Genomic DNA, 288358 nt, shown 5'->3' on the forward strand with positions numbered 1-288358 from the left:
CTCTTCACGCTTGCACGCGGCCAGAAACGACTCTCCGACCACTCGAAGCACACCGAATCTCGGTCCCGATTTTTTTTTGCATCGTCTTTTTTCTACATCTTCGTATGATACCGAAGGGGACGGAAAACGGTTCTTTCTCCCTGGGAGTTTGCACTTGCGGTTTTTATTGCTCGATTGAAATTCAATTTCAAACGCCTGGAAAGGTACCGCTGTTGCATTATAATATTCGACACCGAACCCCCACTTCAAATATAAACCGCGTTTCAATAAGCTACCCCAAATTTCGTCCCATGAATCAGCCCCCAGACGCATCGGAATAAACTCGAGCCCTGCTTTCGGGCGTCGTGATTGGTTCGAGTTTTATGACGCAGACCGAGGTCGTTCGAACAACGCGGCGCACTTGGGACTTTGATTCTTCGAATAATTCCGTTACGGAGCACGAGATGTTATTCTCTCCGAGGGTGACGGGGGGGGGTTGTAAATTAAGAAAATTCCCTTTCAGTCTTAATCAATCTCATTTTCTTTTTATCTCCACTTCTTTTTATTATTCTTATTCTTTTTGCTCTTCATCTTCTTTCATTAGTCGTACTGTTAACTACTGCAAGGTGAGTACAGTCAGGGTACAGTCATATTGTAAGTGACTTCGTCGCGACGTCAATAAAAGCTTGTACAATATACCCGCGTATCTATGTAGTTCCAGACAGCGAATAACAAACTGATTACAGACTCATCACGAGCTGCTGCAGCGTACATACCCTGCATGCTTCCAGATTAGAAAACAAGGTATCGTTATTTATCGCGCGTTGAATTCAATGGAGTGAAAACAGCGAAAATTTATATCTGGCAATAACGCAGTCTGCCTCTTGCCCGAGCTTGTTCTCAATGCACTGAAATTCGAGTAATCTTGCATATTCTCTTCAATCTCATCGTCAGGAAAATTATCCAGATACAGTAAAACCTCTCAATAGTGCCGCTTCCCCTAATCCGTGCTCGAGCGTTTCCCCCACTACCATACTACACTCTGGCGTTTCAGTATTCTCTCTCAACACTGCCGCTGATGTGAAATATATACTTACCTGCTTCGATGATTCCGAAGTATGTCTGCAAATGGAATTGAATGGAATACAAAGGTGCGAAAGTTACACTTCATTGGGAGGGTCGTGTATTAATTCTCGAGAACGAGCGTGTCTGGTTAGAGTGGGGGGGGAGGGACCGAGATTCTGATAAATGCATTCCCCTCACAGTCCGTGGGCGGCTCTATTGGGAGGTTGCACCGTATAATACTTCCGATCTGATCGAGCCGACGATGTGATCTATCAGTCGGATTGGTGATATGAAAAGAGACTCGATTGAAGTTCGGGCAATATTCCTAAACAACACCGTGAACCGGTGTTACCCTGCAAATGAAGTTTTTCACCACATGCACAGCGATGCGGCAACACGGAGATCAGAATCCGCAGGATTGCAGCTACGTTGTAGAATGCGGAAAGTATCAATTGGAATACGTGGGCGACGATGGCGGCGTCAGCGTTAATTGAAATTGACGCGGTGGTTTACGTGCGGTCGGGCAGGCAGCGATGCACTCATCATCATGAACGTAATCATCATCATCGTCATCGTCATCATCATCATCATCAGGGGAAGTAGCGGCGGCATCGAGGAGCGAATAAACGCGAAAGGGGCGGTCGCGGCACTCAGGAGGATATATCTGTAGAAATAGGGTGGAACACATGTGTAGGTACATACAACGGGATGCTCGCGGCATTGCGTGCGAGTATTGCTTTTACCGCTTTGCAAACATACGTGCCATTATCAACAGGCTTTGTGTACTTACTCGTGGCGTCATTCACCGCAGTATAATCTACCCACCTGCCCCGCGGTGTAACGCTTATACCGCTGAACGGCGTCGCGAGATTTTTGACTCGCGATTAAAACTTCTTGTACAAGGTAACATGTGCCTGAGCTCTGAAACCTTCGAAGCCCTTTATGCTCACGTAGTACTCCTACGCTTACCGACCGAGGAGGCTCGCCCGTTTTCTTCCTGTGTTAAGTTAATAAATGAATGGAAAGGGAAGTTCAGGAATAAGTTACTCATATTCCGAAAATCGTCGAAATAATGCGTGGCTGTTCACTCCGTACTATTTCCATAATTCTCACATTTCAGAGGCCAAATTGTGCATAGTTGAGATACTTTTCGCCATTCCGGAAAGAATCGGGAATAAAAGGAGCTGTCGTGAGACTGTTTTCATGCAATATTGAGGTCGCCAGACGAGAACTAGGAATTATAATAACTTCGTGAATAAAAGATGCTCTCACGGTCAGCTGGGCACATGGCCAAGCGTTCTTTGGTTGTAATTGAAAGCGGGGAAGCGGCCCTATCGAGAGAGTGAACAGTAATTCGAATCGAGTCTGGGTGAGGCGGTGGCCACGTACCTTCGGTCGGCCGTAAGAAAGGAAAAGAGAAAACAATAACGCTTTTTTTGTACCCTTGGTGTTGCTTTATCCCCCCCCCCCTTCCGCGATCTGCACCTCAGGAATTTCATTTCGCAAGCGACCAAATAGCCCGTGCGTGCCTGCCGACTGTCCCTCGCAGCCTCTTCAAAATTTAAACGAGCCGCTTCTCCGCCGCGCCTCGGACGCCCTTCTAGTCCCGACTTATTTCATCTCTCTTTTTCCCAATTTTATAATAAAATGTTTCCATCGTGAGATGCGACGAAGGAGTCTGTATAGATTCCCTCAGATTTGTAACGCATTTACCTATACTACAGCTACGTGTCAGTTCGTTGGCGGTAGAACACCGATGGAGAATGAAATGTACGGTTTTCGATATGAAGTCGGAACCTTTCAAAGGTCGATTCTCTCTTCACTCAAAATATCAGACAGGAACCATTAAATATTCCATATTGAAGCTTCGTCGGATTCACTGCTCGGCAATCAAATGCAAATGTCCATGATTGTGGATATCGGAAAAGAGAAGAAAAAACGTAAATAAAGAATAGGGGGAAGAAATGATTTGCAATCTAGATTAGTACTAGCTTTATATGTGCAAAAACAGAGGAAAAAAAAATTGAAAAATGAAGAAACGGATGTTAAGCCATGCTTCGCGACATGAGGCACGCAAAATCCACATGTGTCCGCGGGTCACGCGCGCATATACGTACCTCGTTTACAGAAATTCAATATCCGAAAGCCATGCTTATACAGGGCGGACAAAAAATCTAGGTTTAAACTCAACCTGAAAAGGGGCCACCGAGCTTTACAAAAATAAACAGAGATAAGAAATAACAATAAAATTGAAGGGGCGACACTCTCGCATCTCCGAAAAACAAGATTATTCACTCAGAAAAACGCTGTTGCGAGTCGTGGCAAGGGGATTTGCACAGCTCTCGTCGAATCTCGACTATCACGAGATAAATCATCCATTTTACTACCATTATACGATTTTATGCGTTTAGCACGACGGAATGGAATCTGAGCTAATTCTCGGCTATCGATCGCCCTCGTGGTCGCTGTATCGCTGTACAGTGTACGTCAAAGAAATTAAATTCAAAAACGTCTGTTGATTATACATAGACGAGAATTATCCGGCCACGCTTTGTTGAAACGGATTACGGCTAAATGCCGTTACAGAATTGGTGTACACAAAATTGAGTTTTACCGGGGTCGGAATTAAGCTGCAACATGTACAATGGTCGTTTGTATATAAATAAATAAATTTATGAACCCACTTGTGAAACGGTTCTTTGTAAGTTATTCAAATATCTCTGTAACTCATATAGAAGTCAATTTACTGGCTATTTTGGGCTTGCTGAAGCGTATATTTGCATGCTTTTGATCCTTTTACCGGCCTACCAGACTCGCAAAGGACTTGGTCAAATTATTCTCCTGTTTCTAAAGGATGGCAGGTAGGTAGGATACGGTACGCGCACCATGCTTCGATGAATAGGACAGAATACGAATCTCTGATTTTCTTGCAACCAATCCCGGACCCTTTCCTCGCCTTCAATTTATTGCTCATCGCTACGAGAGTATGATTAAAACAAATTCAGAGAGTTAATTCACTCGTTTAGATCCTAGAGTTATGAATGACTGCCTTGGCAAATGAGTTCTAGCTTTTCAGTACATACGAGATGTTACAAAGAAATTCACTACAGGCAACTATTCGCATTTATATTTCATGTACATATTTGCATCACATGAGTTGCTGAGATTCCTATGTTGAATAAAAACAATATCAAATTTACAGTTAGACTGAAAATACGAATAAATACATTCTCAACTAGTTGCAGGATCTTTAATTTCAAATTATCGATTTTATATTTATAGTCCGGCGTCCAAGCGAGCTGGGAATAAACATCTAGTTATTATTCAAATTTTAGCTCCCAAATCCATTCGATACGCGGTATATTGTCGATAATTAGGCCCTTATGATTGAAATATGGTGTAACATTAGTTGCCTCCGATAAGGCGTAAAAACTCGTGTCTCATTGCATATACTAAGATGCGTAGATTGGGAATTTTAAACAAAATGAAAGAAAACATTTTGCAGACAGAGGATTGCCAGTGATCAGTCCCATATGTTTCACTTTTACACAGTGCAAATCTACGCGACTCGCTTAACCATTGAGTCTAATCAGGTGGACTCTTATTCTTCGACTTTTTTAGAGTAAATTCATCGTTTGTCATACAGTTGCTACAGTTTCTACGAATTATTGTAATTGGTCGATATCTGAAACTATACACACACAAGGCCGTTTTCGCAGCTGCCAACCCTGCCGTTAGGGATCGAATTGTGTAGGACTGAACCAGTCGAATGTGTGATTCGGATTACGTGCAGTTCGAATTACGTGTAGGAAAATTTTGTGTAGGATTGAACGTGTAGGAATCATGGTTTCTCGTGTGTACTTGGCGCCTAATTGAGAGCAACTCATGCTGCAATACATTTGCGGGATTTTCAGCCTGTAGGATATGCAATCCTCTGGCACGCGCCTAATTATCGGCAATTTGAATATAAACATTCGAAGGTTAAAGCAGAAAGATCTGCCTACTTCAGGGGGTGTGAAATTTTCACTCATCGCAGTTCGACTAAATTTAAACAGAAATCACGCAGTAATTTCACTATCAGGGTACAGTTTTGAGTGGAATGTGTAAACTGCGTGGCAATTTTCTCGCAATAGGAAGATAATGGTGAGTGTAAATATCCATCAATTCCATTTATGAACAAGCCGATTAAATAAAATAAGGTTATGACGCTCCTTACTTGGGCTTAGGCTGCAGTCATAAATATAAACAATAGACGAACGATTGAGCCACTGCGATCTCGGTAGCTTACCGCTAATTTATAATCGTCGAATCTTCGCGCCCACCCCGTACCTGTGATACTTGTCGTGTACAAAGCAAAAAAAATATCCAAGTTTGCCGCGAATATTGCAGTTTATATCATAATCTATAATTCGTTTCGTGACGGGATTCGTGCGTTATATAATTTATCGCGGTTAACTGACATCGCGACGCGTTTTAGTTGAGAAAATCATCCGGTTCGCTTTTCATTCTTTGTGGCCCAAAATCGAACCACATTTGATGTTATTTTCATGACCCCCTTTAGACACCACCTGATAGGATCTCAGTGTTATCAGACAAAACAAAATGAAAAATTGGAAGCTCTATTGGGCACAAGATTAATTGGACACAGCGCGATGAGACAACAGCCATATTGGACACCGAACATCGAATACGACACTCGATTGAAAATAAACTTCGTCAGATGTGAAAAGGTAATGCTGAAATCCCATTTCCACACCGATTACGGCAAACGGAAGCTCCAGTGTACGTATTTATACGGCAGTACATGTTCAAATTTAATCAGGCGGAATGGCTAATTTAAGGCCAAGGAGTGTACTTGGAATTTTTTTCTCCACTGCAGCATCGGTAACCACCTTATTCCATGACCTGAAAAATCTTTATAGTGTTGTGAACTGGATACACCGAGCATTGAACATTGATTGCGAGTGAACACTGAATACGGAGCTTATGTTTTCCGTAATCGGACTCTCAGATTACTTTTTCACATCTGACAAATTTTGATTCCAATCGAGTTCTGAAATAGTTATTTAATTTCTTGGTCCATTAGATGTATTCAATATTCGGCGTCCAAAAGTCGGCTGTGTCGAACAAACATTGGTTTCTAATCAGGCCGCGTTCAATAAATATTTGTATCCGATATAGCTTCCGGTTTTATTTTTTGCTCTCCAATAACGCTAGTGTCCTATCATCGCCACAAGCTACCGACATCTGCATGAGCAGTCGTTGGTATGAATTCCTACAATGCCGGCGTAGTTAAGTGATATAGAGACAGATATGTTTCATTTTTCTAATCTCGCATATCGGGAAAAAGAGAGCGTGGCGTTACCGACCGAATTACAGCCGATATCTTAAGTTACTTCGCTTACCGATTGGCACTGAACGCGTCTTATTGTAAGCGAAGTAACCTAAGATATCGGCTGGAATTCGGTCGGTAACGCCATGCTCTCTTTTCCCCGATATGCGAAATTAGGAAAATGAAACCTGAGATGAGCAGGGAGATCTCCAACGCTCGGCTTTTCGTGATACCAGCTAGGTTGGAGCGTCGACGTGACACCTAGGCGGCCACGCACCGAAGGTGGCCGACAATCGTGTATATATGATATACTCGGTCGATCGAGCAAGTGGTTGCCAATCGCATCCTTGTCCCCGCTCACACAGATGTTTCCAGGAATGCAAGAATTGGGATTTTTCTTGATTCAATTATGAATGTCAGCGAATAAAAGTATCTCCAGATTTGATAAATTTTGGATTCAATTAGCGGACGCTGAACCAAAATAATTAAACATTCCCAGCCCGAGTACTTGTTTTTTTTTTTAATAAATATTATTTTTTTATTGATATGAAAATATGTGACGCCTGGTGTTCTCGAATATTTGTACACGCAGTCTATGGAAAAATATACGAAGCCAGCTCCATAACATTTATGCAAAATGTGCAATGGGCAAGTGGTTGGGGGAAATTTTTTTTTTCTCGAACTGAATCTTGCAGAGAACCATCAGCGAGTTCCAAGCAAGCTCCGTAAATATCCCGAGCTAACGCGCGATCATGGACGTAGCTGTAGTGTGGCTGAGTGAATACCACATGAGGGTGGAGTGATGTGGGACACGGGTTCGATCGCAATTCACTTTTTTTTTTGTTTTTTTAAATTCAATCACGGCTTTTTTTTTGTATTTTCGCGGAGAAAAAACAAATGAAAGAAAATTTCGAGAGACGGTCGATTTTTTCCTTCTTTCCTTTTGCTTTTTTTTTACTGAACCCACCTTTTTTGTAGTGTGGGTAACCCAGAAGAGGACAAATAATTGAAACAATAAAATACCGAGAGTGAATCGATTTGTTCCCCGTTTTTGGCGCCTCTTGTTTTTACTTAATACCCGCCCCTTTTTTATTTCGGGTAACTCAGAAGAGAGAAAATAGATGAAAGTGAAACTGAACCGATTTTTTTTTTGCTTCCATTTTTTTTTATTTCGTATTTTTACTTGATCCCGCTTTCTTTTTTGTATTTTTGATAACCGAGAAGAGAAAAAAGGAATGAAAAAAAACAATTCCGAGAGTGTGTAGATTTTTTTACATTTTTTTTTTTTTCGTTTCTTTATTTTGTAATCCGGAAGAGAAAAAATCTAAAGAAAAACAAATGGAGACCGGGTCGATTGTATAAAAACTCTCTTTCAGCTGTTTAATAATATTACCCCCATTCAGCCGTTTCCCCACCGAAAATCTTGAATTCAATCATTGTTTAATGGGATCAAGCACAGTATTTCAAAACCGGTAGAAAAATCTGATTTTTCGAAAAATATTCAGAAATGACTGTACAAAAAGATCAGGCTGGTTCCCGAACATTTAAACAAGAAAATAATTACTCAAAATTAGATTTTTTCATGGCAGCAAATGGACCGTGACTTTCGAAAACAATTGAAGAGGTCGTAAATGCTGGGAAAAAAGTGAAATCACCTACGTATCCGATGAACATTATTCTTGTTATAAGTGTTATAAAAATGTTAGTTAGCCGCAACTTCAAGGACAAAATCATGAATTAATTACCTTTGGGACTCATGACTTCCGGTCTCGAGGTGAGGTTATGCACTTGACAGCTGACAACTTGACGTTGCCAAATTAACAAGTCAAATTTCTACTAATAACCATATTTTTTTTCATGCAACAACTAATTACAATAAACTAATTTATCGTTTATATTAATTTTTTAATGTATACATTTTGAGGGGATTATCACATCAATCCGCAACGATAAAAATATACTACACTTGTTCAATACACGTGTGGTCAGCATGATCTCATTAATGAAGGCGTAATGGGATTTGGGGAGCAAAGAAAGTGAAGGTAAAGGCATGTAGAATTGGCAGATGAATGTCCGTAAGGGTTTGTTTTTTCCAAATATTGAAGCACTCATGAACGAATACTATTCAAATTTTTGTGACGGAATAACGTCTGGATTTCACAGAACGTCAATGAGGAAAGTGTTGAAAGAATTCTGTGAATCATACTTTTGTTGATTGTTTAGCCGAGTGCACTATAATTAGAATCAAATGATTAATATTCCAAACTATTCTTGAAACAGGATAATAAGCATCAACATTTAACTTAGTATTCAGCAAGAAAGATTAATGCACTCGTTTTCGGGGGGCACCACGAGAAGGCAATCAACACCACCCCCCGTTCCCGTATTTAAATTTTTGGGTTGAATATAGAAATATTATGTATGGAGCCAGTGATTAGTCAGTTGAATCATTATAGCATGTAAACTAGCTAGCCATTAAGCCTATATGCCATTTTCCGATGTTCAACCAACAAATTTATACACGGGTTGAAGCGTAGCTCGCAGAGCCTCTGTTAATTGCCAGGTACGACTTCAAGATTTGAGCTCGGTCTACAATAGGCGCATACGTTCCCGTTCCCGTGGGGAGTTTAAGTATATGAAACCCGTAGTACCGTCTACAATTGAACGCACACGCGATTGTGGACGTTACTATGGGTTTCGTATACTTCAACTGTCCACGGGAACGGGAACGTATCCGTCTATTGTAGACCGAGCTATGAAATACACGAAGCGCAGCCCACAGAGCCTCTGGTGATCGCCAGGTTCGACTTCAAACCAAACGAAAGGAAATACATGAAGCGCAGCTCATAGAGCCTCTGGCAATCGCCGGGTACGTCTTTAAGGGACAACACCACTGTGACAGCTTCAAAAAATCGATTTTTTGAAAACCATCTAGGAAAATCTAGAATACATTTAGGAATCGAATGCCGTTGGTTGCAGGTCGAAAAAATAATTATTTTCGGAGATATTGAATATTTTGTGGAGCGGTGCAGCGCTCCGTGACGCTCGGGGTCCCGCGCCGCCTCAGCCAGGTGCGGGTCTCAACCGGTCGGCTAGTATTCTTTTGTCTCCCTTCACAAAAGCCGACTATGGTCATAAATTTCGTTTCGAAATAAGATATAGGTGGCAATAGTTGAGAAATTGTCAAGGCAGGTATAGGGATAGCGTCACAGCGACAGTTTACGAATAGAAACCACGCTATTCGCATCTAAACGCTCCGAATCGTTTCGTTTACAAATATCGAACGCTCAAAATTATTCTTTTAACATCGAAATGAATAACGAGAAAGTGTACGCGGGGAAAAAGGGTACGAAACGGAGCTATCCGACGAGGTCTCGATCGAAAATTTCGAATCGAAAACCTCCGAACCGTTATAGCTCTGAAAATCGTTCTGCAGAGAATGTGAGCACGTCGGCGAAAAAGTTAAAATCGTCGGACGATTTAGAGATCGGTGTTACTAACGATTTTGGTTATCGTATAGTACACCTCTTTAATGCATTGAACATTATATCGACGTTAGTGAAGTGCAAAGTGTGTGATCACGATATAAAGTTCACTGAAAAAAGTTTGTGCGGACTCGGATTCAAAATCGAGGTCGATTGCGGCCATTGTGAAAAAGTGCAAATTAATTCGTGTCCTATGATTGACAATGCATACGAAATAAATCGTCGGATCGTGTTCAGTATGCGTCTTCTTGGCGTCGGTTTGAATGGCCTGATGAAGTTTTGTGCATTTATGGACCTACCGCGCCCCATATTTCAATCCTTCTACGATCGAATCGTAAATTCGATTTCGATTGCCACTCAAGCTGTGAGCGCAGTGAGCAAAAAAAAGGCTGCACTTGAAGAGAAGAGAATATCGTTGGAAAATGGGATGGAGGACGGAATTATCGTTTCAGGCGATGGATCGTGGCGAAAGCGCGGTTTTAGTTCGCTATTCGGCATAACATCGCTTATCGGCTGGTACACTAAAAAAGTGATCGACGTTGTTGTGAAATCGAAATATTGCAAAGCTTGCCAGCATTGGGAAGCAAAAGAAGGCACCGCGGAGTACTGGGAATGGAAAAGTACCCACGACGATGAGTGCCAGGCGAACCATAGCGGCTCCTCCGGAAAAATGGAAGTTGACTCAGCTGTCGAAATGTTTCAACGGTCTGAAGAGCTCTATGGCATAAAATATAAATATTATATTGGTGACGGCGATTCCAAAACGTTTTTGGGCATATCGAATAGCGATCCATACAATGGTTTCGAGATAAAAAAAAAAGAGTGCATCGATCATGTCCAAAAACGCATGGGGGCTCGCCTCCGCGAAATCGTGAAAAAACAAAAAGGATTGTCTGGCAGAGGAAAGCTCACTGGAAAATTGATCGACGAGTTGAGCACATATTACGGCTTGGCTATTCGGAGGAACAGCGATGATGTTGAAAAAATGAGGAAGGATATTTGGGCAACTATCAAGCATAAAATATCCACAGATAGTAAGCCACAACATGACGATTGCCCAAAGGGAGCCGAGTCGTGGTGTTCGTGGCAGCGAGCGGTTGCAAGCGGAAATATTTCTGAATATCGCCATAAGCCGCCTCTTCCTAAGGAAGTATTGGAGGCAATTACGCCAGTATATGAAAATTTGAGCAGAGACGATTTGCTGCAGCGTTGTTTGGGCGGCTTTACCCAAAACAACAACGAGAGCTTCAACAAATCGGTTTGGGCAATAGCCCCCAAGTGTCAGTCCGGGGGAAAAAAAATCATCGATATTGCCGCTGATATCTCGGTATTATTATTCAACGATGGCCTGAGAAGCCTCATGAAAGTTTTGGAGACGTTGGGGGTAACCATCGGCCCAAATTGTTTCAATTTCTGCGTTGAAACCGACGCAGCACGGATCGAGCAGGCGGAGCGCTCGCTCACGGATGCTGCAAAAGAGGCAAGGAGAGCCTCTACAAGTTCGAGAAAAGTTGCTGGAGACCGTGATTTGCTTCTTGAAGGCCAGCTATATGGTGCCGGAATCGCTGACTAGGTAAGAAATTTTTTTTTTTCAATTTATCGCATAAAAACGAACTTCAAACTTTGAACGCGTTTTTCTCAAAACCACTTTTTTGAGTGCGGCACGCAGTAGAACTCGAGCAATTCTTATCCGATCGACTTCAAATTTGGACTGCATCAATAAAACTAGATTATCTAAAGAAGTACATAGGATTTTTTCGATATCTCAATAGATAAATAAATTATAGGCTTTTTTCGACGAGAAATTTTGCTCGAAAATCGACTTTAAATTTCAAAAGCGTCCCAATTTTTTAAAAATCAATATTTTTTCAAATCCCTATGCACTTCTCTTCAAAATATCATATTATTAACGAAAACACTCGGTATTTTTTTTCAGATCGACTTTGAAGACAGTTCTGCTGCGTGCCGCGAATCACTGCAGAAGCAACGGCACCTGACGCGGGAGCTTCCCCAGCGCCACCATGGGGCGTGAAAATTTTAAAAAAATTTGTTATGTATCTTTAATAAACAACGAACAAAACAAAAAAAAAATTTTGGAAATCTCTTTTTTTTCCCACAAAAAAAAATTCTTGAAAAACGGCAACAAAAACAGGGGGTCACAGTGGTGTTGTCCCTTAATAAGAGAATACTTAAGCGCAACTCACTGAGCCTCCCCGGGTACGTCTTCACAACAGAAAGTGTCATGAAGCGCAGCTATGGAGCCTCCGGTTGACGTCCGGGTACATCTTCGCATTCAGAGCTTTCGATTCAATTTAAATACCTTCAATTTTTTGTAACTTACTGTTCGGCTTGTGCATAGTACGAGCTGATCCGGACTGTCGTACTGCCCGATTGTTGAATGTAGTCTGAGCGAAAACCTTCACTTTGACCATAAGGCGTAGAAGCTCTATGCGATGCTGAAGGCATTCATCACCTTTGTGAAACCAGTCAGTATACAATCTGGCAGTATCTGTGATAATATCATCTATAAGATTGATCGAAAGACCTTCGCGAGCCCAGTGCGTCTTCCACAATCGATAAAAAGCTTGGAGTTGCGATCTGTCGATGCTTTCGAACTTGTCTGTGGGCCGGCTCAGATATGACACCGATGGCGCATCAGCGTCAGCATGTTCATATTCCCGAGGTTCAGTATACACCTCATTCGGCGATGACGCTTCCATCGGAGTTTTAACGGTTTCAAAACGACAGCGATCGCACGGAAATTTGCGCAGGTTGCGCTGAGCTACGTAACCAGCAAAATAATTGATTGCACAAAGTTCGTAGCTCGATAACTCCGTTTCTTTCGACGTCTCCGCGTTCGCCATTTCTGTTTCCTGCTCTTGCCTCAGAGCTTCCACAGCATTTTCCACTTCTGCCGTATCCTCGTCGAATTCGTGTTCGGTGGGATCCGCAGGCATACTCTCTGGCGTATCGAAAGCCCGAGCTACCATCGTGCAGGGTTCTATTAAAGCAACGGCGTCAGAACATTGTACATTTCCTCTGCTGCCGCTGCCGATGTATCCGGTAGAAAGGATGTGTCTCAGAGACAAGCGAACCATCCGAGCCGTGGGATTTGGGTTGTGACCACCTCGCTGGCGAAATTTCGAGAAGAGGTGTTCGACGGAATCTTGGTTGCATGGTCCGGCTGCGAACTCGAATCGGGGATACTTCTCTTTTATCGTCGGATACGTTAGCAGAATAGCTCGCGAAGTATTTTCAGCCGTCCCCTTTCTCCTTGGGTCAGCAATTGTCCATTCCGAAGACAACTTCACGAACTCTGTAAGCGTTTCCTCGATCTCGGGTTTCTTGTCGGCAAGCGGGCGCTTATCCAGATTTCGGCTCAAAAGCTCGTAGGCATTGCACGAATCGATGACTTTATTCATACGCTCAGCAAAAGCTGCGCTAGCCTGTCACGTTTCCGTGTTGAGCCCGTGCGGATCCTTGCCTGCAATTGTTATTGCCGCTGCAAGTCGGCGGCTCAAAATTTGAAAAGCACGCTCAACGTTCATCGCCTGGAAGGACGATGGAAACAAGTGCGCCTCGGAGATGTGAGAAAGTAGATTCGAGGTAGTACTGCAGTTATCGTATCTCTAAGTTTTTACAAAATCTTTGTAGGAAGCGATAATCTGACCCCTCCAGTACAGTATTTGGTGTGTTCGCAACGTGCTCAAAAGACGTTTTATCAAATGAGGAAAGTCGAATGAAGCAAAGTAGTTTCGGTCACCGCTCATACAGCGCGGACTCTCCTCTGACACTTTTAAACAAGAATTGAACAATTTTTGGTTCGAGGGACCCTGATCGCATGTCACGAGGTGAACTACGGCTCCGGCTTCATGCAATCAACGGAGGCATTCATCGACCAAGGTATGAATCTCCTCGGCCTTCATGCCAGTCCCGGGACGAAAATACGCGAGTTGTTGCCGCCATGATTGTTTTGCGTTCAAACTGTCGACGCAAAAAACGAAGACGTAGCGCGCGCGTTCATCCCTCCGACCTAGTGGGCCGCGATCAACCAGACCTTCGATGCAATCGAGTTTCTCCGAATATTCTTCAAATTGTTTGATAGTCATCTCGTCCCATTTTAGAGCGCATACCCTATTTTCGATAGGCAACTCTTCAATTTTGACCTTCAACTTCTGGAATATGAAATCGCAGAAGCCGAGGTTTATGTCAACCTCCGAGATCCAATTGCGCACGGTACTTTCCGCCGGAAACATGCATCCTGCATTTCTCAAACGCGTATAAAAAAGCTGCTTTGCAAGATCTTTTTGTTCCTCCGAGTAAGGAGCATTTTTCCGGTGCAATTGGAGCTTCATCATCGTTCTTGCTGCCGGCTACAAACTCTTTTGCTGATCGAGAAAACTATCGAGGGACAATTTTTTTTTAAGTGAAAACTTCTTCAGCGGAGCTTGGCACTTTTTTAGATGGGTACAAAATGTTAAACTCGCGTCAGTCCGTAGCCTGATCGAAAAAGCCTAAGACGGATGGAGAGGGAGTAATATCCCCCTCTCTTTCTACCGTACGGCGAAAATGTATGCCTGCTCCATCTGTCTCGTTTAAGTGGCGCTGGGCGCCTGCGCGTGTCTTTTTTCTCCACACGTGCACCTGTCCTCAAAGCTCGTTTCAGCTTTTGACGGAGTTGTCGAATCGTTTTCGTCGTCGATGCGTTTTCCCGTACCAAAGCGGCATTTTGTTTACGCAGATGACGCAACACTTTTGCATGAAGCGACAGATCACCCACACATGACATGTGTAACAGGAAAATAGGATAATCGTATCTAACTCAACGTCAGAGTCGAAATCCCTAATTATAAGGTATCCGCGGTTAATAAATAGCTTCCGAGTCACTTAAGGTCATTTAAATATTACGCGCCGTTACGCCATATTGACTCGAGACGAATAGGGTACAGACATTCAAATTCAGACTAGCGCGCAGGCGTCAAATTGTCGAGCGAATTATCCATCCAAGCCACGTGCGGCAGGAGCCGGCACAACCACTCTTGCGTCAACCCCCGTATATAGTGCATAGTTTTGTAGTTTGACTCTTGTGTCAACTTTCGCACGTAGTTTTTAAAGGAAAATAATTTGTACACACTCGAGACTTTTTTTTGTTGGTGGAACAATATATATTTATTTGTTTTAGTTACAGGGGTTTACTTTCGGAGTTGGCTAGGTTAAGGGCTTGACTTTACAATGATATTCTCCCGCAATAATCGATTGCTTTCGCGACTCTCGTTCCAAACGCTCGCCTATCACTCTCACATCTCACTCACACCTCACTATATCTATATCTCCTCCCTCGGTTTCTCGAACCTTCTGGACTTCTAGACTATTCTAGCTTTTTCACATGGCCGCTTCCACTTCCGGCTCCCTCACGCCGTCTCTCGTACATACGTCTCACAACCTTCGCGCGGCAAATTCGGCTTCGATTTAATTTTTCTTTAACATAGTATTTCGTTACAATAATTTGGCTTCTATGTCAGCTTCAGTGGGTAGCGTTCGCGTGATTTGACTCTTGTGTCAACCCCATGCCTATTACACGATTTTGTAATTCGACTTTTGTGTCGACCTTTGTACGTGACAATTACATAGTTTGACTCTTGTGTCAACCTTGTTGTTAATACAGTATATTTTGTGACTCGACTATTGTGTTAATTCCGTACAGTTTGACTCTTGTGTCAACTAGTGCGTAGTATTTTCTTGTAATTTGACTGTGGAATCAATTCCATCGTAATTGCGAGAGTCGGATTTCGACAACAATTTGTAAGTACAAATAAACTTGTATATTCTGTCCAATTCTTTCTTCTATGCTCTTGGAAATTTGGATTCTCCCTTCCTCGGGTCCCCAAATGAACTCCCTTGCGAACAGAGTCTATAAATAAAACTATTATTGTTATTTGTTAGCCAACTGAGCTTAGCCGTTATTTCGTTTTCGTTAACTTTGATAATTAACTGACGCCCAACATAATATAATAAAATTGTCTGAGCCTCGACAGCACTTGACCCAGGCCGCGTCGAGTAGAAGCAATTCAAAATAAAATATAGTTCAGTATGAATCAATGATCTTGATAAATTGTTGAACAAATAGAAGGGAGTGAGTTGCTTCTGTCTCACATGTGTCCCTCAGGCGTCTGACATGCAGGGTTACTGTCATCGGGTTGCGGTTCTACGCTCATCCAGGTGCAATTTTTGTCATCCGAATCAGCAAAGCTCACCACTGTCTTCCTATACTTACGCGCCTGCTCCGCAACGTGCAAATCTTCTTCACCTACGCCCGTAGGCACACACGCCGATGTCGACGAGTGAACCGTATCAAAGGCGGACTCACCTGTGCTTTGTACCTCTACGGATTCACAAGGCATAACAAGCACCGTTTCCGTCAAGCCCGAGGAAACGGTACCCGCCGGTATGACAGAGTGATTCGCCGCAAACGCGGAAATGAACGTCACCGGTTCATCGGCAGAATCGTTGAGAATCAACGACTCGAACTCGACCGGGTGCGGCGTTGCGAGAGAAATTGCATCACTTACCATTGTACGGACTGCGCAATCATCCACTGGACCTTCCGCATATGTGGATGGAGTTCGGACTTCCGGGTGGTCCTTCGAATCGTCAACACTCTCGAGAAACATAAGAGGAATCGCCTGTTGCGAAAGTCTGTTGCCAATGAAGTACATCGGGCTGAGATGCTCCCGGCATAACCCCCACGTCCGTAATGTTTCCGGTGATAAAGTCAGCAAGTACTTATTGCCTGCGATTTCGGAAAAAATGTACCTGCATTAACAAGTGACGCATCTGCGCCAAACCGCGCCGTATGAATACATTGACTTTGAAACTCGATAGGAGAATTTTTTTTCCTACCGAAAGTGAGTTTTGGTGATAATTTTGAGTACTTTGCCATAAGGTAAAAATCAATAAAAAAAAAAAAACATCCTGCAGATGCGCAGAACATTTTTTGTTGTCATCATAAGGTGAAAAAGTTTGAAATCAATCGTTTAAAAAAAAGTCGTTCAGAAAACCTTTAGAAAACTTTATTTTTTCTACTATGAAATTAATGTAAATATATTTGCAAGCAAGTGCGATGATTTTTTTTTCAATTGTCTCTTTTCCAAAATTTCTATTTTCGAGAATTCGTATAGGTTTAATTTCTGATCGTTTAATATCCCGCATACTTATTGGATGCAACACGGAACATTTCTCCGAACATATATCAAAAATTCGCCCTTCATAATTTTACCAAAATTATAAAAATTGAATTTAAAATGGAGTGAAAATTCTGAACAATTTCATACATGTTCCGAGAAACGAACGAATTCATTTTATAATATAAGAAAAGAACATGAACGGAAATTTGTTCAACAATTTTTTCCCGCCATAATTTTTTTACAAGTTTTTTGCATTATCAAGAGACACGGCAGACGTTTCTGATGATGCGTGAAAGCACTCATTTTTCATTTAGGAATTGAAATTATAAAAAAAAAATTTGTATGCTGGATAGAATCGAAAAAAAATTTTTGAAAATAAAAAAAAATTAAGAAATAAATGTACCAAGCATTCTTCAGTACATCCTTTTTCGCATAGCGTTAGTTATTTTAGATTTCACTGTTCTCCGAGATTCTTGTACTTTTCCATTTCGAGAAAAAAGGCAAATAATTACAAGGCAACACTTACCAGTATTTTTTACCCACGCATCAAGGCGGCAATCTCCTGCCACAGGAAACCTGTATAGTTTTGTTCCCGTAAATTTCGAATTGCTATAACCACGGTAAGCGCAGAGATCGCGCGCACGTTGCGGTTTGTTTTCATCCATTGTTGATGTTTTTCGACGCAACAAAGCACATACAGAAGTCACTCCCTTATTACGAGATTACGATGTTGAGTATTCGTAACACGAGTTGCGACTGACGATCGAAAAATTGGTGGATACATTTGGGGGAATCCGTGATCGCATACAAAGTAATACATTGTAAACTTGGTCGTTTCGGGATATATTTCGAGATATACATGCAAAATTTCTCGCAAATATTTGAATCGAGAGTCGACCGGCGAAGTCGAAGTATAATGCAAAAAACAATAAACCGGGTCGATTCTGATAAAAAAACATCAATGAGCTTTCAATTTTTGGATCCAACATTTTCGGTGGGTAAACGACCAAATGGGGGTATGACACCGCCTAAAGGGAGGAAAATGTTTAATATTCCATACAATCATATATGTATGTATTAGGGTGCTTTTTTTTCAACTATTTTTTTTTCGGTCCCATCGTGAAATTTTTTTGGAAAGACAAAAAAAAAATTGCCTGAAAGTTTGAGCCCTTAATATTAATATTAAGTCGTAGACCAGGGCGTGTAAAGATTTCCCATTGACAATACACGGAAACTCGGATTTTTTATCTTTAAATTTCTATAGCTCAGCGGCATTTCATGGCATTGCTTTGACCATAGACAAGTATTTCTCAGGATTAAACGCTCTACAAAAGTGCCCATTGCGGAAAAGTCGTAACTCACACCGGCGAGCTAGTACGGGCCACTAAACCTGTCAAAACTTTTCCTCATTAAAAAAAAATACGCCCATTTTATATCAGTCTTGACGAGCATTTCTTAAGGGGGGCGGGGTAAGGTTAATTCGGTGAAAAAAAAGCATGTTTTTAAGATTTTTTTTTGGCAATACAGATGGTGTTAGTTTATTCAGGCAATCCATACATGATAATGTAACATTTGAACAATATTTCCCTAAATTTTCATTGCAAAATATCAAAAATTGAGCGACTGACGATGAATCTCCGGAGGCGCCTCGAGAAAAAGTTGTTTTGCGGTGCCCATCATAACTCGCAACCAAATCATGTGAAACGAAAAAATCAAAATGCATTTGTTAAAGGAGATGTTTGTCGAGGTATTCACGGGAGGATTTTTTTTTTTTCGATTTTTCGATTTTTCGTAGCACTTGGAAGCCAAAAACCAGATTTTCGCTAAAAAAAACGTCTAATTTGTTGTTGTAAAATTGATAATTATTGAAAAAAAAAAAAAAGCTCCCGACAATACCTGGTGAATAATGTGAAAAAACACTGTGCAAAATTTCAAAACGATTGGTCCAGTAGATTTTTAGTTATGGTGGGCACGGACTCCAAAAATGACAAGTCTCAGAAAAACGCTTTAGAGTTTTGCGTACTGAAAAATTCAACATAAAATTCGATAATTTTTTTATACTCCCACAGAGTCGTCGATGCCAGGTCCGTAGAGCAAAAGGCTTCCATCAAGATGGTCTAGAGCATCTTTTTGCATTTGTCTACGCAAAACTCTTTCTTCTTTACTGTCACGCGCTGCTTGCTCCTCTGCTCTACTAATTCGCAACTCGTCAGCTTGTCGTGCTCATTCGTGAGAACTTGGCCCTGTCGGGATGTGCATCTCTTGCATAAAGGCCAGCAAGGCAAAAGAACCTTCATTGAAAGTACATGCAGCTACATGAGCTGCAATTTCAACGATTGTAGCGGTGCCACTGACAGACTTTGGCTAATTTTTCGGGGCATTTTTCGATGTACGAACACGAACGATAACAAAGTAACACTTTCGATGTACGAATTGAAGGAAAACAGAGTCAAAATTTTAGCGTCACTTGTTACTGCTCAGCACGGCGTACAGTGTTTAACTGATGTATATACCATGCCTCGAATATTCTTGACTCTACCTGAACAGACCCGTTTGGTTTTAATTGGGCCGGGTGAGCGCGTCGCGTAACTGTCGGTCAGGTATAAAACCTCATCCCGGAGCAACGGACGCTTACTCATAACTTCCTCAATTTTGCTTCAATCGACTTGAAATTTTAACACAATATTCTTGACATATTGTGCAATCAATTAGAAAAATAAAAAAAAATTGAAAAAAAAAAAAATTTAATACCTTACCCCCCCCTTAAGAATTTTGAGAGATGCGAGATCGGAACGACAAAATTATTTCAGTAGCAACAATGTATAGACCCCTCTACTTTTCTGATATTGGCAGCCAGTTAAGAGGCTTTACAGTGTTCAGTTTAGTGACAGCAGCTCTCGAGGTATCAAGATGGTAAGTAAATTGCATAATTATTTGACGTGTATGGAAAAACCGGCTTACAAATCATATTTTAAATCATAAAATCAGTGTGAATTTTTTTAGATTTTAAAAAGTGTCGTTTTCGAAATTGGTTTTTCGATTTTTTTGAAATTTCACCAGTGGCTAAAAAAATCTGAAAAAAATTCCGAGACCCTTGTGGGTCGGTTGCAAGATCCTACTAACAAATTATGAAGAAAGAGAGGAGGTGAGGTACATTGATTGCAAATTTGATGTGGAATGCCCCATAGATATTAAATTGGCCGTTAAATTGCTTTTTTGCAATTTCAATGTTACATTGTCGTAGATCGGCTTCAAATATATAAAAAAAAATTTTTTAATTTTTTTCAGATTTTTATTTTCAGCGAAGAAAATCACGGGCCAGCAGGGTCACTGAGGGTTCGAAATAAAAATTTGTCAAAATTAGAGATTTATAAAAAATATATTTCACACGGATCTACGACCATCCAGCATTGAAATTCCAAAAAAAGCCATCTAACGACCACCCTTGTGTACATAGTAAAACGAAAGTAATTTTCAGACGAACGGTAAAATCGCTAACCCGCGTACGCAAAATCGTAAGAGTTGAGAAAGAATATCCTGTATCAACATTTCAGTATGAGTTGTCGATTAGCATTTTAATCGTTCATAGGACGAAACAATGGCAGTCGTAATAAACTGAATGCTGCAAACAGAATTATCTCATATTCCTTGTTTTATGTACAGACGATTCCTGTTGACAACTTGGAGACTGAGATGGAGGCGTTAACCCGAATCGTCAACCAGGACGAAATGTGAGTACGCGCACATATCGCTTTGGAAATCCCAAACCAGCGTTTGTTGGTAACCGTTCAACAATCATGTCGTCAAATATTCACATCGGAATCTAATAAATTGTAGGAGATGCATTTTTTTTAAACAAAAAAAATATATCCTAAACAACACTTCCGACAATTTGTTACATACCAATTTCAATTTTTTTAACACGCCGATTGAAGCATTTCCAACAATCTATGGTTTCGGATTGTCGATACGACTTTTGTTTCCATAAATAAAAAAATGTTAAGGCCTGTATGCAGAGTAGTCGGTTCTTAAGATTGAGCACGCTCTTCAGACCGTGAAGTCCTGTCTCAAGTCATGGTAAACGAGGACTTAAGACCGTGCTTCAATTTAAGAACTGACTATAAACACGAGCCTAACTGTTTTTTCCCTCCTTGAAGCATGGACGCCTCACTCCCCCTTCCTCAATAACAATTGACCCGACATGTTCGCATCCCGACTTATTCCGGTCTTATTCCCTACACCCCATCTGTACGAAGAATATTTTATTCATTGCGGGATGGATCAAAGTACAACGGGTCAACTTGGTGTTGCCTCGGGCAGCGCGGAGATTCCAAAAACTCCTAATCGTCAGTACTTATGTGATGCATGCGAGGCGCTTTTTTATTCACCATTTCAATATCGGCGTTCCAAACATACAGTGGAGCCTGACACATAGCTTACACAGACAATGCTGGGGAAGGTTGTAAGTTTTCCATTCGGTATTGCGAAAGAGTAAGGGGTATAGCGAGCTCTGCTCACGGATGGGTACTTTATGCAATTTGCATATTTAGATTGTTTTTTAATAAGAAGAATACACTTATTTTGCTACCAACTTTACTAAATCTTCGGTCAAATGTGTAGATTCAGTAAAAGAATCGTTATAATGCAGTCGTGTAGGGTTGTGGACTCTAAAAAAAACATTGTACAGTCGCGTGATTTGATTTAGAATTTGCTTTTTAACTCCAGAACTCTAGTCGGGCCCGATCCGGTGATTTTTTTATGGATTCTTACGGAAAAGTGGTCTGTCTGGAGAAAAAAATTAAAAAAAATTGTTTCATGGAAAATAGAGTTTACAGCGCCGTTAAAATTATGATGCAAATGTTATTGAAAAGAAGATTGAAAACTACAACTTTTGCGTTCAATGTTTTTTTTTACAAATACTTCAAAGAAAGTTAAAAAGAAATCGGGTGAAGTCGTATACGACCTTATATGGTTTTTCTTTAATTTTCAACGCGGACCAGCGTAGATGATTGTAGTGGATTGCAATAGTTTACTCTCAATTGTGTTGTTCTGCTTATGCAGCCACCCCGAACGAGAATAAGAAGCAGAAAAAAAATTGGCGATGGTGGGATCAGAAAAAGTCAAAGAAGAAAAAAGAAGAAAAAAAGTCCGCACCTGCGTCGGATACTGCGCAGCTCCACAAGTTGGTCAGATCCACCCCGAACCAGCGGGACAAGCGAGTCTCTCGGAATCCGCGGTTCCGAAAATCTCACACTGACGGTCCGCCGAAGCAGACGTCTTCGGACCCGCAGACGGCGGAAGAACGAGCATTAGCGGTAGTCGTTAACACCATACTAAATCGAATGTCATAAAAATCATGATGCGGTAAAAATAAAAATATTCCTGATAATAATAAGAATAATAATAATATCGGGTGATGACAACATTTATTCTATTTTCTGACGTACGTTCGTTGATTGTTTGGCCAAGTGCACTAACGTCTTCCTAGTGATTGTTCTGTTTGAAATGACAGCACTAGGAGTGGACATGGTGCATTCGACTCCATGTTGACCATTATCCCAACACAACCAGCTTTCGTGCGACATTCTTTACATTGGTCACCCTTTCGAATAGAGCATACGCATTTTATTCGTTCTGCCTGCTAAAGAATCCATAAAAAATTCAAGGATATTTTCGGAACATTTTCAGGGTATTCAATGATATTTAGGAAAAGTAGAAATCAACTGCAATGACAATTAATGATATGTGGGTGATTCTACTGATTCCAGACACAAGTCGGGGTCCTCGATATTTGATTGAAACTTTTTTTGTAATACATTGTAAACTTCGCCATTTCGGGATATATTTAGAGATATACATGCAAAATTTCTCATAAATATTTGAATCGAGAGTCGACCGGCGAAGTCGAAATATAATGCAAAAAACAATAAACCGGGAATATATATATATGTCGGAGTATCACAAATCTCGTTAAATAATTCCATTACGTAATGTATGAAGTGAATAAAAGGATATTTCTTTTGAATATAAAACTAAACTAAATGAGCGTCAAGCGTTATTAGCAAGCTAAGAGTATAGCTGAATGACGGAATCTTAGCAACAAACAAATGGTTTGTTTATAACAACGCTTGGACGAAATCGACAGTTGCGGGTTAGCTAGAGAGCATACCAGACGTGTCGGGATCGTCACGCAAAATATGAATAGTCAACGCCCAAATGTACGCTTTACATCCTCTCCGCCTTTCCGAGGCTTTACGCCGACATATATATATAATATATATATATTCTCTTCTAAGAGCACGCGAGGATTGATCAGCCGACACATGATTGCAAGAGATATAGCTGAAATTTTTCTCATCCGGGTTACCAAATAAAGAAACAAAAAAAAAAAGAAAAATGTAAAAAAATCTACACACTCTCGGAATTGTTTTTTTTTCATTCCTGTTTTCTCTTCTCGGTTATCAAAAATACAAAAAAGAAAGCGGGATTAAGTAAAAATATGAAATAAAAAAAAATGTAAGGAAAAAAAATCGGTCCACTTTCACTTTCATTTATTTTCTCTCTTCTGAGTTACCCGAAATAAAAAAGGGGCGGGGATTAGGTAAAAAAAAGAGGCGCCAAAAAAGGGGAACAAATCGATTCACTCTCGGTATTTTATTGTTTCAATTATTTGTTCTCTTCTGGGTTACCCCCACTACAAAAAAGGTGGGTTCGGTAAAAAAAAAAGCAAAAGCAAAGAAGGAAAAAATCGACCGGCTATCGAAATTTTCTTTCTTTCATTTGTTTTTTCTCTCCGAAAGTACAAAAAGAAAGCAGGGATTGGATTTAAAAAAAAAAAATTAAGAAAAATAAAATAAAATATAAAAATGAAAAGTGAACTGCGATCAAACCCGTGTCCCGCATCAATCCATCCTCATGTGGTAGGTATCCACTCAGCCACAATACAGCTACGTCCATGATCGCGCGTTTGCTCGGTATGTTTACAGAGCTTGCTTGGAATTCGGTGATGATTCTCTGGAAGATTCAGTTCGGGAAAAAAAAAATTTCCCCCAACCACTTGCCCATTGCACATTTTGCATAAATGTTATCGAGCTGGCTTCGTATATTTTTACATAGACTGCGTGTACAAATATTCGAGAACACCAGGCGTCACATATTTTCATATCAATAAAAAAATAATATTCATTAAAAAAAAAAAAAAGTACTCGGGCTGGGAATGGTTAATTATTTTGGTTCAGCGTCCGCTAATTGAAGCCAAAATTTATCAAATCTGGAGATACTTTTATTCGCTGACATTCATAATTGAAACAAAAAAATCCCAATTCTTGCATTCCTGGAAACATCTGTGTGAGCGGGGACAAGGATGCGATTGGCAACCACTTGCTCGATCGACCGAGTATATCATATATACACGATTGTCGGCCACCTTCGGTGCGTGGCCGCCTAGGTGTCACGTCGACGCTCCAACCTAGCTGGTATCACGAAAATCCGAGCGTTGGAGATCTCCATACTCAGCTCTGTTTTTACCAAAATCCGCCTGCCTTTCGGCAACCGAGGGGACATTCCATACATTCCAGCGAGCATTAGGCCGAAAAAAAAACGCAGGCGATTATCGGTAAAGGTGTACTATAAATTGCATAAATGCAAGCGGTTTCAGCCTGTGTTAAATTTTCCACGTTACATTTTTGCGGGATAACCCAGTTCGCGTGTTTCCTTATAAAGAGAAAGACTCCTTACCGATTCCTTGGAATTTCTGGAAGCATATTATTCGACTTGAAGTCTCTCACCTTGTTTCGCAGTGGATTCCTACAACGCGTCCTCAGCTACGTCGCGCAGGGCGACTGAGCGTCGTTTGTCCTTTGGGTCGGACGAGGAGCCAGTGGAGCGGTCGAGGACGACGAGTTCGGACCCCGTTGCATTGGCGTCAGGAACGCGAAGCAGCGTCTCCTCCTGAAAGGCCTCCACACCGATTCCAACGCCGTTTCCGTCAACGTCAGCCTCACCGTCGCAGGTCCGTTCGGTCCGAAGTCCACCGACGGATTTCCCGTTGGGATTTCGCCCCTCGTAGGCGCGTCTAAAGCACGGAATCACCTGGTGCAGATAAGTGTCGTTCTATTGAGTTTTCTATTCCAATTTCTAGCCTTCAAAATTTTTTTTTTTTTTTTGAGGCGGTGGCCCTATCACAGGTATTTTACATGCGCCAGGAGTCGACGGAGAGAGCCTTCTAATCGGGTCGAACTCCGGACGAAATCACCTAGGATCATCACGGCAACGCTCGTTGTGGTCGCCGAGGTTGCGGTGAAAACCCCGAGGCAAAGTGGATTATCTTCAATCAACTCTTGCAATTTACCTATGAATATACGAATACACGTCTAATTTGAGGGAAAATTTGTGAATAACACCGGCAATCATTTTACCCGACTCGTCGATTTACGAACATTTCAGAAGAGCGTAATCAACGGTATCCGTCGAACTTTTCTACACTCCCGCGTCTTTGTTCGCCGGGGAAAATTAATATCCCGAGTTCCCTGCACAGGCGGGGCCGAAAACTGTTAGCGAAGAATTTATTGACTCAAAGTCACTGAAGTATTCGAACCTCTCTAATAACAAATACCCTCCGTATCGTACACGGGTGGAACGTTACATTGTATTATGTACACACGCATTCATTATCCCGCGTTAAAGGAGATACGGTTCTAATACTTTATTATATTACCTAATTCTAAATTAAAAAAATATAAAACCTCTTGGCAGGTTGTTGGTAATGAATTTTTCGTTCAACCAGTGTAAAACGGTTATTTCTGTTTTGGTGTTAAACTTTCTTTGTTTTCTGTCTTCTGTTCTACCGCAGAAGCAATTCGAACGTTGATCGTTTGCTCGTTGAGTTGAGAAATAGCTACCCATTACTTCCGGGCATTTACACCTAATTCCGATATCCGGGAAATTAAAATTTTTCTCTTCTTTCCGTCGCCTGGACGAACTTTGATAACTAAATTCGACGCTTCCGAGCTTTCCGCGACGAGGTATTCCAGAGCAAACTACTCTTGCCATGATCCCCCTTCGCACGAGAGGCAAGTAGAAAACGAACAAGGGGCAATTCCGAGAGTAGAGTAGAAGAGTCATTTGAGGCGAGTACCAACGGCTATTTTGTTCCTGAAACGACGTATTTTCTTTCCTTTTTTTTTTTGCAAAATTTTCAACCAGTTATGGAACGGACATCTGCGCGTCCCTTTTATTTTCACTCTCAGTCGAAATTACCCACATCTGATAAACGATTCGCCCTTACGTCCGCGGGAGTTTACGATGCGATTCTCCGGCGCTAAGACAATCCAAATTCCAAAGGAATTACCGTCGAGACGAGCTGAAACCGAATCTGAAACCGTAGTCTGAAAGGATAATGCGGTGATTCGATTTGCATACTTCGGACAGCAACAGGAAGAGCAACAGCAACCACAGAAACGACCATTTCCGTACATCGACGCTGCCATGTAAGGGGTCTTCATAGTCGCCTGACTCGCGGCATCGCATCGTCGACGGCGCACGCGGGTACACCAGACAAAAAACGATGAGCATCAGCGGGGCCCAGACGGGGACAAAAACACGCTATGGGCCCCTCGTCGTCGTCGTCGTCGTCGTCGTCGTCGGTGGAGGAGGAGGAGAAGAAGGCGAAGAGGAAGGAGGGTGAGCGGGACTTGAGGCCGTAGCCTTGTTTCTCTGTTGATCCTCCACGAAAGTTCTCCTCCTCTGTTCTTCTTCTTCCTCTTCTTCCTCTTCTTCCTCTTCAGCCATATCACGGATTGCGAGTGACCGCTCGCTGCCTTGTTGTTTTTATCTTCTTCTTCCCTGCATCCTCGGATCGGTGAGACGCCGCGTCTGATTTTGCGTCACCGTGGTTACATGTGCAGGTATATGTATACCGCGAAGGTGAGGAGAGAAAAAGCAGAGAGAGGAGAGGAAGAAAAAGAGAATAAATTACAGCACCCAGGTTCCATTTTTCCGACAGGAGGCCGCGCGCGGGCTTATAAACACCGCTGCACAGCCCTAGGAATGGAAATTACCTTGTTTAACTACAAGGGCGAGGGAGGGAGCAACTGGCGCGTGCCTTCCTTCTTTCTTTCGACGAAACCCGCGTCAGGTTACGACGGAACCGATCAACAACTTCGTGAGGTAAACAACCTCGATTAAAAAATCATCTCGAGAAATCATTCGAAACACTTGTTTCATCGTCAGCAACGTTGTTCGCACGTATAGGAAGAATCTGTTCAAAACCCGCATTGAAATCGTCTTGCGTGCAAAGTAGAATTGGTGAGAATAATTAATAAATCAGATGCAAAACTAGCGTATTCGTAATTCGAAGCGCGTCGAGATTTTACGCAACGGTTCAAAATAAATGTCTACGTAGGTAGAAGAGCTGATCGACGAGAGAATGTTATCCCAGTAGGTGTCAATTAGTGAGAGATCGAGAGAAAGACAAAACAACTTGGTCGTGTTTTTAACGAAAACTGGCTGGCTCGTCTTTGACAGCGACCGAGTCGCCTGGTTAATTAGCGGTATTCGACGAATGGGAAAAAAGTTTCCCAGCCTAACTAACGCTGAATTGTGAAAACATGGATAATTCGGCCTTTTGACCAACACAGTGACCTACAGAGGAAATCGAAGGAGAGTCCATTGGCGGGGAGGAGAGACCAGACCAGACCCGGAGACCTCCGGGGTATAGGAGGCCCACGCGTCGTAGTCTAGCCGAGCCAAGCCGACGATACGAGAGAGAGAGAGAAAGAGAGAGAGAGAAAGAAAGAGAGAGAGAGAGAGCATTGTCGAGGGAATTCTCCACGGTCCTCTCGTAATCCCCGTCATCCTTTCCGTTCGTTGGTCGCTTTGAAGAACCCGGACCGACCGAAGACCCAAGATGCGACGGTCGGTCGTTCTTGGTGGGTCACGCCACGTCGTGCCACGCGACGCGGGTCAAACACGTGTCCGAAATGTCGAGGCCGGTCGGCCGGTATTGTAGGCATTGTAGGCAAGGCTGATTGTGAGGGGCGTATTTTCCATGGCCTGGTGTGCGTGTCGGGTTGTGATGAATTGGCGTGAGGACACGGAGCGGTGGACAAAGTCGAGGATGAGGGACCGCCGAAAGTGGTTACCGGTTACAGCGGGAAACTCGCGAGTCCGTAAACTTCTCGTCGCCTGCATCTTCGTCCCGAGTGCTGCCGACGTTTGGCGATGCACCTGCGCCGCTTAAAGTACCTTATACCTGCGATGATTCCGCGTCAACGCGGCTGGCCAACGCCACGCGACGCGCACATTCGGTGATTATGAGAGACCCGAGTATTATTATTACGTACGAGCAGTGGCAGCGGTGCCGCTGCAGACAGTCCGCGAGTTGCGTAACACCAACCACATTCGAGACTCTCATTCGTCACGTAGTGTACCCCACACTCGAGTAATGTGCAATCCGCCACCGTCCGGACGGCGGCACGTGTCGACGAATAGAGCTTGGGGCTATACGTTACGTACTTCTTAATGATAATCAAGGACAGCTAGTGCTCGACTCTAGGATCGGATGACTCCGATGGCTGGGAACCGTTCTCATTCTTCTCATGCGGTAGACATGCTCGCTCTACGCGAAACGAGAGGACGTAAAATCCGGATTGGAAATTTCCCCGTTTCGAGGAACAGCCGCGGATTCAACAACGTTGCGGGGTGCGGAGGGGTGCGAAGGAGGCACGAGATATGCCGAATACGCGACCCCGAGAGACAAGAAACCTCCCTGGTTAAAACAGACCCGAGCAATGACGTCACGTCGGTTGCTACGGCGACAGCTTAAGCTGCGGTTCAAGTGGGCAACGCTGGAAACCTGTTCGCCGATGACGATCCTCTTGCAATTTGGCTCGCAGGCCAGTCCTCTTTTCGCCTAAATTATCACCCCGGAGAATAGGAATAAAAGTTTGTCTCTCCCACTCTCCGTCACTCTGTCTACGTACGACCCACATAACATGAAATCTTTCTAAGAAACTTTGAATAAAATATTTTATACAAAGATTATGAGAATCTTTTTGAGAACAACAACAATCAAGAAATCTTTTTCAAGTTTCTGGGGCGAACATTTTCAACTTGCAGCAACCTTCTTCTGAAATATTTTTGAAATGTTTCTTCCCGTTCGTGAAAGATTTCAAAAAGTTTTCTGAAACATTCACTGTTACGCGGGACGGTATAACGGACTCGAGTTATTTTGTACCGACGACGGACGAAGTTACTGCCCGGTCCTTAAATCGGATCGTACTCGTTGCAAAAACGCATAATGGGAAGAGCAGTCGTCGCGATGGTTCCGAATAAAGAGCCGACGACATGAGTTGGCGAAAATTCGCTTCTTGCTTGTCCGACTCAAGCGAATGAGTAACATCCAGAACAAACGTGTGATCTCGTATGAGAAATAAATCCCCCATAAATCCCAGAGGAATTAGTGAATCATGGTCAAACTGCCGCAGACAAATGTGCGCTGGGAGCTATTATTCTTCAATTTATGTAACGTTCGGTCGTGAGGGTGTGGAGGATGGACTGGGTGGCCTGTGTGTTTCGAAGTGGCACTGCGCGCGGTGCAAATCCGCGGAATAATCCTGAATTGAGATAAAATGGCGTTACAGTCGCTGCTGCCGCTGCGGCTCGCTGGTTACGACGACAAGGCGATGATGACGCACGCAAGAAGAGAGCGTCTTTGGTCAACGTGCGGGAGACGCCATCGTCGTTCGGGGCCATATGGCATCGGTCTAAGCGCATTGCGACGAATTGTAACGACGAATAGTAACGAGGTTGGAGTTGGTAACGTTGTCGTGGCGAAACATTGAGGAAAAGATGATCATTCGTCTATTCTTACGACGACTGAACAAAAGAAACGAATGTTTGAAAATATGAGTAGGTATGTTGTGTTTTATTACGGTGCACCGAATTTCAGACGCTTCCAAAATCGCGGTATAACGGTTTTTTCCGCAGCGTGAAGCGTTACGGTAACGTTACTAACTTCGACACGATGAATGATGATCGTCTCCGGCGAGCTAACAAAACGATGACGATTACGATGATGTTGATGAAATTTCCGAACACGCCTCTGACCTTCGATCGAACCTGCAGCATGACGATGACGTCTTTTTTAGGTTTAGGAAACTTTCGCCAAACTTCGACGATCATCCTCCTCAGCAAAACTAGTACGGTAGAGAACCTCGGTTATCCGAACTAATTGGGACCGAGCCCAGTTCGTATGACCGAAATGCAATTTTTATCTCAAGGTATAAGAATATATCACAATACAAATTTAAATGGATAAAACAGTCCGTATCAAACATCCAAATGTATATTGAACCTCTTTCGAACACCGAACGATTATTTTACTACTTTGGTTTTGCATAGTCGTCCATTGTCAATTGACGAATGGTTCCTCCACACTTTTCAGCGTGCAACAACGTATATTTTTCACGAAAAATGTATTTCTCGAGCCGGCGTTCGGATAATTGAGGTTACGGGTAAATAATTAATCGAGGTTCTACTGTATTCAGGATTCGTATGCTTTTTGGAACCCGGAATTCCCAGACATTTCCAGGTATTCCAGCCTGAAAATAGGATTTTTTTCAGTAACCTTCCAAGAAATATGCCGCTGATTATTTAAAATTTTTTTGCATATTAATACCAATACCTTCAATATTACCTACTCATTAATTTACTGTCCGACTACTCATTTACAAACAAGAGCCAGCGATTTTCAGCAAGAAAAAAACGAAAGGAGGTTCGATATCAAGTAATGTACGTATAAGAACGAGTTTATTTCTTCAAGAAACTTAAGATTCCCGTCTTATTTTCGAAATTCCCTGACTGTTCCCTGCTGTAAGAAACTCCCCGAGTTTTCCCGGTTCTCCAGGTTTTCCCTGTGCGTACAAATTCTGGTATTGTATTATATCATATTTCGAGACTACTGCACTTGGCGTATAAATCTCCCCGGCGATGACGAGCCGGCCGTTCTGTTTGAAGCCGCGTAGCGTCGTTGCTGAAACGTAGAGGTATTACAACAGCGTTTGTAATACACGAAACTCATGCTTGCAGAGAGATTGCATAGCTCCGGCAGATTGCACACGTGTAAATTAACGCAGAGTAACAATGTAGCGGCGGTTGTTTCCAGCGAAATTTTTTCGCCCGTGGTTACCAGTAAGGGAAGAAAGAGGGGGAGGAACCGAGCGGGCAAAAGAATTTATAAGTTACGGATGAGTGGGCAAAACCGCGGCACCGCATCATCGCCGCGACGAGGAGGAGGCGGCGGGGGTGGAGAAGGAGGACCTAGACAGTTGACAGACTCTCGCAACTTTGCACAATAGTAGGAAGCGCTAAAAATAGGCGCGCTCCGACTCTCGCGTCTGCATCATGTCGGCCTTGAGCCTCCCACCGAAACCGGCCCTCTCCTCTCCTGGACGACTCTGCTTTCTCCCCCCTCCGCTCGAACCCGAGCAACTTTTTCCGCGTCTCCGTCTCTACCGAGCACTGTATAAAATGGGGGAGCGAGCGAGATCCTGTATACGTGCAGGATCGCCTCCTGTGCCTCTTCCCTTTCGCCCCACCTGACGCCCTTTCTATCACCTCTCCATCCGAATTCGCGCGACGAGATTTTTCCTTCCTCCTTTTCACGTTTCTCGGTCCCTTTCTTTATACCTCTTTTTACTTCCATTCCGACCGTTCTTATTCCGCGCCTGCGTTGATTACATTCAAGCAAAAACCACACCGAAATTATACAGATAACCGATTATGAGTGCCGTGTGGTTTTATTTTAGTTGTTTGAATTTATTTTTTATTTTTTTCGTTCTCTTTCCACCCTCAGATATTTTATATGTAGCGCTACTGCTACGATAGATATAACTGGTCGACTTACTCGTTACAAGACAACACCTTTTCTCCGTATAATCGTTAATTATTAAACAGTACATACATACATAAGTGTTGTTGATAAGTGTCGGGGAATTGAAACGTCCGACTTTTATTACGAAAGAATGTTTCTTTTTTTTTCTTTTTTTTTTATTTACCAAGTTTTCCAGCCACACGGCCAACGAGGGTAGATAAGATAACAAGTTTTTTTCGAATTTATTAATATCACACTCCTCTTGTTCTTTACACTTTGATTTAATTATAAGGTACGTTTTCACTATTATTATTGTTTTTGATTTTTCCTGGATTACTTTACCTTTTTGCGGTACAAAAAAATCATTCGAACATCGAACATCGGGAATACACTGTGAAAACTCCGTCGGGAAAAAAGGGGGAGAAGCGAGCCAATCGAGTAGACAAAACAACACAGCGGCTTATTGTTAGCGACAAACAGTGCGGCAAGCTGTTATACGAAGAAACTGTGCATACAATACATAATATACGTGCCTTGCGTCACGATATCCGCGAGGAAAACGTGCCGCATGCTCGCAGCATGCCGAAGTACGCGCTTGTATGTCCTACATATTCACATATACAGTATACACGTATAAAATATACATGTAACACAATGATTGTACAGTGGCAATCTTGCATCATAAAATCGGCAGTATACCGTGTAGAAAATGAGGCAGAAATTCGTTACGGGGTGAAGGAGAAAAAAAATTAATCAAAAATAACCTCGAAATTGCAAGGTCACTTACATGCATACGAAGTAGAATTGTAGACATAACTTGATTCCGTGTAAGCTGAGAGATTGATGCGTGTATACGTATAATATAATTATTACTGCATGCAACACACATGTATGCGTGTAACATTTCAATAACTGATTGTACACGTGCGAAAATACGCGGTGTGAGGAGAATAGGAGGGAGGGGATGGATGGATTGATATCGACAAGAAGATGAGAGGAGAGGAGCGACGTCGAACGACCCTGTTCGCCGGTTTTACACGCCTGCGTGTGTGTGCACGTATGTATATTGTATATATCATCGCACGGGACGGATGGCACGCTGTATGTGCGTTAAAAGTTGAACGTACCAAGAGTATATAACGTATAACGTATAATGTGTAAATTGTATGTATATATACGACTTTAGGCGAACTATGCCGTATATCGGGAGGTCGAGCTTGTACAGAATTCTTACGAAAACTATCACGTTGCGATTAGCGATGAAAGTCAATTTGCGGACCCATAAGTAACTTTTTTCGCGTCAAAATAAACTTATAAGTATTCTCGAAATTGTCTTGTTCACGCAGATCTGACTGAAAGTAATGCTTTTTTTTATAGGTTCTTGACAGCTACGTTGAATTTCTTCCAGATTTTTCATCAATATAAATGTCAATCGGTTTTATTATATTCGTATCAAGTAGTCCTTACCCGAACTATGCGTAATCTTTCTACACAAGTGTATAAACAACTGTTGTATCTTACCGGAGATGACTAAATCAGTCTTTTTGGATTTTTATACCCAGCAATACCGCACTCTTACTAATCTGCATTAAATCTTGCTATTTTTCGGGGTGAATGTCGAAACATGTTAGTTTTCGCGGTGAAAATTGAAACGTGCCAGTGTTTGCGGTGAAAACCACAACGTGTTAGTTTTCGTAAGAAATCTGAAACGTGCTACTTTTCGTAAGAGGCGTGTCGATGTGATACACGCTGCAGTATAGACGCGTCATATTATACATCATATTACAAACATCGATTGACGACACGTGCCAGTTGTCTGCCTCTCCTTGTTTGCTTGCCGATCACATGTACACCAGATATGCCGTGTGTTTAGCGATTGTAGGGTAGGTATACGTTATAGAATTCGAGATTACGTGAAAGGACGAGGTTGAAGTTGGTAACGTTATCGTAAAAAACAATTGAAATATATTCACTATTTTGCAAAACATTCAATCCCGTTGAAGAAACTTAGGTTTCAAAATATCACGTATATCTTGTTTTAATACGATTTGCTGGATTTTGAACAATTCCAAGGTCGCGAAATGTAACGGTTCTTCTTCGAGACGAATCGTTACAGTAACGTTACTGACTTCGACGTTTTGTGAAACGTTTTATACCTGCAGACGCGGGAGTATTGTTAAGAACAATGTACGAAATATCCGATTCCCAAGTTTAAAAAAATATTCCATTTCCTTCGCGTACGCGAAATATCAAGGAATTCTGATTGAAAATAGAATTTAAAGTCTGCAAAACTTCCTGGCGGCCGTGTTTACCGTTGGTTATTCCAAGATGCAACGAAACCGAGGAATACCGTCGAATCGGAAATATACCTTGGACCGAAACACTCGGGCGAATAAAGGCACAGGAGCGCAAAAGGAAGAAGGATATCCGCGCGTGCCTTTCTGTCCTCTATCCACGTGTCGCGGCGAGTGTGCGCAGCGTGCGTGTGCCGTGTTTGCGACCATCCGAAGCGCAGTCACTGTACGAATCCGGTCCAAGCCATGTTTTGCAACAATGTGTGCCCGGCTCGCCTGGTACGCGGGCACAAGGCAGGCGACTGATCGTCAGGGCGGGCTATAAATATCCTCGATCAGGCAAAAGAGAGACGCGATGTGGTGCCGAGTGCTGAGGTCATGTTCTAACCAGAAGCAAATCACCGAGCCCACAATTTCTCTTACCGATTATCAAACTTTACGACGAGCCGTTTTGTTTTTCTTCTTTTCCGACCTAGTGTGCACAGAGAAGAAGGAAATCGCCTGAAAAGATCGAACGTCACGTTCTATGGGTACGCAGAAAAAAAGAAACGAGCCGGGAAAACAGTTTTTTCGCGATACTTTTCACCAACTTGACAAGGGAAGAGTCCGTCGGTCTGTCGGATAAACTGCCGTGTGATGATCTCCTAAACGGCCGCGTGAAAAATATGAAACTGACAAGACTTGGCAGCCAAATGAAAAAGTTTGAAAGAGAAATTAGAGAAAATAAAGTTGAGAAGAACGAAAAATTTATACATTTTTAAAAAACATATGTGTTTAAGTTGGGGAGAAACATAATTATTTATTTATAAAAAGTAATACAGAAGAAAAGGTATAGGTTTGTCGGTCAATCATTGAGAATCGATTCAGTCCTGGTAGAACCGGAAGTTTAAATCGAACGGGATGTAGCAATTTTTCACGCCCATCATTTGATTCTAAAATCCTGTAATTTTCAAATTTTTTCATCGAGCCGTATCCGAGATCATCGCAAGAGTTTGTCGGCAGATCCGACAGACCGACAATTTTCGAAAAACCTCTTTTTGCGAGTCCTAGAGATTCGAAAACGTAAAGTGTCGTTGAAATTAGAAAAATTAGTAACAATTTCACAGTTCGTTTTGGTTTGATTTTTTTCCATTTTCCAGTCAAAAGATCACCTATTTAACCCTTTCAGTCACGCAATTTAGTTTTCTTTTGACACGGAAGTGCAATTATACGTTTCCTATGTATTTATCGACGCTGAATGCGAATCTGATGTCTAAAATTTAATAAAACTACATACAACCCCTAACATGGGGTGAAAACGGGTTGAATTATCAACATTGTTTTAGACAGTGTTTTGAATGAGATTTGTATGAATATTTATTTCGATACAGTACGATTTTAGACCGAAAATAGGTGCAACCCCAAAACTATCTATATCAACCCGTAGGGAGAGTGAAAACTATCCCTATGCATTGAATTTCGTGAATCTAACGGGCATTCTGAGATGTCTGTTTGTCAACCAATGAATTCCACGCGTTGCCAGCATACGCTTGTCATCAAATTTCTGCGCCAACAAATCGCATATATTTATAATACTTACAACAATTACAAACAATTATGAATTCTCAAAAAATCGTAATCATTTCAAAGTTTAAGTATTTTTTCGCCCGAAAACGCAAAAAGTTCGAAATTTTGCATGGAACATAAAAAAAATGAGAAAAAATGAAAAAGAAAGAGTGCCACTATAGTGGCTTCTGTGACCGTAAGGGTTAATGCAGGCATGCATGCTTACGCCAAAAAGCACCTGTGCTTGTTTTTGCATCTTGAAGACAATTGTCAGAACTAACGATATTTTCTACTATATTGTACGAGTAGAAGCGATCCTGCGAGGATTCATCCTCGAATCCACGTGACTTGCTGGTACCCGACTCACGCGCCAGCCGCACACGAGGCACCGTCAAAAGCAGCAGAAATGTACGCCACGCAGCCCAGACCTGACAAGGTGGTGATAATTCGATTGTTCGATTCGATATCTCCGATCCTGATAACTTTCTGTATCCAAACCTTTTTCATATCTGCGGATATAATAACGATTCTGTTTCTTGGAAATTGAATGAATAATTAACGTGTCTTCACTTCGTGAAAAATCGTCTTTTCCAGGTCACCGAAATACTCGAAGTGAAGACACGTGAATTATTTATTCAATTTCCAAGAAACAGAATCGTTATTATATCCAGATATGAAAAAGGTTTGGATACATAAAGTTATCAGGATAGGAGATATCGAATCGAACAATCGAATTATCACCACCTTGTCAGGTCAAACTTATTCTCGCGAATAATCGATACATCGTATAATTTATACATCATTTATTTTTCGCAAGTTTCAGGTGTCAATACTATATTTTCTGGTAATCGCAGCGCAAAGTCAGTTTGTTTCGTTCACTGTATTGTTCCAGTTAAACCTAATTTGTCACATTCGGTAGAATCGCTTAACGTTCATACAGAGTGAAATTCACCCCAGGTCGAAAAAAGTGATATCCTGCTTCAACAAAAAATGTCTGGGTATTGTTCAAGGATTGCAGAAAAAGCTCTTTCACTTTCCGGACCAAAATTGATTGTTAAAATATTGCAAAACATCGGCAAAGTTAATGTACTAAGGAACTATACGAGGAGTTTGAAAAGTTTATGGGGTGATATTCGCCCAAAGTGACCAATAGGGTTGAATAACGCCGTAACGTCATTTTATTCTCGCATGATCATCAAATTTTCGCAAAGCTTACGAGAAAACATGGTAACTACATGAAAATAGTTGAGGACTGCGTGTACTTCATGTAGTAGTCGCAACTGCAAGATTCTCTCGGTTTAGGAATGTGAATTCTGGACTTGGTACCAGGATTCGCTTCAACGAAGATGGGCAAGGCTGAAGTGGATTAGGTTGGGTTGAGTTGTGGGTATCGAACAGCGTAACTCATGCCATGTAACATGGCAGCGACTCGATATAAACATACGCGATGTTCGCGAATATCGCGGCCGTTGTTGGTGCCTAATAGCCGTGACTAGTTCCAGGCTCCCCTCTCTGTTACGTATGTACATTAGCTATGGATGCGTCACGTCCTGCACTGCACTACGTGTGATGGTTTTGTTACATAAAATTGATGATAGCCCCGGTATCAGCAGCTGCTAATCGTAAGTATTCGTCGCTGAAGCACGGAAGCAATTCGATTTTTCCGTCAATTTTACTCTCCAAAGATGAATGGGACGACGTGAAAAATGTTGGAAAAGCGTAAGAGAATGGCGGAAACATTACGAAGATTGAGAGAATAAAATGATCGGCTATTTAACAGCGTGGAATCGTGTCGAAACCAACCGACCGCAGGATTCGAGGCTTAGTATCGTGCAATAATAGTGATTTATGAAACGGCGCGCTGACCGAATCTGGGTACTGAGGACGAGGACGAGGACGAATCGCTGAGAAGTAAACTTACATGCGACGAACAAAAACGCGTCGTGGTGCATGGTATGACAATTATACAGAGGCTAATATAAGTACCTTTCACACTACTACTAAGTACTGAATACTACTACATACTATTACTAGCGAAAATGAGAAAAATATGAAATACGGGAAAGACTAGTTTCACAGACTCGCCTAGCGGAGGTCTTAGACCCCGCGGACGGTGTGCAGAGACGAAAGGAAATTTTACGGTGACGTCCGCATCGTCGTTTTAAGTGCGTGCACAATAACGCGAGCCAGTCCGATTGTAAGGTGGACAGAAATGACAAGTTACGCGTTGATTGAAATCATAATTATGCACACTGGATTAGCGTCATCGGTAAGTTCGCGATCATCTCGATTGGGTGAGTAACACCGTTTGATTAAACGGAATTTTCTGTTGTTTTTATGAAGACAATTATCATAGGTACGATACGTGAACCGATTTCATTGACCGCATCGAGCGTTGTCTGAACCGATAACTCTTCGACGTCGAACTATATTTAGAAATACAGCGTCGTCTTCGTTGTAAACGCAGAGATAAATGCTGCTGCACCAGTTCAACATTCTTACCCCTTATCTTTGTCGTCGTGCCGTTGTTGCCGAGTCGCCTCGCGATTGCTAACTGCAGCTAATTCGCATGGCAGATATTATGCATATGTATGTGCAACGTCGTCGTGCAACCAATGTAATTGTAAAAAACTGTAATTTGTGCTCACAATATAGCTAGCCGTGATGGAATTGGGTATGGAAGTCGTGATTCCTAAACTGAACGGAGCGTTAGTGGAAGGAGAAACTCTTTAACGAGTGTAAAATAATCACTGGTCTGCAAAAGAATGAACTTTTTTCTGTCTCCTTGTTATTATCATGTGCAATAATAATAGATCTCATGCTTTTGAATCAAAATATGGTAATAAAAAATACGTAACACGTAAACTTTTTATGTAATGTCTGCGTATGTGTGTGTGTGTTTTTTTTCAATAAAACCCCATTTCTGCTTATAAACAATAATCAAACACTAATGATAGCAACAATATTTATAAAACAATAAAAGTTACAGAGTTATAAAGTTTAAATATTAATATCGTTAGAAAATCTATTTACTAGTATAATTCTAGTTATTTTGTAGTTTTCTTTCTGTTGATACCATCGATTGGAGTTTCACGGCGAATCGACCAACAAAAACCTGTAAGCATTCCTTCTGACCATTTTCCGTTGTATCGTCTTTCTACGTGCAATACGCCCTGGGTTTACTATTTAAATAGATTAAAGCGGTATAAATGCAAAAGCAAAACACAACAAATTCTGAATTTTAAACAATAAAAGAAAAAATCATATCACGTACCGTATACGTGACGGCAAAAAATGGAAAGCAGATATAGATTTGGCGCATTGAAACCTTCGTATCTATAATATTTTCTCTTTTTTTTTCTCCCTCTCTCAAGGAAGAGGATCTCGTACCAAACCTGTGTAATGGTAGCTACGATCCCTGAAAGCATGGACGGCAGCGTTCCGTTCGACCCGTAAAGCGCATACGTCAAATATATCTTACAACGAGTAAATACCTGCGCGTATGTAAGACGTACGTACGTACGTACCTACATCGAAAAATAAGATCGAGCTGGTCCGCAACGGAATGGCGGTATGGAGAATAGAGGTTGCGGTGAGGGGAGTGAATTGAGGAGATGTCGCTTTAAACGACGCCAACTTTCAAATTCCTTCAGCACCGAAGAGCGTTGTTGTTTATTCGTGTGATCTCTTTGAAAAATAGGTCTTCGTTTCATTCAAGGATTACCGTGTGTACCAGACACCTCGCTAGACATTCGGTGTACCACAGACGCACAGTCAAGCGTGGAGAGATGACGAAATGGACGAACGAATGCGCTCAAATAATCCCGTTCCGTTCCAGCACGTACCTATACGCCTCGGATACATGTGTGTGTATGTACATAAAAATTCAGACGTGGCAGAGAGCTTGCGGTTCGCTCTCGTTACGCCTAGAAAGTATACGTCATTGTTTCTCGCTCCGCGCATCGTCGAAGGAAATCAGACAATCGGTATATCAAAATTTTATTCGCTCGTACCGAATCTGCGCTCGGTCAGCGGATATGCCTAAGGCTAATGACAGGTATAGAAAGGAAAAAAAAAACAAGCATAAGTGTAGGTAAGTCTGGTACATGATACGACCGATTTGGCCGTCACTGCAGAGTCCGACCTCAACCTGAATCCTTCGAATCCAATGAGACGAAACAGAGAAGAAGAGAGAAAGAGAAACGGTTAACGAGTAACCCTCAACGAGCTCAACTTAGGAAGGAAGGATGAGAGTCGAGAAAAACGGCGAAACCGACTGCGACTTTTCTTCCGCGTCCAGTTTCAGCGAGCCGAACTTGCGAACACACAGCCGGGGCTGCGGCGAGGACGACGGCACGCGTGGGGCGTATCGAGCGAGGCTGGTCGTCGAGGGGTCGTAGGCTTCCTCGGATAGTCGATGGCCCAGTGCTCTGCACTTGGCACCACTTTCCCTCTGGCACAGCCCTCGTAGCCCAGGCGTTCCTCTTTATTCAACAACGGTGATTCCCACCCCACGGCGTGCGCAGAATTATCCCGCACCCCATTTCTTGACGAGCGGGGTCTCAATCCTACCCTCATCGTCGGCAGCGAGCGAGTTGTGTAGTGTAAAAATGGTGCTTTCTCCCTCACCCGCCGTCACGGCGTGCAGGGCGCTAAAGCCGAAGCAATTAGGTACCGTTGTAACATTTTTCTTCCCTCGTCCTGTAGAGATGAAACCTTGGCAGGCTGTTCTCCGACTTGTTCTTACGTCCGTCGGTTTACTACAGACGTGTATGTACGCAGGTACTGTTTCTCATCTCCTCCACTTCCTCTTACTAGCAATCCGCTTGCGCAACGATAATACGGATGATACGTACATGTACCTATGGAATAGGTGATGAAATGTGACTAAACCGCGCGGCTCCTCACTATCCTGAGACTGGTTTGCCTGCTTGCCGGCTAGTCGCTGCTGCTGCTGCTGCTGCCTGAATGCAACGCCTGTCGCCAGTAGACACGACCTACTTCGGCCAAGGTAACCGACACGGCGAGGCACCACCGACATAGAGTGGACGACGCTCGCTTCTAGCCTGGACGGCTGGCTTCGATTCCTCGCGTCACCGACACATTCTCGTAACAACATGATTTCAAATCCACAAAGTAGTAGGTGAGAGACGACTATGAAACATTTCAGCGGATGAAACGGAATAAATGTTGTTTTTACACATGGGGGAAAAAAAATAGATTAGAAATAAAACCGATGGAAGAAATGAAAGCCTGTAAATGATACCAAGTTGCATTCTCGAATATGGAGATTCGTGTTTGCTTGTTCTTTGAATTTTCTCTATTTTTTTGATCAATGATCGATATTCCTCCACTGTAGCGCTGTTGCCTTCACAGCAATAAGCAATAGCACAGTTTTTATGATCGCGTAGTTATGTATGTACGTACGATACAAAAACGATTAGAAGGGTACAAGCAACCGGCAATGCCATCTGCTATCAAGACCATGTACTTACTTCGTGTACAGTAACGTTGATTAATGCCTCGGGCTTCCGGCCCAAAATTCGAGTTTGCGATATGAATATACACAATTAATATAATTTCGGGTGGTTCATTTCGAATCAACCCCCCCCCCCCCCCCCCCCCCCCCACGAAAAACTTGTGGGATTAAAGAGGTGGTATCCATCCGCAAGCATACTTTCATTGATGTTCTCAAGAAGCAAAAACAATGTTTTTCTCCAAACGAAACACCCTGGAGCAGTGTTTTTCAAACTGGGGATCGCCAAGTCTTACTGGGGGTGTCGCGATCGGAAGCCAGATAAAAGTAGAGTAAGGTTTACAAACGTTTTAGGTAGACTCTCAAGAGAAAGAAACTTGAATACGTACTTTTTGAAATCACTGACGTAGCTTTATTATGAACCTGGGGGGTCGTCAGATTTTTTTTTACCTGTAATGGGGTCGCGAATTCAAGAATATTGAAAAACACTGCTCTAGAGAATATATCGTATAGATTTTATTCCTGCAGGCCTGTCTACACTTCGTCTCGTCCTCGTCCGCGTCATCTTCTTTTCTCTCTCATTTTTTATTATTCTTCTCCCGTTGAATAATCAATTGCAAAGTGTACTCGAACGATACATGCCAGCCTGAACAGTGCGTTCAATACATCAGCAGCATTTTATGCATAGGTATAATCGCGGTGGCGATATACGCTCCGCACACTTATTCGCGGTGTGGAACACAAGCGGCAGTGCAGTGCACTGGCAACAGCACGACGTAGCAGGCGGAGGAGAATAAACGAAAGGACGTTAACCCGCCCTTCCTTGGCTGACCCTCGCCACTCTCTCAGCACAGGGAGTATAATAAAAATTGTGTGTTTATGCACCGAGCCTCTGTATCATGCATACGTTCGTACATATGCACACGCGTGCGCTGCCGGATAATGGTTCTCCCGGGGAGTATCTCCTCTCCTTATTGTATCCCAAGACCCGCAAACCGCGCGCATCGCCGCGGCAAGGAGGCAGCCCGAAGGACAGCGTTCGGAGAAAAGAAGAAGTAAACACCGCGGAATCGACGATTGTTACTGTCCTCGTCCCAATATCGTCAAGAAACATACAACCCGCCGAACCGACCGACTCCCAAGAGCCAAAAGATAAAGTCGGTCGAACTGTCTTCTTTTCTACACCTAGCATGTATGCACGGTGAATTGGAACTCACGTGATTCCATAGAGGAATGATTGGTCGGTGATGGAGGTGGTTGGGTAGGCGCGATATCCTCGTCCTCGTTCTCGTTCTCCTTGCGCCGTAGTGACCCCCGCTGATAAACTATCTCGTTGTCGCCCTCGGTGCCCGATGGTTCTTCGCTATTCGACCTAGGTGACATCGGCCCGGCTACCGTAGTCGACTGGCCATCGACAGCAGCGGCACTGTAAGCACCACTATCACCACCAAGAGCACGATCACCTGTGAAACCCCGAACACCGGACACTGTCGTCGTAGCGATTTCCCCTTTCCGACCGCGATCTCGAAAGCAGTTGTGATCCTCGTTCTTCTTATTCCTCTTCCTCTTCCTCCTCCTCTTGGCCTCCTCTCGATCCTCTTGGGGGCCAAATCTGCGATGAGGAAGACGTACGATTCCGCTCCTCGTCCTCCTCCTCAAAACCAGCCACCGCCTCTCGCCCCGAAATCGGTGGAGCTGGCCTTCGGTCAGGGTCGTGGAATCGGCGGTTCCATCCCGACGAGCGTGCGAGGACGACGACGATGTCGACGAGCCGCGCTGCTCCGCGTCCTGGACCCGATCATCGGTGCAGACTCTGCTCGCTGTTACCAGAACGACGACCGCGACCAGGGCGACGAGGCCGAGGACGGCGGTCAGCGAGGTCGGCGGAAACCCCTGGTGCGCTCCGGTCCCCGTTGCGGCCCCCGCGCCCCCCGCACCGCCGCCGGGGCGCCGTCCCACCGCAATTCGCGGGACCGTCCAGTCCAGCTGTCCCTTCTTCTCGCTGTTCCTCGCTGGTCGGAATTTTTGTCCGTTCCGCCGAAACTAGGAATCGCTCGGAAAACTCGCGGACGACGAGACTTTCCACGTAATCGGTAAACGAGACGAGACGAGACGAGACGAGACACTGCTCGATTACAAGGGAGTGATTGACAAACGTGCGGACGATTCTAGCAGCAGCAGCAGCACCGGGCTACTGTCCGGATCATCGTGGCAGTGCGGATCCGCGTCGTCGACGCCCCCGCTCACCCTCCAGGTCGCGACGTATCCGAGGTACTTTCCTTTGCATTCTCTCGGCTTGTAGGCGATTCGCGTATGCTGTGCGCGCGAATGTGTTCGTGTGCGGATGGCGCTTATTGCAAGAGGAACAACGACGACGGTCGGTGGAATTTCTTCGGCAATCTTTTTATTAGCCGTTTTACTTCTTTATTCCTAGTCGTCTTCTTTCTTTTTCTCTGCAGTTCTTCTTCAAGACGCGTGTTTGCGCACGACGGTTCGGACTAACACACTACCACCCGCCTCCTCGTTCCTCCTTTTCCTTCGGCTGCTTCCCTTTTCTTCTCGGAATGAACCATCTGAAAAATAAATATCAACGTTTTTAGCGAGAAGAGGAAGAAGGGAAAAAATCTATAACGTTTTACTTACTCAACTATTTATTTTACAGTGGGAATATACAACAGTGAAAAGATAACGCGGATGTGTATTTACATACTAAAAATTTCAAACACACATCACTGTGAAATTGGATAACAATTTCAAAAGTGGATAAAACGATTCAACAAAGTTACTCTGGTTTGTATCTCGATAACTTTCGAAGGCCAATTCGATCGTGACGATTATGGATGCTACCTGCAAATATACGTATAAAATGAAACATTAAATTCCTCCGATATATTTCGCGGAGTTGAAGAAACCGAGAAAAATAACAATTTCCCCGACGACACACTTGGCATAGTTTTCTAACATTATAATTCCTGCAAGCGCTTTTATACAGATCTTCCTCGTTCCTCGTGGTGTTGTTTGGTTTTATTTATTTACTTTTATTTTCATTGTTTTCCTCCCATTCCCTTACCTCCCTTCCCGTCCCCGAAACATTTTTCTCTGACGCGGGATCCAGTAAGACGTATTATTTTCCCGCCGACATCCCGTCGGTTCGTATAAATACAATTACAAAGTGTTAGTATGTGGTGCAGCTTATAAGGAGGTAACCACCCTTCCCGTTTCCACTCCTATAACCTCTTCGCGCCACAACTTCTCCCTTTCGAGCACCGTCTCGGCGCGAGATCTAAAATAAGATTTCCCCCGTAAAAATGCCTAGTCTGGTCTGGCACATACGTACATACATATGTAATTCGTTGTTTTCCTTCCGCGTTTTTTCCCTTCCCCCATCCCCATCCCTGTCAGCTATCAACACAGCCCTGAGATCTCCGTGAAAACATAACGGGTGTGCGTGATGCGGAATTCGCTGCAGTGCGTCTCTAAACGGTAAATTAAAAAAAATACGAAAAAAAAGAATAAATTCACCGCTAAATACAAAGACGTGAAGCCCTCGCGTTTCCAATAATTTCGTTCTTTACACAAGCCCGCTGATACAATGTACGCCGTTCTTGTGCGGATTGACGTGAAATAAAATGAAGTGGAGCGCACGCATTGCTGCATGTCTATCTCGGGAACCGTGGCAAGTGACCAAGTACCCTTCCCTTCCTCCTCCTCCTCCCCCCCTCTTAGCGACGACATTGTTTTCCATCCCTTCACTACTTTCGCTATTTATCATCATCCGGCCGAAAATAAGAAGAGCGAGATTGTGAGCCATAAGAGGAACAAATTGGTCTTGACTTTACTGCGTGGAGCAGAGATGCTTCTTACAAGGGGAATCCGCCAATTGTAAAATTCAGATTCGATTCGTACTGCGCGTAATAAAAGCTCAAGGCCAGAGGTGTAATGTGGCAAAGCACCAACATGCCATTCGTTGCCGTTGTCGAGAAAATCGACACTGAAATATACCATTGCGTTCAAATACTTTACTACGATAATAACATAATTCAATAGCTGCGTGGCCCAGCGGTAATCACTCTGGTTCGTAATCCGGTGGTCGCGGGATCGAATCTCACTGCTGGCGACCTCTTTTTTTTTTTTTTTAATTTCATTTTTTTTGGAATTGAATTGTGTGTATATACATAATCCCCGGCAATCAGTTTCAACAATTATGTATATAATAATTTTTTTCAAATGCCGTTTGTCGCGGAAAAACCGACGACTTCGAACATCATTATGTTGTTCGCAAACAAAGTTATATTTCAAAAATGTTATCAATTGTTTTCATAATGTTTATCAAGTTTAGTTAACGGCAGAAGTATGGACGATGTTCCAAAACGAATACGTGTAGTGAGAATCAAATGTTCGAAACACAACAGTGACTCAACCTCCATCAAACATTTGCTGCGGCAGGTATTATATTATAAATCACGTTACTCGATCGTTTCAATTGAAGGACAGATGTTCCTTTTCGCACAAGGCGTGGTGGGGGTCAAGAGGGTCGAAACGAGACGCCGTATAACAGCGTAGTTGCCTGCTAACTTCGAAAGAAGGTAGATGCGGTCCCTAACACAACTCATAACAGCGTCGAAAATCAGTGTGTACGTGAGAGTTTTATTGTACCCTGTCAAAAAAACGGAAAAATGGAGACGGGAAAATCCGAGAGTGATCCGGGCCTTTCGCATGAAAGTTATGAGATCGAAGAAGATTCGATACACAGTGAAGTGTTGAAACAACAATTGAAAAATGGATTGATATATTTTGAAACTTTCCTCCGTAACAGTAATGTAATCACAGCAGAACCATCTTCATCAATCAACGAAGAAGCCATGGTAATAGGGGAAGAAATGTTTCAGAATACGTTGCAAATGCTCGCCGAAAAATCACTCGTTCTTGATGAGGAACTGATAGACATTAATGAAATCGACGACAGTAGTGCCTACGAAGAAGTTGAAACGAGTCTCATCGCCAACGAATCATCAGACGAATACGAGCCGGACGAGAGGAAAAAAAAGAGTACGACTATATTCCTCTGGATTACAAAGTTAGAGCTGTCACTCTGGCCAAAGAACATCCAAGCTGGAGTCTCAAAACTCTACAACAAAATGGGTGCTCTCGTTTGAAAAATATGATCTATTTATCCAGGTGGGAAGAGCAAAAAAAAAAAAGTGACGGTAGCAAATTTGATAAATATTGTACCGTCGATTCATGGACACATGATGGCTTCGTAGAAGCTCGACAAAACTTCCAGCAAATTACGACCAGAAACTTGCAGCGGTGGGCCTTGGGCGCTGCAAGTCAGTTCCGAGATTTCGAATTCAAAGCTTCAAAAACATGGGTCACCGAATTTAAAAAGAAGCACCAGATTCGGCAACGGAAAATCACAAAATTTGTTTCCCGGGAAGAGATGGCTACCCAAGACGAAATTTCGGCCGTAGCGGACACATTTAGCATCCAGACGCGAACGCTGATACCGAACTTCGACAAAGATTTTATAATTAATACAGATCAAATTTCAGTTCACAAATTTCATATGGCATGATAGAATATGATTATCAAGAGTCGCGGTAGCGACTCGAGACAAGCACATTTTCTCGACAGCCCGCGACACTCTTACTCCGCACAACTTGCTTATACACAGGACTATATCTATATACAAAAATTTATTTTCCTCATAACCAACGAATTATAGAGTCCCGAAAAAAATACACCAGTGTATATTTTTTATTTTTTTTTCTCTTCCGATTGAGACTATTACGAAGGCTGTTGCTATAAGAATATCGCCGATATAGCTTCATCACATGATCGACTTCGTTTCATTCATTATTATAGAATTTCGTCGTCATCGCACACTTTTTATTATTATGATTATTTACGCGTAGAAGTCACCATGACACCCGGCAACGAGACTGAAGCAGCCGCACTCCGTCGATGCTGCAGAGTTCTTTTAGGGCTACACCAACATGATGATCATAAATATGATCTTGGTGGATAATACAGATCGCACGTTCTCTGTTGTTTGCGTGTGTGCGGTGCTCGTAGGTGAGTTAGAACGTAGTTGCGAGGGCATACCCACGCGGCAAAACGCTCGGCTCACGGACGCACGCACACCACACACCGTCGGCCACGAGCGGCTAACCCCAACGTTCCAACACACACTGGGTGGATCAGGTGTATATATGGGGCATTCTATACAAATTCAACATATTCATTCGTTATCGTATGATATAATAATTTATATGAAACATTATATCAATACGATAACGAATGAATATGAAATGTTTGGGCCTTCGGATTTTGTACGTAGGCTCGTAGTGAGTAAAATAATGAGCGGAATGAAAAGAAATATATGAATAAAGATTTAACAGGGAAAATTTAACAGAGCCTCATTCTATATAATACAAACGAATTTTTTTTTTTTTTTTTAATTGTTATTCAATCCTTTCCATTATCCAAGTAATAAATTGTTTAAGCAAAAATTTGTTCAACGAATCTCTAGTAATTTCTGTTATTTCATGCATATGAATATGAAGTGAAGTTTATAAATTAATGTATAAACTAACAGTCGCGCCAAGTACTTTTTTTGGTATGATATATGATTGACAACACAGATTTCGTTCCGAATATACTGCCATAATAGCAGAATTGTAAATAATGCGTTGTTTTTTTAATGCATTATTGAATACATTACGCATTATTTTGTCAATTGATAATGTATTGTTCAATCCATTATCCATTAACTAATCAATGGATAATGCATTGTATTTTCATTGAAATTTTTGCAACTCTGCATAATAGTAACGGTATTTTTGTATTTTGTTTGTCAGGGTGCCAGTACCAGTCCACGTTCAACAGAACTCTCACAGAAAACGGGTCAAAGGCTGTCCTGGTAAACCGACACGACATCAACAAGGTGACGCAGACGTATACAGCACAATATTCAATCACCATGTCTGGACGAGTCTTGCCTCTTATTTTCGTATGCCTCCAAGAGTCTACATGGCAGGTACGTTTGGACCCAGAGTGCAGAAGACGGTCAATGAGTACGCCAAGATGTATAGCAACGTTGTTATTACATCTTCCAAATCGGGTAAACTCACAACGGGTTTGTACAAGGACTTCTTGCGTAATGCTTTGAAACCATACGTACAAAACGAAAAATTTCTCCTTCTGATCGACTCTTGGGGTGAGCACACGAACCCGGAGTTGTACGATGAGATGTTTCAGGACGATAAAAAGTTACCAACGTGCACTATGAAGGTCATTCCTCCAAAGTGCACTCCTCTCGTCCAACCGTGTGACGTATACTTTTACCGGCAGGTAAAAAATTTGATCAAGCACCTTCAAAATTGTGCTTTTTTAATCGAGCCAGACCGTCAGATCAATTCCAGAGAAGATTGTATAAAAATCCAATCGATCGTGCACCACCAGTTGTCTTCTTCGATTTTTTCCGATATGATACGATACGCATGGTTTGCATCAAACCTGACGCACGATAGAACAATTTTTTTGAATGTAAATCAGGTGTGTTTTCCAACAGATACTTTAAAAAACAAGTGTTTCTGTAAAAACGCATCGTTTATCAGATGTGCTAGATGTCATGCTGTTTTATGCTTTCCATGTTTCTATGATAACTATCACTCTGGTTCGTGCGACATTCCGGCTACTTCTTGTCACTAATTGTAAATTATCTGCAAGTTTATACGGAACTTTTCAATAAATTGTACCCACTTGAATGTTATTTGTAATATTGTGTTTCATTTCCAATGTTATTTGCATGAAACAACACGAATCCATATTATATTCTATTTCAGGAAGCAAATGTTTGTTCGAGGAGTCACTGTTATGTTTCGAACGTTTGATTCTCACTACACGTATTCGTTTCGGAACATCGTTCATACTTCTTCCGTTAACTATACTTGGTAAACATTATGAAAACAATTGATAACATTTTTGAAATATAACTTTGTTTGCGAACAACATAATGATGTTCGAAGTCGTCGGTTTTTCCGCGACAAACGGCATTTAAAAAAAATTATTATATACATAATTGTTGAAAATGATTACCGGAGATTATGTATATACACACAATTCAATTACAAAAAAAATTAAATTCAAAATAAAAAAAAAAAAAAGTCGCGAGCAGCGAGATTCGATCCCGCGACCGCCGGATTACGAACCAGAGAGCTTACCGCTGGGCCACGCGGCTATTGAATTATATGATTATCGCAGCAAAGTATTTGGATGCAATGGAATACTTCAGTGTCGATTTTCTCGACAACGCCAAAGAATGGCATGTTAGGGCTTTGCCACATTACACCTCTGGCCTTAAGCTTTTATTACGCGCAGTATGAATCGAATCTGAATTTTACAATTGGCGGCCTCCCCTTGTTAGCCCCTCCCGACAGACAACTCGATGGCAGCATATAATTAATTATTGAAGTAATCAGGTCTTTGGTATAACGCAATCGCCAATAAATTACATTTTGTAGTATGAACAAATTACAATGACAATCTAGAGTGTCTTCGATATGGCATAGTCGTGATTTAACAATTACATCTATGTACGTTAGTTAAAATTATATTAGTCTGCATTATCCTTTACCACGAAAATTTGAATGTACAGTTTTATAAAAAATGGAAAAGAAAAGAGAACAGGGAAATTTTACGTATCTATCTATCTATCTACGCGAAGGTTAATTTCTCGTGTGAGGCGCGTCCTCTGCTCCCCAGTCATTCAAATCGTCTCCCCACCCGTCATCGCCGTTACCTTCGTCGGGTGCAACTCCGACCACTTTTACATCGAACATACTGTTCGACGCTACCGCCGCAGTTTCAGCTATATGCAGAACTTGAGTTTTTTTAATCACAGGTTCCATGTCAGTAAAAAAGTTAAACTCTTCCTTCTGTATGTGCATAGGTTTCGAGTTCTTTATATCCAGCTCTGATATATCCGAAATTATCGATTTCTTCGAGTATTTTGGGGTTTCCACTTTGGCAGATGCTGAGTCTTTGGAATTCGCTCTCGTTGCATCCTGCGTTGTCGTTTCCAACGGATTCTCCTCGTCTTCGGCAACGCTTAGTTCGCTAGGATTCGCTCTTGGGTTGGCAGATTCCTGAGCGTCCCAGTCCGACCAGTTGCCGTCTTCGTCGTGAGAAATGGAGTTAGAATCGTTTCGATCCTCTCCGCCATCCGGAGACGGTCTTTCCGGTAATTCCAAGACTGCCATTTTGGTTCGCAACAACACGTCTGGCACACTCGCGCCGTTCGGTGCTGCTGGTCGTACTTTGGTTTCTCTCAATCTGGGAGCCTTTTTTGGCCGTCCATCTGTGAACAGTTTTCCCCTATTTCCACCAATCACAGTTGCCGAACCCAACAGGGGAATGAGATCGGCCAGGGCTCTCAGTGTCGTGCTAACTAAATGGTCGTCTGTGTCTTTAATACCGACCAGCAGTTCAGGTAAAACGTGCTGCTTCAGTTCATCCAGCTGGAACGCACTAACGAACGAATTGAAATGGGACAGAAGCAGGAGCCTGATTTGGGCATCGCGTACGCAGAACATCTGCAGAAGTTTCGGTATCAGGTATCTCTTGAATGTTGAGAGCGTGAAAAGGAGATCCGACTCGTTATTATCATCTGTAACTAAAAAGTGATTCAACTATTAACTACACCGTCGTCGACAATGCATGCGCTTGGATCATACCGCTCTCACCTTTCGGTGTCAAAACGAATGGTAGCAGTTTAGATTGGGCTGTAGAATCAAGGAGAACCATTCTAGAGAGGAGCAATACGCCAAGTTGTTCGGCGACGATTTTTTCTGGAAATTTTTTCAATTCAACCACCAGATTTCTGCAAGAAAAAAGAATAGGAAATACGGTGATTAGAAGCTGGAAGATTTGAACACAAATCGTTTTCTGTGGGTAAACTTACGAGAAGAAATCTTGCTTCTCCGTATCACTTTTCAATGGTAATTCCATGAGGAAACTGTGTATAGTTATAAATTCATGCGTAAAGAACGGGTGAACTAGGACGGAGGAAAGTTTGGTTCTCAATGTTGGATCAGCATTCTGCAAATGTTTCTTTGATAACTCTTTGAATTCTGCCAGGGCAGGGACGTCTTCTGTCGTGCAGAGAGGAAAAAAAAAACAGAATATTATCCAAAACCGAAATAGCACTGGGTGAATTCTTCCGCAAGATCGCGACAACTTACCGTCGCTTTTCTGCCTCAAGACCTCCTCTGCCAATACTCCGAATGCAAACTGATCAATGGCAGAAGGCTCCATGAGAACGGCGGATTTTCCGCCATCCTCCTCTGGCGATATTGCCTTTTCATATCTGTAGTTTCTAGTCTTCTGTAAATAAGCAGGTGTCAATTCAGTGAATCTGCATAAATATTCCAGCCCCCCCAATTTCCAAAATCCATCAGGTGTGACATAAATGGCGCTGTTAGAAACATTGTTGTGAGAAGCGAGCGCCTTTTCATGGAGAAAAATCAGGGCACGTAAAATGTTGTGCAGTCCAATGCAAATCTGCAGAGTTGTTTGCATTCCGATCACCTGGACAAGTGGCTTGACTTCCTCCGTCGCGAGGAAGAATTTGCTACCCTTGTGCCAGGATGCAACGTACTTCAATATACAGGGATGACGATGCAGCATGAGGTGCTGAAAGAAAAACGCGTCGATCACAATTTGCTCAACATAATTCTTTAAACTATTCTCTGCGCTCGTGGCAAACATATGTTATGCGACGGCTGGACGTGCGCCTAGAAATTTCAAATTACAGCGCCGGCTTGATTAGGATCGCCTGCAATTGACACCTCTTTGTAAAAACGTTGTCGCATGCCCCCACCTTGGCAGCTTTCTCCAAGGGCGACGGCTTGCCGAAATTCGCACCAGAGTGCAATGACGGCTCGCTGACGAATACTGATAACGTTTGCTGACTGGGTTCACTCAAGCTGGCACTGTGATGAAGCCAAAAGTCCGTGATCTCAACGGCCTTCTCGTCGATCTCCAACCCGCCCAGGGCACTCTTCTCGTTACCCATAAATAATTCAATTCTGTTGATCAATCCCCGCCGTGTTTACGTGGCAAAAATCACAAGACTGCCCGCAGGTACGACGAGTTGTCTGCTTTTCGGGTTAGGTTAGGCTGGGTTTGGTTAGGTTCATGCATCTCTGCCATTGTCATATTCTTATCGCAAGCCGTAACCGCCGTAACCCAGAGATGAGCAGGAAGATCTCCAACGCTCGGCTTTTCTTGATACCAGCTAGGTTGGAGCGTCGACGTGACACCTAGGCGGCCACGCTCCGAAGGTGGCCGACAATCGTGTATATGTATATGATATACTCGGTCGATCGAGCAAGTGGTTGCCAATCGCATCCTTGTTCCCGCTCACACAGATGTTTCCAGGAATGCAAGAATTGGGATTTTTCTTGATTCAATTATGAATGTCAGCGAATAAAAGTATCTCCAGATTTGATAAATTTTGGATTCAATTAGCAGACGCTGAACCAAAATAATTAACCATTCCCAGCCCGAATACTTTTTTTTTTTTTTAATAAATTTTATTTTTTTATTGATATGAAAATATGTGACGCCTGGTGGTCTCGAATATTTGTACACGCAGTCTATGTAAAAATATTACGAAGCCAGCTCGATAGCATTTATGCAAAATGTGCAATACGCAGGTGGTTGGGGGAAATTTTTTTTCTCTCGAACTGAATCTTCCAGAAAATCATCAGCGAATTCCAAGCAAGCTCCGTAAATATTCCGAGCTAACGCGCGATCATGGAAGTAGCTGTAGCGTGGCTGAGTGGATACCACATGAGGATGGAGTGATGCGGGACACGGGTTTGATCGCAGTTCACTTTTCATTTTTGAAGTTATACTTCTTTAGGCGCGTTATGAAAAACTGATGAGAGTGAAATTTCACGATGCGCGCGCATCACTGTAACACAAAACTGTAACACAAAATTAACAGGATGAAGTTGCCCACTCAACCGAATTCATGCGCGCGCATCACTGTAACACAAAATTAACAGGATGAAGTTGCCCACTCAACCGAATTCATTAAGTCTCGAAAAAAAGCTAAATATTTATCCGCATGGTTTTAGTTTTTACAGTCACAACACGTGTTTTACTTTCATACAAGTGCGAATTATATATGTGGCAATAAAATATATTCAGTAGTGATTTAAATTGAATATTTGGATTAATATTATTTACTATTTGTGAATATTAGTGAAAAAATTGTGCTAAAATACTTTTTCAAGTGCTCCAATATAATTGAGGTTAGTTATCCGTATGTATTATTTATTGATATAAATTAAAATATCATTATTTAATATAATTAATACTAAATATTATTAAATTATCAATGTTGAATATTTATTATTGGTTTTTTAATATTTACAAAATGAAGAATTAAATTTAATAGAACATTTAATAAAAAGTTCGTGACAAAAATTTAATAGATTATTTAAATATAATGTAAGACATCCGTTATTTGTTTCATTGTTTTTTATTACATACTTCTTTTCTTTATCATTGTGTGACAGAAGATTTTGACATGTTGTGTATTTTTTAATGATGCCAAAGAAGTATAACTTCTCACGCCCGTACATAAGTACACGCACCCATTTTTTTTTATTTTTTTTAATTTTTCTTTATTTTTTTTTTTTAATCCAATCCCGGCTTTCTTTTTGTATTTTCGGAGAGAAAAAACAAATGAAAGAAAGAAAATTTCGAGAGCCGGTCGATTTTTTCCTTCTTTCCTTTTGCTTTTTTTTTACTGAACCCACTTTTTTTGTAGTGGGGGTAACCCAGAAGAGAACAAATAATTGAAACAATAAAATACCGAGAGTGAATCGATTTGTTCCTCGTTTTTGGCGCCCCTTTTTTTTACTTAATCCCTGCCCGTTTTTTATTTCGGGTAACTCATAAGAGAGAAAATAGATGAAAGTGAGAGTGAACCGATTTTTTTTTCCTTACATTTTTTTTTATTTCGAATTTTTACTTAATCCCGGTTTCTTTTTTGTATTTTTGATAACCGAGAAGAGAAAAAAGGAATGGAAAAAAACAATTCCGACAGTGTGTAGATTTTTTTACATTTTTCTTTTTTTTTTTTTGTTTCTTCATATGGTAACCCGGATGAGAAAAATTTCAGCTATCTCTCTCGCAATCATGTGTCAGCTGATCAATCCTCGCGTGCTCTTAGAAGAGAATGTATATATATATATATATATATATTCCCGGTTTATTGTTTTTTGCATTATACTTCGACTTCGCCGGTCGACTCTCGATTCAAATATTTGCGAGAAATTTTGCATGTATATCTCGAAATATATCCCGAACCGACCAAGTTTACAATGTATTACTTTGTATGCGATCACGGATTCCCCCAAATGCATCCACCAATTTTTCGATCGTCAGTCGCAACTCGTGTTACGAATACTCGACATCGTAATCTCGTAATAAGGGAGTGACTTCTGTATGTGCTTTGTTGCGTCGAAAAACATCAACAATGGATGAAAACAAACCGCAACGTGCGTGCGATCTCTGCGCTTACCGTGGTTATAACAATTCGAAATTTACGGGAACAAAATTATACAGGTTTCCTGTGGCAGGAGATTGCCGCCTTGATGCGTGGGTAAAAAATACCGGTAAGTGTTGCCTTGTAATTATTTGCCTTTTTTCTCGAAATGGAAAAGTACAAGAATCTCGGAGAACAGTGAAATCTAAAATAACTGACGCTATGCGAAAAAGGATGTACTGAAGAATGCTTGGTACATTTATTTCTTAATTTTTTTTTATTTTCAAAAATTTTTTTTCGATTCTATCCAGCATACAAAATTTTTTTTATAATTTCAATTCCTAAATGAAAAATGAGTGCTTTCACGCATTCTCAGAAACGTCTGCCGTGTCTCTTGATAATGCAAAAAACTTGTAAAAAAATTATGGCGGGAAAAAATTGTTGAACAAATTTCCGTTCATGTTCTTTTCTTATATTATAGAATGAATTCGTTCGTTTCTCTGAACATGTATGAAATTGTTCAGAATTTTCACTCCATTTTAAATTCAATTTTTATAATTTTGGTAAAATTATGAAGGGTGAATTTTTGATATATGTTCGGAGAAATGTTCCGTGTTGCATCCAAGAAGTATGCGGGATATTAAACGATCAGAAATTAAACCTATACGAATTCTCGAAAACAGAAATTTTGGAATAGAGACAATTAGAAAAAAAATCATCGCACTTGCTTGCAAATATATTTACATTAATTTCATAGTAGAAAAAATAAAGTTTTCTAGAGGTTTTCTGAACGACATTTTTTTAAACGATTGATTTCAAACTTTTTCACCTTATGATGACAACAAAAAATGTTCTGCGCATCTGCAGGATGTTTTTATTTTTTTTATTGATTTTTACCTTATGGCAAAGTACTCAAAATTATCACCGAAACTCACTTTCGGTAGGAAAAAAAATTCTCCTATCGAGTTTCAAAATCAATGTATTCACACGGCGCGGTTTGGCGCAGATGTGTCACTTGTTAATGCAGATTGCAGGTACATTTTTTCCGAAATCGCAGGCAATAAGTACTTGCTGACTTTATCACCGGAAACATTACGGACGTGGGGGTTATGCCGGGAGCATCTCAGCCCGATGTACTTCATTGGCAACAGACTTTCGCAACAGGCGATTCCTCTTATGTTTCTCGAGAGTGTTGACGATTCGAAGGACCACCCGGAAGTCCGAACTCCATCCACATATGCGGAAGGTCCAGTGGATGATTGCGCAGTCCGTACAATGGTAAGTGATGCAATTTCTCTCGCAACGCCGCACCCGGTCGAGTTCGAGTCGTTGATTCTCAACGATTCTGCCGATGAACCGGTGACGTTCATTTCCGCGTTTGCAGCGAATCACTCTGTCATACCGGCGGGTACCGTTTCCTCGGGCTTGACGGAAACGGTGCTTGTTATGCCTTGTGAATCCGTAGAGGTACAAAGCACAGGTGAGTCCGCCTTTGATACGGTTCACTCGTCGACATCGGCGTGTGTGCCTACTGGCGTAGGTAAAGAAGATTTGCACGTTACGGAGCATGCGCGTAAGTATAGAAAGACAGTGGTGAGCTTTGCTGATTCGGATGACGAAAATTGCACCTGGATGAGCGTAGAACCGCAACCCGAAGATAGTAGCCCTGCATGTCAGACGCCTGAGGGACACATGTGAGACAGAAGCAACTCACTCCCTTCTATTTGTTTAACAATTTATCAAGATCATTGATGATTCATACTGAACTACATTTTATTTTGAATTGCTTCTACTCGACGCGGCCTGGGTCAAGTGCTGTCGAGGCTCAGACAATTTTATTATATTATGTTGTGCGTCAGTTAATTATCAATGTTAACGAAAACGAAATAACGGCTAAGCTCAGTTGGCTAACAAATAACAATAATAGTTTTATTTATAGACTCTGTTCGCAAGGGAGTTCATTTGGGGACCCGAGGAAGGGAGAATCCAAATTTCCGAGAGCATAGAAGAAAGAATTGGACAGAATATACAAGTTTATTTGTACTTACAAATTGTTGTCGAAATCCGACTCTCGCAATTACGATGGAATTGATTCCACAGTCAAATTACAAGAAAATACTACGCACTAGTTGACACAAGAGTCAAACTGTACGGAATTAACACAATAGTCGAGTCACAAAATATACTGTATTAACAACAAGGTTGACACAAGAGTCAAACTATGTAATTGTCACGTACAAAGGTCGACACAAAAGTCGAATTACAAAATCGTGTAATAGGCATGGGGTTGACACAAGAGTCAAATCACGCGAACGCTACCCACTGAAGCTGACATAGAAGCCAAATTATTGTAACGAAATACTATGTTAAAGAAAAATTAAATCGAAGCCGAATTTGCCGCGCGAAGGTTGTGAGGCGTATGTACGAGAGACGGCGTGAGGGAGCCGGAAGTGGAAGCGGCCATGTGAAAAAGCTAGAATAGTCTAGAAGTCCAGAAGGTTCGAGAAACCGAGGGAGGAGATATAGATATAGTGAGGTGTGAGTGAGATGTGAGAGTGATAGGCGAGCGTTTGGAACGAGAGTCGCGAAAGCAATTGATTATTGCGGGAGAATATCATTGTAAAGTCAAGCCCTTAACCTAGCCAACTCCGAAAGTAAACCCCTGTAACTAAAACAAATAAATATATATTGTTCCACCAACAAAAAAAAGTCTCGAGTGTGTACAAATTATTTTCCTTTAAAAACTACGTGCGAAAGTTGACACAAGAGTCAAACTACAAAACTATGCACTATATACGGGGGTTGACGCAAGAGTGGTTGTGCCGGCTCCTGCCGCACGTGGCTTGGATGGATAATTCGCTCGACAATTTGACGCCTGCGCGCTAGTCTGAATTTGAATGTCTGTACCCTATTCGTCTCGAGTCAATATGGCGTAACGGCGCGTAATATTTAAATGACCTTAAGTGACTCGGAAGCTATTTATTAACCGCGGATACCTTATAATTAGGGATTTCGACTCTGACGTTGAGTTAGATACGATTATCCTATTTTCCTGTTACACATGTCATGTGTGGGTGATCTGTCGCTTCATGCAAAAGTGTTGCGTCATCTGCGTAAACAAAATGCCGCTTTGATACGGGAAAACGCATCGAAGACGAAAACGATTCGACAACTCCGTCAAAAGCTGAAACGAGCTTTGAGGACAGGTGCACGTGTGGAGAAAAAAGACACGCGCAGGCGCCCAGCGCCACTTAAACGAGACAGATGGAGCAGGCATACATTTTCGCCGTACGGTAGGAAGAGAGGGGGATATTACTCCCTCTCCATCCGTCTTACGCTTTTTCGATCAGGCTACGGATCTGACGCGAGTTTAACATTTTGTACCCATCTAAAAAAGTGCCAAGCTCCGCTGAAGAAGTTTTCACTTAAAAAAAAATTGTCCCTCGATAGTTTTCTCGATCAGCAAAAGAGTTTGTAGCCGGCAGCAAGAACGATGATGAAGCTCCAATTGCACCGGAAAAATGCTCCTTACTCGGAGGAACAAAAAGATCTTGCAAAGCAGCTTTTTTATACGCGTTTGAGAAATGCAGGATGCATGTTTCCGGCGGAAAGTACCGTGCGCAATTGGATCTCGGAGGTTGACATAAACCCCGGCTTCTGCGATTTCATATTCCAGAAGTTGAAGGTCAAAATTGAAGAGTTGCCTATCGAAAATAGGGTATGCGCTCTAAAATGGGACGAGATGACTATCAAACAATTTGAAGAATATTCGGAGAAACTCGATTGCATCGAAGGTCTGGTTGATCGCGGCCCACTAGGTCGGAGGGATGAACGCGCGCGCTACGTCTTCGTTTTTTGCGTCGACAGTTTGAACGCAAAACAATCATGGCGGCAACAACTCGCGTATTTTCGTCCCGGGACTGGCATGAAGGCCGAGGAGATTCATACCTTGGTCGATGAATGCCTCCGTTGATTGCATGAAGCCGGAGCCGTAGTTCACCTCGTGACATGCGATCAGGGTCCCTCGAACCAAAAATTGTTCAATTCTTGTTTAAAAGTGTCAGAGGAGAGTCCGCGCTGTATGAGCGGTGACCGAAACTACTTTGCTTCATTCGACTTTCCTCATTTGATAAAACGTCTTTTGAGCACGTTGCGAACACACCAAATACTGTACTGGAGGGGTCAGATTATCGCTTCCTACAAAGATTTTGTAAAAACTTAGAGATACGATAACTGCAGTACTACCTCGAATCTACTTTCTCACATCTCCGAGGCGCACTTGTTTCCATCGTCCTTCCAGGCGATGAACGTTGAGCGTGCTTTTCAAATTTTGAGCCGCCGACTTGCAGCGGCAATAACAATTGCAGGCAAGGATCCGCACGGGCTCAACACGGAAACGTGACAGGCTAGCGCAGCTTTTGCTGAGCGTATGAATAAAGTCATCGATTCGTGCAATGCCTACGAGCTTTTGAGCCGAAATCTGGATAAGCGCCCGCTTGCCGACAAGAAACCCGAGATCGAGGAAACGCTTACAGAGTTCGTGAAGTTGTCTTCGGAATGGACAATTGCTGACCCAAGGAGAAAGGGGACGGCTGAAAATACTTCGCGAGCTATTCTGCTAACGTATCCGACGATAAAAGAGAAGTATCCCCGATTCGAGTTGGCAGCCGGACCATGCAACCAAGATTCCGTCGAACACCTCTTCTCGAAATTTCGCCAGCGAGGTGGTCACAACCCAAATCCCACGGCTCGGACGGTTCGCTTGTCTCTGAGACACATCCTTTCTACCGGATACATCGGCAGCGGCAGCAGAGGAAATGTACAATGTTCCGACGCCGTTGCTTTAATAGAACCCTGCACGATGGTAGCTCGGGCTTTCGATACGCCAGAGAGTATGCCTGCGGATCCCACCGAACACGAATTCGACGAGGATACGGCAGAAGTAGAAAATGACCACGCGTGTATTGAACAAGTGTAGTATATTTTTATCGTTGCGGATTGATGTGATAATCCCCTCAAATTGTATGGATTAAAAAATTAATATAAATGATAAATTAGTTTATTGTCATTAGTTGTTGCATGAAAAAAAATATGGTTATTAGTAAAACTTTGACTAGTTTACTTGTTAATTTGGCAACGTCAAGTTGTCAGCTGTCAAGTGCATAACCTCGAGACCGGAAGTCTCTATTTCTAACAACTACAACGGAAGTCTAACATTTTTATAACATTCATAACAAGAATAATGTTCATCGGATACGTAGGTGATTTCACTTTTTTCCCAGCATTTACGACCTCTTCAATTGTTTTTCGAAAGTCACGGTCCATTTGCTGCCATGAAAAAGTCTAATTTTGAATAATTATTTTCTTGTTTAAATATTCGGGAACTCGCCTGATCTTTTTGTACAGCCGTTTTTGAATATTTTCCGAAAAATCAGATTTTTCTACCGGTTTTGAAATACTGTGCATGATCTCATTAAACAATGATTGGATTCAAGATTTTCGGTGGGGAAACGGCTGAATGGAGGTAATATTAATAAACAGCTGAAAGAGAGTTTTTGTACAATCGATCCGGTCTCCAATTTTTTGTTAGGTAGATTTTTTCTTCTCCGGGTTACCAAATAAAGAAACGAAAAAAAAAATAGAAAAATGGACAAAATCTACACACTCTCAGAATTGTTATTTTTCATTCCTTTTTTCTCTTCTCGGTTATCAAAAATACAAAAAAGAAACCGGGATTAAGTAAAAATTCGAAATAAAAAAAAATGTAAGGAAAAAAAAATCGGTTCACTCTCACTTTCATCTATTTTCTCTCTTATGAGTTACCCGAAATAAAAAACGGGCAGGGATTAAGTAAAAAAAAGGGGCGCCAAAAACGAGGAACAAATCGATTCACTCTCGGTATTTTATTGTTTCAATTATTTGTTCTCTTCTGGGTTACCCCCACTACAAAAAAAGTGGGTTCAGTAAAAAAAAAGCAAAAGGAAAGAAGGAAAAAATCGACCGGCTCTCGAAATTTTCTTTCTTTCATTTGTTTTTTCTCTCCGAAAATACAAAAAGAAAGCCGGGATTGGATTAAAAAAAAAAAATAAAGAAAAATTAAAAAAAATAAAAAAAAATGGGTGCGTGTACTTATGTACGGGCGTGAGAAGTTATACTTCTTTGGCATCATTAAAAAATACACAACATGTCAAAATCTTCTGTCACACAATGATAAAGAAAAGAAGTATGTAATAAAAAACAATGAAACAAATAACGGATGTCTTACATTATATTTAAATAATCTATTAAATTTTTGTCACGAACTTTTTATTAAATGTTCTATTAAATTTAATTCTTCATTTTGTAAATATTAAAAAACCAATAATAAATATTCAACATTGATAATTTAATAATATTTAGTATTAATTATATTAAATAATGATATTTTAATTTATATCAATAAATAATACATACGGATAACTAACCTCAATTATATTGGAGCACTTGAAAAAGTATTTTAGCACAATTTTTTCACTAATATTCACAAATAGTAAATAATATTAATCCAAATATTCAATTTAAATCACTACTGAATATATTTTATTGCCACATATATAATTCGCACTTGTATGAAAGTAAAACACGTGTTGTGACTGTAAAAACTAAAACCATGCGGATAAATATTTAGCTTTTTTTCGAGACTTAATGAATTCGGTTGAGTGGGCAACTTCATCCTGTTAATTTTGTGTTACAGTGATGCGCGCGCATGAATTCGGTTGAGTGGGCAACTTCATCCTGTTAATTTTGTGTTACAGTTTTGTGTTACAGTGATGCGCGCGCATCGTGAAATTTCACTCTCATCAGTTTTTCATAACGCGCCTAAAGAAGTATAACTTCAAAAATGAAAAGTGAACTGCGATCAAACCCGTGTCCCGCATCACTCCATCCTCATGTGGTATCCACTCAGCCACGCTACAGCTACTTCCATGATCGCGCGTTAGCTCGGAATATTTACGGAGCTTGCTTGGAATTCGCTGATGATTTTCTGGAAGATTCAGTTCGAGAGAAAAAAAATTTCCCCCAACCACCTGCGTATTGCACATTTTGCATAAATGCTATCGAGCTGGCTTCGTAATATTTTTACATAGACTGCGTGTACAAATATTCGAGACCACCAGGCGTCACATATTTTCATATCAATAAAAAAATAAAATTTATTAAAAAAAAAAAAAAGTATTCGGGCTGGGAATGGTTAATTATTTTGGTTCAGCGTCTGCTAATTGAATCCAAAATTTATCAAATCTGGAGATACTTTTATTCGCTGACATTCATAATTGAATCAAGAAAAATCCCAATTCTTGCATTCCTGGAAACATCTGTGTGAGCGGGGACAAGGATGCGATTGGCAACCACTTGCTCGATCGACCGAGTATATCATATACATATACACGACTGTCGGCCACCTTCGGTGCGTGGCCGCCTAGGTGTCACGTCGACGCTCCAACCTAGCTGGTATCACGAAAATCCGAGCGTTGGAGATCTCCATACTCATCTCTTCCGTGACTGACTTCGACGAGCAGTTCGCGGCCTCGTTCATTCCGTAAAATCGAGTGTTTTCGAACGCCTGCGTATGTCGATTCGACTGCTTAATCTGGTCTCCAAATAGTTCGTGCAGAGATGAGTAGGGAGATCTCCAACGCTCGGCTTTTCGTGATACCAGCTAGGTTGGAGCGTCGACGTGACACCTAGGCGACCACGCACCGAAGGTGGCCGACAATCGTGTATATGTATATGATATACTCGGTCGATCGAGCAAGTGGTTGCCAATCGCATCCTTGTCCCCGCTCGCACAAATGTTTCCAGGAATGCAAGAATTGGGATTTTTTTGTTTCAATTATGAATGTCAGCGAATAAAAGTATCTCCAGATTTGATAAATTTTGGATTCAATTAGCGGACGTTGAACCAAAGTAATTAACCATTCCCAGCCCGAATACATTTTTTTTTTTTAATAAATATTATTTTTTTATTGATATGAAAATATGTGACGCCTGGTGTTCTCGAATATTTGTATACGCAGTCTATGGAAAAATATACGAAGCCAGCTCGATAACATTTATGCAAAATGTGCAATGGGCAAGTGGTTGGAGGAAATTTTTTTTTTCTCGAACTGAATCTTCCAGAGAACCATCAGCGAATTCCAAGCAAGCTCCATAAACATACCGAGCAAACGCGCGATCACGGACGTAGCTGTGGTGTGGCTGCGTGGATACCACATGAGGATGAATTTTCAATCACAGGTTTTTGCGCGAAGTTTTCCTGTATTTAAGTTAATTACTGCTGCCTTTGCTATAATACTGCATTCAAGTCTTAAACAAAACACTAAAAAATTGGTTAACCAATTAATGTAAAACAAAATGTTAGATTGAGCTTAAAATTTAAGCCGGAGTTACATAAACTAAGATAATTACAAGTGCAATATTGTAAATATTGAGCATTTATTGTTCATCTAAATAAATATGGTTTCCTCCTCAAAAAAAAAAAAAAAACATGAGGATGGAGTGATGCGGGACACGGGTTCGATCGCAGTTCACTCTTTTTTTTTTTTTATTTTTAAATTCAATCCCGGCTTTTTTTTTGTATTTTCGGAGAGAAAAAACAAATCAAAGAAAGAAAATTTCGAGAGCCGGTCAATTTTTTCCTTCTTTCCTTTTGCTTTTTTTTTACTGAACCCACCTTTTTTGTAGTGGGGGTAACCCAGAAGAGAACAAATAATTGAAACAATAAAATTCCGAGAGCGAATCGATTTGTTCCCCGTTTTTGGCGCCTCTTTTTTGATAAGGAAAAGTTTTGACAGTAATGTAAAATAGAGATTACTAAACACAAATGTATTGTTTTTTAATAACACCGGCCCACAAACAAAAAAGTGGTCTGTACTTTTGACCGGACCTACCTATCTTTATGTATTTTGACGCGCTCAATCCGAATCTGAAGTCAGTTTTGCCCGTACACCCTCAAAATTTTGAGTAAATTGCAAAAAACCATAAAAATCGCCAAAAATTAGCATTTTTGGTAAGAAAAAAATTTATGGAAGTATAGACTAAGTATGATTTTTATGCATTTTGGTCCGCTAAACCCAAATCTGAAGTTTATTCAACCATAAGCCTTTTAAAATTTAATTCGGCCGGTGTTATTAAAAAACAATACATTTGTTTTTAGTAATCTCTATTTTCCAATACTGTCAAAACTTTTCCTTATTAAAAAAAAAAAAAACGCCCATTTTATATCAGTCTTGACGAGCATTTCTTAAGAAGTTTGAGAGATGCGAGGTCGGAACGACAAAATTATTTCAGTAGCAACAATGTATGGACCCCTCTCCTTTTCTGATATTGGCAGCCAGTTAAGAGGCTTCACAGTGTTCAGTTTAGTGCCAGCAGCTCTCGAGGTAGCAAGATGGTAAGTGAATTACATAATTATTTTACATGTATGGAAAAACCGGCAGGTTTGACGATCGTCTATTTACTTTATAGATTAAGAAGAGAAAAAAAGGGAAGGACCTGTAGTCGTATTTTATACTTTATTTAATTTTCCTTGAATTGTCAGACGTTTTTATTTTTGATTGTATAGGAAGAAGACGTGTGGGGAATTCCATTCTAGTGCCCAAGAATATAGTACACATTTTCGATCATTTTTCTTTTTTTTTTTTGGAAAACATTTTCCTCAATTTCCAAATTTCCTTAATTTTTTGGTATTCAAATCGATTCTTAACAATTTTGCGCACAGGTGGGATTTCTTTAATTATTTTTTCCCTAATCCTGAGGATATTTCCTATCTGAGACCACTGTCAATAGGCGAGATTCCGAATATCATAAAATTACCTTTTTTTCTAATTAAAAAGAAAATCACATAAGGCCACTAAGAACTCGAAATGAAAATCTGAAAAAATTAGAGATGTTTTTTTATATTCTAAGCCATTCACGTAAATAATCCGTTTAACGACCATCCTAATAGATATACATTGTATATAGGGCATTCCGCGTCAAATTTGCAACCCATGTACCTCACCCTCTTCGATTTCGATAATTCTTTAGTATGATGTTAAAACCACGGTTTCAATCGACTTGAAACAGTGTTGGAATTTTTCGCAGATTTCTTTAGCCACCACTGAAATAGAAAAAAATTGTAAAACCAATTCCGAAAAAGCTTCTTTTAAAATTCTGAAGAAATTTACACTAATTTTATAATTAAGAATATTATTTGTAAGCACGACACGATAACGGGATCTCAACATCTACTACTTTTCTAGCTTTCTTTCTTGACAAAGGTAATACGTCGGTTGCCATGTACAGAGACACGTATAATGAAAAAATGAGACAGCAGCTTTCTGACACTACTACGTATAGAATTACTAGATATGATTTGTGTAACTCCTTACAAAATAGGGTGAATAAGCTCTCTTTTAATTGGTTTACCTCTAAATTTATAACTAAAAATCTACATCGAAACATTTCTACGTACAATAGTGTGATGGAGCTGGAACATTTCTAATGAAATGTAACAGTTTATATCCTCTCGTAGGAACATGCCGGGGATCATTTAGATGAGTACAAAATTTATCATGCAGCGTAGCCCGCCTTATGCGCTTGGCTTTCTTATCGGCAGCAGTGCTCAAATTACGCGATTATGCACTTCATATGCACTGTCGCCGAGCCCGGCGAGAGGCCGTGTGAGCAGTCTCAATGCTGCTTCCAGGCGTAACGCACGTCTAATTAAATATAATATAACGTTAACGCTTCATCTTACCATTTGTTGTTATCAATTATCACTCAATTCTCTGTTTGAATAAACATATAAATACCTATATAATCGTTGCGCAATATTTGCATGACAAATTTGGCGATCCTGCCAGGATCCGGTTTAAACCAACGAACGCGGCGCGCGTATCAAACGGCCAGATCATAGTGACGAACTTTGGAAGTGAGTGCATAAGCCCAATAAATTCACGCACGAACCTTCGGCTACGCGTTTATAAGTAATTATTACGAATTGTACCTAGCAAGGGATAGAGTGAAAGGCCGCCTTGCGTAGACAATCAAGGACTGCGTGTAGACCGCTTGATAACCAGGGACTGAGTGTAGACCGCCTGATTCTACACTGGACAATTCCCATAGTAAACTTGTGTATTTATTGGAAAGGAAGCAAGTATAAAATTCTGCACTCCTTAGATACAATAAACTTCGCGTTTAAACCGTCTAAGTGAAGTGAAGTGAGAATAAGGACACTCAGACTCGAACCGCTCTTATATTCTTGCCCCCGGTGCCTGTCAGAGACTCCAGGACATCGAAGCCTCGTACCGACGGCTACCACGATCTTCGAGTGTGATGCTTCACACCTCAATTTGGCTACTCCTAGCGTAAGTACAAGCATTTTGTTACTTACTCGAGTCACCATAAACTTATCGAAGGACAAATCGTGATCGAAACTAAGAATTTGATGGTCAAACTTGAATCATTCAAATAAATAAAGTCAAAGCTTGACTCAAGGTAAATTTAAAAATAAATTCACAATGGACGTGAACGAAAACAATGACCGGAGATCGGCAGTACCTCCCACTATTGTTGAGACTGCAGAAGATGGACAATCCGTCACTTCTGAATCCCGGTTTGAAGAGAGATTTTGGGATTTGACGAACCAAATGACTCAGCTTGTGAATAGGCTACAAGAAGCCACCGAACGTAATGATTTAACTGCAATGGGCAGATACCGTCTTGGTCTAGAGCAATTAAACGGAGAGAGGTTAACTGCGCGTCAACTTGCTCGCCGCGAAGATTTGCCTATAGAAGAGGTTACCCGTTTTATTCTATTGAGAAATCAAGAACGCCGTGAACACGACTTCATTCGTCGCAATAATGTAGAAATAAATCGAAACTCTGAAACAGTTCCGCGTCCCGAAGACACGCTTGAAAGCGTCACCAACCAAATGTTTCAGGAAATGCAACAACCGAATAACCAATTAACCGAAGAAAACCGTCAAGAGGAAGCTCTTACAAATAGTAATACCAATCGAGAAGCAATCAATAACTATTATCGCTTAACAACTAGCGATGATCCGAATGTTTCTAATATTTTGAGACCGCCCGGAAACCATACCGGAGCGATACCGCGAATTCAACTAGATACCGCGCGTCTCGTTGAATCAGAGGTGGAAGGTCCTACTCAGATAGCTCCCTCAATCGTAACAAACCCACCACGTTACTCGGCATTATACGGGCTCGCTCAAAACCGATTGCTGCCACCGACGCCGCGCATCAATGAGGTGGGCTCCCCAGCCAATTCAGACTCGGACCATCAAGGTATAAATGCGATGCCAATACCGACCCTTCACCAAAATCGCTCATTAGAAAACGACCGATTCTCCACCGCGCGAGCCAATGTAAACCATGATATCTTGTCGGATACGGATTCGACACTGCAACGCGTTCTCGAGGAAAGCCGACGTTTATCACGGATGCCGAACGTACGCCTTACACCAAGGCCTAGTCCACAGTGGCCTAATGGTCCGACGGATTACGAAATCCCACGAGGTACTGGTAGCAATACCCGTAACAACGTCCCGCGTCGTCGTCTAGAACAGCAAGAAGAGGATGAACTTCGAAGAGCCTTGGAAATGTCTGCTACTTTACCACATCGTCGTCCGGACACTGTGACGTTCAGTATGTCCCAGTTGCTGAGTGATCCCAAAGCTTTACGCCAACAGCAAGAGATAATGAGAAACATTGAGGAACTTGCGCGAAGAAACCAAACAAGAATTCAACTACCGGCAACTGCGCCACCACGAGACGTGTTTCCCCCTCGGAATCCAAGAGACCCAGGCCCGTATGCACGAACGGAAGCTTACTTGAATGATGTCAGCCTACGCCCCGATGCTGCCGGAAGATACCCCGGAGAACCAAATCGCCCAGCGGACGAGCCCTATGCGATCCAAGATTTCCTACCCGCGTTTCAAGCCATCAAGATGATTGATTGCAGACTGGAAGGTAAAGCAGGCGAAGACGTACACGCTTGGATCATGCAAGTAAAAGCCGCCGATATGGTAGTTATGCCAACCCAACGTTTCCCGTTTTTGAGCATGGTAATCAGCTTGAAGACAGGAGGAGCTCTTCAGAAGACCATCAACCAGAGGAGACCTCGTACAATCCCAACTTTACTCGAAGTCATAAGATCAGCCGTTATTGTCGAGAAAAGTGCCACCACATTGGAAATGGAGCTTGGCAGAACAGGCCAAAAGGGCGACACGGTGGACGCCTACAATCTCAAATTCAATCAGATCTACCAAGACCTCGTAGCTGCCTTCTCGAATCAACAACTACGAGCGAACATCGATCCTAATCTTCAAGACCTCGAAAATAGAGTGTGCCAGTACTATCTATATGGACTTAATCCGAGGATATTCCATCAAGTCAAAAACCGTCAGTACTTCAAGTTACTAGAAGCCCAGAAGGCCGCGAAAGAAGCCGAAGGCGAGGAATTGAATTTCCGAATGCATCAACAACAGCTGATGAACAGTAACGACACAGCCTCGAAACCCACGTTTTGGAACAAGTCCCAAATTTACGGGCCAGGCAGCGCATCAGATACGCGAAGATTCCAGGTACAACAAAGAACCTCGACGAACTCGCCAAGGTCAACTCCTCGACCACCAGCGTCTGTCCACCACCACGATAAAGCGGAACAAGATGAAGATAAAGAACTCCAGAGATGTGAATGCCACACCTGTAACACACATCGGACCGCCCATGAACAACAAGCAGTATGTCATAATTGCGGAACCAGAGGACACTACAGCCGGAACTGCTACGCTCCGCGCCGACCACAGAACGACCAACGCCGTAATACTAACGGCAATAAGCGAGACGCAAATTTTCAAAACGCCAGCCTCAAAGACAAACCGCCCAACGACCAAGTCAATTGCACGTCAGAGGAACTCCAGTCAGAGGAAGAGGAAATAAAGGGACAGGAGGACGAACTAGAGGACGAGTGCCAACAGGAGCCCGTGTATGTTCAGTTTCACAGGGGTTACTACAGTGTGCTGTAATAAAATTTGGAGAAACAAAGCAAGGAGTAGCCCTTATGGTCGATACAGGTGCATCAATAAACCTCATAAAACGGAAGGTTATTTATCCATCGGATAAACAAATTTGTCCAATTATCAAACGCAAAATTTCCTTTAAGACTGGCAAAGCGCTAAATTCCGCGAATGAAATTGCTGTACTAACTCACATGGGGCTAAAGGACGAATTCGTCATTATACCAGACGATTATCTGCCTGACGAAGAAGATGGAATCATGGGAAACCCGTTTATGAGGAGGCGAGATTTCCAGTTGAATGCCTCGACGCTCACCCTGAAGAATAAGATACACCACCTTAGTAGCGACCGAAAAATTTGATTTAAACCAAATTCGGTGAACAAAATTGCCATCGATACCGACGAAAAGAATCTCGATCTCATGTTACGCATGGTCTATAAAGATGGAATGCCTATGGAAAATATCCCGGTGCAGATTGTACACACGAACAATCATGGTACGGCTTATGGAATCATCACCACCGCTGAAGACGAAGATATCGAGCTCGGACTGGAGAACGTCCAAGTCCACCGAGTGAAGAGTATGTCAACCCCGGGTGTATGGCAACAACCACGTGATGAAAGAGAGCAGGCGCTCCAACATACTGTCGACTTGAAACACCTACCGGAAGAGTACCAGAAAGAAATTTGGAGTATTCTTCAGGATTTCAGCGATATCTTTGCCTTACAGGAGGAAGACATGGTCAATGGAACTTCAATGACTGAACATCGCATCGAGTTGTCAGATCCTCAACGCATTGTAAATGTGAAAAGTTTCCGTGCTCCACAGCTGCACCAGCAGGTTGTAAAAGAGGGAGTTGAGAAAATGTTGAAACAAGGAATAATAACGGAATCCGAGTCGCCATATAACTCGCCAGTTTGGGTTGTACCCAAAAAACCGGGCCCCGACGGAAAGCCCAAGTATAGAATTGTGATCGATTTCAGGAAGATTAATGAACTTACCGTTCAGGATTCTTATCCGATACCAATAATCGAGGATTTACTCGATCACATGGGAAGGGCCAAGTTCTTTACTACTGTCGACATGGCCGCAGGTTTCCACCAGATCAACATGGCTGCTGACTCCAAGAAATATACTGCCTTCTCAACCCCCGACGGGCATTTCGAATACCAACGAATGCCTTTCGGATTACAGAACGCTCCTGCGACCTTCCAACGCATGATGAACGATGCGCTGAGAGGATTGAATCAGAAGATCTGTTGCGTCTACATTGATGACGTAATAATTTTTGGTGAGACGGAGGAAGAATACCATCAAAATGTAAGAACCGTATTTCAGCGTTTGAGACAATGTAACCTGAAACTCCAGCCAGAGAAGTGCGCCTTCATGAAAACTGAAGTGAGATACCTCGGATATGTCATCACTGACGAAGGGAGCAAACCAGATCCGGAAAAGACCAGAGCGATACCCGTTCCAGTCAACGTTAAGACGATTCGATCCTTCCTTGGTTTGACGGGGTATTACCGAAAGTTCATACAAAACTATTCAATGTTAGCGAAACCATTAACAAGGTTAACAAGAAAGGACACCCCATGGGATTGGTCAGCAGCCTGCCAAGAAGCCTTCGAAACCCTGAAAGAAAAGTTGGTCACACCACCGATACTTGTGAGATCAGACCCAGCTAAACAATACGTCGTAACCACCGACGCGTCAAACGATGGAATTGGAGCGGTACTATCTCAAGACGGCCACCCCATATATTTCTTATCTCGAACCCTGAATGATGCGGAAAGGAATTACAGCACGACAGAGAAGGAGATGCTTGCTGTTGTATGGGCCGTCAAGAGACTAAGAGTATATTTGCTCAATACACCGGATAAACCCTTCATCATCCGCACCGATCATCGTGCACTCGTATGGCTGAAAAATTGCGTAGACCCCAGTCAACGCCTGCTGCGTTGGAGACTAAGATTGGAGGAATACTCATTCCTGATAGAACATGTTTCGGGAAAAAGTAACGTAGTAGCGGATGAGTTATCTAGAGTCTTTCGCACAAAGGAAGAGATCTTCGGAAAACTCACCGAATTGGAAAAGGGACTATACGAAATCACACCCATTGATAGGAATCCCAAGTGGGTCCACCATATTGCCGCACGCCACATTGACATCGAGAGATTGTCACTCACAACAGGCAGAACAAAATCTCACATCAAACTCGTTCCCAACCGAAATCGAAAAGGGGAGGACGGCAAATGGGTGAAGATTACCCTAGAAGAAAAGGATGCCTCTGACAACACCCTGATTATACCAAAGAATCAGACGGATAGACGTGAGAAACTCAGAAACTACATTCATCCGAAAAGGTACGAAAAGATATACTTCTGGATTGACCCTAAGAAAACCACCAAAGAAGAAACCAATTCGATCATCGAAGATCTCAAGAGGATACGTCAGGACTCAGGTGCAGACATATCATTTTGCTTGACAGGAAAGGATGTGCCTAACAAACAGCAACAGAAAGAAATCATGGCCAGCGCTCACAACGACATCAATGGACACTTCGGCCTAGCAAAAACAATTGACCGAGTAAAAGAAACGGCCGTATGGTCACGTATGGAGAATGATATCAATTCCTTTATCCAGGCATGCCCCACGTGTCAGATGTATAAAAAGGAAAGGATACAAATGAAATCACCCGCTATTCTTTTCGAAACCTTTGCTGAAAAACCTAACGATCAAATTTCAATAGATATCGTCGGACCTCTGGTCGAATCTTGGAATAAACACCGATATATCCTCACGATGCAGGATTCAATAACTAAATTCATTAAATGTGCCCCACTTACGAACAAAACCGCGACAGAAGTTATCAAGGCTCTATCAGAGTACTGGATAGGTAACTTCGGGTGCCCCAAAGTAATCCTGACGGACATGGGAAAGGAGTTTTGTAACGAGCTGACCGATTCCTTTCTCGAACACTGTAATATCAAACATATCACCACAACTGCATATCACCCGCAGTCGAACGGCTCTATAGAACGAATGCATAGTGTCTTGAAAGACTATATTCGAACTGCCTGCAAAGAGAGAATACACACTTGGGACAAGGTTTTAATAGAAATGGCACGTGCCTATAACACTTCCGTTCATCAATCAACAGGTGAAACGCCTCACAACCTCATGTTCTGTCACGAAGCCAACAATCCTGACGGTTTCCGCGAAAACCGATTGGAAACCGTGATTAGTAAGAAAATGTTGTGGATACGAAAATGGGAGGAACGGTTCGAGAAAGCTCTGGTCTGGCTTACCAAATCCAGAGAGAAAAACCAAAAACAAGTGGACCAAGGAACACGACGACAAACTCCTTTATATCAAGTGGGAGATAAAGTAATGATCAAGAACCATACGCGACAGAACGCCTTGGAAAGGATTTGGAATGGACCATTCGTCGTCGTCGAGATCAACGAACAAAAAGGAAATATCACTTACAAGAAAACCGCGGATGATTCCACAGCGTCTTATTGGAAGACCCATCTGAATAATACCAAACCGTACTACGAATACGACACCGGACCAAGGGAAAACGATCCAATCCCTAGAATTAAACTAAAACGGGTTCAGGGTAACGATTGGATCTCCACGGAATAGAGTCTTAGTTTCTTTTGTTATAGGTGTAGCAGTCTGTCCCTAGCCTACTTCGATCTCTCAGTTATCAATGGGACTTTACTCCAGGAGGAAGTGGGCAAAGTATACATGTACCAGGAAAGATGGAAGATATTCCAATCCATTGACGCAAGTGGGTTCACCAAACCATTACTCGACATTCGCGACAAACTCGGAGGCCTCCAGACGATATGGGATACCTATCTGGACCATTGGAACCCTGGTCAGCGATCCCTCGCCCAGTCCGCCCTGGACGCTTTAGATTTAGAATTTGCCCGCGCCTCGTCACACAAGAATATTTTGGAAGTCATTTTAGACTTGGGTGCGCCTATTCTTCAAATGATGCGTCGCCCCTCTAAATTAAGGGAATCTCAATCCCACGGAACCAAAACAAGTACCCCGAAAGCGCTCGCGTCGGGCGATGTTACTTACGAAGCCTCGCGCGAAGCTGAGGCGGTATTTGGAAAACATGTCCTCCTGACGGGCCTGGCAAATGAAATGTATCCCCTAAGGAAATCTTATCTCACGCCAAACATCAGACCGAAAAGAGGAATGTTTAACTTTTTAGGAACAATCCAAAAATCAATCTATGGAACTGCTGACGCGGATGATTTGGAAATAATTAATGGGAATCTAGCCTCACTAAAAAATGTAACGGACACTCTAAATCTTGTTGTAACCAAGTCCTTGCACATCAATCAAGTCCAAATTAATATCTTGAACACAAATCAGCTCAAACTTAAACACTCTTTGGAAACTGTATGGGGACAATTAGAATCATTAAAAATAAAAGGTAACGAAACGCTTGCTTATCAGGAATACATGGAAGCTATAACTCTAAGTTTATTTGAAATTAAGGAACTGCAACGACTAATCGACCTGGTAATGACTGCCGTGCAATTAGGAAGGCATGGTATCATCGATAACACCCTTTTTACTCCAAAGGAGCTTATGACAGCTCTTCAAGCTTTCGACGCCAATGACAAAAAGACACTAATACCTATTAAAGAGGAAAATTACGAGAAATTTATTAAAATAAGTGATTTAACCATAACCACAGATAAAGGCAAACTTATCTATATACTCACAGTGCCTTACTTAGAGAAGGAACCTTGGGTAATAATTCAGAATACCCCGGTACCCGTAAGAATAAATCACACTTATGTAACGCTTAACCCAACATATGCTTTGAAATTAGTACGTAAGAATTTTATAAGAGAAGTCACATTTTCTCAACTGAAACAGATAACCGATTATTTCATTGGTGATTACCGCGATGTGGGACATCGCAACGATACTATTGAACTTTGTGAGAAAATAACTGATCCCATACCACGAGGATGCACTCTGAGTCGTTTTCTCGTCACAGATATTGCTTACATAAGAACGCAGGGATCGCAAATAATCTTACCTTCGAAGCCAATTGAGGTAACCATAACATGCGCTTCAATGCAGACTTTTATTATTCAAATCACCAAGCCATCCCTGATAACCACGAATCAGAGCTGCGAACTTCAAACTTTGAAAACGCGAGTCAAATTAATCGTAGAACATATGTCTTCTCAATTAACAGAAATACATGCAGATACCATTTCCCCGCTAAACAAATTTGTAACAGGCCGGGAAATTGTATTGCATCACGTGATTAACTTGGATACCCTCAAGGATCAAGGACAAGCCATTTTAGACCTTAAGAGTGTCCTCGCGAATAACGAAGCGACCCTTCGGGTCAACAATACATGGGCTAACTTCAAAGGTATAGGGATCCCATCAATAGCTGTCGTTTCTGGAACGATATCCGTCTTGTCTATTCTACTCTTGCTGTGGAAATTTAATATACCAACCTATATTTCGGCGTTCGCCGGATATTGTTGCCAAAGGAATCCCTCTGCTTTGGAAGTAGTAGAACGAAGGAAATTAAAACGCAGGATTGAGACACAGGCTAAACGTAACGAAAGAATCCTACGAGAAATCAGAAGCCGCAGGGACGCGCCTTTGTCTTCGTCGGGGGATGTGATGGAGCTGGAACATTTCTAATGAAATGTAACAGTTTATATCCTCTCGTAGGAACATGCCGGGGATCATTTAGATGAGTACAAAATTTATCATGCAGCGTAGCCCGCCTTATGCGCTTGGCTTTCTTATCGGCAGCAGTGCTCAAATTACGCGATTATGCACTTCATATGCACTGTCGCCGAGCCCGGCGAGAGGCCGTGTGAGCAGTCTCAATGCTGCTTCCAGGCGTAACGCACGTCTAATTAAATATAATATAACGTTAACGCTTCATCTTACCATTTGTTGTTATCAATTATCACTCAATTCTCTGTTTGAATAAACACATAAATACCTATATAATCGTTGCGCAATATTTGCATGACAATAGTGTTCCTCCACGCGCATATGGGCTTCCAAAAATCCACAAAGAGGATGTCCCTTTAAGAATAATAGTCTCATTTGTTAATAGCCCGACCTATACCTTAGCCAAAACTATCAATTCATGGCTCACCACCAATATAAAACCTCCCATCTCGAGAGTTAAGGATAGTTTTTTATTAGTTGATAAAATTAAGACATTGATTATCCCGGACAATTACACGTTAATATCTTTAGATGTAATTTCACTGTTTACTAATGTTCCTACAGATCTCGCTTTGCGTGCAATAAACAACCGTTGGGATTCTTTAGAAAATAAGATCCCAATTCCCCTTAGTGAACTTGAAAAAGCCTTAATAATATGTTTTGACTCCGCAATTTTTAAATTTAATAACGAGACTTATGCACAACAATTTGGTTTGCCTATGGGATCTCCTCTTTCCCCAATCCTGTCAGACCTCGTCATGGAAGACCTGGAAACTTCTTGCATAAATGATCTAGGTTTTAATTTACCGTTCTACTTTCGATACGTGGATGATATTCTTACCGCTGTTCCAAATGAAAAAATACATCACATTCTTAATATTTTTAACGGGTACCATCCTAGAATACAATTTACTATCGAAACAGAAGAAAATAATGCCATCAGTTTCCTAGACGTATTGTTGATACACAGCAATAATAATATTAAGACAGATTGGTTTCACAAAAAAACATGGTCACAACGATACTTGAATTTTAACTCTCACCATCCTTTGTCCTTCAAAATAGGCACCATCTGTAACCTTGTTGACAGAGCTATCAAACTAGCTAGTACAGAGTTCCAGGAAAAAAACCTGGCGCTCATATACAATGTACTAAGATCGAATGATTACCCTCATGGCCTATTACAACAACAAATTAATAAGAGACGCTCCTACATCAACAACATACTTGACCATAATATTGACTCTGCTTCCGTTGAAGATAACAATAGACCTGCTACTACATACATCCCCATTCCATATGTAGCCGGCCTATTTGAGTCACTTAATCGTTTATTCGCTAAATATAATGTAAAGTTTGTTGGAAAAAATTCAAAAGACCTACAACTAGTTTTTGATACAGGCAAAGACAAGATCCCCATAGGCAAACGATCTAATGTCGTGTATAAAATACCATGCAATGACTGCAATCAAGTCTACATAGGTCAAACGGGTCGACATCTCAATACTAGAATTAGGGAACACCAACGCAACATACATGAGATTGAAGAACGGCACACAGCTCTAACGAAACATAGTATCGATAAACAGCACACATTTAATTACGACAACACAAACATCCTTTGTGAAGAAAACAATTACTATAGAAGACTGTTATTGGAAATGTGCAACATTGTAGGTCATACCAATTCCGTTAATCTCAGACAAGACGTTGAACATTTAAGCAATATTTACAAACCTCTAATCTCTGCCCACACAACAAATATTGTTTAACCTTAACTATTTTTATTTTTTTTTTTAAAAATTATCTCGTCTCCATTTACAGTCCTTTCTACATAACTTTTCTTACAAAATATTTATTGTTTTTTTGTATAATTGTTTATAATAGGTTCACCTTCACTCTGGATTATATTGTTTTCTCCCATCAGTCGTTATTCACCTGTTGATCCAATTGGTTCAACCAACAATCTTTCGTTAGACATGTAGAACTTAATTATAAAGAGCCTACCTCCACTTAGTTGACACCTGTGAATTAATTTCATTGCTAAAACGACCTTCTTTAATTACCTTTTAACACTATGACATACTGACTGTGAAGAAACATACTTCTTTAATCCTTTTAATTAATGACTACCAACTTTTAACTCCCACATATAAAATAACTTGAAGATTGACATTGTCTACCGTCACTCAAAAGAACACTGTTTCCACCAATTGTAATTGTGAATTCGACTACATCTTATTACACTTACTTAATTCAAAAGGTAAATAACACCAAAAAACATCCTTATCTCATTTAATCATAAGGTCTTACTATCAACAATATTTAATAGCTCTAAGAGTATTACATCTACAATAATTAGGTCCGATTACTTCTAGTACCATGATTTATACTATAAAATTCTTTTTTGTTATTTTTGACAGTTTTTTAAAATAAATCGTTCTGAGGAGGGCCCATATCCGGGTCGAAACGTTAACTAAAATTACGTTTTCTTAATTGACCGATCACCAAGAATCTATAATATATTACATACGAGGTCGAGAATTCTTATTCATCATTATTTTACATGTATGGAAAAACCGGCAGGTTTGACGATCGTCTATTTACTTTATAGATTAAGAAGAAAAAAAAAGGGAAGGACCTGTAGTCGTATTTTATACTTTATTTAATTTTCCTTGAATTGTCAGACGTTTTTATTTTTGATTGTATAGGAAGAAGACGTGTGGGGAATTCCATTCTAGTGCCCAAGAATATAGTACACATTTTCGATCATTTTTCTTTTTTTTTTTGGAAAACATTTTCCTCAATTTCCAAATTTCCTTAATTTTTTGGTATTCAAATCGATTCTTAACAATTTTGCGCACAGGTGGGATTTCTTTAATTATTTTTTCCCTAATCCTGAGGATATTTCCTATCTGAGACCACTGTCAATAGGCGAGATTCCGGATATCATAAAATTACCTTTTTTTCTAATTAAAAAGAAAATCACATAAGGCCACTAAGAACTCGAAATGAAAATCTGAAAAAATTAGAGATGTTTTTTTATATTCTAAGCCATTAACGTAAATAATCCGTTTAACGACCATCCTAATAGATATACATTGTATATAGGGCATTCCGCGTCAAATTTGCAACCCATGTACCTCACCCTCTTCGATTTCGATAATTCTTTAGTATGATGTTAAAACCACGGTTTCAATCGACTTGAAACAGTGTTGGAATTTTTCGCAGATTTCTTTAGCCACCACTGAAATAGAAAAAAATTGTAAAACCAATTCCGAAAAAGCTTCTTTTAAAATTCTGAAGAAATTCAGCCTAATTTTATAATTAAGAATATTATTTGTAAGCACGACACGATAACGTGATCTCAACATCTACTACTTTTCTAGCAAGTTTTTTTTTCTCATGCCGGAATTGGAGTTTCTATTTATTTGTTCGGTCATAAATTTCTCTATTATTAATGGATTTCAATTTTTCTGAAATTTAGAGGAATGCCAGAAGGCCTGAATACAGTTCATACCATTTCATTCTTTTTTTTTAAGTTATCCAAAGATCCAAGAAAACTAAAAACTTGCTAGAAAAGTAGTAGATGTTGAGATCCCGTTATCGTGTCGTGCTTACAAATAATATTCTTAATTATAAAATTAGGCTGAATTTCTTCAGAATTTTAAAAGAAGCTTTTTCGGAATTGGTTTTACAATTTTTTTCTATTTCAGTGGTGGCTAAAGAAATCTGCGAAAAATTCCAACACTGTTTCAAGTCGATTGAAACCGTGGTTTTAACATCATACTAAAGAATTATCGAAATCGAAGAGGGTGAGGTACATGGGTTGCAAATTTGACGCGGAATGCCCTATATACAATGTATATCTATTAGGATGGTCGTTAAACGGATTATTTACGTAAATGGCTTAGAATATAAAAAAACATCTCTAATTTTTTCAGATTTTCATTTCGAGTTCTTAGTGGCCTTATGTGATTTTCTTTTTAATTAGAAAAAAAGGTAATTTTATGATATTCGGAATCTCGCCTATTGACAGTGGTCTCAGATAGGAAATATCCTCAGGATTAGGGAAAAAATAATTAAAGAAATCCCACCTGTGCGCAAAATTGTTAAGAATCGATTTGAATACCAAAAAATTAAGGAAATTTGGAAATTGAGGAAAATGTTTTCCAAAAAAAAAAAGAAAAATGATCGAAAATGTGTACTATATTCTTGGGCACTAGAATGGAATTCCCCACACGTCTTCTTTCTATACAATCAAAAATAAAAACGTCTGACAATTCAAGGCAAATTAAATAAAGTATAAAATACGACTACAGGTCCTTCCCTTTTTTTCTCTTCTTAATCTATAAAGTAAATAGACGATCGTCAAACCTGCCGGTTTTTCCATACATGTAAAATAATTATGTAATTCACTTACCATCTTGCTACCTCGAGAGCTGCTGGCACTAAACTGAACACTGTGAAGCCTCTTAACTGGCTGCCAATATCAGAAAAGGAGAGGGGTCCATACATTGTTGCTACTGAAATAATTTTGTCGTTCCGACCTCGCATCTCTCAAACTTCTTAAGAAATGCTCGTCAAGACTGATATAAAATGGGCGTTTTTTTTTTTTTAATAAGGAAAAGTTTTGACAGTATTGGAAAATAGAGATTACTAAAAACAAATGTATTGTTTTTTAATAACACCGGCCGAATTAAATTTTAAAAGGCTTATGGTTGAATAAACTTCAGATTTGGGTTTAGCGGACCAAAATGCATAAAAATCATACTTAGTCTATACTTCCATAAATTTTTTTCTTACCAAAAATGCTAATTTTTGGCGATTTTTATGGTTTTTTGCAATTTACTCAAAATTTTGAGGGTGTACGGGCAAAACTGACTTCAGATTCGGATTGAGCGCGTCAAAATACATAAAGATAGGTAGGTCCGGTCAAAAGTACAGACCACTTTTTTGTTTGTGGGCCGGTGTTATTAAAAAACAATACATTTGTGTTTAGTAATCTCTATTTTACATTACTGTCAAAACTTTTCCTTATCAAAAAAGAGGCGCCAAAAACGGGGAACAAATCGATTCGCTCTCGGAATTTTATTGTTTCAATTATTTGTTCTCTTCTGGGTTACCCCCACTACAAAAAAGGTGGGTTCAGTAAAAAAAAAGCAAAAGGAAAGAAGGAAAAAATTGACCGGCTCTCGAAATTTTCTTTCTTTGATTTGTTTTTTCTCTCCGAAAATACAAAAAAAAAGCCGGGATTGAATTTAAAAATAAAAAAAAAAAAGAGTGAACTGCGATCGAACCCGTGTCCCGCATCACTCCATCCTCATGTTTTTTTTTTTTTTTTGAGGAGGAAACCATATTTATTTAGATGAACAATAAATGCTCAATATTTACAATATTGCACTTGTAATTATCTTAGTTTATGTAACTCCGGCTTAAATTTTAAGCTCAATCTAACATTTTGTTTTACATTAATTGGTTAACCAATTTTTTAGTGTTTTGTTTAAGACTTGAATGCAGTATTATAGCAAAGGCAGCAGTAATTAACTTAAATACAGGAAAACTTCGCGCAAAAACCTGTGATTGAAAATTCATCCTCATGTGGTATCCACTCAGCCACACCACAGCTACGTCCGTGATCGCGCGTTTGCTCGGTATGTTTATGGAGCTTGCTTGGAATTCGCTGATGGTTCTCTGGAAGATTCAGTTCGAGAAAAAAAAAATTTCCTCCAACCACTTGCCCATTGCACATTTTGCATAAATGTTATCGAGCTGGCTTCGTATATTTTTCCATAGACTGCGTATACAAATATTCGAGAACACCAGGCGTCACATATTTTCATATCAATAAAAAAATAATATTTATTAAAAAAAAAAAATGTATTCGGGCTGGGAATGGTTAATTACTTTGGTTCAACGTCCGCTAATTGAATCCAAAATTTATCAAATCTGGAGATACTTTTATTCGCTGACATTCATAATTGAAACAAAAAAATCCCAATTCTTGCATTCCTGGAAACATTTGTGCGAGCGGGGACAAGGATGCGATTGGCAACCGCTTGCTCGAGCGACCGAGTATATCTATATATGCACGATTGTGGGCCACCTTCGGTGCATGGCCGCCTAGGTGTCAGGTCGGAAATGGGCCACCTTCGGTGCGTGGCCGCCTAGGTGTCACGTCGACGCTCCAACCTAGCTGGTATCACGAAAAGCCGAGCGTTGGAGATCTCCCTACTCATCTCTGGTTCGTGGAGCGTCGTGAAGATAGTTGACAGCTCGGCAATAGGAAACGTCAAAAAATTCACATGCAGTTTTTTGAGGTTATAATATCAAACGTAATCAGTAACTGTCGCGTTGTGGAGATCGACTGGCCTGTTCACGGTTCCTTCAAGTTTTCGAAATATGTCATTCATGCCACTCTGGCCTGATTTACAACCCCGAGCTATTGATCCTCTGTGGTTCGACGCAGACAAGCCGTGCGACGACGAGAGCGAGGTTATTGCATTAGAAACTGAGCATCAATCATGGGTAATTACGTTGTCATGTAATAAAAACTCGTCACATGGCCTAGACCATCTGCAGGACATATTACAAAATGTAGTGTTTACTTTCAGATGGACAGCATACAGGCCGAACGCTGGAATCAAATTCCAATTGGAAAGTCAGCAAGTGATGTATGTAATTAAACGTAACATATTCTGTTTGTAATCACTACTTCTATCGCAAATTTTCATTTGCGGTGTTAGTAGACAGGAAAGAAGACAATGCTGCAAAACTGAACTGTTTTCTGTTCCAGTTCCGTGGATCCGAAGGCGAAGAAGAAGAGGAAGAAGAAGACGAGGGTGAAGGAGAAGAGGAGGAGGAGTCCGACACCCATGAGGAGGAAGAAGAAGAACTGGACGAGATCGACATGGAAGTCAGCTACTCCCATCAACAGCCGCGAGCCAGTCCTGGGCCCAGTCCTGATACCCAGCAAAACCCGGTTTCCATCAGAATGGTCAACGCGCGCACCCTCCATTACACCTAGAATCTGATTGTGTGACAATAAATTAAGATGTTAAGAAACGTTTAGCTGTACAATTAACCGTAAGAAAGAATAAAATTACATTTGCGTTGATCTTCTGTGTCATTTAGAGTTTGAATAGTTCCAGAGACTCGTTCAAATTTGTCCTAATTCTATCCCAAAATTCTTACAGGTCTCTACCTTACCGGCACAGTAAGAGTTTCGCTGTTTTCGACAATACCACCCGTATTCCGTACGCATGCACGAGCCTGTAAACTTGCCGCAGAGATCGAACGTATAGATACCGAGCGAACGGCTGCGACGAGTCGGTGGGTAAAAGCGCCGTTTTGACCGCGGAACAGCAGAGCACAGCACAACACCACAATGGTGAGTGTTAAAACAGTTATTCGAGCACCTCCGATTACGTAACTGCTGCTCTAACGGACGCAGGTCACGACCCCATTGACCCAGTGCTGGCCAACTAGTAGTACCGAGGAAAATCTCTTTTATCTTTAAGAATACAAGAGAGGCTGGCAAAAAATTACAAAAATTAAACAAGCGAAAGTATGTAAAGATTCGGCTGCTTTTATAGGTATAGTCTGCAATTTATTTTTATTATCTTGATCTGTTTCTCGCACAAACAATCACATTCCCTACGGCTGCATCGAGATGGTGGGAGAAAGGCGAGGCTGGAAACTTCCTCGTGGTAAACTTTCTCCGCGAGTAAAAGATAATCGGGCTTTCATCGTTCCTCGACTTTCGACGGTATGTAATACCTATAGTTGCCCGTAAAACGTTCCGATCGTTGATAAAGAAATGATGTGCATCAATTTCGACGCGTATAATATATGTATACGCGTGTGTAGGCAATGCAAATTCACTTGCGCGTATAACAATTGTCGTTCGTTATCGTATACTTTGGCGCACACCCTGTAGAGAAACGTACGGCTGGGTATGCCGAGTGTACGTAGGTATGGAGAGGAGTTTATATAGAGGTATGCATGTACCTCTGCGAGGTAGTAAGCGAAGTAAAGCTAAAGCCAGGTTGGTGCCCCCGCCAGGGTGAACGAACGCCAAGACACAACCGGCGCGAGTAACCGCCTAACACAGCGAAAAGCCGACGCAACTGCAGCCGACGGACTCCTCAAAGGAACGTGCGGATCTCGCGATCAAGCCGAACTCTCTTCGCGCTCTCTTCGTGAAAATTTTGAAGTTTTTATTTTTCATCCGAAAATCAGCCTCGAAACTGCCGCCAATGCTCCGAAGGGCCGCGAAGCAGCTTCAGCCCGCAGTTGTTACTGTAAATACGAACGAGGGTCGCGAGCTTGCAGGGGAAAATCATCCGCGGAACTTGAGTACTTCTAGGATTACCCAAACCCCGAGCAAGGGATGTTTACGAAATCATATATCCATACGGTCTATGGGCCTCGTTGGCTCGATGTACACAGGCGCAGTAAAGATCTATTAATATCGTAAACGACCTAGGATGCAGTTAAAAGAATATTTGACGTGTATGAATAAATAACGGGAGAACTGGATGAAAAAACACCAGTTCTGAGCGCGAACCCCCTCTCGATGGTCTATTCTGTCATATGTCTCGTGCGGTTTATCCCTGCGTTCGTTCATTCAGTACAGTGAGAAAATTTAGGCAACGAAGAATTGAAACTCGGCATTCCGTCGATGACCATCCAATTATCAATTTGAAAATCTAAAACAATTGGTTCAAATATTGCTGGATGGATGCGGCTTGCGGTATGGGTAAAAAACGAAAAGCAGGTTTCTACTTTAGAACAGAAGTGTTATTAGGCGGTGAGATAAAGAAAGGAATCGCATGAATGCGAAGTTATCTTCTAGGCATCATCTTTGCGATCTTCGTGCCTTGGATAAACTTCGGTACTACCGGTTCAATGTGGTCGTCAAAAAAAAAAAACAGATACACGTTTTACGTCAATTCTGCAGTGATACGGAATCTCCCCGTGGACGTTAGTCAAGAAACATAAAAAAGCGGCAGTTGTTCTCTGCGTGAAGTTTAGTGTGTACACATGCATTTTTGCGTACAGAAGCGAATGTCAGTTTTTTCCGGACATGCTTCACAACGCGATAAATACGAACGCAAGATGCCTAGAAGCTGCACGGACTAATGACAGTATACAGTCTGCAGAGAGCGGCGGACCTCGTCGATACCTCGAGTCGGCGGCTAATGCTAGGCGCCCTAACCTGCCTCAAACGAAGTTAGTTGGTAGCGGGGAGAAGGAGGAACAGGCGGCAGATATAGGTGCGTGTGATAAAAATGAAGAGGGCTGGCTAGAGAGAGCAACGAGTGCATACGGTACACGTACACGCAGCAGAGAGCGGGGAAAGTAGGATGAATAGTATTGTTACGCGGTGCACTTCACGCGGCTCGACTCGCGCATACGCAGCGCAGCCTCGCGGCTCTTCTGTCCTCTTCTTCTTCTTCTTCTTCTTCTTCTTCTTCTTCTTCTTCTACTTCTTCTTCTTCGCGGCATGTCGAAGGGTGCGTGCTCCGTGGGCGAGGGTTGAGAGAGCGCGGGAGAGCGGGAGAGGCGAGGGAGGAGGGAGAATTCACTCTTTGCGGGACGACGGGCGGTCGGGTGGTGAAACTGGGAAGCGAAACCTGGGCCACCGTTCCTCGTTCGACGTGAAGTCAGTCGCGCGCGGACAACGAAACCCGCGTATTCGCCAGTTGCATTCCGTCGTCGCCCGCACCACGTGGAAATCACAGACCCAACGAACGCCTTGTCGTTCTTTCTCTTTTTAAAACGTGGTTTCTCTCTCTTACTTTCTTTCTTTCTTTCTTTCTTTCTTCCTATCTCCATCTTTCTATCGCCGCGAACGACGGTGCGGAATAAAACGCGTAAACAAACCAACCTTGTCTGCATTTGACCGTTTTGTGACCCGACACGATGTCTCCAGAGCTATAATGCAACGCGTGACAATTTCCCGTTGTGCATAAGCCGAGTGTTTACGGTGATTACAGGTCAAGTAGAGTATTCTACACCCACCCTACGGAAGATCTCGTAGCATTCTTTTTCCACATACGAAAGCAAATATTGGCAGATATAAACTTTACATTATACTGTATATGCTGTTAGGCTGTATCGACGAACGTCGATCTTTATTCTGGATAATAATAATAATAACAATAATAATTATGATGATATAATACAAAACGTTGAAGAGCATAACGGTGTGAGTTAGTGAGTAGTTAATGTGTGTGTGCTGTTTGTGTGTGCAGGTTTTGTGCTATAATATACAGTGCGACGGATTTCCAACAGTTCGCGATACATCTTCTCCTGGCGTATATTGCACCACATACCCTAACCATCGCCCGCCAACCTTGCCTCACCAATCGAAGGATTTCATTATGCGTTTTCAATATAAAGCCCATCGGTGAGTCAAACTATTCCCTAATATAACAGCAATGATATGATAAAGTTTTAAACTCTTACTATAACGTGTCATGTAACGAGAAAAATAGCGAAATTAGCTATCGTCAGTCAGGCGTGATTCTCATTCCCTGTATATAATGATGATAGGCACATGCTTCCCATGTTCGCGCAAGTGAAATACGCGAATGAATCGATAAAGCACGTGTTCCCACTGCGGAAAACAAAGCTAGCCTACAGCTTATGGAAAACGTGAATCAATCGGTTGAAAAGAGAGGAGGAGGGGCGGGGACGAGATATTTGCGAAGAAAATCATCCCACGTGGGACGAGTAAATGAAAAAGGGTAAAGAAGATGCGTCGAACGGTTACCGTGCATCGAAAGTGCGCTTATCAATTCGCCTGGACACTCGTATCGACCGCCAAAATTACTATCCGGTGGATGTTACGGCGGTAAACAGACGCGGGTATGTATTATCATTGTATCCGCAAGGTTTTCCGCGGAGCCTCTCGACGTTCCCGAGATCCTCTTCTCCTGCAGCAGGAGAATAGGACGAGACGACGACGACCCGAACCGGGCTTCCCCGCGTCGTCGACGGCCCTGCGAGGTCTCTGACCGCCGAGCGACTCGCCTCCCCCCCTTCGGAGCTTCGCCGTTCCTCACCCCCGGCCTCAAAACGGCTCTTTGGTTTTGCCTTCCTCGAGTCCCCCCCGAGTGATCCGGACGTTTCCGATATCGAAGTCCCGTCGTTCGTTCGTCGATTAACGCCTGCTCCTCTTTCTCCTCCTTCACATAGGTATTGTACTAACTCGTGCATGCTGCACGATCATGCGAGAATCAATTGAGCAACAACTAGACAGGAAGGAAGAAAGGACCCTGGACGTGGAATCAAAATACGGTACATGGAAGAACTCGGGAGTCGGACGAGAGTCAAAAGGTGCGGTGAAAAGGAGCCAGCCAGCGCCTGCGCGTATGCGCACGGCCACGCAGCAAAGTCGGGCGGGTTGTGTGCGAACTGTGAGTTGAACCGCACGGCGGAATGAGGCATGGAGGAAGAAGAGGAAAGAAGGAATTAGGAAAAGAAGAAGAAGAAGAAGCGCAGCAGCAGCAGCAGCGGTGCAACACTGCTCAGCACAGCGCCGGGGTAAGACTGACTGGCTGGCTGGCTGGCTGGCTGGGTGGATGGGTGGATGGGTGAGCCTAGCTGGTGCAGTGCAATGACCGCGGGTGACCACACGTCATCAAAGACAACCAACCAGTGACGTCACAGGCTATTGCACCGGCCGCAACGTCACGACGGACCGACGGACTTGCCACCCCGGAACCTGCGGCGGGCAAACCTTTCAGCATTCGGCCAGCAGGGAATCGCTGCAATTGCACGGCGTATCAACCCGGCCTGATAGACTGATAGTATTTTTTATTTTTTTCTTTCTTTCTATCATTCATCTTTCAACCGCTGTTGCGCTTTAAGTTTCTGAAATTTTCATCAACATCGTTAAACCTGCAATTCATTGAACATATTCGATTTGATGTCCATTTTCTACGAGAAAAGTAAAAAGTTGAATTAACTGTAACGGATGGTTGTCAGATTTTATGTTATACGCTGTTGTACTCGTTAGGTTACGATACGAAGTTTTTTCGTCCGCCGCATCTCTCCTAAATCTTTTGAATCGACCCCGGCCAACAACTAACTGACTGAATTTCGCGTTTGTTTTATTATACAGTACACATTTTTCTATTCATGCGTATATTACGCGTATACAGTTGATCCGCATAAATGTGGACTGGCTGCAACGTCGTGCAAACTGCAAAACTGCTGCTGCTCGCTGCTCGGTTGTTGCGGCTGCGGTTGGTATTATACGAGAAAGTGGCTTAGTTAGCTTTCTCCGATGTCGTAGAGTGTGGCTAGGCTAGGTTACGCCGCCGATGCTGATCGGTGCACAAGCTGTATAACCTCTGCTTCAAGAATAGAAAGGAGTAACGCCTGTACCGTCATTATGTCTATGTATATATGTATGTACATATGTATACTAGCTACACGCAACTCGCGTTGCAGCAGCGCGGGGCCTCTCAGATTTTCGCCTTCTCGGAAATCGGATATTGTATGTATAATTTGACGACTCTTTTTAATCTCAATTGATGTCTTTGTCTGACATCTTTTTATTTTTATTTATATTTTTTTATATCAATGTTACATGTCTCTACTTCTTTCACTTTTGGCATATAAGTAATTGGCGAAAAGTATGTCGATTATATTTATTGTATATCGGCCAGTCCACCAATTACCATCGACAAATGAACGGAAATTTTGACCTCTTGTAGTGTGTACTAAAATTAAGTTGAAGTTTGAGCCTTCTCGGACTTACCGTTCGCAAGAAATGCCACATTGAAGTTTATCATTTCGACCTAATTGAGGTTTAAACGCGTATTGTTTTCCTATCGTTATCGGCAGAAAAAAGGTAATGAAAATATAGATATCTCATACGAAAAGTTCTCACCTGTCCGAATATGGTATTCATTTCTGGATAACTTTTCAAAATTAATCTCAAAAAGACGTTTTTCGACAAAAGACCGGTTTTTTTTTTTTCATGCGCCACCAAAATTTTTCAACTCAAAGCTAAGGTTTTTTCAGCGAGGACCTCAAATTTTCAGAGTGGGCTGGCCATAGGACCTCACGTGAGCTACGTTCAATTGACAAAGGTCTGTTAATAATACCCTCTTTTTGGAATATTTTTATTTCTTTGAATTGCGCACTGTTAGAGTAAGTCTTAAAAACCAGAAATAAGAATATTCTGTTGGATTCCAAAAAGAGAATATGCACACATGATTAACAGACCTGTATGAATTGAACGTGGTTCACGAAAGATCCTATGGCCGTCCCGCTCTGAAAATTTGGGTTCCTTTGAAGAAATCTCAGCTTTCATATGAAAAACTCAAAAGTAAGATAGATTTTGGTGGGGCATGAAAAAAACTGGCCCATATAGTGATATATAATCTACCAGTTCTTGCTCACAGAGAAAATAAAATCATCCGTTATGCATGTCACCGTAAAAGTTTTCTCACAAAATTTTATACTATACATATTATACAGTGATAGATGATATTTTGAACGTTGAATAGAAAGCAGTAAAATAATGATCGGAGAGAGAAAATCTTTCAAGCAAAATCTCGTATAACGTGTATAGTTGGATACATCGTACAAAAATCTTTCGAACATTCTCATTCAGCATCGATACTATAACAAACTGTTCCACAGTAGTATAATAATTGACTTTCGGAAAGTTTCCGTCATTACCGAAGATATTTGAAAAGTACAGATATATGGTATACGTAAATAATCCTGAAGCATTCGCAGGGTATGTTGCAAACCTACATGAGATGTTCACAGAATTCGAGTACCTTGAAACGTCTAATCGGATCTGTTGAGAAAAGTGGAAAGTAGCGAAACCTGCGCAACGGATTCTCGGTGGCAGATGACGCTGTTGTACATATATTATACGCACTCCACTTCGTTTATCACGTATAAGTTACGTGTGATAAATAAACAGATAAACAAACCAACAAATACCGCCTGTGTGCAAGTCGAACGTATAGATGGCTGATTTTTTTTTCCAAAATTCCCAATTGCTCAGCCAACGACGGTTGGTCGTGTCTGTTCGCGCGTATCGAATGGGCAACGTACATGCAAAAGATACGAGAGTTGCGAAAGGGAGCGGATTTGTTGCGTTATCCGCACGTTCGTCGGGGGTTTTGGGTCGATGTGTGTAATTCGACTGTTGGTTAACGTCGTCTCGGGTGCAACCTTGCCTCCGGTAACATTGGCCCGAATAGTGGGCACTGGCCCCTGAGTCCTCGTTGGGCCTCCGAACTCCGATTCGGCCTTACGATGTAGCCGGGACGACGATAGCCGGTGTCGATGACTGACACTGGCCCACTAAACGTGCGTTAACACCCGACGAATCCTACGCCCCGAATGTCATACCACGGCTCTTGCTTGCGTAGGTCGGCACTCCTTCTCCTACAATAGATACTTACGTATCTACCAATTCTCTCCGCATTCGGAATCCCGTCGAGCGAAGGTTGTTTACATCATACATGCGGCCGGGGTACCGACCGAGTTATGAGCTCGTCCAAGGGTGCGATTGATTTCTATCTCCTCATATTTTACGTATCCTCGATCACATTGCAATATATTATATACGTGTATACATATAGTTGTGCACGAGTGTGCGCTCACGCGCGAAAAAAATCGAAAGGACAACGTTGCCGGTCATTTACTTCGATTTATTTTTACCGTCCGTTTGGGTTTTTTAACAGCCGATATTCTGACGCACTCGTCTAGCTTGTGTAAATATATTATACTCATTATTAATGTTTCGATTATCGATGAATCGTCGATTTAGATCAGACTTGTTTCAGCTCTGTAAGGTTTGTTGTTGCTCATGTGTGGAATTTCGTTGAACTTTTTTCATCGAGACGATGGGAAAAAAGAATTCGATTCTAATCTAAACTGTGGAGAAAAAAATCGCTACCGATAGATTACAGATGGGATAAAATTCGTTGCTTTGGGGTTTTAGTTGGATTTGTATTTCCGTTATTTGCAATAGATTCACCAAGAACTGTCTCACCGGACCAAAATTTACACCATGATCACGTATTTCGTGATTACTTACATTTTACAGAGTGATTACGAGAGTTTACTTTTGACAGATAAATTTTACTTTGATTACGTGATTTCTCGTGATTTCTAAGTTTTCATATGATTTCTTAAGATTATCGAAAAAAAGATTCCTGTAATCCCAAGTGATTTTTCATTAATACCGATTATTACCTTGATGATTACTTATTCAGAATTTTATTTTGATATTACCGACTGCACTGTGGTTTCGGAGATTACGGGATGATTTCGTATGATATACACGTCTCAATCGCTTCGGTGAAACACCCCTTGAGATTCACGTATAAAGTAGCGAAGTGTACGAGAGTAAATCTCCAATTCTAGGCGTCGCTTTTTTTTTCATTGGAATGCTGACCATTTTTTGGACGAAAACCTACTTTTCGAAAAGAATTTATAGTGGCAGAAGAACGCAAAAATAAATTGATAAAACAAGAATTAAAATTGAACTATATAGAATACTCCATACAATATCTTTGAAAATAACAGGGGGGGGAAATTTGGGAAAAATAATATATTTCTTCGATCGTTTATTAAAGCAATTTCAATTGCGTTGTAAGAAGAAAAAACTATAGTTTCCAACCAACCAAGTTTTTGAAACTTTGAACGATGAATATCGTTCATATGCTCCTGTACACCAAACGAGAAATAAAATGAAATGAAACCAAAAAAACATTACACGAAAAAATGAAGGACCAGCCATTCCTACGGCACGAATCAATGTCAATAAGACCGTATAATCGGATATAAGCTTACAAGTTCTCCACCGATTACACTCGATATCACGTCGATAAAATCTTTGTACATAATTATAAGTTCGTTGCGATTGAAAGATAAACGGACGCGAGGTCCAAACCTTCGCTAGTGTCACTGATCGGCATTGAATCGCGTTATAATACGAGTATAAGTATGAATACTTCTGAGGACCGATAAAAGTTTCAAAAAAAAAATAAAAAAATAATAATGAAATAATTAAACGGCTCAGGTTATAAACGTGATGTAAGAAATCTGTTATCGGAGAAGGATTATGACTAATTAAGTCCGGGTGTTCAATGCCCGGCCGATCTACAATAGTGACGCGTTTCGGTACTAAAAAAATTTCAAAGTTACCGGATTCATTACCAGGTATTTCAAGGGCTGTTGTCCCGCTTCACCTGAACGACGATGGTAGTGTAATTACGCGTCAAACATGAACAATACCGTAGTCGTGGTATCTAGTTTGTGTGTGTTTGCAGGTATGAATGGTTCGAAAAACTTAGCATGGGTTTCGTTTAGGTATAATGTGAAATGATCGTTACAGCTTCGTAGCGTTTTAAATTAAGAATGCCAAGATTTAAATGATATCGGTGAAGCTTATTGCATAAACACACTTGAAGAGCACCTGACCGTTGTTTATGCACGCGATTTAATTTGCCTCTAGATTTTCTTACCGGCATACAGGCCAACGTACACAATACGCCCAGGTACGGTGTATTTGTTATTTATGCATGTACCATCATCACCAATACATATCCACTAAAAACGCCGGTGGATCTAGGTAGCGGTGTTGAATAAAATTGGTGCGCGGTGCGTGGGCCTACGGACTCGATATATGTCACGGCGAGTCATTGCCTGGGCCTTGACTGGGCGCTCGCCTCGGATAAAACTGATCTCCCCTTCCCCTTTCCCCTTTCCCTTTCCATAATTCCGCAGCCGCCGGATTCGTTGCCGAAAAACGCACGCATACCCGATGTAAGTCGTATAATTTTTTCCGCCGTTCAATTTTAGCGGCCCTCCCTCCTTTCCTTTACTTTGTCACTTGGTGGGGGGTTGGTGGAGAGAGAAACAAAAACAAACTCGTGATTCTCGCGGCATTGGGCCCCGAAAAGGCCCTTCGGCGGCACACCGATTCGTATTTACCGCCGTGTAGATGTGCGTACATGCGTTGCACGTATAAACGATCATAGATATCGGGAACGAACGATCCTTAGCCTAAATTCTGTGCAGTTATATACGTAATAAAGGTTTGATGGTATAACGTACATGAATATATTTATAACGAAGGCGATGTGCGTAGGGACTGTGTTTCTATTTAATCTGGGCTGTCATGGGTATTGAGAGGATGTACGGTCGGTTTGAAAAAGTGTTGCAAACAAAAATGTGACGAAATAGAGCTTTGGATTATAGGGTTACTGCAAAGATAATGCACAAGTTACGTTCGATCGTAAGAGATCCCGCGATAAACGAGAAAAGATGTTGAAATCGAGGTTTAAATACCGATTGTTCAAATTTTACTATAAAAACATCGCTTTTTCAACCAAGTCATAAAAATCTCATTATTCCAATATCCTTTCATCGATTAATCCAAAGCGCTTGTCCGATACTTTGTTCGTTATTTCTTGTTGAAACACAATTTTAACAAGATGTAAATTATACCGGTTTTACTTATTGGATTTTTTTCGAAACCAATTGACGAACCGTGAAGTACGAATCCGTTTGACAATCACGACGATTTCTAGGGAATTCATTTACGAACAAAATGAGCTATTCTTCAACCGAGTCAGAAGAACTGTACGGAATTTTCGATTAAAAAATAATAAAGTAAAGTGACTTCTCTCTGAAGCTGTCAATAAAAAGGTGTTTACAATTGAAACTCGGATGTTGAAACGCTTAACTTAAGTTGGATCACGGAGATTTTTTTTTTTTGCATCAAATTAAACTTGATCAACTTTCGTTCTTTTATGATTTTCATTCATTGATCGTACATCCATAACCGTGGAATATTATTTTTCACGTATTGGAGTAGGGTGTAATATACAATATGCGTGCACACTTTACGCAATCAGTAGGATACAATCATAGTGTCGCGATTCTTGCTGCTGCTGCTGCTGCTGCTGCTCTGCTGTGCGGGATAATCAGACGGAAAATTGCATGCGGTGTGTCGATCGCCGTAGAAAAAGGAATAAATTCTATCGGTGCGATAGCGCGTTTTTATACGCGTCTTAGGACATGTTAGAGGATATGGGGAATTATCTGTTCTTTTTGTTATTCTGGATAGCTGTTGTTAGTAGATTTTATTCTCATTTTATACATACACTGGAATTCTGCAGTGGAATAGAGAGAGTGATACAAGAAACTTGTTGATCCGTGCATATTAATTCTCAACTTGAGAAACTTTATTATTTGCTAAAAAAAAAAGGTGCTTTTAAAGTGGAATTATATATATTACGTATTGTTACTTGTAATAGTTGCAAAACAAATTTGCTAACGTTGAAAATTACTCGAACGACACGATTTTGTAGTGGTTAAAAACAAAACCCACGATATTTCATGATAAGTCTAATATTTTCGTTATTAATCTCGAAAAAAGTGATTCTTTACACGAGTTCAACTTTAGGCTAAAGAAAATTATAAGAGACCTTTTTTGCAGAGCGTTAAATTCCCTACAAAAATGTATATGTATGTATATCGGCCAATTACGTACATCGCCTGCGTTACCGAGATACGAAATTCCGAATGAATCTAAAACTATTTTCGCGTGTCAATCAAATGGAATATCGGAACTAGCGTTAAGGAACCACTAAATGTCAAAATTGAGGGCTCAAATTTTTACAGGTATCTTATTTCCTCTTTCTACAAGTACTGAACTAAACTAACTTAATTATCACACGATCCAAATTCTACGAATTAATTAAAATCATACCAATCCGATTATCTAGGCACGTACCTCGAAATCGGTGAAAGTAAAATTCGTACGGTCGTCAAATCGTGTCCCTAATCTATCGTATTAACTCGAATATAAATGTGATTGTTAATCTGTAAAAATTGAATTCACCGATCGAAAAGCGACGATTTCAGTGATAATTTTTCCGTTAATCGTCCGGACGGGACGGTTCTACAACCTGACCTAACCTAATCTTTGTGACAAATCCTTTCACGAGGCTGATAGGTAATACATTGCGTGGAACCGAGCGGGATTTCGATGAAACGAATCATCGGTGCGTGTACGACGAAGCCGGAGCGTAACCGCCGCGTCCTCGCGTCGACACGCGGAACTGACTATGTAAATGCAGGCTCGCGGTGACGTCACAAGGTCGATTCGTAGCGGCGAGCGTTTTGCGTTTAGTCGCGGGCGATTCGCTGTTAGTCGTAGATCAGCGGGCGGTGAGAAGATCGAGCGTTGGAATCAACTCGAATCACCTTGCGCTAAAATTATTCCTACAAATTGAAATGAATTAGCCAATATTCAATTCTCCCCTGAGCTTCCTTCGAGTTTGCCGTACGGCATTCGTGTAAACATATTACGATACACGTATAAGGATGCGAATGTCGCGTCGTGTGCACGCGACGAAACGCAGGGATTACAGTATTTCCGTAGTTATATTCTTGCAGTATCGTTGCGTTGCACATATTTTCCATACACTCGTTACTTGTACGTACCCGTATACTGTAATATGGATTACGGTACGATGTATTTGTTTTATTTTATTTTACTTTTTTTTTTTTTTTTTTTGTTTCTCTTGTTTATTCGCGCACTGTACGTATTATTACATAAATTTAACGCTGCAGCGATCGTTATATTATATGTATTATATCACCGTATTGTGCACACGGTGTATGTACGTTATACATATATGATATTGTAACGCGCCATACGCGGTATAATACACAATGTGTATTATATATACATTTACTGCATCGATATCCGTCGCGTCTACGGCACACGCAGTTGCGCAATTTCTTTACGTTATAAGTTACGTTACGTTACTTTAGGTTACGTTACACGCGCGCACGTCCAGCAGCAACGTATATATATATATATATATATATACATACATACGTACGTGCATGCGTGCATCAAACACGCGAGGATTGGTAATAATTGTCGACGTTTTCCACGTTTCTGCACCTATATAAATATAGCACGTAATCTTAGTACACACACGCCGGGTTCATACGAGCAACGTATCACAGTAAAATATATAACTAGATGAACGACACCGTATTAAATACCAGAAATAGAAAACTATTATACAATACGATATGGTCGCTATATACGTACATCTGCAGTTTCTACGCATAAGCATCTGTGTATAGCATAGTACAGTAGAATAAAAAGAATACATGTTTCACCGATCACGGGTGCGATCTCATTTCTTGAGTCAATTTTTCACCGTAAAAAATTTCTAATCGATGTTTTTTTTTATTGTTCTTCCCCCCCCCCCCCCCCCAACCCTCTTCCTCTTTGTCACTCCTTCCTTTAGTCACGTTTTAATAATAATGCGAGTAGTATCATCAGCGTAAACTATCATCATGGTGAATATGATATGAGATATGTATATATATATTAATATTATTCAATATATACATACAATACAAATAATACGCTTACATAGGTACCTGACATTTATACATGCATAATACCAAGTTTACCACGTATAAAGTAATCCATCCGTGGATTAACGTTACATTTGCCAATTTAACAAAAATAACGTATGTATAATAATACAAATAATTAAATGTAGATCCGACAAGTGCAGCAGCAGCAGCAGCAGCAACGAGTATGTATACGTATATATATAGATGTCGCCTTCGGGTGATGTGATATAAGTCGGGTTTACGAGTTTGAATGTGCGCGTGCGGAGCTAGTGACCGTGGCTGTGGCCTTACACCGCCCCCCCCCCCTCCCTCCCCCACCCACTCCCTCCCCCACCCTCGCCCTCCTCGCGACTCCCTTCCTGGCACCGAATATGCGGTATACGGTATAACATCATCGCTGCTGTGCGGTCGGTGAGCGCGGGAGTCGAAAGGAGATGGGAGATAGATCGTAGAAGAGGGAGGGAGTGAGAGACAGAGAGAGAGAGAGCGGCGGAGAGGGGGAGGGGAAGGGGGGGGAAAGAGCGATCGCAATTCTAACCTAGGCTAGCTGTTAGTCTAGGCGTCGTTGTTGCTGGTTGTACGTTCGTTTGTTCGGTTCGTATATTCGTGTGTGTATTCTGCACAGAGTCGAAGCTCTAGGCTCGCAGAGGTGGGCAAGCCAGAGAGAGAGAGAGAGAGAGAGAGAGAGAGAGAGAGGCCTAGGCAAGCCAAGAGTTTACTTGGCTCCGAATGCTCAGTCTTCATTCGCGGTTCAAAACATCGAGACACGAACGGGTTTCGCGCGTCGCGTCTCGTCTCTGCGCGAAAACTCTTTGATACATATGTGTATGTATATGTATGTATGAATATTATTGGAACTTATATGTTACATATGGAGTTTGAATGCACATATTGCGTGTCATAAACTCGCGCGCACGAATCGCGGTATTATAATATCGTTCGCTTCGTTGTACATGTACTGTATATTTATACACAACGTGCAAGTGTCGTGTGTCGCGTTATTGAGAATGTACGCTGCGTTTACATAGGTATATATTTATGTCATGCGCGTATGTTTGACAACCGACTGATCTTACGTATAATAATAGGTTGTACAACGACCGATTGAACTTGTCGATATCGTTCAATGTTTGTTGAATCGTGCTTTCGGTTTTTGAGGGCGTTTTAAACGAGAGAAGAAGTAAAGTAAGGACAAAATTGTGATTTTCAAAAATTACACACACCCAACTCTCGTCGTCTTCTTTCAATTCGATTCCGAGTCCGTGGATACGTGTGTGTAAATTATATTTTAATACGAAATACCGGAGAGGATCGAGGAGAAGTGTAAATTGGCGCAAATTGCGGAGGGATGAGGAGGACGAATGTGTACGACGGTTGAAACGATGATGATTATCGTCGTCGGCAATGATTAAAACGAGGATTGAGTAAATCGTCCAGCGTATCAGAAGGATATACATCGCCGTTCGACCCTACAAAGAAGGAAGAGATTCTTCTCTCTCACTCTCTGTAAACTTCGTAATCGCGAAGCGGTAATTCGGATGATCGGAGAAAGATATTGAAAAGGAATCGCGTGTACATCGAAAGTGTTTCTTTTGTAACATCCGTTTTCGTTTTCGTTCGGACCTTTCTAACTGTTTATCTACAAACGAACTAACGATTTGTGCTGTGCGCGGTAAAACGACTGATCTTGTATATACGCGTGCATATATATATATATATATAAAACACATAATTACTCTGTTATTTTGTGCAACGATCACACGAAGAGGAAATTACCTGATGTCCAGGTGTGCATGATTTCTACAGAGGATCAGTGACACCGATCTTTGTTAAGGTAGAGTCTTTTACTACTGATTGTTTTTTTTTTTTTCAATTTTAAATCTCTCGTTTGTATTAATTTTTTTTAAAACGAAATATATCGCCTGCAAGAATCAATCTGTTGCGTAGCATGAAAAATGACGAACGGTTCGTTGCATATAACCGAAATAGATCGTCTAACGAATAACGGCGTTTAAGGGGATTCCTTGATCGATTTCGACGTTGTCGTACATATATCTCCGAATATCAAAGTCCACGCATCTAAAATGCGAGAAACGGCTCAACAGCTCCAATCTACACACAATTCTGAACGAAAATGCTCTAATACAGTTTCATTTTACGCAGAAACAAGGAAATGGCACGAATTCTACGAATTTACTATTGCAGTTTCGTAGAATCCTTCCTATTCGTTTATTTCTACGTCAGATGAAAATTTATCGAAGTGTTTTTGTTCGAAATTATGTACAGAATGGGGCTGTTGAGCCCGTTTTGGTGTTTGAGATACGTGGACTCGATATTCGTGGCACGTTTCATATATATATATACGTTAACGTCGAAATCGACCGAACGTTTGTATTCGTACGGATATCAAAATTATGCACAGCGCACACAACGATCATTTATCGGTCATCAATGTTTTGACAAATCAGCTGGAATCCGTTTCGTTTGTTTGTTTGTTTTCCTTTCTTCTCTTTTACTTTTCTCTTTTTTTATTTCCCACTGTTTGTGCAACTGCCGCACAGTTTTGTTACAAAACACCCACACACGCATACGTGTATATAACAATATGTGACTACAAACATACGAAAATAATATAATTACCGTGCACAAATTTTCTTTCTCATTATTAACAATTGATCTTGCAACGAGCGTTGCTGCTGTTGTTGTTGTTGTTGTTGTTGTTGTTGTTGTTGTTATTACTGTTATTATTATTGTTTACATACGCGTCTGTCGATCTTCGCCGTTCTTCGTTATAATAACTATAAAAAAATCGAATACACGCGTTTCCTCACTTTCTTGATAAAGATTTCTACACTCGCAGTGCGTTGCGTTGACGTTCTTGAAACGAATTCGCAGTCAGCTGCACCTCCTGCAGGCGCTTCTTCTCCGCATCGGCTCTGGTTGTTATATTGTACCTACTACTTACCGTTTCGACTGTAATAATAATAGTAATAATAATAATGGTAGTAACGAAACAGAGCGAGATTCCTGAAACTCGATCGACGACAATTAATTTGCTGCTGCACTTCTGCAGGATCTTTCGAAATTCCACTTCCTCATCTGTCAAGGTAAATAAAGTTATCAAGTATCAACGTACAAACATTGTACATATTGAGGGTAAAAAGAAGTCGACGAAAAGAAATGCATCGAAATTTCCGTATCTAAGAATTTAATCACCTAGCGCGGTTGTTGAACTCATTATCATTGTAAATTTAATTAGCATGTGATATTTCGACGATTTATTTTCTCTTTTCTATCGTATGGATTTCCCGAGTTTGCAAATATCCCGTTAACGTTCTCTCCGATACACGTATATGTGTAAAACAATGGAAAAACTATATCTGTGTGTTTCCCTCGTATTTTCAAATTGCTGTGAAAAATAAAACCATCGCTAGAAACGCACTCCACCTTTTATTACTACATATCAACGTTCGTATCGATATGGCGTAAAATATGTATATATTTAAATTTCAACACAATTGTGAAAATACAGATCTATTATCGTATGTTGCATTTCTAGTTTGAAAATAGAAGAAATATATCAAATATTATAGAATTATTATTCATGTTTCGATCTGAATATTTTTACAGAGATAAGAGTGTCAAGTTTTTCGTGACGATCTCTGGTGTTAATTTTTTTACTTTATTTTTCAACTTGTGTTTGTTTCATCGGTATATCACCAAAATAAAGCGCCTACGGCGCATTCCTTACGAATTTCCATACAAGCGTGTAACATCACCCCCGTCACAATTCCGAACAATATTTATTACACAGAATACGTTCAATATGAGAAGTTTTACAATGAACACAAAATCGTTTCAGCATTTGTAAAAAAATTGCAGGTCCGTCTGTGCGATTGATAAAATTCATAATCTTGCATCATAGATTCGGATGGATAATCGTTTTTCCGATTGAACAATTGATCAAAAAAACAGAGGAAAAAAGCAAAACGATCCCATTCAACGGGCAGATTTATCAATCAATCGCACAGCTCTGGCGGAAATATTTACATTAAAACTATTTATGCGTGCGCGTGCATATATATCACATGAAATACGCATGTACAACCTATTTTATTACGCATACCTACCTATATGCGTAAAGAAGAATCAAAAAATAAAATACGAAAAAAGGAGCAGCATTCAGCGATCGGTTAGAAGGCGCGAAAAAAAAAAAATTGAAAAAAAAACCGCTTCTCACAACTCGGTGTCGATGGCTATAATAATGGCGGTCGTCGGTCACTCTCGCTTGTTAGTTGGTTACGTCGAGTAGCGGCCTTCGCCGCGGGCCCGGGGGGCCCGGGGACCCAGGGCCAAAACCACCGTCGCACGCAGTAAATGTGTGCGACACATACACACGCGTAGAGAGATAGAGAGAGAGAGAGAGAGAGAGGAGAGGAGACACGTCGAGTTTTACGCGCATCACGTCCTAAGGGCGAGCCCTCCTTTTTCTCTCGAGGGTCGCGGCTACCGGCTAAAGGAACCGTCGGCTCTCCTCTCTCTCTCTCTCCCTCTATCTCTCATTTTCTCTCGTCGATCCGTCACCTTCGACGATATTGGGTCAAGAAGCGGTCATAAACGCGCGGGAAAATCATCACGGTATATCGACACGCGCGCACGCGCGGATGTATACAAATACACGCGTTGAAAGCGAAAACAGAAATGAAAAACCGAGGATCGTTTAGCGACGAGAAAGATGAACGAGAAGACACGAAAAACGCGCCAAACATTTTCCCGCGCTTTGTTGGTACGAACATTTTTTGACGATTTAAACTTTAGCCAATGATACGTTGAATGCGAACCTCGGTGTTGAAGAAAAGCGTTCACGTGGGAATACAACGATTATTACAATACTTGTGGTACAATATATTGTACGGTGTTGGGTGTTATAATTGTACAAGAGCTAGGCAACATAGAGAGAGAGAGAGAGAGAGAGAGAGAGAGAGAGAGAGATGTGAAACAGCGTGTGTATTAAACATACAGCGCGAATGATTTTCAGGCCTTGAGATGCGAAGCCCCGTGGTAAAAGTAAATGACCTTAAAATAACTAACAAACACTAGCGGGGATCGAACCTATAACTATGTATATAAGTACGGCAGAGTCGGTTGTTGAGAGAGGCGGCGGTCGGCGTGCCGAGCGAGCTCTCCAAGCTTTTGCTGCTTTTGATGCTTTTGCTCTTGCTAGCCGTTTGTGGTGGGTCCGTGAACCCAAATTAGGACAGGACCTTGACTCTCCGGACGGATAATAACGCGGCTAACGATCATTACGATGACGGTGTGTCTCTCTCTCTCTCTTTCTCTCTCTTTCTTCCCCCCTCCTTCGATTAGCCGTGTATAAACTACGTTACAATATATTTAATGCAAAACTTGAACGAGTAGTTTCAAATTATACGTCTTAGATGTATACCTACGAATATGGATAGGAGAAAATCATCGTCGTGCGATATCACGGTTTGAGGATTTTAATTACGAGACTTTGTAAAGTTATACACAATACGCTGGGCGTAGATAATTCTCGCTGTAATAATTGTGTAAACAAAGAATTGTTAAACTTTAAACTGTATTGTCGAATTAATGATCCTGGGGATTTTTTTTTTTTTTTTTTTCGAAAAATAAACACATCGAACGAGACTCTTTAACGACAATTGTCAACGGCGCGGTTTTTTCAGTACATATGTGCAAAACAATCGTGTCGTATCTTTGAATTTTTTGTGTTCGTTATTCTTTGTAAAATCACGCGTTTCATCTAAATTGCATGTGTACGTGTATTGATTTCTTGTCTTTTCTCTTTCTCGTTTTCCTTCATCTATTCGTCTTCCTTTTCGCGCGCGTACCGACGCCGTTAAAAAATGCAAGCTGTGCACGCATTACGAGTGCTTGTTTCTTTACTTGTATGTAATTGAACAAAATACACATATAACGATTGCTCGAAGCGGAATGGCGGAAGGCTGCGCCCGAGGTCGAAGTCGCGGAATCGCACGTCCTGCTCCCTTTCTCTATTTTTCTCTGTATAATCTCTCTTCCTGCAAAGCAATGCCTCTTCTCTTCTATTCTCCTCTATGTTCCGTACAGGTGAAATTTTAATCCACGCACAACGCAACGTAGGACAAAAATTGTAATCCTGACTTACCTATCACGTTATACTGTCACTCTCACTCTCTCTCTCTCCCTCTCTCTTTCTTTCTTTGGTTTTTCATTCGTTTCTTATTTTCGTCTCTGCGATTCAAATCAGCCTGGATTTATTTCATTCCAATATATCTAGTGTATGGAATATTATTATATACACATACCGTATAAGTCTAAGCTTTCTATAAGGATTTTATTACATAATTTTTATATATCCCGCGCGCGCAAAGTTGACGCGTGCATCTCACGACTCAATGTACATTATATATATATATATATACATATATACATATATACATACACATACTGTACGTAAAATGTTTCTGTTACAATAGCGCGAAGGTCAAGTCTTTGTGTTTTCGATTTTCCTCTCTCTCTCTCTCTTTCATTTTTTGCAGTGCATGTATAAGAATATATGTCGCCGCGGTTTTATAACGTACGAACCTGCAATAGGTCGACAATTTTTTCTAATTACTCTTTTTCCCCTTGACATTTATCTTCAAATCTCCGCCTCCCCCCTTATTTCCCCGCAATGTTTTTCAATTTGCAATACTCACCTTACGGACGTTCATTTCGAAAATTTTCTCAGTATATTCTATATTTCTATACTAATTGTGGTGTCTGTAGTAATAACGATAACAAGATTAATTAAATAATAACAACGATGGTGAACAAATATATTGATATACACAAACACAGACGCTTATAGAATACAAATATACACGTATGTCGTATACCGTACACATGGTCGTGTTTATATGCATACGTGAGGTATCGCGTATGCGCTAATTATAAATGTGGGACATTTTACGCCAAATCACATTTTTTAATTTCACCAAGTATTTTTCCTACGTTAGCGCGACTCCTGAATAGCTTGGAATAAAAGTACAATCAGATTTGTTTTTCCAATCGCTCGTCTTCACCCTACTATATCTACACAATCTGAAAATGTTTCATTTCGGAAGCCAAATTTTTTTCCGTACATACACACACGATACGTCGAGTACACAACATTGTACACGTGTAATGAAACATGTGAAAAGTTCTTTCTCGCTGTGTGCGTACGTATGCATGCAAGATGTATGCACAGGTGCCCGACGTACAATGTACGTGATATACTTGCGTTATTTATATTATACTCGGATCATACCGCACCGCGCTTTCCTACGTATATACAGTGTAAAGACAAAATAATGAGACAGAGATCTCCTCGCCTTGCCCGGGGCACGAACCAAGGCCCTTTTAACCGACGAAGGCCCGGCATGAGTCAACCGATCTTGCGATCCTGCTGTATTTAATATTGCCAACATCGCACACACGTACTCGTACGTACATACATGCATTTATTACGCTTAATGCGGGAATACACAAGTTTAAATTATCGTATCGTATGTAACGTAGCCATACAACTAGGAAGTGCAAATCCTCGAGTGTGCGTGTCTCGTTCCTTGTGAGAATATTTTTACACGTGTATGGGTTTGTATCTACGTATGTGTGTGTATTTACCGCCACCTTCGACCTGCGTGCCTTATGCTTTTGCAGCGATAGTCCGTCGTTAATTCCGCGAGATCGTAGGTATGTACCAACGTCGTCAGGGACATTTAGGAATTTATTTAAAACGTTTCGCCTTCGGAGTACGATGTGCAGGCGCGTTTCTTCCTTCCTTCCTCACTTCCATTCATTCTTATTCTCCTTTGCTTTTCTTATTACGCGTTGTTTACACCTACGTCATCGTTATAGGTATAAAATACCCCCATGTATACTTCGCATGGGTGTTTATTATATCGAAATCGAGTTCAACCGCGCGTGAGAAATATATTTTCTATTTTTTTTCTTTCCTGGTTAGGTGGATCAAAATCACATTTCGTTTCTCAACGCATGTACGTAGTAACAGAAAAACTTGTGCTACTCGGTTATTGGCAATTTGATTTTTATCGCGTTGAGAACAAACGGCCGTGCGTGTGTGAAAAAAATAAACATTTTTTTTTTTTTTTTTGTTTTCCTTGCAATTCGTCGGACGGTCAAAAACCCTGCTGATGTTTTCTCCAAAATAGGTGTACAAATTATTCCTGCACTGTATGATGTGCGTAATTATGGTCGGCTAGGCTATGGTTATATACACAGAGACACATACGCCTGTATACGTATGTGTTACGAAGGGCTTTGACCTTTGCGTCCAGTTTCGAGTATAGGAAACGTTTTGTGCATATCGGAGAGATGGATCGAGGCTCTAATTAGTAATTAGTTTGCTGAACTCGCCTTGATTCGAGTGCCTTGTGTCAGTGGTCACATCGGCAGCAGGTTCTCGGATTGTACGTCGTGTTCGTGTGTGTGTGTGTGTGAGGTGCAGGAGTAACTATTTACCATCGTATCGTATCTTTTGTGTGTGTGTGTACACGCATCTCTGCAGTTCCGCGCAACTTTCTCCAGAGAGGGAAAGTGAGCAGCGAGCGGATCCCGCAATTCTCTGATCGCTTATATACTCTCGGGGCTTTCACCGACCGACCGACCAACGTCGAGTTGTTGTGTATAAATAAGTGTGGATAGAGTAATCCGGCACCACTGCACACCAATTTTTAATCATAGACTCGAAATCGTTCCGAACCAATTTCACGTATATTTATTGGAGGTGAATAATTCTTTATTTTATTTTTTCAAAATCATATTACATATAATACGTGTTAAATTTTCTACCGCATTATTATTTTTCACTTATATAACAACAAAAAGAAATGTTTTTTCACACGCCTGTTACAGTTTGATAAGGGGTGAAAATAATGTACTTTCACAATTTTTTTTTTTTTTTTTTTTTCTGCAAATTTATTTTTCTTACGATTTTGTTGACGAATTTTTTACAACAACACGATTTCCGGTCATTTTTTGTCTCTTCGAGTTTCGGCGCGTCCACCAATTCAAATCGATTATTGTTATTTTTATTGAATTGTTACACGCAATGCAATGCAGGATACATATACTATATATATATTGTATATTCAATCGATCTTTACGATCATAGCAATTTGTTCACCCCTGATCATTAGCTGCGGAACGTGTCGTTCTAGGGTCTCGGTTTTACCGTTGGATTCCTTGACCACAGTTTTACTTATAATTGTATTCCGGTATGATTCGTCTTCGATTTTCCTCGCCTCAAATTCGCGACGTTGATACGAATCGGCAGGAGCACCTGCAATTTATACGAACTAAATTACGATCTAGTTATTATATTCACGTAGTGAAAAATACATGTACACATGAATATCGCGACATTTTTTTCATACTTGTTTAATTATTACACTTTTTGTTTCTTTCCTTCATATTGATATCCGAAATGAAATGAGAAAATACTACCCAAGCTGCAACGCGCGAACGCATGCGAATCGATGATTTCGTACTCGTAATATAATTGCTGCACTTGTTGCACGTGAAATATGCGCATATCGTGTATATAATGTATAATAATAGAAAATAACAAAATCGGGGGATCGATGCAGTGCAGTGATTATCATCGTTATCGTTATTTCGTTGTTATTTATAAACACACGCACACATACGCACCCGGACTCGTCATTTTTCATATAATTAGAATGAAGGGGAGGGCGTGTAATCGCCGTCGAGGCTGAAAAACTTTTGAGAGTTTGACTTGTGTAATAAAAACACTTGAAATTATTTGACACTTGACTTGAACCGACCTCAACCGACTTTCTATAAACCGTTCAACTTCTTGTTGTAGGTTTTATATTAAATATGCGCGTATATATATATATGTGTATAACATATGTATGTATATACACACACACACCGTTATCATAAAATACAAAAAATAATAATTGCGTACTCGGTTTAAAAAAATTTCGAATAATCAACAACAATTGAAAAATAAACTCAACATATGAATTTCTTGTAAAAACATGCGTATTCAGTTCGTTTAATATAATACGCCACAGACAGACGAAAAAAAAAAATGAAAATTTTGATTACTCGTCGAACGAGCCACGCGGGAATATAAATTTGTAACAATATTTCTCACACCTATCCTGTAACAGTATGATAATCGTGAATGTTGCGTATACATTATATATATATATATATACATATATACATATGTGTCTGAGAAAAGCCTAGGAAAGGCAAAGAGGAAGAAAAATGATGATCCTGACGGGGTTTACTCATGTTTAAAAGCGTGACGATCCCGAACACGTCCGGTCAGCTCTCTCGCTCGCCCCTGCCTGTCGATTTCGTCCAAGCGTTGTTATAAACAAACATGCATTTGCTTGTTGCTAAGATCCCGTCATTAAGCTATATTCATAGCTTGCAAATTAACGCTTGACGCTCGACACGGTGGACTCATCGAGAGTTGAAATTCAAATTGATTCGATGAAATATCCTTTTCATTCATTTCTGACAAAAGATTGAATACATTTTAAACTGTTTATTTTTTAAAATCAATTTAACGAAATAAATGAACAAAAATCTGTCGTGCTCCGACATGTATATGTGTATACATACATATACATATATATATATATATATATATATAGCGATATGCGTACGTATGCGCAGATAGAGTACAGCTCCTGGCAGGGCTTCTCCGTCCCTTCGAAGGTGCGCAGCAGGGCGTTTCGCAGTGTTGTATATGGAACACGTGCACCGCCCCCACTCCCTCCCGTTTTCCTCGTTGCGCCCACGACATCGATCCTCTCCGGTAGGCACCCTTCAAGGCCGTCTATTTCTCGCCCCTGCCTCGCCCTCATCCCCTCCCTCCCAAAAACAGCCTTCCCCACCCCCACCCCCCTCCCACCCGCTAGCTCACTCGCTCGCCAAAGTACGCCACTAGGCCAACTAACCCTGAACTCGCATCGACGCCGCGGGTACAACGCCCTGCAGCCACCCGCGGTGCTTTGCTCCACGCCTCGTTCGCCCTGCCCAACCCTGCCATTTTTGTTGCAACTTTTTTTTTATACCTCTATTCCTGGTTTTTCGATATGATTGGTTTTTTTATTTATTTATTTTTTTTTTTTATTTTCTTTCCTTCGTCCGTTTCAGTCCATTCTTCTAATTGCGTACCGTGATCGCATGTTGTTATTTATTGTTATTCTTATATTACTCGCGGGTACATGTATTTAATATACATATATACGCACGTATGCATTTATCTGAGAATCTCTGTGTATAATAAACTATACTTTGAGATAATGTTGTTGTTGTTGTTGTTGTTGTTGAAAATTTTGTGGAGAAAAGAGTAGAGTAGTAAGAATAATAATAATAACAACAACAACAACAAAGACAATAAATGAATAGATCGATATGCATATAGAAGAACGTATCGCGGAACATCGAGGAAGAGATCATCTCGCGATATAGGGCACGAGGACCGACGGTCGGGCGGGCATATCGAACGAACGACGCCTCCCTTTCCCTCCCCTTCTTCTTCGACCACCTACCACCGCCCCCGGAACGTTGCCAAGGCCGACCTCTGGCTTTAACCTAAAACCCTGTATAACCTAAAACCTGGACCCGAACCCGGACCAACAATTTCACACGTGTCACACATGAGTTTCAATATTACCCTGTGTCGCGTGCGTTCGCGCGTAATGTAACGAGATGCGTTGCAAGTGTAGATATTAACAATAAGTCTATATGTATATGCTTATGCCCTATATACGTCTACCTAAATCTGCGACCTATATTTTGTTAAACATGTGTGTATGCGCTTGTATTGCACGAGTTTCATTACCCTCGTCGTTGTTATTCTGATTTTTATTTATCCCTCGTCTCTCTTTTCTCTTCGTTTTTTTGTTCTTTTTTTTTTTTTTTTTTCTTTCTACCTTGCTCGTTATTCTTTCATTATTCTTGTTACGATATGAATACATAATTGTTGTGTAACTCTGATGGCATACGTATTACCGCTACGCACATATATTTGCGTATACGTATATCGAAACGTTTCGTCCAGTTCAAATGTTCCCGGTTAAGGACAATAATTGTTATATTATAGCGAAGAGGAGACGGGCGAGAAAAGAAAAGAAAAAGAAAAAAAAAACAAGCAAAAAGAAACGAAAAATTTAAAACATGTAATATACGTATACATGATGCGTTGTTTGGATCGTGGGGATGAGGAAATGTAATGCGTATCGGTATAAAATAATTATAAATTTTACAAGGCGTCTAAAATTTTGAAAATAAATGAATGAGGAAACAGAAACTTGCCTCGCTACTTACGATGAGTGCTATCACTATTATTTCGGAGATATATATATATATATATATATATATATATATATACACACACACGCAGGCGCGAGATAAGTATATTGCATCGCGGATATTGGCCGAGGTCATGGAGATTAATGTAGGAGCTTACATAGACATATACGCGTTAATGATTGCGTGTATTGAACGTATAAATAATATCGTGTGCGTGTGTACGTTCCGTGTATCGCAGAACGATGCAAGCTGCAAGAGGAAGGTATCATCAGATAAGAGAAATTTGCTCGTATATAATAATATGTGCACCTGCGTGTGTGTATGTGTGTAGTCGCAACGTGAACACTGTATTATACATATCGTGTGTTTACTCATGCGCATGTACGTGTTATATCTCTGTGATATCGCATGATACACCGCGATTAAATATATACTTATACCCGCACAATTCAATTGATCATAACAGACGAAAGGTAAAAATTTTTTACATAGATATATATGTATGTGTGATACAAACTCGGATGATTTAAAGAATGTACACTCGCCGCGATGCACATTCTAGAAGAATGAGTAGAGAAATCTGAGAATAATTTCGAATGAATAGCAATGGAAAACGAAGAATTGCGAATACAAGTATTGCACAGGCGAACGAATTGCGACGAAGAACAATTTTCTGACTGTCATATAGAAATGTTACTTTACCGAGTGCCGGAGCTTTTCTTTTAACCTTGCGCGTCCACACTTCGAGACAATCCTCGAGTGCGAGATTCCAGTGCTTGTCAAAGGCTGCGACGTATGCTAAGACGTAACCGCGAATACTGCACGCGCCCCTCGTGTACACCTGTAAAATAATTATTTTCAATACGGTAGAGAAAATGTAGAGAGAATATATACTTATACCGAGGGGTTCTTTTGAAAGGATCTGCTCGAGGAAAATCGGAACTCGTTTAGTTGATGGTAGTAGCCAACTTTGTAAAAATGTGACCGTTGCGTAGGGTGAACGAGACGTTCTTAATAGGGGTGATTTTATCGTTGACCGTCACTTGTCAACCGATCGATTCTAGGGACTTTGTTCTCGTCAGCGGAGGTTTGCTTCGGGCTGCGAGAACGGACGTCGGCCAATTAAATTTAAGCAAGTTGAATCGTGCGCGTTACGAGCAGGTAAGTACCTTTCAAGATCTTTGAGGTGCCTTCCGAAATTAATTCTCAGTACTGTAAACGATTATTTATCTCTTTTGCGCAGCTGAGTTCGTCGCTGGTTCTGTTTCCTTCCTAGGGAGTTTTTAGTGCTGCCAGCTAGTTTCGGAACGCACTCTAAATATCTTTAAAGGACCTGCTCGCAGCGCGCGCGATTCAACTTGCTCAATTTTTACTGGCTGACATCCGTTCTTGCAACCTGAAGCAAACCTCCGTTGACGAGAAAAAAATTCCCTAGAATCGACAGGTTGACAAGTGGCGGTCAACCATAACGTCTCGCCTATGGGTAAGGGTCTACTCACGACCGCATGGATGTTGTGTAATTGTTATCACAACAAAATTTTACGCCAGTGTATTCATTATTTTCCGCGATATCACGCGTGAAAAGTATTGCTAATGAAGAGCCCGCGAGAGCGCGACTGCAGATCAATTAATTGTTCATGTATATATACATTGATGTATATTTTGAATCGATTTACGCGCGTGCGCCACGAGTCTCTATTATATAGGTTGGGAAAGAAAGTAGAGCCGAGGAGGGGTAGGGATGTGCTTTCCATCCTCATCGCCGCCCGCTACTGCTGTTGCTGCTGCTGGTGCTGCTTCTTCTTCCTCATCTCGCGTCCCTCCTTTGAGTGGAACGGCTACAGGCAAGGGACGGGAAGGGCGGGGAATTTACGGAAGGGGTGGTTGTTATCGAGAAGCGCGGCCTTGCGGCGTTCGGCCCAAGCCTGCAAGGAGCGAGAGAAAGAGAGTCCTTTTTCGCCCTTTCCTTTTCCTTTATGTTTTTTTTTGTTTTCGGGAGGCGGGCGGGTAGGGGTGGGACATCGTGCAGCACGTGGTGTTCGGAAGGTGGGAAGGAGGAGTATGACCTTGCGCTCGACGGGTTGCGAATCGGGGCGGTGGAGGAGGGGGTGGGGGTTGGGCGGGGGGAGGGGGGAGGGGCGTTACCATGACGCCGTATGTTGACCCTTTTCACCCCCCCCCCCCCCCCCCCCTTCCACCCCTCCTCTTCAATCCTACTTAGGTTTGATATCGTACGTGTGTACGCACACCGCGCGGCTATCGAAGGGCTGCACGCGCTTATACGCGAAACTGTGTCACTGCGTCGTATTGCCGCGAAACGGCGTCGACGACGCGACGTCGCGTGGGCTGTTCGGTGTTGAGTTTTTAAGAGGGAGGGGGGGGGGGGGGCGGCGGCAAGTTAACGGAAGGTTGTACGCTAGTAGGTACAGGGTGGTTTAGGCTTGAGGAGAGAATTCGCTAGATTATTGTGGCGTTGTTGTTGTTGTTGTAGTTGTTACAACAACGGCACGCATGTAATTTTAGTATATTATACGTGTTGTGTAAACTATGTATAATGCGTGTTTACAACCATATAATTGTCGAGATGTTATTCACGGCACGCACACGCTTATTCGATAGTTGTAAAATAAAATTCATAAAAATTTACGATATACATTTTACGTACCAAGTATTTGATTTTACCAGTGAATTTTAATGTCAGAACCGAACGAATGAACGATTGTATGGCTCTGTAATATAGGTATACACGGTGAATTCTTAACGACTGCATTGTCCGTCGTCTGCTGAAATTTAATGCAGACGCGCTACAATCCGACAGCGAATTTTTGCCAGGGTGACCAACCGGCTTAAATTTTTAGACTACAGTTCGCCGCGATTTAGGTAACCTCATAAATTTTTACAGCTGTCACTAGCAGTTTTGCTCAATTGACCACTGTCGAAGTTTCTTAGATTAGTCGTTGCTCTTGGAAACGGCCGATCTCTGATTGTGGCGCGTGTGCATTAAATTTCAGGAGACGTCGGAACGTGCAGTCGCTAGAAATTCGCTATATATATATATATATATATATATATATATATATGTATATATATATATATGTATATATATATATATGTGGTTTTTTTTTTGTGTTCTCGATGAAAAAAAAAAATAACAGCCCTCCTTTCCGCCCGTTGTGACTCTAAATAAAATCCCGATTCGCAATTTTAACGCTTGTTGGAATTTTGGACACGTATACTTGTTATTACGATTTTTACTTTTTTTTCGCCCACAGAAGCAAGTTTTGTCGTCTAACTATAACGATTGTATAACGTTTCGGATTTCTCGTCGTCAGCTGATTGATGAGTTTAAAAAAAAAAAAAAAAAACCACCTTAGAGACGATTATCCGTCATTATTTATAAGATAATACATGCAATTTAGTTGTGAATGAAATGAACTTTTTTTTCCATTAAAATCGTACACAATCTGTGAAAAAATATAAGCAGTTCAGTAATGTGGTGTTCCTGACGTTGTTATTTTGGATAATAATTGAAAATTTATAGTATATCGAAACATTTATATCTGTATCGCGGGTATGTATTTCTTTTCTTTTCTTTTTTTTTTATTTTACAATTAAAATTAACTTATATATGCGAGTTGAACGTTTATAAAATTTCTGCGTTTAGTAGCGTTTTCTTGTTGCGTTGAACGTGGAATTTTTCTCATTCACCGTTACATAGTATTGTAAAATTGTTCAACGCGATGCCCGCAACCAAATCTACGGTACTTACATATAATATTATAACAGTACGCACCTTGACTCGGGTTCTCTGCTCCATGCATCGCAGAAGCATTTCTAACGGGCCTAGAGAGCCCTTCATCCTGGTCAGGACATTCCTTCCTTCGAGATTCTCGGCGGCAGCGCCCCCGCGGTCTTTATTTCGACATTTGCTACCCGGCACCGGCTCTATAAAGGATGTAATACAGGGAAATATGGAAAAAGATGTTACTGAGATAGATAGATAGATAGATAGATAGATAGATAGATAGATAGGTGGATAGATAAATAGATAAGAATATCATTGAATATATGTATGCACACGTATTGCAAGTACAATTATCAAAATCATATGATATAATATAATTATATATATATATATGCATATACACTGGGGTAAACCAAAAAAAAACATCGATTTCTCATGCTTCTACCCCTCAAAACTTGAGGTTTATTGTTAGAAAAAAACATTCTCGCCAAGAGAGAGCTCTGTAGCTCAAGTGGAAGCCGCCGCTCATTGAACGTTTCTAATTATAACAACATATGAAAGACGAATTTTTTGAAAGGAAAAATTAGGGAGGACGGGGATTGTATTTCAAATTATAAGAAGGAAAATTTCATCAAATAATTGTTTTTTGTCATTTTAATTTCTAATTTATACAAAAAAATTTATACAAAATCAGACATCGGGAATATAATTTTTTTTTATTTAATGACATTTTTTTTCTCGTGATTGGAAACAGAATCCCCATGGTCTCAAATTCTTCCTTCCAAAAAGTTCGTGGCAGACGTTGATTGGTTCTTATAATTAGCAACGTCCAATGACCGGCGGTTTCCGCTTAAGATGCAGAGCTCCCTTTTTACGAGGATGTTTTTTTCTATAAAACCTCAAGTTTTGAGGGGTAGAAAAATGAAAAATCGATTTTTCTTTTTTGGGACACTATGACATACACATATCCATCAACGACATCAATTTGCGCGAACTGTCGGGTTTTGTTTTCCGCTCATAGTGACAGTTTCATCTGATTTTTATTTTATAAATTTACTCTTCTTTCTTCGTTTTGTCTTGCGTAACGATAATCAATTTTTTCGTTTTTCTTAACATTGTATCTTCAATATATCTTTATGCGCAATAATTCCCGCGACAAGCAGTTACAATAAACAAGTTTCATATATTTTCGCAAACGTGTTTATTGTATTATTGTTACCGTTTTACTTGCATATATAATATATATTATACATAATCAATATGTGGAAAAAACAATGACAGGGTGGCCACCCGTCTGGAAAACCGGGAAAACCGGGAAATGTCAGGGAATTTTGTATGTCAGGGAAAAGTCAGGGAAATGTCAGGGAATTTTTTGGTCGGTCAGGGACTTTTTATAGAACTCACGGATTTCAAAAGCTTTGTCCATAAAATTGAGATGCTATCACCGCATCGTCACAATTTTTCTTCTCTTCTTATTGACGATTATAAGCTTAGTTGCTGATTGTCACATGAATTCAGTAGTACGAGCAGACATCGGTCTGATTTATCTATGGCCGTCACTGCGTGTGGAGACGCGCGTTCACCGACGCCTAATAGTCTAGAAAAAACGAAGTCTCAGTTTTTTGGAAATAACTCAAAAAGTAAAAGCGCTAGCAAAAATTTTAAAAAGATTCTTAAAGAGGAGGAAATTTCCAATAAAAAAGTACGAGCACCCGGAATTCTATTTTCAGTATTAGTAATTTTAATTTAACGCTGAACATAGGGCTCTGCGTAACTGTTACGGCATAGACGCGCCGCGTCTAGACAGTACACCGCATAAAATAATCGTTTTGCTGTATTAAATATCAATTTAAATATTTGGATAAATTGTGGTGTATTCTTAACACTTAAAAGAAAAATGTCCCGTTGGAAAAAAATTTTTAAGTTTATTTTTCAAAGAGATGCACATTCGTTAATTAGTCATAATTCTTCGAACCTCGATTTTCATTGCGAACAGCATAAATGTTCAAATAATAGCTCTAAAAATATTTCGCTTCTTGGAGCCCCTTCTTAAGTATATACTTAACAAAACCACGGAAATGGAAATTTTAATTTTTTGTCAACTTTCAAAAATCATAATGAACGGAACGAACAACTTTTAAAAACTTTTATAACTTTAATATATTTGGCCATACTTTACCTAGGTTACTATAGTTATTAGTGATTTCTGCACAAATTGTGCATCAAAATGTTAGGGAAAAATAATGATTTTAGTCAGGGAAAACCGGGAAATGTCAGGGAATTCCGTGAGCGGAATTGAGTGGCCACCCTGAATGAATAAGTTTAATAAGAATGATTTGCTCCTTTTCAACGTTCAATTACAGTTGCAGCACAGCTACAGGCGGCTGTGCAACGTACGTATAGCTGTGTCGGTATAATTCACACACGTATGTACCTACACAAAGTGCATATAAGCTATACTGTAACGGAGGGCTTTCTCCGATAACTTTCATTTGGCGATTTTCCCCCTCTTAGCGAATTTACTAGCCTGCCTCCTCTCTTTTCCTATTTTCTGCAGTGCCGTGTTACTTTGTACGTACTTACGAACAAACGTACGTTACAAACATTGGGAGGGGGGATTACTTTCACTATCGTCGGCTGCCTTTCGTTTTTTCGCTATTTTCCTTTCCTTTACAATTTTTTTTTTTTTTTTTTTTTTCGTTGTGCCTCTTTTCCGTCCAAGGTACGTATATTTTTACACGTAGGTAGGCATGTATTACACGGACCTATTTCTTTGATACGTTACCTCGAGATCGCTCGTTTCTTTCACACTTCATTTTTAATGCATAATATTTATTATCAAATTATTTTTTTTTCTTTGTTTTTTTCATGATTCTTCCATTGTCAGATTTTTAAGAAAAAAAAAAAAAATAACGCAATTTACGAATACTCCTAGATTCAAATATTATAATTCTATATGCACGTGAACACGGGGCATTCCTTGAGATTTCGATCAAGATTTTACGTCAATGTCTTAGATTGACTTTATAATTTTTTGCACGAAAGCGGGTACACGACGGAAAACGCAATCTGATTTTTTTTTTTCCGAATTTCTCGACCCAGCGTACCTGATGTATGAATTAAAAACTTGAAACAAAAACTCCCACTTGCAAAATATCCGAAAAAAATTGAAAAAAATATAACAATATTTTCGACACCTGTTAGAAGATGGAGATTTCATAACTTCCAAATATAAATAAGAAGAATGAAAAATTATTGTTATTCGATTGCATTTTTGGAATAAAAATGAATACAAAAAAATGGTCATTCTTAATAACAATAATAACATAATTTAGATAATATATTTTTTTTTTGTGCTTTTCTTATTTATCCTTTGAAGTTATGAAATCTCCATCTTCTATCAGGTGTCAAAAATTTTGTTATATTTGATAAAAATTTTCCGAATTATTTCAAAGTTTAGAAAGTGGGGGTTTTTGTCTGAAGTTTTTAATCCATACATCAGATACGCTGAGTCGAAAAATTCGGACAAAAAATTCAGATTGCGTATCCCGTCGCGTACTTACTTTTATACAAAAAATTATAAAACCAATCTGAGACATTGACGTAGAATCTTGATCGAGATGTCATGGAATGCCCTGTGTATAAAAATTGATAAACACGCGACTAAATACCGTTGACTCTAGCGTATACATTTATACGTCTGTAGGAAAAATTCGAGGCGCTACGCTGGAGACGGTGTATAATAGTAATAATAATGATTATTATTATTATTATAAATAATAATAATGACAATGATAACGATAATATAATAAGACAGTCGAGTATAAACTCATCGCCCAAATCTTCCCCGAGGTGCGTAACTGTATAATTTATCTCGGTATAAATTTGCACGGCATTTATGCGTGTGCAATGTATATGGACTTTTTTACACATTTGGCACATTCATATGCATACAATAATGTGTTTTTAAATGTTCGCACGGCCTCTCCTTTTTCTTTCTAGCTTTTTCTCCATACGTAAACATTTAATGTGACAATTATATCAGCTGAGTCTCGATCCCGCATGCATGTGATATTTTTTCTATAGCAGAGGGAATGAAGAGTGTGAGAGAGAGAGAGAGAGAGAGAGAGAGAGAGAGAGAGAGAGAGAGAGAGAGAGAGAGAGAATAAAAAATAAATTAACAAATGTGCAGGATACGGAGACAATGCTTATAACTAATATATCTAACAAGAAGTAGAAAAAAGTGCAAATACCGAATTTCTTTTTTTTTTTTTTTTTTTACATCATACATATTATATGCTTGCATCTGTACGCAAATAATTATCGTCAAACGTTTAAATACATATAATACGCGAGATGATAGTAGATACATCCATACACACATATATATAACGTATATGTGTAATTTATAACAGCGAAATACTGGATCCCGGCATCGTAATATAAATTTAGTGCAGCACAGCTTTTGTTATTATTCTATTTTTGATCATGCTTCGCCGTCTTGTGCATCGAGACAATGAGTGAGGGATTGTATACATATATTTTTTTCCCGAGTATAATATATACCTACCTGACGGGTCAAAGTTCGGATTTACCGTTTTGTACCATTATTGCGCATCGAATTTATTCGGTTGAAAGTGTCTACATTTTTATTTTCATTTTGTTTTATTTTTTTTTTGTTCATCTGGACCGATAATACCTATAATCGACATGTCTATGAAAATCCGATCGACTTGTTTGGAAAACAGAAACCAAACAAACGAAGAAAACAAAAAAAAAAAAAAAAAAAAAAACGGAGAAGAAGAAGAAGAATCAAACGAATCGCATCGCAAAAAATTGCAGAAACGTCGCGATTTTTGTTTGAACGACGATGACGGAGCGTTTCGAGTTTCAAGGCAAATTAAATAACGTTAATACACGTGTGTGCCTGTTTTTTTTTTTTTTTTTTTTTTTTCATTGTACTCGGGTTTAAATATCGTTACTAAAGTTGGGACAGACCGCATGCAAATGTTTTACTTCATATATCTATGTATAATTCAGCGATGTAGGGCTTTTTCCGCAAGACTGCACACGCAACAACACCACCACCACCACCAGCAGCAGCAGCAGCAGCAGCGGGAGACGTTAGACGATCATGAGGACGATCCCCAGGTTGAGTCGCCCTGAGTTCAACGGCCGACCGGCCACCGCTCCCGAGAGTCGGTCGGGCCTCTCTGCCTCCTGCTGCTGCTGCTGCTGCTGTTTCTGCTTGCAAACACACGCTTGCATACCTATACTATTATACGTATAGCATATGCACCGGGGAGGAGGAACACGGTACGTGTGTACGTATGGATATACAGACGCGCGCAAAACTCATACGAATACGTAGGTATTATACGTATTATATTGCATACGATGCGGCTCCGCAAATTTCCGCGAGAGATCGGGCGAACGCGGCCAGCGCGGAATTGTACTGTTAGTTTCGCCCGGGAAGACGCGAGAGATTCTGCGCTGCCCGGCCCTTTTTCCCTCCTCATTTTTTTTCTTTTCTTTTTTTTTCTTCTGCAAATATTCCTTTTTTTTCCGCACACGCGAGACCAAGGGATACCGAATAGCAATCTGAGAAGAGATGGAGGAAGAGAGAGAGAGAGAGAGAAAAGATCGAGCAGTATTTTTTTTTGTTTCTCGCTCGGATGGGGAGATGTTTTATTTTTTTTTTTTTTTTGTTCTTTTTTTCAAACAACTAATATCCAGGTCGAAATTGGCGGAAGGAGGAAGTATGGACGTGCGATTTTACGTTTATTTTGTACGCGGAGATCCACGGGAAAACACACACATACACGAGGTCTGCTGGCGTTGAGATAGGTCGAGGAGGAGCCGGCTTTGCCGTGCCTTTGCCTGCACCACGCGCGCGGGAATTGGATCGTTTCATGTAACGGGTGTCCTTCTCTACATCCACGGATCCACGACCGATAAAGCTCTGACAAATTTTATCAGATAACAATCCCCAACCCCTGTTTTTATCCATTGATGAAAAGAAAGCGATATGATCTTTAAAAGGTATTCTCTATAAATTATTTTCTCAACGTTATTTACTAAAGTCAGGTTATAAGCTTTCACGTGACTAGAAATTTTATTTTTAACGTCAACTGATTCAATTGTACAATTGATATATTTATACATATTCGCGCGCTTATTTTGAGAGATTGGTGTTTTTTTTGTTTTTTTTTTTTTCAAACAAAATAAAAAACCAACAACAATAATAATAATAATCATAATAACAATCATAATAATATTATTGGAGAGAGCCTGATGAAAAGATGATAAACATGTAAGTCATGCGATTATTCATTTATATACGTGGTAATTGATGAAAACGATTGAAAAATAACCAAAGAATTGTGCTGCACGGGTGGAAAGAAAGAGATAGCAAGATTCTTAACTTACGTGATATGTGTATACATATACCGAAGAATTTTCAGCCAATAGAGAGCAGCTAGAAAAAGCCATCGTTTTTTTTTTTCAACCTTTCTTTCGCGGTGTATAATCTATATCGTATGCATATGTATGATTATTATACCTGCATATACCTATAAAATACATTACAGTCTATTCCGATCTAATTACATCAATATAGGTTGTATATTGTGCAGTCTGACGGGGTGAACTACTTTATACGTGTATATGCGTGTAGGTATATATGTACGTATATAGTATACATATATGCATAGCGCGAGCTCTATCAAATGTTCCGTTATAATCTCCTCCCCCTCCCTCGGTGACTTTGCGCTCGCGGCCCGGGACCGAGCGAGGATAGTCCACTCCCCGTTTGCCAGCATATGATGTACGTATGTATAATACGTTTTGTATGCAAAAATAAATAAAGAAAAGAAAAAAAACAAAAAAAAAAAAATAAAAGGATCGATCATTTCGTTTGCTTTTTATATTTACAATTTTTATGGAGACGGAGACCCGACAATTAAAGTTTCCATTCAGTCGTATGCATACAATTTTCCTGCGACTTACTTTCGAAGTTTGTATGTGTAATGCATGGAGGTAAAAAAAAAATTGTAGTATTGTTCAAAATTAGTGTGACATTAGGTGTCAATTTTCGTAGAAACGGAAGAAGGAAAAAGAGCATGTAGAAATATTCACGGTCAAGTTAAAAAATTTACGTCCATTGATTTTTGATCTTTGAATTTTGGCTATTACAACGTATGAAGAATAATAAGAGAATTTCACTTCTCCTGATTCTTTCATTGAAGTATGGGTAAACAGGTGTATAATAATATATATTTTCTGTCGTTTATTCTGTGCAGTCAGTGATATTTACAGTATATTATATATATATTGCAGTGTCGGGTGTTTGATGTGTAGGAGTTGCACACTTTGCATATTATACATTATATACCCATCCCTGTATATGTACATACTTTTTACGTACACCCAACCGCGGTAAGTATGTAAACTTGCAGGGTACGGATGTTACGCACGTAACCTACTGCAGACTAGCTTAGCCTAACCTGACCTCCTGCACACCACGCGGTTGTAAAGTGTAAATCCAGTCGAAAAGAATAATGTAAACCGTGTAGAAAGTGTCGAGGCTTGGATTTGCGTTGCTCATAACGAGGAGTAGAAGTACGAGGAGGACGATGGTCGTTTACAAAATATGTATGACCAGAATGAAAATTATATGCGGGGTGAAATTTCAAATTATCGATAAAACATGATGGACGTCGCACGATATTCGTCTTGATTTCGATACTGCGTACAGCTCTCGTAATACGCCACCACTTCCGTGTATTATCCGAAACGTCTGAATTTTAAAATTGATTAGATTTGGTCGAGGATTTAGTATTTATTCTGTATCGCCCCATTGTTTGTGAGAAAAACACTCTGAAAATGAAAGGATAGAGGAAAGGAAATGAAAAATAAAAAGATACTATCTACCGGTTGACAGTAATCACACACATATAATTGATCGTTCTTAGGGGAGAAAAAAGAAAACTTTTTTTTTTAAATCATTTTTTTGGTTTCTCGACAATTTCTCATGCAAATATCCGCGATTTCGCAAGTACGCATATCGCGGATGTACTTTGCCTGCACCCGGGATGAGGGTCGGTCGGCCGTTGTGTCCGAGTCGAAAGGAGAGGAGAAGAGAGGAGAGACGAACCGCTGGTTGAGACTAGGGTCGACGTCCGGGCGCAACAAGTGCTGCACTCCGCACACACGTCGCCACCTATATTACACCGAACCCACCCCCGTCCATTCGCCGCGGATCCCCTTTTTTACCCCCACTGGCTCTCCCACCCCCGCGGACACGCGCTTCACGCGTTAAATATAACCTATTGTGTATACATGTATTAACACGTACGTACAGGTACATACATGACCCCGGATATTTTTTCATTTTAAACGCTTATTCTATTCATGTCCGTTATAGGTATACAGTGCAGTGTGAATGCGCGGGAAATTCAGGGAATACGGAAATTTTTTTATTCAAATTTTGGCGAATCACTGAATAGGTAAATTAATTTGTTTTCCTTATACAAGACGTTGTTTTACCGACAAGCAGGGGGTGGAAGAAAAATTTGGGGTGGACGGGGGGGTACAAAGTGACCTAGTTTCATTCGTACTTGTGTAAATTAACATCAGTTACACGTTACTCGCAACCAAGTTTGTCTTTTTCTCTTCAAATGAATTGTTATATACCTTGACGCAGAACGACATAAGTATAATCTATTGTAATTTGAAAATTCTATGTACGTACTTAAATTATATAATCATTGACCTGTCGCGACGACGTGAATAAGTCTCACGTCTATTTATTTATTTATTTTTTTTCTGCATTTCGTTCCTTTCTTGTTTGACGGATGCGGAACGATAATACACACATACACACACACTCCTGTAAACTAATCGGACCCCGTAAACAAGTTATGACAATTACTCTATCGTAACTGACATGCATAATTAACATTGCGTACAGTGTTCGAATAAATACGTGGTATTATACTATTTATACGTTGTTAATAGCATGTGAGTTGTAGCTTCCAGGTTAACTGTAAGTACGAAACGTGATGTCGGCACATGTAGATCTTTCACCGATTTCGAAATGATATTTCGTTTACATCCCGAAGAAATTCTATTCTCTGTTTCTATTTTCCCGCGTTAACAAAACGCGGCTGAATCGATACCGCCGCCATCTCGCGTCGACGGAGCGAACCTTGAAGCATCGCGTGCTGAAAACGAACCTAACCTAACCCATGTGTATGTACAAACTATGTTATAAATATGAATCGAATTACCTTGATGAGGAAGAAATCTGCGCTTCGGTGTAGCCCCGGCGAGTTGTTCCGCATTTTCCTTGCTACCGGGTCCCTGAACAAGCAATCATTAGCGACGACATGGACGTTGGGTGGGGATGGAAGAAAGAAAAGCATCGGAGTGGGGAAGAACAAAACAAGACGCAGACGCACGTGGGTGAGTTAGTGGTGACAATCGAACGAGGAATGTACGAAGATGCGTTACTGACTCTTGATTTTTGCCGCGGTTGACCCCTCGCGTTTGACTCGTAACTTCCCAGGTTATCGTAGACCTTTGCGCCGGGCACGGGGAGCCGCAATTTCGGGGAGTAGAGGGCCTTCAGCGGTTCGAATTTGTCACTTGAAGCGTCCAGCGAATCGTCCGACGACGAACTGCCCTCCATCTTTGATATCGAAGCTTAAAGGTCTTGAACAGCGCGGAGACGCAGCTGCTGCGAAAGGTAGCGCGATGCTCTTTACCCACCGAGCAAATCGAAGTCCGCTGCGGGAGGGCGACGGAAACGTTATGAAACGCATCAACGAAGCGGCGGGAGCGAAAGGAGAAGGAAAATTGCGTCGGAGGATGTTAACCTCCGGAGAAAACTTTCCTTCTAACTGTTCTTTCTCGGTGAATTACGTAAACCGAACCGCTGCTGCATTTCTCTACCTTCTACCTTATAATAATGCTGTTGCTGCTGCTGCTGCTGCTGCTGCTCTGCTGCACAGCGGCAATGGCGATCGTAAGAACGAGTTACGAGAACCGCTGAGGAAGTGAATCGACAAGAAAGAAAGTTTTCACCGAAGACAGGCTGCTGCTTCTACTCTTGCTTATAGTCGCTATAACTAACAACACCGAACCGTTGCGGCCGCGTAAGCGTAAGCCGTTTTCACTTTCATGAAAATGCCAACTCGCCGTCCGTTGCGCCGCTCTTTTAATTTGTATCCCCCTCGGTGAGAAACTTGTCGTTTTAGCAACTTTTCCTCCATCGGTTTGTAATGTTATAATAATATAAGTATAATTACACGCTGATTTTTTTTGTCTAATTGATTCGATTTTTTTATCACCAATGAGTATTTCACTTTGACAGAGATCTTTTGTTGTTGTTGTTTTATTTGTTTTCTTGTCACTCTGGTCGATAAAGAAGAGCGGGTTTCTTCTCACCGGCCGACGAACGGAGTCTCTGAATTACCTATTTGGCCAACTTTCATTTGTTTTCTCCGGTTGTTTGTTTCAGGAAGACGGGAATCGCCTGAGGAGGGTGAATCTACCGCGTGGCGTGTCGGGCGGAGAAGGTTGGGGGCGGATCGAAGGTGGTTTTGGATGTTAGGAGGCGAAGGGGTGGCTAGTCAGGCCCCACCGCCAGGTACGGGTCCTAATGCCGGTCCCCGTATCGCAATCTCTTACGCTAACTACATCCCTCATACCCAAAGAGGAGAATACGATGCCATTTATAGACGACGAGTTACTTTGGTGCCCTGACAACGACGGGAAGATGGTAGATCTCACCCAGTGTCTTCAGGTCAATATATGTCCAATCTAAGCCATTCCCCGAATCACTACCTTTCGCTTCTTTGGCCCCCCTTTTTTTTCATAACTTTTCCTCGATGATTGTGGTGGGAACAAGGAGTTCAATTTTAAGAGAATACCTAAATTCATTGTCGAGGAACGACTTCGATCGAGAAAACCTTTCGTTTTACTCAACAATGACTTTACAAAATGTATTCCTCTCAATTGGATTCACGTTTTTTGACGTCATTGTCGCATGAAACAAAAGATACTTTTACGGAGAAGGCTTTGATTGATAGTGAAAACAAGCGACAATTTACTCGATCGATAAACACGGTCTATATCACTCTCTTATTTTTTCATTTTTTTTTCGGGCCTGAAATAGGAGAACGGGGCCGGACAAACCGACGAATTCTCGGCGATGGAGTTGAGCGTTCTCGTTGGAGCTCCGGGAGCGCCTTCAGGGCCATCAGAGGAAGGCGAAGAGATGCCTGGCGTAGCTGGCGAAGAGCCCTTCGACACCCTGGACACGTTTTTAAGGGAATTGCAAGCTGACCTAGCCGAGGCCAGTCAACCAACTTCCACAACCACACCTATTAATTCCTACAGAAGACAGAGGTACAACATTGCCGCTGCTAATCCCTTACTGGCAGGTGAGAACAAAGCTATATCGTTACAGTTTATTTGTTTATTAATATTTTTACTATTTGTCTCAGTTCGTACTGTTTTGACTATTGAGATATATTTACTTATTTCTGTTTCTTAGTTTTATTTATTTATTTTAATTTTAATTTTTATTTTGTTAGAAAAACTGGCAGCACCCACTTCGCAGAGCTTACCGACCCCCATAGCGCACGCGGCGAGAGCAGAGATAAAAACTGAGAACATACAACCCGAGACGAGTAAAGGTAGGAACTAATTCATTATTGTTACCATTTGATCTCTGCGTTATCGACGCTCGGTCGAGAGTACCGCCTACCCTTCGCCCGTAACGAGAACTCGTCAATACCAGCGACGAGTGGGTTATCCTTCTGTATTATCGACGGTGTTCATACCGATCGAGTTACTTTCTGCTAAACTCACATTTGTCGGTGGGTAAAAGAAAATACCTGCGTTAAACTGTAATCGGCTTACTACTGATCGTGAAATCGTTGAGCAGATTGCCGTTGACGGTTGGCCTGCCGCGACAGTTGCAGTGCAAAGTAGCGGTACCGTACGGCTCGATTGAAGCATACATAGGTATAGCGCGGTTTTACATACGGTTGATTCGAAACTTCGAAAGGGAAAACCGGCCAAGGCCCCTCATGCGCGCTTGAATTGCGACCACACATCCGCGTTAGCAATAATAATTGCGTACAGACGCGTTCCGTGTACTTGAAAGATATATACACCACATGTATAATTCTTGCTGCGCTTGGTGGACGCTGTGAAGTCTAACATTTTTTTTTTTATTCTATTGCTGTTATTCCTTCTACTATGTACCCATTTCTATTGCCGCTGTCGCTGTTGCTGTCGCTGTAGGCGAATGGTTAATACCAAGCGTACACAAACGCACACGTAGGCGCGGGGCAATACTTACGGAACATACGTAACCGGACCAACGTGTACATTATAACGTGCGATGAAAGACACGGCAGCACGGCGGCAATATATGCGTGGCCCAATTCTTGTAATTTACAACCGTGTCGTAACGCGCTCTCGGTGTTATAAGCTTATGGCATCGGTATAATATAGCCTGCACACCGTGTAGAGGTATAAACGATTCGCGTTACATACTTGGAGTTCTGCCGCTTCCCTTTTTGTAGTCTGCATTCGTCCGAGGGGATTTTCGATTGGCCGTATTCGGTTTAATTCTTTGTACGGGATTTTTCTCTGTATTGTTCAATCGATTCCTCGTTACTCCCGTCATTCGTATGCATACACATGTATGTACATGCTTTTAACAATGCTACAACACATGTTACATGCATATTGTATATCCATGTGAGATATCCAATGTTGTGTGTGTAAAAATTCAACTACAACAATCGTCGAAGAAATAACATTTGTATAATCTATTCATCAAAAATTATACAAGCGATAAGATTTGAGCTTCCTATTACATAGACTTGCCAATAATATAATTATTATTGTCTGCGTATAACCCCGCTTATCGCTTATCTCTCTATGATATTAAATATGTAAAACCTCTACCTCTTTCTCTTGTTTTTGCCCCCCGTGCGCTCCCCCCCGTACCCAAAAAACATTTGGTTGACGGCGAGTTTCCCCGGAAATCTCTGTATACATTTTCACCTTTGTTAACACTTTATGTACTCGTTCTCTTCTCTTTCGAAGGGGGTCTTTCTTCTTCCTTCTCACGCTGGGTCCAGCTGTCTCGCTGTCTCGCCGTCTCTCCGTCTCTCCGTATCACTGGGGTCGAATACCATGCACTTGCCGTTTCGTTTCCTATACCGCTATTACATATATCGTTTGTGTGTACATACGTGTAGTCAGACACCGTGCCAAGGCACGACCCTTTCCCTTGACCTGCCCTCAGGCTTACGCCGAGGCGAACCCTCGGGCACCCTCACATAAATCCCCTAATAAGTGTTATACGAAAATAGCTCCGCTCTTGCAGACGGTGACAGAAATAAAGCAAAAACAAGATGGAAAAAAAACCGGTTGTGGAAAAAACCGGCGAGAAAGAGGAAAAGGAAGAACAGGTGTTTGTACACGCTTAGAAAAAAAAAAAAAAAAAAAATGCGAAACTATCCAAAATGTTGTATCGCTTATTTAAGGAATGTAATTATCTATCGGAATTATGATATAGGTTGTAATTTTATTTTTTATGTTCACTCTCGAATTTATTATATTATGGTAGTATTATAATAGCTGAATTCAGAGAGAAGTCGTTTAAAGTATGTTGAAAATTTCATAAAACGGGGTGTGGGGTGTACGCATCCAAGGTGCAAAATAAACATATTTACATAGAGAAGAAGCGCGAAACTATATATTACATGCGCCATGCTTGCCATATAGCCGCGTTCTTTGGGTGTATATTATAGTTATACAGTTGTTGAGCAATCGTCTTCCTCGTCTTGCCACATACATACCGCGGTAGCGGCGCAAACGTGTAATAGCGCGTTTTCGGAACGCTCGAAAGCTGTCTCGACGATTACGACGGGATGGCACAACTTCCATTCCCCTTCGCATCCGAGACGCAAGCGGTTAGGTAGTTGAAATTTTTCGCTGATGAAAGAAAAAAATGAACTTGTACGTGCAACTAACGTAAAATATGGAATCAATGTCGCCTTGTATTTAATTTTTTTTTTGTATTCTATTTTCTTCGTTACAATTTGAACATTGGATTTTGTTTAACATCGATTCGAAATCAACCGGAAGGAGTTTTACGATACCGGAAATCTGTCGCTGCCGCTAGACTGCGGTATTTGAACGCCAGTTTTTTTTTTTTATCTTTTTTTTTTTCTTCATTTCATGTATAGGAAAAGGAAATTAATCCTCTTGGTATATAGGTAGGGAAAGAGAGAGATATAAAAATGACTCTAGACACGGATCATTGCGTATATATGATAGTTAGCTCGGCTGCGGCGGTTATCCGACTACCGTAAAAGCGTTACACACAGAAGGTAGCGGCAGCAGCAGCGAGCTGCGAGTGAAGTGTTGACATTTTCTGCAATCAGGTCAGGGACTCCCGGCTGATGGTTTTACCGATTTACCTCTAACCTGCCCTGCGACACCCGCGTTAAAGTCTCTCCCTCTCTTTCTCCCTCGCACCGTCTCTCTCTCTTCTTCGTTATTTTTTTTTCTCTTCGCATTTCTCATCACATCGTGCAAATTCTTTCTATAATTATATCTGATATCTGTCTTTGCGGTGGTTATACGGGCATGTAGTTTTTTCCAAAAAAAAAAAAAAAATAATAATAAAAAATAATTAAAAAAGAAAAAATAAGTCACCGTACGACGAGATCGATGAGTATAATAGTTACTCCAATGATTTGCACTTTGCTTTTTGTCGTTCTTTTATTCTGTACGTACGGAGTGCTTCTCTTTTTCTTTGAAATCGTCCAACCTCTTTTCTAGTGTGTAATATAACGTCTGAACTTGTACAAATATTGCGTTATCAAAAAATATATGTATAGGCGGTAGCCGCAGCATGTATATATGCGAATAGTGTTAAAGTACACAAAAGTGAGTTTTTAATAAAACGCTGCTGCATCGTAGGTATGTGAAACGATCGCTTCGTATACAAAAGTTGTAATCCCAAAATGTTGTTGTAAAATGTCAAAAATCTTCGCCAAAACTTGAACCTTGAATATCGTTTTCCGAAACGACGAGAAAAGAAAACATTTGAGACCATCTTTCAGGCTGCCGCTGCTGCCGCTAAGCTTTTATACTCTTTGTACAGACAGACTGCAGTCGAGTCAGTCTCAGGCAATCGAGACGGCGGGATGAAAAAAAAAGCGGCAAAGGGTCCGCCGCCCTGGAAGTCTATCGTATAAACAATCCAAATATCGCGTTTGTGTATATTTTCGAAAACCTCCCTGCAGAGAGTCGTGCCTGCTGCACGTGTTCCGATGCAAGCTGCAGCGGGCGGCTTATGTGCATATATACATACATACTTACATATACGATTCACACACACACACACATGTATATATATACATATACGTATGTACCTATATCTGGGTTATTATGTTATGCTTGAAGCTGGAAGGGCGAAAAAGTTGAGACGGGCAGGGTGTTGATTTTCTTTTTTTCTTTCCTCTCACCATGTTTTTTTCCCCCTTTTACCGGTTTATTTTCATTTACAATCTCTCTTTCTCTCTCTTTCTCTCTCTCGTTTTGTGTCTTCTTTGATTTTTTTTTTTTTTTGTTTTATGTTTTTTTTTTTTTTTTGTTTTCTCTCTCAACTTATCATTATTATATCTTGTCTCTTTTCGTCAACCCTCGGGGGTCTCGCGACGTCGCATAAAGGATAGAACCAAACCTCTTCTTCCAAACCCTACACCTGTCGCCCCTCGTCACTGCCATGCCAAGGCAGTTTTCGAAAGCGCTGTTATCATACCACGAGCTCTGGGGAATCCTAAAATCCATCCATACGTATTATGACACACACATACGTGCATGCGTGTATTCATAAAATAATACGTTTACGTAGGAATACCGAGCCTGCGAGCGAAAGGATGAGAAAGAAAAATGTCACGTTATACGTACAACGTATGTTTTTCTTTTTCTTTTTTTTTAAGATTTTTTTAACTTGTCTGGCTCGGTTTGTTCTGGAATTCAGGCCCCCCCCCAACTTCGTTTTTCACTCCGCCCTCAAATGTTGTCTCATTATCCTGCAGATATTATAATCATTACACGCACGCGTATTTACCGCGATCGTCGTACGAAACGAATCTCGCCAGACTGCCAAGTTCCGCGCCCTTTATTGTTTGTGTTTTCTTACTTACATTTTCGTTTAATAACATTTTTATTTTACACACTTGGGCGTATGAATGGCCAATTAATAATATAGGTACAGCTGGTCGTTTTAAACTATAAGAATATTGGCAGACTCTTGGAAATGCGGGTGACGATCGATCGCGGTTTTTCGCTCTATAACGTCCAGCCGACCTTGGTTCATGCTTCTAGAAACCGTGCGCGATATTATCGCGCCAATTAAGGAGCCGTACTTTTCGTTATGTAGTATAAATAAAAATAACGGTACGTGTAAATGAAAATTTTTCTATATCGATCCATATGATTATGTAAGGTTTCGGTTTTTTTTTTTTTTTATCGATCGATATCACATCGTCGGTTTCTCTCGGTGCATTTTTTTCAATCGCAAAACACTTCTGTTGACGAAATCTATATACTGCTGTATTATACGCATATAGGCGTACAAAATTATCTGCAATTTCGCGTCAAAATAAGAAGAAAAATAATGACAATAATAGTTATGAGAAGAAGAAGACGATGAAGCAAAAAATGTACATACTAATCAAAAATCACCTGTCTGTGCATATAGTTTTCCCCTGTAATTACACATACTCGTTTAATATACGTACAATGATGTCAATTTTAATGTTTCGATATACCTCGTTTCGTAAACGAACGGCTCATTTTGACTTTTCCCTTTGTTATTCTTTCTTCTTATTTTCCTTTATCGCAAACTAAAACGATCGCAATTCTCGCAGACTCGAGTGATCGATGAAAAACGTCGTCGAACATCTGTGCTTCGCGTTTGCCTACATAGGTATAACATACATGTGTACGATAATGTGTGAAATCGTGTCACGTTTCGGATCGGAAAGGAAAAAGAACACGTTGCTTTCGTTCCTATTATTCGTATTCTTACTATTATCATTATTATCGTGTGTCAAATCTTGTGCAAAATTGATTCCTTTTTGTCGTGTTTTTAAAAAAAAAATTTTTTTTTTTTGTCTAAAACGGACAAACGATTTTCAATCGAGATTCAAAAATTTTCACGATTACGCCACAACGCATGTCGATCCTAATCCTTGTATTCTTGTATAAAAATATTTTTATCACGTTATACCCGATTGGTTTCGATGTTACGAATTTGAATGATGAGAACAAACATGTGAGAATAATATTTCAGAATCACGATAGAAATTAATATAACACGTATAGGTGCGTCGGTATTCGTTTGGTTTTTCTTCCTCTTTTGCGTGTGGTTTTTTTTTCATTCCCTCCCCCATCCCTGCGATTCCATATTTGGCGTACATAACCGAGTCTTGCGCACGTATACGTGTGCGTGCATACATCCTTCCGCGGAGAAGAGCCAGCAGCCTATCAGAGGCGAGTTAAAAGGCTCCGTTTATCGCGTAACGCTACGTATATAAAATTCCTGTATACCAGGTATAGCACAGGTAGAAAAGTATTACAACCGCAAATACGTGTCTTAGTGTTCGCCTCTGGTTGTTGGGCATCTTATACAGGTAGACTCCGTGCTACCTGTAATACCGAACGTGGAGACAGGGGCTACAGGTTATCCTCGTCCCACATTCGCATAACACTTTCACTGACGTAACACTTCGGGCTAAAACTGTTGCGCCGCGTACATGTAACCCGCAACGCTCGAAAAACCCCCCTTCCACCTCCTTCACCTCCTCTTCATCCTCCTCCACTTCCTTGCCCACAGTCCCGCATAACACCTCCCATGCTACCTACACCATTATTATCCACCGAGCCCTCTCTCTCTCTCTCTCTCTCTCTCTCTCTCTCTCTCTCTCTCTCGGTTTCTCTCGCTTTCTCACTCTCTCACTTTGCGTAGAATCTCCTATGTACGTGCCTATCATATTTTCAACCTTATAAGTTGCACCTATTTCACAGTCATGTAATATCTAGTCCGTCGATCGCTGCACACTTTTGCGGTTACGTTATACATCTTATACATCCATCGGTTTTCCGCACTTTTTTTTTTCTCCCTTGTGTAGGTATTCTTTTTTTTACACTCGATGAGATTTGTCTTTTTTTTTTTTTAACTCATTACGCTTACCCGCCACCCCTAGAGCTCGAAGAATAATTCTTCTGGTTTTTTCTTTCTTTCTTTCTTTCTTTCTTTCATTCTCGTTTCGTTTATCGGTATTATCGCGATCTGATCGTGTGACGTCTTTCTCACATTATTTTTTGTTTTTTTTTTTTTTTGTTTTTGCAATCGAATGAATGAATTGTATGTAAATATAATATTTACAGAGTGAATTACTAAGGACAGCCATGGTCCGTTGTCTGATAAAATTTCATGCGCACGCGCTACGATCCGAGAGCGGCTGTTCGCCAGAGCGAGGTAAACGTCATAAACTTGACATCAAAAATTTTGACAGTTGTCGCTGGCGGTTGTGCTCAGTACCGACAACTGTCTGAATTTTTTTAGTTAGACACATCGCGGTGAACTTTCGTCTAAATTTATGACGGTTGGTCACCCTGGAAAACAGTCACTCTCGGATTGTAACGCATGCGTATTAAATTTTAACATACGACGTAACGTGCAATCGTTAGGAATTCACTCTGTATATATTTACGTTTATATATATATATATATATTTAGGGTGGGCCAAAAAAAATCGACTATTGTTTTTTTTTCACTTCATACTCCGAAAACTTGGTTGGTAGAGAACCTCAAGAACATTCTCTCCGAGTATGAGCTCTTAATTTTAATAGGAAGGTCCTCCGCCTCGCAGTTTTCTATTTTTTTCTTACGGTGAGGAAGAAAAATACACATCTCGGTATCTACTATTTGTAAAAAAAAAAATCGTCTCGTATTTTCGTAGGAAATTGAATTCTCTACAAAAGAGGTTTCTTACAATTTTTTTGTATACCTCACTGTTCAGAAGTTATTGAAGGTTAAAGTTTGATCATTTTAAGGTAGATGTCTTTTTTTTTTATGAATTTTATAACTCTTCAACAAAATGTCATTATAATACGCGCAACTTATGGTTAGGTCGGAAATTTACTGCTCTACAATAATGGTCTGTTATGATTAGTCGATTAAATTAACCGTTCAGAAGATATTCACCGTCAAACTTCAATGCATACTATTTTTAACAGTTTTTTTTGTTAATAATTCAAACAATTTCAATCTAATTCATGAGTTTCGGGTAAACAAATTTGTAAAATTTTACTAATTTTCCCGTATTTATTAAATTAGCTCAATTTGTAGGTACGTATCATATTTGGGTATTCTACGCGTTACAATCACAGGTTTGTCAATTGTTTCGTTTTCGTTTTCTTTATTCTATATAATATACTCGTATATGAAAACGAAACTGAAACACTGAGTAAAATTTTACAAACACCCGAAGTAACATTTGACAAAAGAGAATCGTTTTCCTTGATACTTGAGGAATATTTTTCCCCGTTATTGATCTTCTTCTTGTAAATCTGTTATACATATACGCGTAAGTTTCTCCCCCCCCCCCCCCCCCCCCCCCCCCCCCCCCCCCCCTCTTTTAATCATACACAACTTATCACGTGGATGGGTGTAAAATACACAAAGGTATACGTACAATAATGTAAGTAGTCAGACATATTATCCTTGAGCTTATGTATTCGTATTCGCGCGTCTATCCGTGCAGTGTGAATCGCGACAGGTAAACAATTTCGCAACCTATTATATACGTTATAACTTATATACCAGCTGTATATACCTGTATCTCTCCCTCTCTCTCATCGCGGAGCAAGAGAATTTCCTTTAATACGCATCGCTTCGAAGGAACGACCAATATATATATATATATGTATGTATATAACAAATCGACCGTCGTCGTCGATGTAAGTTTTTAAGCCAATTCGGGCGAATTTAGGTTACCCAGCTATACTCGACGAAGTTCAATTCCCGTCCCCCGCTTTCTTAAGCTCATGTCGTTCGAAATGTGCCCGACACTCTCGTTTCTCTCTCTCTCTCTTTATATATATATATATATATATATATATATTCATTTATTACACGGATATAATTATTTATAATTCGTTGTTGTCGTGCCTCGAACTGTTGCATCGGTAAAACTTTGAACAACGAACGAAAAGGAAAATGAATACAAATATTTACAGAGAAAAATGATTATCGGCACTCCAATAATCGTCATTATTTATCACATAAGTATTACATGTATTTTTTCACCCGAATTATACTTACTCGGGGCATTACGTGCGAAATCGATCTCGGTCTGACCTCTCCGATTTGGCTCACGACTTTTTATATTATTGTTTCGATTTTCGAAGAAAATAATTTTTTAGAATTAACTTGAACTAGCTGCAATTTTTGAAAACGACCATATTGATCGACACAATTTGATAATGTCAGACAATTCTGAAAAATCAGGTTTCAGATGTCCAAATTTTTGATCTTTGAACCGGAGTGGACTGACTGTTCTTCTTGAAAAAAAGTCTATATTTTTTTTTCGATACTTTGTCGAATTTGGCATGGAATCCTCCATACATATATATGATTAAAGATCACATGATTACTCTGCACGCTTATAATTATCTCCTTGTTATTTTGAAATATTACATATTATGTATTCTGAAGAAGATTAATATCGATAAATATGGAATAAAACGAGGAAGTTGCAAAAGTGGATGTATGTATGCAATAAAATATGTGTGGAGTTGGGAATAATTCATATATATCAATGCGTCTAAATAATATATACATATACGAGATAAGACTAAGATGGATCAAGACAGAGGGATAACATATAAAGTGTATATGCGTGTACTTGGTTTTATTATTAATGTGCAATATACTTGGAGATAAGAAACTCCGGGCGAACGATGAAAAATGGAGAAGAAAAAAAAAATATGTCTACATGATGAGTTGCAAACTGGGCGGGACGAGCTGATAATCTGTGCGTGAAAAGATAAAAAGGAAATGAAACAGGCGGGCGAAGAGAGGAGGAAGCAGAAACTAAGAAGTACGTATAGATAATGGGGAATTTCCTGTTTGAAAAGAAGGAGGAAAAGAGAGAGTGAGGAAAAAAAAAAATAAAAAAATAAGCCGAAGAGCAACAACAGGATTTTTCTCGAGTCAAGTCAAGTATATATAAGAGGGTTTTTCACACCCTCGAAGGAGAAAGAGAGAGAGAGAGAGAGAAAGAGAGCGAGTGAGTGTCTCGGTTGGCGTATTAGTATAAATATGTGTTAAAACACTGCAAGAGTCGAAGGGGCGAAATAAGGGATAAACAGACGGCTGCTGACGCTGCTTGAATATCGCGGCAACACGTTCGTGACACGAAACAGACTTCCTGTGCACGCATTCTCAGTATGCGCTCACTTCAGACTCGGGCTCGCTCATCCTTTCGTTCCTCCAATCTAGAGAGACAGAAAAACTCTCGTGTCTTTTCCGGAAATTTTTGGTAAATATCATTTATCTCAATGTTTTTCATTGTTTCTTTTTTTCCACTCACACACCTTTGCTCGTCGGGTAAACAGATTTGTAAAATTTGTACAAATTTTCCCGAAACTCATGAATTAAATTGGTATTGTTTGTATTATTAACAAAATACTGTTAAAAATAGTGCGCATTGAAGTTTGCCGGTGAATATCTTCTGAACGGTTAATTTAATCGACTAATCATAAGAGACCATTATTGTAGAGCAGTAAATTTCCGATACAACCATGAGTTGCGCGTATTATAATGACATTTTGTTGAAGAGTTATAAAATTCATAAAAAAAAAAGACATCTACCTTAAAATGATCAAACTTTAACCTTCAATAACTTCTGAACAGTGAGGTATACAAAGAAATTGTAAGAGACCTTTTTTGCAGAGGATTCAATTTCCCACGAAAATACGAGACCATTTTTTTTTTTTATAAATAGTAGATACCGAGATGTGTATTTTTCTTCCTCGCCGTAAGAAAAAAATAGAAAACTGCGAAGCGGAGGACCTTCCTATTAAAATTAAGAGCTCATACTCGGAGAGAATGTTCTTGAGGTTCTCTACCAACCAAGTTTTCGGAGTATGAAGTGAAAAAAAAACAATAGTCGATTTTTTTGGCCCACCCTAACGTGTATGTGTGTAAATACAAATTGTGAAAAATTGCGTCGTCACATTCGAATAATTTTAAATTCAGGCTTGCCACTCTGTTTTATCAAAACTGCAGGAAAATACGAAATAGTTTCGAAATTAGACATTCAGTTTGAATTAGGGTGGTCCCTATTTGGGGTAGACAGTAAAAAGGACTTTGAAAATACACGAAATTATATAATTTGTACATCGGTTGATCAAATTGTTTCTTTCTTACTTTTTTATTTCACATTTTCGTTCAAGTTAGACGCAAAATGTATAATCCGTATGGGAAAATCTGGCAAATTTGAGTAATATTTTTAATCTGAAATTTGCGCGCGATGCGGATGACATTGTACGTCGTATGCTTACATTTTGCAAACCCGCAGCTCCTTAAAAGCTGGTAAAATTCCAAAGTTGAAAAATCACGATATTTCCGTAAGCCTATCGAACTTTCGTCACGTAATTTATGACGTTCCCAATTTCAATACAGTAGAGTTTATCCTCTTCAAAATTATGATCCAGACCTGATTTTCATTCGTTTATCATCGATCCGAAATGGGGCTTGAATCGATCATTTCGGACAATCATTATTACGTCTATATTCTTTCGATCGGGTCGACCGACGACACCCACCTATAACGCAAAAAAAGTGACGCAACAGCTCTCTGCACAATCAGCGAGGAATTCGCGAACAATCGCGAAGTAAAAGACGCTCGAGTCGTCGCCGGCGCGTGATACGTTACAATTTTTATTTTCCTTCTTCCTTTTTTTCTTCCTATCACTCGTCTCATTCTTTCGTTTGCTAAAAATTTTCGCGAACGTTTTTGTTTCCGTACATAGTAGAGGTATGTGTTTAAACACATGTAGCGGCGAATTTTCGCAGCGGAAGAAGCAGAAGCTCGTTCCTTTTTCTTGCCCGGACGCAATTTTCTTTCTTATTTTTTTATTTATTTTTTTTCACGATACAGGCAACGTCGGCAATTAAGCGCCGACGAGCGATATCTTGACCCACATTTCATGCCTGCGAATTACTCGCTAATCTCTATAGAGAGGGAATACATGTAGGTCAGGCACTTCCTGCATTATATGTATAGTCACGATCACGGCTAGTAGTAATTATAACGAAACGCTAAACGCGCACGTGGTTTTTCATTTCTCTTATGTATGGAAAATAGTTTTCCTTTCAAGGAACTAAATTGTTACGATTCCGTGTACAATTGTACGTGTACCTACTATATAAAATTATATTTTTGTACCTTTGATTTTTCATTCATTAATACACTCTTGAGCGTACGTTAGATAAAAAAAAAAATACGATGTCGATCCAGTCGAATCGATGTAAGAACAATGATTGCAGTTTGAAATAATGGCGCGAGTATCTTTAAGGCGGGACTCCGGTGGAATTTCGTTAATGTCGAGTTTTCTCGTTTATTAAATGAGTAGAAAATATACGACGAAAAATTTCTTCCAGTGAAATTTAGATTATGATAATCAATCGATATCAGCGGACAAATTATACGACTCTAAAAAATTTGAGGGATGTCGGATGAATAATTTACCGGAATTTAAAACTCACCCCGTGGTAACATATGTAAAAGGTCTGTCTGAAGAACCTGAAAAAGTCTTTAATAAACAGGGTCTCAGGTTGGTTTACAAAACCGTCAACGCTATATACCTACTTCAAAATTATTTTCTCGATTAAAAGATAAAATTTCGAACGTAGTATACCAGACTGATTTTTTAAATTTATACCCACGAAGCGTATTTTCTTCTTCGATATGTACGAAAATAACAATTTAACGTCACCATAACGGTCGAACCGTTACGGATTCGAGATATTCGTAAATTCTATGGAAAACCAATTAGTTGCATAACGTTGATATTGAAAATCGATTGCGCAGTATTTAGATATTTTCGTTCAACCCCCTAGCGTTATATATTATGTGATGATAATATGTAATATATTATCATTTCGGGCAATATATATAATAAAATGATGAAACATACTTCAATAGGCTATTCGTAATTACGGGGGGTTGTTCAATTATGGCATAACTCCACCCAGCTTATGTATATTCAGGTATAAAATAATGGAAATGAATGTATATGCGTACTATAAATATTAATTGACTATAGCTTAATTTAACTCGTTTTTTTTTTTTATGGATAGAAAAATTAGTAACAATCCTCTGATGAATTTTTGTCAAAAATCATCGGGGTATAACAATTTTCGTCTCTGTTGATTTTTCACCCGTCTCGGCAATCAAATTTATTTTATATTATTGTTTGTAGAGCGTTGTTGTAACATTCAAGGGTGGGCGGGAGGTACTATCTGCGGGGTAGTTCTGAAAATAAATTCTCTGACATTAGATAACATGAACTTCGGTGACCCGCGGTAGGCGGTCAATCGTTATTACACATCATATCTCTACGAACGTAATACGCCTTAAATACCATGTGAAATAATTAATTTCCTTAATACGCGATATTATGTACGTGATAGAGAAAACGGGAAAAACCTTGGTAAAGGCGAACGAAGAAGAAATAACGAAAGCAAGAAGAGAAGGAAGAAAGAGTAATTACGGGGCCGCAGGGAGGGGGGAAAAAAAGAACACACATATTCGCTACTCAGACATGATAATTCGACAAATCGGCTGCTCATGCAGGCAGCTTCACTCCCTCGTTCTTCTATCCATCTATCTATCTATTATTATATATACCTGCACAGTCCACGCTTCATATTCGTTATATGTTACTTGCGTGTGTGTGCGAGTACATTAAAACAACCTTCGTGCATATACCGACTTTCAAATACGACGGCGTTGCGGTAGCGAAATGCATGCCGGTCGTATGGAAGAAGAGGGACGATGAAAAATTCAAAAGGGTAATAGCATCGTGACGGTTGGGTGGGAGGGGGTGGGGGGGATAGAACAGCCGTAATAATAATAATAATAATCATAATAATAATAATGACAATAATTCGATGGAAAATTATTATAATAGGCAAATCAAGTCGTCTCTTTGGTAATTCCGCGGTCGCGTAGATCGAAGCTCGTGACGTGGATAATAATTTTATGCTTTTATTATATACTGTACCGGGGTGTTTCGAAAAGAAATAATTTGTGATTTTTCACCGTGATATCCCTTAAAAAGTTTGTTCGGATTAAAAGAAGGATTGTGTGAAAAGATGAGCGTTCTACAACGTTGTGTGGAATATAAAATATAAATATATTTGTATGCATATATATGTATATAACGTGTAATAATGAATTTGAACAAGATTAATCGTTGATATATGAAATCGTATATTTTTCAGATATATGTACTTGTATGAAACTTGACATTAACGTGACAAACTTAAACTTGATAATAATACGTCTTTTTACGTGTTAAGTGTGGAGCAATGAGTGTCCGAGATTGGGAAAAAAAAAATTTTGAAAAAAAAAAAAAAACAGAAAAAACGCATACAATGTGACAACGAAACACAGCGGAAGAAAAAAAAAAATTAACGCTGGGTGGTGGCAAAAATGTAGAAATATCGGATAATAGAGGGTCACAATATCGAATTTCACAAAATGCGCCATGTTACATTTTACAGAGTTTTCAAAATGTAGAAAGCCCCGACACATGGAGTCCCGAGTAATCAAAACAAGAACAATACAATTCTATATTTTGACTTTATACCATTATTCGAAGATCCTCTGTTGTTTTCTGCAGGACATTTTTATCCTCTCCATGTCTCGCAAGTTTCTGGTTGAAAACCGTGAACACTGTCCATTTCACAAGAGTGACGGAGGGTTGGAAGAGTATATTTGAAAAAAAAAAAAAAAAACAAAACGGAAAATAAATTTTTCCAAATTAATATATAACTATACCATATACCGTAAACTATACTACAGCCGCAGTGCCGTCTAGCCAGGTGTTTGAATATGTGTATATATATACACATTATACATACATGTATGTATATTATACAACGTATACGCGCGTACACGTACATCCATACATACACGGATTTTCACGGGAAAATTGAGAAATGGCTTTTTTGTACAGCGGCTTGTAGCAGACGGACAAGGGCGGCGGGGTGGGAGGGTAGGAAAAGCGGCGGCGGGCTTCGTCAGAGCCGCCGACCGGAGAGAGTGAGGTAGGGCAGTGTGGGAAGGAAGAAACACCCAGGACAAGGACGAGGACGAGGACGAGGACGCGTCGCGACGCCGCCTCCGCCTCCCGGTTTATTACGCCTGGGAGCAGCCGCGGAGGCGGGGGTGGGAAGGTCGTCTGGGGCGGACCATCGATCGATTGGCGGCGGTGGGAAATTTTTAGCCGAGCAACGCACCCCCGAATAATACCTACATATGTGTGTGTGTGTATCTTGTGTACATTTACGCGTGTATGAATGTACGCAGACTCTGAATACAGTCGTCATTTTTCACTGGGTTTTATCAAATTTTTTCATCCCCTTTTGACAAATTTACATTTTTTTTTTTTTTTTTCTTTTTGTACTTCATTATACTCTAGTTATTCCCGTGCAAAATTGCAAGGCCCGCGGATCGCAGTCGCGTCGTTTGATATTGAAAAGTTTTGCAGGGCTTTCACTTCAATTCTCCGGAAAAAATTAATTTTTTTTTTTTTTTTACTTCCTTCTGTCCACCGGTACCCTTTCGAACGTTTTGTGCGACCTGGACGCGCATCGATTTGCCCGTTTATTTAATTACTTTCTTACAGACGTTTTTATTTTTTTCTAACCGTACTGTTCTGATGATGTATCCGTAACTCCTCTTACTCTGTCTCTCTCCCCCCCCCCCCCCTCTTTTTTTTTTTTTTCTCCTCCGAAATTCAATTGCAATTATAAAAACAATATTGTATCGATTCTGAGCAGCTATCCGTTTTATAGTTCGACCCATATAATATGTCCGTGACGAAAAATCGTTTTGTTCCGCAACTCGGCACGAACATTAAAATTTAACCTGGAAAATGGTGGTGCGACAAAACAAAAAAAAAAAAAAGATGGAAAAGAATAGACACGCATGTATAACAGCGGATCAACGAGAAGGTCTAGGCGATTGTCCTTCCCTCTTTCCCCCTTTCTTTCTCTCACTCACTCTCTCTCTCTCTCTCTCTATTTTCGTCTTCGAATTCCATGTAACGACCCGCAGCTTTCCGGTCGCGCGGCGAGCACGGAATTTTCGCATCACCATCCCCCCCCCCCTTTCCTATGTCGTAGGTGGGGATTTTGACCCAGACGTCGACTGTATTACAACAACTGCGCCACCCCCATCCCCTAGTGTTCGCAGCGCCATTTTTTTTTTTTTTTATTTCTTTTCATTATTTTTTATCTTTCAACCACCGACGGGTCCGTCGGGGTTGCTCGATGCGACGCAGCATAAGCGAGGCTGCCGCCGCTTCGCGGACGGGTTTATACGCGAGGTGGGGCAGGGGAGGGGGTAGGAAAGCGTCTAGACTCACGGCGCGCGCGGGGAGAAAGCAGCGAAAGTCCCCCAGCGCTCAATAACCCCTGCGCCAAGGTCACGGTCGGAATTCCACACCGCCAGCAGCTCTGTCTTTACGATCTCGCGGGGGTGGCGGCGGCTGCGGAAAACACCCCACACCCCAAATTAAACCATACATATGCAACCCCGGAGACGGACGAACTTTATATATCTATATATAAATGTATATACTGTATATGGTATGTACGCTACAGTACCCAGATATCTTACAAGATTAAAACAACGCGATTATAACATGACATATAACATGAGTATGTAACACCTAACGCTTTATATATATATATTTAATAACGACTAAGCATGTATTAAATAATTTGCAAGCTTGTACAATTTTGTGAGGTTCGATTTTTAATGTATTTCCCAGTGGTATGTTTCCTGCAGGTTTTTTTTCTTGTTCTTCTTCTTCTCCTCTCACGAAAGTTTCCGTTCTTATTGATTTCTCCACCGCGTGTATGTTTTCGTTTTCTTTTACTTTGAGTGGAATTTACAATTGAGTTTAGTATAACTGGGCATTTTTTCTTCTTCGTTTCCTGTTACTTTTTCCTATGGTATATGTTTAGTCGGGTATTGTTTTTTTTCGGATTACGAGACAAAGGCTCGATCGGATCGTACGAATACAATCGAAGGATAAGTATTTACGGTGAGATAATTTGATTTATCATATAATACCTAGGTATAGTATTATAAATAATATATACGCAAGGGTGACAATATTAGGTCGGTGTAAATTACGCGGTATGAATAACGCTGTGTATCACGATTTTCTAACGGAAAATAATCGGCACACTACTTCGATTTATATACGTAGGGATAATTAATAATATGGATAAATGCATTCGAAAGGAACAACGTTTGAGACGAACGTTGAAACTGTATCGTCTGTAACATAGATACGGATATTGAGAATAAAATAGCGAGAATTAAAAAAATAAAACCCAATAAATAAACAAATATAAAGGTTTTCAAAGAATCATCGATTCGATGAAGTGATGATTCAAGAGTGGAAATGAGTAACGACATCGATGACGTGCAGTTGAAACGTAACCGCGTTTTATACGTTTAATTTCACTGATAATGCTGTTTCAGGTGTATGTATGTATACATATAGGTATAGGTAGTAAGGCGTTGCGAGGATATACTAATATAATGTATAATTTAATATTTATGTATACAAAGTATACGGTAATGAAAGTCTGATGTTACAGACATTAACAATTGTAAAATGCGTTGGTCGAATTCATCTATACGTACAATTATATTATACAGTTATAATTCTACGTTATATATAATAACGTATCGGTAGTGCCGATGAAATATTTTCGGACCTAGCTGTTATAAAAAATTATTATCGTTACATGTACGATGTTATACATACGCGTGTATCCGTTTCTCAGGAAACACATTTTGAACGAAAGTCTCCGTCGGTGGCGCGCACTTTCTGTCCTATCTGGTGTATGCAATTGTACATATAACCGTATATACGTATAACCTCGTGTATGCATTTACACGGTCCGAATTACACACGCCGCGCGCATACGCACCGACGACCCAATGCGTGTTATATTTATATTATACCTGCATTGAAATTTACTGTATATCTATTATTATTATTATTATCGTTGTTGTCGTTGTTGTTGTACCACTGACCCACCAGTCAACGATTGTATTGAAGGATTGAATTTCTTATAACAATAACATGTGATACGTCTATAGTCGTTGTGATCAAAAATACATAATATACACGTGTATGTATAATGTATGTGTATAATATGCATATATTAAATTGCCAGATCTGGAAAATACGGTTTTTAATGAAACTTGTCTGTTATTATAATATTGAGTTCGTTCGCGATTCGCGGATTCGATGAATAAGTCAGGCGGGCAGGAAAGTAAGGGCGGCAGGATGAGAGTGAAACCCGCATGGAAACAAGAGTTTTCCACGGCCGGCGGCCCAGGTATACCTTGTATCATATGTACCTATATTATGTATGTATAACGGAAAAATCAGCGACTCCCGCTACCCGCGCAGTTAAACAGCGCGCCGTGCTTTTGAGGTACGAGAAGGAAACCCTTCGAGGAGAGTCGTCCATTATTATTTAAGACACAGATCCTCTCCTCGACGTCGTTTAATTCGGGTGTACGAAGGCGTATAACCTTGACCGTCAAGCTCCAGGCGTATCTATGCAGTAAATTGTATGTACAAACGTGCGCGTGTGTATATTAATACATCTATATACGTATGAATGTACGTGTGTAGAACCTATCGAGCGCCGTAGCCGCAAACCCGGCAGTCTCCATGGCTACGCGTCCGCCCGAATCGTAATACATATAACCTTCCCTAACCCCCAAACCCCGAAAAACTCCCAAAACCCGAAACTCCGCGTCGCGTCGATCGCGCGCACCTTATTACGCGACGTGACCCCCCCCCCCCCCCCCCAAGCGTCTCGAGAAATTCGCACCGAAAACCGGGACGTCCCGGAACAATTACGCTAGCTGCGAGATATACTACAGCCATGTGGTGTACTATAGATATATAGATAGATAGATAGATAGATAGATAGATAGACGTATCGACAGACAGATAGATAGATATATAGACAGATAGATAGGTAGATAGATAGATACATAGGTAGATAGATAGACGGATCGACAGGCAGATAGATATATAGACAGATATATAGATAGATAAATAGATAGATGGATCGACAGATAGATAGATAGACAGATAGATAGATAGACAGACAGATAGATAGATAGATAGATAGATAGATAGACAGATAGATAGATGGATCGATAGGCAGATAGATATATAAACAGATATATAGATAGATAGATAGATAGATAGGTAAATAGATAGATAGATAGACAGATCGACAGGCAGATAGATATATAGACAGATATTTTGACAGATATATAGATAGATAGATAGATCGATAGATAGACAGATAGATAGATAGATAGATAGATAGATAGATGGATCGACAGGCAGATAGATATATAAACAGATATATAGATAGATAGGTAGATAGATGGATAGATAGATTGATAGATAGATAGACGGATCGACAGGCAGATAGATATATAGACAAATATATAGATAGATAGATAGATCGATAGATAGATAGATAGATACATAGATAGACGGATGGATAGACGGATCCGCGGATAGATCGAGATTTTTTACGTCTATAATTAACTAACTGCACCGCGGTGAGACGTTATCATGTAATATAACCGTGATATTGTACACATACATTTTTCATGCGTATAGGAATGTTTGGTTGAAAAAAAGAAGGTGAAAAAAAAAAAAAAGATGAACACCAAAGAAAACACTGCAGGCAGCTGCATAGAGACAATGAATTGTTTCTTTAATTTTCGTGGAAAAAGAAATTCTCAGCTCTTTGCACGAAACGGGAAACAAATTTTTTATCCGATACAAATGTACAGTCAAAGTTTATAGAATAAAATTCCTTCAATCTGTATAGCAAATATACTATCTATTAGACTGTACCTACATATAGCGATGCTATTTAATCAGTTTGCATCGAGTTGTCGAATGTTCTTAGTCAAATTGAATAAACTTCTTTCCAATCAGTGCACGGAGAGAATAACAGAGATGATTTTACGGAAAATTCTCTAGGAAAAGAGGGGTACGTTAGATTTTTTGGTATAATATATTTCGTAAAGTGCAGAATTTACTTTAAAAACAACTGAAAACCAGATGAAAATCTGATACATTTATAGCAAAAAAATAGTTAATAGTTTTCTTTACCAAAAATCTTGACGCGTCACTCTTTTCGCGCGGTTTTGGGTAAAATCTGCTCTTTTATTCTCTCTGTGCGGTAATATCATTGACTATACGTCGAGTTCCTCGTCGTTTCGAGGTTCCTGGAGGAGGCGGCGACCTCTTCGCATCCTTGTCTTTCCGTCCGGTCGAGACGCCCCCGCCCCCAACGACTTTCCCAACCCTCAGGATATCGAGACCCGATCGAACGAAACCCTCGCTTTCACCTTCGCCGCGCCCTTGCCCGTCATACGTCGCGGCGGCGAGAGAGCGAGAAGGAGAGAGAGAGAGAGAGAGAGAGACAGACACGTTTTACTTTTTGCATTTCATTTTTATTTTTTTTTCTTCCGTCTTTGCCAAAAGACGAGAGATTTTTTCAACTGTATTATATTGAAATTTATAATCAACCGATATAGTAGAATCTAGAATTATTTCAGGTAATTTACGTAGGAATATTGTTCCAATTACATGATCTTACGTAGAGAGAACGATTTTCAAAACTAATTATTATTTAAGTGCTCGCATTCACTTTTTGTATGAAAAATCGAATCATTTGCCAATTATCAAGGGGCAGATTCAATGTTTTAGCGCACAAGCATTGCAGAAAACTTTAGAATCATCAGTGAGTTACTTTTTTTCTTCTTCTCTTTATTTTCGTATTCATTTCGCGGAATTTGGGTAAATTTTAGCTTTTACATGTGTCGCGTGTTCTATGTTTATACATACGACGTATGAATATATATATATATATATAAAGCTTTTACATTCATTCTACGACTCTTGTTTTTATTGAGATTACAATTTATATTTCGTGAATGTGTTTTAATAGGTCTTCGATATGTTCAATATTTTTCCGTTTTCGATCAGAAACGAATAACGTATTTTGTATAGAAGTTGTTTTTTTATTCTCTGGCGATAACTGACCGCGAAGTAAATCGGCAAAAGATTCAGATAGGCAAGTAGATAGATAGAATTTATTGTTATTGTCATTGCAATTGTGGGATACAGGTGCAGAAAGAGAAACAAAAAAGAGATGCAATAATATTTTAATATATAAATTAACTTGTTATATACGTACATATATATATATATATATATATATATATTGTATATATGCGAAACATTGAAATCAGACGGCAATGAACGAATCAAATATGTGTAATATAAATGACAAAAGTAACATTATTAATCTGCAAACTTGCCTTCTATACGATGCATATATGTATAGTAGGGTGTTTTAGAAAAAAATTATTCACAAAATTTCACCATGACATCCCCTAAAAAGTTTGTTCGGGATAAAAGAAAGGTTTCGGTAAAAAATGAGAGTTCTACATACATTTATACATACAATTATGTGGAAGATCCCGTTCAGTTGATTTTTCACATTTATAGATTTTTTTATTTCTCACATCAATAACAATATCAATTTACGTCGCTAAGAGGACCCACACTTGTAATATTAAAGTCTCCAGTTAATGTTTGAGAAGCGTGTCTGACCATCTTTTCACTGTTAATTCAATCTCGTAAAATAGTTACAATATAATATGAACTTTTAATTGAGGAGAATAAGATTCCCGGTTGATATATCGTTGTGTTATGGATGGTGATCTTCGGGTTTGATTGTAAATGTAAGGAAGTAAATAACAATTAAAGTGCCACAACGTGTTTCTTCGCAAATTCGAAAAAAAAAAAAAAAAAAATGTGGAAAAAAGCTGAAATATCAAACGAGCGCTATCTTTCGCATAAAATAGAACGCTCATATTTTTACAGAATATTTCTTCGACCTAAACTAACTTTTTAGTGTACGCCAAGGTTGACGGTAAAAAATTATTTTCCCCCGAAACACCTTAATATCCACAAATACAACGAACACGGAGAAAGTAAATGTCTGTACTCGAAAAGATGAAATTTTGCCAGAATCGACGCGCCGACGATGAAAATATATCCACAGTTGATTAAATTTCTTTGCGGTCGTGCCACAACCAAGCAATGATAAAGATAATGATAAATTTTTCGAAACGACTGAATTATAGACTGATAAATTAGGATTTCCTTTTCATCGATTCCTCCTACCCCCGGCTCTTTGTCTTCGAACAAAAAAAAATAAAATAAAAAATGATAAGAAATAAAATAAAGAAAAAAAAATGAAGAGGAAAAATGTAAAAAAAAAAAAAAAAAACAACAACAACAATCCGCAATCGGCAAAACATGTCCCTTGCTCGACAAGTGCAGCAATTCGCGATCTCACGGGGGACGGGGATGGGGTGTAATATTCGAAGGCGGGAGTACCAGCCTAACCTACCTTAACCGAAGTCGAGGGGGTGGGGGTGGGGGTTCAGGACGCGGCGTCGCCGGGACGCCGGCGAGGAGGGGGGAGGGAGCTCGGGAAATTAGACGGCTTCGGTCGATAAGCAGGCAGGTTCAAGGACGGCCACGCCCTGTCTGCAATCCAGCCCCAACCTCGGCACGCCTCGGATTATACCTATATAGACGCGTACGTATAACGTGACTCCCACTACGCACACCGACGAAACCGATGTCGACCTCGACCGCGACCCCTAAACCTGACCCCACCCACCTAGACAGCTGTTCTTCTATCACCGTCTCGCCGAAAAGGGAGGAAGATAGGCAGAGGGAGAGAGAGAGAGAGAGAGAGAGAGAGAGGCGGAATTATTAATGCAGGATATTCCCGAAGCTCAAACGAATACCGAACTAAGGGATGATTCGAAGTTGATAATTTTACACGCATGTTACTTAATATAGGTTGGGTTCTTAATTTTTATTCGTGGGGTGGAGATTATTTCTTTTTCTTTTTTTTTTTTTTTTTTACGAAAGTTTCTTTCGCGACTTGCGCGGTTTTCGATGTTGCGGTTGGTGAAGAATAATCATTCGGTCATCGTAATTGTGTCGAATACCAACATCGCATTAGGCACATTATACGTGTATAATATATAACAAGATGTATGACGAGTGTAACAATTTATAAATTTTACGAACGCGTGCGTGTAATATGTATACCGTAGTGTATATGAGATGAAAAAAAAAATAATTGGAACGATTGACGCCGTTAAATTAATGTAATTTTTGTAACTTACAATTGCGTGGCAAATTCATATTCTTCGTTGTAAAACTTTGAGTGAAACAACGTATTGAATCGTTTTTAGGAAATATTTTTCATCGCTAAAATTTGGTCTCATTCTGTACCGTATAGCCGACAATGAGAATCAATCCTGCATCGGAACGTGAGGCGAAAAATTATACATACCTACATACATTTGTATATTCGTAAAGGTAGCACCGGTAGTACATATATATATATATATATATATATATATATGTACACATATTCTCGAATATAATTATCAAAGTATATAAATACTTTGTATTTTGACTGATAATTAGGCGTATGCGCAAAAAGGTCTGTAATGCATGGTGATAAAAGTAATGAAAGAGAATAACAAATAAATAAAGAAAATGAACGATGTCCGAATAAATTGAACGAACGCTGCCGTGTCAGAGTTGCACGTTGCCCTGCAAGATAATTGTCGATGGCTCGTTTGACCTGAGCCACGTGAACGTGTGCGTGCGTGTGTGTACGCCGTTTTCATATCCTATTATATGCGAGAAGTAATATTGAATAAACATAAGGTACAATATGTACGTATGCGTGAAATTGTCCGCATCGCCGCGAGACGTGTAATCGTGTCGTAAATGTATTAAAAAAAAAAAAAAAAAAGAAACAGATAAATTAAAACCAAAAAAACAAAAGCAAGCATCAAGAAGCGAATGATAAAAAAGCCAAGAGATAAAGGAAACCGAATATAAAATGATATTGATTACACCATATGTGCATTTTTATATACATGTATATATATATATATAGGTATATGATAATGATACGTGTTAGCTGATTAAAGGCAGCTTCTTCGCTGTCTTATGTATCAGGGTTTTTTTTTTCTTCTTCGTTTGTTTATTGAAACGAATTATTAAAAAAAAAAAAAAATTCAATGCAACGGCTGATTTTTAATACAGGGTAACTTGTAAAATTTGCGAAAAAATACAATGTCTTGTTCACTAGTTTTATAATTGAGCGTTTTTAAAACGATTTTTAAAGAAAATGGAGTACTTCGGGTAAAATCAAATACTACAAAAGTTTCAGAAAATAAAAATATTGTTTTTTCTACTATTTCATGGAGGAGGTCGCCTAGCCCGGAAATTTTTTTTTTTTTTTATTTTCAAACAATGGCGATATGCGATGATGAATTTGTTCGCGATAGATCAAAACAACTTGTACACGGTGCTCAAAAGCCGAAAAAAATAATTAACTGCTCAGGGGGTCCGAATAGGGTGGCTTGTTTTTTTTACGTTTTTTCTTTTTTATGGTGCTGGTCGAAAAATGTTTCATTTATCAACGTTGAAAAAAAAATTACCGTAAAACCTGGAGGAGATGGGAAAATATTTAGAGGTCTCTACCAATAATTAAAGTTAATTAGTCCATGATACAAGATAAGTAAACTGGTATATATAACAGACTGATCCAAAAACATCATGTATTTTTTTTTTCTTCTTCTGTAGGAAGAAGAAATAAGACGCCCGTTTTAATTCGAGCTCTCAATATTAATATTTAAAGGTTCCTGAACGCAATCATACATTTTCCATGTAATTAACATTAGAAAATAATCTTGGTTATTTCGGAATTTTATAGCTCAGTAACGAGGCAATATACATGAATGTCCGATGGACATTTTTTATAGGTAACTGAATTTTATACAAAAAAAAAGGTCTCTTATAAATTTTTCGATAACTAAACTCTTCCACCTCTAAATATTTTCCTACCTTCTCCAGGTTTTACGACAGTTGTTTTTTTTTTTTTTTTTTTTTATCACAAATTTTTCGAACAGTACTTTAAAAAAAAAAATGAAACGTTGTAAAACGAACCACCCTAATACACATGTGCATTACACATATGTATACGAGAAAGCGAAGACTTGGGTGCTTTCAATCGGCTAAACACGCGTCATTGTCATACGTATACCGTGATCGTTGAAAATAATTCAACAAATTCACCGTTAAAATTTATTATTTATAAAACGACGATCGCCGATCCATTGAATATCTCAAAATCCGATTCGTTCGTAATTGTTTTTTTTTTTTTTGCGCACGTACACTCGCGCGCATTCATACCGTAGGTATAATATATAAAATGCACATGTATTGCGCGTCACGTCTATGCATGTATCACCACAAGAGCGTGGCTTAACCTCTGGACGAGAGTGTCGCCGACGTTGAGAGGGTTGATTAGCGTGTAACGACGACTAGGTAGCCGTCAGTAGGAAAATGGCGAATAGTCCGGGAGGAGGGGGGCTTATGTCAGGAGGTCTCCGGGTCGAGAGTCTTCCCCAATGGCGTTGTAAATTATGGGAACAGGAGCAGAATCAGGAGGAGGAGGAGGAGGAGGAGGAGGAGGAGGATACACAGGCACACAGAGGACGAATAGCGAAAGTGAGTTTTTGCTTGGGTTAGCTGGTTCGGCGGAGGGTCGTGGTAGAGAGAGAAAGGGGGGGGGGGGGTCGAGTCTAGACGGAGAAGGGCGTGGAGGGGTGGCGGAGTCGGTGGGGGTGGGGGTTGCTTAGGGGTTGTCGGGCCGAATGGCTCCGCGCCGAGTTTGGTTGGGGTAGGACGACGACACGGCTGCAGAAGGTCGTGGAAGGACGCCAAATGTCTGGTAGGGGTAGGTCAGCACCTACGCACTTTAATCAATACAACCGTCTTTCCGCCCGGGTACTCGTCTATCCTCGTGTTTTTCTCGCTCCGTTTTTATCAAACCCGCGACAATTGGGCCATATATTTTACAGGTTATTTTATACACGGGATTGATTATGTATATGTATATATGGAAGACAGATGGAAAGCGGCAAAAGTTTACATTACGCACGCACGATGTGCATGCATTTTCATTTTCATGAGTAAGTTATCGTAAGAAGGGAGAATTTGAACCGATAATTATTACAAGACGATATAGGTGTATGCGTAGTTGGTGGGATTTTTTGTAAATTTTATATTGTTGAAAAAAAAAAAAAAATTTTTTCTTCTTCGCATTCACGCGGTCAGATTTATCGTTCGCCGAATATAATTGTTGTTTTTCTTATTCGTTGTATTCAATGTCGATTTTATTTGCCTTCGTATCAATATGAATATTTATTTATATATTTATATTCGTATGTTCTATTATTATACATGTTACAGGTACCATATAATATTGGATTGAATTGGTTTATTACATTAATGTATTATCGAATTCTGCTGACATACCTTTACGATTCCGCGCGAATTGTTGGTATACCTTATATATTTAATTCATAATATTATACTTCCGAAAGGGTAGGTATTTATGTAACTTAGCACGGGTTATTGACGTTAAATTCGTTATTGTCTTGTAGGATTTTCACGTAACGGGGATATGAATAATCGTAATGATCGTAATAATGAAATAATTCGATTACCGTACGATCGGTACAACGGTAACTTATACTCGGTCAATGCATTCTATTACGACACAAATTTACTTCGCATGATCGGTGTATAATCCAATCCTCGGTACAAGTTAACTTCTCTTTCCTCTTCTCTATTTCTCTCTTTTGCTTTCTCTTTCTATCCGTCTATACGGAAATTTCTTTTCTCCCCTACAGGTTTATACTCTACAGGCTTTATTATTGTGGTAATTGTATATTATTGTAGTGTATAACTTAGCATCGTTTTCATGTAATGTAATATTTATGGAGCATTCCACGCCAACTCGACCTGCGTTAGAACCCGACCGTCTCGAAATCATTCCAGATTTTTTTCTAACATTCTACTCAGTGATAAACGCGTACTGATTTTTATTTAGATTTTTTCATCAAACCGTTTATTGTTGATAAATTTTTGCACTTAAATCCAGTGGATGACGTAAAACGGGCCCCTGTTTTCAAAAATGTCCTAGTATTTTTTTTTTTTTTTTACTCAATTCGGAATTTAAAAATTTTGAAAGTCAAAATTAATACCGGATCAAATCTTAAGCGTCGAATAAGGATCAATTTACTTGTAAATGTTCGGTTTCACCAGATTCATCAAGTATTTACGGAGTGCGGCAGATTTAATAATTTCATCATAATATTCGATATTTGTTGGGTGCGTAGAAATAGAGCACGGACTGGAGGCAGTTTTATGTCATCCGTTGGATTTTTTTTTTTTTTTTGTTTTAGAATTTTTTCAGATTTAAAGAACGGGCTTTCTCAATCAACTTCAAAAATTTATAAAACATGAAGAAGGCTTGATAAAGAAATCTCATACAAAATTAGGACCAGTTTTTTACCGAGTAAAATGTTAGAAAAACACCTGAAATGATTTCGAGACGATCGGGGTCCAAACACCGGTCGAGTTGGCGTGGAATGCCCCATATACCATACTTACAATGTTGCAGTATGCATTGTGCAATAACGCTACCGTAGCGACGATAAAAATTTTCCGTTGATTATTATTAGTCATCATTATCTGAATATCACGTGTCCCTCACTTGGGTAAATAACGCCGGTATTTCCTTACAAACCGGCAACGATATGCATTCTAATCATCCATTATAGAACGGAGATGGTTATTTTTTTTTTTTTTTTTTGTCTTTTGTTTTTAGAGAATGAAATTTATTTAAAACAGGAAATTGAATTGTAAGTATAATAACCGTACACATGTGATTGATTTTTACGCTAGAAATCCGTAACGCTTACACGCGTTTATTTATGCCTATTCATATACGTATGCAGGGATATATATATTTATTACATTGATAAATTATGCCGTGCAGAAACAATGTGTAACGCGTTGCACATGCGTTATATTTTACATATCCACGTGTGTGCGCGCGCGTGCTTGTATGTATACATACGTATACATATATATGTATTGGCAATTTATATATATATATATATTCTCGTGTAACTCGCGAGGGGCGTGGGAGGGGGGAGAGAAAAAGAGAGAGAAGAGAACTAGGAGGAGGAAAATCCAGGTCGTGCCTTGACACACATATTTGTGCATGGCAGCCCCGATCGTCGTTTCAGCGAGTAGTCGTCGGTGCACCTATCATCTTTACATCGTACCGCACGGTGCATACAGTGCACTGTCAGCCTGCGCTTGGATTCTCGTTGCAAACGATCGGCACCGCGCCGTTTCGCAAGTTCGAGATTCTCCACCGGGTTGTAATTTCGCTCTACGCCGTATAAGGCTGATTTTCTAACTTTCTCATCTCCCTCCTCGTCCGCAGTATTTTCCAAACGCACTTTAGTCGTCACGACACTCGGCAGTAACGAAATGAAGAATGAGACCAAAATAAAAAAAAAAAAATGGAAATAATCGAAAACCTGTTCGAAAAACAGATCATACGTGTCGGCCGATCCTCGTTCAATATCGTATGTAATAATGTGTATGCCTAACGTTGTTATTATTGTTATTATACACGACGGCTCGTACAGTATTTACGTATCCGTTTCACCTGATCGCCGATTAACGATCACATACGCATCAATCTTTTATTAAAGGTAATCATAGACTTTGCAACTCGTTGATTGTTTTACACTTTTCATTGTATTACGATACCTGTGCGCGTGTATGTATACACGCACATGCGTAGCCAGAGAAGAAAGTTCTTTGCGTTTCAAAGCGCGGCTTTCCATCAGGTTTGTGCATGTGTGTGTGTATATATATATATATATATATATAATCGATGCCATTTATCCGACATCCGTAGGTATGGACATATTGTCATGTACGTAGTCTGAGGAACTAAGAATATGATATGAGAAATTGTGTACGTGTGTAGGTCTTGGGTTGTGTAATATATAGGCGTTTTAGGCCGACTCGTTAATAATGACGTCACATTGTCCGCCATACATGTACACAGACGTTTATATATATTCACAGCTTGGCCTCTTATATATTACCTCATAACAGCGATTTTATTGCATCATCTTATACATACGTTGAATATATTATTAAAAAACCAATCAGTTGTATACGATGCGTTACAATGTATGTGTATAATAAAAGAGGTGAATCTGGAATTAGAAGTCGACGAAACGAGATGAATTAACAATTTTAGAAAAATCCGCTAAAGAGAAAAGAAAATAGAAAAAAAAAAAAATGAAAAAAATAAAAATACGACAATGAAGCGGGAAATCAGGAAAATTGAAATCGGCGTAGGTATGTGAAAAATTAATAGAAATATTCGGTACCAAAGTGCGCGCGACGCGTGTGTTAATTGGGGCAGGGGGTTGACTTTCGTTTCACTTGTTAAACGGAGAAAAGATCGTATACGGCTAACGTACGTGTCCGTCTAAGCAGCCGTCGAATAATTTGTAAAGTGGGGATTGCGGCGTGTTTTCTTTTCCCCTTTTCTTTGCGGTTTTACCGCGAGTTTATCTTCGCGCCGATGCACCGGCAGACTGCACCCACTGGCTGAAAACCGGCACGCCGCCGCGTTCTATCTAGGCCATGGCTAGCCGTATTACGTCCACACAGAGACTTGTAACGTAGAACGCACGTGCACCGGAGATCGGCGCGAAGGCGTCTCTGTGCTATTTACACTTTCTCGAATCGCGCTTATCCGCAACGCCGATGCCTCAACGATCGTCATCTACCGAACGTCGCACGGTACAAGTCCGTTCGGTGAGGTGGAAACGGTGCGGAAATATATGCCACCCGACCAAGGTTCGAAAGTGGGAGGATAACCATTCGAGGAGATTAACGGTGTTCATCTTTTCTAACAGTGAAAAATATCAAATTTATTCGCTACTGGTCAAGAAAAGATACTAACGGAAGATAAAATTTTATCAACGATATTGTTATTAGCGTTTAAAAAGCCAACCTGCAATTACGCGATAAAATATATACTCCATCGTTATCGTGGATCCGATTTTTTAGACTTGAAGACAATTCATTCGCAAATAAAATGATCGGCTACAAGATCATTGAAATTCTGCGAACGATAGGATTTTTTTTATCACAGAAATAATTCGGTGATGGGATCTCTTCAAAATCATGAATAATCGTGTTATTGATAATTGAAATTTATCACCTTTTAATTTTGCTTTAGTGTCGATGGAATTTTGTTTCAATTAAATTTAATTTTGGTTGCACTTTCAAACCTCTGTTCTATCGTATTTCCGCCTGCACAGCTCTTTGACTTGACTGTACGTTTGATGAATTTTTTAATATTAGAACAAAGCCAATAACACTTGTCAATTTAGTTGCTTACTTATCGTAGAAAACTGATTTCAAAATTATTTCACTGCCACAAAATCTGCAATTCTTTCAATTCTCATCAAGATTGTGCGTGCATAAATCACGATGCGTAACCTCGCAATTAGTCTTCGGTTTGGAAATTAAATATATCTTCGTACCATTCGGTATTAAAATGTTTTTCGATGAAATTTAGAATCCCATTACGAAACACTCAGTTTGAACCTTGTTCTTTTTTTTTTTCTCCATAGCCATTTTCCAACAATGAAAGAAAATGCGCGTTATGTGAAACCGAGAGTAGTTCATCGGTTAGATCCTGTGATAAAATTACACGTTCGATACTTTTTCTCCCCAGTATTTAATCGTTGACACGGTCGTGTAAATAAAAGTAAGACAAATGAAAAATTCGTCTTCGAAATGGGGGAAAGCCCCGTATATACATGTTTCGTCGTACACCACGTGTACAACGTATCTACCGCATTCCCTGCGCAATTATATCGGCTCACAATCAGCTCGCTTTTCTGCACCAACTCTGCGTCCATCGTAAGCACGCACGCCGGTGTTAACGAGTGACGTCACGCGACCCCTTAATCATCATCATCGTCACACGCCGTCCAATAACGCGCGCTAAAGTTAGCCTAGGTTGGATCCGTGATTACGATACAATATATGCATACATGGTATCTGTACAGTGCATACATACACGTATGTACACCACCTTGTATGCCACCCTTGAGGTGAGGATGATGTCTTGTGACGGAACGTTGTTGCGAGCACAGATTCCTATACCGGCATTTTGCCGACACTTAGCCAAGACAAATACCTTTTTTTAGAATTTTTAAGGACAGGGGATGTCTCCGCTCTGGTGGCCGATTTCATTGAAATCTTGCTCTACGAATATTGGTCCGAAACTCTTCTTGTTATGTCTAACCAATTAACTTCGGGTGAAGAAAAAAATAAATAAATAAAAAGTAAACGGTGCGAAGTCCGAATGCCACAAATCAGTGCAGTTGTACCAATTCATTTGTAATAACAAACCTCCGACTGCATATCAAAGCTATATGTATGTATATACAACATATACATATATCTAACATATACGACACTCGATACCGATATACGTCCAGTAGTTTATTCTGTACCATATAGCAGTTATAACTAGGTACATATATACATTATACACAGGGAAACGCCGATCAGCAACTTACGTATGTATGAGATACATAGGTATACAGGCATACATATATGTGTAAGTATACAGTTGCATAGTGGCCGGCGTCCGAGACGCCTGCTGCGGCTGCTGCTGCAACGCCGGCGGGAAAGAAGAAGGAAGAGTGGTGGCTAACGAAGAGGGGGGCGGGGGGGGGGGGGGGGGGGCAAAAGCCGGTGCAGCGAACTCTCCAAGGACTGCCCCCCGCCGCACCCGCGCGACTCGGACTCTGACTTCCCCCTTTATATAGTTTCAAACCCGACTAAACGACGAACCAAGAACGAGAACGAAACGACGACGACGACTGCATATGGATTTGGTAGATTGCACTTCACGGATCTCACTGTATTTATTATTATACATACATATATGTGTACATATATTTGTTGTATATATATTAGACTGTTCAAAATAAATCGATAATTTTTTTTTTTTGCCTTACACAATCTTAAACTATACTTGGACATCAAAAAATAATCCTCGCGAAAGGAGGGGCCGGTCCTTCAAGATTTAGAGGTGTCTCATGGGACCTTTGTCTTTTTTATTTCGTTAATAGGTAAATAATTAATTTGCATGGATGGAACAAACGTTTTTCTTGTCCTAAAATGATGAATATATTCTAAACCTATGTATAAGTACTGAATATACTAGAAAAAACGATCTTGATGATCGCAGCAACCATTATCGGTCAATATATACGTCGATAAATGCAAAAAACAAAAAAAAGTACAAGAATCTCCGTAAAAATGAATTTTTTATTATCGTCAATAATCCGCAATGAATACATTCATGGATACGCTGTTACGATAATCATTTTCGGCTACAAAAAACTTGCATGAAATTGACATAAGTCATTTCATCAATCAAAAATCGAGGCGCCTATTTCAACAATGTGAATTTCCCCGTGATTTCCTGGATGAGCCTCTCATACAATGGGAATCTACCGAAAGCTTTCAAACGTGCTTAATGGTTTTCTCACAAATGAAAGTAGTAAATGATTCAGCTGAACGTGGAGTAGCCCTTGTCAAGGAATATAATAATTTGTTAACTAAAAATGAGGAACAAAAACAATATTTGTTCGAAATAGTTCAAGACCATAGAAAAAAATACCCCAATTGCAATAAGTCAAGTTTTTTGCAGCCGAAAATGATTATCGTAACAGCGTATCAATGAATGTATTCATTGAAGATTATTGACGATAATAAAAAATACATTTTTACGGAGATTCTTGTATTTTTTTTTTGTTTTTTGCATTTATCGACGTATATATCGACCGATAATGGTTGCTGCGATCATCAAGATGGTTTTTTCTAGTATATTCAGTATTACATAAGTTTGGAATATATTCATCATTTTAGGACAAAAAAAATGTTTGTTCCATCCGTGCAAATTAATTATTTACGTATTAACGAAATAAAAAAAGACAAAAGAGACACCTCTAAATCTTGAAGGACCGGCCTCTCCTTTCGCGAGGATTATTTTTTGATGTCCAAGTATAGTTTAAGATTGTGTAAAGCAAAAAAAAAAAAAAAATTATCGATTTATTTTGAAACAGTCTAATATATATATGTGCCTATAATGTTTATGCATGCATATGAAATAATGAAAAACGCATCCTGCGTCCGGTGTTACTATTAATACTACTATTATTATACTTGCGTACTGGATTCCCTACATGTCGGATTTGTTTGTTATTTCTCATTTGATTCCATTATTTTACCGCTCGGATAATTTATAATCGTACACAAACGTCGGAGGAGATTTTAAATTTGAGAAAAAATGAAAAGAATTGTACACGGAGTAGAGTAAGAATATTGCATATTATTAATTAGAAATTTCTCGTAACGCGCATGGTTATTATAAGTGTAGATATTTTATATGGTGCGATGTCTCTAACACAGGTGTAATAAACACACGACACGTATGTAGTGTAACTTGATAGTTTTATATCGTAAACCGTGGTGCAGGTATAATAAACGTGAGGATAATAAAAACGAACGATTGCTCATCATCGTCGTGTATGTTGTAACGATAAATAAATATAAATATATTCGTGTATTTATCTACGACGCAAAGATTGTTATAATTATTTTGAAATATCGAAATCGGTATAGGCGTACGATGTATCTTTGTATCTACATATTATAGGCTTAATCTTCCGGTTTTTTCAATTATTACATCCGAAACACAGCGCAGTGCTTCCGTTCACGTAAATATTAGAAATACAATGATCGTCGATAATCGATCGTTGTATGATTATATCGATTTTGTGCATAGTGTAAGGAAAGGACGTGATTATATAAGTATAGAAAAGAAGAAAAACCTAGTGTAACCACTGGGAAAATTATAAATAATAGTATAAAGTATACCTAATAATTCTTCGCAAATTTCCTCTCACGTGGCCTTGTTCGTCACTTATTATTATACTTGTAACATTCTATGCAAATATTCGCGTGACAGATAAATATTTCCGCCTTGGCACGGTTATGGTGTACAACTTACTGTACATACTTACGCATAACAAGTATACGGTCTACACGTGCGCGAATATCAGTTACTGTTGTTATAAACAGCAATAATAACAACAATAATAATATATAAATATTTACAGAAGCTTAATTACCACCACCGCAACAACAGGAATGATAACAACACTAAGTTATAAACGTAGTAATTACCAAATTGTTAGTTTTTGCGCACATGCCGCAAATCCTATTTTCTATCCTACTACCTCCTGTCAAAATCTACAAAGTAGTAGTCAAGTCGTTGTATATGAAATTTTCTTCGATACTCGCTGGATAACCACCTTGCACAGCCGCCATGGACTGACGCGCTCTCTTTGTTATTACCATAGGCCAAGAAAGAAATAATATGAATGTATATGATATAATTTTAGAAGAAAAGGGAAGGGGAGAGAAAGATCAGAGAAACCACGTTGTTGTTCGTCTGAGGAAAAGTTTTAAGCGTTAGTCGCGGCCTGAATCGTCGGCTAATGTATCCGAGATGGTTGCAATAACAATAATAATAACAACAACAACAACAATAATAATGATACTAAAACGAGACCTATTTTTAGAGGATTTTGAGTGCGCGGAGTTTTGGGATTATATTTATGAATTATCGCATTGTAGCTATGCGGCAACATGTCGCGTAACCGAATCGTATTTGTCGTCCGATCGAATAATTCTTGTTGCGGTATGCGGTAAACTGATAAAACTCCCGGCGGAGAGAGAAATTGGAGAGACGGAGAGAGCGACAAGCCTGCAGATACGCACGTTACGCCTAGAATTGCAGTGACTGCGTCTTTTCCTTCGCCTCTCTCAGTCATGCCGCTGCACTTTCTTCCTCGTTCCATATAACCACTGCCCGTGGTGTACGACACTGTACACAACTCTTTGTAAACGCATGTTCGTACGTGAGTAAGAATACGCGAAATTGTAGAAATGGCTGCAATTTTACCCGCGACATTTATAAACATTTCTTATGTATATATCAGGTTCAAATTTTGCGATTTTCTCCAATTTTTGTTCATTATTTTTCACCGTTTCTTCCTCTGCTTGTTTCGTTCTTTCCAACAGAGTTTATAATCGGTGTAATATGTACGAATCGTTGATGTATAAAAGTTTCCTTTCACATGCAGGATATGATCTATTGTTTTGGTGTTTCTGTAATATAGGATATAAATTGTACGTGTATTATTGTTTAATTGACGATGGGATTTCTGTAACGTTTTTGTACACTCATAACTTATTATACTTGACGCTTATACGTGACTGTGGCGACTGAAGACATCATCTTACGTTTGTACCCCGCGTGTTTCCAGGTTCTGATAAGAAATACCAGGTTTTCTATCTCCATGCGGTATATACGTGTACGTGTGTATATATATATATATATTTCGTAAGATTTGCGATTCTCGCAGACGATGAAGTCGTCTGGTAAACGAGGTGAAACAAACCGCGCGTGGCTCATATTGTATTTATTATATGTATGCCTCTACATATAATAAATACATATGTATAGATATTATACGAAACTGGAAAAAAGCAAAACATTTAGACAAACATACGCGTAATTATATGTATAATATATATTTGTAAATGTGGGTAGAAATGAATATAGAAGAAGACGGTGGTGTGTCGATTAACTTTTAATCAACTTTTTTTCTGCGAGTTGTTGAAAACTAATTTTTCAGTGACAAAACAGCCGGGAAATTCCCCTCTATGGATTTTTCGCCACGGTTCGTTTCGCGTACAAGGTACACGTATTACTATTACGCACATATTAGTGCATCATCATAGTATCAAAGACCGCCGATTTTGCGATAAGATTGTAAAAATTTCGCGCGTGCAGTTATACGCGAGTCGAGCTCCGATTTTTTTGCACGTTATAAAGTTGTTGCTCCACAACCGGATTCCGTGAGCTTGAAATTATCGATCCGTGTAATGGCGAGCCGAAAGCCTTTAAAGCTGTATAGACGGTGCTTTGTAGACGTATAGGTATATGGAACTTGTACTTTATGTGTGCATTATCATGTTGACCCCCCCCCCCCCCCTCCCTCTCCAAATAAAAAGAAAAAACTAGTCGCGGTGAACCAAGTCTTTCAAAAGTATACCTACACGAAGCCAATCAATCACATGGTTACATCTAGCAAAAAAGATCATCGCGTATGAAAAAAAAAAATTGTTAAAACACCAGGTTTTAACGCTATACGTAAACACATGATTATAACAAACAATAGGCGGTATTATGTTGTTTTGAAATAATTGTGTTTTTTAAAAATTCGCCCTGCTTGCCCGATTATCATAAGCATACGGAGGTCGTTTTATTAGCAAAGAAATTCACTGCAAATCGTTGTAAGTTGATAGATTTTGGATAAGAATAATGACTGAATGTTGCCGAATCGTAAGTTTGTCGATCGTAAATTGCGCAGCGATCGTACAAAAGAAATGAAAATTTTGAACAAAACGAACCGTGTATTGGATTCAATTACATATCGGGTGATTTTTGGTGATAAAAAAAAAAAAAAATAAAAAATAAAAATAAACGAAAAAGAAAAACAAAAATCAGTCGAACAATGTAATTTCTCTTGGCGCGTGATAACAACGGGGTGTTTGTATCTAAAATTCAACGTTTTCAACTCATGTTCTCGGTAAGAGCTAGTGTTTGTGGGTATATTATAATACAAGGGTGAAACTCGGTGTGTTTTCAAAGAAACCAACGTGTCGTTTCGCGTTTCGTTATGAATTTCGGCCGGACTGTACAAAAGCCGGAAATATCCTTCGGCCGATCCGCCGTAACCTAGTTTTATTTCGGTTATCGTAATCGGCGTAATCCTGATACGGATCTCGGTATGCTCGATATCAAACATACATCGGCGGGCATCGAAACAACGACGAGATAGCAAACCGCACACCGCAATCCATCATATCATAGTCTATGCCGATAGGGGATACAAATCCGTCACGCACGCATCGCGCCTGTACACCGTGGCTGAGGGCGCGATTCGCGGCGGAAGGAGGGAGGGAAGGCGCGCGGGAGGGGGCGGGGTGGGGGGCGGGGGGTAGAGAGAGAGGAGGGAGGAGGGGCCGGTTGTCCTATCCCAATAGACGGAAAATAGCTTCCTTTCAATTGGAACGGGCGATGTTGCGGTAGGGTAAGCATCGCTTTTCGTCTCTAGGTGCCTACTGTCTAGCCGGTCGGGCGGTGGGGGGCGCGAAGAGCGCCGGAGACGCCCGAACCGTTCGACTCTTGGTTTCGCATCGTCTATGGCGCGCGGCGCAAGCCTAGCGGGCCGAACCGACCCGGAGTCCCAGGTCGCGACTCAGTCAGTGTGCCACCGGCAACCGCTTCGCAAGGATTCAGAGATATACGCACGGAGTAGGAACGGACGGCGGAAAGAGCGAATCGCAACGCACGGTTGGACACGTTTTAATTTTTACGCGAAACAATTCTCGCTGCACTCGCGATTCTTCCTTACCTACGAAACGGAGGCCGATCGATCGATTCGAGTATAAACCCGCCCTCCCCTTGTGATCGGTTTCTTAATCGTTGTTGCTTCGTTTCAATCTCGGTCGATCCCAGAAGCGCTCAGTTCGTTCTTACCGGTTCAATTGTACCGAGAAAGGGGAAGGAAAATTGATAAAAACACTGTGATCTGTGTACGCGGATGTTGAGGTTAATAGAAATCACGGTCGAATCGAGATAAACGGTGGGGCGGGGGGCGGCGGCGGTGGGGTCTGGGGGGGGGGGGCGGGAGAGAAAGATATAGTTTTGTGTATGTGTTGTTGCTGTTGGTGTTGATGTTGTTGGTGGGTTTTTATGTTACCGTAATAATATCGCTGTTGTCGATCGAGGACGACGGATTATTGAAGGAGTTAAAAGTGAAATTGTTGAAATTATACGGCGAGAGATTATACTAGTCATCTCGTTGTTGTTGTTGTTTGTTTGTTTATTATTTGGCCGCGGTCCCGGCGAAGGCAAATACGGCGAATAACACAAACACCGAAAGTACGGAAAACGCCGCCCACGTGACGAGGAATATTTCACACCGTCGACGTACCAACGTGGAAAAATCGAGATAAACGGGTCGGAGGTGTCCACGTGCTGCTGCGACAGTCAAACAAGTGTCACATAGATATATATCGACCAAGTTTCGATGAGATTTTTTTTGAAGAAAAACAACAATAACTACAACGACTAACCAAAACGAAAAGACAAGCGAAGTGTTGTGAGATATCAGTGTCACTTATACGCACAATACATTATCAACGAACCTAGAAATTTTCGTCAAGAAAAGAAGATTTTAACACTTGAAAGATCGAAAAGATACATATGCGTACATATATTAATATATGTATATAACAAGTTTCTTCTTTCGAATCGTTTCCCGATCGTCATGCGACGTTGTTTCTATCTCGTCAATCGTCCAAATGTGTGTGCGGATGTGTGTGCAGCGGGTGTGCGGTAAGGTAGATAGATAGATAGGTAGATATATACAGATATATATATATATATATATATATACATATACGTAAATAGATAGACAAAAGACAGGTACAAGTAATTGGTCCATTATAAGCGCCAGAAACGGTAAGCAAGGAAGAGGAGAGTGTTGTGACCAAGGAAGAAAATGAATCGCGCGTTAAGCGGCGAATAGAGGGGGGAAAGAAGAAGAGAAGAGAAAAGAAACGGAGGAGGGAAAGAAAAGGAAAGGAGAGGAGATCGCGGGCGGGAGATTATCCGGTGACTTTTTGCGAGAGAAGCATCGCCGCAATGCTCGAGGACCAGCCGCTCGACCTGAGCGTCAGGGTTGGCGACTATCCGGAGTTCGAAAACGAGCAGGAGTCGGCCGACCTATTCGAACCGGAAGTCAAAGACGTCGACGAACCGGCCGCCCTTAGACTTCAGGGCAATGTCGCCGAGTATTCGTCTCAGGGCGAAAGGACCTGCTCCGAGGACTCGGATGATTCCTGCTCGGACAATAACCAGAAGAACTCTACCGGCACCAGGTCGAGGTCCAGGCCTCCCGGCACGAAACCCTACAAGAAGAACCTCATGAGGCGATACCGTGAGTCACGATCTTTCGCATTGATTTCACTCCCCCAAAAATTATAATTAAAATAAAGATAAAGAGAAAAACGAATGCACGGCGTTAACGTTTTTCTTTTTCTCTCTTTCTTTCTTTCTTTCTTTCTTTCTTTCTTTATCTTTCTTTATCTTTTACCATATCTCATCGCGGAATGCGAAGAAAGGTGGTAATTATTCGTCGGTATTGTCGTTTTGCGAACAAAAATTTAACCGTTCGTCGTCATTGAGAGGAAAGGATGGAATTTAATTGCTTGATTCGTTTGCGTATGTATGAAACGCAAGCATGTAAGGAGGGTGTAGGAGGGACGTGTCGTCAGTTCGTGAATTTGTCGTATCAAAAATTGAAGAGAGTAACCGAAACCGATCATATTGAAAAACTTTCTTTAGCTTTCTTCAGGTTGGCTTCGGCGAGGTAGTTTTGTGTAGGAAAAGAAATAGGTAGGGGGAGGATCGAGAGTCGGGTCTAATTTGGATAAGATAAAACGTGACACGCGTTTTTTAATCTTTCTCTACCCCCCCACCGTTTTTAGCCGCCCCCCATTCACACCCTCTGCTGCGTGTACAATAGGAGATGATGATTATTATACGAAGCAAGGAGGAAGAAACGAAGAAAAAGAATGAAGCGCAATCACGTTCACAACATGATTATTATTGTTGTTATTATTATCATTATTATCAATATTATTATTAGTATTAATATATAACATCGTGAGATCACGAAACTGTGCCGAAATTGTTTAGCGGGGAGATTTAGACGCTTTGTGTGTGTATAAATAATGATTCCTACGCTTTTCGCATTGTCGCTACAAACACCGTTGTGTAATATAATACGTATTATAATGTACGTACAATAGTACGCGAATGGAAGCGAGGGCTCGGGGATTGATTAGTTTTTTTTTTATTTTTCTCATCGTAATCTCGTACAACCTTTCACAACATAAAGATGACATACCTATACGTAACATAATAATGTACATGCATACCGCAGCAACAGTTTGACGTTTATAATGTAAGGTTTACAGAAAATATAAATTGATACTCACGCGTGTTACGTACGTACGTATGTATGTATGTATGATGTATGTATGCACGAATGCCGCAGCCATTGGGCTGAACGAGTAAGAGCGTCGAGTTAAAGCGGGCAGAAAGCGAGGATGTAATTTCGGAGATAAAAATATTACGCAAGGCACCTTGCGAAGGTCGAGAGACCCAATACCAGTACCAGCAATACGCTGTGTACGCGGGGAGAGAGAAAGAGAGAAAGAAAGAAAGAAAGAAAGAAAGAGAGGGAGGGAGGATCGTACATGTTACGATACCTATTAATACATACGTACATATACATGTGTATATGTATGTACATGGGCATATATACACGAGGAAAAGACGAGTCGAAATGATCCGTGAAGGTAGAAAAATGACGGAAAAACGGAGTGAGAGAGAGAGAGAGAGAGAGAGAGAAAGAGAGAAAAATGTTCCACCGAACCGATTAGATCAAGGATTCTCTCTCTCTCTCTCTCTCTCATTCTCCTTCTATCTATCCATCTCTATCATCTTTGTCATATTCTATTTTCCATTATATACAGTATATGTAATGTATAAAATACACGTTCGTTGTTTTTTTATTCGCTCGTTGCGTACAATCTGTATTTTATCTTGTTTGTCGCGGATCGTCGCCGCGTTCACTTCTCGTCAAGTCCTTCATTTGCTATCTCTGTCTCTCTCGTCTCTCTCTCTCTATCTTCCTCCCTTCTCCCATTCCTCCCTCCCTCATCGTTATTTCTCTTTCTCTGGAAATCGAATATCACACATATCGTATTATACATAGAGACACGCACGGCACCCGCATTTATATTCAGCTGATAAATCTTGCGACATTGCAGGGTTTGACCTGCCTCAACCCCGCTAAAATTAAAAATCTTTTTTCGTCTTCGACATCTATCTCGAAGCTCCCTGTTGCCGGTCGGCCACTGCTAAACGCCACGTATCATATGCGTGTATAAAGAGTTCGACGTCTAGCGAAAGATTGATTGATTGATGTAGTTTATTTAGCTTCAGTAGCTACATTGTAGGTTACAACTCTGAAGTATAATTTATATTAAGGTTCTTAATCTATAACGTTTTTTTTCACTATTATTTATTTACTACTATCCTGACTCTCTCTCTCTCTCTCTCTCTCTCGCTACTTTTGATGTACGGCACTAATGCTCTTCTAAACCTTTGTAGTATTCCAGGGTGGCCACCCGTCTGGAAAACCGGGAAAACCGGGAAATGTCAGGGAATATCGTATGTCAGGGAAATGTCAGGGAATTTTTTGGTTGGTCAGGGACTTTTTTTCTTCGCTCCGCACTTATTCCTGAATACTCTACCAGTCTCTCTTCGACGTTTAAGCCTTTCGATTTTTTTTTTATACCCCTTTCCTTTTCGTATTATTCTTCCGCTACGCGTGGACCTCCCAAGAAGAACGACAATGAGAATACAAAAAAGAAACGGAAATAGTGCGACGGTCAGTTGACGGAGAAAGGGGGTGAAAGTGCGGGCGGGACGAGCGAGGGACAAAACCCGGAAAACCGTGGGTCGTCGGCCACTTTTCACTTTTCCTAATTCCCGTCGAAAGCGGAATGGCCAATTTCGGGGTGAGAAGTCAAGGCTGCGGCAACCAGACCTGCTGTGTATATGTATCACACACACACACACACACACACACACACACACACACACACACACACACACACACACACACACACACACACACACACATTTCACCCGCAAGAAAATTGGACGGACGAAACCATAGCTGTGTACCTACTTGACAATGCACACTATTGTGTGTGTGTGTGTTTGTCTCGTGTATGTCAGTTACATGCATGGTTGGGAGTTCACACATTTTAGCGCAACAGTGCGAGAAAGAAGCGCTTTACGGATTGAGAGAAAGAAAGAGGGTGGAGAAAGTTTCGAGCGAATTTTAATCTTTCGAGGAGGTTACGGGAATAGAAAATTCGTAAAATTTTTCACCTAGCCATTTTCCTATTCAGTCACACCGTAAACTATTTATACTGTGATACGCATACCTACTTATAATGTACACGTGAAACGAATTTTTTTATTTTTTCTTTCTTCAAAGGTCTCTTCCCCCATAACGTGTATGAATGTGTATATATATATATGTGTGTGTAGGTATCGATGTATATGTAAAAGCATATGAGATTAAACCTTTAATATGGGTAGAAGCGAAATTAATTTTTTTTGGCAGTAAAAATTGTTGTTTCTCCACTTTACGGGATCCAATCAACTTGTACTTCATTTTACCCATCTTCGTACGTCGATTATGTGATTATTATATCTTATGAAATTCTCGCTTCTTTTACACCGAAGTTCCGTTACAGGGTATGAAAATTAAAATTTCTTCGAAAAACTACTTTGCAATTAGTTTTTGAAAATATTAATTTTTTTTTTTTGTTTTTTTTTTTCAATTTTGCTACGACGCGTTTGATACTCAAAAATTTTAAGAACCTTGTGTACTTTTTTTTCCATTCATCGTAATTTTTAATTCACGTTACTCTTTCATTCGTTCGGTTTTAAAATTTTTTATTCTTATAATAAAAAATTAAATCACCGCCGCAAGATTAAATTATACACTTACGTAACGTCAAGGGAAAGATGAAATTGGACGATGATTTCAGTACCGGAAATCGCTGCAGTTGGTGGGACGCAGTTGAAAGTTCTTGGTCGTTACCTCGTGTGTTGATAATACTTGTGCATGCAGGTGAAGGTGTGTGCATATATATACGATACAAGCTTAATGCAACTCTGAATATATAATGCGCGTCTGTATGGTTTTATATATATATATATATATATATGCGTATATACATATGTATCTATTTATTTGTATATGGAAGGAAAAAGGGGAAACCGAGCTGGAAGTCAGACGGTAGCCGCCTGTCGTAAATGAGCCAAAGAAAGAAAGAAAGAAAGAAAGAAAGAAAGAATGAAAGGGTTGGGCGTAGATGCATAGAAAATTGGGCGGCATAGATCGCGTCTCTCGGTCCGTCTGCGCGGAGGGACCCAAAACGGTACCTTGACCTTTTTTTCCCTTTCCCGTTCGGTTTTTTTTTTTTTTTTTTTTTTTTTTTTGTTTTAATCATTTTTATTTATTTTTTCCCTCTCACCAGAAAAGATCAAGAGAAAACTGTACATATCTGTATACATTATATACCTATATATTACACATTGCAAGTTGAGCTTTTCGATTGTATCTTTGCGTATATATTACGTTCACGTACACAGGTAATCTTATGTACATTATTTATTTAATTATTCATCCGAGTCTGTCGTTTCCTTTTTCTTCTTCATTCTTTTTTCTTAATAGACTTGTAGTATTCGATTTCCTCACCTTGTCTTTTCTTTTCTTTCACTCCGTACTTTCTTCGCGCTCTTTAATTCATCTCTGTTTGTTATTTACGCCGTCGTCCGCGATGTTCGTCAAAGACCGTTTACCTCTTTGGCAATGCGAAGAAGGCGGCGGCGGCGGCACGCGTTGTTATTTTACGATTGTCTGGTCTCATTTTCGACTCCCCTCGTTCTCTTTGTCACCTTTTCTCGATATCGTTATCACCGCATTGCACCGCCGTCTCGGAAAACACTTGTGTAAATTTTTTTTGCCAATATTTTTACCCACCTTGCGCACGTGGTGAAAAACTTTTCGATCACACTCGAGTCGACCCCGTTTGCCAAAGCAATATACCTGTGTGTAATTATAGGAAAAGCGAATCGAGGAAGAGTAATGCTAGAGGTGAAGAAACGTTGAAAATATAATTAACTTACAATTGTCTGCAGTTTAAAGTCAAAATAATGCCTACGATGTACGTATGTACATACGTATGCACGGAGAGACTCTCTAAAGTGTTCATCGCCAGCTCAGACATTCACACGTCGCGCGGTTACCGGTTAACTTTTACTTTTTATTTACATAATTATACACACACGCTTATAATACCAACAACCTGTCCTTTTTGCCTATGTATTTACTTTGTTTGCATACGTGTATACGTTGCATGTACGTAGTATGCAGATACGATATGACATGTCGAGGTTTCGATTGTATTATATACATGTCGTTTTAACTCTGTCGCAGATGTACGATTTTTTTATTTATTTTTTTCTCTTACCACAATGTTTTGGCTCCTTTTCGCCGCAGTCTTACAAGTCCTGTATAATTACACCCGTCGTGGTGATTACGATAAGACAAAGTTTATTGAACGAATCGCGAAGGATGAGGAAAAGAAATACTCGTCGCGATAAACGGTCTTGTGATCGTCGTTGTTGTTGTTGTTGTTATATAATAATATAGTGTTTGAATTAGACTCGCAGCAACGAGGAAGGATTTGACGAGAATAATAACAACGATAAACTTATTTCTTCGTTTTTAAACCGTAGGTATGTGGAATCTATGCACTTCCGAGTATCCGCATAGGTATATTATAATATGGCCATAAACCAAAGTTCCTTCTCCCCTGTTTTCCCATCTTTTCCAACCAACCACGTCGACGTCTAAGAGACTTATTTAAATAACTAATGATTCGGAGAATGATCGCGGCGTTTTACCTCATTACGATTCAGGATATTATCCCGGCGCGGAAGGAAGGACTCGCTTCCTGTCCCTCCCTCCTCTTTACGATTCTCTCTCACCGTCCGTCGTGTATACAGTCGTATATGCATACGCATTCATGTATACATATACGTATACACACATCCTCGCATCCTTTGACGACAAGTATGAATTCCTTGTTCGTCCGCTTCGATTTTCGCGAATCTTACTCATTTTCTTTTTACCCTCTTCTTCGCTTCTTCAATTATTATCGATACGTTTATACTTATTCTCGCACTTTGATTGTAATTTCAATAACTGTACCGTAACGCAATTGCAGTAGTATCGTTTCAACAACGTATATATACACACACATACGTACATGCAGTTTAATTTGCCTCACAATCAGAGGGAAAAATCTAGGGTAGCCCGTCCTTGTGCCTCGTTCGGTTTGTAGAGCATTGGCACGGACGCGTTTATACATCGTGTGTACAACATCGCCAGGTCAGTCGATCTATGTACCTTGTACACACACGCACGCATCTATCCATACATATGGATACTTATATGCTGTAACCCAGTGAATCGTTTATCAACGAATGACAACAAAAAAAAAATCTTTTTCAATAATTTGGCAAAGAGCAAGAGAGGATAAAATTCTTTAATGCAGCAGCAGCAGCAGCGACGTGTTGCGTGTGAGGTCGTAATACACGTTTATAAAATACCTATCCACCTACCTCCCTCTATATTTCGTCTCGTCGCGTCGCTTCTCTCGTCGTGCAGTGAGGAGGAAGACCCGGACGCGCTCGATGCGCGAGCCCTGACCTACATTGTCGGCAAGCCGTACGTACGTGGTGGATAACATACGGGTGTGTATATAACGCATGGAGACACGGTCATCAATCTACCTACCCTATGGCCAATGACTGGTGTCGCCATTCGTTTACACGCTGTTATCACTCGGTGGTATATACATAGGTGTAGGTATATTACGCGTGTGTATATATACAATTTAGGGTGGGCCAAAAAAATCGACTATTTTTTTTTTTTCTTTTTTTTCACTTCATACTCCGAAAACTTGGTTGGTAGAGAACCTCAAGAACATTCTCTCCGAGTATGAGCTCTTAATTTTAATAGGAAGGTCCTCCGCTTCGCAGTTTTCTATTTTTTTCTTACGGCGAGGAAGAAAAATACACATCTCGGTATCTACTATTTATAAAAAAAAAAAATCGTCTCGTATTTTCGTGGGAAATTGAATCCTCTGCAAAAAAGGTCTCTTACAATTTTTCTGTATACCTCACTGTTCAGAAGTTATTGAAGGCTAAAGTTTGATCATTTTGAGGTAGATGTCTTTTTTTTTTTATGAATTTTATAACTCTTCAACAAAAAGTCATTATAATACGCGCAACTCATGGTTGTGTCGGAAATTTACTGCTGTACAATAATGGTCTGTCATGATTAGTCGATTAAATTAACCGTTCAGAAGATATTCACCGTCAAACTTAAATGCACACTATTTTTAACAGTTTTTTGTTAATCGTTCAAACAATACCAATTTAATTCATGAGTTTCGGGGAAATTTATACAAATTTTAAGCTGTTCTTAAAGGAACGATATAATTAGATGAAATCGAATATCTGTGTGTATATTATTACGGTATTTTTATGATTTTCATCCCTTACGGGGGTAAAAAGACGCGACGGTACCTGAAAAACTAGATACAAAAAAAAAAAAAAAAAAAAAAAAAAAAACCGATAAAACGGGATAAAAGAGAAAAAAAATCAAACAAAAAAAAGCAATCCCCATGATGATCCATCTGCGGGGCGGAGGGGGGGTTGCCAGGTTGGAATCCGAAGCATCTCTCTCGCTCTTCGTTGTAATATAATATAATGCCCCAGGGCCCCCCCCCCCCCTTTTTTTTTTGCTCCTAATCTTACATTATTATACCTGCTGCAGCGATCCTTTCGTTGGTTTTTCTCCTTCTCGCATACCGTTTGAAAAAAGATTTCCATCAATCCATCCACTCACGCACACACACGTAAATATAACGGGGTCAGGATGCGTTTTATATATATATATTTATATATATATATATAGAGAGAGAGAGAGAGAGAGAGAGAGAGAGAGAGAGAGAGATATATTCCCTCTTCAGACCACCTTGCTGACGCTGTTCGACCAGGATAACCAGCTCCTAGGGATTCCAACTATGTTGCTGATGTGCTCGGTATAAGGGATGCCGAGGGGGCGAAAAAAGGCATAACGGTACCACAGCTCCGACCCTCGGGATAATTTTTTTTGCCCTTGACGTTCGCCTTATTCGTAGGATGATGACGATGCCGATGCAGTGCAGGGGGTCCGTCCGATAGATCTTCTTCTATCCTTGACGATACGCCAAAAGGGTTGAACGCTCTCTGTCGTCACCAGAAATTGGAAACAGCGGTTTTCATAATCGATCCTACACTCGATAAGAGTTTTCGGTTTTCTCTTCGCCGTTACGGTCATACCGTTTTGTGAAGGTTGAAAAATGATTTCATTATTATTGTTGTAACCGAACACAATACGGTTTGATTGTAATTTATGCTACGTGAATAAAGTCCTGTATTAAACGACGACAAAGAAATATCCCATTTGTGAATGCTCTGAATGCCGATTGTCGTAGAAAGATGCCTGGAGCCCCTCCCGATAACTGCTCATCTTACTTCTGTTGCGAGAAAGGATTTTTGACGCGTTACAGAATGTATTTTGCCACTTGAAGAAAAATAAAAAAAACAAAGAAATTGGTGCAATGTATTATTTGTTAGCGGTAATCACTGGGCGAGCCTCATGATTTTGTAAATTTGACTAATCTTTTAATTTCTCTAAAATTGTATGAAGCGATTCACTTGAATCTACCAGACGTTATTCAATATTTTCATGATACATACCACGAAAAAAGTATTATTTCATTGAATTGACTAAATTAAAATCAAGATTTCGTATTTATAAGTATATTTTTAATTATTTTTATTCATTTTGGTATTTACAACAAAACATCGCGTTCCCGCTAGAAAATTTTCTACAAAATGCGTCTAAAAATTGATTTTTTCAAGAAAAGCAAAAACGTTTTCTTCAAGTGTACACGTAGTTACCTTTACTGTAGATAGTTTCTCCTCCGCGTAAATTTCACCGCTATACTCAACACCTCTAATCGTTCATCGACGTTGTCGCAAAGACGAGCAACGACACGAATTCCTTGTCTATCATTTCCTTATCAATTTTTTTCCCAAAATTTTCTCCCACTCTTTGAATATCGGTTAGCGATGAGTTATTATTTCAACCCGAAATTTTCAAACGTTCGAATTACGATCGCGCTTTACTTGCAAGCGTGCAGGATGGCGTACAGTGAACGTTTTTCACCCGAAACTGATATTTCCGTTTTAAACCTACTACCTAGCTGCCTTTGTAACTGTGCATATGCTCTTTGAAGCGCATGTGTGATCGGTATATAATATTTTACAATATGTAGGCACTGCCGTTTCTCCTCACCCGATGATTTCCATTGAAAACGATGCTTACGATATTTTCTGGGTCAGGGCTGCAACGGTGCCGCAAACTTGTCCGCCCTCCTTTTCATCCCTGCACTTTTCTTTTCCTTTCTTCGTCTTCTTCTTTTTCTTTTTTCTTTTTTTTTTCCCCCTTTTTTTCTTCCTTTTTCTCTTCATTCCCATTATTCTCATTCTCATTCTTGTACGTTCTATTTTCTATTGAAACGCCGCTAACACACGTATCCTAGCCTCCTCCGACGTTTCTTCTTTTACAATAACAATAATAACATCCATGAATATATTAGATTTCGACAATATTTTATTGCATACTAACAACCGCTCGACACAAACATCTTTACGCGAAACTCTAACGCGCTGATGGATGTTTGGCTCAACGCAAGCGTGTGTGTGTGTGGAGGTTGGGTAGTGAGAGTGTGTAGGAGACGTATCACTCTCGATTTCGAAGCGCAAAAGTGGGTCATACGACGCCGCTTCGCGCCTGCACTCCACGTATGCGTTCTACACGACGTATTCTTTGCTGTCGGTGTGTTTGAACGACTCCCTTCCCTTCCTCTTCATCCTCCTCCACCTCCTCTTCTTGTTACTCTCATTCTTCTCATTCCTCCTACCGTCAACATTTTTTGCCAGAAATTAAAAGTATATACGGATTGTTTTTCGTATAATTACAATACGCGGGGTGAACGTGGAGAGATGTTGAGGATATAATTCGTCTATAATCAATTGCAAGTGTGCGTTTTTTTTTCTATTCGGTTATTTATATCCTTTTATATGTTAATTTCATCGATAACAATAATTTCGCCGATATACGATGTACACCGAGCACAATCGATTATATGCCAATTTTGCGATTTTTCACAACTCGGGAGGTTGTTGTGAATTCCGGTCCGCATTGTCATCGTAAAATAAATGCTCGTTCATCCTTGTGTTGCCGTCGCTGACCAACCGACAACGCGACGTTATGCGTCACATAGAAAGAGAGAGCGCACTCCGTGCCTGTCCAAGACTAAAGTAATTATGCAATCGAATTTTATTATACACGCCCAGGTCGTATGTTCTCACTTTGTGTGCCGCTATTTGCTGCGAGCGTTGCGAGAAAGTCGAGTCGACCGAATCGCCGAAATGCCTGACCTTACTTCACACACCTCCGGTATTACGCATGTGCGATACATGCTCCATGTGTGCGCTTGTGTCGTATAATTATCCTACATGCGTGAAACTTTTAGCAATATTGACGAAACACGCGCTATATGCGACATGAGAATAATTGTAATATGGAGAAATTTTTTGTAATTTTTATTTTTATTGTCAATAAGCGTTACTGCGATAGACGAAAGATTCAAAAAATTGTACTAGAATTTGAACATGTTTTATCGGTATTTACATTCTTCCCTACATTTTTGAAAGTATGCTTTTTTGTTTTTTATATTCTACTTGGAAACTATGGAACACGATAGTGTAGAAGAATAGGAGCGGTTCTTATCTTCTCTAATTTTACCTCAATTGGGTCTCGTCATGGCGTCTTTTAACAACTTCTTGCTCTCGAAATCGTCTGTAATGAGAATTGCGAGTTATAAGTATACGTATGTGTCGGTGGTATTATTATTGTATTCATACGTACGTGCATGTATAAAACAAAGACCATGTGTCGTTGCGTTTTACCTGTCGGTAATACACGTACCTACCATACCGTCTGTCCCTTCTTTATATAAATTACACTGTGCATGATATAAAATGCTTTCCCGTTACTCTCATGCATTAAACACCATATAAACTAGAACGTCGATAGTTTCTCTTATAATCGGCAAGTTTTCTATTATACCTAAATACATACGTACATATCCACCTACCCAGGCCTATTACTACTAGGTACATACGTACTTCGAAACGTGGCGTTAAAGATTTTCTAACGCTTTTCCATCCCCTCCCCATTCGAATCGTGCTTCTTTATCTTCAAAGAATTTACAGTTAATATTCATTAATGTCTTCACACTTCCGGCTAAATTTTTCCGTACGCTACATTCTATGCACTCGGCGATGGCTCGAACGTCGGCTGCGTTAGCGCCAGACATATATATATATATATATATATAAGATATATAGTAAGCCGGAAGTGGGCAGGCATTCACCCTTTGAGTCATAGTGGTAGGTAATATTACCGTCTATTTTATATCCATATTTTGTATGCTTAGAGAACTTTGATAACATGTTTCTTTACGATTTTTTTTTTGCTATTTCAGACAGTCTATATACCAATAGGGTTTCAATATTTGAGAGTAATTATTGCGATATAATGTAAATTATTGTTGTTGGGAATGAATTGATTGAGAAAACTCGTGAAAATTGAAGGAATAATTAATTTTCGAGAAATATACCCCTCTGCACTTGTTATACATGTTTTACAAATATTATAAGCTTTCGGGGTCGCTGATTACGAATCTAAAATCAGAATTTGAAAATTCGTAATAGCGAATCCAATCGAAATCGGAGCGATCACGAAAACCCTTGCGTAAAGTTTTTTGACCGTATTCGATGGAATTTGAAATCTTGATTTTTCAAAATCTGATCTCAGATTCGTAATAAGCAACCCCGAAAACGATAAAATTCTATCTTATTATAAAAGTTGACTCGGCACAAAAATGTGCGACCGAAAGGGTTAACGAATATTACCGAACATGTGTTCGCGGTGTGAAAAGCGATTAAAAAAAAAAAAAACCAAAAAATCGAAAACCTGTAACAGCGGTTCAGTTTCAATTTCGAACCTCGATTGAAATCACATCTACGCGCAACAACGTACGAGTTGGAGGTTTATCGAAGATTGAAATTTTTCCCGAGTATAGTCTGTAAAACACAGGAACGGCGTCCCCCTTGTAACAACTTTTCCGTCAATATAAATATGTAATTTATGCACAGGTACGTATCTTTTGTCTAGTCGGCGCTCGAAGCGGAAGTTCGTAAAAATACAGGGTGTATAAAAATTCGTCGGTTGACGGCGGGGTTCGCGGGGTTGGGGGTGGGGGGTGGAAGCGACGACGACTCGACTCGGCGTTTCGGTCGATGCGACTAGACGTGCCCTCCTTCACCTCGTCCTTTCTCCTGCGCGCGAGCCGGCGGCGTGATTCAAGGTCGGCCAAGGTCAGCCCTTTCCTACCTACCCTTGGTTGCGTCGCGTTGCGTCGCGTTGCGTTGCTCGTTCGTTTGTTCGTTATTCCTATCTTTCCGCTCATCCTATTTGTATGAATAGGTATGCATACATACAAACATGTATAATATATAATATATATATACATATAATAAGCGAAACTATCCTCGACAGATGCAAAACAACTATTTATTAGATTCGATTAAACGCATGTAGGTAATAAAATTGATCTTTATATTCGGTTCGGTATTTGTCGTACGTTAGATTACATACTAATAATTTTATTGATCGACGGTGGGAGTCAAATCGAAGAGTGAAAAGTTGAAGAAATTTCAGAAAATGGAATTCCGGTATGCACGCGTATTGTTCGAGATTATAAATAATCAGAGATAAAAACGAAACGAGATGAAATGAAATGAAATGAAATTAAACGAAACTAAATGAAATGAAAACCCGGGTATCGCAACACCCGTTTTTCGCTCGCGTTGGTCATGTTGTCGTTATACTCACCGAGTGCTAGGGGGTTGTTGCCAGGCAGGTATTCCGTGCTCGTGTATACGTACGTATATACATATACATACACGTGTTCATATATAGATATAAACATAGTTATATACTCGTACGTACATCCGCACGCTATGTACAAGCGATCTGTCTGCTGCCTGCCGACTGCCGGCTTGGTTTGGTTTGCCTTGATTGCCCCCGGATACAGAGCCCAAAGCTTTCATGTCACCCGGCAACGGCGACGTTTCCTTTCCTTTCTTTTCCTTTCCTTGCCTTACCTTTCGTCTGGTTAGTTTTTTGGAAAAATAATTACACGTGTTACCGCTGGTGCATTTGTCGATTTGTAATAATCTCTTACTATTGTTATAGGTAAACACCGTAACACGGTTAATCGATGTACGATAATTTTCTTACAAGCTGTATCAAGAGTAGCTAGTGCTTTTAGTGTTTGGAGAAACTTTGAAGGAAAGAAAATAGAAAATAGAATATAGGTTGAAGGAAAACTGTGGTATATTGTAATTACTCTCGTCACGTTTAAACTTGATGTTTATTAGCGCGGTTAATGTACATGCCTGTTATACGTATATAGTTGAATGGTTCTGTTTTCTTGTAGAAATTTTCGAATATAATACATGTAGTAAACAAGTGCACTGTTCACACTCGCGAACGAAAAAGTATTCTCTTGATTCTGTAACAGCAACAAATGAGCGTTGTGAATATATTATAGTTTGATTTTTTTTTGTTTATTTAATTTTTTTTCTATTCCCTCTATGTCCTTAAAATTCATCAAGGAATATCGCGAATAACGTGTACCAAAATCCTTGATATAATATCGATGGGGTTAAAGAATGTGGCAACTCATGTGGTTAATAAATTATTGTATACACTTGTGATAAGGTTCGCGAGCAAAGTATCAACGGATATAGAAAAAACAATTGACGTTTATTCGCGAGCGTCAATCGAAGATTTTCATAAACGGATAGAGAGAATGAGAGAAAAAGAGGAAAAACCGCGCGTGTCGATATAAAATGTACGTAAAGTCGATGTTGGGCCGGTTGGCTAGGCCTGGGTGATGGGCGATGGTTGATGGATGATGGGTCGGCGTAGCTCTGGGTCGATCGATAACGCGGACGTGAAAGAGGAGCACCCAGGGGACCTCGAAGACGAAGGAGAAGAAAAAGAAGTATCATCGCACTCTCACTTTTTCCCTAATTCTAGTTTTTTTTCTTTATTCCCACCTCTAGTCATACTAGTCGCACACTTCCCGGAATTTTGCAACCAGAAGCTTAGCGCTTGTAAGCAACGCTTTTAGATACGTGCGGTGGGATATCGATCGCAAAGTGATCGAAGTGATCGATGTTGTGGTTATTGTATGATAACGCAACGTTGAAACCATCCTGGCGAAGGAAGTCGGTCTCGCTTTATAAAGAAATAGAAAGAGAGAGAAAGAGAGAGGGAGAGAGAAAGAAAAAGTGGAGAACTGGCGCAACGTTTTGCCGCAGGCGTATATTATGTGATATTTCCGAATGTCGTGGACTTGACGTAACTGAAGTTACTTTTTATTTATTTTTAGTTTTTTTCGTTACGTTTTTCTTTCCCTTTCGCCTTACCTTCTCGATTCTATTTTTTTCACGAATCGATGCAGGTTGGTGGAAGAGGAAAAAAGCGGATACATATGGGTAGTATTTCTTCTTTTTTTTTTTTATTTTATCCACGCACAAGAAATCTGATCCTTCACTGTGTTTAAGCATCACGCATAAGACGTCGAGCATTGTCAGATCCGAAATGATGCGGTAATGGCAGAAAAATCTTTATCAAGCGATATGATTCTAGGGAAAAGTGTCAATGAGAGTTTATCTCTAAAAATTGTTTATCAGAAATGTATTGAACCATCGTCGATCCGTGTAGTCATTTTTTTTTTTTTTTTTTTTGTTGTGTGACTCACTTATACGTTTCAGAACTTCTCCTGATTCGGCGGCTAGTATCAGCTCCATAATCTTAAAAACTCTCGACACTTGGTTATATTGACTAAATTATAGTGAAATCATATTACCATATTGTTAAATTCTATTTTTTCCGAGTCGAAGAAAGCTTTTCTTGACTTGAGTTTTACTTTTCAATTAAACCTTTAACTTTCGTTGTGTTTTTGTTGCTGGGATTTATTTTTCGTATAATATGGTGGTTTTTATATCGTATAACTGATCGACGATACAAAAAAAATTGTTAAAACTTAATTACGATCGAATTTATATGCGAAATTTGGCAAAAGATGAATCGACAAACCGAGAGGAAGAGAGATAAAAAAAAATAAAGAGATAGAATGGTATTGCTCAATGAAACTGACGCATTTTAAGCACCAGCCACCGGGAATTCCGGCCTGTGTATGTATATGAACAACAACACAAGCTAGAACAGCGAGTCTAAGGAAGGGAGAATTATTGCATTAAAAAGAGGATTGTACATGAGTGGGTCAAGGAGAATCGCAAGCGTTGGGCTTTCACTTCCTTTACACGAGACTCTCCGACGCTGGATTGCAGCTATAATATACGTTTACTCCGTGTTCGCAACCACACACAAATGAACGAATACTCACAACCGCTTAGACGAAACGAAGCGTTTCAGCTCTCGTATGATCATTATACATATACGTAAGGGAGAGCCGTGTCAGTTGTAAGAATTTTTACAAAATATTCTCTTTTCTCGCTCATTATTCATCAATTCTGACTGGTTATTGTTTTCCCAAATTCATTGACCTTCGCGCTTACTTTTTTTTTTTTTAGTTTAATAATAAGGCTCGTTGATATTATTAAGAATCGAATTAACACTTTGTATCACAGACACATCATGGGATAATCGTATCGAAAACATTTGTTTTCTCTCGATAAACGGTTTTTTTTTTTCCTATTGTTACTGTAACGTGAGTAGGATACTTTTTTCTTCTTTATATCTTTATAATATATTAAATGACAACAATTTAACAAATCCGAGAAACACTTGTTGCATACAAAGAAAGCACTACCATTAGTGCAACAGATATGTGCCTATTTCATGAGAATGAAGTTGGTAACGTTACTCTAAGGATGCGTGCTTACTCTAAATCATTACTCCGCACGTTTTTGAGATTTCTCAAATGTAGTAAGCTATGACAGACAAAACATAGTGTCATTTTGATAACCTAACCTTTTTTTTCTCATGTTTCGTTACTTTAACGTTATCAACTTCAGCCTCATCCCATTTCTTAGACTCGGTGCATCGAAGCCGTTCTTCGTTGCTCTGAGAAATACGGCTCTAAACAGATTGATCTACTCGGTTTTTTTTTTAATATCCTTTTCTTCTTGTTGTTAGTGTTTTTTTTAAATTGGCGAAGGAATAGTGTAAGGAATAAGCATGGAAAAATTAGTAGGATTTGAACAGTGTTACAAGTGACATCTACGGCTGTATTTTGTAAACAAATAAAAATCTTCTACTCCGAATCATAACCTTCAAATTCCAACTGCGTCACTTGTATAGTCAAAGCATCTTAGTTCGAGGTAGTTCACGTCATTTATGAACAACGCTCATGGTTCGCGTACTAGACGAAAGCATAGCGGAAGGTAAATATTTACATTCGGGTTCAGAAAACAGACAATTGGACACAAGGCAAGGGGAGGATTTGCATAAATTCTGCGAAACGTTGGTGAACAAAAGCGGGACAGGTAGCTCCGTAAATGACTTGACATAGATGACATATTATCCGCAAGATGGCGGAGTTGTCTTCACCGGTAACATTTGACACTCTGTTACCTACACGTATCGCGTCGTAAAAACATTCTTCCTCAAAAAAGCTAACCCCCCTAATATACATTATAAATATAATGTGTAAAATTTTATTTCTCTCTCAACTTTCTTCGTCGTCAGAGGTTATATTTTGCATTCGGAATCATAATTATCACGCAATAACGACGAGATTCTTTTTTTTTTTTTCCAAGTCAGACTAAAAATAATGAAAAATTGAAAGAAGAAGCAGAAATATCGAAAATGTACTCTAACGGCTATGTCAATGTTTTCTCTAATTCCAGTCGACACGAGGGAACTTCAACCGGCACACGACACGGGGGATAAAGAGGTACTCGGATTGGCCAGCATCAAGGCGGAGCCCGGTTCGACAACCGGTGCGAGACTACTTCACGACATACTTTCTCAGCACCCCCAGCAGCATGGCATTGCCGGATTGCAGAACGGGTATGCTCGTCATTTAACCACTGCTCACGGACAGATGGGACAGCAAGGGTACTCGAATGGATCGCTCGCCACGACGAACACCCCTGGTCAGTTTATCCTCATGCATTAGTCTTGATTCAACGAATTGAGAAATGTCCAGTTGCGGTCAATGTTGTTCTTGTTGTATTTTTCTTTTTCTTTTTTTCTTTCTTTCTTTCTTTCTTCATTTTCCTTACAGCTATGACCGAAAAACATTACAGTTTTGGCCACAAAATTAATGTCAATTTTGTTCCTCTTGTAGTAAGGGAAATTTGGTGCGATCTCGTGTTACTGTAATTCTTTTATATTAATAAGTCGCCGATCGCACTATTTATAGATAGATATGTTATGTTCTTCCGACTGTTTTTGCGATAATTTGATACTATCGACGTATCAGAAATCGATGATGTTTGAGGGCATATTTTCAATGGAAATAATCTAATCGACTATTACGAAGAAACAGATTTTGTGCGTCTGTACTTTATAATCGGAAAATGTACAAACATTGACCATTACTAAATTAGGCAAACTAAATTTTTTTCAGTCATTCCAGTAACGATACTCATTTTACCATAGAATTTTATCGTTACTGTAACAATGAAATTTTTCTTAGTCAAATTCTATTCTATTCTTTTTATATCCAGCCTGTGTTGCGAGACTGTGTTTTTTCTATTCCCACCTATTATATATTATACACATGCACACACACACACACGCACACACACATATATGTATTACATTTGGATAAACAGACGGTATTGTGACGGTTTTTTTTAATTTTATTTTTTTTTTTCGTTTCATTTCAAATCCTTACGCGACACAATATCTGCGGTTTTGACAGTAACAACAATCAGTTTACGTTTACTCGTTCACTCTTTATCTTTTCTTCTTCCTGTATGATATTTCCACTCTCGTTATTCTAGAACTGGGATTCTCGGAAGTGGTATACGTGGTTTTTAATATGGCCTTAACCGTAATCGGCTTTGAGCAATTATTCTATAAATTGATGTTGTGCACTATATTATTCGGCGTAATTTATTCTTATACAGTACTTGGAACAATTTTTTTTGTTTTTTTTCTTTATCACCACCCTGTGCACAGAATTTTGATCGCGATGCGAATATATTCATATATTACTATTTTCATTTGAAACTATATACATGTACAATCACATTTAAATCTTCTTCCCTGTACGAATGATCCTATTTCTTTTTTTTATTCCTCAATCATTTAAGGTATACGTTTGACAGCGAGAAAAACAGTATGAAACGGAATATCCGCGATTACCGCGAGATATAATCTGTGATTTACTTATAAGATGATTTGGCTGCAACAGAGGGGTTGGGGAAAGGAAATGTGATATGTTAATAAAACTACGATTACGAAAAATTAAAATTTGTCCGTTTTCACAGGCGGTGGATCACTGCCGGCGAGTCCGGCTGACAGCGGTGTCAGCGATGTTGAATCCAGCACATCTTCAGGCGGGAACGAAGACGCTAATATGTTGCTCAAGGCGCGTCTAAATCCAAACTCGGCGCTGCAATCCACGCTGGCTTCCCATCACTCCCACTTGACGACAGGTAAGTCGAATGAACAATTTCTGCACACGTATCATCATTATCAGGATTTTTCTGGTACGAGACTAATTGGAAGAAGAAGACGATGAATATGAAGAGGAGGTCTCAAACTGTCCATAAGGAATTGGCGAAAGTAGTCGGAAGACTGCTGGAAGATGCAGAGAATTCAGCCGTCTGAAATTTAATTTCTCTCTCTATCTACCCTGTGTGATTCCTTTTTTATTTCACTGGTTGGTCCGCCGATCATACCGTATAACGCGTCCGCATTGTCGAAACTTGAATTTTGAACGCAGCTCTGGGACGATCAGCATGTCACAGTCCGGGCGTCTACCAGACGACTGCCGGTGGTTTCCTCACGCCCTCTTACCAGCATCCCCATCATCAACACGCCCCGGCCAGCTATCACCATCCGCACAGAAGTAGCCCTCCTCATCACCACCATGCCGGCAATAATCACGGCATGGGACCGGCCATGGGACCACCGCCAGGCCACCACCATCACCACCACCACCATCACCAGCACCAAAGTTTACAGCATCTTCACTACCGCCAACCACCGACACGTGAGTTGTCCTTTATCTTTATACGTTGTGTTTGCGCGGTATGTTTTAAGCTCGAATCGCTGTACCTGCGTTGTCGTTGGATAGATGATGTGAAATATCAATATCATTCACCCGCCGTTCGGAATAGCAGTTCTCAGATTCAGCGGAAAGATTTTTTTGCGACGATCGGTCTTAAAGAGAATCTTGCCGAAGCTCGTTGATACATTATTTATTCTCATCAACGTACCAGCTGTCTGTGACTTATATAGGTATAATAACCTGAAATCGGGTTTTCTCAAATTCCGACAACATATGGGTGGAAATGGATTGGAGTGTTCTTTTTTTCTCTCTTTCTTTACATCGGAGAACACGTGACCGGCTGCCAGCTGCTTATTATAGTACCCACTGTTTCGTGGCGCAATGCAAGGAGAAAAGAAAAGAAAAGAAAAGAAAACTGCATGCAACGCGTTGTGCAGGAAGTGAATCTGGGACGTCGAGAGTACATAGTCGACTTTTTTTATAGGTGTACAAAAGTACATGTAGTAGGTAACAAACTCTCATCATCATCATCATCATTATCATCATCATCATCATCATCATCATCATCATCATCGTGATCATCGTCTTAGTATGCGGTAAACCTGTACCACACGTTGTAACTGGGTCACGAGCGACTCGCCGGTGATATTTTCAATCTCCGTTTGCCGCCGGTATTGTGGAATTGTATTTACCGTCTACCATGCAGCACCAGCACCAGCACCAGCAGCAGCAGAAACAGAATTGTGTACGTGCCTGTGTTTATCTGTTGCTTTCTTAAATATGTATATAAATATACACACACACACAGGCACATGCATATATATATCGCAAACTTGCAACGGGTTCCCTTTCACTTAGTGATACTTCAAACGAACTCAGCAGCTCGCTAGATATAATCGCGCAGTGTTATACATATATTGTCCGGCAACTTGTGTGTCCAACAGCATTATTACTAAGTCACTGTGATACCGTGTAATCGTGAAAAACTGATCGATTTCGTCACTCCCCCATTATCCCTTAACTTCCCTAGCTATACAACTCTTTTTTTTTTAATATTATTTTTTTTTTTTTTTTTTTTTTATCACACTGTTGGAAAAAAAATATTACTATTTGAGAAACGAAAGAATTATTTTCGTCCTTCTGTCAATACATATATAGCGAGAAAAAACGAATGAAATATAAAGTTGTATTCCTTAAATTTATATTTAATTCGATTTATCTCACTTGTTATTACTTGTTTTCGCCTGTAGCTTCGAAACCAAAAGTTTGCCCATTTCCATTTTGGTCTCAAAAAAAAGTTTCGTGTTTTGACTAAGAATTTTTGAAAAAAATTTGAAGCAATCGATTGGGTCTATAGGTTTGATAATTGGGTTTTCGTGTTTTTTGGAGCAGTAAAATCAAACCCGTGATCCTAAAAATGTAAAACTCTGTGCAAGATGTTTCTTTTTTGGTACACTCTACACCATATTTGAAAATAACAAAAATCGCCGATCGTGAAGGTCAGATGTAGGTCGGTTTGGGGTGGAATGCCTCATTTATGCATGCGTACAATTTTGCAGTTTTAAAACATTTTGAAAATTCAACTTAAATTATTACTGTCTGTAAGGTGTGTAACAGATATAACCTCTCGATGCTGAATTTTCCTACGAAATTCATTATAGTTGGAAGAAATATAATTTGGTCGTCTTTAACAGGGAAAGAAAAAGAAAAATAAAAGCAAACAGCACCTTTTCACAGGCGCACGGATATACTTGTTCGCGTCTGCGTCGCGGTCGTACAACCAGTACAAGGTGGGGAAAGTCCGGAGGAGACTCGCCGTTTCCCCCTTATACCTGCAATTGATATTGTACAGGTATACAAATTACAAAATCATTATGACGCAACGCGGCTACAGCCACTTACGTACCTACTCATGGTTATTATTATACAATCCTCGCAACGGGCACATTTACACTTTTATTCTCTCTCTCTCTCTCTCTCTCTCTCTGAAGATGCCTGTATGCAATTTTAATACGCGTATATTTTCTCATGTACACCACCGGGTAGGTAACTGTATGTATCGCATGTTCTACAATATTATCATTCGCCGATTTTTTTATTTTTCACATTATGCTTTATTCGAATCCGCGTCTTACTTTCTTTTTTTTTCGTTTTCCATTTTTTTTTAACACACACATCTCTCTCTCTCTCTCTCTATCAGAATGTTTTTTAATGATTTCATTTCCGACACACAGGCACACACACACACACTCACACACACTCTTGGATGGATAGCATATTATTCGTTCTTGCGTATACACAAGTGTTCAGGTGTGTCGACATGAGATGTTCAAAAGTATGTGTAAATTATATAGAGGTATGCATATACGAAATTACCGCTGCTGCGTGCATCGTGTATGGTATAGAACAATTCTGTATAAACTTTGGAAAAGCTTTTGTATGCTAATGCGATCTTTAATGTCAACGAACGAACAAGAGAACGAACGAACGAACGAACGAACGAACGAGAGGAACTGAGACAGATAGAATTATAGAACAGAAAATTAGTGGTGAGGAGGTAAGAGAGAAACGCGACGAAGAAGAATAAGAAGACGGAACAGCAAATAATCTATACTTATTTCCGCACTATACATACCGTTTAACATCACTTGTTTCTTTTTTGTTTTTGGCACGAATTTGCGGTATGTTTTCCCATGCCGATGTAAACGCGATGCATTTATACGGTGCGTGTGTGTTTAAAAAAAAAAATAGAGAAGGAGACACGGCAACGAGCTAGAAAAAAAGAAAGGGGGGAGGGAATTTGTAAAAAAAAAAAATAAATAAATGTGACTTCTCGCGGTTGTTGCTGCCAGTGGCGTGACGGTCGCGAAGAGACGAGACGAGAGGAGACGAGAGAGAAAGAGAGAGGGATAGAAATGGATGTCCTGGTTGCCCTAGATCAAGTATTTCGCCGGTGTATTTTTAAAGCGCCGCAAGCAAGAGAGACGCGTCAGCCGGCTTTAGGTGTGTACCCTATACCTATAAACCTAAAGTTTAAATTGCCGCGAGAATAAGGCTCATGGCTCATCGCCACACGGTTTTTCACCTCTACAATTAAATGCCGCTTCTGTGCATTCGTTCGAATCTATGTCTCTCTGCGTCACATACATAAGCATATACTAATCGTTATATGTTTATACCTACGTATGTATGCACCCATTTACTTTCTGCTTGCGTATATAACTGCACACTGCGCGACGATGCTCGGTGAAAAAATAGAATAAAATTTTACCAGGCTGCTGATGCTTATACTATCGATGATGATGATGATGATGATGATGATGATGATGATGATGATGATGATGATGATGATGATGATGATGATGATGATGATGATGATGATGATGATGATGATGATGATGATGATGATGATGATGATGATGCTTGTACCGGTATCACAGTAATCCACGATTCATGTATACACACCTATATTAGATTATCGCGCAACGGCTGGCTAACGATAACCAATCACTTTCAACGCAATAGATATATTATAATTCGTTCTTAATTGCAATTATGGCCCGACAAAATTCCTGAATATACCCGTGAAATGAATGATATTGCTGAATCGACATTTATAGTTCGACATACGAGCGGCGTCACTTTTTATGGTATTACACATACGTTATACGAAAGCGTATAACTGCTCGAAACGAGTTACGAAAATTCTCAGCCCTAATAAAGTTATCCACGTTGCGTCGTTTATACCGTCGAAGGATCGTAGCCGCGGCCTCTGACCAAAGAAAATTGACCAATATTATACCTTGAAAAAGTGAAATCTGCGCACGAGGTGCCGCTGGTGCGGATGGTTACGCAAACGATATTATAATATTATTATTATTATTGTTGTTTTATTCGTTCGGTTGAAAATCGAACGGCGAAACTTTGCGTTAGGTGTAATAATATACGCTGACAATTATAGGTGGGGTATGTATATAAAAATAAAATTTGTCACGCGTCTTTCTAGCCGATGATAGAATATAAATATCGTGTGTTTTATAAATCGTTATCATATATGTATATTGTATATATCATGATATAATACACAGCGGCTGAATACGCGTATGATAATATTAAAACGGATCGCGTTTGTCATGGCGAAAATATGTCATTTGTTTCTTATACCGCCAATCGCGCCGAGTATCAAATCTTGCATATTAATACATGCTGCTTGAATTCTCTGTAGTTGTATAATTGTTATCATACACATGCGTGAATTTCGTTTTGGACTATGTTATGTTGTCTTCGATAGGGTGCGAGACTTTTTTTTTGCTACATTTAATTGTACGCGCACGCTATTCATGTATGCTATCAAAAATACAAACTGCAGATATATATATAGCTCGATTCTGTTTTTTTTTCTGCTTCTTATTCATTCTTCGAGAAAATGATAAAATCTGAAATTTGTCGTTTTATGGAAGTGCAGGGTGAAAAAGTGAAAAAAGGAAAACGCGGGAGAAAAAATGAAATAATAAATAAAACACTTGGACCGGTTAAAACTTCGTACACATCTCGTTTCTTATTTAGCTACTAGAGGTATAAATATGCACGGGCTGTGTAGAAGTGTGTGCGTTATGTTCACATACCGACGTGCAACAGTTATACGATGATTGGACGGTTTAAAAATAATTGCTTTTTTCGTTTTTCCCAACAAATCCTCGTACCGAGTTTTATGTACGTAACTGAGGTGTTTGTGTGTGTGTGTGTTTGTTTGTGTTTACGGGAGTGGGTCTGTGTGATATGTATAAGAACACCCACTGGGTCAACGACGATACGGATAATATGTATTTATACACTCTCGCGTGATATATACATATGTATATGTATATCTGTAGTACAGGAATTTTATACAGAGAAATTTCGTCATTGCAGCAGAAGAAACAGTACAGAAATCTCTAGTCAGGCTTGCAAAAATGTTACACTTGGGGTACATTTCATTCATTTATTTATTTCTTTGTTCGTCACAGTAATTACTATACATGCGTACGTAGTTGCGGTTTAAATATTAGTAATTAGTGTAATTTGTACATGCGATGTAAGAAATTGAAAAGAAAAATTTCTCGGACAAGGAAATTTTGAAGTATGGAAGCAGGTTGATAAGGAAGCTTAATATACATTGGAATGAATTTTTTTTTTGCCCTTCTTTTCTCTTTTTTTTTCTTGCAAATTCGTCAATCGCTCGATGAAACGGAAGAGCTACTACTAGTGCATATACGAATGTGCGATCCAACTTCGTTTTTATTCACGCTTGAAATATCTGATAAAACAAACAGTTATAATAGTTGGGTAAATATAAAAAAAATAAAACTCGATTCGCGTTGATACTGTGTAGCAATCGTAGGTTTTTTTTTTTACCCATGTTGTACAAAAGGTTGCAACATCGCGTTGCGTGCGTATACCGTGTAATAGAGATAAAGGTAATATTACGTGTATGTGTGTGTGAGCGCGCATGTGAAGAAGGAAACTGAGGAGAGGTGGTCGTCGTTTCGCGTGCAACGCCACTCGAAGAATAAGAAGAAATAAAGAAGAAGAAGAGAGGAGGAAGATGAAAGTGTGGACGGGAAGTGAGCCGAGCCGCCGCTAAGCAGGGGATAACGGGCCACGCCTTCGACCTCCCCACCGTCTCGGCGACCTAGACCTAGACCTAGACTTAGACCTAGACCCAGACCTAGACGTGGTCGTCGTCCTAGTCCTAGTCCTAGAGACCGCGCGCCGCGAGAAGCGCGAGAGAATAGCGGAGCAGCGGAAAGGAAAGGAAAGTAAGGGAAAGGAAGGGGGATACAAGCTTCGCCTCCTCCTCCTTCTCCTCCTCCTCCTCCTCCTCCTCCTCATCGACGTCATAGTCGTTTTATTTTCAATTCGAGCACCTATCTAGCGCGGCACAACGCGCACACAACCGCCTTCTCTACCGCATTCGCCGGGTTTTCATAGAACAGGAAATTAACAAGGATGCATCTAACGTGCAGTATAGAATTGAAGAGCTGTGGAAACAGAAATATGATACAACGAAAATTTGAAAGTGCAGCTGAAGTTCATCGAGGTGAATTTATGATCTTAGGTTTGATACATCCTTGAGGTAAGTGTACCAGTTATTGACCTTTTTTCGTTGCATCTGTTTGACCCTTAGTTCTGAAATTATCAAAAAATAAATTTATTGTCTACGACCCTCTAGCAATTGGTTTTAGTCATCGAGAAATTCGCAATTTGTGCCGTCGGTGTATAATTTTGCAATATAAAAAGGGGTCAATAATTGGGTGTAAACGTGTCAATACCTGGTACACACGTACCTTGAAGCGTGAGGAAAGGTGTGATGGATTTCCATCTTTCGTATGAATGTTTATGAAAAAAATAAATATCTGTGTGATCTCGGTTACATTGTTGCACTGCTGAGTTTCATGAGATGGGAATTTTAGAGATTTTTTTTCGCACTGCAACTGGTTGACACTATTTTAAGGTTTTAAACATGGTGGAGGATAGTCGAATGCGATTCTTGAAACGGCTTATATTTTTTTTCTCGCTTAATGTTTTATATCGTACAAAATATTAGCATTGCAGGTGCGTGCAATGTTATTTAACGAAGGCTGAATCATCACGGCGACTAACCTAACCTAACTAAGCTACATATCACATCCATACAGCTATGATAACATGTTGTTTTCAAGACTGTTTTTCAATTACCCTTCTGCACATGCTACAGCAACAAGTTACGTATACATAAACGAGTGCAATGACTTGACACCGGCATTAAACAAGAGGGTTAGTCGAAATATTCGTTGTTAATAACAAAGGAAGAGATTAATGAAAAGCGGAAACGTTCTTTGTATGCCAATCTATGATTCGCTCGCATTCGTACCTGTATGCCCAACGTTTTATGACAGAGTACCCAGTGAGACCGCAATGCCATTATTTATTAACTGATAAATGAAACTATAAATATATCCCACTCATCTTATACGCTATACGTTTTCTATTATATGCGTATGTGTAAATATGTGCTCGCTCGGTATCAACTTCCTGCACGTCTATGATTTAATTGCGTTGGGATAGGTTAGGAGCGATTTTTATTACACATCGCGTTGCATTATACCGATACATATAGGTATACGTTACATGTAACCACTTTATGCATACACACCGTCTTCCGCAGACTCGCTTTTTATAAGTCAAGTGCCGGTTTGCATTGAACGAAATTGTGCAGCCTTCTTTTCATCGTTATTATATGTTTACATAAAATACCGTCTTCTCTTCGATTCACGCGGTATTATGTAATACAAATTCTGCCATATTTTGTATATGTGTACGTACAATAGGTATATGGTATATAGGTTTAAAAATAAATTACGGCAATTATTTATACACGCGGTCGCGTATCTTCGTTATGCCAGATCTTTGTTTTTTGTTGCCTTCCCATTTATCTCTTATAGTATAAATATATCTCACTTTTTCAATCGTTCCTCTTCGGATCTTTTCGCACAATATTGCATTATTTTCTCGTTATTCTGTATCGCGGTCGCGGTGCATACTCTGTCTGTATATTCATAAACAATGTACGTTGCACATTATAGGTATATACGTTGCATTGCGTCTGTGAACTGGTAGCCTTTGACTTGCGGTGCTGCCGCTTCCACCATCCGGGCTGTGCATGAGTAAAAGCTGATAAAAAGAGGGAGTAAGGAAACGAAGAACGAAAAAAAAAACAGGCAAATGCGCCGTTACATGTATATCGAGCGGTATAACAAACATGCTGTGCACTGCAGTGAACGGTTGTTGTTTTCTCAATTTCCTTGTTGGTTTTTTTCCCCGGAAAATTTCTCGACGATTTTCATCTTTGCTCGAGGGATAGGAAAAGAAAGAATTCTCGCTGGGAAAATTAATAAGTAGATAGAAATTACTGAAACTTTCGCCGATATGCGGTAAACTTGTACATACATATAATACGTGCGAACTCTTAGATTGATTGTGACACATTAAAGCCAATCACTGGCAACTGTTTCCTCATGTTAATGGTGGCGTTGAATGTACCAGAATCAATCTAAGGGTTCGTACACAAGGGAGCAACATTTCGCGTGTACGTATGTATCCGATGGCTTGCTTGTTTGTTTGTTTGTTTGTTGTGTGTGGAGCGTTGCACAGAGTCACGCGGCGGCGTGAACGCATACATAGGTAGATAACAAGCGGCAGTATCCGCGTCCTTCCTGGGTCTCTGCCCCCTACCGTCGACGCGTCGGCTGCTCGCCGTCAAGTAGTTTGCTGTAGGAGCAGTAGCGGAGGTATTGTGTATTTTGCTACAACGTATACGTATTATCGCGGGTCGCGACATCAGCATTAGCGCTGCAATGGCGTCGTTTTCACCCTACCTAGCCGTGCCTGTGAAGTAAAATCAACAACAACAACAGCAGCAATAATAATAATAATAATGATTATAAGAAAATTAACAAACACCGTTGTATACAGACGTATCCGTGTTTAATGATATTGTTTTTATTGTTATTTTACCCGTGTGCGATGTAGAAATGGAGAAAAACGTAGATTTATAGACGTACACTTGGGTACAATGAATCTGAGACGGCTAATTTTTTACACTAGACAGTTATGTTGGCAACACAGAGAAACCTACAGCGCCATAGCCGGCCGAGCCCGAAACAAACTCAATCTCAGTAAACGTAACATAACCTTAGAATACCGCGGGGATAATGACTTGTTGGATTTAACATGTATTCTAAGGTTATATTCGACGGTCATGGGTTATGTTACGTTTATTGAGATTGAGTTTGTTTCGCGTTCGGCCGACTGTGGCGCTGTAGGTTTCTCTGTGTTGCCAACATAACTGTCTAGTGTAAAAAAAATTAGCCGTCTCAGATTCATTGTCCCCAAATGTACATACGTATGTAGGTGTTGACGTTGTCCAATGCAACCGAGTATCTACCAAACTCTTCTTCCGCGGTTGTCAACGGTCGTGCCGCATACTCCACATGTCCGTTATCATCAATAGGATAAATATCTTCCTTCATTTTGCAATGTATAGTAACATTTACTGACGGTACCATTATCCACGTCGCAGTGTACACACGCCCGCTGTGATCCTGAAACGGCCAACTTGTTGGGCAAGTCAATTAGTTGCACTGACAATGGATAATTTCAGCCCGCAGCGCCACCGCCGGTCAGACGCGAAACCGGTTCATTCTTTGTAAACATAACTTATCCCATGACCGTCGATCGAATCTAATCCAAGAATGTTATGATTGTGAAAATTCAGGCTGTTTCACGGCTGGCCAGCGGTAAGCGCCAACGTAAGAGTCTTGTCCAAAGAATTGGCCGTTTCAGAATCACTCTGCGGGCGTGTGTACAGTTACATCGGCGTTGCTCTACCTATCATGCAGTTCGCGTTAATTTCTTACGCGCAATTTCGTATATGCAGTTACGATGGTTATAAATTACGTAATCGTGTGTATAAAGAAAAACAATCGGATGATCGGATGACTGGGAAATTTTCATTGTACAGTATAAAACGAGAATTAAATTGAATTCAATTTAACAAAGAAACGTACCGGTAATCGCTGCAATACATTTACATTATTATACATGCAGTTGTGTTATTCAATGTTCTTCCTGTTTCGGGTCTCACACCCACACGCATAAAACGGATGACTGTAATTGCAGTGAAATTCAATTCGCGCACACTCGTATAGGAACAGTGCAACGTCGATATTCTGTATGATAGTTGAATATACCTTGCACAGGTTTATATTATACCATGTGCGGTATGCGACAGGGAAGAAGGAAAGAGGCGAGAATCACCGCGTCAAGCTTAGGAGGAAAAGATGTAGTAGCGTCAGGGTGGTTGCATTCTCTTGTGTGCAAGGCGTCGTCTCGTGTCCGTGTGAATCTCTCTCTCTCTCTCTCTCTCTCTCTCGCTCGCACTCTTTCTCGCTCGATGCGTTTGTCGCGCGGTGCAGCAGGTTAGGGTGGCGGAGGAAGGTGGCTGGTATCGCGGCTTACGGAAAGAGGGAGGGAGAGGAGAGGAGCGGAGAGGAGAGGAGAGGAGAGGAGAGGAGAGGAGAGGAGAGGAGAGGAGAGGAGAGGAGAGGAGAGGAGAGGAGAGGAGAGGAGAGGAGTGGAGAGGAGAGGAGAGGAGAGGAGAGGAGAGGAGAGGAGAGGAGAGGAGAGGAGAGGAGAGGAGAGGAGAGGAGTGGAGAGGAGAGGAGAGGAGAGGAGAGGCAAGGCGGAGGTACACGTATAATGCAGTGACCTTGTCGGCGGCAATTCACCCCGTCTGTCCCTCCCCTCTTACTCCTCGCCCCGCCTCCGCCGTTACTCTCGACGATGCAGCTCTTCGTCGTTCGCCCTCCTCCCCCATTCTCCGTCTCTCGCTGCCTGTTGCTTGCTTGCTTGCTTCCCTGCCTGCCTGCCCCATATCCGTATGCATTGGCTTTTATACCTATACAGACGAACGCGTCATCCTGAAATGTTCCTGCTGCTGCTGCTGCTGCTGCTGCTGCTGCTGCTGCTGCTGCAACGACTCGCGTGCGACGAGAGAACCAACGCGCTAGCTAGATATATATATATATATATATATGTATGTATATATCCATAGCCATATACACATATATATATACGTACACACATAGAATTGAGTGAATGTTTTTGTTGCGTGCGTGCGCAACGTGCGTTTCCCTTGCAGTTGTACATGCATGAATAAAGTCTCCGTAGTTGGAATATTATTATTGTTGTTACTATTGTTATTGCTTTTGTTATTTGTTATACCGGTACACGTGGAGGGTGCGGTACCGATTCGTGTAACTGCATAGGTATACATATACCGTGTATGTATGTATATATCCGATGATAGCAAGCATTACAAGAGTTTTATGCCCACCGTGTACGTATGCACGTAGCCCTCTGTTATACTTATTACTGACATTCGTGTATGCGGTTATAAATACCGCCGGTGGTGTGCCACCGTTGCACTTGTAAACTATTATACACGTCACGATCTTGGGTTGGTTATTTTTTGTTTCATTTTTTTTTTTTCTGTTTCTCTATCCCTCTTTCTTTCCTTCCTCATCTTCTTTGATCCAACTTTTTCGCCCTGCCGCAGTCATACGTCTCGCTTTCTTTATCTCTCATTGTCTTTTTTTTAATCTTCTCCTTCTGTTATAGGTACACGTTATACATGCTTATACCTATCTATATTTCTCAATATGTTATCACTTGTGTATTCATGCATGTATGTACGTATGTACGTATGCATGTATGTAAACTCGTTTCTTTTCCGCTCTTCGACACTCCGATTAGGTACAGTGTTATCTTATACTATTACTTTACCCCTTCGACTGCATGTACGATACGGAGTGTGTATTTTCAAGGATTCTTCGCATATATGCGTGTAACATTATATATACCTATAAGCCGAAGATAACATGTTATACACTTGGTGCAGTTTGTGGTAACGTGATATAAAGAATTTGCGAAAACATATAACAATATCTGCATCATGCGGGGGGGGGGCGACGTGTTATGGCTGCGCTGAGACGATTTATGTCTTATCGGTTTCGGTTCTTATTCGCATTTCGAAATGCCGAAGAGGAAAGTATATGCTTTCGTTGGTATTATATACAATTTATACACCGCGCTGCGATCATTCGCGTACGCTCATCGGAAAAAATAATAAACCAAGTTGGCTAATAGAATAGGAAAATTATATGAAACTGTTGTCTGATGCAACTATTTAATTAGATAAGATAATCATACGATAGAAGATATTTTACCTTACCAATGTGTGTGTGTGTGTGTGTGTGTGTGTAATATTGGAGGATGTAGAACGTCCATCTTTACAGATACAAGCTCTGTGTACATTATTGTAACGTATGCGGATAAAGAGGGTTGCGCTGCGGGGCTGTTTGACTGTGTGCCTGTGTGTATGTGGGTACAAAATAACTCGTTTCCGGCTCCCCGCGCCGAGCGATAGAGCCGAGCAGACAAGCGTTTATGTGGGACACACAGAGGAAGAGGATTTTAGCTCTCTGCGATCCTCGTTCCGTGCTGCAAAACTGCAAGCGAAAATAGTATACCTATATAAGCACGGTTTGCCGCTGCTGCTGTTGCTGCTGCCGCCGCCGCACTTGATCGTTTCTTGCTCGCGGTCTCCGGCAAAAGAGAAGGAGAATAAGAAGAGGAGAAGGAAGAAGGGGAAGAGGAGGCGAGATCGCGACCTGCAGTAGTAGGCCGCCGCGAAGCGCACCAAGTTTTCTAAATATAATACTCGAAGCGATCGCTGCGCCGCTCCTCGACAGCTTTTTATTGTACTTCTTGTACACCCTAGGCTTCTTCATCTTCTTCTTCTTCTTCTTGGTCTCCTTCTTATGCAGCCTCGCAGCGTGCGCCGAGCCGCTAACGCACTGGTTCGTCCACTCGATGCATGACGACGACGTCGTGCGTATAATCTACCGCCGCACTGGTATGCCGATCCAACCTAGACCCAGAATCCTAGACCTAGTCAAGAGTTGGCTCCGAGTGGGGAGAGGAGAGGATAGCATAGGACAGGAGTGAAGTGGAGTGGAGCGGAATGGAATTGAATGGAATGGAATGAAATGGAATGGAATGGAATGGAATGGAATGGAATTAGAGAGGGTTAGTTGAGTAGCACAGCAATGCTGCAACGGTTATCTCGGTTAGTGCAACGCTATCGGATAAAGTAACCATGTCACTTTTGCTCATACACACGCACACATCTCTGGTTATTTGCCTAAGTGTTCAGCGTGTACCCTCGCTTCCGCATGCATTGTGTGTACAACGTTAGCTCGCGTATTATACGCATACACGATATCTACTGTATAACAAGCAAATTGCGACGAGAGATGATGCGTTATACACACGTACAGGCATGCATACCTTCCCATATCGTATGTCGTATTCATCCGCGCGCGATGCGGAAGTGGGTGAGGCCGGAATCTAGTACGGTATTATACGTATGGCTTTGCGCGACGATTTCTCACCTCGTGTTATAGGTTCGTCGATTTTGTCGCTATGATATGCTTGTTATACACTTCCGTGTTTTTTTTTTTTTGGGTGGGGGGGAGGGTTTCAAACAAATCCTCTTCTTTCCCCCGATGGGATGGACAGTTTAATATTGCAGCGACGGTTGTAATTTTCGATGCTAGGATCATTTGTGTAAATGTGTAGAACTATATTAATTCATACTCAATAATGGTTGTCATGTATATAAAAAATTCGTTCTCACATATATATATAATAATCTCGATAACGTGTAATATCACATTTGAGTTTCGTGGGCTTATAGCTCTTTTCCTTCTCTGCATTATAACTCCGCGCTGTTCAGGTCTTGATGCGATGGGTATAACGTGTGAGGAAAAACGTATAGTTATTTCTCAATTTCCTTTTTACGTGCAGTACCTGCTTACATGGTCATCCGTTGTATTGCAGAGAGAGAGAGAGAGAGAGATAGATAGATAGATAGATAGATAGATAGATAGATAGATAGATAGAGCGGAAGGATTTGTTTCTCTATATTGAATGTAAAGACAAGAAGAAATTCTACAACGGATGATATTGTAATTGTCAATATTGTCGTGGCGGCCGTTTCCGTACACCGCAAATATTGTCTTCCGCATCAAGCGAACGGCTATATCCATAGTATGTATAATGTATAACATGACCGTATATCCGAGCAGTTAAAATCCGCGATAATGTAGAAAGAGGAGTGCATAATGTGACGTTGTGCATGAGCGCAGAGGAAGACACCGAATCGAGTCGTCGGAGTTGAGCCGCGATGCCGCTGCTGCAGGGTTAAAGATAGTGCCCAAGGCAGTAGGGTATACCCCCTACGAAATGAGATGAGGAGAGAGTTAACGAGGATGAAGACCGCGAAAGAGAGAGAGGGAGAGAGAGAGAAATGTAGAGAAAGAGTAAGAGTGCATGCATGTACGCGTTATATGCGCCGATGCGCAGGGATGGCGGGGGGGGGGGGGGGGGGAGCTAAGCAGTCGGCGAGCTGCAGCAGGCAGTGCGAGCAACGCGAGGAGAGAAGTGAAGAGGAGAGAAGTGAAGAGAAGAGAAGAGAAGAGAAGGGTAGAGAAGAGAAGAGAAGAGAAGCGTGCAGAGGAGACGGCGAGGAGGCAGAGGATAGAGCAGTTAAGTCGAGAGTCTGTCGGTCAGTGACTGCCTGACTTTCCCGCCACGACTGAAGGTCAACCCGCCCCCCCCCATTCCTCCTTCTCTCTCTCTCTCTCTTTCTCCCTCGGTCTCCCAGGGCTCTCCGCCCGGAGTGCATCTCCGAGCTGTGCAACTCGGCTCCGAGTGCAGTTAAATCTAAACTCATATTTATTATTTATAGTCTGGGCGGGGGTTATTGTACACGCCTGTGCGCCCTAGGCCAATAGGACAGAATCTCCTCATTGCCTAGGCCAAGTGCATCATGTGCATGCATTTCTCTCTGGCAGTGCACCGTATCGCGCGGTAGATATACTATTATTCTCACTTTCGTTTCTATAACAAACGCGATTGTGATTCCCATCGCTATATTATTATATGCTATATATATATACACACACACACACATGGCTTATGTTATACACCGATTCTCTTCCCTTTCGTTATAGGCATACGTACGTGCAGTGCATATAATATCCAAGTATATAATGTGTAATGTAGAGGTGCAATAACGAAGCGGCCAATCTCGATGGATCGGTCAATGCGCGTGCGTGTATGTAAATAACCCGATAAAGCTTTGCTCGCGATGCGACTCGACACGCCATTCCGTCAACCCCTCGCTTGCCACTTCTGTTCATCATCATCATCATCATCATCGTCGTCGTCGTCGTCGTCGTCCTCCTAGTCTCGGCTCGGTTCACGGCAGCGAAACCTTGCCAATCGGGGTACGATCCGCTCTGATAAAAAGAGTCGCAATATTATCCTTGAACGTTGACCCCCTCAACGCTGTTCGCTGTTTCGCAATCACGCATGCCTCGTATCGTATATTGCAGTACATATATATCCTGGATTATGTACGCATACAAGCGTACGTAATATACGTGTATGTGTTTACTTCTGCCTCGGCAATGCAGGCCTTTTATCAGCTTGCGCTCTCTATCTACCCTCATTCAAATTTCGGCAAAATTTGTGTAATCAAACGATATGGATGCAGGATGATCCGCACCAATGCAGTGATTTTTCTTTGTCAATTTTTTCTTCGATATTAAACCACTTTGTTTTCATTTCGTCGAATGCGTTGTCTTTTCTCTTTTTCTTTTCCTTTGCTTTTCTTTTATGTATCATACATACGCATGTATCGACACAGATACTGTATATATTTCAATAATCATGCATGTATTTTACACATTTATACATACACATGTGTATTCGGTATATTTTTAGTCGGCGACAATAGACCGTGTTACGGGTCACACCTGAAAAATTCAGGTGAGTCTGCACTCACCGTCAACCTACGTCGTCTGCGCGTCTATCACTATGTTTACGTGCATCGAGTTACGTGCTTATGTGCTACGAATTTTCCCAACTTGCACTATTTGCCAAAACTTGAACTAGTCGTGTCTTTACGCGCACCGAGTCACCTGTTATGAGCCGCTGATAATCGATAATGTTCGATCACATAAACCGTGACGAATTTGAATCAATGTAAGTCAAGTAACACCTAACACGCCTATGATTGTAATTGAAAAGTATGAAATATTGCGTACGTAAACGTAGTATATGTATATATATATAATAAATAGGTACACTATATACTTTTGTAGAGCATACAAGCGTGTCCGTGCAGTAATAATTTTCAAAGTGTTCGCCGTATATTACTTTGCACAAATTTACATTGTATATACTATTACCCTACAACATGCGATTATCGCAGTGACGCGGATTTTTGCATCAAGTTTCGAAACAGTTTTGATTGCATCACCGTGCGCCATCCAACGATATCGTAAATAGAGGGGGTGTAAACGTTTTGCAACGCGTGCACCGCGAATCAGATTCATGATCAACTATCGATATAAAATTACGTTAAAATGAATAAAATATGTTCCCAACTTTTCTCCGTATGATGGAAGTTTTTTTTTTCTTTGTTCGCAAGAAGGTAAAAAGTAAAGTAATTGCTGCGCTACAGAGGACAGAAACTAATATTTCAGAAGCGAAACGGAAAGTGAAACATTATGAGGATTATGCCGTGGAATACGTTCATATTTTTTTCTCCCTTTCTCTTTCTCTCTCTTTTCCCAGTACGTGTTGCCACAATATATTCGGGCATCACGAATAGCAGCAGCAGCAGCAGCAGCAGGAAGTTTGTAAAGTCGAAATGGTATAACAAGCTGATAGTTAAAAATATCCAACGAGGGGGTATAAGCCGCGGGTCTCGCGAGTTCGTTTATTTTGCGAGAAATTTCGCGCTAGCTATCCGCCACCGCCGCCGCGCCCGCCGGAAGTACAAGTATAGCGAACAGAAGAGGGTCTCGCCGTCGCGACGGCGACGGGGACGCGAGAATTGAGTTGGGAAGAAGCTGGTATATCGCGTATTAAACGAGAGAGCGAGAACGAGGCGGGGCTGGTTCATCGCCCGTGTCATTAGCTGCCAACATATTCCCTGATGCGATACCTACGACGGATCGTCATCTCATTATTTTATCTTTGATTTCTATTCGCAGATCGGTCTTGTCAAATTATTGTTATGTATACCCGTTATACATCCACGCGCGAAAATCACGCGACGAACGGCATGCATCCTCCTACGAGAGTGTAGAGCGCAATTGAGTCGTGTAGTATAAGTCAGCGTCCAACACTCTCGCTCTCGCTCTCGCTCTCACTCTCACTCTCACTCTCACTCTCACTCTCCTATCGAGCTAGACGCCGAGAAGGGGTATAATAGTACAGGCATTGACTCATCTACGACTTATAGTCATCGGAAACGTAAACATCGGACGTTGACGTTTGTTGGTGGATCGCGAGAGGGACGACGATTAGTCTCGTTGTAATGGTATATTACATATATACATACGTACGTACGTATAAATAGAAGGCCTCTCGAGGGGGGGGGGGGGGGGGGGAGGAAATTCCGATTAACGGTGGCCTCGCGGAAATGTTTTTGCGCCTCCTCTTTATAGACTCGATATAAATTATTGCAGAAACACTGCTGCCTGCATTATTATGTCTCTTGAAATAATAAAACTTGATGCCACGATGATGGTGGAAAAAATAGAAGCCAGACGTGTAATTTGTCGTGCGATTTTATTCGTTTTTGTGTTGCTCTTATTTTTTCATTACCCCTGATTTTTCACATGTCTATTCAATAGTCCCGGAAGTGAAATATATCTTTTAATTCTGCATACTCGATAGATACTTGAATTGCAACTTCCTGTTGTTGCAGAACAACTTGCGAAGCGTTTGTACGTATAGCATATACCGCTCATATTATACGTGCGGAATACAGACTCTGTCCAGGTGCCCATTATGCACTACTAGCTAGTGACGTCAGTGGAACAACCTTGGTTCGGGTCAGTCCTCTATCATACTGCAGGCTGGCCGCCGCTGCACTGCTGCATGCAGTTGCTGGTGCAGGCGTGAGCGGAGAGCGAGGAAAGGCTCTCCTCTCCGCCTGCCCGGCAGCACGTAAAATACACACATGCATTGGCGGTGAAGAGAACTGCACGAGGTCGGTGCATCGCGCCCCTGTCTGTCTATCTTTCTGCCTGTCTCTCTGCCTACTTGTGTCGGATGTGTGTGTGCGTGTGTGTGTCGAGCGGTGATGACGATGCCTTGTTCAGTAGCTTCGATGCTGCTCGGAGCTCTACAAACCATTATATACGATTCTACACCCAGCGCCACTTGCGGCTTATAGTGACCTCTGGGGGCAGAAAAAGAGATAACTTATGTTGCGAAGGGTGGTAATTAACGTAACGAAACGAATGATTAAAAACGATTATCTTCAGGGGAGAGGGATATATTTTTTTATAACGGTAAATTTCATAAACACTCGCACGGGGTGATGCGTATCGAAAAATAAAGATTCGACCAAGTTATCCCAACACTGGAGAAAAAAAAAATCAACATGGCCGCGTTTTCGCGACTCGTTTGCGATTTTATTTCCATTATACGTTCGTCTTGGGAATTTTTCGAATATCGTGCTGTACTTCAGCACGACTACAGCGATGACAGGAATCTTTTTCGGTGGTAGTATTATTTTTGAGAAATGTGCCTGGGTGCGGGGAATTCAACTTGCGAAATTCACCAGGACGTGTGTCATGTGTTGCAACTATGATACGCTCGTGTACTGAAAGTGAGAGTATATAGTCGCTTGGGTGCTGAAGCTGGCGGATCGCTTGTTTACGTCAGTTAACAAGGTGTGGGAAATTAGGCGTACCTAATCAGGACCGAGAAAACACGAGAGGCGATACTTAACACTGTTACGACGCGGCTTTTAAGATCAAGATGTTATTTCAGTTTATCGTAATTACGTCACATATGTAGCACACGCGACGACCTCAACATATATTTTTTTCCTCGCTACATGGTATACGAGGTATACGGTGCTGTAGGTATATAGGTGATTATTAGAAAGATAAAGTAAGTCCTCTTTATCTCTCTCTCGCTCTCTCTCTCTCTCGCTATTCTCTTCACGGTATCGGCTATGTACCCGTGGCATTCGCTTCCTCCTGGCCTTCGCAAAATCCGTTTATACTCGAGCTTTAAGCATTCCCTTCGGCAGTATCTGTTCGATGCTGAGTTTTCTCGAACAACCTTTCGTTAGGCTAGATTTAGTTTTAAGTTAGTTTTACGATTTTTCCTTGCTTCGTATTAATTTTTATCAATTGCTTTCTTTTCTCTTGATCATCATGTAACGCGTGTAAACTTGTACGTTACATGGTGATATTGTCCAAAATTGTTATGGACATGAATAAAATATCTATCTATCTGTCTGTCTATTTATCTATGTATCTATCTCTGTCTCTTTCTGTCTTTCTCGTCGTCGTGTGTTTCTGTTTTAATGCATGTATGTATAACGTCTTTAGTCCATTCCTCCCTGGCCTCTTTTTTCATATTTGCACGGTCTCAAGTTGTTGACAAAAAGAAAAAAAAAAATTATTACGCACTCAACCGCGCTTCTCAAGTCGGGCACGATGCACATATACTACATGTATTAATACCTACGTGCGAAAATAATTATCCCACTCGACAGCACTATGTATGTACCTCGTACAGTATACTCAGCTGTATACCCAACGCTACATGATTTGTTGTAAAAACCCGTAATGTGAACAATCGGGGATATTACACGCGTCGTATAATGTTACGCAATTTGTATGAAACAACAAAAAAATTAAGTAGAAAGGTTCAAAGTAACTGATCATAACCAATGGCCTACCACTGGCTTTTTTTGGGTGTATAAATCTTTTGCAAGTACAATGATCGGATTTACCAATTTTTTTATGCCGGTTTGGTATAAATTATCAAATTTCGTATTCCAAGTAAAGCGTAAAAGAGACGTGCATGGTTACTTTTTCGTGAAAATTAATTATATTTACCGTGGTTGCAAAAAATAATAATAAATAAATGCATTCCGTCCGATGCTCCGTACAATAGTGAGGCGAATCTTCCGGGCTACTGCAAACGAACGCTTAGCGCCACCTCTGAAGCCGAACGGGAACGCAGACGAGACATGTATTATAGAGAGCTCTGTTAATATTGTGGTTTTGCACACCAGTTGCATAGAATGTGCAACCATGCATCCGCATACTTGATTTACGATAGTGTGTAATAAACCGCGACGACACGTATGCTCGTATTATGTTTTCTTGCAACGCGGCTGCAGATAAGATATTGAGAGAAGGGGAAGTATAAGGTGGTAGCGAATCGCTGCGCGAAGTATAAAGACGAGAGACGAAATAAGACGAGTATTAGATAGTCGCTCGGAGCCGCGTTGCTATACCAGCGCGGAAGCGTTAATTCATGCATATTTTTTGCCACTTGAGCAAATTTTTAAACGTCTTACACTCGAACGAGAGTGTGATAACCTCTCGCTGTGATACAGCTGACCGCAGTTGTTATCCCCTGTATCATGTATGTACGTATTCATATGCTGTTATGTGTACGCGCATTGCCAAATCGAATTATGTATCAGGTGCTATCTTCATGTCCGTCAGTCACCCTTGCAGACTCCTGATAATTCTTCAGTTTCTTTTTTCCTATTCTTACACATCATCTCTTTCTACCTTCTACAGATATGTTGTTTTTATATTTTTCCAGTTGTATCGCAACGCAGGCATATTGAATCGAATTTCAAATCGTAGGTTGAACGAAATTCACGCAGGATTTTCCTATTGAAAATGTATGTGCACTTTTCAAACAATCAGTGGTAGAATTGGTGGAATATTTTACCGATCGACATTTATTTGGGAAGTGAAGAATTCGGCCAATCTTGAAAAATGAACGAGACGTTGATCGGTAACACGTGTACCACCGTGTATTGCAAAGACACAGGCGGACTTACCCTAACATGTTTCAAATTATCCATTTCACATTTTCACCACGAATTCTCCGGGTATATTATACATATAACATTATGGATGTAAAATTGAAAGTTTTCAGTGTAAAGTAATATGACTCAAGTTTTTGGTATTTCTTTTGCCGTTTTCCAGTGTCCGAGAGTTACAGCAACTACGTGAGTTCGATGTACGGAGGCGGAGGACAGTTTGCGACACCCTGCACGCCGAGTCCACCGCGTGGACCAGGAGGCGTACCCACGAGCGTTATCCAGGCGGCGACCAGTTCGGTTTCGGACGATCTCTACCTCCTGGAGTTGGGCTTTCAACCGCGGCCGAAGAAGAGCAAGCTGAAGAAGCCTCGGCAGGGCGGCGAAGGCGGTGCGGCGGTGAAGCGGAAATCGAGGGAGGGCTCGACAACCTATCTCTGGGAGTTTTTACTCAAGCTCTTGCAGGACCGGGAGTACTGTCCGCGTTACATTAAGTGGACGAACAGGGACCGGGGAGTCTTCAAGCTCGTCGACAGCAAGGCGGTGTCTAGGCTGTGGGGATTGCACAAGAATAAACCGGACATGAATTACGAGACAATGGGACGCGCCCTTCGGTACTATTATCAGAGGGGCATACTCGCCAAGGTTGACGGTCAGCGACTGGTTTACCAGTTCGTCGACGTTCCTAAGGACATTGTTGAGATCGATTGTACGGGGGCGTGAGATCAGGCCCCGCCCTGGCGAAACCTTGGCAAATATCACAACGATAGGATTAAAATGCAGCGAATATTGCGGGCGAGATTATTGTTACAAGACAATGACGGTATGAAAGACGAGAGAAGCCCAGAAACGGCTGATCTACTCCACTCGTCTACGAGCTCATCGCCGCCCCGTCGGACGGAATCGGATTTACCGCCCGCTTGGCATACTCCTCAAATAATCTAAATCATCCCCCTGACTCTGTTATTATACATATTATATATACACGCGCATGCATATTGTATATGATTGATATAATAATAATGACAAAGCGGTAACAATTTTTTATTATACCTTTTAAATTTTACGTAATATTACATTATATATCTACATTGTTTATATATATATGTACGCCAAGCACAGAAACGAGAATCCACGTACCCTGGTATATGTATAAATTAGCAGTTTATATATTGGTTAGAATTTTTTAAATTTGTACAAAATTTAGTTATTGTAATAATCATAATAATAATAATAATAATAATAATAATTGTAATTGTAATTGTAATATCTAATAATAATTATTATATTATAGTTGAATGGTCGGACATATAAAGATTGTGTATTATGTAGTAAAGGACAAATTACTTAACTTATGTACGATGAGGATGAAGTTAAAACGAAACAGAACAAAACAAACAGAAAAAAAAATAACTAATCAACAATTGTACATTTGAAAAATGGTAAATTATTTATTATTGTATATTTAGATGACTATATAATATACCTGATTAAAAAATGATAAAAAAAAAGAAAAAAAAAATTGTTAAAGTGGAAAGTTTAAATGAAACGAAATATACGGGCTGTGAAATGGTTTATAGAAGGAGTGTTAAAGTTTTGATGGAGCGAGCTCAGGGAGGAAGGGGGATATATTATATATATTTTTTTAATAATGATGGTGACAACGCGCGACTGCTTACACAAAAGAGAAAAAAAAACTGCTGAGGTCCGTTTAATCGACGTGAATATGGTGCTGGCTATACACACAAGAGGTCCAACAATGTTATCTAGAAGAAAAAAAAACAACTATATAGCGTTTAAAATGATATAGTATGTTATACATATGAATGAATGTATGTATGTGTATGTATATATGTATGTATATGTGTGTATGTACACACACACGCACGCGCACACACACACACACACACACACACACACACACACACACACACACACACACAAAATAGAAATTATCGAAAATTAAGAAGACGAAGATGAAAACAAGAATTTGTTTGAAGGAAATTAACAAGAAATATATGTATATACATATATATATATATACGTATATACACACACACACCATTTATCTCTGTATATATACAAAGTATACCATTGCATATATAAATACATATATATCTATATATTAACACTTATTACAATATTTAAATATATATTATTAAATATATGAGTATAGGTATATTGTATGTTACGTAGTAGATGGCAACTGTGCGTTGTGCATGAATCAGAATTGCAACGAAGAAGGATGATTTTCTAACAAGGTAAATTTAAACTTTGCCCTATTTTCGCGTTTTTATTTTCCTATTATTTTGGAGTTTTCTCTCTCGTTGATAAGAATCTCATTAAAAAATGTAGTAGACGAATATATAAGATACACAAAAATGACCGGTTAAACGACCCGCATACATTGTGCAAAAGTTGGTGCAAAGTTTAATTGAAAACTGCGAAAGAAAATTCCCAAGCTTTAGCCCAGGGTGTAATAATAATGATAAAAACAATAATAATAGTAATAATGGTAATGATAACAATATTAATAGCAAAAATATTAATAGTAATACTAAATAATGATCATAATAATGATGATACTGATAACATTGAAATATCCAGAGTAAAATTCAAATTATTGTCGCCCCCAGGTATGAAATTGAGCATACGGAATATATCACCTTAATTTTAAGTTTTGTATATACACACATCTCTATATATATATAAAGAATATTGTTTAAGACTTAATCATATATCTATACGTTGAAATATGTACTGGAATTTTGAAAATCAATTATATTGAATATAATATAGGGTTCTGCAAAACAAATCTGATAAATTTTAACGACCCTGCATATTTCACTATGATAGTACAGTTGAAAAGATAGACTCAAATGAAAATAAATATATCACGAAAAAAAAACAAAAAAAAAAAAACAAACGAACAAAGAAAATATTACAGAAAAAAAGCAAACTAATAATGCAAATACAGTAAACCTGTGCTGCCAGTAATGCCTGAACAGTCCCGTGCGTTTGTTAATTGACGAGGTGATCAAGTTCTAATGAAAAGAAAAAGGTTTGCAGCTGGTAAATGTTACGTACAGTGTACATGTATGCATATGCTTCTGGTCGTACATACTACACCTATTCTCTCATGTGGTGTTGCGTATTGATATTGTACACTTTCTGTGCATCGGGACTCAGATATACAAAACTGTGACAGATGATACAAAAATGATTGCCTTCAATGAAAGAAAAAAAATGTAGAAAAAATTGACGCGTTGCCTTCTGACAAAAATAGTAAAATATAGCAAGATTTAATGTGTCGTTTTTACATAGATTTGTTTTTGGTACTTAATTTGCCATTTGTTACTCATCTTATATAAATTATACGGTCGTTTACAAATATTTGCTCCTTTCTCAATTTTCAGTGTTTCGTGCCTGTAGAGAAAATTGAAAAACAATGAAATAAATAAACAAATAGAAATTTACTACTACTTATATACCGTGGAAATTACAGTACAACAAACAGAAGCAAGTACCTATTATACAACTATACATAATAACACATACTTATAAACAATGAATGGACACTAAAATTAAATAATACAAATTTTTCAAATCTCTTATTTTCAGGGAAAGTAAATTTACATTATAACATAAACATTTGACTACACTATGATGCTGATGCTGATGATTATGGTGACAGTGATGATGATAAAAATGATGATGATATGATGATGATATTTTAGAAAGTTAAGATTTTACTGTAATAAGATTATATTTACTTGTAATATATAATTAAGTATGGATAAATTGATTTACGTGTTAAGGAACTATAATGTAACGTTCTGTGATTCGTTGTTTGTAGGTGAAATTTAATAAATGAATACTGTATCATAATAAGATATCCAGAAATTACTAAGTATATTTCAACCAAAAATAATATTTCATTATAATATTATTTATATTTTTGCGAAAATAGAAAATTCGAGGCAAAAACATTGTGAAACCTTATCGGAGAGCGGCTGTGTAAGTATACATTGTATACAACATACGATCTATGTGCATTTTATAATATTGAATCATCGTGATAGCGACTATTTAAAGCTCACCAAGCTCACAATACTAACAACAAGTAAATGTGAGAGAGATTAAACATTACGGGCTCAAGCTTCATTACAACTAGCGGGAAACAGTGTATATATGTGTACAGTTAATCTTATGTGCAGTATGACGCAATTGCTATTTATACGGAGCCTATTGACCCGTTATTCCATGTGGGCTGTAACATAATTCAGTTGGATATCTCGCGCAGGTTTTTAACTGGATAATAGCCGATTCGCAAGCCAATTAGAACCCACGCTCCAACAGAAATCACCGAGCAGACAGCGCAACGCGGAGTTATGGAACACCCGGCGATTACCCCACTTACTGAACACCCGTCGATCTTCCGCACTCGCGTATAGTATCGAACGTGGAATCAACGACGACGAATGTGCCGAACGAGAATTTAGGTGAAGTCATTCTGAGCAAAGGTGTGTTGTTTTGTACCGTTTAGAGTGCACATTGTGAGCCGTAAAGTGACCGTTTGAAAATTAGATTTTAGGGTTGGTGCGGGAAACGATAATTAACCAAAAAAACAACGGGGCTGACAGTCCGTTCGATATTCCGAACACTATTCGGCCCGCTGCCACACCCCGCGGCCATTTTGGCGGATAACTACTGTGTACAAAGTCTCAATCATGGATCAAATAACACCCAAGGAGATTAAGATCCTTGAAAATCCTGCCGACATACAGGAGCGCAGGGATCAGGTCCTTGGACGTTACGCTAATTTTAAATCCGAGGCTCGTTTGAAGCGGGACAAACTTGAGGACTCCCGTCGCTTTCAGGTATGCCCTTTGGTGCTCGTGTACGTGTATGCGGGTGTGTATCGTGCGTTTTGACAGACGGAAATCGGTCGGATCAATCGTGTATTTTCGTCTTAAATTTATTTTCAATTAATCGCTGAAATAAATGAAACTGGTTATTCGATTCTTGATTGAAATCTTACACTAACGGGTACGTTGTGCATTTTTTTCTCCAGTATTTTAAGCGAGATGCGGACGAACTTGAGGGATGGATTTACGAGAAGCTCCAGGCCGCTTCCGACGAGAGTTACAAAGACCCGACGAATCTTCAAGCTAAGATTCAGAAACATCAGGCGTTCGAAGCTGAGGTAGCCGCTCATTCAAACGCCATCGTATTGCTCGACAACACAGGCTCAGAGATGATAGCTCAGCATCATTTCTCCTCTGACGTTATTCGCAAGAGGCTTGGTAAGCGTAGATTAATAGTTAACTGTGTTATTTCTTTCCCAAATGTAACAAGTACCCTTCGTTCATTTCTTCATACTTAACTGTAATTTTTGTATTATTAGAGGAACTGCATCGTCTTTGGGAGCTGCTCCTTTCTCGTTTGGCCGACAAGGGATTAAAACTTCAACAAGCTCTTGTTCTGGTGCAGTTTCTTCGTCATTGCGACGAGGTCATGTTCTGGATCCACGATAAGGAGGCTTTTGTCACTACAGACGAGTTTGGGCATGACTTAGAGCATGTCGAGGTTCTTCAGAGGAAATTTGACGAGTTTCAGAAAGATATGGCTAGCCAAGAGTACAGAGTAACAGAGGTTAATGAACTCGCTGACAAGCTTCTACTGGATGGGCATCCTGAGCGCGACACTATTCTCCGTAGAAAAGAAGAGCTAAATGAATCTTGGCAGAGGTTGAAGCAGCTCGCTATTCTCAGGCAGGAAAAATTGTTTGGCGCCCATGAGATACAGAGATTTAACCGAGATGCTGACGAAACTATGGCCTGGATTGCGGAGAAGGACGTCGTTCTGTCGTCTGATGATTTTGGCCGCGATTTGGCCAGCGTTCAGACACTTCAGCGCAAGCATGAGGGAATAGAACGTGATCTAGCTGCTCTGGAAGACAAGGTGGCCACTCTTGGTGCCGAAGCAGATCGCCTGGCTGCTATTCACCAGGCCGATCATTCCCAGCAGATCCAATCAAAGCATGCAGAAATATTGCAGCTTTGGGAAAGCTTGACAGCCAAGGCAAAGGAACGAAGATCCAAGTTGGACGAGTCCTACTACCTTCATCGATTCTTGACCGACTACAGGGATCTTGTTTCATGGATGAACGATATGCGAGCCATTATATCTGCAGACGAGCTTGCCAAAGACGTTGCAGGAGCAGAGGCGCTGCTGGAGCGACATCAAGAACACAAAGGAGAAATTGACGCACGGAAGGACAGTTTTGACTCGACAGCTCGTGCCGGTCAGCAACTTCTTGATAGGAAACATTATGCAGCAGATGAGGTAGCCAGGAAGTTGGAGTCTCTTGCTGAGGATAAGAAGTCCCTGTTAGATCTTTGGGAAAAACGTCGCATTCTGTACGAGCAATGCATGGACTTGCAGCTATTTTATCGGGACACAGAGCAGGCTGACGCCTGGATGGCAAAGCAGGAAGCATTCCTGGCTAACGAAGACCTTGGAGATTCCCTGGACAGTGTAGAAGCTCTAATCAAAAAACATGACGACTTTAACAAGTCCCTGGCTGCTCAAGATGAAAAAATCAAAGTGCTAGATGACTTTGCCCGTAAGCTTATCGAGGGTGATCATTACGCGGCTGAAGATGTATTCCAACGTCGGCAGCTCTTGCTCGAGCGGCGAGGTGCCCTTCTTGATAAATCTGCTCAAAGAAGACAGCGTTTGGCTGATGCTTACACGCTTCAACAGTTTGAGAGAGATTGCGACGAAACCAAGGGTTGGGTGAATGAAAAACTCAAATTCGCCACTGACGACAGCTACCTAGACCCAACAAATTTGAACGGCAAAGTACAGAAACATCAGAATTTCGAGCAGGAGTTGAATGCAAACAATACGCGCATGGAGGAAATTCTCAGCACAGGGCAAAAACTGATCGACGAAGAACATTATGCCAGTGATCGCATTCGTGCACGTCTTGACGAAATCACTGGTCTTTGGGACAGTCTTGTTCAGGCGACTGACAAAAAGGGATCTAAATTGCAAGAGGCTGCACAGCAGCAGCAATTCAATCGAACCGTTGAAGATGTTGAGCTGTGGCTGTCTGAAGTTGAGGGCCAGCTTATGTCCGAAGATTACGGCAAGGATTTAACAAGCGTGCAAAATCTCCAGAAGAAACACGCGCTGCTTGAAGCTGACGTTGCTTCCCATGCTGATCGTATTGAAGGCATTGCTCAAGCTGCGCAACAATTTGTTAGTTCAGGACATTTCGACGCGGATAATATTAAGGCAAAGCAAGATCAACTTGTGGGCCGATACGCAGCACTGCAAAGACCGATGAGCATTAGGAAACAGCGACTTCTTGACTCCCTTCAAGTGCAGCAGTTATTCCGAGACATTGAGGATGAGGAAGCGTGGATCAGGGAGAAAGAGCCTGTCGCAGCAAGCACTAACCGCGGTCGAGATCTCATTGGTGTGCAAAATTTGCAGAAAAAACATCAGGCTGTCTTGGCGGAAGTAAATAATCACGAGCCAAGAGTAGCTGCTGTTTGCCAATCAGGAGCAAAAATGCGCAATGATGGGCATTTTGCAGCTGAAGAAATTAGCCAGAGGCTGGCAGCTCTCGACGATCACTGGGGGCAATTAAAAGAAAAGGCTCGTCAACGCAAAACGGATTTAGACGATTCCCTGCAAGCACATCAGTACTTTGCCGATGCAAACGAGGCGGAATCATGGATGAAAGAGAAACGTCCGATCGTTTTGAACACCGATTATGGAAAAGATGAAGACAGCTCAGAAGCTTTGCTCAAAAAGCATGAAGCCCTTGTCAGTGATTTGGAGGCTTTTGCTAGCACTATCGGCGCCTTGAGAGAGCAGGCGGCTGCATGCCGACAGCAAGAGACACCGACTATAGACATAGCCGGCAAAGAATGCGTAGTCGCTCTTTACGATTATGCAGAAAAATCACCAAGGGAAGTCTCTATGAAGAAAGGCGATACTCTAACGCTTCTCAATTCGAACAATAAAGATTGGTGGAAAGTCGAGGTGAATGACAGGCAAGGCTTTGTCCCGGCTGCTTACGTCAAACGGGTCGAGCCAGAGGCCAGTCTGAGTGCCTCTCAGCAAAATCTTGCCAGAGAACAGAGTTCAATTGCGGCTAGGCAGGCTCAAATTCAAGCTCAGTATGACGACTTATTGTACTTGGCTCACGAGCGTCAGAATAAACTGAACGAAACTGCCAAAGCGTACGTGCTTGTCAGAGAAGCAGCGGAATTAGCCACTTGGATCAAAGCGAAGGAAAACCATGCCCAGGTTCAAGATGTTGGTGAAGACTTGGAGCAAGTTGAAGTAATGCAAAAGAAGTTCGACGACTTCCAAGCAGATCTGAAGGCAAACGAAGTCCGATTGGCTGAAATGAATGAAATCGCCGTTCAACTGATGAGTCTTGGGCAAACCGAAGCTGCTCTCAAAATTCAGACTCAAATACAAGATTTGAACGAAAAGTGGACCAGCCTTCAAACCCTGACTGCGGAGAGAGCCAGTCAGTTGGGCTCTGCTCACGAAGTTCAACGATTCCACCGTGATGTTGACGAAACGAAAGATTGGATTCGTGAGAAGGATGCTGCTTTGAACAACGACGACCTTGGGAAGGATCTTCGCAGCGTTCAAGCTCTCCAACGAAAACACGAGGGTCTTGAACGAGACCTAGCTGCTCTTGGTGATAAAATAAGGCAGCTTGACGAAATAGCCAATCGATTGATGCAATCGCATCCTGATACCGCGGAACAAACTTACGCCAAACAGAAAGAGATCAACGAGGAATGGACACAGCTGACAGCAAAAGCCAATAGCAGGAAGGAGAAACTATTGGACTCTTATGATTTGCAGAGATTCTTAAGTGACTATCGAGATTTGATGGCTTGGATAAACTCCATGATGGGACTAGTGGCATCTGAGGAACTCGCCGGTGACGTGACAGGAGCCGAAGCACTGCTGGAACGTCATCAGGTATGTAATTGACATTGACAGCTTTTGATAGTCTAGATGTTATAATATATTCGTTATTCATAAATGATTCAAATTGTAGAGCCACAGGGCAGAGATAGATGCGCGTTACGGCATCCTTCCAGAGGTATCCAAGCGTTTAAGCATGGAAATAATTTTGTAACATGTTTTCCGAGTCCAATATTAACTAACGAAATTTAGACCAATAATACGTGTATCATAAATCAGATCAACCACGCTTGCCTTGTCATTTCTAATCTTGTCTCAATCACGTACAATGTATACCTACTCGTACGTGTATTGACACCACAAGTCATTGCTGAGAAATTTTTAATTGTAACAGTGCTACCACAGCTGCGTAAAGTAACAATATTCTTCAAGTAATAGACAAATTTCGCTGTTTCTCAGCCAAGCAAATGATGAGTGTAACATTTGTAAAGTTTTTTTTCTCTTTCGGGAATTTTAAATGTCCCATATATTGTCAGAGTATAATAATACTATGTGAAAAAGAATTTTATCTTAAAAAATCCAGTGCAACAGAGTATGTAGTTTGTTAGCTCTTTGAGATTGAGAGTGGTGCTTATTAATTTTTTGCTTAATCGTTTTATGTAATGAATTTGGCTGCCCACATGCTTCTGGTGCAATCGCGTGTTGAAGCTGCGATCGATCTTTCAAATTTGTTGTGGTTGTGAATAATATGGAAAATTTTTTTAGGAACATCGCACTGAAATCGACGCTCGTGCTGGTACCTTCCAAGCGTTTGAACTCTTTGGGCAGCAACTATTGCAGTCGAGTCACTATGCTAGTGTGGAAATTCAGGAAAAACTGGAAGCAATGGCAGAAGCTCGTCAAGAACTTGAGAAAGCGTGGATCCAGCGCCGCATGCAGCTTGATCAAAATTTGGAGCTCCAACTTTTCTGCCGAGATTGTGAGCAAGCTGAAAATTGGATGAGCGCCAGGGAGGCCTTCTTAGGTAGCGCGGATGCTGTAGACAGCGGTGATAACGTTGAAGCGCTGATTAAAAAACATGAAGACTTTGACAAGGCTATCAATGCTCACGAAGAAAAAATCGCGGCCTTGCAAACACTTGCCGATCAATTAATAGCTGCGGAGCATTATGCCGCTAAGCCAATTGACGAAAGACGTCGCCAGGTTTTGGATCGCTGGAAGCATTTGAAAGACGCGCTTATTGAAAAAAGATCTAAATTGGGTGAATCTCAGACCTTGCAACAATTCTCCAGGGATGCCGACGAGATGGAAAATTGGATCGCTGAAAAGCTTCAACTTGCTACTGAGGAGAATTACAAAGATCCTGCTAATATTCAATCCAAACACCAAAAGCATCAAGCGTTTGAAGCTGAGCTTGCCGCCAATGCCGACAGAATTCAATCCGTTTTGGCCATGGGCACTAACCTGATAGACAAACATCAGTGCGCCGGTTCTGAAGATGCTGTACAGGCTAGACTTGCTTCGATAGCAGATCAGTGGGAGTATCTGACCCAAAAGACGACTGAGAAGTCTTTGAAACTAAAAGAGGCCAATAAACAGAGGACGTACATTGCCGCAGTGAAAGATCTAGACTTCTGGCTTGGAGAAGTTGAAAGTTTACTGACCTCCGAAGATGCTGGCAAAGATCTAGCATCCGTGCAAAATCTTATGAAGAAACATCAGTTGGTAGAAGCAGATATTCAAGCTCACGAAGAGAGAATAAAGGACATGAACGGTCAGGCCGATTCCTTGATTGAGAGCGGACAGTTTGACGCTGCTGGTATTCAGGAGAAACGTCAGAGCATAAATGAACGCTACGAGCGTATAAGAAATCTAGCCGCACACAGGCAAGCCAGACTCAACGAAGCCAACACTCTGCATCAATTCTTCCGCGACATTGCTGACGAAGAATCATGGATTAAAGAAAAGAAATTACTCGTTGGTTCGGATGATTATGGTCGTGACTTGACTGGCGTGCAAAATCTAAAGAAAAAGCACAAGCGTCTGGAAGCAGAACTTGGCAGCCACGAACCAGCTATTCAGGCTGTTCAAGAAGCTGGAGAAAAGCTGATGGACGTGTCAAACTTGGGAGTTCCTGAAATAGAGCAGCGTCTGAAACTTCTCAATCAAGCTTGGGCAGAGTTGAAGCAATTGGCTGCGACCAGGGGTCAAAAGCTTGACGAGTCACTCACCTATCAACAATTCCTTGCCAAGGTCGAGGAAGAGGAGGCTTGGATTACGGAGAAACAACAGCTCCTCTCTGTGGAAGATTATGGCGACACAATGGCTGCTGTTCAGGGATTGCTGAAGAAACATGACGCATTCGAGACCGATTTTGCAGCACACGGAGAACGCTGCAAAGATATTTGTGACGCAGGAGCAGCACTGGTCGACGCTGGTAATCACCGAGCCGATTCAATCAGCCAGAGGTGCTCTCAGCTCCGCAACAAACTTGATCAGCTGTCGGCCCTGGCAGCCAGACGAAAGGCGCGATTGAATGATAATTCTGCATACCTACAATTTATGTGGAAGGCTGATGTTGTAGAATCATGGATCGCAGACAAGGAAACACACGTGCGTTCCGAGGAGTTTGGTAGGGATTTATCAACTGTACAAACTTTGCTAACCAAACAGGAAACCTTTGATGCAGGGCTGCACGCCTTTGAACATGAGGGAATCCAGAATATAGCTACCCTCAAGGATAGGCTTGTGGACTCCGCCCATGAACAAACACCGAGCATTCAAAAACGTCACGCCGATGTCATCGCCAGGTGGCAAAAACTTCTTGCTGATTCAGACGCCAGGAAACAACGCCTTCTGCGCATGCAGGATCAATTCCGTCAGATAGAAGAGCTCTATCTCACGTTCGCCAAGAAGGCATCAGCCTTCAATTCCTGGTTCGAAAATGCTGAGGAAGATCTCACTGATCCTGTACGTTGCAACAGCATTGAAGAAATTCGCGCCCTTCGTGAGGCTCATGCACAATTTCAAGCTAGCCTTTCGTCTGCCGAAGCTGACTTCCAGGCTTTAGCTGCTCTTGACAGGCAAATAAAGAGTTTCAACGTTGGTCCAAATCCCTACACCTGGTTCACTATGGAAGCCCTTGAAGATACATGGCGCAACTTACAGAAAATAATCAAAGAGCGCGATGTTGAACTGGCCAAGGAAGCCCAACGTCAGGAAGAAAACGACAAGCTCAGAAAAGAGTTTGCAAAGCATGCCAATGCTTTCCATCAGTGGTTAGCTGAGACCAGGTAATTTTTCAGAAATAATTCGTGCTTGTTACTATTTTTTATTGGTTTAAATCCACTTGATTTCTTACAATGGAGAATTATTTCCTTTTTCTTCTACAGAACATCGATGATGGAGGGCTCAGGATCACTGGAGCAACAGCTGGAAGCCACCAAGGTAAGACGGATGTACCCTATTGTGTTATAATTATAATTGAAATGTACTTTACCGTTGTATTCATGGTTTGGAGAATGAAACAAATCAATTAACCATTCAAATTGCAATTACAGCGCAAGGCTCAAGAAGTGAGGGCCCGAAGACAAGACCTGAAAAAGATAGAAGACCTTGGTGCAATATTAGAGGAACATCTGATTCTTGATAACCGATACACAGAACACAGTACTGTAGGCCTTGCACAGCAATGGGATCAGTTGGATCAATTGGGAATGCGTATGCAGCACAATTTGGAGCAACAGATTCAAGCCCGCAATCAATCGGGAGTATCCGAGGATGCTCTTAAGGAATTCTCAATGATGTTCAAACACTTTGATAAAGATAAAAGTGGACGGCTCAATCAGCAAGAGTTTAAGTCCTGTCTCAGAGCTCTCGGCTACGATTTACCTATGGTCGAAGAAGGTCAACCAGATCCTGAATTTGAAAATATTCTCGGTGAGTTTACCTAGTAAATTCACTCCATTTGCCACATTTGACATTGATTTCGTTAACTGTCAATTATTTCTTGAAACACTGGCATAATGAAGACTGCGCTGTATCGTAATGTTCCCATTTTGAATTTTGCAGACATCGTCGACCCAAACAGGGATGGTTATGTATCCTTGCAGGAATACATGGCGTTCATGATCAGCAAGGAAACAGAAAACGTTCAAAGCTCAGAAGAGATAGAGAACGCTTTCAGAGCTATCACCGCAGCTGATCGGCCATACGTTACAAAAGAGGAACTTTATGCGGTATGTAAATTAACGTTGCGTGTATTGATTTTTTTAATCAACTATTTAACGATGAACTAATATATCTTCGTTATATTTTATTACAGAACCTCACAAAAGAAATGGCAGATTACTGTGTCGCCCGTATGAAATCTTATATCGATCCAAAGACGGAGCGGCCAATTACGGGGGCTCTTGATTATATCGAATTCACGCGTACTCTTTTCCAGAATTAATTACATGCGGATGATAACGCTTTTTTAAACAGCTAAGTAGATTCATAATTTTTAGCTCGCGGTTATCCATATGCTTCTGCGTCATAATTATTCTGAATATATGCTATATACTATATAGAAACTGTTATTTCGAAAACTGTATTCTTGCTATCAGTATTTATAACACGCCTATTCCATTTATCTAGCAATCCAACGTGATCAAGAGATGCGCTATTTTTGTTGTTGGCAAAAATTTAACAATGATTATTATTTATTATATACAATTATATAAACTTGAGTCTTATTATAATCGAATTAGCCGTTCCTCAAATGTTCAGAAATATTAACGCGTAGAGGCGTGAACTTTTTTTTTAAGGCAGTAGCCTAATATTTATTTAATGGCATTTTAATCTGGTTAATAAAATGTGGTCAGCTCAGGTGCGTCTGTTATTAATACATTCAAAAACCGCTACGGGGTAGTGCAGTCAATAGTTGAAATTCTCTGTGTGACTGACTGCAGACAACAATTGGAAGGTAGGTAATTTTTTATTTACAGCACATTATAAATTATCACTAATGCAATTCGTATTTTTTTTCTCACTATAAAATTGTATCTCTGACATCGTAACACTGTTTATGTATACACATATGGCTTATACACGTACTTATAATAAGTCAGTTGGATTTTAAAAGCTAAATCGCAATAATTCGCAGGAACGCGTTTTTTTTTTTTCAAATTTAATAAATAGGGGACAGCAATAATGAAAATTGTTCTCCTCCAATTTGGGACTTGTTGTTTTTCAATTAAAAGTACAGAAATTGTGATCTATTATTTACGTAAAATCTTCAGCAGACCTTTGTTCATGTAGTAAGGCTTTTCAGGTGTTCCGTCATTGCGTTCGCAGTCCTCAAGGAAGCAGAGAAACAGAGTGTCAACTGCTGTAGAATATACACTAAAGAATACCGACGCTACTAAGTAGGTTCCTACGCCAACCAGAACCACTGGGACGTACCAATAAGTGACAACCAAATAATTTTTCGTGTACCACCAGGTTCCCCAAGCCATACCACCAGTGACTAATACCTTTCCTATCAGAAGCAGCAAATCTGTAATCTGTCGTCAAAGTGGAGTGATTAGTACACCAATTGGTGAAATAGTGGAAAATCGACAAATTTAATACACATTATAATACATGCATACCTTGTCAAGGACGAAGACTCGCAAAATATTTCTCATAAGTAGATTGAAGGCGCTTTTTGCTGAGGCGCAAAAACCTTTTCCATGTACTGCACACATTATGTACGCATTTCTATTGATGAACTTAAGGAACTTCTCCAGCAACCAGAAGCAACATTTCATGCATTTTACAAGGAATCTTACAACTTCATTGTCGTATTGCTTCAGCTTTACATCGATCCATTCCAACACCCATCTTATCAACCGGCAAATTGTTATGATTAGAGATCCAACTGCCAAGGTGCCCAGGTGATATCTGAAATTTGTAAAGGAAAGATGAAGCACTGTATAAAGTAATTCATCTCTATACATATCAGGCTGGCCCATACATTCAGGAGTGTTACGATACCTGAGTGTTCGCCAGCAGCTGCTGGTTAGTGTGAAAAAAGGTACTTTGGACTTTTTGAAGGTCCAGTACCAGGTAGCAAAAGTTCCAGCCAATGCCATTTCTCCAAAGGCTGTGGCAAAGAAAACCAACCATAATACTGCAACGACGTTGTAGGCGTGCAAGTAATTTGAGAACCATGGTCTGCTCGTGGTGTTCAAGTAACATCCGCCAGATATACAGTAATCACCATTTTCTGTGCAACTGCTGTTGAACTTTGTCTGGTCACAAGTCGTACCGTTAGTATAACCGAGATCTTCAGGACAAGAACAGTTGCCGCCAAGTTTCACAGAGTAGGTCTGTACTTTTATCGATACCAAGTATATGGCGGCGAGTATCGCGTATACTACCAATAGAATTTCTACCACCCACGGAACAACCGGGAAGATTAGTGTTGAAGTAGTGCTGGATACTGCTCTGTAAAATAGGATAGAGAAACGATGTTACTGCCTGAAATTAACAATATAACCAGACATATTAGATACATGTATATTAGGCTGATTAAAAAAAAACGGCTAATTTTTTTTTTTCAAAATCCTCACATAGAAACTTCCGAGAAGGTGTGAAAAGACGCCTGTAAAAAGCAGAGCCCTTAATATTATTATTAAGAGGTCGCGCATCGGAAATTTCTATTTCCCGTTTAAATAACACAGGAATAAATTTTTTTAAATTTTGCAATTTCGTATTTTTGCAACGGCTTATTGAATTAGCGGATCAAAGCATATTTTTGTAGGAAATTTGACGCTCTACAAAGTTTTCGATAGTCACACTCCTTCAAAAGTTATTCGAGGTCAAAGTTGAACTTACAAAAAAATTCGATGTTTTTTTTTTTTCGATGATACTATGAATCTTTTCTCATTATTTTGTTATAAAGAGGATAGATTTCGGAACAATTACATTTTTAAATAGTCAAGTGCATCAGTTATGGATTCTCCATCATAACATGTTTATCATTTAACATCGCATTTTTGTAAGGTAACTTTATATTGACTCGATGGGGAAATTAATGATTGAAAAAGCCCAATTAGAGTAAGATATATTTATTAAATATATCTTTATAACAAAATAATGAGAAAAGATTCATAGTATCATCGAAAAAGAAAAATCATTGAATTTTTTTGTAAGTTCAACTTTGACCTCGAATAACTTTTGAAGGAGTGTGACTATCGAAAACTTTGTAAGGACTTTTTTTGTAGAGCGTCAAATTTCCTACAAAAATGTGCTTTGGTCCGCTAATTCAATAAGCCGTTGCAAAAATACGAAATTGCAAAATTTAAAAAAATTTATTCCTGTGTTATTTAAACGGGAAATAGAAATTCCCGATGCGCGACCTCTTAATAATAATATTAAGGGCTCTGCTTTTTACAGGCGTCTTTTCACACCTTCTCGGAAGTTTTTATGTGAGGATTTTGAAAAAAAAAAAATTAGCCGTTTTTTTTTGAATCAGCCTAATGTATATCCAGTTTGTGACTCACTTGCTAGCTTCTCCAATCAGTTTACAAGCTAGTCGTATTCTGTTGCGCAGACAGATTGCTATCAGCAGAACTATAGCTAAGATTATGCCACAGATTATTGTAAGAACCAACCAAAAAGTAGACTCTTCGGCTGTATATAGTTCGTAAAATTGGTAAGTGCTATATCCAAGTAGCAAGCAGAGCCCGACGATTGATAGGAAAATAACCGGAGTGGCCAACCAGCGCAGTAATATTATGTAGATCAGACTTATGGCGGCACTGATACCAAGGATCGATGCAATGGTCCATCTATAAATGACAAAGTATGTAATGAAAGTCAACCTTTACAGGGTCGGAATTTTTCCCTTGAAATTCGATATTTTTTAGAGGTACGATTCATGTACATAAATAGTCAACACGTCCGGTGGTGTTTCCGAGTTATCTGCTGACTTCTAAAAGAGTCAGGCAGCCCTTTAAAGGTTAAATCTCAAATTTTCAGAACTATTAACAATTCATGTTAAGTAAACAAGTATATATTTTCGCACCCAGTTGCTATGATATCGTCGTAGATATTTAGTACAATTATTTCGACCTGAACCAGTAACTCGATATATGTGGATGCTTCTTCTAGGTCAGCTACAGTCATTGTATAATTGACAAACAGTTCGGGAATTCCGTTTGGAATACAACGACCAGTTACAGAAGTACTGGTCAGATACCACTGAGCACACACGTCGTTTGAAACGTAGGTAGCAAGTTGGTCTGCCGTCGCTGTATCCACATCAATTTCAATCTTGCATATCATTGCGGTTCTTAATGCGGTCAAGTTATTTGCCAAAATTGACGAATTCAACTGCCACACAAAATTATCTGTCGGACACTTCGGCACGCATACCTGCGGCGTATCGCATCCTTGGGTCACAGACGTGACCGCTACACATTTTGTCAGATCAAAAAATACCAAATATGGTCTGTCCTCGACATCTGTATGCCTACCGCATATCCTTCCTTCACTATCAGTTGGGTATACTAACGTATCTATATCTCCATAAGTATAAGCTGAAATTATAAGGAATTTTATCAGTGTGTTTCAAAGCTGTCTTTAAACATATATGATCAGGGTGATGTAAAAAAGATGTACTGGTTCCTTGTAGTATACTCGTATTCAAAATTGCGTACCGTAATATCCAATTACCGCCCATCCTACCACAAATGCTAAGAAGATAATCAAGCAAAAGCAATCTGTACATGATCTGCCCTTTAGAGGTCCTCGATATTTTGGATCGAACTGCATCCTATCACCTAAAATTGGTAATTTACATACTTAAATCAATAATAGGCCTTTTATAGTTCAAACATTTATCCAGTTCACAAATTCATTTCAATAGTTTTGGTACTAAGCCATTTTGACAATGTGTTGTGACATTCAAATAATCTTATCAACCGCTTATCTCAATAACGAAGTATACATATTATATTGGTAGTGATCTATATTGATCTCTTACCTGGAATGGGAAAGTGTCGATAGAGACGGTACTGCTTACATTTTACAATAGAAATTAAAGAAGTTTTTGAGTTACAAGCACAGTGCTCAAAACTATCGCAGAAGTTGCTTGTTGAAAAATTTGAAAACAGTTGTGGATCGTTCGGTTTGGCATAATCCTTTTTTGGTAACTCACACAAAACTCTCTACAGGTACAAGACATTTTTGACACGAGAATTCAAAGCAGTCTGTGACGTGACTCACGTTTCTATACAATGAGACAATAAGCATACGTACCATGTTTGTCGACCATTGTTTGCACTTTGGTTCTTTAAATAGACGTTATCACTCTGACTTTAAGTACTTATATAAAGCCAGTCAACGTTATAAGAATTTTTTTTACTTGTCCAGTGTTACTTATTAACTTGTTAGGTCTGCATATTATTTTGCCCACTCCGGTTTCATGCTCTTGGTTCAAATTATTAACGAATACTTGGATAGCATATGCTTTCAGTAACACTTCTACTGATAACACATTAATCTGATAAGATGAGATTTGGCAGCGAAGTATGAATCACCGGAAGTAAACAATCTTATCAATTTTTAATTGAGTCTGATAAATTGCAAATTCTTTACAGGATATGCTAACCATATATTGATTGAAAATATGCACAGCAGTAACTTGAATCATACGAAATCTCAGAATTATGTGAGTCGTCGAAATTCTCATTATTTGCGCGTTATCGGTTCTAGCTATCCCGAGTTTATAGTTTCCAACTCTGGTCAAGAAACATTTATTTACTGAAAAAGTAACGCCCGGTGATTTGGAATAGAGTATAAAATAACAAAATAATGGAATCGTTGTTAAGACTATTGAACAGTTCGTTGCGAAATCCAAACATATCAACATCTACACTATCTAGAAGAGTTAATTCATATTTCATGAAACAGGGAATGGGTCGTTTTTTGTTAGACTTATGTACACCTTCAGTGCCGACAGATTTGTTAATTGATTAAAGAAAGATACGCAAACAAAAACAATATGATTGATAGCACTATATGACTTGTTAAGAACCAATTTATGTGTACAAGATATGAAGCATAAAAAAAATTCTCCCAAGAGAACATTTCGTGTAATGGCTGTGCCGGAATATCGGTAAGATCGTCTTAAACTACCGGGTTATTGAATTGATGCAATGACAATATTGCTCTTGCCTGGTATTCATCCCAGATCAAAAACCATTGTGTTTCTATGATAAAATAAAAATTTACTTGATATCATAACATAGAAACTAAAATCACTAAATATCGAATGATTGGATTTGTAGGGTGGTTCATGGTCTGTTGGCATTCATAAAATAAGGTACTGTCAAAAAATGACTATATGAATAAACAACCTATACATAACGTATACATATTAATTAGTATTCTGCATTGTTTTAGGTAAAAACCTGTCCAGAACTCCATGGCTTTTTCCTGGCAATAGCTTATTTGCTGTGCACCTAACTGCTCGATCTTCGTGCATCGTCTTGATTGTCTCCTAAGGGGAAGGAGAGTGAGTAAATTATTAATGGTACGCGTATATGCTGGACTTTTTTAAATCAATTTTCGATATTTATCCGTTACGGAAGTGAATCCATTATAATTATGAGTAACGTGTATAAGTTACTATAAATTAAATTTATCCTTACTGATTACCGAAATCATAATTTATCATCCTCTTGAACATTATTGGAAGATAAGTAACCACGCTTTGATTGGCACATGCAAGGTACATAAAATACTCTACTGATTAGCCTCATTTAGCAAGTCTTAAATTGATCTTATGAATAACAGCGATAAAAATGATAATAGCAAATTGTAAAACCATGAAAATTACGCATACCTGCCGACTTAGATCTTTCAGTATCTTCTTAGTTTTGACAATCTTGGCTGTTCCACCCTTTCCTTTAGCCTTTGTCTTCCGTGGCTCAAAGTTAATCTTTTTCGGTTTCAAGTGCTGAAAAAATCCGTATATAAATCAATACAATCTGATGAATGTAAAGCAATGATCTACTGAATTTTAGTTTATATGTATTCTAAAACTTTTTTCTTTTTGCCTACCAGAAGTTTCTTCTTTGCTTCGAACTGGTCTCTCATAGTAGGAAGATCAACCTCAGCAACTGCGGATGGCTCAAGGGTGATCAATTCAGGTTGAATTTTGTCCAGAAGTGCTTTCACTTCAGCCTCGCGGCGTTGGCTCTTTGTCTGGAATGGATTACTCTCAAGAGCATCAAAATTGGCTTCGGCACTCCCAGGAACAAGTAGAGATTGAAATCCTTTGGCTGTTGCGATGCCCAACACATCTTCATAGGGGCAAAATTGTTGCCCTGTGATTCCCCAAGAACTCTTATGGCGCAAATATGGTTTTCCATTTTCAACCCAGTCTCTAAAATAGACATGACATTGTTACTATACAGTAGAACATTCTATCTACAACTCGGTTTATTAATTCGTTCTTATAATTACTTGTAAACTTCCACTATATTGCCGGATGCAACAGATAACAACCCTTTCTGGCTGTAGGACAACTCCTGAGCTGCAGAGCGTAACACCAGAGTATGCAGAGGGCCTGATAACTTGCGTACATCCCAAATTCTTAAACTACGATCTGGGCAGCTAGTTGCCATATAAGTGCCGTGAGGGTGAACTGCACAAGCCGCAATGGCTTGCTTGTGACACAACATTTTGGCCACAGGCTCCCTTGTATTTGGAGACCACATAGAGACCACGCCTTTTGCATGTCCAACGCACAAAATAGCATTGCTAGGATTTTGCGTCATTACCTGAAATGGAAATTCATAATTATGTCAAATATTGATCTATTCAAATTTGTTCTTCCTTACGTTCAGACTTACCGACAAATTTCCAAGTTTTGTATTATAGCGCGATATCATTTTTCCAATGGATACGTCAAGCCAAGCAAGATATCCCTCTTCAGAGGCGCTTGCCAGAAGAAAATGGTAAGGAAGAAACTCGAGCCGTGTAACCTTGTTCATATTTTTTAAACAGTGAATTTCAATTCCCTGGTTATCATAAATGTGAACCCACTGTTTTTGGGCGACAGCAAACATTGTTTCAATATGGAGCCACGCGACATCGTGCACGGACTCCATGACATTCATCTCGCATGCCAGAGTTTTAGTTACCCAATCGAAAGCTGCTACATGACCTAGTTTTCCTCCAAGAATCAGATGTCTACCGTTCCGTGTGTATCGAAGGCGATAAGAACCGAAGTCCAGATTAATATTGAATTGTTTAGTGGCGCTTGTAATATCGACATTCTCTGCAATCTGACCCTGCGTATACTGAGTTGTGGTTTCCCCAGCATCGGGTTCCAGAAACCCTTGCGCCTCGGTCAGAAGCAATTCCGTACGTGCAGCCTGTTCGGTTGAGTATTCTATGGCACGTTCCTTTTTTTCCCAACGATCCCTGTGAACCTTAGTACGAATTCCACTGCGATTCGATGTCAAATTTATCCCCGGCCCTCTGCTGTGCTTTTCTAGCTTCTCCTTGGCCACTGGCGCCTTGCCTGGGTATTTACCCCTTTTGTTTAACCTCAATGATCTCACGTCGTCGTGTTTACGTCTCCATTTCGGACGGCTAATGTCGACTATTGTGACGATTTCGTTAAGATGTTTACCCTCCGTATCTTTCGCTGACGCTTCCATTTCCTGTTGTTTAATTATTCGCACGACAAAACTGGGCTTTAGTCACTACTGTGAGGTTAGTTCCATCGGTTAGCGTGTGAATGCGGTGCGAATCAAAGCCAGAACAAACCATACTCGCGGAAACACGTGCTTTGAACTCTTTTTTTCTTGATGTTACTCATCTCATTTACTCTGTCGGTAAGAATGGTATGGTTATGAAGGTAATCAATAATGTACACAGATTGACGAGGACGTATTACAAATTAAAATAGTTTGTTGATTTTTATTGCGTACACGACTTTATGTATTTATACATATTTTTTTAACAGTGTTTTAACAAGTTTTGTCGTGAAAAGGCGAATAAAGTAATCCCATACGAACTAGTGATCATCTTGTCAACAGTAATTGTATACGAAATATAATTTGTAACGTAAAACTGCTAAAGTTCCAGTCACAGAACTTTCTTATACATTTCTCATGTACAAAAGTGATAAACAAAAAAAAAACATCTTATCCCTAATTGCACATTTTCCTACATACGGAGTAAATAAAATAACACATTCGTTTGTGTAATCCACTTATAACAGTATGAAAAATTGACAGTGCGATTACTTAGTAAAAAAAAAAAAAAAAAAAAAATAAATTAAAAAAAAATTACTTTGTGCAAAAACAAAAAAAAAAAGGGAATTGTGCTCGTGATTAGCAGCAGTTACTAATATCTCTTTGACAATAAGTGGTCGGTTTTTTCTAATTGACGTTTGATTAATCTTTCAAAGTCTAATGTACAGTGCAATGTGAGAGATTTCTGGCCAAGTTTGTGCTGCAGCTCTCTGGCTTTTTGGGCAATGCAGGGGTGTTCTGAGTTTACATATTTCTCCACTTTTTTTGCAGCACGTTTCTGCAAGTACAAAGGCAAACTTCCGTCAGGACTAGGTTTCTCCTTTCTGTCTTTCTTATTAACTCTATGTTTTTCAGTTTCAACAGCAATACCAGGACTTTCATTAATAGCTGCGTGTAACGCATGGTTATAAATAGCAGGACTTGAAGTTGCGTGTGCGTCGGGTCTACCTCTTCTGTTATACGCAATATTTGGGAAATCGTGAGTATTGTTTATAAGACCGTCTTCAGATGTTTCAGGTTGCCTGTCACATATAAAATTATCCTGTATAGAATTTTTACGCAGAGTATAGCTCTCTTGCGATCTGTTTTTTTCGGACAAGTTTCCCTGATATCCAACTTTAGGAATATCTGAAAACCCGTTTGCTGTTGCCCCCGATGATAAACTTCCTTGCAAAGTATCGTTTTGATAAATTCTCTTCGATTTTCTCCTAAAATTATTTTCAATGCGGTTCTGCAAACTGCGAACATCATTGTCTACGGAATCGGCATGCTGGACATTTTCCTGAAATCTTGTACTTCTTCCTTGTTTTTTTTCAGCCGAAATATTGTCAAAATTGTATTTCAGATTATAATAATTTTGCTCTACATTGTTCCAATGGTTTGTCAACATAGGCAGAGGTTTTGGTAAGTTGCGCTCAAGATCGCGATTAGGGTTACTAACATCCATACTCGAGGCTTGCAACTGAGCTTCAATGTTGCGACTGACGTTTCTGTTAACAGTGGTGCATGTACCCTCTCTGCTACTGTTTATACCTTTTGGTAAGATTTGATCACTTGCAGTGAATGAAACGTTGGAGCCAGCCGACGTTGTGGAATTAATATCATGGTTTTGGTTTACTCTGTTAAGTGACATAATGTAACTTCTGTAATCTGGTACCTTTGTTTTATTTCGCGATTTTTTTCTCTTATTTTTCGGTTTTCTCTTCTTTACTCTTGCTTGATCATTCATCTGTTTTTGCTTATATTGATTGAGCAAATCTAAAATGTTAGGTGGTGTGTATGCTGCAAATATTTTATTGTAATGATGGACAATATTAAGATACACTGAGGGCTCTACATGATTTTGGTTATCAATTTGTTGCATACTGTCACTATTGTGAGCGCTTACATAATTTGTACTAGTGATCCTTTGCATATTGCATAGAGCTTGCCTCAAATATTTGCAACTCTTTTCATGTTTTTGTGTTTTAGATTGTCCAAGCAAAATCATATTAAGCTTGCACTGTGACTTCGCCAATTCCGAGACTACGTTCACACGTTTCGACGAGATAACTGTTCTCCCTGTTGGTAATTGCCGTTGCATACTTTGTAATCGATCTTTCAATGATTTTACATTTCTGAATATTTCAATTGGATCACCTAGATCTTGTTCCAATTCGTTTAACTTGCACGATAATAAATCTATCAGAGCTTTCTTGGTCTTTGGTAAATTTAGGTTTACAAATCTGCTTCTTTCGTCAACTGGCCAACTCAACCAATCCATAATAATATGTTTTAACGCACCACGAAGTTTCTCCATTCCAGTAATGGTCATGACAACTTCTTTTCTTCGGAAACGTTCAACTACCAGTTTTACAGGGAATTGGGTAACTAAATTGTGCAAAAATTGACGACTTAAATCTGATTCTACCAAATTCTTGCACTGATCAGTAGATAATGACTCTACAGATTCACTCAAATCTGATGCATGTATAAAACTACCATTTAAAAGTTCAGATTCGAGCCTCAGGAGTGTTTCCACTTCATGCGTGGATTTCGAATTCATCAGCAAAAGTTCGGTACTTTTATGAGACTTCTCTACATTGGATTTGCTCTGATCTTTTGACTGTTTTCTTGACTCGTCAATACGTTCATCAACAATATCGGTCCTTAAATTTCCTTGAGGCACTTTATCTTCTTTCCGTTTTTTCTGACTCCTTGGCAAGTCTGTGTTGCAAACGCGTACTTCAATATCTGCGGGTTCTTGAACTGGTTTAGTCGGGTTTTCAGTACTGAAATTAGAACTTGTATCCTCGAAAATAACATGGTCCGCGTAAGCAGGTCCTATACTGTAATTGGTTACATATGATGGAGTAGGAAAGTGTCGTGACCAACGGTAATTTTTACATGTTGCAGAATCATGACCACGCTTAGCACAATTGCAACAGCTGAGTTGGTGTGAAGGTTTCATCACATCCGTAGCGCTCAGGTTTGTTATCACATTTCTCATGCTTGTCTGCAAATGAAATAATCAATTAGACTCTTGCTGAGATACAAATTCTTTTACTGTTCAATCTACTAGAAGATGCTAACTTCGAAAAGTAGGATAATGAAAGCTTACTGTCAGATGATATCGTCGCCAATGGTCCGGGCATTTATCTTCCAAATGTCCGTAGGACCGACAACCGTTGCACCAAGCTTTTTTGCATTCGTTGCAGATTTGCATGTACGTCAGTTGTTTCTTGCCACACTGAAAGCATAAAGTGTGTTACTGCTATGTTTACTCGACCACTGAAGATCTGATTTTGAGGATTGAGATATTCTCGGAAAACTATATGAATAACTAAATTCTAATAATGACATACACCAAGACACATTTTGTGCGGACATCTCGGTTCTCTGTGGCCTGAAATACCACACATGTGACAGCACGGGAGTTTTCTTTTTGATGTGCACTCGCTAGTGTTGTGATCACTGCCGTTACAGTTCCTGCATTTCATTCGCGTCCAATATCTCGAGCCTCGTTGCCGGTAGTTAAGCAAGTCCTCATCCGAAATGGCCCAATATCGGGGGTCTTCTGTTCATATAAATTTGATGTGACAAATATTATTACACTTTTCCCATACAATCTATAAAACAATTTAGTGCTGCACTTTACAGCAATTTTCAATGAAACCTAATTGATAGTAGGAGCATATGGTGCTTCGAAACATTTGAATTTGAGAGGTTGGTTACTATATTAAAATAAATTCACCCTCACTTACTCGGCATTTGTTTTCTAATATCATCAATGTTAAAGTTCTTAGACGCGTCTGACTTGTAATAATCGGTCATCTCTGGATTCATAGGTATGAAAAAATAATCACCAGCACAGTTTCTCTGTTTTTTTCTATTCTCCTTGTTCTCTTTCGGAGACTTGGTAGAGGAAGAAGTTGACTCGACAGGTTCGTCAGAGTTTCTAGCTTTTTTGGGAGAATTTTGGTGTTTAAATTTTTTTCCACTATCCATTATAGGTCTCTTTCTACTCTCGGGTGTTCCTGCCGATGTTTGTGATTCTCGACTTGCTACAGGACTAGATAATATTTGAGTCATTTCGTGTTCTGCTACATTAATTATTAGCAAATCATCACTAATTAGATCCTGACTAATCTCTGAATTTTTATACTTCTCATTAGGTGTGGATAACGTTTGTCCCCTCAGTGATGACAATTCTCTTACACCACCAGATTCCTTTTCCGGAGTAGCGGAGTTGACTGATGTCGACACGACTGTACCTATTTTCTTGCTAGTTTCTAAATATTGTGATAATAATTCGTCTAAATAATTCCCATCTTGTCTTTCCTGCTCGTCAGATATGTCTGTATTGTTTCCATCTCTGTGAGCGAGAATAGGATGGCTACTGCTTCCTTGCTGGATAGGCGACTCTTCAACAATCGGAGACATTCTTGTATCATCACTAAAAATATGAGCAGGTTGATCTTTGTTCATTTGACTCCCAGCAATAATGCCCCAGTGTTCTTCCTCACTTTCGGTCATGCTGTCATCACTATCAGACGAAGACCAATCTGAGTAACAGCTGTTTCTGCTCTTCTCAGTTTCTTTTTGTGCTATAGATACCTCCTTTCTAGCTTCAGTCGATTCTGTGCATCCTGCACTCTGATTACTGGTAATGGATTTAGACACAGCATTCTTGTGGTATTTTTTCTGTTTTTTTCTTGACATTTTATTCGAGCTACTGTCACTACTAGATGATGTTGAGCTATTGGAATCATCTAAATGAATTGTAGGTGGCTGAGGTTTTGGTGGGACAGGAACTTCGCAAATCGAATCCTCTGAATCGTCAATTGTTATCACGCTACACCATTCATTTCCTACATTCTGAGCTTCGTCAAGATGTCCATCCGTTATTGGCTTATCCTTGCCTGCAATACTAGTGGAGGGTGCATTTGATGAGCAATCTCTCGAGGAGGAGCATGAAGCTTCATGCTCCATCTTAGCATCATTCCCAACCTCTTCTTCAGGGGGTATACTTGCTGGTCTATGTGAATCTTCCTCTGCAGTACAACTTAAATTATATTGAGGCTGAGTTTCTGCGGATTCTGTCTTTTCTACCTCGTCTTCAGCTTTGACATTCGATGATTCAACTGCGTCTTTGGGTAACGCATTTGCTGCTACATCAGGAAATTGGATGGTAGCTGTCAAAAAATTTGGTTGAGTTAATTGCAGTTCAATTTTAACAAAGCTAAAGGTACAGAATAAGCTAATTTATTAATTATCGAAGCATGCAGGAATTTTAGATTACTATTTATGGAAAAATCTTTTTAATTGTTTATCTAGAAATCAGTGCAAAGAAGAAATACCCCAAGTATCGGCTTTGTCGACGCTATCGCTTTGCTTCCACAACTTGGTAGATGAACCTTTGGCACCTGATTCGTTACAGTAGGGAGTTTTTTTAGGAGAAGCTTTTGATTTTTTCGCAACCTTTGATTGAAGCGATTTTTTCTCCTTGTCTGTGGTGTTCTTGTCGCCAAATACAGAAATTGTTTCATCACTTCCGTACAAATCAGCAGCGCTAATTCCTTTGCGGTGCTTATTAGTCACCAATTCATTGTCATCAAAGTCAGTATAGGGCTTAGCTTTATCACTTTGAATGGTCGGGTTTAAATTCTTGAACTTTATATGATCAACAGTGAGAGTGCCGACTCTGGATTCATCTCTTGAACTCAATTCACTATTCTTTTTAGATGAAATAGATTCACAACGGTTTCTGGTTTGGACACATTTATCAGACCCAATTTCACAGGAATCTCCAGAACTGGTGTTACGTTTTTCTCCGGAGTTTGTTGGTTCATATGATGTCGTACATGAGGTCTTTTTCGTCTTTGCAGAATTGTCACTATCATGAGAACTACTTTTCCACAATGTGATCCCATCTGTCAAAGAAGTGACACGGCTATATGCTGGAATGTCTTTGCTCATAGATGATGATAAATCGTTGGAATGAAACACAGCAGCGTATAGTTTGTCCTCTAGATCTCGTTCGATTTCTTCGTAATTATCATCATCATCATCATCATTATGATCATCATCATCGTCGTCGTCGTTGTTGTCAGTGTCCACAAATTTATCCTGAATAGGGGAAAAAAAAGAAAACAAAAAATGATAACAGTAAGTATACGAACTGATTACATACCAAGTACCGAAAGGCGTTATTTGTAGGTTATGAAGAACGGAAGTGGTGCGAAATTGTGATATAAAAAATATTGTTTAAAAAAATCAGTTCTAGGTGTTCCGAGTGTTTGGTTTTTTTTCCATATAGATGTGGTATTTTTTCATAGTGATTGAACCTCTATAAAGAATCATCTATGCGACAATCAGCTTTTGAAGTATATCTCGAGTATCATACCTACGAAGGTGGGGACAGGAGAACATCATATCTTACCGCTAAGAACAGTCTGTCGTCGCAATCCATTTTGCGAGGAATTTATCTAGCTACTATCATCGGTACCGGAGAGAATACTTATTTTTAAATTAGCACAACAAACGTAATTTCTTCAGTTTATTACGCAAGAATTTTTTCATGTTTTCCGCGGCTCCACCAGACTGCACGCAGTAGTTTCACGCACGTGTCGCGTGAGCGAAGCCACCGATATCCCAATACCTAAGAACGAGAACTGTGAAACTCGAAATACTTGGAAATACTCGAATATCCGAAGTCGAGTACTCAAGTGTCAGATTATCGAGACTCAAGGCTGGATTTTATTTCAGCGACAAGCGAAACGGAGCCCTGCACGAAAAAATGCAGTATTTGCGTCAACGTGTTTTTTGCTATCTGCCAGCACTGATTTTGAAGTGTATTACAGTCATGAAGCCTAGAGACCACGGAGTACTAGAAACTTACAGTATTTGCCACAAATCACCTTTTTTTGTTCTTCTAACCTCTCAGAACGTGGGTACATCTTAATAAAGACTCACACCCCTGGGTTATTTTTCGTAACAGTTCGGCGGGTATAGGCGGGTTTGAGGGTATTAGCAGTTTCACGTATTATCAACCAAATAACTGACCACGCCGGTAAAAGAAGTTCTTCATAACCAACAACTATCGCGTGCAAATTGTTGGTAACATACCGTCGTCATTGTGGAATTGAAAAGTTGAAAAAATCTCGCACAAGAAATATGTACGCCGAAATTATGCAACGGAAAAATAAATGTCAATTAAATAAATGAACCTGTATCATTGATATTTACCTGAAAATATCAAATCTTTTATAGGCGACAGTAGCATCTCTCAGATGCTCTACAATTTATATTTTTTAAATTTTTTACAAAGTCAACTTTGAGATGCAAATATTTTTGAAAAATATTGAACTACTTCATTTCTAGTTCCAATAGTTCTAATTTTGCATTTAGTTGTTTTTTTTTATTTTTATTTTTTATACAATATTCTCACTTACTTTCATTCTTTACATCAGGCTCCCGCACAGGTTATCTTATCCTACAGCGAGCGGTACTGAATGTACTTTGTAATTCCTTAGTATTTTAGTATCTCATACCAACAATATGTAGAGCTACTATATTGTAAATGAGCCTGATTATGAATAAATAACTAAGCTATCCGTAAACTCAATTTTTGTCCTGTCAGCTGTACATACTACCGTTAACAAAAGATACTCATAGTGTTCAGAGAGATAGCGATAGATACTGGATCATTGAAGCGTGGCATCCGCGAATTAGTGATAGAGGAAAGGAGTGAGCGAATCGGGATGATGATTAATGAACTAAAAAATATAAGTTACGCGCGCACACGATACGAACCGTATCTGGAGAGATCAGAAAGACAACCGAGATCTTACAAAAGTAAGAAAATACATTGATGATACACACAGAAGATATCGAGACAGTAGGCATTGCATGAAATACACAGCTGATTTCTTTCGAGGCGCGACACGGGCAAGCGGCAGGATTCGAAATAGCGATTGACATGAAACTGTAATGAGCGAGATATGTACTTTCATTTGAACTGTTACATTGCTACTTTGCCGAAACACATTGTTATAATCTGCTATTCCGCATCAAAGCAAGTTGAGGCGAGTATAGTTACATCTTGCGTAGTTGCACATTTATTTAATTTCAAGGCATGAGAATTGACTATATTGTTACGTGTCCGAAAGGTGGGGTTGAAAGAGTTGAATAGACGATTCAAAAAGAGGTATGTGGTTTGTAGCCACGTGCAATAAAAAAAGTACCGAAAACGGTAATCGAAAGTAGTATAGCAAGAAGATAACCCATGCAAGAATTTCTCTGCGCGTGTTTATAAAGGTTATCCTATTGCACATATCGCCTGCCCTTTATGAATAGCAATTATGTGGGGTTATAATCGAACATGTAGATCACTTTGACGCCAACCATAATCATCCTTATCATATGAAAATATCTTTGTTGGAATACTCGGTGTTACAAGTGCGCGTGATAGGTTTTTTTTATTGTTAAGTGAAAAGCGTGTCAACCCAAAAAGTACAGACACGTGGCTTTGGAATTTCATATAAATGTCGAAAAATATAGATTATTAATTGGAAAATCTTCCGAAAGCTTGGAGTCTTCTGTGTCCAACGATCCATTGCTCATGTGTGATAAAAATTATCAACGTTAGCTACTACCGTTGAAACGTATAATTTTGAAAAACTGGTAAATTCGAAAAATTAACGACGGAGCCAGGAATCGAACCTGGTATCTAGCCAACGTTAGCTACTACCGCCGATATGTCGGGATCGTGTTTTTATTTGCAGAACTACGCAAAAAATCTACCAAACGACGAAACCTGTACTGTAAATATTATTTAAACCTTGACACAAACTGATGCAATTTAAAATTTTGTAAAATCCTGAAGGACTTGACTTCCCGGAATTGAAATGTGCAAGTAGGTGATTTTGGAAACGGGTGGAGCAAGACAAAAAACTATAACCCAAAATTTAGAAAGAAACTGAAACTCTTCGATTCAGTTAACAAGCAAGTCGATCGCATTGCACAACTTGCTGTAATCACTTTTAAAGTTTTAAAATCTTAACGAGGTCTTTGAGCTCATCGTCAGCTGCTGCAGCAGGTTCAATTCGCTCCACCCACTGAAGTCGACCTGGCGGGCGTATCAGCTCGCATCACGTTGTCGTGGCATATAATAAATGTATTTCCACAATGGATATCAATCGCTGACTAAAGACACATATTTTGATCAACGTTCTCTACAAGTATGTAGATCTATTCCACCTCTTACAAATATACTTTTATTCAGTATTCCATATTCCAACAAGTCAGATTATAACTCATTCTTCATCAAGTCCAACTCCCCTTATTTTCTAAGTTCTAATTACTCTGGAAGTATCGATTCCAAAATTCATCAAATCTCAGAATCAACTTTCTACAAATAATAATTTCACACTCAATAGACTCGACAGTGTTTTCTTGAACGTTTCGTTCTCGAAATCCTTGCGTACAGAATTTACAACTAAAAATTTTTGCTTAAAGATTAGGGATAACCCGTTTAGATTTTTGGTGGAAATTTTAACGATTTTGGATGATGTGAAATCAATTCCTTGATGCACTACATTGAAGTAGTTTTGCAAGATGAATCGATTGCACGCAGTCCGAGCACGTTGCGAGCAATGGATTAAGAGTTACAGCTAAAAAACGAAGATTTTCTTCGTAATTCCTCTGCTGTTGGTCCCACGCTCGTTCCGATGTCTTTTTTTGATTTCCAAGGGTCCACTTAAGTGGCAAAAAAGCAAAGTTAACCCCTTCGAATTTTTTTAGTCCATTTTTGATGACTATTGGAAGAAGCTGAAATCAATTTTTTTATACCCAATATTGTCGTCATATTGCAAGAGGATTCCTTTGAACACATTCTTGACACGTTGAGAGCAACAAATCAAAACTCACGGTTAAAAAATATCAAATTTTCACTGGGCACTCACAGAGGTAGAAAAAAAAATTTAATAGTCATAGCCACACAGTTCTAGACTCGTTTCAGTGCAGTTTATTTAATATGCTTTAACTCTAGTGCAAGTGCTTGGGCGTCAAAGTGCAGCAATTTAACAAGTTGACGAATAGAATTAAAGTGGCAGTCAATAAGAGGTGTAAAAATGTGACGTGTAATTACGTGTTGACAACGCGTCCGTCTAGTTCAAGGTCTAGTTCGACCCGTGAGTTCAACAGCCGCTCGTCGGGACTAGTTCACAACCCCTGAAACACAATTAAAATTACGAATTTCTTCGTTTATTTATTTATTTATTTATAAATTTATAAATCGTACAAGCTCAAAGTCTTTTTTACATTGAAAGTACAGATTAGCGTTGATAGGCAAGCCAGTATCTCCCTGAATGTAGAAATAAAGTACCAATTCTGAATTATTATCTTTTGATTCGAAAAATTAATAAGTGATTCTTTTTTATCCTCTAAGAAATTTAAGTAGGAATAATTCTTATTTTGCAGAATTGTTTTTCATTTTTTAATACGAAAACTTGAAATGGAAATTTATTTCCGTTCTTTTGGCTTGAAACATTGAATAAAGAATCAGTACTTCATTTTGATAATTAGAAAAATTAAATTCAGAATGAATTCTCATTCTTCAATGAGCAAATTTGTATTACATTTACTGTAAATTTGTCAATTCAAAAATTCCAAGTAGGAATTGTTTCGAAAATTTAGATTTTACTAACATTATCAAAAAATAAGGTTGTTAATCGTGATTTTTAGTTTGAAACGAAAAAATAGCTCGACACTCTTACGTCGTATTACGTAGTTGTGCGAAAAATGTGCAGGTAGTGGGTTGCAGTCGCATGAGCATGAGCTCACCATTAAGCAATTTCGAGAGCAAGGCTCGGATTTTTTTTGGGATTTCCATGTTGCTGTTCAACGAGTGGCGATGAAACAAATTTTACCTTCAACGACGGTCTGCAAGATCAAAAAAATTTTATATCACGACTTTCAACCTATTGGTTGTGATAAGCTAACGTCAGAATCTTGTCTCAGAAAAGACCAATGGAATGTTGGAAGCAAAACACTCCTGAAGCTTGAGAGAAATCGTACTTCAAATCCTGCAAGTCTCAGTTTGCCAATAAAAATGCATTGAATGCCCCGAAAAGTTAACGTAAATTGAAACATGAAAAATAGAAAAATATTAGTTATCTATAGTATCGTTAGACTTATAAGTACATAAGTTACACACTAGTACCACTATATTATAAATTCATCCCTTCATTGTAACTCCTTCGGATATTTTCGTATTGTTTATGTCAAGAACTGGCTTCTAACAGTTGATCGTGTGTATCTACGTTGTGCACATATTCAAATAACATTATTTTTGTCGATATGCCTGAGATGCAGTTAGATTAGCATTGCAGAATTTGGTTGGAATGAATTGCCTCGAATATATTCGCACAGTTGTGGAGGGTATACGGCGTCTATATGGCGATACACAAGAATTTCATTCGGTGGTCATTTCATAGTCATAATAATATGTCAAAATTCGTAGCAAAACAGTGATTTAATTGAAGTATAGGTACTCGGGAGAAGAATGTATATGTAGATCATAAATAATAATAGATCTGATGTAATAATGATGCAGAGACCAAAAAGTATATATGTATATGCGGTCCATGTGCGATATTAATATGATCCATTTACAATTAATACGTGATGCATACTATAAATTTTATAATTTTCCAGGAGACAAAGTAGATTATCTACATTAATACGGCTATAATATGAAAATAGAAGAATTATTCATTTCGAAATCGGATTCTATTCGACACGCGCTCGATGTACTCCGTAACATTAATATTCATAATTATTCCAACAACTTTTCATGTGCTCTATCGATCTTGAATTTTCGTAGGCATAGAATCAAAACGCTGTTTTAGCTAGTCGCAAGTGAAGTATCCACGTTGGGTGCAGAAGCAGAATTGTTTTTCGAAAAGTGTTAGTGTGGAAAAAAATTCAGAGTAACTGTAATACATCACGGATGCGCTAATTTTGATCGAGATGAAATGGATGCTCCGTATATGAGACAGTATTTAACGCAGTGTCCTAATTTGAAGACCTAAAAAGGTGATTGTCGGCAATTTTTTTTTTTTTTTTGATAGGGAAAGATGGAACGAAGCTTCTTAAAAACTTAGAGTGTATCTTAACACACATTTGAAAGGTACGAGCGAAAATTTTTATCATCCAACTGTCACAGAACGGCAACGCTATCAGCTGACCCGTTAATTGTGGAATATATCTTTAGCCAAAGGCTGAACATTGAAGGGCCTAGCGGCTTGAGCCTGGAATCGGCAGGAAAGATAAAGTGCGTATTTCTTGTCTGAAATGCAAAAGCTAAAATCATTACACATCATGTCATATTATACATCATACATCATACATGGTATTAAAGTTCCGAACCAAAGTTTGGATGTTCGGATGCTCAGAAAGTGACGTCACTCAAAATTTTTTCTCTATTGACGTCATCGATCTATATAGATGAAAATCAGCTAACCAAATTCCTCAGTCCGGAAACAACCGCGCAGTAGAGAGGACGTATGAGAACCGCGCTCCGCAAAGTTCGAGTACCGGGTTCTCTACCTCCTAATCCTGCGCTCCTGGTGCAGCTCGACTTCCAGTACAAGCGGTTCGTAGTTTCCGCGCTCCAGGTCCGTTACTTGGTGAAACTCGACTTCCAGGACAAGCGCACCGTAGTTTCCGCGCTCCAGGTCCGTTACTTGGTGAAACTCGACTTCCAGGACAAGCGCTTCGTAGTTTCTGCGCTCCAGGTCCGCTACCTGGTGAAATTCAACTTCAGGAATGAGCGCACCGTTTCAACCCCGAAGACAGAAAGGACGATGTCCAAAGCTAAAAAGAAATTGGGAAGGCCCTTACTTAGTGATTAACCGGATAAATGATGTTGTTTATAGAATCCGAAGATCTCCTCATTCGCATCAGAAAGTGGTTCACTTGGATCGTCTTGCTCCATTTGAAGAAGATCAACCTGGAACAGTCTCTTCAAGACCAGGAACATCCTTCGAGGTTAGATCTTCAAACGAACACCCTTGACGACTGTGATCGACTTGACCTTCTTTACAGTCGGTCATCGATTGGGAGAAGAATTTACCTTTTGGAATTCATTTGAGTAAAACTCGACCGCTTACGATCATTATTGAAGGGAATATCGGATGCGGAAAAACAACTTTCACCAAGAGGTTTTTAGCAGATCGCCAGGTCTGTACACTTTTAGAACCTCTTGAGGAATATCGAGACGTAACTGGAATTAATCTCTTAGATCTGATGTATCAGGACCCAGATCGTTAATGCTATTATTTTCAGCATTTCGCTTAAATGGTTATGTTAGATAAACATCTTCAGACGACTTCATTGCTTGTAAAGGTGATGGAAAGATCGATATTCAGTAGCAATTGTTTCGTAGAAGCTCGTCGAAGGTTAGGTAATTTTCGCGACTTCGAATCTCATTTATTGATGAAAAATTTCGATCTTCTCATTCGCTCGTCTGAGCTCAGAGTAGATTTGATTGTTTATTTGCGAGTTTCCCCAGAAACTTCTTTTGCTCGAGTTAGTTCTCGTTCTCGTGAGGAGGAATCGACCATTTCTTTAGAGCTACTCAGAACTATTCATGAGGTTCATGAAGATTGGCTGGTAAAACAAACCTTTACTTATTTATCGGCTCCTGTCTTGGTTATTAATGCAGAAGCTACGGCCGATCAAGTTTTTAAAGATTTTTGTACTTCCTTGACATACGGATAGCATATAGTTAACCTATACTTGCTTTATTAAGGGATACACTTAATTAAGTAAAAGACATAAAAAAAATAATAAAATAGATTTTCTTTATTGAGAAAACATAAAAGATTATGAGAGGTTATGTTTTAAAATTCATTTTCTTGCAATCAATATTTTGCGTAGCTGGTCTCCATTTTGTAGGTTCGAGGCGGGGTGACGCTTGGACGAAGTCGGGTTTCGGTCGGCTTGATTTTCTGCGTCGAATCTAGCGTTTGCTTCAAGCGTTGCTCTATGAATAAGAGAGAATGATTTTAGGATGGTTTGCTCTTTCTCGGATCTTTCAAATTAGAATTGAATTATTTCCTTTGATTAATAAACTTTTCAAAGAGCTTACATTTGTTACCATTAAGAAAGAGCCAGATTTCAGCGGAGCTCCAAAGATCATTGAGATCCCATTGTGCGAATCAGTGTCGAGTCCTGGTCAAGTACCTTCTTCGGGCTCACAGTCGGCTACCGCTCTCTTTGGTCGCCGGAGTTGACCGACACTTTGTCGACAAAGTCTCAAACAACGACAAGGCTACTGAGGAAATTGGGGAGTTTTGGGGAGTTTTTGGGAAGGAATATTTTTGGTAGAGAAAAAAGCCCCGGCCGGCGTCCGTGCCGGCCGGAGAACAACAACGAACTGATGTTTTCAATACAAGAAGTTGTTTGTTTTGAAATGATCTTTTGTTTTTCTAAGAGTTTCTATAAACTTCTTCTCTGGAATCGAGTTTTGTGTCGGATAAGCTTTGGTTTCTTTTGAAATGTGAATAGAGCCACGATTATTTTTCGAGGTCGATAAGCGATTGCTTGATTTTCACATTTTATTAACCTTAAGTGTTAGTTTTTGTGAGCACTTTTTCAGGTTATTTGACACAGCCTTTTCCTTCCAATCTTTCCCGATTCCTGAGGATGACTGGTGGCCTTATTTTGAAGAAATACACGGAAATGATTCAGATAAGATCGTTTCTTTTCTTTTGAATACATATTCAATTTATTTTATTCGTGCATTTTCCCAAATTCACTTAGTGAATTTGATTAGTTATACCATCACTCACATTTGTCCTTCCAAAAATCTAGGGTGTGCTATTTCTAAAGAAGACTAGGATCAGTCACCCATCTATTTCCCTGTTTCCTGTGTGAATTTTCAAAAAGGAATCTGCCTTTATCCTGTTTGGTCCCGGAATTTTCGGTTCCCGCCTCGATGATTCCACCCGAACCTGTTTCGTTCGGACAATCCTTCATGAAGATACATAACACTTAATAACACTTACCTTTATAAAACAAGGCACATAAATTTTCGAAATTATTTAACGCTCAACTATCTGCTCAAGGTTTTCTGTGGTTTACCTTGAGACTGTGGGCAAATGCCAGATAGTAGAAAAGGGAGTCCTTAAATTTTTAGAGCCACAGCTCCAACTCACCTTTGAGCACTGACTGCTAGATCACTTTTATAATTGTTTTATCTTTCCCGAGTCGGGACGACTCTTTTCCTCGGGGGGGACTAGTGTTACAAAGGGTGAAATCACCCGTTTTGCCCCCTTTTTAATGATCTAGTAGTCATCATAGATAAAAGACGTTTATAAACCTCTTATGTCTTTCAAAAGAATAAGGTTGCTGCGTCAACCAACATTATTGTAAAAACAGTCTTGTTTCAGACTTAAAACGAGAAACACATATTTCGCAATTAAAGCTTTTTCACAACATTTTATTCACGCTTTTGATTTTGACTTGATAATCAAACTCGCGGATCCATATTTATTTCCGTAACGTCCAACAACGTTACAATATGTCCGTGACATATATAATATGCGTGCATATTATATAAAATGTAACTCGTTCGACTTTTAGAATCGGGATATCTCAGAAATGATAATTCTTAGAAAAAAAAGTACACAGACCATTTTTGTGGATAATTTTATGATCTACAATTTTGGTCTGAGCTATTTTTTGGTAAAATTAACCGTTAACGAGAAAAATCGAAAAAACCGAAAATTTTGACCTTTGACCTTGAATAACTTTTTTAGCACACATGGTATCGATGGGGACTTCCTTCTTTTTCTTTATAATGGTAAATCCAAGGTCTCTACCAAAATTCAGCTCTGTGGGAATTATTGTGTTTCGATCACTATTTTTATGTCTAAATTGACCGGACTACTGGCTTGGGCTTGCCATTGCGAAGATTATGTTACTCGGAAGGTGAATGCAGCCAGGATCATGTCGAATCGGTAACTCTTTGATGTTCTGCAATAAGTTCTCAACTCTACCGTTGGATCATCTCTAACGGCGCATGCGCACGATGATTTTTGGTTGTCACACTAAAGCCTATTAGGGCTGTCTTTATATTCTTCAGTCAACGACTCTAACAGGAAGACTAGAGGGAAGGAGACCGAACGCATATGGGGCAAGTATTGAAAACGTGGTAGCCAAAAGTGGAGAATATTATTTAGTTAAAAATTCAACCACGAGCGCTCGTGTTCCTAAGATAGAACAGGCCTTTTCATCTAAAAATTTTTTTGTGCGCATGCGTTAGCATCAGCCATCTTTTACATATTGCTTTTTGCACGGAACATACATGAGAAAGCGAACGTGAACCCAGCAACAAGATATGGGCCGCTTGAAGCAAAGCTTCGGCGACTTATAAATTCGTATGATGGCCACGATGATGGCTCTGCCGTCGGTTGGTCGCCTTGTCAACGGGTCGAACCCGTCGAACACCCGAGTGATTGTGGCTCTACGCGTGAACGGCGTGTGCCAGGAGTGTGGATCATGTGGAATTGCGAATGCAATCGACCTGTGATGATGGACCGCTTAAAGAAGCTAAAATAGTTTTTTTTACGATCAATGTGAGCTGCGGGTTGACAACAGGGATGTCAAGAATGACAAGCGACTCTAGAGATGTCTCATTCTTCCGGTGAATCTGTTGAAAGAATGTTGGTTTGTAATTTTTGTTGACAATTTCTGTACATACGAAGCAGCGTTGACGGTATGAAGGCTTTTTGGAAAAATTCCAAAGTTCGGTACCTGTTCCTATGCATATTGATCACCTTCGTCGTATCTTGCATAATCGGTATTACACCGATTAGCTTAGGTAAGAATAATACTAGTGTAATTTATTTTCATTCATCACGCTGTCAAGATTGTTGTGGTATGAATTCGTTTCTTAGATTGTAACAAAGACAACGTCTATAACAAGTACATTTCTTTGTTCTGTATGCTATGGTTTTTTAACCTCACAATCCTTCGAAAGCATTCTTAGCCTTTGTACGCTCAAGCTTCATTTTTATTATAACATCTTCCTCTTTTTAAATTACTTAGTCACGTATAATATCTTCATTCAAGGGAAATTTGAATCCAAAGTTTTCTGATCAATTGCCTTGTCGCAATATTAAGTAAACTTTTTTCATCTCATTTCAGATGAGTGCAAATGCGATATCCAAGATTCACCTTCCAAACTAATCAGACAAGTTCAGCGAACAAATCAAATCAAAAGTGGCAAGCATCGTCTGGCTATACTCGTGCCATTCAGGGATCGCTTTGATGAATTGCTCATTTTTGTCCCTCACATGCATAAGTTTCTTAGTAAACAGAACATTCGGTATCATATATTTATAGTGAATCAGGTATTAATATTTGTTAGTATTTTCATGCTTCTTTTGTAAGGTATAACCATACAATTAAGTAATTAAACAGTTCCTGTACAGAATGACAATTTTCGTTACCCATCGTTTGTGATATTTTAATTATAATTTCAGATTGATAACTATAGGTTCAATCGAGCATCGCTCATTAATGCAGGTTTCTTGGAAGTACAAAAAGACTTTGACTACATAGCGATGCATGATGTTGACTTATTGCCTATGAACGATGAACTGCTGTATCATTACCCAGCACAAGGACCTTATCACATTGCCTCACCTGAACTTCATCCGCGATACCATTATCCTACTTTCGTTGGCGGTATTTTACTTGTAAATAGGTACGCAACTTACGTTACAGACATCAAATACTTGTGATCGGGGGGTTATTAATTTGTATTCTATGTATTTCTGACAATGATACAATCTGTTGAATGAAAGCTTGCTGTGAACAAGATAACATACCTTATAATTATATAGTAGCCGCAATTTTCCTTCCAGAGAGCAGTTTGTACAAGTCAATGGAATGTCGAACAAATACTGGGGTTGGGGTTTGGAAGACGACGAATTTTATGTAAGGCTGAAAGAAGCTGGTTTGAATGTTGGCCGGCCAGAAAATGTCAGTACTGGAACGCACAACACATTTAAGTATGTTTTTTCATAAAGTATCATATTTACACGAGGATGAGTTGAATCTTATTTTCGCTGTTCTAACCTCTCAAAATATGGGTGAATTTTATATGCGGGTGCGTCTTATATAGGGACAAAAATTCCGGAAATTATATTAAAATGTTAGAAGGCATATTTTAATGCTTACTACGGCTTGAGACGGCTAGCGACAATGAGGGTAGCTGGGTATAAGTATAACGATAATTTAGTGAAAGCGATGGAACTACAGCATCAAATGGTTTTTTCATCGAGAGCACAACAATCAGTCTTCTAACTGTACATTTTCAATACTTGAACATCTATTTCAGTGACAATGAATTATATGTGGGTTTCATTGAATAGTGAATATCAACAACTTGAGTCATGGGTGATTACTTGGGTGATGCTTAGTTGGTACAGCACGGTATTGAATGCCGCGTCTTCTATTAGTGTAAAAATTTGTATCCTGAAATGACCCCCTTTAAAAACGGGGTGCATTTTATTTTCGTGTAAATACAGTAATTTGCAATTATTTTTACATGCTGAAAGATTAGAAACCTCGCGTAATGAAATTTGATGTTTTAATCAGTAATAGTTCAATGATTAACAAATTGCAATGTGTTTGTTCAGGTTTATATTGTTGTTTTCTGTCAATTCTCCATTATAGACATATACATGATAGGAATAGGAAAAAACGAGACATGACCAAATGTTACAATCAACGTGAAGTTACTCGCAGACGGGATCGACGAACTGGTCTCAAGGATGTATCCTATGAATTGGTCGACATCACAGAACTTACGATTGCAGGAACACCTACAATAACTGTGTTTAAAGTATCATTAGATTGTAATAAAACTGATACACCGTGGTGTGATTGCACTAAATCAGATGACATGAAAGGTGAAAAGGTGGAAGACAAAAAAAAAAATAAAAAATCTCAGCATGGATCATGAACAAAACTATTCCTTGAAGGACAAAAATTAGAAAAACTAAAATTTTATGATTTTACAAATTTTTCTAATCCTCATAACTTCCTTTTTGAGTATTTATAACATTAAGGAACTAAGGTACATACAAAAATCGTAGCCACGAAAGATCTATTTAGTCTTCATCTCGCCATTAGAGTACGATAAGCCTGTAAACGCGAAAATTGCATTAAATGTAAAAAAATAGTTTTCAACGGTGCATTGTGATATCTGAAAAGTGGAATGGATGGAAATATTTCGTTTTTCGGCTGTAACTGTTGATTCGCTGTTTGCAGCGGTTTCAGTCTAAGCGCAATCGATTTCTCGCGCAATTACCTCGGTATAACGTCGGAATGAATTAGTTTTATCATTTTGCAAAGACCACAGAAAACGACCTAAAAAATTACAAAGTGGTTACCCTTGCTTTGTTTCCCAGACTAAATATTTTTGTCTCACAATCTACGTAAACCCTTCAGAACAGTGGTTCAGTCCAGTAGAATTCAAAAATTCATAACAAAAGCTTCACTCATCAGATTTTTATTTTAAGAGAAAAGTTTTGTTAACAGTTGCATCACTTATCTGAAAAAAATATATCGGGGATTGTTCCGTCATTTCACTATGTTTTCTGGTGGAATAAGTGCAGCTGGAGTAGTCGAAGAGATGCTTGTAATTTTCATTTTCATATCTAATTTTTTGGCTATTTAAAATTAATTTGTTATCTAGAAGAAAAATATTGACGTTTCTAAAATAGTCTCAAATGTTATGAAAAAAATGTATAAATTCCGCAGCTATTAATGCAAAGTTGTAAACTTGAAAAAAATACAAGTCCACTCTAGTAATGGATATGCGTATAACTCGTGAGGAAAATTCAAAAAAAAAATCAGATACAAGTTAGTTGACAGATACAAAATCGAAATACGTGGAAAGTGATGTTTTTTACCGTTAGATTGAATTTAGTTTCGAAAAGGTTAAACAACTTTTTCTCGACTAATTGGACCCCAAGGAATTAGGTGAAATCATATTTTTCACCTATTTTCTACAATTTTTTTTTTAAGAATCAATAAGGAATTTTTGGATTCGGGTTTTTGTGGTCAACAATATAGTATTTAAACTATCTTTCGAAAATATTTTATTGCATAATATTACAAAATCACGGCTTATCCATAATAGTGTCAAATGTGTTTTTTACTGTTCGATGTGATATTTAAAGTTCCAGTTGTCCTTAACAGAAAATTCAAAAAATTAGTTAGTTTACTTTAGTTTAGTTTATTCAACATTCCTTATTCTATTAAAAGTATTCAGTTGTCATCAGTGTATAATGTTATTATGATATGTGTTGTAATCATAATCACAAGTGAGTGTTCAACATTGTATGATATTGTGTGGTCTTCATGTTTTTATTTTATTCATTGCGGAATATTTTTTTTCTCTTGTCTCTTTCCTCGTTGTCATGGAATGGCCCTACATAAATTGTGGAATTTCCGTGCAGAGGGGAAGGTTGGGATAGTTATAGATTATATGTATATTTTACTTGCAATGATTTTTCCTTGATGTTCACCATACCGCTCGATCGATATGTAGAGCTCCAGCTGTCATGGTTCTTTGTTGATATTCATGTCTTGTTCTTTCTTCCATTTCATTTGAATTTTTATGAAGCTTGATCGCTATATCTTTCAGATATTTTTGGTGTACTTCCAGTATTTTGTTTTCTTTATACACTTTGTCCGTTGGATATCTTCGGTCCAAGTTGAGTGGCCTTGATCAGACCTTTCGTGCTTGATCCAGTTCATATAGGTTTTTTTATACGTGTTCCCTATGCAGTGATGCCGTATTATATTATTGACTGTGCCACAGCATGGTAGATTTCTCTTTCTGTGGTTTTGTTTACGGTTTGGCTTATATTTATCAGTGGATGAAATAGATTTTCGAGTTTTTTTTATATACAGTATGTGATACTCGTGTATTCCATTTCATCATTTCATTAAAAATTCTTGAAATTTTATCCCAGGTATTTTTGTTCTGTGACTCTATTTACTGAAACGCATTGTCCGTAATTGGTTGTAGTCTGTCCGGTTGCAGGTGTGTAGTTGAATTTTTTTGTACTTGTTCTTCCATTTTTTCGATATAAATGCTATGGCCGTGTTCGTAAATTGACTGACAGTACTCAAAATTCCCTAGGACAGAGTCAGAGCTATTCACGAACTTGGAAGGGCAAAAGAGATAAAAGATTGCTGACAGTACTGTCAGTCAATTTTCGAACACGGCCTATGTAGGTTGTCCTTTTTGGGTTTAATGTGAGAAATCTATCATATTGGGATGTTGATAGATAATGTTGTCGTCTTGGGTTGCTAGGGTGGCGGCAGACCGGGAAAACCAGGAATAGTCAGGGAATTGAGTTTATTGGGAAAAGTCGGGGAAAAATCAGGGTATTATGATGGACCACAGGAAAAACATACTTTTTGTCAAATTGTTTTCTAACTTCAACATCTTTGTAGCTTCAACTATGTTTCGTATATTCAGCTAAGCTATCTTTCGGAAATGGTATTGTACAATTTCTAGTTATTTGTGTAAAACAACGAAATACTATGTGTTTTTGAATCCAAATTTATATATCAAAGACGCACAATTTTTGGAGCTTTTGGTAATGAAAACTGCTCAACGTTACTTGATTTTCATCGAAAAAGATCATGCTGGGAATTCCGAATGTTTTGACAAGCAAATTCGGGGAATTTTCATTTCACAATCAGAAAAATTGCCGCCACTCTGGTTACTTTTAAGTATGCATCTTCCCACGAATTTGTCGTTATAGTTAAGACTGTTGTCTGCGTATGAAATTATCCTGGATTGTATGTTGAATCTTAGCGTATCGTCATAGTATAATGTAAATAGTAACACGGATAGAATGGTTCCTTGTGAAATGCCACATGTTACTTCTATTTGCCGGCAGTTGGATTCACGCGTCTTTGCTCGTTGCTGTCTCTTTCGGACTTATGCATTGAATCAGCTCTGCGCTTTGCCTCAGATACCTACTCTTCCGAATGTATCCAGGAGTAGGTTGTACGGAACCCTGTTAAACTTCAATTGAAGTTAGTAACGTTATTTTAACATTTCATGCTGAGGAAACCCCGTTATTTCGCGATTTTAGAATTGTCTGTAATTCAGTAAACCGTAATAAAACAAAACACACTCACATTTCGAAATCTTAGTTCCTTAAAAATCATTGTAAAATTAAGCAAATAGTGATTTGTCCCCCAATGTTTCGTTACGATAACGTTACTAACTTCAACCTCGTGTCAAACGCCTTTGCAAGGTCCAAGATTATTGCAATAGATTTCTTTTAGTTGTTTATTGATCCGTGTATTTCGTTCGTTAGTTGGTGAATCGTATCCTGTGTACATTTTTCCAGTCGAAATTCGTACTGCTTTCCTGACATAAGTTTGTCAGTGAATGCTTGCAGTCTTTTTTTCGTATATTGTTCCAGAATTTTAGCCAGGTTACTTTTGATGGGCTTTTCGTTACGCCTCCTTTGCTGCCAGTTTTGTGTATTAGTGTGATTGTGTTTTGTTTGTATGTGTGTGGTACCTTGCCTTGATGAATGCTATTACTGCACACGTGTTGAGTCTTTAATCAATGTTTGTTGAAAAGGTTAACCTTCCTTTTTTATGGAACCAATAACTCTTCTAGACTCTTTTTAGATTATTTAGACCCCATGGAATTCAGATAAGGTATGAACTACTAAATAAATTGACCGTTTTTTGGCTGTAATTACGGATCGGCTGTTTGTAGCGACTTCAGACTACGCGCAATTTCTTCCTCTCGTGAAATTACGTCGATGTAGCATGTGACGAAGATGGTTGCAGTTCATCTTTGAATATCTGTAAAAAAATAAGTTGAAATAATTCAAAGCGGGTAGCTTTACTTGTTCTGCGATTTTAAACTCTCGCTTGGCTAATTTGACACTCAGGAATGCCAAAAATAAATCTCTAAAATATCCGAGGATCAACAGCTGGAAAACACGGTCGCTAGTGGTGAGTTGCAATAAATTGATTTTATTACGGATCAGAGTATATTTTTTAAAGTTTCGAAATTTTCAGCTGCAGAGACTTCTGTGAATCAGTCCAGTCAAACTCTCTATAAAACATCTACAAAACATACGTTTTGTAGGGACTCTAAGTCAAGCATGTTACCATTCAGTGTCGAATTTTCAAGCATTATTCGTTAGTTCGCGCGTGTTACTATCGTACAATTTCTCACGTTACGACACCGATTTTCATAGAATGTATAGTCTACTGATTTACAGAAAATAGTATCTGGAGTCCCAACAGTTTATTTTCGTGGTATTGCACGTGCCCGCAGTAGATATCGTCCTTATACTAGCCCAGTTCTTTTATTCAATCATGCATCTATCTATCTATCGTTATATCACACGCCTTCTCCAACAAGGCTACCGTCACAGCATGGGCACCACAATGGTCGCTGGTTCGCATGTATGAAGTGCCTAAGATAATTTATATCTTGCGAAAAAGAGCAAGATCCCTTCTCAGCAACGCTCTGCGTCCCCGTCCTCCGGCGATGTGTCTATCATCCGATACAACAATTGGGTGAAACAAAGGTACGGTAGGTGTTGAATTCCATCGAGAGTTGACGGACGCCGCTGTCAGAACACAATAACTGGAAGAAGTGGGATAAATCAGGAATGCAAATACGAAACATTCGTACACAATTAACAACACACGTTTCCCTCCTTGTCATCAATATTTTATAGCTATCTATGACCGAACATCATGAGAGTAATAAACGTTCTCTGAGAATTCCATTAAATTGCACGTTAGCCGGAGCAACTCGCCACCGTATCCGCGCCCACATGAGTACATTGGTCAATTGCGGTAATTTGCTTATGATTTATTTAGGCTAGCCACTACGGCCGTTCGGGATGTCATGATTCCGTAAATTTTGTTTCATAACGCGTGCATGTCTGCGTAAATGCATTTATATATTCGTGACCAAAATTCTCGTGCAGTAAAGGAGAGAAAGAAAAAAAAAAGAAAAATAATACCGACGATAAGAAGAAGAGAGTCTTACGTATAATATCAAATAATCGTCGAACTCGATGAACTCACACACCTGAAACTTTGCTCACCTTTATTATATTCTCAAAAAACAAGAGCCTTGCTACCAGGTCAAAAGCAAATTTCAGGCGTAAGAGTAAAAATCGAGTGTTGTGGGATGCGTCGCGGTGAAGACTGTTCTCGGCTTCTGTTCGCCGTTGTATACGAGCATACGAGCGTATGTATATGTATATATGTGTGTATATATATATACATATACATATATATATATATGTGTGTGTGTGTGTGTGTGTGTGTAGCAACTGATGTCATCCAATTTATCCGGTGAACACGTAATAGCGACATTGCAGGATCCCGCAACTAGAGTACAGCGTACAATCTCTTTGTAACGCGCTCGAAGAGACAGGCAGGCAGAGACAGAGAGACGCAGACAGTCATACTGAGTGACTGACTGACGAGGTTCCCCTCCTTCTTTTCGTCTCCACTTTTTCTGCGCCGGCTGAGTTCCGTTTCCGCCAAATTTCATTTTACTCGATTCCCTTATTCACGGTCCGCTGCAACGCCGTTACCGCCCCTCGTTCGCCTCCTTCGGCGCGCCATCTTTTTGTTTTTCATTACGTTGGAACGGTTGTCGCAACTAAAACCTGAGAATTGAAATTTTGTCGGAACAGGCATGATGAAAACTTTCGAGTACAGATACGGGACAACCGTCTGCGGCCTGCGAAGCCTCTCTCGACTTCACCCTGCTCCAGCCCTCGTCAATCGTTTTCACGGTTCACGATTTTACGCTTCGGTGGTGTGCACTTCGAGGAGTGTACAGTCGTTTCATCGAGCCAGTTGATGGTCGTCTCTCCTTGACCTGTCGCCCTCAGCTGTGTTTAGTCGATTATGGCACCGGAAGAACGTTACATGCTCCAGCGATCCCGACGGAGCCCAATTGTCTAGGAAGTCGTTTCCGTTCTGTTCCGCTACCCGGTTTGAAACTCGGTTGGCCGGTTGGCTGGCTCTGGATAACGTGCAGCTTGTATATAAACTCTGTAGTATCCTGTTCTCCAGTCCTTCGGTACCACGAAAAGACTCTTTTTTCCCTTTTCTCCACTGTCGAGATCTATATACTACTAAAATCTGCGCAACGATCAAGTCTGTGAGGATTAAAATACCGCAGACACACCTGAAACTTTGCTCACCCAGTTGTTAAAATCACGGGCAGAGCAAGGATTCAGGCCTAACTGTGGTATCTATCAATCGATTGATCGAATCTCGCTAACCTCGAACAGATAACAAATAAAAGGATATAAAGATACTCGATGAGATTCAGGTTTCTGGGTGAAGAACTGTCCAGCTTCCCAGCAACCGTTGTCGAATCACATCCAGCACCACTCTGCGTTTTCATCCTATTTGATTGCCCCGCGTCAAAACGAGGCTATTGATCTGTAACAAATAACAAAAAAAGTAAATAAGAAAACTCATTCTGTACACTAATTGCTACTGCTACTGTTACTGCTCGGTGTTTGCGGTATTGCCCAATATACCCGAAAAGCGTTCAATTCTGAGTAGTACCGCGGTTACCGACCATGTGACGCGTAAACTTCGATCAATAAACAGTACATTCAATATCAGAAGAGGAACAAAGAGAATCAATCCGTAAAAAATCTGATCATATTCTCGAACGGTTTTATCTTGTCTTGCTGACGAATGACGAAGTCTGCCATCTGTAGCTGTGTAAACAATTATGAAATCTCATTTGCGAAATGAAATCATCTACAACTATAACAACGCGACAAGGACGCAGAACCATCGTGTTTAGGGTCATGATCCTGGAGTACGGTGACCCAAAAGAGGACCACAGAGTCAGCCCGATTTCTCGAGGGAGAAGGACGACAGTCGCGGCTCGCTTTGACCCGGCGCAACAACCGCAAGTGAAGGAATCGACCCCGAAGGAGCACCGCATCATCAGCGGTTGAGCTCCTTCATTCCAGCTAGACGTGACACCAGAGACAACGACAACTGCGTTGCGCCGCGGTTATTGCGGTGGTTCGAGAGGGCCGAAGGGAAAGGTGGAGGGAAAAAAGAGACGAGAAGAATAGAAGAAGAGGAGGAACGAGCAAGGAACCGACCAACCGACAGAAGTGAGTCGAACCGACGCTGCCCGTGCTTCGGTGGTGCACGGGGATCCTGAGCCAGGGGTCATACTCCGGTCACTGACACTGCAGAGGCTTCGCTTCGGCACGACCGAGGTTCGCTCCTCTCTGCAGCTGTGGTATCTCCGTCTTACCTCGTGCCTCTCGCCTCGCTCTCAAGCGCTTGCCGTCCCTAGTTACCCCCTGCGCCTGGACTCGGTCCCGGGGCACCGGATCAACCGATTCAATCATCTGACCCCTTCTCTTTTTCCGGATCGTAGTCCATAACTGGGTCGTGATTATCGCGATACTGCACAAACCGCCCTAAGCCTGACAAATTTTTCTAGCAAGTGGTTCTGGCCTCCTAGCAGCAAGAAGTGCATAACTGATATCGTTGGACACGTCGTGTTCTCCTCAGTTTCATTTCTTATTCTCAATTCATCGAGTGCAATCGAATGCAGATGTCACGGAAGTTCAAGTTGTTGTTACTTCGTTCGTGTGAAATACGGTAACCGTTCGGGCGGACAAGTTGGATTCTTACAGTAAATCCTCCCCTTCAAGGTTTTGGTTTCGCGTTATAGGGGCGAGGCGTCTTGAGTTGAACACGTTGCAATATGCATACGCACAGACGTGTTCCTTTAACATGGACTTAAATTTCGTTTACGCAGAGGTGTTCCGTGCTTTTAGCACTACACATAGATTTGCTATACGGGCAAAGCTTTTCAAGCCTGGTATATTTATTCGCGTTCCCAGTTTACGCGTACGGTCGTACATACATACCCATGTACATGTATACACGGGGAAAGGAAACGCGAGCGCGCATTCCTGCCGAAATTTGTGTGTATTATTCCTTGAAATACCCAACCGCGACGGCTTTACGTCACGAGAATCACCGAGAGAATAGCAAATTTATTAATAATTTACGCGATCTTAAATTACACACGTTATCCGTATTACTTCTGCGTGTGTTGCTTTCTAAGAAGAAAACTCGAAACTTGAATTTTAGCACAAGGTGTAGCTGAGTCTGGTTAACTGCAACGTTAGGATTACCTATAGGCGATGTTTGCTCGCGACAATTTCGAGGCCACGAGAGACGGGTGCGCGCACCTATGTACAAATGTCTTTCCCATATAGCGACCTCGAAACTTCCGTTATTAACGCAGATGCCCGGTGCACGCGCACCCGCGCACCCACGCACCCACGCACCTGGTTATTACGTGGTGGTGCTGCTGCAGCAGGACGAGGAGAAAGAGGGGCCAACTGCGCCTTGGAAAAACTGACACAATGCAACCGCGATGGGTGTGAAAAAGAAAAAGAACGAGCTTTTCGACTCTCCGGAAATTTCACCGATCAGTGCTTTCGATTCCCGCCCGATGTCGCAGTGTCATTCGTCTTTTGTACTCCCGGAATAAACGGGCAGATAAATGGATTGGAAGTTTCCGTACGAGTATGTTCGGCGGAAGGACGCTTTTAGAGTACACCGAGAATCTTGTTCTCCAAACGAGCTGATGGGCCCCAAAGCATCCGCAGGAACAGACACCAAAGTGACGAGTTTTGTTTACTTAACCGATTTGTAAACGGTCTGAAGTGCCCGTGAAGAACCTCGCACGGACGAGACGGAGGATGAGCAAATAAACAAGTAAATAACTAAACACGGTGGTAATGTACATGTCCTAGCTATTCCCATTCCTACATAGACCGAGAGAGAGAGAGAGAGAGAGAGAGAGAGAGAGAGAGAGAGAGAAAGAGGGCCATCGTCGTCGTTGACGCCGTCGAGAGTCGTGGGATTATCTTCCGTGACCTCCGAGCAAGGCACAAGGAGTTGGGTTCTTTGTGGCCGGTACCAAAGTAGGCCAAGCCCACTTCCGCCACGCAGAAGTATGCACATGTATAGGTATACACGTGCATTATGTATCTACCGAAGACAGGGCATTAACACAAAGAAGCATATACCACTGACACAAATTGGTTCGAGTCTCTTCTTCGCTCGCTCGCTGGATTCGTTGTGTGTGTTACTCAGGCTTTCATGTAAACGTGTATAAAATGTACACCTATACGTGCATATACGTTACACAGTCGACAAGATTATGCGACAACTGAGCCGCCATTCTGGACTTTTAACACTTCGCGGATTACGTCATCTTTTAATAAGGCAACCGTCGACGCGACGAGAGGATGCACGGTAAAAATAATGAAGAATATAATAAGGAGAAAAAGAAGAAAATTCTTCCCGTTTTAACAGGCATACTCATCACCAGCTGCGGATGTTTCAAAATCTCTCTTACAAAAGTTCCCGCCCGTTGAGCAAATTTTATCCTCTTTGTGGTTTCGGAATTAACTCCGTATTTATGCAACAGCGACGTTTTTTTCTCTCTGAATAGGCATTGCAAGTCGAGTTCGCTAACCTGCTTAACACCGACTTCGTAATACCATTTTGTAAATCTCAATTTCAGCATTGAGTCTCCGCGACAGGTAGCGTGTGCGTCAGTACCTCAGTGTCCTGCTGAGTATCAAATATATTTTTCGTGTCAGGATGGTACCAAATCCTTGTATATAGTTGCACAGGATACTTACAATTTCGCCGAATGAAATAACAGACGAATACTGGTATTCTTATACAAGTGACAGCCTCTCCGAACAATCTTCATCGGTCTCCGTCTGAAGGTACTGGTATGTTCTCGAGATGCGTTGTATTTGTGCACATTGCACCAAGGTATTGAGGAAACGACGGGCAGAAGTGATCGCGCGGAATTCTCAGGGGTTTCCCCATAGCGTCTCTCTTCTCATCCCACGCAAAACCATCCGTCGATCGGTTTCATCCTCAAGCTGCACTTGCGGTCAGAATCGCTCCTTCTCGCTCCATCGAGATAGCGCAGTGGCAGGAATAGTAGAATTGCAGAACTTGCACAGAGATACAGTTCAATACCGTAAAATTGACCTATCACGACCGAGAGCTGCGGGCAGCGTGGCGACGCTTTTTATTCTTCTACTCACAGTCAGTGCTGTAATGTAGTAAGGGATGTGAAAAGCGATGATAGGAGGATGCTGATTTTGACGAAACTTCCCGCGTTCGTGGTCCAGCCGGAGGGTCGACCGGTGGCCGAGAGCCGTGAGCGAGCGAGCGGGTTAAAAAAAATCTGAGAAACTGATCTCGAACACGTAGCTTATGCGTGCCGTATACAACGTGGGTTTCTCATGCTGCAGAAGAAGAGAAGAACGAGTATCTCAGTTTTTTGAGGTTCAGATCACGCGGAGATACGAGGTGTTTATATGTATGGATGGTACGTACCTACAAACCGCGTATGGTGCAGAGATTCTCATCTGGCGCTCAGGCATCATGCGGTTGTTTGTTGACGTTACTCCCCTCCCCCCCATTGTCAAACGCTCCGAGCAATCAAACCAGAGGTGTATCTCTACGTTCCTCGACGACGTAATCAGTCCGACGCCTGGCGAGCTCAACGACGTCTGGCTCAGCTCGAGTGCCTGAAGACCGAAACTCGTAAAACCTCCGTGCATTCATCAGTTTCTTCACATCTGAAAAGCAAGAGGAAAAAGAAGTTTCGCAGTCAAGATTTCATTCACGGAATTCATTATTACCACTGGCTGGAACTCAGCGAGTCATTAATCCGGCTCATCTCGAATTCTAGAATGATCCACGACTGTTACCAATTGTTTTCCCGTGCAAAAACACGGCACAACGAGAATAATTCGGCGACTCAGCAGCACAGGACTTTTGCGTGCTGGATTGATTACTCACTGTGCACATCGGTCAACTATTACCTGGGGTCCGATGTTCCTTTCCAATTTCACTGGAGGTTCCTCCTTGGCATCCAGATGTGAAGTTTCGGGTTGATTCTGCGGAGAAACCGTACAGGCGGAGGATCCTGATGTGGCACGAGTATGTTTCACGGAAGGAAAGATGAGAGCGGAAGATAATATGAGAAGATCCACACCGGGCTGCACGGCAGTGTGGAACTTTGTCTCGAAGAGTCTGGATCCCGGGTCGGCGACCGCTGAGGTTCGGTCTGTGCAGCAGAGAAGAGAAAAAGATAGAGTAAGAGGAAGAGAGTAAGATTTGCGGACACTAAGTGTAGCGTAGGAATGGATGGAGGAGGAAGATGTGGGTGGCGACCAAACCGAGGTATCGGTCTCCGGTTGAGAGTCCCTGAGCACTAACGCGCTCGCTCTGCTCGCAAGTAGTGGCGGCAGCAAGAGCGGGAGTAGGCCAACAAGATTCAAGATTTATGCTCCTCCTGCATCCCCCCGTATACCATAACGCACGGCCCGGTTCTTGTCTATTCACCGAGAATCGGCACCCACGCGTTCTTACACGGTAGACATGTGTAGAGATTCAAAATCCGGTCGTTTTCGACGCCGTGATCCGTTTGCTGCCTGTTCCAAATCCATTTTACATCATCGGATTGTGTAATGGAAATTCACGAGAAGAATGGGAAATGTGAAACATGCGAACCCCCAAGAGATCGTTCCGGACTAATTGATGGGTCGAATGAACAACGAGGGTAAAAGTTTTGAAGAGAATGTTTAGGGTATAGACGCTAAATCGACCTGGATACCCGAGCTGCTCTGGCCCTTTTCTGTGGTATCGGGACTTCGATGGTATAAAGTCCGTATAATAAACCGCGTTGATTTCAGAGGACGACAAAGACCGCGACTGGGACTGCGAGCCCGCCTGGTCTCCTCTTCATCTCAAGACTAGAGCTCGTCGTGGCGCGTGGGAATCTTCGCTTTTTACAGCGAAAGATCGGTCGTCAGTCGGGCGTGTGGCTGGCTAGCAATCTCTTCCGCGCTGACTTGGACTAGAAGAGAAGGAGGAGGATGCGGCTTGTCTGTAAACGCTATGAAGGCCTGCAGAGTTCGAAGCGGTTCTTTGGCTGTTACGCGATAAGACGGATGAAGTTATTGAACAGCTTCAAAAATCTGTCTCCAGTCCAAGATCCACAGCTTATACAACTCAGCAAAAACCGCGAAATCACGTAACCTAGTTTCCTTTTTTCCTCCTAGGTGGGTATTTTTCTTTGTTTTACTCCAACGTGGGTGTATGACGCGTATCCAAGAAGGATGAAAATATATGTAACTATTGAATTTTCTGTATAGCGTACATTTGGTTCTTTCCAAAGGTAATCAATCAATCAATTTGAAAGAAGGAAGGAAGGAAGGAAAAGGATTGGCCTTGCTTCGGACCCACAACCACAACTAGTATATTAGGTATATTATACTTGTCACTACGCGGCACGCGAATCTTTCTCGGTCTATTCTTTCTCTTTATTTTGGAAGAGCATCACCGCATTGAGAGACTCCGGCGCGAAAGGGAAGTCACCCTAACATCCGGTTCTAATGTACTTCCGTCTTCGCATGTCGCCGACACAGCCTTCCGCTATCAAATTGCATGATTTTGTGGTTCCATTGTTTTCTCCCTAAACTCTTCACGGGCCACGTCTCATCCTTGAATCAAGCTTTGCCAGGTACAACGAAAACGGAATTAAACGTCGTTGGACGACTGGCATGTGGCTGTTTTACCAATTCCATACAAGAAAAGGAGAGGGAGGGGGAGAGAGAGAGAAACGGGTTTATTAAAAGTCCTGGGACACTACGATCCCCTAAGGACTATGCAACAAATACGCAATATAGAAAATAAACAAAACAAAAACAAAAAAGAGAAAAGTACTAAAAAATACAATACGTCAATGAAAATAAAAATAAAAATAAAAATCGAAATAAAAATAAAGATAAATAAAGTCAGGAGTAAAATAGGTAGGTTAATCAGTAAAATAGGGAGAGAGAGAGAGAATACGCTTCCGTGTGGCTCGTCATCGAAAACTAGCCGCATTGTCAGTTACTCCCTCACCTCTCCACCGCCATTTCACGACTCTGCACTTTTGGGGTCTCGCCATTGTCTTCAAGGATATAATACATATATAATACACAAACGCAAGTGCGCAGCAATAGAGCTATGTGCCTTTTTGGAGAGATCTTTCGGTGGCAAGGAAAGCGCAGGGTAGCAAAAGCGAAGGAAAGGACGAGTGCTGGGGATGAGGAGGAGGAGGAAGAGGAGGAGGAGGGGGAGGGGGAGGAGGAGGAGGAGGAGGAGGAGGAGGAGGAGGAGGAGGAGGAGGAGGAGGAGGAGGAGGAGGAGGAGGAGGAGGAGGAGGTGGAGGAGAAGGAGGGTATCGGGGTTCGAAAAGCCGTACTACTCCTTGTTTCTGGTTATCGATTTGCACCTGCCACCGAGGTGGTGCCAAGAAACGGTGCAGGATATGGTGGGTTTCAAGTTTCATGGTAAAAAAACCGCGCGATGTTGCGGTGGGACGAGTAACACCTGCGCGGAACGATTTCGGAAAGAACAACACCATCGTCGTGGATACATTGCCATGCAATGATAACTGCAACCAAGGTGCCACGAAACGTTTCTACCTTAATACTGTTTGATATTTAGCTTGTAAACAAACGTCCGCGGTCGACCAATCCATTTTTTTTTTTTTTTTCATCATATTTAATTTTTCCTCCCATCGCCCGTAGTCGTAGTTTTTCTGCAGAGCATTATAGAGGTGTACGCTGTATGGATATAGGAAATCGACTCCGCTGATGAACAAACATTTTATATTATAGAGTTACACTGTCAATAAGCCCCCGTCCCTTTTCAATTTCACCCTTCATCCACCCGTCCGTCATCTATAGCGGTTACGACCGCCATGCCATCACCTCTTTGTCTTATCGCCCCTCCCCCCCAAAGATTTGAAACTCGGACGACGATGCTATTATGGAGAGAAAAGTTTTTCACAAGGGTTTTCAAACTGGGTACTATAAAGCGGGCAGCTTGGTGTAAAAAGGATCGTCCTTACGACGTAGTTCTCGCCCTATAATTTTTACTCCCAAGACCGACGGCTGCTGCTACCGCTGCTATTCATTTATGCCCGATTAATTTCATTCAGAAGATGGTTCTGGCGCAGATGTATATATGTATATATCACTGAATAACTTGACCTTTCGATCCCTCTTCACCGCCGCACAGGAACGAAAGGGTTTTCTTTTACAAATTTGAGCGTTATAATTAATAGTCAATTTTCAGATGGGCAACTCAAGTGAGCGTTGGGTTCGATTAAACCTTAAAAGAGAAGAGGATCATTTGCGAGCTGGTTAGCTCAGGGAAACAAGTAGAATATCTGTGTCTGATTGAGAGAATAAGAAGGACCATCGTTCAGACTGCGGTTTTTCGCGGTGCGGATATCCGATGTACCGTTATGTTGGGTTAGAATAGAAGGGAGTGTCGACTGAAGGTTAAGAGTATAAATTTTCCCAGCTACTTGCCGAGATTTTTGTAAAAACTGGCAAGCGAAAAATCGAAACTATCGTCGTCGGTCAATGTTTCTAGTCAAAATTGTGACGTTTTCCTCTGTAATACAGACAGCGAATCACCTTGGCAGCGAAATGCTGATCTTTCTCGGGGTTAGATCAAGTCAGGTTTTAGCGTGTTATAGTCAATTCAGTTTCGAATAAACCATAAAAAAAAGAGTCTTTCATCGCGGTAAGCTTTGACCGTTGAAACAAAAGAAAGGAATTTTATTTACGTAGATCGGGATATCTGCGCGGCAGTTACACGATGATATAACTGCATCCGTCCATCCACCCATCCATTCGCATATACATCCGCAGGCTTGTTGGATCGAATGCCCATCGGAAAGGCAGGGGAAGGTTTGTATCGACCATCGAACCCGTCGACGAGGGTTAAACCAGAGTCGAATAAAAGGGGCACAAGGCCAGAATTGGCACCCTTATAACGCCTGTTCACGGGCACGTGTGGATAAGAGATAGAGCGCCGTGGGCCATATACGCGCAGGATAACCATAGTTATCGGTATCTCAAACTTCGCCTATGTGTTTTTACTACAAACTCACACGCGCGCGTGCACAAACATGGTTATAACCATCGCCATGCAGGCGTTCGACTAAAGAGGATATTATTTTTAGTCCGATCGTCGTTAACCGCGTTCGCCTGCTCCGCGACCCGCGCCGAAAACCTCAAGCCGTGTACCTCAAGCTATCCCTGGTAGCTGCCGAGGAGACGCACGCCCCCTGCCTTTGTGCCCAACTTTGTTTGGCCACCCATTGATCCGTTTATGGTTAGAAACGCGGCGTTACCACCGCCCTGCGAGAACTGGCATTAACGGAACCTTTTCTGCACCTCGCTTCCTTTCGGCCTTAATCTCCTTCTTTCCTTATCAGTCGTGCTTTATTACGGATCTTGACCTTACGGGTTTCAAAAAAGGATTCCCGAATCGCAATGTATCAAAGGAGTACTTCTTCTTTCCACCGATATTCGTTCTCTTCTCCGTTTTCTTGTTAACGCTCTCTTTCGCTTTCCAAGCATATTATTCACCAGGCAACAAACACTCAAATAGGTGTAGCATTGCGTGCTGCAGGACGAGCAGGTGTAACTATATTCTGACTGTTCAGGACTGCTGTTACTGCTTCTATACCCTCCAACTGTATCGCCGTTGACTTTTGAACGCCATTTTTCCACATGGTACACAATACCAGCAACGGAGTCAAGTGTGCGTGTGAATTCTGACCGGCTGGTGTAATGGGTTCTACAGCAATAAAGTCGAGCATTAAAAACTTTAAATATAGAATTACTATACGACCTCGCGGGATTTCAAAATAAATCACCGAAATTTCACCCTGCGCAAATTCAACGGGTTTTAAAAATGTTTTCCTTATTTCATCAAAACGTAGGTACGTTTCTATTCATATATTGTTCACGTGTTGTATCGATGACGATTTTCGATGAGGCTTGTGTAAGTTAGCAAACGCGATTGAACTAGAACATTATACTGGCAAAACAGCGTGCGGCAAGCAAGATCTGTTTTCGCGATTACAATGTTGCAATTTCCGGAATTTGGTCAAACATGACGAAACTCGCGAGGTCCGATAGATTGATATAGAATATGATTAAGGCTGCGAGCGAGTGAAACGAAATGAGGCTAGGCAAGGCGCCTGCCAGCCTGCCTAGGTACATGTGTACCCAAACACCACCCACACAAGTGCAATGTAAAAATCGTACGGTTTACACACCGTAACAATCGCTGTGTCAATCTATACATACATAATACACCGCTATTTCGGATACTGCTCAAGAATACAGGCGTTCATTGTTGAGCGATACCTAACTCCTTGTCGATTCGGCGCGGAATGGTAAAAATACACGGGCCCGATAAGGTGTATATACGTGTAAAAGAAAGTGTCCCTAAACTAAAGTCAACTAGACTAAACTGTAAACTAAAGGGGAAAACGTAACAACAAAACACGCCTAACGTTCTAAATTTAAAGAACTCGAGGCGCGCGCCCCGTATAGGCAATATATGCAAAAATTTTTGCTCGTTTCTCGGCAAGCGAATGCCGTCGTACCGTTTTCGTGCCCCTTTTCCCACTCCCGCCTCCCTGTTTTATTTATGATGCGTTTCCCCCGCGTGGCGAGCGACGGGTTCGAGTGAGTGTGTATAATATACCTATAACCTACGTACATAAGCTATATTTTTAGCCGCACACGTATAAGTCTATTTAAATCGACTTCTTTATTTCAACCTATACGTACATTATACATTATACAACGAAGCACACAAATACTTTAAGTTTAATGCGGAATACCCGCAAAGCTGCCGGTGTGAGCCAGATCGCAATTTCCGCTCGTCATCGTAGAATGCGTGACAGAAAATTTTTTCGAAATTTTTCAACTGTATACGAATTCTTCATGCTAAATGCTGCATAAAGATTGAGATCCTAAAATAATCAAAATTTGTAATGAAAAAAACAAAGGATCGTAACGATATTTCTAACCCTGTGTGAAATAATTTTTATTAAATCATTCTTTACGTCATCTATTAATTATATTGTGATTAGACCGTTTCTATACAAGTATACACGGCGTGATGCAAAATTGATTGAAGAAACTAGAAATGCGTATATGATACATAGTTCTTATCTCTCATTTCAGTCGACCAAATTTTGTATGTACGTTGCAGAAGAAATAGAAAAAAAGAACCTAGAATTAGTGAAGGAAAAACAGAACAATTATAAAATCAAAGTTGAGTCAATTCAAGAAGCTCTTCAAATCAAGTCGAACTTGTAAATTACAATATCGAAAAAACGTAGTAGGCATATAATATAAATGCTATGTAATACGTACAATATGAATTGCGAAGGAGTAGTGTAAGAAAGAAGTAGGAAGAATAGGCTCGTGTCCTATATGCACACACACACACACACACACACACATATATATATTAGTAGGTATTAAAATATGTTTTAAGATCGTTTCCAACGACGACAAGGCGGAGGAGCCAAGTATTGCGCAATCCGGAACTCGAATCGCGCGCCTCGCGGGTCGCGCCGCCAACTTCATGATGTCACAGTAGTTTTCATTCTTACAATTAGATGTACATACTTGAAGAAGCGTACGTATGTACGTATCTACGAGACTCACGTACATACATTATACGCGTACGTATCGTACGACGTCAGCTCCGCTTCGCTGCAATATGAGCACGCCTACGTCTGATAAAAATTCCCGGAATCAAATAATTCATCGCCATGTCGTGCTTTATATTATATTCTACAGAATATTATACGTACACGTATACGTATACATGAAGAGAAATATAACATACACGCCTATTATTTATATAGGAGGTAATTCGACGCTATACTAAAGTTAATTTTTGGAAAGAAAACAGTTAGAAGAGGAATAAACATATTTGCGGAAAAAAAATGTCGCAACTTAATAACCATCACACTTTATCACAGTTATACTTTTTTATTTTAACATTGAAAGAAATTTTCATTCGGCATGAGTACGTACAAATAATTGTACAGTGTTATATTGCATATGGGGCATTCTAGCTGAACTCGACCCACTTTTGACCTCATGTGTTCGAATTCCGTTCTCAATTTTTTCCGAAATTCTACTAGCCCACAAGAAGACTCTAAATTTTTTCAGATTTTTTAAATTAAATGGTTGCGAGTTGTGATTTTCTTTCAAATTGCGTTTTCTTTTTTTTTTTAATTACATTTTTCAAGAGGACGTAGCGCAGAAACGCGACCTTTGGCAATTAAATTTCATAGAAATAAAATACTGAATTTGACTCAAAGTTTCGTAAAAAAAATTACGAAGAAATCTACAACCTCCCCAAAGGTGATTTTTTTCTTCCTAAAGTAAAAAAATTGATTTTTCCTCAAGTATGTCATAATTAATTTGGCCCGAATTTTTTTCTTGAAACGGTGCATTCATTACAATCATTTCAAGATCCGGAAAATTACAACAAAATGGCGGCATGGCGTAAATAAGTAGCGAACGACTCCGAACTCGAGGGTTTCAATTTACCTTTTTCCTAGACCCCCCTCTCCCCCGTTTATACAGACAAACATTAATGCAAACAATCGCATACGTGTTAAACACACATACGCATCCCGATTAGCCACCTGTTTCAGACAGGTGGAACCGTTCCAAATCCCTCCACCAGCAACATCACAACCAACCGACGAACTTACACCTGTGTTCGGTGCATTAGGCAAACGTACGTAATACCGCGTATAATATAAGTGACGTTCCATACAAATGCACGTATAATGTATTGTAAATGAACACAGGCACGCCGAGCGGCAATTTATATCCGACGGGTATATAAGATTACACCTACATAGGTACATAACGAGAGTTGCAGCCTGCAGCCGGGCGGCAAAAAAATAAACGGTCACTCACTAAAGACACCCCGACGACGCAGTTTGCTGCATCTTGACGCAGGCACGCGCCGCAGCAGAAACTCCTAATCTTGCCTTGTAAACAGCAGCCGGTACGCATGCATACATAGATTTGTAATAAATACACAAGGGTATATGAGACATGATAATGTACGCTCTGTATGTATGTAGATTGCACGAGAGCAGCTGTAATAATGTTATATACCTACATATGTAACATGAATTGTATGAAATCAATTGAGCGGAAAATGATGTAGTCATTATTCACCGTGTTTCACCGTGATTCATTCTTTTTCTTTCGTCATCGAAGGCGTCGTGTCTGTATGTGTATCGTACAATAATAACGATTGCATATGTTTATCATTATTTTAGGTATTCGCATAATAATTGATTGATTAATGGATGCGGCGAGAGAGAGAGAGAGAGAGAGAGAGAGAGAGAGAGAGAGAGAGAGAATAGGGAAAAGAGATGAAAAGGGAAAATGAAACCATCAGCTGATGTATGACTAGAGTCCTGCTGCACCCACTTCGTTTATATTGGCGATTGATTGCAGATTGCGCAACACGTGCAACGCCACAAAGTGACAAAGCCAACGTCAAGTAATTCATATCTAGAAGTACGTGTATTGTTGTATATTGCGTTTATTCTCAACGCGGTAATATATTACATATCCTTTTGACGTAATCTGATTCCGTGCACGAAGGACATTATTGATTATACTATATATGTGTGCCGTGTATCAGATTAAAAACATATCTAGTATGTTTAATAATGTTCATGTCCCTGTACAAACAAGTTTTTCAAAACTTTGAGGACGAAGAATTAAAATATAAACAAAATGAGCGATATTGAATCCGCGAGACAAAAGATAACCTATGTTTTCGCAGATGCGTCAACGAAGATACTTACAGAATAGAATTTGGAAAAGTATAATAATAGCACACTAAAATTGATGTATAGAAGTAGGGAAAGGATTGTTCGATGTATCAATAATGTTTGCCCGAATAATGGAAGACGGTTACTTTCCACCCCTTTCCAAGCGTCACATTTTTATAGGAACTGGAATAAATATTCTCGTTATAACCCCCGAATCGTTACTGCAATATCGTCGTTACATGCGTACAGGTACGTACTTATATCATAAGAATAGCATACGAGGAGAAGTTGAAGCATTATTAATTGACAGGTATGACGAAGGTGGAAAAAGTTTAGGGAGGAAAAGAGGCGAGGATAGGGAAAACGATGAGTGACATCGCGTGTAGCTGAAATGCTCTCTGCAGCTGTGTACAAGAAGAAGAGAGTGAAAATATTGAGAGGGAGAGAAAGAGAAAGAGAAAGAGAGAGAGAGAGAGAGAGAAAAGGGAAGGGAAAGGGGGCGAGTGATAAGAGAAACAAAAATAGAAAGGAAAGAAGGGAAAAAAAGGGCACTAATAAGGAAAAAGGAGGATGGGTCGCGTGTCCATTAACGATCCAGCTGGCATCGCAGCCTCATCTTTCACACTTTCCTGTCCGACTGACTAATCGTAAGAACTCGACCGCCGCATTTTGTCCCTCCGCGCGACCTCACATGAAGAAGAAGAAGAAAAAAAATAAGATCACGTGACTATATACGGGAAATTCCAGTCGAACGATCGCGATCCAGCACACGTGTTTGTTTATCTCTCATGTTCTCTTCGAATCCTTATTATATCCCACTTCGAAAACGTGCTCCGATGATTTTCGCGACAGGAATAACGAAGCTATAAATTGATGATAAAAAAGGCGACAGAAAAAGCAGGACAAGAGGAAAACATACTTTATTATATGTATATATATATATATACAGGCAACCGAAATACATTATTTATTGATAAGCATTCATCACATGGGATTATTACAGACACCTGGGTTCGCCGTAAGAAGAGTACATTCGTCGAACATCGTCGTACATGATTGATATTGTCAATAAGATAAGGCAGTTGGTGTCGTCTTCAGCTGCGCTGCAGTGCGGGCCGCGGTTTATACGCGCGAAATGAGGAAGAAGAGTTTGGAGTTTGGGGGGGGGAGGTGAGTGAGGAAGATGAAGATGAAGGATTTGGGAAACGCGGAGCGACGGACAACCAATCTCGGCGTAGCTAGGGGCAACGGTAAACGCATTAGGGTTCGCACCAAGTCGGTCTTCGCACATCTCCCCATCCCCAAATCCAACCCTAACCTAACTTAACCTGTAACCCCGTTAATAACGACGCGATGTCGCATGGTGTATGATGACAAGTATATAAGAAGAACGATTAATTATTACAGATTAACGAGACGAAAATATTTCGAATATAATACATGCCATTCAAGTGCATGAAAATTATACGACAGTTGATTCTCAAAATCAAATTTAAAAACGTCGCGGCAACCTTAGCTGTAAGTAAAAATAAAATATATGGATGTGTAGAAATCTTTCAGGTACCTTCTTAACCCTTGTTTGACACCCCGGAGGTACAAACGACCTCACGCCTTTTTTTCGTCAATTTAAAGTACCTAAATCCACAAAAAAAAATCGGGTCTGGGGCGACATCTGGCATTTTGATATTTTTGATAGATAACCTATACAGTTTCGAAAAGTAACCTTTTAAGAATTTCCAAAAAAAATACTTAATAGTTCATTTTTCATAACGATTTTTGTCGCTGAGGACCCCAGTGTGTCTAGTATGTGATACTACAGAAGTGTGCCAAACAAGGGTTAATAGGATGACAGTGTCACTGCGTTACTGACCGAGTAAAATTTCACTTATTTTGACTACTATTACGCCGGCTTATGCATCACTGATGCAAGAAAGCTGCAGATAGCGCCGTAAGTTCTATTCGATATTTCTATCTGCAGCTTTTTTCCGTCAGTTATGCCCAACAAGCACGCATAATAGTAAAAAACAAGTGAAATTTCACTCGGTCGGTAAAGACTGACTATAGCATACTCTTGATTCATCTTCTTCAAATAGTGACGACAATTTATTCGTTTAATATGTAGTACATTAACGTGGGTGGGTAGGTAGATGTATGTACATATATTATACGTGTTAAAAAAATATGAAAAAAAAACAGATTGTTAAACGCATACGTGTGGGTAGTCGAAAATCATGGACGACAACGAGCCCATGAGCGAGAAATGCGGCGCGGCGGTAGAATCGTACTTCTCTACGGGTCATTTAACGAGAGCAATATAATAAAATTCTCTAGAATGTCGCGCAGTTGTACATACATAATATACATATACATATTATATACGAGTGTAGGTATCAAAGAAAATGAACCTTTTAATACGAATAATTTATGTCTAATGCTTGCGCACTCTTCTGTGGTCCATGGTGGAGAGAATAGGAGAGAATAGGAGAGGATAGGAGAGGACAGGAAAGGGCGAGGAATCAGAAGAAAAAGAAGATGACGTGATGCGAGAAACACTTACGGACATGTATGTACTTAATTGCAAGTATAATACGCACACGTGCGGCCGGTATAAATTAAGTAATAATTCCTCTTTGCAATTATAATATGAGTATATGTAACGTATTTCTTCGTAACATGAGATTCTAACCAATTCAATTACCTAGTGAAAAAAAAAAATATATGCATACACACGAATTTTTCCCTCAAATTATTTCAAAAGCAACTCCATCACGATTCATCAAGATAATTATCATTTCCTATTTTTTTCTCATTATGTTATTCGTTCGATTTATATATTCTCTGGTTTTTGGTTGTCCATCTTCTAGCGGGAATGATAATAGAGTAAAATAATTTCGGCCGCGGAGTATTTTTTATATGTATATAATTATGTAAGGTATTTCAAGATTCAGGGAAGCGACGCATAATTGCATACGCACACTGACAAAATAACGAATAATTTCCACATCCCGGATAGTATATCGTCAAACGTAATAACACATAAATGTACCCACATAGTACTGGAATTTGTTTATTATAGTTTCTACATATTCCATCGCGTTATCTGTACATATTAAATTTTTTATTAGCGGTGATTCATTGATACACAGATATATTATATTCTAACGTATCTGACACATTTTTCTATTCTTCCCAGTTTTTAAAAACGTTGTACGAATTCTCCAGGATCAATCAAATAACTATTTTTGCAAAACCGTTTATTCGACCATCACGGAAAAGGAGAAATAAATTTTTAACGTACCGCAATAGTTGTCGGTTATCCGTTAAAGGCAACATATTTCGCAATTTGATATATCCTCTCAATATCATTAGTCCCGGTGAATCGTGGTTTGAAAAGATGGGATGAAAACCGCTGGAAACTGAATGTAATCAGATTGCTCGATCGGTGGCTTTAAGCCGGTCTATACATGGCACAATCGAGACCGAGCCACGTAGAATGATAATCATTGAGAGAGCTCTAAATCAAATCCGTGACACGGTGTTCCAGGGACTGATTCCCTATTCAATCAGCGCGTCATTTCTCGTCTCATGCATCCGTCAATGCAGCAGCAGCAGCATGTGACGTCTACTCAATGGGTCTAATAATAACAACGGGACACTGAGCAGAGGCGGAATGCATCATCGAGGATCAAATATACGCAGGTATAACAATAGTACGAGAACTTTGGACCAAAGTTAGCCATCGCAGTTCAAATTCGAACCTACAACATTAGCGAACTCGACTCAAAAGAAGATTGATAAAGAAATTATTTGTGCATTTTTGTCAAGAAGTTAACGAATTGGTATGTTAATTGGGTTCTTACCTTCGGTGAAAGGAGGAACGATTCAAGATAGAGCTGAGAGGGTGTTTCTGTGATTGGGGTAGTTTTTCATCATCCACCAGGAAAAAGAAGACTTGCACGCATTATGCAGTCTCTTCATCCTTTCTACTCGGAGTATAAAAACTGCACCGGTCACGAACGATGTATGTACATGACAATTAGCGATAAGCGAAGTGCCGTACAGTAAATAAGAAAATAAACAACGGAAGCACTTTTTTATTACCGTCGTTTCGTCCATGAGAAAAAAAGAGAAAAGAAACAGGACTTGAATCACAATTAGCACTCGGTATAAAAAAAATATATTATATACATCTCGAACAAGGAGCCTCATCATATGCACAATTTTATTTTCCTTTCTCAGTTCGATATTTCTATATGTCATCTGTTATTTCTAAGTAATATTAGCAGCAGCCTGATTGAAACTCAAAAGGCGATCTGTCAGGCGTTGACGCAGAAGCGAGTCGTCCCCCCTCCTCGTCTTCCTTCGTTTCCTGATAGTCGTTCAAACTGAATTCAAATTTCAGCGTGGTCGGTGCGTCACGTATATTCGGAACTCACTGGATTCCCGACATGCCGGTGAACAGGAGGTACGGCGTACGAAGTGACGGAAGGAGGAAAGACCGGCGCGCTGAATAATGAAAATAAAAGCCGAGGTCTCGAGGCGGAGATCCAAATTCAAATTTGTAGCGCGACTCGACCCGCGATGATATTCGCGAGTCGCGCGCCACGTTTGGCGGTTTCATCGCAACTGAACGGCGCCCGGCGCCGCGGGATCGGATTGAGGACTGGGAGGGGGGAGGGCACCGATTCGGGAAGCCTCGGCTCTCGTCGATAGCGGTTCGGCCGCCGGCGGGGGAGTGCCGGAAGGTAGCGGGGGCCGACAGATGGCGCCGCCTCGCGAAAGAAAGGTTAGCCGGCCGGAGGATGGGTTCGCGGGGATGCCGAGCGATCATTCTGCCCATCGGATGGTCGAATTGATTGATACTCGGGTGGAATTCTGGAGCGGCGAACGACGAGTTGTCGCTAATTTTTTACGTCAACTTCTCCGAAAACGCGCAATGAGGCTATGACTGTGTTATACGCCACCCGAGTGCACAGTGTATATCTGTATAATCTATGACCGTGTACCTTATACATTATACTTGTATGGTATACGTATAGAAAGAGGGAATTAGCATTTTGACTGGCGTCGGGAGGAGCATCCGACCGACCAAGGAAGGCTCGCTCGGAGGCGCGAAGCTACCGACTCCGTGGTGAACAAATGATTTCCCGCTCAAGAGAGCGGGTATATAATATTGGAAACGCCATTGTACTTATTCGATTAAGCACAAATGGAATTCTGCAAATTTTATTATTTCCCATTCTCCATTTTCCTCCTATTCATCCTCTATACTCATGGTTTGTTTTTCTTCTCATTCTTGTTTTTTTCTTCTTCTTCTTCTTCTTATTCTTCCTTCCATAACGTCGGCAAGTTTAACGCCTTTCAGATTTTTTTTACCCTGGTTTGAATTCTTTCGAACAGTAAAGAAAATCGAATGAACAGTTTCCTATAGCACAGTGACTAAGCCATTGATTCGTGATCAAGGCTTGAGCCGCTACTATCCGCAGCTGGAGTTTCGGCCACCATGACGGTTTTTGATGGGCGTCGTGACGCTTGATAAATCGAAACGTTGATGCTGGTCACACACACCGAGCCCCTACTTCTGGCCATGTTATACCTAAGCTGTCGACTCCCGGTCGTCCGCAGCGCATATAAACTGACTGTCAACAAGTCAGGATCGGACGTCCAAACCACCCGCACTGTTGCACGACTCGAGCAAGGCCTCTTTCCTCTCTCCTCTCCTCTGCTTCTGGTATAAACACACACGCGGCCTGCCGGCATATCGTCGATGAATTTCAATTGATCGGCTCTAGGATCGTTCCACACTGATTGTGAGTACTCGACGATCTTCTCTTCCCTTCGTATTTCTCAACTCCACGTGCAGTAATTTCACCGTTGCCCAATCTCTAGAGAGAGAGAGAGTCACCCATATCCTAGGATAGATTAAACGGTTTCGCGGAGTTATCTCAAGTCTGGGTGGGGTGGAGAACCGCCGTTCCTGTTAGCAGACTGCTGCACACTCCGGCACGTCGTACCATGTTCGAGACCCAATGGCGCAAAGGACACCGCCGGGATTTGCCCGGATTGCAGGGTAACAGGCGTGCAGACGATACGGCAACCGGGAATAAACCGTCCTTACTTCCCGCGAAATATAACCCGTGCAAATGCACCTCTCGATAGTCGTAGTGATCTATGGTTCAACGGTATTAGTCCAGCATGAGTTTTAGACACCAGGGATCGTTTCGACCTCTCAATAATATAGTCGCCGATTTTCAAAGTGGTAGTACCACAACTCGCGGAAATAACTGTCTCAAGTTTCTCGTCTAATTTCAAAGTTTTCCTCTTCCCAGTTCGTGCCACAAAACGCACTGATTTTCCGCACAGCGTAATGTCTATGTATACATATACTTGTATGAGAAATAAGCGAGCACATGAATATAAGCGTTGTACATATCAGCGGAGATTAGGCATTACGCGTATGTGAGAAACGGTTATATTTTTGGCACGGGGCGTGTGTATAATCCGGGGCACATATCCATCCTCCATCGGTTGATCGAGAAAGGAGGCGAAGGAGAGAAGAGAGAGAGAGAGAGAGAGAGAGAGAGAGAGAGAGAGAGAGTGCGGTGTTTTTGAACGCACGCACGCGTGCTCTAGCTGATACACCCGGGCTTACTTCACGGGGTGTTCCGCCACATCCAAGTTCCCGTCGACGTTCTCGTTCGCCGAATGTTTACCGGATCTATTCTCGACGGTGGATGCGGTGCCCGTTTGTGTGAGTGTGTGTGTGTGTGTATGTGCATGTGTCACAAGTACAGACCCGATAACGTAAGCAAACTTCTCTTTCTCTCCGTCTGTCGCACTACTCGCTACTCGGTGAGGCCACAGAGCGAAAAGAACGGAGAACGCAAAAAGCCTCCGAGGATCTGAGCTTCTTCCATCAACGCGCGTATCCCACTCAACACGTATCTTCCGCAGATAGCGTCGAGTCTGTAGCATGAATATGAGCTCAGAATTTTTCAGCCTTGGCTCAGTACAAGGTTACACCAGATGAAGGTCTAGATGAAGTTTCAGAGTCAGCATTGAATCTGAAAAGGGGATGGTTGAATCGTTGGAGTGGATGAGAGACGTTAAAACGCCGTTGCGGATGAAAATTTTCACCGGGTAGTCAAGAGGCGGGTTTTTCTACCCCACCTCTCACTTCTTCTACTTCGTTTTCTTATACTTTTTCTTCTTCTTCTTCTTCTTCTTCTTCTTCTTCAGTTAATTAGTATCTGCACGCTGCTGCCCTGCAGGGTGACTCGTTCCCCCAGGGACGTGCGTTGCGTGCTGCACTCTTTTGTCAAGGATGTAGATTGCGAGGTTGGCAGGTAGGCAGGCAGGCAGGCACCTCAAGCGATCCGCCAACCAACCTACCTCCACCCACCAATTTATCTTCCCTGGTTTTAATTAGCACGGGGGTCACCGTCGGCGACCCGTCGACCTGACAATGAGACTATCGCCTAGTTCACGTCTCGAGATGGCAGGCAGGCTCACGCAATTCTCGAAGTCCCACTCTTTGCGCTGCTGGCTCAGAGTCACCGTCCAAACAAACTCGGTGACTCACTATCCACCGCACTCTTTACTCTGACTTACAACTAGGATCGTTGTAATATCGTTTAACAGATGGTACGAGAACCTGAACACAATCGATCCATTGAGAAATTATTACCGATGTAGTCAGCATGCTGTTCAGATACGGAATTAAGATTCAGCGTTTCTCTAGTTTCTCTAGTTAAGAAGACATTAAAAAAATCATCTATCCAGAATAAATACATACGAACACTCGGATTGTATACATAAACTAGTCCTCACTTATGAATTGAATATACACGAACATGACTTTGAGTGACTATAAAATATTTCAAGTACAATGCTCGACCGATGGAGTCGATATTGGCACCGCATTTCGTCTCCGATTTTTTCAGCTCAATTTGATTTTAGACCGATTTGAACCCGTAGCAATGATTTCCGAATCGGAGTACCAAAGGAAAAAAGCAAGAGGGACAGAGAAAGATGAAGAGAGTTTTAAACGAGAGGTAGAATAAGGTATGCTCACCCAGCCAGTCAGCTAACCACCCACCACAGCTTCTCGTAAAACTTTTCACGATTCCACGAGTAAGGCAAATTTATATATATTGCATATATATATATATGCAATATATATACTCATACACACTTACGTGGCGTTACGAGTGGAGCCTGTTAGAGGCGAGATATTACGGCCTTTTAGCGAGTTATAAATATAATACGACATAATGAAATATTATTGCCGAGCGTCTTCGGGGCTGGATGGTAGGTATGGTCGGACGGTTTGGGGTAGAGAGAGGTAAACGCGTGCGACGATGGTAAAGATCGCGGATATCGCACTCGCGGGTTTGAAAACGGCGACGAGATGGAGAAAACCTGCAGAGAGAACCCTGAACTGTCCTGACATTTATACGCGCGCAGCGTGAGGGGCGGGAGTGACATTAAACTCGGGGTTGTTCTCGCCCTCCTCAAACCAGGGAAAATCGAGCCCCTTTCGACCTGGCATTTCGCCCTAATGCCACACCGAGAGATCCTAAACGTCTCGACTCCGATCCACGTTGTAATCATAACCCGGAAACGATGACGAGAATTTATAGATGATGAGGCAGAAGAAGGCTTGACACACACGTGCATCGCAAAACTGCCGAAAAGCATTTTTATTACTGTAAGAATAAAGATAACTACCGAATCGTGGAAAATGCTAATCTATAGAAAAAATCCTCACTCTCACAATTTACACTCGTGTTACGCACGGCAATTATATCCGACTGCCGAGAATCTTAGTTGTTAAAATTTTTCACTCTCCTAGAAGACAGGCAAAAATTTGTGTAGGTATAGACAAAAGTTTGGTAAGTGGGTTTAGTCACGATCTTGACCGTCGGTGTCCAGTTCTCATTTCCCAGGCCCGAGCTCGTTCTTGACCGCAGCGTTGGTGTCTAATTACTCGAAATTTATTACACCTTTACATTACGGTTGTAAACCGACGAATTTGGATGGAGCTGAAATCCCGGGTCATTTCTCGATCTCAAGTACACGTTGGTACCATCGGAAGTAGAGGGGATAAAAGCGAGCGTATATTTTAAATTCGCGTATAATGAATACCTGAGTCAGTTTGGCGGATAGGTATGTACGATACGTTCTCTTCCCAAGCCTTAATACGATCCGCGGTATAAGATCCTCGGGGGACTTTCATTAGGGGAATTTACAGGATAGATATCCTGGCGTCACTGGAGCCGCTTCCCTTCGTTTCCCTTCCCTTTCTTCCTTCCGTCCACCCTCTTTCTCCAGAGCCCGGTAAATCACTCGCGTTAAACGGCTCCGCCGAATTTCTCCCTGCCCGCCCCCTCAGAACTAAACGCATAACGTGGCAAAGACGAGACTCTCAGGTGAAACGCGATTAAAAATATTAACCCAATTAGTGTAATCAAACAAACGTGACGAACACACGCGTGCGTGGAACTCAAGGCGCACCCTGAACGCCTCGCCCTACTAGCCTCGTGACTAGTTTGTATGTACGTCATGAACATCCTTCGAACCGTCAACCAGCTCCAAGGACAGTTGAACTATTTTCCGCGTCCTACACTTCGAACGAATAACTTCTGACAGTATTCCAGCAATTTTTCCTTCCTACTATTTTTTGAATCCGTTTTAATTCATTCTGAACTTTCGACGCAAGCTGCAGCGACCTGTATCGACGCACAATAATTAACTTTTCGACGTACCTATTGATATGCACGAATCGATTTGTAGGATATTCCATGTGGACAAAACGTCTGATGTACGAGTATCTTATTATAGGTAAGAATACATATACACTCAATTAATTAAGGCTACTATACGAGAGAAGAGTATACGGCTTCATTTGTTTATATACCAACACACGTGTTCGAAATTGTGTTATAGACGTATATGTGCATGGATTGAAAGACGAGGCGGAGGAGGTTGCGTGGGCAGTGAAAATAGCCCATAGAAACAAGCCAAGCCAAGGCAAGTCAAGCTGAGAATTAATGCGGCTTCTTCATCGTTATAGCTCATTGCGTGTGGCTTACGTATTCTATATACTGCACGTATACATGTAGAATACGTCATGCGTTGCCTCCGTTAACGTATAAACGTAACGAAAAGTAACGTTGTTTCCGAAAAGGGAACGGAAGTCACCAAGACGTATGGTGTGCTCGGCATATCGACAATCGATTATAAGGGGTATCTGGGTGCATCTGTTCGTACATAAATTGTACTTATTACGGATCGCTCTTCAAGCTTGCAGAGAATCCAGTCAGAAATGCCTGCTAGTGGATTTTCAATTATCATTTACGATTCAAGCGACGGTGAAAGAATGAACCAATGAGCGAATGAATAAATGAAAGGAAAAAACGAGCAAGAAAAATCGCAGGAACAGTACGAAAATTGAAGGGCATCCGTTATATAATCGGACGGATTCACAAAAACGCTGGACTCGATCGGTTTGTTCTCGGAAATCGAAGACACAATGCGCTAAATGGGTTTACGTATTCGTAAACTGTAAGGGAATTGAGGGGTGCGCCAGAATATCGTACTCCGTGTTTCGGGCCAACGTATATCAGCAGGACTGCCTCGTTCAATGGTTGTATCGGTATACGTACAGGCGTACCTATACACTGCATTGTACAGGCACCAAACGAGCGAACGAACGAACAATTCCATGTACGTGCAAGGGAAGGGCCCGACCTTTTATAACCTGTCAACGACAGACATACGAACGAGTCATTGTGCGATCGTTACAGGTAAAAGCGATAAGACTTGAGTACGAAATATTGCTACCAGCCGAAAGATCCAACTTCTATCTAAAAGCTGAACGACTGTTTCTTCGAACGGATTTGGAATTACGTTCGATTGCAGAATTGCAAAGGACACGGAAAGCTTTTTAACTGGTAAGTTCATGAAGCTACTTGTAAAGCCTCCAGCCTCCAGTTCGCTCAAAGACGAACATATATTTATAGGATGGGATCTCAACCCACCTGCATCCGTATTCGGTATATTGACGTTTAAACGTCGTCGCCGTGAAGTACGGGGTGTCTTATTAAACCGGTGAAGGTAAAGGGGTGTAAGTTACGGATGGCATCCCAAGAGCCGATCCCAACTGCTAGTGGTACCTTCTCGCTGGCAACTAAGTACTAACTATGCATCCAACTGAGTAAGTAAGTAGGTAAGTAAGCAGGATACGCCAAGTTGTACACGAAACCGATCTTGATAATGACTGATAGATGTTGAGTTTGTTAGTTCAATTGTTTACGTATCGAAGCGTCGGGTGACGTTATGTTTCAATCTGGGAACGGAACCTGAAGATCAACGCGTGGAGAAAAATGAAAGAGGAATTTTAACATCGGGAGACGATGAAGAGGAATGAAGATCGTGACTTGAAATGACTTTAAGTCAATTCCCAAAATTTTTTCTACGTGTATTTTGACCCTAAATTTGAGTATGGTTACCAGCAATGGTGCATATTCAAAAGGATCTGAAAAAATTAGACTATACGATTGAGAGTATCATAGAATAATATCGATATGAGCGAAGGCTGTGAAGAGCGTATAATAAAATTCATCGTTTTTATTGTCAGGTAGAGGGAAAATGTGGCAAATGAATGAAGTGATGGTTTAGCACATTATACTGACGCAATGCCAGCTTCAGTTATAGGAACAGCAGTTACTTGAGCTGAGCGTAAACCTTCTTTGTCACGTTTGCACGGGTGAGTGAAATAAGGTAGAACCTTATGCCGGGACGTGTTGGACTCCTGCTGAACCGTAAAGCGCATCACCATTTCACTAAAGGGCGTTCAGGGGACGAATTTAACCACCCCGAGACCCGACGCCAGTTTCAAAATGTCAAACCAAAGAACGGCGCGAAGGTCTGACGTGGAGTGAAAACCAAAACGAGTGTCGCGGTCATTAATTTTACAGTATCTGGCACAAAGAGGTGTACAAAAGACGAGAGTAATGTAAATTTTGGTAACGGATATCAAAAGAAGATGATTTCTGATTCATCTTTTTAAGACGTATATCATTCCATTTTCCTTCTTTGTGCGGTTCTTCTTTCTCTTCTGATTCCGTATCATGGGATATTAAAAGTCTGACGATGAGAGGATGAGATGAACTTCCAAGTCATCGATTACAACCGGATCGATGAGCTTCTTGAACAAAGTTTATGTACTTATACCAACTGGTTGGCTACGGTTATAACTTGCCTACACACTGACGCATCTATGACAGCTAGAAGCTGAATCACCTGTTCAAACAGTTCTCCCTTTCCTTCCTTTTCTCACTTTCAACATTTTATCTTCAATTCGAACAATTGTCTTTACTCGGCATCGGCGTGTGGACGGTGAAGTGTCGGTAAGAAGAAGGAAGAAAGAAAGAGGTGAATGAATACTTTTAACTGCCTTTCCTCCACAACTCAAAGACACTAACTCAATCCGTATGAATCGGGTAAATCAGTCAGGTGGATATGTAATTCAATAAAACGCAGGTACAGGTATACAGAGTAAACACGCAAAACCATGGAGAAAAAACAATACTCCGTATACATATATACAGATATGTGTACAGTAGTGTACACGATGTAGCGAATAGAGGCAGTTAGGCAGTGCGTGTTCTTTCGCGTATAAATCTGCAGGGGATGAACAAGGGAGGAAGGGGGAGGCGTGCAAAGTTAAAGGTTGCGCAATGCGGTGTCTTTTGTGCCGAAAGGTCCGTGCAAAGAGCCTTTGCGTAACAACTGCTCGAGGCACCCACGCCTACATTATTATATACGCATAATACCCCGTTACATGCCCATTTCGCGATAACACATAGGCAGGTATATGCGCAGTGTACACGAGATGTTGTATTACATCAGCGGGTACGATTGCGTAACTTCGCCCTGCTGATCGCGGCCGAGTCCTTAGCCTCTGCAGTGCTTGTTGCGTGCGCATTACGTAAAGGAGATAAGTATGTACAACATACGCTGAATCAAAATGTACATTCTGCATAAATGAACGCCAACTCCGGTGTCTGATCGACATGTCAGCTGGCCAACGCGCGATGCCCATTTCAAGGAGGCAGATGGGACCAGAACCCCTATCTTGTCGGTCTGCACCTACACGTATGTCCTATTCCCCTACCACCGCCGACAAATTAACACGCCAACACCTGCTGCTGAACTGCTGCTGAACGATTCTTACTAGAAACGTCAATTTTTTACTTTTATTTCTTCGTCTTTCCTTTCTTATATATTACTCGATGGATCTGAACGTCGATTTTGAAACGTTGACGGGTTGCAAGAAGAAGAGAAAGAAGAACCGGCTGAGTATAAAGAAGGATCTCAGCAACGTGGTGTCGTATTCCGATATCCTGGATATCTACCAACTGTTCTTGCAATGTCTGCATAAATTTGACATTTCTCAATTTCAGGATAAAAGGTTTTCGGACAATTTCAGATTAAGATTTCCGATAGCTTCGTTTCAAATGGTTTCAAAGGATTTCACAAGATTCAGTAAGTTGGGAACTGTGGTACTTGAACTGTGGAAAAAAGTTATAAAGCAAAGCATGATCAAATTTAAGAAAATAATCACATCAATGTCGAGTTTTCTTATGTATCTAATAGAATATTTAGTCATAACTAAAGTCATTGTTACCTTGATTCAATAAACATGTTTTTAGTTCTCTAAGGAAGGCCGCCCTCAGTGCCAAAACGTCAAAAATTTGACTTTACATTCATTAACCTTCGACACCGAGAACTTCTACACATACAATCGCATCAAGCTCGTGAAATTTCAAAAATATTAATTACGGAAAATCACACGCAATGTTTTATTCTTACCCATCTCCATATCGAGGATAGCTTAATTTCGTTGTTGTTCATCATCCTCTGGTCGTCTTGTAGATAATTGTCGACTCATTATCTGCCTCGTAGAAACATCCCTGAAACAAACGAAAAAAACATTTTTTACAATCGATACATCCCCTCATCAAAAACGCAAATTTTTAACCAACATTCTTAATTGCATATTTCTTAAGTAACTGACATAAAAAACTTGAGGCATATATGGATTATTGCTGAAACCGGTGATGAAATGAGAACCGTGATCTAATTAGCAATATTAGTTTTAAATGCTAGAAGCAGCTGGTCAAATCACTATATGAACAGAAACGGTACATCAAAATATCGAAGATAAATGAACAAAAACACTAGATTAAAAGAATTTATATTTTTTATTATTAGTATACAGTAGACAGTAAAATAAGGCAGAAAAAAGACAGAATGGGCTTAAGCAAGGACAAATGTCTGAAAATATTTCGGCGACTTTCATTCCGTCCAGGTCTATGCACTATAATTTTCTTTGAATAAATAAATTGTAAATTGAAATTGAAATTGAAATTCTTCCAAACGTGTATAAATCGAAACTAATCGGTCAAACGATTTGAAAATTATTGTCCTGTGTAACGCGAGAAAGCCGAGGCCGCAAATCTTTGCCGTCGAATAATTTAAGCTGCTATTACCCATTACTTTCCGAAGAGCAAAACGAAACGAATCCGATCTCAAGTCGAACAAGCTGATTGTGAGATGAATAACACAGTGGACACAATGATGATCGAAGGATGAGGAGGAGACGAGTTAAACATTCGCTCCGGGCAGATCCTCGGCTCTCGAGATGAGGAGATGGGGGCACAATGGGTTATTATGGGGGTGCGCGTCACGGCACGTGCCGAGCCACGTGCTGCAGCCACGAGGGCAGGCGCTATGGGTTTGAGAATTCGCGACACAGACGGCCGGGTGGAAACCCCGTCACGGCTCATTTGCGACCTTTTCACTTGCAGCGGTGCCGGTTTCCGCACCTGCTGTACCGAGCCTAGGTATAATACACAAATCAGCAGCAGAAGCCCGAACACTCGATTCACGCGCGCCAAATCATCCTCATTATTGCAAACGACAACTATTACAATCCTGGCTGAAGTTGGCAGTTCAGAAAACAGAGGATTGAATAATAGCCTGTCTGCGCGGGTAACCGTGCGAAATTTCAATTGACAGATCGGTTCGAATGTTTCGAATTTCGCATTGGTTGGGCTGAAATTGAGAAGACGTCGGGACCAATTGTGGACAATTCTGCGAATATTAACTTGAAAGAAGAAAAAAAAAATATGTTTGTTTTCTTAAAGGTTAAAGGGAGTGTTTTTTTAGTCCGCATCAGCTGAAGAACGACGGTTGAATCCCTGTTAATTTATTCACTATTCAAGATACCGGGAGTAAATATTTTTCCCTCGTGACCAAGTTTCGGATTCCTTTTTTTTTTTTTTTGTTGCTCTCCCTTCTTTTATTTACACAGTTTGAAATTAATTCAAAGACTTGTTACCTACAGTTGTTGTTGTTGTTTGCGACTTTCGGACATCAAAGGAATCCGGCGGGCAGGTTGACGGGTGGGGTAAATTACGCACAGGACTGTGAGAGAGAAAATAGGAGAGAGGGAGAGAAAGAAAAATTAGGGGTACTGCCTCGTTTGCGGACTTATGCAAAGTACACAGGTGAGTGGTTATAACAGGGAACGGCAAAGTTGTCCTTTAAACTGGTCTCACCACCGCGAGGGTAGTGATTTAATCGTTTCGTTCCAACTCTGCAGCGCGAACCGTTTTAAAATTGTATAACATGTACAGCAATGAACGATAAAGTTACACGGATGTGAAAAAAAATTTCTGTTACGATTCCACGCGATCTACAGGCGCAAAAATTAGGAGTTTTTCCAATGCAAGGCGAAAATTTTACCCTGATTCGTGAAACTTGCGAAATGAAAATTTTTATTTTATTGGCGAGTGGTGGTGTTCCGAATCACGGCGGATTGTTTGTTTCCTCGAGCAAAAATATCGTAAAATTATTCACGCTTATATAACCGAAGCGGAGGCTAGTATGATTTTTGAATAAAAATTAATGCTCGAGAAATAGGGGTAAAAGCATCAGCCTTGTAACTCCGCGGGTAGCAAAAGTTGAGAGCGGAAAAGTCGGACACGCGACGTTGCGTGTGTCACGATTGCGAGGCGTGTCCGTTTCTGTGTGCGAAGGTACAAAGTTGATTATATTCCCAATCAATTAATTGGGTTACGTTATGCTCGTCGACGAGCATCCGCGAGTCAACTTCAAAAATCGATGCGATACAGCTGCGCCCTTAAACCGTTAAGAACGACGTCGAAATCCACCCCCCCCCCCCCCAAAATTTTTTAAGAGAGGTGCAGCTCATTTTGCCGACCGAAGAAGAGATTGTTTCTATCATGTAATGTAAGAAGCATGTGAGTAATGTTATTTCGTTGATACGATGCGATAGCGTAGCTCCGCCGCCACTCCCTAAATCGAAATGAAAATTGACTTCCTTCGCATATCTTATACCCTCCGCTGTCTTCGTTTCTGCCATTCTTATTGTCCGTGATATATTGAGAGGGATGATTCGACCCGCCTGCGTAACCCGAAACCTCTTATTTTTTTTTTTTTTTTTCGTTCTCCTTGATACACGTTTCAGTGCTTAAAAACCGGCGCTGATATTGCAGAGTAATAACGTCTCAGCCCTTGGAGTTCTATTATAATTGCAAAAGGTTACTCATAACGAAGAGTAAAACATTATCCTTCCGCGTGCAAGGATAAAATATAATCTATCCGTAATTGTTGCCAAACCGCGGTTGAAAACTGTAAACCGATATCCGGTGCTTCTTGTTATACGTGTAAACCTCGACGTTGAATATACGCCCACCTTATACCTTATAGACTATACACACAATCTCTACGGAAGATCGTATCCTCCCATTATATTTTAATTTCTCCTCAACGATCCACGAAGCACGCAATTAGTAACGGATATCTGCAAGAGGAATTACATCAGCTTCGTCAAAAGCTGCAGAAACTTGATGCGAAATAAGAAGAAGAATCATCCTTACACGCACAATATAAATAATATCAAGTCGCTGTAGCAAATTTCATTGTCAGTCAAGAAGTCGAAGATTAAAGAAAAAAAATTCATTCCTTTCATTGAATTCTGTAGCAATTTCAATTTGTTGTTTCGGGCGTCGGGACCGCGTCGATATAAGTTCGTGAGAAAATTCGGCAGCTCGGGAATTAGTACAGGAATGAGAGTTTAAGGTAAAAAATGGAGAAAAAATGGGTAAGGGGCGAAGGGGGGCGCAGCATTGTATTTAAACGAAAATGGAATAACGTGAGTCAGCTATTAGCGATCCGGGACAGAGAGTCGGACGCTGGTCATCGCGGGCGGATGGGTATGGCTGTACTCTGTAAGAGCGAATAACCTGCGCCCATCCATCCATCCGTCCATCCGTCCAACCACCCACACGGAATCGGTGGAAGGCGGCCCAACCCATGCGGCCATGGGTGCGGCCACTCCGGCTAATGCAGGGGTGCGCCTCTCTTTGGTATAAACCGGCGTAATAACGCCTTAAGTAATTGTACATCGCTACCTCGACGTTGTTTCGTATACCTACGACATAGACGCAGCGTTATGCCCGGTATGCCTTCTACATGCTGTATCTATATATATATAGGGATTTTGGTAAATTTTCTTGCAGGGAAAACCTGGAAAACCGGAGTCTCGGGGTGTTTGCAAGGAATCATTATTGAAAACCTCGAATTGTCAGGGGATTTTCAATTTGTTCGGAAAAAAAGACTGCAAGTATCGCGTTTCTATCGCGGGAATTAGAAATGATTTTCTGAGGTCGAGAAAATAAATTGGTTTAAACTGACTTTTTTGTAGATTATATTTTTTCTTCCGTTCGAATTTAATTTGAATCGAATATAGAGTTAATAAGCTGAACGATTTAGGTTTTAGTTACTTACGAGGACTGGGAATATGCCAGGGAAGACTAGGTTTTAAGTCCTGCCAAAACCTGGAAATGTTATGGAATTTTTGCCCTGAAAATTTGTGGCTAGCCTGTTTCGGTAAAAATTTTCAGGGAACGTATATTGCAATTTTAGGGACAGTGAAATCAGATCGACATTGTCGAGGATTTAAAATATTATGATACAACATTTTATCTTCCGGGGGTTTTCAGGTATTCGATGATAATCTATAAATATATATTCAGGGTTCTTTTGTTGTTATAAGAAAAACGATGGAAATTAGATAGAAATGCGATGTTATAGAAAGGATTTGTTCAATTTACCCAATATCACAATCTAATGTGGTGATAAGAGTTTAAAAAAAAAAAAAATTTTGTTACAGACAGTGTCATTTGATTCAACAGAGAAAAAAGCAATCACAGGAATAACTTGCTTTGTCAATAACTGAGATCGAATTTACTTGCATCAGAAAAAAAATTAGTTTTCTTGCTAAATTCGATGAAGTTTGAGATTTTTTTTTTTCACTTCCGAATGATATGAAGTAAGAAAAAATGAATATGTAGGATGTCAAAGCACGGAATGATCATCAATTTTATACCTCGGCTTTATGAATTTTTTCAAATTCTACGTTCTGAAATACGTGTTCACGTCTTTGGAAAGTCGGTTACATACACGCGACTGATTTACATTCGATCCCTGTCCATAAAAATCTTTAATTTTTCGGTCTATTTCCACATTTTTCTTCTGCTCCTTTTCACATTTTTGGGCTATACCTGCAGTGCGCGCGTGTCAACGTGTTAATAAAGGTTATACGGACTTGGCCCTAAGTGCCAGCAAACAAGGGCGAGGCGATCATCAGCTTGTAGTCACGCACTCACGCACACGCCTCTAACGACACGCGTAATCAAACACTGCGTGAACGGTCCAGGAGGCGGAGAATCGATCTGTCTCTTCGATGACCGTTCAATTTTGTAGAATATTCCGGTACGAAAGTGATTGAAAAACGCGAAGTGTGAGAAAATATTTGACTTCAGCTATTCCCGAAATTTTTATTCATAGTGTATCACGTGTGTAACAAAAGTAAAACTTTCTGAATTCCAAAAATTAACCCACTCGACTCGAGCATAACGCGTGACTTGTAATATAAATAAATTAGCCATACACACACAATAGAATTCACGTTACATTATTCTAATTGCAATTTTTTCCCGACCACATTTTCATAATTATTTTTCTTCCTATTTCCCTGAATGTTTTTTTTTTTTTTTTTTACTGTTTAAATTATGGCGCTGGTTGAAAGAATTAATGATTTAGGAAAACGCAGCTTGTATAAACGCGGTTTAAATTCGCATTAGACTATATATGGTGTAATGGTTGTGCGGCCGCGTTATCTAACAGACTGTATTGATTTTTTTTTTTACCCAACTGCATTATATACGCGCTTGTACAACTGTGGATGTACAACATAACAGTAAAAGAGCCTTAGAGTCTGTGGAGTGGGATACTACAATAATGAAATATCGATCGCGCGGTGAAATAAAAAATTCGAAAATCTTGATTTCCCCTACCGAAGTTATAGCGCCGACATTCCAAGTGTGATTTTTGTGTTCCTAGGGTGCGATAAAGTCGAGAGAAGATTGGATCAATAAACTTTAAAGATAAAAGAAAATTTTCACAAAATTGCTGTCGAAAAACTTTGACTTTCGGTATGGGAATCGCCGTAGGCTTTATACGCGTCAACAAACTTCTTTATATTGTTTTTAAGGAATCATCGTAGTGTAACGCGATTGTCGAATTAGCCTATTGTTTCGACAGATTTGTATGAAAAAAAAAAAAAAAATGTGTAAATTTCAAAAACAAAACTAAAGCTTCCATAGCAAGATAAAGAATGGCATGAAGAAATTCGTTGTGTAGAAATTTGAAACGGATAGCTGGGAAACTCTTCCTTTGAGAGTATCCACCGTTTTGAAAAACCACGTTTCGAGAAAACCGTTAGGAAAAATGTAAGAAAACAATGTACGTTTAATAATTAATTTATAATTTGTTCTTCGCGAGTGTTCTGACTTGAAATTAAAAAATCAGACTGATCAGCGTATTTTAACCGTCGAAAACCATCGCGAAATTTAGCTATTTTTCGACCCGTTACACTAGGATGATCCCTTAAGGATCCCCGAAAGCCAGCAGAACCCCATCGGATACAATACACGTAGGTGTAAGTGTAAGCCAGTGTACCTACAGGACTCGTTTGTATCGGCATCTGCATCCATCAAACAGGATCTCTGCCTGCGTGAATATACTATATAACATAAACGTTGAACAAGAAAATGTTGAGTTTCTTCGCCTAACTCCCAGAAGACAATTGAAAAGTTATACAAAATTTTCAATTGAATTGTATTGTATACTATATTTAGATAAACGATCCGCTGTGTTTATTACTTGTTATTTGGAAATTCTGACAAGATCAGGAGATAGAATTATTTTTCTTTATTGTTTCTGTACTTTCTTCTTTCTTCTTCTTCGTAGTTTAGTTCTTGTTTGGTATACAAAATACGACGTGTACAACTTTTGACGCGAACTTTTCGAAGAAAGAGAGATAGGGAGAGTGTGGCAGAGTAATAAAAAATGAATAAATAAAAAAAAAAAAGTACTTAGATGTAATAAAGTTTTACGAGAACGTTTCATCGTTGTTTATTTTCCCTAATTGAATATATACAGTTTATAGCTGTAACACAGCTGCGTTCGCAACTTGTTTACGTATATCGCCTGTAACGTGTAAAATGACGTAGATATCTATAAGGAGGATGAAAATTAGCATGCAAATCCTGTCTAACGGCAGCTTCTTGCCGTTACACTATATCTAGATTCTGAACTACGCTTCTTGTATACGTATACACATATATGTACACCCTGTGCGGTAAATAACGAATTAACAGCGATGCATCGCTGCATGCACAGACAGATCAAGCTTCGTTGCATGTGAAAGTTGTTGTAGCTAACAGGCAACGATATCGTCCCACGCAGCTGCGGTCATCCGCGCGATAAAATAAGAAGCAGTGCTACCTATAATTCATCAGTGTCTGAGTTATTACGCGGTGACTAATTTAGGAAATCAGCTGATCTCACATCTCAATCTAAAGGCATCGCCGATGACTTCGGTATGCTGAGTATGGAGTTTCCACACATGGGAAAAGTAGCGAAACACATTTGCAGATTGGACATTATTGGTAAACATAGACTTGAATGGAATCAGATTAAAAACTTTCGATGATTGTTATGGAGTCAGTAGCTTAATCGCCTCGAACTTTCTGCGTGTCTGTATCTATAAAATATTTTAACCATTTGCATTGTATTCAAAATTGATTTATTGTTTTTTTTTTTAGAGTTATTCCATTCATCCCAGCGTCGTCTTGCACTGCGGTATGGATATATTATCATTTTACAAAGGTTGAAAACTCACATCTTATTGTTAGATTAATAATGGTATCTAGATTCATTCGCGCAGCGATCGTTTATATTCGGGAAAAAATGGTAACAGAAGTCAATCGAGTCTCCATCATGAATGAGCGAAATGTTGAACTTCGAGATACTTTTGGTTTTATTGAAAAATCATGAATAAATGAGGTTAATGTGTTTCGAAAGTGCAAAGATAGAACGTTCATCAAAATACCATGTAACTGTGATAACGTAAATGAACAATCGGTTCCCTTCCGTTCCCACTTCTGTAACGAAGTCCATAACGTACGTGTCAGTTATTGACACGTGTAGACCTAATTATTCAGCCTTTCATTTTCCAATATTATAAATTTCATGGCGCAAATTTTTAATTCCTCGACAACTAAAATCAATTGCTACAGGGCTAGGCACTAGAAATTTATTTTTTAGTAAATAATTTTAGAACAATGGATCAAACAGATACAACCAATACAGTTCAACAATTGGGAAAGGATCAATAACTGGTAGACTTATCTTACCTGAAAAAATGACAAACTTTGGACAATTGGCAATTTGAAATTGCGCGTTAAAAATAAAATTGAGGAGAAATCACTCGCAAATTAATTTATCCATGCACAATTTCACCGAGATGTTCACGCGATTTATAAGCCGTGTCACGGCTGACGCGTGCTGCATAGGCTATAGTCGAGGTTTGCACAATGTGATAGGAGGAGGAACAGCCGCCCCGGCACGATGTTGTACATAAATACCGGCGAGCGTCCGAGGCTATAGATCACAACAACGTCACCCTGACAATTAATTACTGTCATTACCGCATCGCGCCGCACGTATAACGTTCAAGCTTTCAACTTTCAATAAAATTTGACAAAAGTTCGTTTATTCGTTCGTTCGTTCTCTCAACGCGGAGTAATTAAAAGCCCCTGTATACAGACCGCGTCAAGTGCTACTGGTGAAACATAAATTTATTCATCCCACAGGATATACGTTCTGCGAGTTTGAACGTCGCGAAAAATTGAGCTGCGCCTTTGACCCATCAAAGATAATATATCACATGATCATTGTCGGAATGAAGGAGTTAAATATTGGACAGAGTAACTGACGGTCGAATGGTCTAACGCGCATGCGCTAAAATTCTAGAGCAAAAGCAGCTGTTTTGTCAGGCTGACCAACCGTCATAAGTTCAGATTCGTGGATTCTTTAGCTAAAAATGTAATACTGGAGCGACAAAAAAATCGCACGTAACTTTCTAAAAAACGAAAATTTAGGTTTTGATATACTTTTCAATTTTACCATAGAAAAAACTGAGGAAAACATTTTTCTCAAGTTGACGGATTAATTTTCGGCGTCTAAAAAATAGCCGTAAAACGGCCGTATTCAAAAGCACGTACGGAGGGTAAAAAAACAATGATAGAGAAGTTTCTAAAAAAGTTAAATGAAGGTAAATTTGTGCTCTTTAAAACAACGCTTGGGATAATTGATTATCTTTATTTTTGAGTCCGCTATCTAACTTTTAGTGCGACAAGAAATTCCGACTGGTGTACCCAAACTTTTGGCCGGCAGTCTACGTAACCTTGAAAATGTTGGTCATCCTGACGAAAGAACTGCTTTTTTTTTTTTGCTCTATAATTTTAGCGCACGCGCGTTAGATCATTCGAACGTTAGCTAATCACTTTGTACAGTACCGGGAGTTTTTTGTTTTCAATGAAATTAACCATACCCATAGCAGTGCGAAATGCAGCTTCGATCGCCAATTTCGCTGTTTGACAGAAAACTCTCGGTACGTCGGTGCGAATGGCAAGTGGCAAGAGGAAGGGGGCAAGTTTTATTGCGTTATCGTCCAAATTCGAACCTAATTATTACAGAGAGTTCCCCGTGTCGTGGATGAGGGGAGGGTGACGTACCGGCCTTATAGCTGACATTAATCTTGATTAGAGGAAAGTGGAAGGCGTGCAGCGTTAGAAGGGTCGGTCGGTCGCCGTTTCATTTATATCAATAATAGATATATCTTCAAATTGAATATAGCCCCCTGCCGTCATGCAAGGGCCGACTTTCTTTATTAATCCGAGATGATACGCTTTGGTGCGAGAGTAGATAAAGCGTATCCGCAACCCGTGAAATAAATAAAGAAGAATATAATAAAAAGCAAGAGAATCGGACTGGTCGAAAGTTTCTTTCAATTTTTTTTGGCTTGCTTTTTTGCTCGAATTTTTCCCTCCCCCTCTATTTCCTCCAGCTTAAAATCGCGCTTGAATCAACAGAGTAGGCGAGAAAACAACGAGCCTTATATGAGTCAACTCATCGACATTGCTAAAACTGCGCGGTTACTCGAGGCCACGTCGTCGATTAGGAATCCTCAGATCTGTTACGTGTGTATAACAGAAATATCGTTACAATTTTTTATGTAGAGAAACTTAATGAATTCATATTTGACGGAGAAGAATTTCACCGTCCAATATGATTTTGGAAAGTGTTCATAGCGCTTTGTTTCTCTCTACGAGAGGAACGGGTTATACATATAGCCGACGCACCTGCATGCCGCTTTGTTTGATTCAATTCGTGCGATAATTGCCCGTTTCACGCGGCCTAACGAGCCTGGTACAGAGTGAATTCAACGTGAATTGAACGTGGGGTATAAATGAAAAGGGGGGGGATAGGTGAAAGAGGAAAAACGAAACGAGGGAAAACACACGAGACCCCCTATCCGCTTTGCTCCAGCGAGTCGGGTGGATTAAACCTGCTGAAGTCTCTCTCTCTCTCTCTCTCTCTCTCTTTCTCTCTAGTCGGCACTGACGCAGATTAAATGCCCAACTGTTGAGCAGATCGCGAATGATATCGCGAAGGAGACGACAAAAGTGGAATACGGATGGCTTACGACGCGACGGGCCAAAATCTGCATCGTGATTCAAAGTACGTAGCTCAAAAATCTCGGAAGAAGCTGGTTGATGATTTTCCAAGTGTCGTGCCACCGAAGTGGCACAACGACGCCGTAAAAACAAGGAGCCGTCAACCCGAGGACCGACTGTCGCTCTTTTCACTTTCATACTCAGACTCGGAGGGTTTCTTTTCCCGACATGCGGGCGTTTCGAGTCGCTTGTTACCCCGGCACCTGACCGCCTGACACGACGGTACGCATCGGATGGCCTCGTCAACGCCGTCGTTCAATCTGTATGGTAATACGTCCCCCGCAGGCCCGGGGTTTAGGACCCCGAAAAGATTCCCGGGTCAAAGAGACTGTCGTCAAGTTATCGCCCCGACGATTGACCCCCTAAACGAGGACCGTTTGTCGTTTTTGACGAGCGTCAAGCGCTGCGAAGGGAGAGTGAGAGGATAAGGAGCCGCCTTTTCTCCGACGCTCGAACATCGCCTGCACAAATGTCGCAGGAAATCACCATCGGAGATAGCTAAGAGTAGAACTTCTCACCGAGGCCATAAGGGCATGCTCGTACGCGTGAGCGATCGACTCTGATCCCCTTGTCGTGGAGACCAGAAGAAGGGACCCGGGAGGAGGATGTAATCGCAAATCTGAAGTGAAGCGTGACCGAATTCAGTACCCACGGATCATCGGGGCATCGTTGCAACGTTTAATATTTATGAACCGAACCTTAGTGGAAACGATACTACGCTTCGGCCGCTTATTTGCCGTGCAATTATCCTTGGAATCGGTAGCCCGTTACGCTGGTTAATAACGCCCAGTTTCCTGGGGCCGTGGGCGCTCCTTTTCTGCAGGCATGCAGGAACGACGACAACGCTGATGGCCTCTGTGGCCCGTATAAACGTCTACCAGACCTCTTTCCCTCCCTCCAACCCCGCCATTGTGACAATCTACTCCTCGCCCTCCTCGTCGAGCGGAGTGTGTCGTCTAAGAACCTCCCGGAAATGGATGACCGCCGGACGAATTTCCGCCGGTTAAAACGTACCCGGTTTTATACCACCCCCTGTAGCGGTGCCGTTATAATGCCTTACACATGTTTCGGTGGAAGCGAAGGGTGATTTTCTCGTGGGAATCCGGGAGAGGATCGCGTCTCTCGTCGGCGAAAATGACTCCGGAGTTTCCGTCGCCGATGATTCGACAGTCCTGAACGGTTACAGAGCCAATGCAACCGCGAGCTGCTCGCGACGAAACACTAGAATTGGAATGGTCCGAGAGGTTGGAGGCTATTAGGTATGGTTTAATAAAAGGAATTGGTACGGAATTGAATTAGAGTATATAGAGCGGGCGGTGGCCGGGGGTTACCGCAGAGAAAATAGGCATTAATTGAATCATGACACAATTACCGACCGATCGGAGTTGCGCGTGTGTGCGTTACAGAGGCTGTCCGGCACACGCGGGCAGACCGACTCGAATCTGGAGACGAGGGTGGCGGCGGTCGTGTTATGTGTGCGTGTATAACCGAATGGCCAGTCAGCCAATCATCGGCGAACCCACACCCGCGACATTCTACATACCTACATCTGCGTTTGTGTGTGCCAGCCGAGAAGCGGCCGGAGGAGAGAGACGGACAGAGTCTGGCCTCGACGGCGTTGTGTTTCTCGCTGAACCTATCTATTGATCGAAGCTCTGGGAGCCCAAAGTCACTGCCGACTGGCGTCAACCGGGTTTCGTGTCTCGTCTTTTCCTGCCCCACTATCCGTCCAACGCGTATTCCTGCCGTTCCGCGACGCGGTCTATGCCTTTCCCAAAATCACCCCGATCCTCCGTAATCAACGGTCCAAACCACCTTGCACCTGACCTCGAAATCCCCGGAAAAGTCGTAACTTTACTTCCTTCCCACTGTGCCGAGGATTCGAGTCTTGACCTTCTCCAACACCGGACTCTACCGAAGGATCGGGAACGACTAAGTTATGAAT

General features: G+C 40.5%; 12 protein-coding genes and 6 long non-coding RNA genes across 40 annotated transcripts; 10 read left to right on the forward strand and 8 right to left on the reverse strand.

Moving 5' to 3' along the window:
* Positions 1-5061: 5061 nt before the first annotated feature.
* On the forward strand, positions 5062-22482 carry LOC124218065 (uncharacterized). Its single transcript, XR_011176876.1, has 3 exons — positions 5062-5187; positions 20709-20776; positions 22107-22482. It is a non-coding gene; the product is annotated as an uncharacterized lncRNA (long non-coding RNA).
* On the forward strand, positions 9366-12003 carry LOC124217283 (uncharacterized). The gene is made up of 2 exons (XM_046622692.2): positions 9366-11434; positions 11798-12003. Exon 1 carries the CDS (start codon positions 9689-9691, stop codon positions 11432-11434), a length of 1746 nt encoding a protein of 581 aa, XP_046478648.2. The 5' UTR covers positions 9366-9688; the 3' UTR covers positions 11798-12003.
* Positions 22483-24379: 1897 nt separating the features above from the next.
* On the reverse strand, positions 24380-45237 carry LOC124217284 (uncharacterized). Its single transcript, XM_046622693.2, has 5 exons — positions 45139-45237; positions 43420-43548; positions 42450-43275; positions 24833-25136; positions 24380-24671 (listed from the first exon to the last, which is right to left on the reverse strand). Exons 1-4 carry the CDS (start codon positions 45235-45237, stop codon positions 25120-25122), a joined length of 1071 nt encoding a protein of 356 aa, XP_046478649.1. The 3' UTR covers positions 24380-24671; positions 24833-25119.
* Positions 37822-38633, forward strand: LOC138190821 (uncharacterized). Its single transcript, XR_011176916.1, has 2 exons — positions 37822-38025; positions 38113-38633. It is a non-coding gene; the product is annotated as an uncharacterized lncRNA (long non-coding RNA).
* Positions 45238-45747: 510 nt separating the features above from the next.
* On the forward strand, positions 45748-49013 carry LOC124218063 (uncharacterized). Its single transcript, XR_006882976.2, has 2 exons — positions 45748-47436; positions 48093-49013. It is a non-coding gene; the product is annotated as an uncharacterized lncRNA (long non-coding RNA).
* Positions 48785-52445, reverse strand: LOC124218061 (protein-associating with the carboxyl-terminal domain of ezrin). 2 transcript variants are annotated; one of them, XM_046624426.2, is made up of 5 exons: positions 52115-52445; positions 51477-51927; positions 51197-51386; positions 50979-51115; positions 48785-50908 (listed from the first exon to the last, which is right to left on the reverse strand). In XM_046624426.2, the coding sequence occupies exons 1-5, from the start codon at positions 52307-52309 to the stop codon at positions 49962-49964; spliced, it is 1920 nt and encodes a 639-aa protein (XP_046480382.1). In that variant the 5' UTR covers positions 52310-52445; the 3' UTR covers positions 48785-49961. The 2 variants fall into 2 exon arrangements, with proteins under 2 accessions (XP_046480382.1, XP_046480383.1); XM_046624427.2 differs by having other exon boundaries at positions 52083-52196.
* Positions 52446-65333: 12888 nt separating this feature from the next.
* LOC124218060 (uncharacterized) lies at positions 65334-75366 on the forward strand. Its single transcript, XM_046624425.2, has 2 exons — positions 65334-66186; positions 72533-75366. Exons 1-2 carry the CDS (start codon positions 66155-66157, stop codon positions 74559-74561), a joined length of 2061 nt encoding a protein of 686 aa, XP_046480381.1. The 5' UTR covers positions 65334-66154; the 3' UTR covers positions 74562-75366.
* A 1112-nt stretch (positions 75367-76478) lies between these two features.
* Eip74EF (Ecdysone-induced protein E74) lies at positions 76479-204498 on the forward strand. 6 transcript variants are annotated; one of them, XM_046624430.2, is made up of 10 exons: positions 76479-76866; positions 81800-81993; positions 84863-85017; positions 121682-121966; positions 122339-122606; positions 122760-122861; positions 178664-178912; positions 180257-180424; positions 180715-180984; positions 201699-204498. In XM_046624430.2, the coding sequence occupies exons 4-10, from the start codon at positions 121823-121825 to the stop codon at positions 202253-202255; spliced, it is 1758 nt and encodes a 585-aa protein (XP_046480386.1). In that variant the 5' UTR covers positions 76479-76866; positions 81800-81993; positions 84863-85017; positions 121682-121822; the 3' UTR covers positions 202256-204498. The 6 variants fall into 6 exon arrangements, with proteins under 6 accessions (XP_046480386.1, XP_046480387.1, XP_068991188.1 ...); XM_046624431.2 differs by lacking the exon at positions 84863-85017; XM_069135087.1 differs by lacking the exons at positions 81800-81993; positions 84863-85017.
* LOC124218066 (anaphase-promoting complex subunit 15) lies at positions 80841-81720 on the forward strand. The gene is made up of 3 exons (XM_046624439.2): positions 80841-81131; positions 81218-81277; positions 81400-81720. The coding sequence occupies exons 1-3, from the start codon at positions 81006-81008 to the stop codon at positions 81628-81630; spliced, it is 417 nt and encodes a 138-aa protein (XP_046480395.1). The 5' UTR covers positions 80841-81005; the 3' UTR covers positions 81631-81720.
* On the reverse strand, positions 103968-121015 carry Lsm11 (U6 snRNA-associated Sm-like protein LSm11). The gene is made up of 5 exons (XM_046624436.2): positions 120677-121015; positions 120450-120522; positions 111208-111359; positions 108117-108255; positions 103968-104394 (listed from the first exon to the last, which is right to left on the reverse strand). Exons 1-5 carry the CDS (start codon positions 120848-120850, stop codon positions 104204-104206), a joined length of 729 nt encoding a protein of 242 aa, XP_046480392.1. The 5' UTR covers positions 120851-121015; the 3' UTR covers positions 103968-104203.
* A 1432-nt stretch (positions 204499-205930) lies between the features above and the next one.
* On the forward strand, positions 205931-215371 carry alpha-Spec (alpha spectrin). Of its 4 annotated transcripts, XM_046623501.2 has the most exons (10): positions 205931-206055; positions 206120-206412; positions 206607-206838; positions 206940-210556; positions 210636-210680; positions 211268-213795; positions 213895-213949; positions 214063-214441; positions 214574-214740; positions 214827-215371. In XM_046623501.2, the coding sequence occupies exons 2-10, from the start codon at positions 206263-206265 to the stop codon at positions 214953-214955; spliced, it is 7302 nt and encodes a 2433-aa protein (XP_046479457.1). In that variant the 5' UTR covers positions 205931-206055; positions 206120-206262; the 3' UTR covers positions 214956-215371. The 4 variants fall into 4 exon arrangements, with proteins under 4 accessions (XP_046479457.1, XP_046479460.1, XP_046479456.1 ...); XM_046623504.2 differs by lacking the exon at positions 206120-206412 and having other exon boundaries at positions 205969-206055; XM_046623500.2 differs by having other exon boundaries at positions 205981-206412.
* LOC124217627 (Choline transporter-like 2) lies at positions 214991-219923 on the reverse strand. Of its 3 annotated transcripts, XM_046623510.2 has the most exons (8): positions 219791-219855; positions 219516-219699; positions 219190-219312; positions 218556-219069; positions 218032-218319; positions 216521-216973; positions 216136-216427; positions 214991-216048 (listed from the first exon to the last, which is right to left on the reverse strand). In XM_046623510.2, the coding sequence occupies exons 1-8, from the start codon at positions 219791-219793 to the stop codon at positions 215764-215766; spliced, it is 2142 nt and encodes a 713-aa protein (XP_046479466.1). In that variant the 5' UTR covers positions 219794-219855; the 3' UTR covers positions 214991-215763. The 3 variants fall into 3 exon arrangements, with proteins under 3 accessions (XP_046479466.1, XP_046479467.1, XP_068991732.1); XM_046623511.2 differs by lacking the exon at positions 219516-219699 and having other exon boundaries at positions 219791-219923; XM_069135631.1 differs by lacking the exon at positions 219791-219855 and having other exon boundaries at positions 219516-219645.
* LOC124217629 (uncharacterized) lies at positions 218203-222709 on the forward strand. 6 transcript variants are annotated; one of them, XR_011176999.1, is made up of 5 exons: positions 218203-218333; positions 218398-218489; positions 218642-220856; positions 220937-221066; positions 221600-222709. It is a non-coding gene; the product is annotated as an uncharacterized lncRNA (long non-coding RNA). The 6 variants fall into 6 exon arrangements; XR_011177001.1 differs by lacking the exon at positions 218398-218489 and having other exon boundaries at positions 218216-218333; positions 218642-220649; positions 220822-220856; XR_011176998.1 differs by lacking the exon at positions 218398-218489 and having other exon boundaries at positions 218216-218333; positions 218642-220060; positions 220132-220856.
* LOC124217628 (WD repeat-containing protein 46) lies at positions 220858-223347 on the reverse strand. Its single transcript, XM_046623513.2, has 5 exons — positions 222391-223347; positions 222002-222318; positions 221597-221921; positions 221379-221492; positions 220858-221033 (listed from the first exon to the last, which is right to left on the reverse strand). The coding sequence occupies exons 1-5, from the start codon at positions 223201-223203 to the stop codon at positions 220911-220913; spliced, it is 1692 nt and encodes a 563-aa protein (XP_046479469.1). The 5' UTR covers positions 223204-223347; the 3' UTR covers positions 220858-220910.
* A 90-nt stretch (positions 223348-223437) lies between these two features.
* Positions 223438-230270, reverse strand: LOC124217626 (Zinc finger CCHC-type containing 7). Of its 5 annotated transcripts, XM_046623507.2 has the most exons (7): positions 230202-230270; positions 228642-229410; positions 227447-228476; positions 227046-227353; positions 226647-226858; positions 226403-226531; positions 223438-226297 (listed from the first exon to the last, which is right to left on the reverse strand). In XM_046623507.2, the coding sequence occupies exons 1-7, from the start codon at positions 230238-230240 to the stop codon at positions 223895-223897; spliced, it is 4890 nt and encodes a 1629-aa protein (XP_046479463.1). In that variant the 5' UTR covers positions 230241-230270; the 3' UTR covers positions 223438-223894. The 5 variants fall into 5 exon arrangements, with proteins under 5 accessions (XP_046479463.1, XP_046479461.1, XP_046479465.1 ...); XM_046623505.2 differs by having other exon boundaries at positions 227046-228476; XM_046623509.2 differs by having other exon boundaries at positions 227046-228476; positions 230183-230227.
* A 6929-nt stretch (positions 230271-237199) lies between these two features.
* LOC138190805 (uncharacterized) lies at positions 237200-238756 on the reverse strand. Its single transcript, XR_011176892.1, has 3 exons — positions 238506-238756; positions 237437-238301; positions 237200-237331 (listed from the first exon to the last, which is right to left on the reverse strand). It is a non-coding gene; the product is annotated as an uncharacterized lncRNA (long non-coding RNA).
* Positions 238757-239640: 884 nt separating this feature from the next.
* On the forward strand, positions 239641-243872 carry beta4GalT7 (beta-1,4-galactosyltransferase 7). Of its 3 annotated transcripts, none has more exons than XM_046620758.2 (5): positions 239641-240172; positions 240499-240704; positions 240837-241060; positions 241200-241367; positions 242035-243872. In XM_046620758.2, the coding sequence occupies exons 1-5, from the start codon at positions 240070-240072 to the stop codon at positions 242321-242323; spliced, it is 990 nt and encodes a 329-aa protein (XP_046476714.1). In that variant the 5' UTR covers positions 239641-240069; the 3' UTR covers positions 242324-243872. The 3 variants fall into 3 exon arrangements, with proteins under 3 accessions (XP_046476714.1, XP_046476715.1, XP_046476716.1); XM_046620759.2 differs by having other exon boundaries at positions 239642-240172; positions 241203-241367; XM_046620760.2 differs by having other exon boundaries at positions 239657-240172; positions 241221-241367.
* Positions 243873-244802: 930 nt separating this feature from the next.
* LOC124216348 (uncharacterized) lies at positions 244803-248820 on the reverse strand. Its single transcript, XR_006882584.2, has 2 exons — positions 247476-248820; positions 244803-247006 (listed from the first exon to the last, which is right to left on the reverse strand). It is a non-coding gene; the product is annotated as an uncharacterized lncRNA (long non-coding RNA).
* Between the last annotated feature and the right edge of the window lie 39538 nt (positions 248821-288358).

Source organism: Neodiprion pinetum, chromosome 4 (assembly GCF_021155775.2).
Source record: "Neodiprion pinetum isolate iyNeoPine1 chromosome 4, iyNeoPine1.2, whole genome shotgun sequence".
In the NCBI taxonomy this organism is placed as follows: domain Eukaryota; kingdom Metazoa; phylum Arthropoda; class Insecta; order Hymenoptera; family Diprionidae; genus Neodiprion; species Neodiprion pinetum.

Bases quoted from the DNA above. Each gene is read 5' to 3' on its own strand.
- LOC124217627 (XM_046623510.2), bottom strand. The intron at 219,070-219,189 runs GTACGCAATTTT...TTATAATTTCAG, and splicing joins GGCGGTAATTGGATATTACG to CTTATACTTATGGAGATATA. The intron at 216,974-218,031 runs GTGAGTCACAAA...CCTATTTTACAG, and splicing joins CTGATTGGAGAAGCTAGCAA to AGCAGTATCCAGCACTACTT.
- LOC124218060 (XM_046624425.2), top strand. From the start codon at position 66,155: ATGCTTCACACCTCAATTTGGCTACTCCTAGC. The intron at 66,187-72,532 runs GTAAGTACAAGC...CTTTTGTTATAG, and splicing joins TCAATTTGGCTACTCCTAGC to GTGTAGCAGTCTGTCCCTAG.
- LOC124217284 (XM_046622693.2), bottom strand. From the start codon at position 45,237: ATGGTATATTTCAGTGTCGATTTTCTCGACAACGGCAACGAATGGCAT. The intron at 43,549-45,138 runs GTACGAATCGAA...TCGCGCGCACAG, and splicing joins TTGAGCTTTTATTACGCGCA to CATACGCGAATCGCCTACAA. The intron at 43,276-43,419 runs GTGCTGCTGCTG...AGCGATTCCTAG, and splicing joins ATGATCCGGACAGTAGCCCG to TTTCGGCGGAACGGACAAAA.
- Lsm11 (XM_046624436.2), bottom strand. From the start codon at position 120,850: ATGGAGGGCAGTTCGTCGTCGGACGATTCGCTGGACGCTTCAAGTGAC. The intron at 108,256-111,207 runs GTGCGTACTGTT...ATTATTTTACAG, and splicing joins AGCAGAGAACCCGAGTCAAG to GTGTACACGAGGGGCGCGTG. The intron at 104,395-108,116 runs GTAAAGTAACAT...TATAAATTGCAG, and splicing joins AAGAAAAGCTCCGGCACTCG to GTGCTCCTGCCGATTCGTAT.
- Eip74EF (XM_046624430.2), top strand. From the start codon at position 121,823: ATGCCGGTCCCCGTATCGCAATCTCTTACGCTAACTACATCCCTCATA. The intron at 178,913-180,256 runs GTCAGTTTATCC...CCGTTTTCACAG, and splicing joins CGCCACGACGAACACCCCTG to GCGGTGGATCACTGCCGGCG. The intron at 180,425-180,714 runs GTAAGTCGAATG...TTTTGAACGCAG, and splicing joins TCACTCCCACTTGACGACAG to CTCTGGGACGATCAGCATGT.
- LOC124218066 (XM_046624439.2), top strand. From the start codon at position 81,006: ATGTCATTCATGCCACTCTGGCCTGATTTACAACCCCGAGCTATTGAT. The intron at 81,132-81,217 runs GTAATTACGTTG...GTTTACTTTCAG, and splicing joins AAACTGAGCATCAATCATGG to ATGGACAGCATACAGGCCGA. The intron at 81,278-81,399 runs GTATGTAATTAA...TTTCTGTTCCAG, and splicing joins TTGGAAAGTCAGCAAGTGAT to TTCCGTGGATCCGAAGGCGA.
- alpha-Spec (XM_046623501.2), top strand. From the start codon at position 206,263: ATGGATCAAATAACACCCAAGGAGATTAAGATCCTTGAAAATCCTGCC. The intron at 206,839-206,939 runs GTAAGCGTAGAT...TTGTATTATTAG, and splicing joins CGTTATTCGCAAGAGGCTTG to AGGAACTGCATCGTCTTTGG. The intron at 210,681-211,267 runs GTATCCAAGCGT...AAATTTTTTTAG, and splicing joins GTTACGGCATCCTTCCAGAG to GAACATCGCACTGAAATCGA.
- beta4GalT7 (XM_046620758.2), top strand. From the start codon at position 240,070: ATGAAGGCTTTTTGGAAAAATTCCAAAGTTCGGTACCTGTTCCTATGC. The intron at 240,705-240,836 runs GTATTAATATTT...TTATAATTTCAG, and splicing joins ATATATTTATAGTGAATCAG to ATTGATAACTATAGGTTCAA. The intron at 241,061-241,199 runs GTACGCAACTTA...ATAATTATATAG, and splicing joins GGTATTTTACTTGTAAATAG to TAGCCGCAATTTTCCTTCCA.
- LOC124217628 (XM_046623513.2), bottom strand. From the start codon at position 223,203: ATGGAAGCGTCAGCGAAAGATACGGAGGGTAAACATCTTAACGAAATC. The intron at 222,319-222,390 runs GTAAGTCTGAAC...TTTCCATTTCAG, and splicing joins CAAAACTTGGAAATTTGTCG to GTAATGACGCAAAATCCTAG. The intron at 221,493-221,596 runs GTAGGCAAAAAG...GGATTTTTTCAG, and splicing joins AAGCAAAGAAGAAACTTCTG to CACTTGAAACCGAAAAAGAT.
- LOC124218061 (XM_046624426.2), bottom strand. From the start codon at position 52,309: ATGGGTAACGAGAAGAGTGCCCTGGGCGGGTTGGAGATCGACGAGAAG. The intron at 51,387-51,476 runs GTAAGTTGTCGC...TCTGCACGACAG, and splicing joins CTTGAGGCAGAAAAGCGACG to AAGACGTCCCTGCCCTGGCA. The intron at 51,116-51,196 runs GTAAGTTTACCC...TTTTTCTTGCAG, and splicing joins GAGAAGCAAGATTTCTTCTC to AAATCTGGTGGTTGAATTGA.
- LOC124217283 (XM_046622692.2), top strand. From the start codon at position 9,689: ATGAATAACGAGAAAGTGTACGCGGGGAAAAAGGGTACGAAACGGAGC.
- LOC124217626 (XM_046623505.2), bottom strand. From the start codon at position 230,240: ATGTACCCACGTTCTGAGAGGTTAGAAGAACAAAAAAAG. The intron at 229,411-230,201 runs GTGATTTGTGGC...TCCCCTATTCAG, and splicing joins GGTTAGAAGAACAAAAAAAG to GATAAATTTGTGGACACTGA. The intron at 226,298-226,402 runs GTAAGCTTTCAT...TTTCATTTGCAG, and splicing joins GGCGACGATATCATCTGACA to ACAAGCATGAGAAATGTGAT.